Genomic DNA, 288,358 nt, shown 5'->3' with positions numbered 1-288,358 from the left:
ACTGTATTTTGAGTAAACAAGGAAGAACAGCAATAAAGAAGTAGTGTGGTAGTTGCCAGAACTACCATATGTCTCCTATAACAGCTGGAAAAAAATTGCATTAACAGCAGTTGTGGGTCCAATTTTAATAGGCAGCATATTGGTTTGGCACTGCACCATGATTCACAAAAAAGGATGTGAAGGATCTGATTCCAAAGCACTCGCATAGGCGCAAAGATAAACAAATAATTCAATCACTTCCACTCTGGAGGCTAAAATGTATTTTAAATGTACCAATGACTTGGAATTGGTTTGGAGTTTATCACTGGGTGTGAAAGGTCCTTGTTGGAAGAGTTAATTTGCAAAACTTTTACTGTGGCACATGTACAGTGTCACAAGTTACAAGCTGAAATCCTTGGCTTATCTGGCCTACTACCTGGCAAACCTGAAACCAATCATCCAACCAAGCAGAACAACATTTGCCCAGAAATGGGGCTGATAGCTGGAGGCAACTTTCTCTGCAAATTACAAACCTCGGCAGCACATCTGAGACTCACGTAGAGCTGCTGCTCAGGATTTTCATTTAAATTTACATTACTAATTGTTTTTTTATTATTATTATTATTGAAACATTTTGGTTAGACTTCATATTGTACAGTAATTTATAAACTACTTACACAAGTAATTCTCCATTTTGCACTTCTTCAATGGACTATATAAAGAATTCAGATTTGATAGATACGCATTCATTAAATGAATCGGTGGGATGAAACAAGGCCCTCGGTCAGTCCATAGGGAGATTTAAGAGGAATTGCACGACCACCAATCAACTGGTAGTGTCTTATAATCCACTGTAATATCAAAATATATTTTTAAATATGGCTGCAGTAAAAAAAAAAAAAAAAAAAAAATGTGGCTGCAGTACTATGCATGCAGGCCTTTTCTGAAGCAGAGAATGAAATGGTTAAATGTTCACCAGAGATGTTGGTTTGAACAGTGCGGTGGAACGTGCCAATGTTCACAGATAGAAGACAAACAGTCCACCAAGGCATTGTTGTCAACAAAACGGCAGCAGAAGCTTTATCTTTTCAAAAGCTGGTGCCACGGTGAGGACAGGGCAAAATATGGAATTATAGCACAATAATACAGATTGGCTGGTAACAAGGTTAGAAGCTGATAGGATTTGGGGAGAACCTTGTGCTGCATTTCTGTGCAAGGGTGACTGGAGTATCAAGCCCTGGTTAAGAATAATGGTTTCCCTTCAGGAGGATGTGAAATTGGATTGCTCATACAAAGTGCTTGCTGAGGATAAACCTGTGTTATCCAATTATCCACCTAAACTATATTAAAAAAAAAAGTGGAAGGTGTGGAGTCCTGGCAACATTGTTGCCCTAGATTGAAAATACACAGAGAATATACTAATAGAAAGCACAGGGTTGTGCTTGCACATCAAAGTCATAAGTGTATTTAGATAAATAGTGAAAAAAATTACCCATTTACTTTTTTTTTTCACATTAAATAATGTGATGGTGGAGGAGAGACGCTGCTCACAGGCTGTCTCCTCTGATAACCTCTTCACTGCATGCCAGAACCAATGCAGATAGCACTGTTGCCCAACAGAGGGCAATAGTTTATTGCATAATGCATTTCACACCCTTGCACAGATTTGTAAATTTATATGTCTCTTTAACGTACTAATTCTTATCTTCACCCTCATAATGGTCATTTTTGCAGCAGCTGTGACATTTTCTACAGAGGCACTCTAATGCTACACTGTTGACAAAAGGTTGCTGCCACAGTACAAAAACTGGCCTTGAAGAATCTGGGCTTTTGAATGCAGCAAAGAAGCGACTGCTTTCACACTACACATAGCAGATGCTTTCAACACGTACACTGATGTGACATGAGCAGGAGCATCGTTTCTGAGCCACTGGTAACAGAGTCTCGTGTCAAAGCAGAAACGTGCGCGTAGCCCTTTGTCCTGCTGTTAATTTCTCCTGTTTTATCTTTAGTGACGGGTGTCAACCGACAAAAACATCAGACATCAGAAAAAGTGGCATCACCCCCCCCCACCCAAATCCATTCACATCTACAGTGATGTACTGTGAAACTGCACACATACCTGTTTTTACCGTTTCAAAGTGATCAAATCCAGTCTCCTCCTTGTCATGTAGCTTGAAATTTGCAAATGTGGCACAGTGAAGATGTACATAGCCAGGCAGTTGTAAGTTGCTTTTTGCAGCTCATTTAAAGGAGGAATTTTCATTTCCTAATGAGAGTGATTCTCGATAGGAAATACAAAAGCCTTTTTACTTCTAAAAGAGTCAGTCAGCACACATTTGCATAAAAAAGCCTTTGATTATGATAGATACTGCCTGCAGTCTCAAAAACACTGGCCTGGGGTGGCTCTCCAGTCAGTTAGCCTCCAGTCATGACTGATATTGTTCTCTGATATGAAAAATTATGCACCACGTTGCTCTGCTTAGAAACGTGGAAGTGACTCGCCTTTCTCATGTTCGAATTATTGAAGATTACATACTAATTAGATACTAATCTAAACACACAAACACACAAATTTAAAACTGGAGCTTCTGAGCATTTGCATCCCTGGCGCTGGGTGATGATAAGTGAAGAGATGCAATGAGTTCATAAAGACAGTTTTATTGTTGGCAGGATATATAAAAACACCCAGCATGGGACTCACCATCCACACTGACCGACTAAGTAAAAGATTAAAAGTGAAACTTCGAAAGTGGGGAAATAAGATGAAAACCACTGGGTTCTGAAAAAGAGAGAGGACCAATGAATTAGTTATCAACCATTACTGACAAACCCAGCCGACTTCATGCCTCTTAAAACGCAAAGAAGACGAGAGCAGGGGGACGCGGAGGAAGGGTGGGGTGGGGGCGTGGGGGGGTGAGGGAATTAAAAAAATATCCCACATTTGCTGTCATGCTCTTTGAAATATATTATTAGGTACAAATGGCAGTGCAATCCAAAGATGGCATCACCAAGGCAATGAAGACAACACTGTAAGATGTTTTTTTTTTTTTTTTTTTTTTTTTTACTTTTTCCTCCTAAATGACAGTACCTTGGACCGCCCACTGTATAACGGATTGTTCTTGAATACAGTAATTAGTGTGTCTGCCGCTGTGAATACACATTTATTAAAAGTAGGAGGGCTGGGTTTCTGGGGAGCAGAAGTCTGGCCCTACCTAGGCCCCTCGGCCCCCTGTAGAGGAGTAAAGTGTCAGTAAAAATGCTCAGCAGGCATAAGAAGCGCCCTGTGCCAAGTGTGATGGAGTGGGGAAAGGCAGCAGCACTGCGAGGAACTCTCTTTGAAGGGTGCGGCAGTAATGACCTGTCCTCACTGTGTGGCCTCCAGTGGCGCCGAACCCTGCCATCGCGATGCTGCTCTTAGATTAGGCCTGCGAGTGCACTGGTGCAAATTTGAAAAGGGTGGGGGGGGGGGGGGGCTGAGGTGGGGGTGGGGGGGGACAATCACAGGCTCCGGGTCACTCTTGTCACACTGAAGGACCAGGATCGGACTGGGCCTCTGACAGGTTTGGTGGAGGGGGAGGACGTGGAGGGGAGTCCAATCGCCCGCTGGTGTCCTGACACCCACCACCATGTAGGCCTGTGATTCCCTGCAGCAGAGGGATGATTATCTGCATGACAGAGCCGGGTGCATTTGCAGCCAGTGACTATGATAGTCCCTGGCAGCAAGCATTTTTTAGTTCACTGTCTCATGCTCCTGTTAATTTGATGACAGGGAGTCCCGCACAGCTGCAGGAAAGGGTGTGTGGTTGCATTTCATAAATAATATCACTTGGTTAAACCTCTACACGGGACAGATGTAATGCGAAAAGAGAAGGATCACAACAAAATCCACCAGAATATGGAAAGGTGATATAAATTTAATGCTTCTCTGTCGGGTTTTCTTACTCTGTTGCTTTTACCCTGCTGAATAAAGCAGACAGAAGGCTATGTACTCCAGAAAGGTGCACGACATCTTGGCAGCATGAAATTACAATGTAATGACTCATTTTCTGCCAATGGTATTGTATAAGATGAGTATAATGGAAGTTTCATACTGTGAGGGACACTGGTGAGAATGCTGGAATCTGTTGATTTATACGGTTATTCAATTACTCTTTGATAAAGTACAGAAAAAAAGTTAAAACAGATAACATTTGGCTGTAGTTTACAATAGTCATATTCATCTCCCATTCTGCATCTCATATTCTCTGATAAGACAGAATTCATAGTAGCGAATCATCAAAAGTGAATTGAGGAAGAGAAAAAGATTGCATGTTCTGCATAGTTATTCTGTCAGAATAAATGATAGCAATTAAATAATAGATTGTTGAATTTGAAAGGAAATGGGTTCATTGTAGGGAAGCCTCACTGTGATTACAAAGAGATGAAATCTTTCTTTACATGTAATGAGAAGTGTTGTCACTTTGCCCAGGCTGCAAATTCTAGACAGGTCATAGCTGGAAAAAATTCATTTCCGCGTGTCCCAATTAGGGCCTGGAGGATCCCAAAGCCTACTGTGATGTGACATGGCTTCATATGAGCTCAGAGGCAAGGCCCCACACTGCACAGCAACACTCTGGGTACGAACAAAGCATCAGCCTCTGATTATGCTTTCTGGTATATTGCCCTGAGACAATCTGTAGTTCTTTTGAGCAGTTTTCTGGCTATGCAGATGTTTCAGTGCTCACGAAGCCTGCGGTGATGGTGTGAAAGAGGACTGAGCTGCCACCAGGGACGTAGCATGTTTTCTCAACTTTACTTTCTCAAGCGTTGTTTTTCATCTCCACCACAAAAGAAAGACTAGTGTTTTCAACATGAACTGGGCAGAAAATTTCTATCAGCACATGAATGAGAACATGGTGAATTATAAAGCAGCAGTGTGTTGTCAACTTATTAGTTGAAGGTAACATATACCACGCATGAAAGGGGAGGACAGCCTTGATATTCTATATATCAGTGTTGGAACATGTACATTTTATTTTTAATCTTATGCCTTTGTGTTTGAGTGTAATTTCACTAGAACTAGATCGTTAGTGGAAAACAATAATCTTCTTACTGTGATGCGCCTGTCATTGTGTTTTCAATTATTCCCTTCTACCTCCTGCCATTTTTATTAAAAGAATTGTAAACCATTACAGAACTAACTTTTTGTTGTTGGATTATTATTTTTTCAATTGTTTTTTTATTAAAAGCAGAATATGACTAAAGAGTTGCTGAAAAATGTGACCAGTGATGTCTGTGTTGCTACTCTCCTCATCAACTGATCTGCATCAGTTTAGTGAACTGCATATATACTGTATACTAGTATATATATTAGCCTGTACTTTAATCTGTAAGTGGAGGCGTCAACCCCACCAACAATGACTGACGGTCTGCTTTATATATTCATTAAGCAATTAATTAATTTACTGTCTCAACATTAAAAAGAATTTTATTTGCTGATCTTTTTTCTCTTAATACCACCAGACGGTTTTCTTTGTTAATTTCCTGTTTCAATTTTCTGACTAACAAGGCACAGTGAAAAAAATAAAAAATAAAAAATACACGAAGCAGAGGCCTTAACAAACCATATTCAAATGCAGGCTATTCCTGTGAATGTTCAGAAGTTAAATCATAAAAATATGATTAAACAATACCCAAATGTGACAGGGCTTTCTTGTGTATTGCTCTCATGTTGGTCATAAATAAACAAGCAGCGCTGGAACACAGAAATCAGCTGGCCGAGGGTAAAGACAGTTATTTGTGGCTTTCTGAATGACAATGCATCTCAGACAACATAAATATGATTAATGTGTTAGACTAAAAGGAACACAGTAAAATGGCATAGCCATAACATTTCAAAGCAATTTAATCCTTTTTGTGTAAGATGCCTTTAAATGCCACGAAGAACATAGTGTAGGTCATTCGTGTTTGCTTGTGCGTTCCACAATTACCTCAACAGTGATTACACATAATAATGCTTTGGAGTACATATGGGATGACATTTTCCACAATGCAAATTAACTAAAGGGTTCAATAAAGACCGCTGTCTGACACATCTGCATCAAGACTTTCCAAATTGTCAAGATTGTTTCGTTTGTTTTGAGTTGATGGTTAGATGTGAATGAGTTACTTGCTTCGGCTTTGTGAGTGTATAGGCAGTAGATATTTTCAACAAAAAACTATATTTTTTCTCACATATTTGGATTTCAAGGATGTACTCTTTAAAAGTACACTCAATTTACTAATAGTTAATTAAAAATGTGATCTTATTGTAGTTTCTCTCTTAGACCCACATTAACATTTGACAGGAATTCATTCATTTCATTTCATCAGGCACATTTCAGCCTGGTGTCAATAATTTCTTAAATTTTTTTAAATTATTTTTCAAATAAAATTCTTATGAATCTATTTCCGAGATTTTTCCTGGGAGAGCGGGAGGGAGGAGGGAGGGAGTGAAGGACAGAAACAGAGTGCAGGACGACCATTGTAAATCCAGGACAGTTACTGCTCGATACCATCAGCAGGGGCAATGGAGGTATAAATGGTCCCAATAAAGGTTAGAGGTTTTTTACGGTTGTGTCTATGGCAACCAATTTGTTTCAGAAGAAAATGTCTCTCCCCATTTATACTATAGATATACTCTTCGCAGTTTCTGACACAGTTTCTGTGTATATAGTATTTTTCGCTATATTTTATGCCCTGGCATGTCGCTAGTCTTAACATTTTTAAATGTATTATATCGTGAATTCTGTAGGATAAGCTAGTGCTCCCAGCTAGCTAAATGTGACACAATAGCTAATATTATTCCCAGGGGGTTTAAGTGGGATTTGGAAGGTTGGGGAACATAAGAACCATTGGTGGATGATGTAGCGGGGGAAAAACGACTTAGTGGAAATAACTGTCAAACTGGCTCTCACAGTGAGCTCTGACAATATTCTAAAAATATATTCTGAAACGTTGGATGGGTTGTATTTATTAGAGTGCACATCAAATGTTTTCCAAACCCTGGGAGGACAAGTGGGAAACTGCAAGTGATTGAGACTATCATAACCCCTTGAATTTACTGTCTACTGGTGGCTGCTACTTGGACCAATCACATTCAAAACAGGTGAGGAATGACACAGCGTCCTCTCAGACAACTGTGGTGTAGATTTCTCACACAGTTTTTTTTTCCTGAATGGCAAATAAGAATTCAGTTTATTGTATTCCTTATATTTACACAAACACAATGCAATAAAGATACAATACAAACCCATGGCTCTCCGTGTGCAATGATTTTGCAAACCCAAACATTGAAACTCTTGGTTGTCATTATTGTGATTTGCTGTACGAGTAAAGCAGCCAGAAGCAACACTGGGCTGCAGAATATGAAAAACTGAAAAGGAGAGACTTTATTGCGTATAAAACTGCTTGTCATTTTATATTTATTAATCAAAAGTATTGGAACAGCAACTGAAACGTGATCCTACCTGTTTAAGACAAAAGTTGCCTATACGCTGCAGGCCAGTGCTGCATTGCTTTTCAGCCCTTAATTGTCTCCTTCAGATTGAAAACCAATGCTCATGTTCACAGCCTGTTTTAAACAGCCTTCTCTCGCTGTACTTTCTATTCTTATTGGTTTCAGCTATTGTGGCTGCTATTACTTTTCTGCAGTCTCATCTTGATAGCCACAGCTCACTGCAGGCTGTGTCCCTATGACATACTCACACAGCAAATGGCCCAAAACATACCCAGAAACATCCCCAGCACTATTAAAAAGCCAATTCAGGCAAATGGGGAAACTTCAGCACACAAGGTGGTTATCAGACACAAAGTGCTAATGTATGATAATGTTTTGAAAGAAAGATAATATCACTGAACATTTTACCCTCTATCTATCTATCTATCTATCTATCTATCTATCTATCTATCTATCTATCTATCTATCTATCTATCCATCTGAATTGAACAATGAGCAGGTTGAAGGTTAAGGCAGATGGTGAAAATCTCCTTTGGGTAGAATTCATTGTTCTGTTGCTTCACTGAGATAATGGCGTCATTATATAGTAGTATAACTGTGTGTACTGCCTAAACTTGACTCTTTATGAAATTACATGAAATAACAATATTCAGAATAAGCATAATAAGCATCTCAAGTGGCTAACATGACTCATTTGCTTAACAAGACTTGAGTGGTGGCACAATGGAAAGCATTAATTATTCGTAACACCTGAGCTGGTAATTTGTGTGTTATGAGTTTCCGCATCTGGATAATGCATGGCTGTTAAAAATACCTCTGCAGCCACATAGTATACACACTGCAGGAGTGGATTTCATCAACATGGCTTGCTGTAAATCCTTGGCTCAGAGGAGGTTACAGTTTATCACAAGCACAAATCTGCTCCCCTTTCTTACTTGATCCATTCACTGATACGCAAAGGAATTCAATCAGGCCAAGCTACCTGACATAAAAAGGATTTCTCATTGCAGTGGTGGGACTATAGTGCTGAACTGACTTCAATAGCTCACCACACCTTTAAGGATGGTCTTTTGTTGCACAACATTAAAGGTGACCCCTCGCCTTTATCCCAGTGATTGAGCGAGTGCTAATACTCATCATCGGTCTGAATTGAATGATTGCTTGGCGACATCATGCCTCATTGAGAACAAAATGGGCGGTATCCTCTTATTTTCTCGGTTCCCCACCAAGATGACTGCAACAATGCATCTCCCCTGATTTAAATCTGCAGACTTGCAGTGTATTTAGGTTTATAAGTAACTGAGTGTATTATTGTTGGGAAGGTAAACCATTTTCTTTCATATATGAGATACATATATATATATATATATATATATATATATATATATTATGAATTTCCCCTTAGGGATAAATAAATATATATACTTTGTGTCTGTATATATATATATATATATATACTGTATATATGTATAGAGAGAGAGAGAGAGAGAGAGAGAGACATCAGCAGGATGAAAAATTTTGCTACTGGAAAAGTTGTGTTTCCAGAAGCAAACCTAACACCTAAAGTCATTAATGAGTAAAAGTCAATACCACATCCTGCAGAGTGGACTCAATTTTCTTTTTTTTTTTTTAATGATTTAACATTTCTGTCCGGCAACCTTTGTCAATTTTGAGATTCATTCAACTGCTATGAATTTGCAAATGGCTTTTGTAGGGCCTGGAGTATGCTGATACATTTTGGTTATTTTATCTACAGGTTACATACCAGTAGCTTGCAACAAATGTTTACATATTCTTTTCGTAACTGGAGAAGATCACTGATGGTATGAATTCTCAACTATCACCAGACAATAATGCTGATATAGGCAAATTTTGTAAAGCCACTGGATTATGTTCAACAACGTTCTTTATATCCAGAGTCCATGTTTTTGAAACTCCCACTCTCTAAGACATCTGCCTGTGGTAATTACAGTATGGTTTAAGACCCCCTCCGATGACATTCAAGTTTTTAACATCGTTAACATGTCTATATGACATATTGTTGAAACATCATGAGCAAAATAAGCAGTCAATGCCATGACTGCGTATATGCAATGACAGACTCCTAAAAATGGAATTCAGACATCTAGGGTTTCATACATCAGATAAGGAATGCCATCAATTTACTGGGACAGGAGACAGGCAAAAATAATTCTGAAACCTTGTCACCACAGAGGGCGAGAGTTTGCATTAGCACAACCCTTAACAGTGTCAGCCACTGTCTGTTGCAAGGGAACAAACAACATAAGCAAAAGATGCAAACTGCACCAACTGTTCTGATATGTCTGCTAGTCACCAATTTTGATGCACCACCGACTCCTCATCAGAGTCTGGGTCTGACTGAGGCTCAGAGATGTAGCTGTGTCTGTCCGATGTTTGCTCTAACGCGAACTATCTTGATGCGCACTGCTCTTTCATCAGTTGCTGAAACCTTTTAAGTACGGAGCAAGAGTTCGCACTAGCACAGCCCATAACAGCCACTGCAGTTACAAGATAGCAAGCTAACAAACCACATAAACAATTAACTACGCTTACTGTTCTTATACGTCTTGTAGTTGCTGATATTGGTGCACAATAAACTCCTCACTCCTCGAAAACGCCTGTGTCTGGGTCTGACTGAGGCTCAAACATGTGGCTGATTGATGTGTCCTCCACTGACCATCTTGATACACACTGAGTGCGGCGCAAGGCCTGATCCAGAATTTCTCAGTGAGGAAGTAGGCGTAGATGTGATCCAGCCTTTTCTTTTTTCTTTTTTTTTTTTTTTCCTACTTTTTATGTGGGAAAACCATGTTAAATAAAAACACTTGGTTGAGGTTAGAGTACAACCAAAACATTTTGTTAAGTGTGACAAACACAAAACATGTGGTCACATTCTTACCAGCCAAGATAGCAGGGCTGGTTTTATTTTCATTTTGTTTGTGTGTGTGTGTGTGTGTGTGTGTGTTTGTGAGTATGTTGTGTCATCATGAAAAAATGTGGTCCTAGAGATACCTACTGTGAAGGAAACTACCACAGAGGTGGTTTTGAGTAATTTCACTGTTTATATGTCTGGACAGATTTTGTCACCGCAATATCGTTGCAACCGTGCAAGATAGAGCCACAAAACTTTACGGGTGTGTATTTGAAATCAAGATGAAGGCTGAGCTTGAAGATGGAAGTGTTCCAAACAAGAGGGCTAGAAGTAGGCCCGACTATGACTATGACAGTAGTTTAACTACTGTTATTGTCTTCAAGAGATGATAATTATATGTATTCATATAGTATTGCATACAGTAGCATGTAGGGATTCTGCTGCAACAGCCAAACATTGTTCTGTCTACTCATTTAACCTTATCATCAGAATAAGTTTTTGCATAGTTGCATACCCGAGTCAACTATAAATGAGCTGCTTATTCATGAATCTTCTTTCCCATATCAACACTAGTTGAGGCTCATGGGTATTGTAGTATTTAGACACATCCGACACGCTAAACTGACAGACAAAACAGGGTTTTATCAAAACTGAAGTTGAAATGATTAAAACTGGTATCCACAACATGGTGCTTTATGATTGCCATATTATTTGGGACAGTCTGAGTGACATTGAGGATAGCCTATCATTTGAAAAAAATTACATGGGAATATAGAACAGGGAAAAAACACCAGCAGTGCCTCCCACTTTACTGGACATAAATGGTGAGGTGCAGAATGTATGAATTCACAAGAACCAGGGCGGAAATTCCATGTCTTGATGATGAGATCCACTGTTGGGATTTTGTGTCATCTTATTTGACTTGACAGAAATATTTTGGTGAAGAAATTTTGAAAATCTTATGTTTGGTATTTTCAGTGTTTGTCCCTAATGGAAAACGTGATGAAAAGCTTACAAAACAACACTTAAAGATTACAAAGAGATAAATTCCTAAGACTCAAGTAATGTACCATGATATTGAATTTGTGATAAAGACATATTTCTGTGTATTACACTCAAACATGCAACATCAACAAGCGTGACAGCCACAGGCAGAGCAATTCCAGTGACATTACTACAAGTTGCACATATGCTTGTCTTACAGTAAACATCTGTGTTTTAATAGACATGGCGGGCAGGGGGATGATGCTCTCATAATGCTATAGTGAAGCGATTTCCTGTCGCGGGGGAGGAAGCGAAACTTCAAATTGAATCAGTATCACAACAACAGAAAACATGCTTCCATAAATATCGATTTTTCATTTGTGGAATTCTACAAACACAATTTAACGCTGGGCAGACGAACAAAATAAACACTGAACACCAGTGGAAGTACACAAGTAAACTGCTGGGTTTAATTTATCTGGTCGATTTTAGGTGATTTTGAGATGAGCAGGTCAACAAAGAGCAAATGCTTTTATCTAGATTCATAAAATTTTTGGTCCTTTTTGTATTTATAGTTATGAGTTACTCCTACGTACTGCTTTCCCATAGGGAAAGAAAGTACTGGTAGGACTGAGGTTGTTTTTTGTGTCCTGTACATAAAGCATTCCTATTATTGTTTCCTTTCAGGCAAAAAATAAAGTCACAGTAAAGAAGAAAGCCTGTCTACATACCAGTGAGAAGTTCTTGCCTATAGCTTCAAAATGAAACATTTCTTTTCTTACCACCTTTCTAAATGTGGTGGCTTTCATTTCATGCCTCATATTTTGATTAAGCAGCACATGACACTGCATGTAAATAAGTTTCTATTTCTAGCCTCTTCTTCTCCCACTCACTACTTGTTGAAGAAGTTTAAGTTCTACTTTTATTTAATTTATCTGCCTGCTGATGAGCCTGAAGTTTTCCAACTTTTTATCTGCTCATGTTAATAGACATCAAGCTCTGACAAGTTGACATGCAAAAAGCCAGGTTTAGGAGTTCAATTTGTCTCAAACAAAATCATTAATACAGACGATGACTCCAGAGCTGCAATTGTCCACTCTCGCCTTTGATTAGACAGATTTTCACGAATAAATTGGTGAAGAAGACAGATAATTTTATTTTCTTTTTTTTTTGGCTTTTTTTTTTTTCTGAAAATCATGTAGTTCCTTTGAACACATTTTTTTCATTGAACTCAATGGTGAGCCAGGTTATTAAGAAATAGCAAGCAGTGCAGAGGGCACAATTTGAGTGTACATGCTGCAAAACAAAAATAATTGATGTTGATTGATATCAACTTTTCATTCTAACTCCTCCAAACTTTGTTCACTTTTAATAATGCAGATTTGCATTTGAGCTTTGACTCTGCTTGTTATGAGAAGAAAACAAGGTCTTGAATTTAATTCCGATTCTGTCTGAGACCTTGAGAGTGTTCTGTGCCTGAAGTGTGCCTCCTGTCTGTGGGGGTGACACAAATGCGATCGTCTGCAAGGTGGACTGCTCTTTTTGGCCAAAGGCTAAACTCCACATTAACACTCAGATTTATTCACAGCTATGAAACTATTTAACAATGGCAGTCTTGTTGTCATTATGGCTTGCTCGCCCACTGAAATGTCCCTCCATGCCTCACGTAAAAGAGGGACTTATCTTAGAAACAGCGCCAAGTTGCATAATTTGATTGCATTAGTGCCTTGGCATTTCAAACTGCTTTCTTCTAACTTTCCCCTAAGCGATTGCATGCTGTGCGTGCATCTGTAAAAACGGCGGCATGACTTAATACAGCACTCTTGTTTTTCATTCATTTGCTCTATTAACATGTGATTCATTAACACACCATTTACCCAGTTTAGTGGGTCTCTAAGGTCATTGCACTGATGGTGAACCACAAGCTACAAGGATACTGGCTGTCCATGAGGGTAGCACAAGTGTGTGATATAATCCTGCCTGTGCTTGAGAACAAAAATAAAAAAAAAAGGAGAAGCATGAAGTGCGGTTGGGGCTGAGGGGGGCTACTAACAACAGTGCACCAGCCCCTGCAGTGGCCACCATGCTGACTTTATTAGTTTAGCGTCACAAGCCTCTCTCTCCTTGGAGAGTGCGTCTGTGGCAGGAGGAGGGGAAGTAGTGCTTTGTTTGCCTGTGCAGATATGTGTGTGTGGGCATACGAGCATGTGGCTCTGTCGGCTGGTATGTCTGTTTGTGTTTGCAACAAAAGAACTTGTACTTGCTGTACAACTGTATGCAGTTCTATGTGCTTATTCTTCTGTATGTGTGTGTGGGCAGGAGTTTGTCTGGGTACGTGTGTGTGTGTGTGTGAGCGTCTGCCTGTGTCAAGCCCCGTTCTCTGAAAGACATGATTCTCCAAGAAAATGAACAGACGGTGACGCAAAGCCCTTGCAAAGTAATAGCCTGTGAGGACCAAAAGAAAGCAAACAATGAAATCCATTAAATGGCAAGTTCCAAAACAATGCTCTAATAAAGAGGGCTGACCTACTGAATTCTAATTATTGCTTTAAAAGGCTTAATTTGAATTTTCTACAACCTAGAGGTTGTTTTCTAACAATGTGGGGACTTATTGCAGCAGTCTTTTCAGATGCATATATCTTAGGGGTAAGGACAAGGCACGAGCTGCACTTCTTCAGGCATGAACACCGAATAAGAGAAAAGGTGGGGTAGGTGTTGCAAAATTGAACAGCTGCAATAGTAAATAAGGTTTATGTGGCAAGGGGAGAGCAGTCTCTCATCGGTCACCACGGTAACTGTGAATGTTGTTGATCCCTTGGGGAGGAAGAGGCGTCTCTTTCTTCACACCAACACACTCACCTCCACTGCACAAAGTAACACTGCATCCAATTCTAATCTCAAGTGTTAAACAAAGATTTCCTCCACAAACAAAGCAAGCCATCGCTTCACAATTAGATAAAGATTTCATTTTATTTATTTATTTATTTTTTAATCTATGCTGTGAGGGAACAGAATACACTAGAGGAAACGAGTTTCATGGGGTATAAGATTTGGTTGTTGACCGGGTGACAACAAAACCAAGAGACCTTGATTCAAGTGAGCTTAAAGCAGTCAAGCTGATAGTTAAACACAGTGTTACTGCCAGGAGAGGAGCTGTAGGGAGCCAGCAAACTATCTTCTTTTCAACACGTTTGCCAAGGAACTGGCTTTGGACCAGAATCACATTCTTGCTATGAATCTGAAACAGCAATTATTTTCAGTTTGTGGTGTGTTTTATCATGCATACAGTGGTATATTTTCAGAAAACACAGATGGAAACAAAATGAACTGTTAAGATTTTGACTTTGTTTGTTTCAATGACACCTCCTTTGCTGTGATTTTGCTTCTATTAATAACAGATTGTCATGCAACAAACACTTCCCTGTGTTATCCTTTATCACTAAGGGTAAAAAAAAGAAGAAGCTTGAAACGAATTCAGCAAAGAGAAGGGGAACAAAGTAGTCAAAAAGTTCCACTCCTCGAGACAAATTTGACATAAAACTATGTGAAGTTGCCTTTCATTCATTAAACGTAACAGTATTTTGGGGGATCAGCACTGACTGTCAAATCAGTGCAGGGGAGAGCAGAGGATACTAGCTAGTACAACTCCCTGAGGCGGAAACGAATGCTCCTCTTGTTTCCCTGTTGATCTCTCCCTGGTTGACATGTCCTGTTTTCCTCTCCGACTCGTTCAAAGGCTAACAGGCTCATTTGAGCCATTTCTACAGGGAGACATGGATGTAGTCATTTGAATAGAGTTGCTTGGACCAGACTCATGGTGGCATGGCTTCCTGCGCATTCAGGCCAATTCGTGATTGCCGTGCAGGGAGCCATTGTAGATTTCTCCACTATCCTTTTCATCCAGGACAAATCAGCCATTCAGTGAGCGTGTGCTTTTGAACTTCATTTACCCTTTCAAAAGAATAGATGCTAGAGGAACGTGCCACAATAAAATGGGCCTGTTAAGCCCTTCTGATATACATGATTCACACTTTTATAGGGAAGAGGTTGTGCGGTTTTATTATTATACATTAACAATAGGTTGCTTGCGCTATTTCCTCCTGTCTTCTCTTAAATAGTATGAATTCTGTTAGAGAGAACAACTTCTGGTGACATTTAGCGATGGCTTCTATGTATATGTATATGTATATGTATATGTATACAATTCCATCCAGGATATATTTGGTGTTGGCGGTATACCTGAATATATTAATTCAGGAGGCAATGCACCGACTGAACTAACAGTACTTTAACAGCCTTTCTGCTCTTTCCATCAGTTTGTATTTCATCATACACTATACAAGCAGGGTTATATTGAAAGCTGTGAGCATGAACTGACATCCTGCCATTCAAAATTAAATTTGATTTCTCGAAATACGTCTTTAGAAAACCAAACTATGTTGACCTCAAACACGGCCTGTCACCAGTTCTTTTGTGAAATATTGTCTCTCTCTCTCTCTCTCTGATGTATTTGAGTGAGAGTCCCTTGCTTTGGAGACATGAATAACTGAAGGGACATGACAGAGAATCATACAGCTCAAAGTTGTGTGATACCACTGAGATGCAGTGCATGTGCTGCTGGACAAGAAAAAAAAAAAAAAGGAAAATTCAACATGTGACACTGGCCCTGCATTTCACCCATGCAAAATAAATCAAAATATCAGAGTAATTAAAAATGTAAATAGTTAATGTTTTGCGGAAATTCTAATTATCTTAATTCCTGGAAGAATACCCTACAAAACACAGCAGGGCATAATCTTGTTACTGTTTTGCAAGAACCAAAACAATATTGTTGAATTGTAATATTCACAGTTTGTTATTACAGTAATCATTTGCATACTTTCCCTTTTTTTTTTTTACCAAGGTAATGTTTGCCATCAGCTCTGCGTCAGCTGTGTCTTACAAGGTCAAAGCTCTAGGCTACACCTGCACACTTGAAGCCACATGGTAAGTAATTCATCACTGTAATGATTTTTTGAGATAACGAGCCAATGCATTGATAAATTATTTATTATTGGTGATAAAAATGGAAGGCAATGGAAAATCCACCATTTTCTGGGCATTTGGTTGAAGGACATAAAATAAGCAAGCTGTTTAGTAGCTTGTTTCTTGTGCCTCTGGCCATGTTGTAATGAAAGTCCTGGCGTTCTAAATACAGTGAATTCAGAGAGTGCTCAGACACCTTTCACTCTTTTCACATTTTTTAATGTTACATCCTCATGCTAAAATCGTTCAAATTCATGTTTTGCCTAATTTATCATCTCTCAGTACCCCATAGTGACAAACTGAAACCAGTATTTTAGACATGTTTTTTTTCAAATTTATTAAAAAGGAAAAACTGAAATATCACATTGATATAAGTATTCAGACCCTTTACTCAGTACTTAGTTGAAGCACCTTTGGCAGCGATTACAGTCTCAAGTCTTCTGACGTGAAAAGCTTTACACACCTGGATTTGGGGGTTTTCTGCTAGATCCTCTCAAGCTCTGTCAGGGTGGATGGGGACCGTGAGTGGACAGCCATTTCCCGGTCTCTCCAGAGATGTTCGATTGGGTTCAAGTCAGGGCTCTGGCTGGGCAACTCAAAGACATTCACAGAGTTGACCTTAAGCCCATCCTGCATTATCTTGGCTGTGTGCTTAGGGTCATTGTCCTATTGGAAGGTAAACCTCTGGCCCAGTCTGAGGTCCTGAGAGTTTTGGACCAGGCTTTTTCCCGTTACAGGAAAATGATCTCAGACGTTTAGACCCTACTGTAGGTGGTGCAATATTTTGGCCATCTCATAGTATCCTTGCCTAAGTTATTTTGTGTTGTCTTTTGAACAACTGACAACCCCCAGCTCAACTACCTGCTCTGCTGCCTGCCCCGCTCTCCAGGCGCCCCAGCCCGTTCCCCAAACCACCTTAACGAAAATTCTACAATAAACAACCTTTCTGTGCAAATGTCTCTGTGTCTGAGTTCTGCTTTTGGGACCAAAATCTTTATTGAATCATAACAGCTGCCACCAGTGTGCTTCAATGTTGGGATGCTTTTGGACTGGTGATAAGTACTTTCTGGTTTCCTCCAGACATAATGAAATGATGCCAAACGGTTCAGTCTTGGTTTCATTAGACAAGAGAATCAATCAATTCATAGTTCTTTACTCCAAGCGGCTTTCATGTGTCTTTTACTGAGGATAAGCTTCCGTCTGTCCACTCTGCCATAAGGCCCAGATCGGTGGAGTGCTGCAGTGATCTCTCATCTCCACACAGGATCTCTGGAGCTCAGAGTAACTATTGGGGTTTTTTTTGTTTTCGTAGCCTTCCCCAGATCTGTGCCTTAACACAGTCCTGTCTCTGAGCTCTGAGGGCAGCTACTTCCTCCTCAGGGCTTGAATTTGCTGATGCACATTGTCAGCTGTGAGATCTTATATAGACAGGTGTGTGCCTGTCCAAATCATGTCCAACCAACTGAATATACCGCAGCTGGACTCCAGTCAAGGTCTAGAAACATCTCAAAGATGATCAAGAGAAATGGGAAAAAACCTGAATACTTATGTCAATGTGATATTTCTGTTTTTCCTTTTTAATATTTTTGCAATATTTTAGCACAATGCTGCAACATAATGAAATGTGAAAAAGGTGAAGGGTTCTGACTATTTTCTGAATGCACTGCAAAAGGTTAGGGATAATTGTGGTGATCACCTGGACAAAACAGTTTTGCTTTTCAGTGACTCATGGTCTTCTCTGGCAGAGCTCAAGGACTCAGTGTTACCATGCTTTGGGGTAGAACAGCTCTGGTCAAAATTAGACGCAAGAGGTCTCATTTTTTTACTCCTCAGCTTCAAATGTAGGTGAAATCATTCATTTTAAAACTGCTGCTACATCAAATATCCATCACAGAGTTTCCTCGGGATGTGAAGTGATGATCCTAGGATGGAGAGAGGTCCAGAGAGCTGAGGCATATTGATGGCTGTGAGTGCCTTTAATAAAAAATCAAGGACTTTCACGGTCATCCATTTATTTTCAAAAGCTTTTAAGGTTGTAGTTTGTTTTTCTAAAACCTACAAACTTTCAAGGATTTTCAGACGCTGTGGAGTCCCAGGGTTATTCACCTCTGAATTTGGAGAATTTTTGTGCCTTGGTAGTAATGTGTTACCTTGCTTATCGCATATTGTAAGTTAACTAAACAAAGGAAAATACAAGCTTTTTTTGACCTGTGAAATGTGATGCTACAGTGTGCCAGCATGCTTCTGCAGATATGACCCGGAGCCCCGGAGATATGATAATTTAAACAACTGATACTATTTCAGTCAGCATCGTTGTAGTTAACATGCCACTGATCCATCTCAGTTGTTTTCTGCACAGTGGAAGGACTATACAAACTCAGATTTGCCAAGCATATCAACTTATCTTATACACATTCAACAAACTCATTGGAGCATGCCTGTGCTTTCATTATGGGTCTCAAACAGATTGCTGGAGGAAAAGTAGGGTTTAACAGAAAGTTCACATTCAAATGCGAGCTTATATATTTCAGTGTAAGATATACTGTAAGTACATTAGCATACCGCAGTACTCTGGGCTCAGCCCATTAAGCCACTTCTGTTCCCCTAACTCGCTTCATTCCTACAAGTCTGACTATAGGGACATTAATAATAAAACAAAACCATAGAAAATAAAATTACAGCTTTTAATTGCATTGACTTTATCGCTGCGTTGCCATCACTGAATTTAAAAGCAGAGTTGTTGCTGGTGTTTTAATAATAGGCCAATCAAGGATAAAAGGCAGTATTTACATAATTCAATCTGTCCTTTACTAATCATAGCTCTTGTGCTGGCTGTTGCAAAATCCATACTGCAGCCTGCAATAAAATGGTTCTTCGAAACATGTTCTACTTTACCTCAAAGCAAAATAGATTAACTTTCCTGTATCATACGATCGATCCTGTTCATCCCAAGCTAAAAGACTATGTTAGTAATTGGTGGTTGAATCTTTTAATGCTGTTGGTGTTGCACTTTGCTCAACAGAATGAATCACATCGAGCAATGTCAGCATGACCTGTGGTTCTAAAACTGGGTTTTCCAATCAGTCTTCTCATTACTAACTCTCTCTACATCAAAGTAGCTCCACAAAGTCAGAGTTGAAGTCAAAAACAACATCTTTTCTCTGTGGTGAAATATGATTTTACAGTCCTTGTTTGGACCTGAACTAAACACTAGGCCTACTGTAGTTTTTCTGGCATGACACATAACAACAAAGCCACAGTGCAAATAATACTACACTGGCAGAAGTGGCTGACATGCAGGGTTCCACTTCAGAGTCCTCACTTCACTTGTGCCCTGAGGAAAATTATTGAGTGAAACTTTGGTTTGACCTGATTTAAGCGTGAGAGAAACAAGAACAGTGTTCGCAGTCGCTCTTGAAAGTGACCTCTTCCCTTTCTGCTGATTTCTTTTTTTTTCTTTTTTTTTTTTTATGATGTCTTGTGAAATTTGTTCTAGACCCCCCTCCACAGGGAAGTCAGAGTTCGGAGTGCAGGGTCAGACATAAAGACATGCCCATGTAGCTGGGAGGGATTCAGTGTCTTACGTGAGACACTTACGTGGGTGCAGGTTACAAGTCTGATTATAGGACGATCCCTCACCACTACGCCACCCTACTGGCCATAAAGCTTACAATGACCTTTTGGAATGTCATATCCCAAACACCACCACTGTGAGATAATGGGCTGCACTTTCACAAAACCCAGCATCAAGATAAGATAAAAAAAAAACAGAAAGCGTGACCACAAAACAGACCTAGTCATGAGAAGCATGCAGACATGTGCAAATAAATGTGTGCTTGAAATGATCACGCAAAACCTCATCTTGACACGAACCGATCAATAGTCAATCTGTCAATCACTCTTCGGGCGAACAAGTCTATCAATATGCTGATACTGACAATGATCCAGACACTTGACCTTTTCCATGGCTTAAAACTTGGCATGGGGGCTTGAGAGGGTCTGACAGTACAGTGGCACTGAGAAGGATGGGATGAATCACAATTTGGATTTTATTGGCAGGGCCAGAAATTAACAGTGGCGCTGGGGGAAAAAATACCCTTGAAAGTTCAGAAAATGCCCATGAAATTAAAAATGAAAGAGAGCAACATGCCCCCTGATAGTAATGGATACCCATTTTTGTACCTCACCCCTTTAATATTATATTCATTGAGCTGTCAAATATTCACAGGTTAATGTGCCAAGTGGGTCGTTTGTGGGGGATTTGTTGCAACCTATGACAATGTGATTCTCTCCAGTGCGCCTTGGGCAAGAACAATGGAGCTGTTTTTGATTAAAAAACAACCGAGCACACGCAGAGTCTGCAGCAAATGTTTGATTCTTACTCTTGATGTGATGGTAAATCTTAGCGGTGAGCAAATTTGAATGTTTAATTACCAAAGCACCCTGCAAAAACTGAAGATACAACACATTCAGTAGATTTATCTTTTACAAAGTACACTGGTGAAGTGAATCCAGTTAATAGTCTCTTATTGATTCTTTTTTTTTTTTTTAAGCTAAGCACAGCTCAAAGGAGGGAATAGGGATTAAGAAGAAGCAGACAAGTTAGGAAAGACTTACAACAATTGACATGTGATTGTGTGAAAGGATCAGGACATTTCCTCAAAAAAAAAAAAATCAGTTCAGTCATTGAAATATTTCATAGTTACATACAAATTACCCCTGGAAATGATCTTAATGGTGTGAACAGGGGTTAGTTAGATCACATAAACGTGGGAGGGAGAAAAGAAAGCCCTCCTAAATCGACATAAGGCCTTGAGAAGAATAGCAATGATTTACTATCATTAGTCAGACAAACTGGGCCATCACTTTTATTTTTACCTCGACACACAAGCCATTGCTTTCACGACAGTCACTTACACCAGGCTGCTTTGATTATTCTACACTTTAAAGCAAATTCTATTATTGCTACTCTAAATGGGGAGGTGCATCCAGCCATGGCAGGTAGGGTTTAGTTAGTGCATCCACTGACAGATAAGTTCTCAATACAATTTAATTATATCATAAGTTTGCCCTTGAATGCTAAACAAGTGTGCAAAAAAAAAAAAAAAAAAAAAAAAAAAAAGGGGAAAAAAAAAAAAAAAAAAAAAAAAAAAAAATGGAGGCAGATGTTTTCCTTGTAAGGGCAAAAGAGGATGTTACAGAAATAAATAAGATGTGGAGAAAATTACATGTGACCCACGTGAATTTGAGCAGCATTCATCAGGTATTGCCATGATCTTGGATGTGTCCATGGAACCACCACGTCTCTGACCATGAGTTGACAAAAAGGCCTTTTAAGACCATTTATTGTTTTTTTCATTACATGGATGGACAATCTCTGTAAGTGCTTCCTTAGCTTGTTCTGTGTTTCTCTCAGTGAAGTGTAGAATGTGACACGTGTTACTATTGAATCTCTGAAATCTCTTACAATGCACATGGAAAATAATACCTAGCTATAATACCTAGCTAACAGTATAACCATGAAACAGTTAATAGTTGGACACGAGCAATTTGAATACACTGGTTTAGTGTAGGCAAAGACACACACACACACACACACACACACACACACACACACACACACACACACACACACACACTGGAGAGCCATGAGACAAATGTAGGTAAGTACCTGATATGACAGATCCAATCCTACTTGTGTAACACAAACAGGGATGGATAGGTGCAGGCCCAAACAAAATATTAATAAAGAGTTGTGGTTCTGAGATGTGAGGAGAGCCCCAGCATTACACTCATTCATCTTTCACTTTGCTTTTCCTCCAGGCCATAATATTTCTCATCAATCAGCAAGTTAGGTGTCAAGTGAGAACAATTCAGCACAAAGTGAATGTCAAGCTCTCTTCACTGCCCATTTTCCAATCTGGCAAATGAATGGCTCTCTGATGCTGATGAATATGTATTGATGGAGTGAAGATGGTATGCAACAGGGGCCAGACGACCTCACATGCTAATGTGCGGTAGACATCTTCCCTCGGTGGACGAACAAATGAAAATCTTGTCCTCCGTAACGTGGGAATTTACACACAAAGCCCCTGCACTACTTATGCAAGAGTTTAAAGTTTAGACATAGAAGCAATGTTCCACGTTATTTTCACTGACAGCGCCGACACAGTTTGTCCTCTCTCACCACCACCGCTAGCTCTTAATTAGCGCTGTGCAGTTTATCCATATATGAACACAAAGAAACACAAATGTGCTGTTATTGTGCTCATTAGCAACTTTGCCCCTAAAACAGTCATATACACACTGTGATACTACAGGGATTACATTATTGTTTAACTTTTAAATTAGCAAAGCAGAGCTTGTTTGCGTCTCTGCTTGATCGTCACTTTTTAATTATGTTTTAATGTTAACAATTAGTACTGAAGTGGAGTCAGCAGCACTTGATTGGAATCCTTCATAAACAAAGCTCTCTAAATATGTTTTATTGTTAAGAGCAAATCAATGTGAAAAGGCAATCTATCAGATGTAACAGGTGGATGGTGATTTTTATTTAGCATTTTTATTTTATTGTGTTCATCCCTAACTTTCTTCTTCAACATTTAATTCTTTGTCTTTGTATAAAAATACGGGGAGGTCCAGGGTGATAAATTAAGCTCCTCTAAAGATGAAAAAATAATAGCAATAAGTAGGCTTTGAACTACAAGATACTAACACGCTGTGTGAATGACACATAGTCATGACTTATGGACTACCGTCAGCACTTTGCAGAGCATATGAAATACTGTGCTGTTTACACATCAAGTCCTGACAAACATCAATACTTTACTACCTAGAAAATTATTTGCAATCCATTTTTATGGTGCTTATGCTGTCTGATTAAGCTAAAAGCTGCTGTCAGTGGACAACAAGCCTAACATCTTAAGTTGAAGCCTTTCGTCATATATCTTTGCATTGAGACCTCTAGTAACTCATCCTGTGCAGTGCATTGCCCTATCCCCTATTAAGAATCATATCATTGTATTCACCGCTGATCCAGTGTTTATATAGAAATCAATAATATATACTTTAAACCAAAGTGTAAATATGTATCTCAGCATAGCTTTATCCTCGACTGGTTCATGCACATGTACCATCATCCTTGAATTCTATTTAAGAGATCATTTCTTGGCTGTCAGCAGCGCTCCACTCTGGTTTCACTCATCACTCAGAAACACATATATTGGAATAGGGAGAGAGGATTGGTCATTTGATGCTGTCACTTTCTTTTTACACTGCCTGCTTATTTCTCACCGCGTCACTCCGTAGAATAGCAAAGTAAGTGTCACCAGTGAAGTGTGCTCCTCTAACCTAACCGCACACCCACCAGTCCACCCACCAATCCATCTCATCCATCCATCCGTTCAGCCATACAATATGTGTCGTGCGAAAAAATAAAAAAAAGAGAAGCATCTGACAATGACATGTCGACCATCAGTTACTCTGTTAAAATGGAAAATTTATAGTGTGTGACGACCGAGATGGTTGTTAAAGGTGAGGCTATGTGGTCCCGTATTATCTAATCCCATTTTAAGACACAAGTCAAACCAAATCGTTGTACAACATGAAATAAGAAAATAGACCAGCACTGGATGGCAATAAAGTATTATCTATCTATCTATCTATCTATTGCAGCAAATTGAGTAACATTTTTGAACATCACAAATCTCACTCTGTACACTGTCTGGAGTCAGATCTATGTGATTAAATGTGTCAACAAAGAGCTATTAGTTTAAAAAATGATTCAAGCTCTGTTAATAGACTTGCTGTCAACATTATTCTGTACATTATATTATAAACATTATTATATTATATTATATTATATTATATTATATTATATTATATTATATTAATATATTATATTAACATTATATTCTGTATTTTCTGCATTTTTACTGTGTTTGTAGAGTGGACAGACAAGAGTTTTATATGTGCTTATTCTTCTAGCCTTTCTCAAAAGTTTTGTTTTCAGCCATGCAACCCCGTCGTAGGTCATTTCTGGTGAGAAAAATATTGGCTCATGTTAAGTATTTTCATTTTGTTTTTCCTTTTGATAATTATGTTAATAATTGGAATGCTCCTTATGCCATGGCAAATATTGCTAAAATATTGCATATTCTAAAATATTAATTTGGTGCATGGTTTAATAAAATATGGTGTGAAGCAAGGAGCAATATTTGTTTTAGTATAATTTAGTGTATTTTACCTGCTTAATATATAAGATGTGATTTTCAAATATTTACATTTACATCTTTTCATTTGGAGGCAACACAATACTTGTTTTTACTTCACCCAGGACCAATTGATTATTTTGATCTGTATCTTTTATATTACTCAATATAAGTGGTAATTTTGAGCCACTGTTACAGATCAAGTTTTACCTTGAAGGGCCTATTTGTAAGTTTTGCTATTGCTACAGAGCCAACGATAGCAGTTGTTTTATTTACCACTCTTGCCAAGAGGTTCAACCACTGTTGTGTTTACAAGACAAGAGATTATAGTACGCCCACTGTGCAGCGCTACTTCTTCAGGGCAGACTGGACGCTACAGTGACTCGGTATTGGAAAGTGACAAGGTGGTCTGGCTGGACTGGGGCTTGATGGTTAGCATGCTAACTGAAGTAGGAGAAAATAAGTGATACAAATAGAAGAAAAACGAGAGTTAACATTGGCATTGCTTTGCACCACTAGAGACAGCTCATGGTGAGAAAAGGAATGAAGTTTGATGCTGAACTCGTAACATTTCTTCTAGACTGGTAAGTAAACAGCTGTTAATGCTAATGTTAGCTATGTAGCAATAGCAAAACTTACAAATAACTCAGATAAAACTGTCACAAATTCATTGTTAATTGTACAAAATGATGTTGATGGTGATTCACGTGAAATTCAACACGGCAAAGGATACACATATTGTTAACAATTAGCAGCAAGTAATTTAGGGTCACCCCTCCCTGTTCACTGCCCCCATATGAGGTTATTTCTCATTCCATCCCTGTAACATGTTAGAGTGCTGTTGTCTAACAAGAAATGTGGTTTAGGTGGCAGTTAAAGATTAAGTGCAATGATTCTAATTCCATCATGAAATGCTTGCTCCTTTCTTTCTAACGCAAGCAGTGCTTTTGATGGCCCATTTAATTTGTCACTGTTTCTCTATGCTCAGCCAATTTTCATTAGGTTGAGGCAGTGTGGCCCCCCGGTCGACATGCGTACTAACACCCATTTCTTGTTGGCCATCATGTCCAAAACATAAGCATCTAGTTTGTATTCCCTCCCTCTTTCTCAGCGTCTGCCTTGCTCACTCACTCGCTCAACCATGACAGACCAAATCCCTCGCTCTTGGCTCATCTTCTCCACTTAACTTTAATAGTGTGAAAGAATAATTTGCATGTTTGAGATCAAGAGATATGAGAGAAATGGCAAAAAAAAACACATCATTGTCATCTTATCCCAGAATACCTTGCTGTTGCCAATCACTAAGGCAATTTTCCTTCCTCACTTTTCCTCAGCTCGCTCTCTGCTATCGTCTGACAGAATACAGGACACCTCTTTAACTATGTATAGTGTTGACCAATCAAGCTATTCATTAAAATCTGGCTATATTTGAGGTCATTTGCGTGGTCTTTTGAAGGAGAATGGGTCAGTGTCTCTCACTGCACTTAGATTTTAATGAGAATTATTGATGACAATACAGATGACATGTACATAGCTCAGACAAATCAGTTACTTATTTTTTGCAGTTCCATATATAAGATGCCTGCATAATTGTGTAGCATCCTGCTGATCTGTGTTGCTAGTGTCACCAGCCTTTACATTCAAAGATCACCACAAAAGCTGGAGCTATTAATTATTAGAAAGAGTCATTATTATCCAGAAAAGAAGCCTTGGTAATTTAAGTGTCCTCACATTAAAATCAAATGTGAATATAAAGATGTTTTTTTCTATTTAACAAATACTACAATACTTCTGTAGCTACATAGCAAAGTGGAATATTCACATCTGTCGTCCTAAAGTTTCTCCAGGGGTTAGAGCTTTGTCAGAGTCAGATAATTTGGGTGAGAGTTAGAAATTTAATCCACAACAACAGAAATTCCACCCTGCACCTCTAATCTTCTTATTAGTCCCCATTTATACCTGCATGTTTTATTTTGATATTTTGATGATGTGTGTGATGTATGTGAAATTGTTGTGAAATCATTGTGAAAAAAAAAGAAAAAAGAAAGGGCTAACTTTGGTGTAAATCGCCTCTATGCCAAAAAATGTATTTTATGGCATTAATGACTTTGGCATGTAATCCTCTTTGAAACAGAAGAGAGAAAGTGAGGCGGAAGCATCTCATGAAAGCTAAGCCAATCCCATTGGGATTTTGCTTAAAACCTGGCAGAAGTCTAACAAACTCTGACTAATAACTGCACCTTGCATTTGGAGTTTTTCTAAGGACAGCGAGCGTCTTGAAGGAGAAACCCACATTCAGCAGATTAAACTCAACTCTTGAGGCTCAGTTAAGAGTTCTCCTTCTATTCCAGGGAATTTCACACTTTAAAACTCTTTTTCAATATCCTCGAAAATTACTTTATTCACAATCTAATGTGCAGACATAACCAACCATTATTGAACTGAAGTGTCTCCATGAATCAAATGCATCTCTAATATACAAGGGTCTATAAAAGCCCTAAAACTCTGCTTACCAAAAGGTTCGTTAACTTTTCCAGGAAAACAAAATGTCTGCATATTGTTTTTGGGTTGGCATCATGCCATGGGCATGCCACTAGGCAAATAATCTTGGCTCCTGGTGCCTTCTCCATTGAGCAGAGAGCATTACAGCAGGCAAGGCCAGAGGCCAAGCAAATATTGCCCATCTAACCTATTCATATGAATTATAGAATAAATTCAGCCTGAGCACAGCTGAGCCGCCTGATATATAAATTTGATGGGTAGTTCTTGCAGGTAGTTGTACAGAGTGAGAAGTGCATCATTCACGACAAAGTAATGGCCCAAGTATTTAAATAATTAAAGTTGCTATCATCTCAAAGCTCAATTTTGCTTCCTCGGGGAACAGGGAAGTTTTCTTTTGCCAGGTGCAATTTGTAATTGAAAATATACCTCAAACATTTTGTCAGAATAATACATTAGTGACATAAATTTACCAAAGGCTTTTATTAGAGGAAGTAAATCAGTGTCAGCGACGAATACATGTAAGGTAAAGCCAGATAGTACGTCATCAGCATATTTCCATAGGGAACTGAAATTGCCTCATTCTTTGGAGTTCTAGGTGAGAAAAGATAGAATTGAAACCTTTCTCTCTTTCTCTGCTTCACTGGTTCAAGATAACCATTGCCGAGACCGATGCTTTTGAAATCACCCTGGTGGCCCTGTAAGACTACCAATACTGGGGAGTCTCTTGATTTAAGAGCTGACAGGCAGAGTGAATACAGCCAAGACTCACTCTTCTCAGTGAGCCAGGAACAGACAGTGCATCTCTGCAGTAACGGGAACCAGTTTAAGTTCTCATCAGCTATTTATTGGTCGAATGAACATAAACATACATGCCTGAATTCTTTTGATGTGTTAGTTGCCATCGCGTCTATACTTAAGCAAAAAGAAGATATGTCGGATAAAAGTTTGTCATCCCCAGGAGTTTCACGTTTTACTCTTCTGTACTGTGCTGCACAGAGGGACGCACTGATTGGCCGCACAGATCTAGTGGCATGTAGTAAACCAAATCATTTATTTTAGTTTAATTTTTTTCTACAGTCAAGTAACTGGCTGAATCTGGCTGGATTAAAGCTGCATAGGGCCAATGGGTGTTTTAAGGGTCTCATGTGGTGACTGTGTTTTGCAGGTCAGCTTGGGAGATGTTTTCTGCTGTCTGTCACTGGGTTTAAAACATTTTCTTTTCTTTTCACAGAACTATAAAACCTCCATGTCCTTCATGCAGTTATACAGAACATAACATAGATCTGTCTGTATGGACAGATACAAAATCCACTACAACCCTAGACACCTTCTGTTCATATAGTTTATTCATTTTTTCCTTATTAATTTCTACTTTCCTTATGCACATACAGAGGCACATTGACATGTCTGGCCCCTGGATGCACACTAGGACACCTCGATTGTAGATCCACCCTCGCTGAATGTGGCTGCAGACAAAGCCAAGGCTGCTAATCAGCATAAAAAAGTAATATTTTTTCTCTGCAAATGAGCAAGTGGAGGATGAGGTGAAAGGAGCTCCTTGAATTGTTCTTGTTTTATAACTTCCCTCACTTCAAAGAAGAAAAATCATAAAACAGACCCCAGTGGTTAAGTATGAGAGTGGTGAACACGCACAATGTTGTTTGGGACCTAAATTTAATAAATTCCAAAGCTGTTTTGTTGATATTTGTTCCAGTGATGCCAGCCCTCAACTAGGCTGACTGGGGACAAATGTCACTGTGCCTCCAGTCCCTTTTTTAATGAAAAACACAGTCCTGAAACCCTATTATGATTTTGTAATGTGTCTGACAATTTGCTACAATGCTGCATATTATGTTTATATGCATATTAAGAAATTAAATATTGCAATAGTCACAGTCACACACTTAACTTTGATTAAGAGCATCTATATCCATGAATTTGAAGATCTTAAGTGAGCAATGCCGCTATATTTCCTGTTAAATAAATGTCTCTAATATTAGTTTAAATGATAATATCCTAAGCTAATCCTTTTTTCTCATTAATTGTTTGCTGTTAAACAATGCCACATGGCCCAGAAGATCTTAAGATATAAACAGGGGCAGCAAAAAAAAAAAAAAAAGCACAGGTGAATCCACCTGTAGCAAATTAATGACAAGCTCCTGGTGTGTTGCACAAACACAAGGTGAGAAAGAGTGTGAGGGAGGGAGAGAGAGAGACAGACAGACAGACAGACAGACATATGAACTTCAGCAGTCTTTTTGTGTGAAGGAATAAGGATAGAGTCTAGTTATATTAGGGTCACAGCTGTTTGTGTCATGTTTTTCTAAGGTGCAGCTTGAATGTACCAGAACTATATGAATGGCCATGTTTATATTCCACAGCATGTAGCCTACTGAAATGCACTCTGATGGGTAATAGTGCAAGAGTAAAGTTGTTGAGGTAACAGGGAAGCTTTGTCTTCACCCATTACTGTGTGACTAATTGACTTCTAAATTTAATATGTAGAAAATCACCACTAATGGGATGTGTGTGCCCTGTGTGTTTTTAAGACCTTTAAACTTAAACCTTTTCAGCCAATAATGCTCACTTAGCCTTAGGGCAAAATGTTAAACAATATTTGACAATAAGGTGAAAACAAATCACTAAATAATGTATTTGCACAAATTAACACAACAATCTGACAATATATTAAAGATAGCAGAATATTGTGTTTAACACCCAGTCTCAAAGTGACTTGACTTCCAGGGTGGCCAAATGAGATTCTCCATTAGCTGCTAGCTTGTCGGCTAGCACCCTGGACACATCCTACTAACTGACCAGAATAAACACAACAACTTGGGCCTTTTAATTTAAATGAATGAATTGGGTTATCTGAGGATGCATATCATTAATTAAAATGCACAAATTAAGTAATTTATGTGCACAAATTATTTATTCAACACAGCAATTTACTAATGTCTGCACATAAATTAGTGATTTCAGAGACACATTACTAACTTGGACGCACCTGTACAGCCTCACAGCATGACAAGGTTAGGTTGTGGGGATTAATACGACAAACTACTTAAGAAAATATATTTTTTCTTTTTTTGCATTATTGTAAAGTTTTGAGTCTTACACACTCTGCTGGGTATAAATTCCAAGAAATGCTGTAAAAGAAAACATAAACATACTGTAACCTTTAATTTTTCAAGTCGATATCAGCCAGAGAGTACCCTGAGCAAACTGTGTGTTTTGTGGCCATGTGGGGAGTTGTGTCAAGGGGTTGAGAGCTATATGAATTCTTCGTCTGTAATCAGAGAAATGTTTTTGGTTTGAGTTGTGTGTGGTAGACTGTTGAAGTTTGAGCTGGTCTGGTTCTGTCAGAGCTGGGAAAACATTTTCCTTTCTGTATGTTTGAATAAAGCTGGTCCGAATGCATCAGTGTGTCAGTTCTACAGCATGGTTTGCGTTATACAGTGTGAAAAATGTGATTTATTAAGCCTCAAAGCTTCTACAGAGAAAAAAAAATTGTGTTGTTATGATTGTTGGATTCAAAATGTAAAACATGCAGCTGGAAGTTTTGAGAAAAAAAAAAAAAATTGTTAGCCTTAGCTCATGTTACAAGAACCATCATTTTTGAAGGAAATTTTTGTAAACTATTGCCTTATCCCTTCAATCAAACAGTGAGCAATCATTAAAAAAACAGAATGAATACACCCAAGATGTACTGAGGATGATTTCTGTATTTTACCTTCTTGCCTTTATAGATGGACAAAGGGAATATACAGTATATTGTTTCTCCTGTTCACACATAAAAGCGATTTACATTCAACTAATACTCAGGATATTTGTTTGTATTCCGAAATAGAGCACATGCTAAAAAGTGAGTCATCAATACCAGAAATCCCAACATCTTCAGTAATCAATGAGTCATTGTTACTAATCAGCAACCTTATTTAATTAACCCTGTTAATCAAATACATGAAAGGAGTTTCACTTTGTTGTTGTAGCTGGTAGCTGATCCCACTGATCTTGTTAAGGATTGTCCATCGCCTCTGGATTTCCAATTGTTGCCAAACGACTACTTTAGCTTAATGCCATGAAAGGAGTTAGGGCTAATGGATTGATGGACACAAACATACTCCACTGTATAACGACGTCAGATTGGCTACTGTGTGAGAAGGGCTCATACAGTGTAATGTGCTTTGCTGTGAATTCTGCAAAAGCCAATCCTTTGTGACCAGTCATCAAACAGAAAAATTGCTATTTATGCTCCTCCTTTTCCAGCACTTATGTGTGTGTGTGTGTGTGTGTGTGTGTGTGCGTGACTGTATCATATCATTATTTATATTTTTCATTTTTTTTTTTTTTAGATGTGGATGTACACATTAAATCCCATTTGACCTCAGTGACACCCCCTCCTTCCCTTTTCCACTCCCCCCTCACATGCTTTTACACACATGAGTGGAAGAGAAAGTGACATTTTCCAGCAAGCTTTGTTACCCATCAGTCATTGTTAGAGTGTGTCTTGGAGAGAAAAACCTCGGAGCGCTGAGGGAGACCAAGCAGGAGTGGGGAACAGGGGCCTTTAAGTGTTGGGGGGGGGGCAAATTTGCCTGTGGGTCAAACATTAGTTAAATTTAACGCCATGTAGACAACTCGTTACTATATTGATTTATTGTTTATGATTCATTTTGTATGTACTGTTCCAACTAGCAGCATTTTCTTTGTTATAGTCACTGCTCCTTCAGGCAATGTCAGTAGGGCCTTGAATCTTAAATATTATACTTTTGTTAGCTTTGTGTTGCTGTAACTGAGACAAAGATTATAATGTGAACAATTTGAAGCTCCAGTCATTAACCGTTTCAAGTGTGATGAGTCTGGTGATGGGGTCTAACAACTTCAGGTGTTTATACAACCCGCATAACTGGAAGTAACTTCTTTGCTTTCTCACAAGAAATGCTTGCTCTTAATTTGATTAAATTTTTTTTTTGGTGTACATTTTATACACTCTAGTCTAAGATAGTCCCCTGTCCTTCTACAGGTTGTATAGGCCAGGAAATAAGAGTGAAAGCGTAGGTTATGCACATGGTTGTTCTACCACATTTATACAATAAGCTCAACTTGTCAATATAATCAAATCCATCAATGCTACAAGCCTTGTGCATGTAACCAGAACCAGCTGTCCACACAGACTCCCTGGCCTGTCATTATAAGCTCTAAATATTTCACGTTATTCCTGCATTGTCTGCTCTGAATGCTTTTGCCCACGGTATGGTATTTTAAAAATTTCATGAGACTAACCTTTGTTTGCCTAATTAGTGATTGCCACTAAATGGATGCATTGCATGTGCCTCTTTACAGCATAACAGCTCTCTGACCTCTCAAAGACCCCTTGGTTGTCTCTCTGCTTCGTTAGCGTGAACAGCAGCCTTTTTTCCTTCAAACAGTGTTGGGCTAATATTGCCAAGTAACTGTCAGCAAATATTGGCAGCTTGATTGGTCTGATAGCCTCTTGCTCTGCTTTTGTTTTTTTCATTTGTTTTTTTTTTTCTGTGGCGCTTTCTCACCTCTTTTCAAATGTGCAGTATAGCTGTGTTTACCAGAGGAGGTAGCGGGGGGAAAGAAATTTAAGATTTGAACATGCAGGGAAGGGAAGAGTCTTGTTTGCACAAATAACACTGAGCAAGAGGAGGGAGGGGGATGAGGAAGGAGGAGGCTTTAGACAAAAAAAAAAACAAAAACAAAAACAACAAAAAAAACCACAGCATCTTGGATTTGCACATTGTTATCACGGCGGTGTCATTGCTGTGACTGTGACACAGAGAAGACAATGAAAATCTTTACTTCCAAGCACAGACACCCTTAAATTCAACTCGCCAGACATTTTTTTTTTTTTTTCCAAGCAGACGAGTACAATTTCCATCCATGGAGACGGCTACGTTTGGTTGGAGGGGTCCTGTTATCGAAAATGAATGAACATCCTTGAGCCAATCAGAATAGCACATTCCTTTAGGTCATGTTATAATATAAAATATGTTCTACAATCAATGTATATGCGCACCGCAATAGCCGTAATGAAAATGAAGATAATAGTTCAGTCTGGAATGAAGATGGTCTTTAGATTTCTGCCAGACCAGATCCTATCATCATTATGAAACCTACGAGAGAGAGAGACTGAGAGAATGCGGGAGAAATAGATTTCGAGGGGCAGAGAAAAAGAGAGAGGAAAGATGAGAAGAGGTTGAGGGGGGATCTGCAGCATTGACATTATTGTTAAATACATAAAATCACAGCCAGAAAAATGCCCAAAGACCTACTGGAGTAGCAGTACTTGACTCGCCACTCTTATACCCCTCCATCCCTCCTGAATTCACTTTCATAGCGGGTGTACTAGTGCATAAAGTCTTCCATGGCTGAGACCTGACAGCCTCAGATGCCAAAAATCCATCTTCCAATGCAATTTAGCACAGAGGGAGCCGGGAAGATGGGGAAATTATACATGACTCGAGTCAGAGTTTTAAGGTAGCAGTGGAGACCCACAGACACATTTGAAATGATGACAGGTTGCAAGAATCTGACAAGCCAAAAGTTAGTGACTCCAAAAATAAAATTTCAGTCACTTTCCTGAGACCCCTGTGACAAGGCAAAGTATTGAGGTGCTGCCGCGCTCCTTCTCTTTGTTTCCATTGGCTCAAGATAAATAGCCTTCTGGCCAATTTTCCTGTGAGGTCTTCTCATTTCTCTCCTCGACTGAGGAAAAAGACAAAGATAAAGTAATGCCTGTTGTTGAAAATTGACTAAGTAGAATCAAATCTTACTCTCAATACAGTGAGAGTTTAAAAGAAAAAGTGTTATACGTGGATGCATCTTTCCATTGTGTTTCCATTATTCACAAGGTTTTAATTTGTGTGAACTTTTCAGTTGTATAATTGCAATATTGAGTTATTGAGTTGACCCCATTGTACTTTTACTGCAGAAGACACCTGAGGTTTTTTTTTTACACCAAACATTAACAGTTATTGTAGCAGTAAAAGAGATTGCTTTTTAGGATTCTACTCTAAAGGTCAGTCTGGGAAATACCTTTGGAAAAAGATTAACCTTTGAACCCATATCAGACGTTTTGGATCAAAACTTGCACTTCAATGAATCCTGAATGAAATCTGACCAAAAAGACAACATGTGCATACTCCTGAATTTAGCAGCCTTTCCAGTAATAGCAGTGTCTCTGGTGGCAGATCTGCTTTGTTGATAAATGTCCATTAAGAGTCTTCAAATCCTGCCTCATAATCATCATCTTAAGATGTTTTCTTCAGTATTAAAAATAATACAAGCGACTGCTGCCTGCACATCCATGGTTACAGCTCAAACAGGAACTGCTAACGGCTAATGCAGCATGGCGTCCACGGGGCAGTATGCCAAAATGTGAAACACAGAAGGTAATGAAGCAGAACTTAGGTAAAATTTGTGGCCAATTCAGCGACTCCATAGCAACACTGTACTTCCTGGTCGCTGTTTACATTACCCATGGGAAAGGGAACTCAGAACATGCACATTTTAAGCAATTTCAGCAAGAGTGACAAAATTATAAGTAGATTTTTTTTTTACATTACCCCGGTGCATAATTATCCAGTAAAATGTTTTTATGTCTTTGGAACATTTACATTCTCCCTCAATCATATACAGATACAGATACACTCATGTTTAAATGACTGGCATGCCAATTGATGACATTTCTAAGTAGCCAAACTTATCCTGAAAATGTTTACATGAAAAGCCTAGCTAAGCCATGTGTCTGTGCCGTAAGCCTGCAAATACAACAAGTTAAAAGTGTTTACCGCGTATGTTCACAAAGAATGTTACCAAACATAAGTTCCTGCATATGTCTGCTCAGCGTTGTTTACAATAGTGAAAGCACGTGTGTAGGTGAGTATTTTAAGTTTGGTGTGTCATATGGCCGCTTCACTGTTCTTCTTCTGTTTCATTTGAGATCCTTTTCACACAAAGTCATTGGACAAGGCAGAGACACACTGAACACCACAGTTGTCTGTTACTAAAGATATCGCAGCTCCATATTCTCTTGATCAGATATTTTCGTAATATTAAGCATTAAACTTTGAACAATACTTCAAATGCAAGTATGCCTATTTCACTTTTACTTTTAGCTAATTTCACCAGGCTCCTCATCTCACACCTTTGTATCTCCTCTTGAGCAGAAAGTGAAATATTTATCATGAAAACTCACACTAGGAAACTTGCTGAAACGTCTGCACATAAATCATTATTGTTTGATGTGAGGAAAATATTTGAAATATTTATCCCATGTGAAAAGTTTATAGAGATCTCTTCATTAATTTAACGTGTCGATGCTAAAAATACCAGTAGATGAATATATTTTGAAAAGTAAACAAAAAACAAACAAAAAAATTACCACAACTTAGTGTTGGTGTTAGTTAGGGCAATTAATACAGATCAGAGCCAGATAAGCACATCACTTCACATGATGTTTATAATGGCCGAACACAATTGGACTAGATATATCAGTGATATAGTATGGTGGTAAACAGATTGCGCAAAACCACTGAAACCAAATTGATTACCCTCAGTGGAAATGAATGGATTTCAGTGGCTGTTCATTTTAGCGTAAAATACAAGCTTTCCTTAATGGGGCTCAACAAAGCAATCTGTGAGAAAGCCAAGCGTAATGTGGGCAAACTGCTCGTGTCCCTCAGAGGAACACATGACCCAACTGTCAGATGCCAAAATGCCAAAAGCTTGATTGACAGTCTTGTGTTAAACTGCATGTTTGAACTCATTAGCACATTAAGGCTTTGCCACATGGAGGAAACCCAGTCATTCTTTATTAATGTTGTACTCCTGATTCTTTCAATGTGTCACTCAAGACAGCACCCTTGTGGGAGTGTGGAATTGTAATTGTAACATATTTTTAAAAAGCCTTCAAAAAGGTTGTTATCCGCTGACACTTCTAAATCAAACATATCATTTATTTGTCTGAAAAAAAGAAAAAAAAAGAAAACAGATTTTATTCTCTGTTTCTACATAGTAGCTTTACCAAATACAGCCAGTTTAGATTAGTAGTATAAACATTTATATTTGCATAAATGCATAAATATGTCTGTGCCCAGATAAACAAAATCACACGTGCACGCACGTACACACAAAACACATCAGTCAAAAGTCAGAGCGGTTTCTTTCTTCACAACAGCTGTAATTCCAGTCTCAATCATAACACAGTGCTGAGAGCTCAACATCAGTCAAGTCCACCCACTCCAATTCTCACATCTGTCACATCAAACAATCATGTTGAACTTTAGGGTTCAAAAAATCTTTCAAGCCTTGCCACAAAAAAGGTGTATGGAACTGCAAGGGACACATAAACATGTGTTCGTGCCAGGCTTGTATTTGGTGACAAAAGGTTAGCTCCGGGACAGAAGTGCAAAAGTATACTGATGCATCCTCACTGCGGTGTGTAGATGGTAATACCTTGATACAGCACAGGTTACAAAAAGGGTTTGCTTTTCAAAGATGAATGCTTGTATTTTCCTTTTTATGTTGCAACTGTCACCCTAATGCATCTTTCATAAAAGTGATTGACGTATGGTGTTATCATCCTCGGTGGCATTCGAAAGAAGGCTAGTGGCAGTCTCAATGTGCTCTTCATTTTTAACTAATAGGGACAGCACGTGGCTGGAAGCTGTCGCCTTGTTGGTCCCTGTTTGACACTGATGCATTTCTATCCGTACTGAAAATTCTTGGTCAATAGCCAGCCTGAGTATACACAGTATACTGTGCATAAAGCATTTGTCCTTAGATTCTCTTTGAGATGATGTGCTCTGTGGTGTCTAGTGTCATATCTGCAGCACAAACTCACAGATTTCTGTTGTGCAATTAGAAAAAAAGGCCGCCCTTGTGTTTTTTTGCAATATAAACTATTCTCATGTTGAGGAGGATGCTCAGACAATTTAGTCCAGTGAGTGACAAGAAAATGCCCTTTAGCATAATGAGACTTTGACAATTAAATTCCACTCTGACACACTTTTCTACCCAGGTTATAAATAATTAATTTGGGAAGTAAGCAGTCAAGAGAATGTCACGTCTCATTTGGTTGTGCTGAGCGACAATGACGAGCCTGAAACATGCAGCTTACAGGATACTATTGGAAGGCTCTTCCTGATATCCTGTTTCACAGTGACACAGATGTGTTAGTGAATCTCAGTAAGAGAAGTGATGTTCAAAGCGGGGATTTTATTTTGTTAATTCTCTTAGCTCACATTAAGCATTTGTTAAATGTCTCAAGTGCACTCTCACTTTTTGAGCTTCCAAATCAATGACAATGAGTGACTACGCCACAGAGAATCCTAGAGGGAGAGAGTAGTAGTTTAGGGGAGATTGAAGAGTAAAGCAGATACATGTCTGACTGATTAAGTGTGTAGTCTAATGTGCCATAGTTAGGAGTTTAGTATTAAAAGAACATAATCAAAATTACTTAATAATTATTATTCTTCATTCTGTTTAGATTTTTCCCCAAAAAAACAACATTTAACCTCAAATAACAAGAGAATATAATTAACTGAAATTGCAAGAATCTTATTATATGAGGCTTGAGGATTGAAGTTGCTGACATGCAATTAAAAGCTTGTCAGATGTTGAACACTGCTGCTTTCCCAGAACAATTCCAACAATCATGCTTTGAAACAATCATTTTCCCAGAGATTTTGAGAGTAGACTGACTGTATTGAGCCTTCAATATAGATGAACATCCGTCTAACCCTCCATTCAAACTCACTGTATGATGCAAGTCAATGCAAGTCAATATTTTACGGGATTTCACCGAAATTACTATGCATGTCTTACAGGGTCAACATACTCCAAAAACCCTGAGCTTTCCCTGCCTGCGCAAACGGCAGATTCTCCCTTCCACCTTGTGCAATTTGATGATGGAAATGTATTCCTCTTTCAGGCTGACATGGAGTATCATACAGGTCATATCAGTCTTTTGATCCAGCAGCCATTAATAATCATGGGCATGAAAAAAAAACTAGACTTGCATATAGTCAGTCCCATTAATAAATGATAGCTCTGATCCAATTAAAAGGCCTTGCAAAGGATGGTTTCTCAGGGTGTCCTCACAGAACATTTTTTGAAGGCACGCAGGCCTGTAAATAATCAAGCCCGGGGCGATCCCGCCCTCAGTACCCAGGAGATGCAGGCTGTGTCAACAGCGTGGCACTGTGCTGTCACCACATATCACTCCTGAGCCTTCTCACAGCCCTCAGCCGTGTGAAAACACCACAGCCCTTATCCCCCCCACCCCAACACGTTTCCATGTTAGCTGTAGAGCGTACACACTAGAGCCAACCGTACAGACTCCCGTGTTCCAAAATTTCTCCTTTTTTTTTTTTCTTTTTCCAAACACTGCAATTGCCTGCTCCATTTGGCTTTCTGTTTGTGGTGTTTTAAGTTGTGCAAGCAGAGTACTGTTCTGCAGAGTTTTGAATTGGTGGATATATCATCGTGGGTACAAGCAGAGATATCGTAGAACTTAGAAATTTATCCCTCTCCATTGCCATTAATCCCCTCCAATTTTACAATAAAATTTGTAAATTTAATACTGTAATCAGTCACTCATGAATAAATGCATTGCTTTGACTGTGTCTAAGCCACTACTCCTGTTGATATCCTTAAGAGCTTTAACTCAAATATAAGCTTGTCACTTGTCTTACATCATCATAAAAGGATTTTCCTGTGTTATATTTTAGTATTTAATTAATGCATCAGACTCCTATTTGCTAAGATATATTGTCAGCCATTGAAAATTTGTGATCAACTCCATTGTGGTTTCGGCTGGGGATGTTTTTGTTTGAGTTGCACAGACTGTCCCTTTAAAAGTGAAGCACATGGAGCTATGAGGCCTTAGATGAAAATGCATGAGACTTGCCATCATTAGTGGAACAGACACGCTCATCCAGGTTGGCGTTTAGCTTTGTGCCTAAGGCTTGATGATGCCCTAAAATATGAGCCATAGTGTGTGGAGAGCAGGCTGTGACCTTCTTATACAGAAGCGTTAATACTCCAGAACAATATGATGGAACATGGGAACAAAATGATCTTAATTAGGGAAGGAACTCATTTTGTCTGACACCAGCCGAGTCACCAGTCTACCAGTCCACTCTCCAGCACCTTATTATCACATAATGACTTCCATTGAATTAAACATGTCAGCCTAACTTTAAATGCAGAATGAGAGACAATGCTGTATATTACAGAGTGGTTGGTGACACTGCATTCATGCTGAAGCTGGGATTGAAAATTATTAGGTATGAGCAGTTTTTGTATAATGCTCTCTCACTGAATGAAATGTTGAGCATAAAATTGCATATATTTGTCCATGGCCACATCATTAGCATTTCTCACTTACCAAAACATGAAAATCTATATTTTCAGTTATTTTCAGGCAGGAAGTGCTGCCACTCAAGCCTCAATGTGACATTGTCATTACTGCTGAGGGTGGCATCGACTTTCAAATGCATATAATTTCATTTTGATGTTTGACACACAAGCGAATAAATGGAGACCCCAAAAGTTTTTTTTACTACAATGAGGCTGCTTAGCAAATTTAATCATTTTATTGCACTGACACATGTGGGACCCTAGAATCACATTTAAAGTTCATTTGCACTAAACCCTATAATATAATGCATTTTCAAGGTTATGTAACAAAAGTTTAAAAATGAAAGATTTTGATGCCATCATCTCCATGATTCTTATCCTTTTGTCATATTTTAATCAGTATTTTTATGGATGAATGAACTCAATACTGAATATAAGAGCCCCCTGGGTTGGGGTCAATTACAACTTATAATTCACTGAAGTAAAAATATAAAATCTTAAACGGAGAAATTTCAGCTCTCAAATTTATGACAATTTAACTGAAGTGAAAGTGAATTTACCAACCATGTCAACAACACATTTTAGCTCCTAAGTAAAGCGAAGTTATCTTGTGGCTGGACTGCAACTGTGGAGCCTGCCCTATAAACACAAATATTGCTGACTGACTGCCTGAGTGATAATGTTACACCATTGGTCAGCAGTTTTAGAGTTTCCCCATTGGTCATTGCTCTTTCAAAATTAGTCAACCTGAACAAACAATACTGCCAACTTAATGCCCTTGTCATTAGATTAACCTATAGGCTGCGTTTTAGTCACTATTTATACTTGTTCCGTTGTCTGACAACAGAAACAGATTTACTGGGAATTCTGCTGTACTAAACTATTGTATATGTGAGTAGAGAAGCAAACAGATAAGGGGCTGAGAGTGGCTAACGCTAAGCAGAATGCAAATAAGAGGCATATACTAGCTTTTGATCTAGTCTTATTTCCTATATGCATGTTATTTACACCACTGTAAACTCAATGCAGTTAAGCTGATAATGTATCTGATTACACATAAACACAGTTGCAGATATCCAGTACAATTAAGATGCTTGTTCTTGATGACTTATTTGCTGAAACAATAATTGACATACCTCTAAAGTGCAAGCAAGGCATTAACTCAGGGACAAAAACAGATGCAAATGCTACATATTTATTGATGAAATAATCATCAAGCTGCAGTTCATTAGACCCTGCTTTATGTTTCTGTTTTAATTATTGGCCCTGGAAGATGTAACATGACAGGATCTTTAATCACCTGAGACAGAGGCTTGCTTCCAAAGGACACCTTGCTGACATGCTGAGCAGGGAATGTGTCTGCAATGCAGATTCACTGATCTCTATGAGTACATGTGTCACATCACCTTGACAATTAACAAAGGGATGTGTCAATTACCACCAGGCAATCAGGAAAGCCGTGCCAGCAGGTGGGTTCTAAGGATAGGGATTTCACTCGCAGTTCAGACATCGCTGCTGCCAATCAAAGGTGTACTCACCTCTCCATATAGGTGGGGGGAGACCACCGGCACCAGCAGCGTTCCCACAGCAAATATTCAAAGAAGGGCAAATTGGACTCAGATCAGTGGAGCAAGGAGGGCACAGAGAGAACCCTTCTACTGCCTTGCTGTGCACATGCGTACTGCATGTCTTAGAGGTATATGACAATACTTCTAAATGGTAACCAGTTTTGAAATGCATGTTATCACAAACGATGACAGGTTTCACAGAGATTTGTCTTGTATTAAGTATGCTCGCGCCAGAAACTGAGGTGTTGCTGCTTGTACCTGTCGTTGATAATTCAGCTGTGACTGTTGATCATGCAGGAATGCAGATGATCCGACATGAATGAGCATATATCACTATCCACTTAAAAATGGGAATCTGGGCAAATGTTTGGCTGAAGAGACACAGTGAAATGGCCTCTTTTCAGTAGAAATATAGAGGAGCAGACATAATAGTGCTGCAGTTAAACTAGTAGTTTAATAGTTTTAGGGGAGGGAGCTTCTAAATTGTTCTCCTTTTTAATGTGATCAATGATTAGAATTGTGACTTAACATTTCTGGGTCACTTCATTGTAATCTGGGCTCCCATTTGCTGCTGGCAGCTCTCACTGAAATAAATCTTTCATCCCACTGCAATACAAGACCAGTGCAGATGTTGGGCTGCAGTGCTTGTGATCAAGTCTCTGACTGAAGAGAAACACACAGTAAATGAGACTGTGTGTGCTTCTATGTGTTTTCATGCATACTATACACGCTATAAGCCTGGCCACTTGCTGTACTTACTCAGTCAATTACTATGAGTCTTTTCCTGAGGACTCCACCATGCATACAACTTTGATCCAGCAACCGAAAGAGCTATTGACATGTGTACCTCCAGCCAAGGATGACCTCATGTCTGGTTTAAATAATCTGAATGATTTGTGCATGTTTGGTGCCCCACTAACTCCCTTCATTTCTCTGTGAAGTATCAGTGTGTTACTGAGGGTGGCTATCAGGCGTTATGTATCTCCCCACCAGGCCTACATGTATATACTGTGGCGCCAGTAGATTAGAGTAGTGGTGGTGTGATGTCACAGTCAACTGCAGGTTAAACAGGTGAAGGAACATTTTGCCTCTTCAAATGTCCACGCTATAAAAAGGTCCGTGGTTGTTGAAGCAGTGGCCTTATCTCATGATGCAGTGGGGTTGAGGGTGAGCGGGCGAGTCTGTGTAAAATACAACTTGTACATAATATTGTGAAGGGTCGGCGAATTTGTCAAGCCAGTGGGACGCTGTACCCGCAGTAAATTCTTTTCATTCTAAGTGTTGTGATACATCTTTGAATTCCTGCTGCATCCATTTATTGACAAATGTCTGGAATGGGAAGATCAGTAGGCATCGTCGTTTTTCAAGCACTCCACAAAGCGTGCCATAGAGCCAATACAGTAGGCTATATGCATTATGCAGTACACACATACTACATGTTTACCAATGAATATTTAAATAACAATCGATTTAAATATCGATAGGTTACATCTTAATTTAGCTGAAGAAGATGGAAATTAATTCGTACATAAGAGGGATCCTTTCACATATTTACATACACACACTATTCTGAAATGCTGAAATTTTCAGCTTTATATTTTAGTGTTTACCCTCCTGTCTTTTGCCACCGGTTTCTCCATCTCTCCTTCTCTTTATTTCCAACAATGTTCACTGTTATTATTTTACTAACATGGCTTTTTGTGTTGGTTCAGAATGATAAATCGTTTTCATGAGTGGGCTCTTGATGACATTAGTAATGCAAGTACGTAGGCTGACAAGTAGAAGCTACATAAATGAGCAGAGGGTTGATAAAAAACACACCTGAAACCTGCCTGTTGAGGACATGATTGTCATTAATTCACATTTACTTCTTTTTCAAACATTTTTTATGAAGAATAAATGAAAAAAAAGAAGAGAATTTGGCATCTGGTTCATAAAATGAGCCAATATAAATGAATAAATAAGTAGGAACTAAAAAATTGAGATCAATGAATTAATTCAAAACCCAGAGAGATATCATGTGGTCTGAAATATCACTGTGTTGCTAGAGCTGGAAAACACCTCACTCCAGATATCAGGCACCAAGGTTACGTTTGTGAAAATTCAATATATCTGTGCTGGAAATCATGTCAGTAGAGTGAACAAAAAAATTAAAAATGAATAAATACATGAAAATATAAAAAAGACAAACAGATTTTTTATGCCATTTTGTGCCGTTTTATATCAAGCCAATCACTGCGTGGTGTTATCAATGGTAACATGTTAGAATATAACTAAATATGTAATATTTTTCACTTTCTCGTCATAATTATTACGGTTCTATTTGCTACTTCATGACATAACACAACTTTAAAAAAGGTATACAAAAAGTTTAGTTAAAATCTATCATTTGAAGTCTATAGGTTTTTCTATGAATGTATGTAAAACTACCTTAACAACATGACAACTCATAACTGCAGTTTGTTCATTTTGTTCATTTAGAACACGATATTGCTGGCTCATGACCATGCTAACATTTCCTTTAAGGCTTCTCATTAATTTTCAAAGTTATACATCTGTTTAAATATTCAGCTTTGAGGTTGTTTCACTACTTTGTCAGTACAGTAGCAGAATACGAGAGTGAATTTGGGACAACATGGTAAACATTGCATTAGCTTTGGTATCTTGCAGGTCAAGCATTAAATGAAGACAGACCGGGAGTGCGACTGAGGGAGGTAAAGCCATTTGTGTTAACTTAACTGCTTTATTGTATCACGTTTTGCTTGACACTTGTATGCAGCATATCTGATAACCGTCAGTGTGGGAGGACATTTGTCCTTGATTAACCTCCATGGCATGTTTTTCACATTCAGTTTAAGATCCTACAAATTTTTTATATATATATATATATATATATATATATATGTGTGTATATATTATTTTTTCCAGTGCACAGTGATGTCTGACAGCAAGAAAAACAAATCTAATTGACTTGAACTTTCAAGTCCATAAACAGAAGGAGAAAGCATTGGCATACCAAAAGGCTATCTACTTCATTAATTGACGACACTTGTTTGTCAGGTGAGACGCATGTTATTCTTCAGTATGTACAGAAGCATCATGGTCAACCTTATGAATTGTAGCAGTTTAAATAAAGGAAACAGCCTCTCCTAAGTGTTTATTTCCCTTTCTCTGTAATACTTCAGTGCGTGCTGTCCAGTAAAAGCCATGAAGTCATCTTAAGCATTTAATTTCACAAATCATAAATCGTTCACTATGATATAGGATCCATAATTCTTAACAAATCCAGCTTTAAGATACATTTCCCAGAGTCCCCAGCTGAAGGCCTGGCTGTTTCAGAAGCGGAAAGCTGTGTCTTTGAGGAGAACACAGCCTCCTGTACTCATTCTGCTCCAGGGGACAACAGTGAGCTGATGCAGTTCCCCATCTGAAGTGACAATCCTGACAGAATAAAAGTAATGGCAGCCCTAAACAGTGGGCAATGGATCTGACAAACATTTAGATGCTATCTCCCAGTTACAGTGAATAACTGCTCTGCCACTCCTAACGCACCAGTGTAGCCACTGGCAACACCAGCCAGACATGTAATCCCTTTGGACAAGAGAGCACCTCATCAAGCACAGGCCCAAATCAAAGTAATTGACAAAAGCAGGGAAATAATGAACAGGCCACGAATGGATAACAAAGCATTTTTTTTATTTGGAATAAAGGCTTTAGCTGCGCATGCTATGCTATCCAATTCAACAACAATGAAGGCACTGCTTTGGGAAGTTAACATGGGTAAAAATGTAAAAAAAAAAAAAAACTAAATATAAATTTGTTTGTCCATTCATATTTGCCAGACTACAAGTCTGTTTTATGAATCTGACCAGTTATATGAGTGTTGAGATAAAATTGCATATTAAATCCAATATTTTCATAACAGTGGTAGGCCTATCTTTCCATAGACTCCAGTCTTGATAAATGTAAACAATCGAGTCAGGCTGAAATGACTTTGGTGCGGCGTTCTTTACTTTTAGTCTGCTTGTTACCCTTATTGTGCCAAGCAGTTGTAAGGCATAGTAAGCCAAACAATATTTCCTCATCTCGTTTATGTCCCCTCTGGGTCACACTCAGTGTCTGGGCACAGACTTCATCACATACACAGCCTATTTACAGATACAATTTTATCCCAGCTGCTGCAAAGATAATTCTACATTGCTTGTTTGATCGTGTTTTCATATCCATTTTCATGTCTGCCTTTGTGTCCCACCCCTCCCCTCCGTGTGTCAGCAATACTGAACCTAAATTTTAATGAGGTCAAAAAGTGCTTTGCGTTAGAAAGGAATACTGGGGGTTCTACCCTAGAGACATTTTTGGCCATTTCAAACCAATTTCCTGCAATTTTACAATAGATTTGCATATTTTATGTCCATGTCAACCTGCAAAAATTGGCTTTTTGTGCAAAAGTTCTAATCATCACAGCAGCCTGGTGGTTCATTAATTGGGAAGCCATTTGTGCCTTGAAAATCTGAAATTCTTTTTGGCACCTCTCTAATAGTTTGAATCTGTGTGGTTACATCATACGTTCACGTGTATTACTTGAAAGGAAACAACGCATAGCACTTAGAGAAATTAAATTTGTTGTCTTGACATGCAGAGATCACCCCATTCTCGATCCCGGCTCATACCAAAATTACAGTGTTTGCTGAACACCAGGCAATACAGAAGGCTGGTGTGCTGTACATCAAGCAACTTTTGGTTAAAGTGCTCATTTTCAGCTGTTTAACACCAAAATATGTTTTGGTAGAACATATAGCTGCCTTAATTACCTTTTATTTTAACCCCTTTAAGACAAAACATCTGAAAATGTCAAATGTTATCTTCAGGCTTCTATTCCAATTATATACTTGTAGCAATCAGCATGATAAAGATAGGGTTAAAGGTTGCCCCCAGCAACGTTTACTGCCCTCTTTAGTCAGCAGAAATGTATCACATCATTCCCATGCTCATGCATGCTCATGCACACATGTACGTAGTAGAGCCCAAAACATAGCTCTTCCTGCTCATGAAAAGATCCCTCTGCAGCACCAACAGTGGTTAAAAAGCTCCACAGGGAACCTTGTAAAGTCACTCCGACACTCACATTCAATCACAATTCAGTTAAGCCAACAGACAAACCAATAAAAGATGGTCCCACCAAGTACAGTCCATAAAATAAAAATTTAAAGCTACAATCTACACAACTGTGGTCCAACATACCTATCCGCTTTTTTACGAGGGAAATCACATAACATTCATATTTAAAATGTTTGCCTCTGACAAGTTAAATTGAGCAAAGCATTTCATAATGTAATTAAAACATTTCTCTCAATCAGTGTGTTATGTAGGATTATTGTGTATAATTACAGCGATTATGTTTTAAATAACAGCTAGACATCATTGAGGTACTCTACAGTATGAGAATAAAACTAGAATAGAATGGTATATATTCATCATATTCTGTCTTTGGTCATATACTCACTTTTAACCGTATGTCTAAATATTTTTATTTTTATTTGCATATCTGGCATGCAAAATAGAACTTGAATGACATTCTGAAGGTTGAACCTTTTTTTTAGCAGAATGAGAGGAAAGATGACAGAAAATAAAGTAACCTTGAAAGACATACCCAAGTTTCCACTGTCAGCAAGTGCCGAGATCACAGGGGTTGAGGTGTCTCACTTGTTTCCCTGGTTTCAGTGTGGCTTTCGTGCACTGTTTCACCTCATTACTGTAAATGTCCTCTAAACACTCCAGCAATCAACCCATATCTGTCTCTCTGCACGCACTGCTACAGTAAGTTTGATATATTTCCCTCGCAAAAGGCTCATGTGGTACAGTAGCCTCATCTGCCCCAGTTTAAGAAGTATCTCTTGATGGTTTAAAATCAGCGAGAGAGAGGGGCAGCACTGGAATTCAGCCCCTTTTTCCCTTAAAAGTACTTCTGCAAGGGTAGTTGCAGCACTTGTGGTCTCCCTTATGAAAAGGACATACTTACTCATATTCACCGACATCACCCGCACCTCTGTCAACTAGTCAACATAAGCATTTATTTGTATTCAGTAATCAAAACACTTAATTGCTCCAAAAACAAAGATATTATTATAATCTGTTTATTTAATTGCTTGCATTTAAAGAGAAAGGCAAACATTAAATAATATTTTCCCATAATAGGTTAAATGAATGCTGTCATATCTAATAAAATATGCTGAAATCATGATGGTGGAAATAGGGCACCTCATCAATATTGTGAAGTCTAATTTTGTTCCCATATTAGGATATTAATTCCAAAGTGGACAGATGGCACCATTTGCATGTCTACCAGCACTCTTAGGGATCAAGCAACAATTTTGCACTTCACTGCAACTGTCTCATAAGAAGGTCATCCATTAAGTTATGCGAGGCTTTAAAAGCCTTTTCATGTATTATGAAATTAAGTCTAAAAAGGAGGAGGGAGGTAGCCTGTGTGACTCATTCTTCACTGGACTAGCTATAGCTGAATTACCACATTTAGTTATTTTACTCTGAAAAAGAAACAATTATTATAATACATTTATTAAACTATTCAGAATTTAAATTTTGCTTCATTCCTGTGATGATACACTCGTATGAGACTTGGCGGGTGTGCTGAGGAATAGAAAACACCAAACTGACCTTGAGTAGTTCTTTCAGCTCTCTGTACCCTGCACCGCTTTGAGGGCAATGTTAAGGACTTTGGCTCATTGTCATTACAGAGGGGAAAATGTTTTGGGGGGTCATCTACATCTCTGATTTAATGATGCATAGTGAAATCTTATGAGAGTCACTTATGTCCCATAAAATCCCTGGACAAAGCTGTAAAATCAATGACCTGTTTTGTTACTTAATGGGTAGCTCAACTGTGGAAAGGTTGGACCTCTCTGATTCCCATGCCCCACCCCTTAAAGTATAAACTTTGCTCTGTGGCATCAAAAATATAGGTCCATTATTTATATTTTTTGATAATATCTGCACACCTACCCTTCGATGATCCATGAAGATACACTACGTTGTGTTTTAAGGTTATGTGATGCAGTTCTTCATGTTGTAAAGTATAATCTTATAATAGCTTGTCCTAAGCAAGTTTGGGTATCTTGCCGGCCATTGTACCACAGAACTGTGGATGTCTTCCATAATATTGTACCTGCTAATCTCAGTGGGGTATTAAAACTGGAATGATTGGTATGCAGCCTTAATGTGGGAGAGTTAAGAGTTAGGGGTGAGAGAAAGGATATAAAACCAACCAGGGGAAAAATTAATATGAGGCAAGGTAGTGGAACTGATAGTATTCTATAATGTGTTGGCAAAGAGATTGGAGAAAAAAATGTCACCAAATATGAAGTGATGAAAGTTTGTGGATTGTTTGGAACCTTTTCATATAGCACAACGGGATATGCTATGAAGTCACCATAAGAGAAACTCTAAACTGTTTGATGATATTCCGCAAGTCTTTTTTTTTATTTTTTCTAAAAATACTTTAAGACAGTGAATTAAATTGTTTTTTTTTCCTCTCTTTCAAACTTTCTCAGTGAAAGTAAAGGTACACAGTGCAGCTGTAGGTCCAGGTGAGAAGTGATTATGTATTCTACCCCATCCTTGTAAATCCATAATCATTAACATCTGATCTAGCTTTCTTTATTGAACTATTTCGCCCATGTGTGGTCCACTTATCCTCGTTAACGCCACTTTAGCCAACTCAGCACATAGATCGAAGGATAGATAGAAAGGAAAAAGGAGGAAGAGACAAATGGAGAGAAGAAGAGAGAGAGAAGACGGCACCTTTTGGAAGATAAAATAAACAACTTCTGGCACTATTTTAAGCTTTTAGGTCCAGGTATGCTCACAGCTCGCCTGTATTTTGTCCCAGGAAGTAATTCCTTAGCCTACTGTATTTTGACAACTGACCCATGGATTTGCTGTCTGGTTGCAGGATGCCTTGAAATAATATCTATAATTGCCTCTCCACAATATTGATTCAGACAAGGATAAAATAAGAGTACTGCATGTATAATGAGAATTTGTTGACTGGTGAAATTAAAAACTCATTAGAAATCCCATTGACCTTGTCCCTATGATAACTTTACGGTAAAGCCACCTTTCTAAATCAAATACATGAACTGCTGTGCTGATTTATCATTTTTATTAGCACTAGTAGCAGCGGCAACATCAGCAGCAACTGTAGCGCTAACTGTAGTATTTAAGGTCCTGTGAAAGCTCAGTGGGCTGTTGCACGACCAGATTTGACAAATCACACATCAACCTGGATGACCTATTGATATGAAGTGACACCAGACATCAATATGTCCAGCCTCTGTCCCTATCCACGACGTCCCGCATAGGAGATGTGCTTTAGTGCATGGGTGCAAAACAATATAGTAATTACATTCATATGCAATTGTTCTCCAAAAGCAATAATATTTTCGGGGGTCCATTGCCGACTTAATTTTGTGTGAATATAGGAAACAGTGAAAAGGTCATATAGAGCAGCTGAACGTAAAGGTAGGGAAGGTGATGTTGGTCTATAAAGCATCTGCCTTTGACACCTGTGTCCTGGCTTTGTCTCAGCAGTGACATTTTTCTTATTTATCCATGACCCCTATTGTTCCCTAACCTTGACCAAGTGCTTTAGTTGCCTAACCCTCTGAAGCTGCCAGCTGCTTTATATACCGAGAAGATGACCAAAGGGATAAAGTCTTGGCTCTGAGTGTCCATATATGAATGTTTTCTTTAATATTCCAGATAAACAATATGATATATGAGGCATTTGGTTCCTCCCAAAACATATAGCTGAAAATATGCTAAATCAATGTGTTTCGATCTACACCAATCTGAAGATGATTAGTTGCTTATCATACAGATAATGTGTGAAAAAAACAAATGTATTTTCTTTTTTCTTTTTTTTTTAAAATGGGGGTTTTAACAGAAATATGGACATTGCAGTGTACTTCCAGGTGACCTTTGGGAAGTACAGATCAAAACACTTTGATGTCGTTACTTTGATGTTGCTGGACCGAGCAGCTCCAGCACCACCAAACAAACATCCGTGGGCTGCTGTACCAACAGAAAAGTATAGGAGCTGGTGCCCATGTGCCCAGCGACCATGTCTACTGAATGACACATAGAGAAAACTTGCACATGCTTCATTTACTGTGATAACTGTTTAGTTACATTAGATGTGGGCACTGCATTTTTACTATTACTGGTATTACTGTTACTATAGCTAAGAGTCACATATGCATTGATGGTGATTTATCAGCCAATGTAGGCATTCACATTCAGGATCTTACGATTATTATTGCTGCTATTGCTGCATCAGACCCACTTGACACTGGGTATACAGAACAGCATATGTAAAAGCGTGAACTGACTGCAAACTGTATTACTTCTGTGCTTTATTACTTGAGGATAGAGAGAAGCAAAATCATATGAAAAATGGAAAACCTTGTTCCAAACAAAAAAAAGAAAAAAACTGAAAAAGAAAAGGAAAAAAAAATGTGAGGATTATTCATCCATTGCAATCACATACAGTATCTTAGGGCATAGGCCCCCAATACATCAGAATTTTCTCCAACAGACAAAAATGTTACAATATTCAACCTAAAAGTCAATTTCAGTATCATGGCAATTGGATGTACACTTCTCTTCGATTGCCTCTCAATTCACCAAACAAAACAAGCTTTGAGCAAAAATACATATGAGAGTTCCCTTTTCAGCAACTCCCTCCTACCTCTCTCTCTCTCTCTCTCTTTCTCTCTCTCTCTTTCTCTCTCTCCCTCTCTCTTCCTCACTCCCTCACTCTCTCTAGCAGGTGATCGGGGCCATAACTAGAATATTATTTACTGGATTGGCAATGTTAAAGTTAATGTTGCAAAAATTCCCTTTCTACAGTCGGATTCCGGCTCTAATGAGGCTTTACTGATACGGCGCTGATGGCTCTGCAGAGGAGACGGGCGCTCCTGGAGGAATGTCAAACATCTACCTCCACATTCTTGTGTACCATCATTAGGGTCATTTAGCATTTCCATTGAATTGCACTGCAGAAACCAGAGGGCGAAAAAGTCCATGAAAAATCACCTCGCGCCTGGCACGTGTAACGGCCTCAAAGTGTATTTGCATGTTGAAGAGGGAGCGTGCAGGCTCTATTTGAGCTCTTAGTGCACATGGATGTATTGATTCTAAAGTCACTGCAGTGATCAGAGTCACTTGCAGGGCAGCATTACATACCATGAAAAGCTATTTTGAAATGGTCTGGTGTAGTAGAGAAAGAATTTTCACCCAAGTGATTTTCATGTTTTCTGACTGCTGGTTGCTCTCAGTCAGTGGGTGTCTATTTGCTGTGGGTGTCACCCTGGTTTTGTGGTACATTCTCTCACGCAACTGAAAACCTTATATGAAAAGTCTTTCAGGTATCATAATTTATGAAAATCCCCCCCATTTGTTTGTGTTAGCTTCGCTCCATTTGATCAGGAGATGGAATTTTAAAGTCCCCGCGGAAGGCAGTGCGTTGACATCTCAGGTCAGCCGAACAGTTGTGACATTTGCTGCTGACAAGTGTTTAAATCTGTGAGGTGGATTGTGAGGCCGCTGAGTGACATTACAAATGAACAGCGTCTGGAAGAAAACGCCTCTTGATGAAAAAGTTAAGTGGACAGTCAGGCGGTCCGCTCCGAAGGTATAATGTATCCTCCATCATTCCTCACTGTTTCGCTTCTTTTTTTTTTTGATTGACTTTGAGATTTCATTTTTCTATTCATTTGCTTTTCATCAAATCCATTTGTGGAAAGCAATGTCTCTGTGCAGAACTCCTGCCTGCGTGCAACCCCACAGTTCAAACCACAGGAGGCTTTAGGTTCTTTACTTTATAGTGTTTGACAGGTAAGATGACATCTGAAGCGAAATGTCATTTTTCTATGACAAAATCTCCTCAACCAAACGACACATTGATGGACATGAAGATGACGGTGGCTTCCAAGAACCAATCTCATGAAAATGGTTTGAAAATAATCAAAATTATTACTGACTAAATTATATCTTATGCCCCTCACATCTCATATTCCTTTGAAAGTGGAAGACCTGGATCCCTCAGCCACCCACAGGTGACCCTCACATCCTACACACACACATCCTGTTCTGTATTTCAACACTCCCACACCTTGAAATCCATTGAAATTCAGCTTTTGTTGTGGTTCCTGCTGTTAAAATCCAAATATGAGATGTGAGCAGCAAATGATATGAGTCCCATGTGATGAACGCAATTATGGGTTTTTAATTCATTTTGTAAAAGCCATTTATTAATTTATTTTAATTTCATAGATTCATGGAGGGAAATGTTTAGGTGCAAAGTCTATCAAAGCACTGTAGATGACATTTGATTGATGTTACCATTAACAACATTTTGCCAGTCTATCATGGATAACATGTAAGGCATAAATGTGTTGGATCTATATTAAAATTCAAAAACCACAACTCATGCAATTTGCACAAGTCTTAATATTGAAGAGGGCTGGTCTCCATGGATAAAAAAAACTTGGGATCGTGTATTTCATTAATGATAATTTTAGAATACCAGAGGATTGTGCTGGTTCTGTATGAGGAGGATTTTGATGAAAGTGGGAATATTTGCATTATGATATTTTCTGGCGACGTGCCACCACCTTAAATAAAGCAGCTAAAATCCATATCCCAGAGCTCTCCAAACTTTTACCTGCTGGGATCTGTCAGAAGCATTTAGAGTTTTAGCTTTTATACTTCACAGAGAATTATACATGGGGTTTTCAACAGTGTAGGCTCAACATCATACAGACCTAATACATCCATGTTAAACAGCTGTCAAGATTAACACTGCCAAATATGTTTACATATCTTGCCTTTGGCGGGGAGAGGAACATCTAAGCTAAGGTCTCAGTGTGTGACTTTGTGATGTCTGTGTGATATTGCTCAGCATCATGGGAACTCCTCGGCCCGTTGATGAAAAACTGCCAAATCTTTCATTTTCCTCAAGAAATGCATGGGTCTGAATTTTCCCCTCACTCGTTTCATGTTATCTGGGGGACTTGTGGCCAAAGTGAATGATCTTGCCTTGAGGCAACATCTTACTCTTATGGAACTTTGAAACTTTTCACTAGGTTATAATTTTGTTTTGGACAGGTTAATTTATATCCTTGTAATCAAGTTTAAAACCTATAAAAGACTGTAACTGTCAGCAGGATATGTGTTTAATGTGCATGCTTTTGTGTATGTTTGGCTGTGTGTGCACGTATCCCCCTACAAACACAATTCTCTTATGCCTCATATGCCCAAAAGCCATCATCAAACTCTTTGTGTGTACTGTATTGTCTCTGTCATTAGTCATACATTTCTATAAATATTCAATCAGGTTGACTAGCAGCCGAACACCAAGTTTCCAAAAAACAATCTCACCACCCGTTACATTATTTATTTCTTTGCCCTCTTATGAATTATTTTTCTTGTTCGACTATCATGCCGTCCGATTTTATGTTTTACTTTCCTGAATATAAGCCTCGGCAAAATGAAAGCCAAATCTAAAGCATGCTTCAGATCATGAATTCAGTCATAAATTCAAATGCCGTGTGCCTTTGAATGTGGATGCTGCATGCTCCTGAAGTTTATATGAACTTTCTCATGTACACGGGGGGATGTTTGGTTTACTGGGACACAAGAAACAATGCGATTGACAATTGACATTAATATTTGACATGCAAAAAGAATGCGCAAAAACTGAAGAAAATTATTATTTGATTTTGTAATGTCTTATCGCATCTGGTCTACCATACATGGATGTGAATATGCAACTTTAAAAGGAATATGAATATATTTTCCTGTTTACTTAATGAGTTTCTTTCCTATTTGCTTCAGAAAAGTCGAAACAAAGAAAGAAACAAAAAAGGTTCATGTGTCATTTAGCTTGGCTTATAAATACCTTCCGCAATATGTCAGTGCTTTGAAAACTATTCACTCTTGTTTGCTTGTTAGTGCTGTGCTCCATCAGCAGTGGACCACAAACGTTAGCCCATTGTTTAAGTCTGATATTCAGCATAGCAGGTCATTAGTCCCCGTCTGTGCCATTGTTCATATTCAAAAACCCATGTTCTTTTCATCATTCAGCCCATTTAAGCTCCATTTTCCTAAGTCATTTTTTGGTGATGAATTGGCCCCAACAGTGGCACTTCAATCAGGCCTGATTTTCTATAACATGTTAGAAAATGAGAGAGAAAATGATATGGAAATAAATCACATTTTGCTACTTGATCAGAACCACAGTCTGAGCCTGAGCTGCTCTCTGCCTTGAGTCAATTACTCATTACACACAGCTATTGACCTTTCTTCCAACAGGAAGTTCAGTGAATATCTCTGCAAGGATTGTAATTGACAAAATGTCTCTTTTAATAGAAAAATGCCCACATTTCCCCACAAGTTAATTATAAATTCAATAGAGGACCCAACAGCCACAGCCACTGAGAAAGGTTAGTATAGACATTTGTACCTGCCAGACCACCCATACATGAACACATAATTTATTCCTGACAGAGAACCCATTAACACATCTACTTTTATGCCATTTAATACTTGACAGTGTCACAATTTAAAAATTCAGATCCATATACAGGACATAATTCCATGAGCGTGTGACATGAAAATAGACACTCTTAAGTAATTTGTGCAGCATGAAGTAGCAGATATACTGTGGCCGTGTTGAACGTTAGATTGAGTAAGGCTCCTCAGCGCACTGCATGAAGTAAAAAGGATGTAATCGTGGAGCGATTTAGTTCCGCATTATGGGACAATTTCAAAATGGCAGCACATCTGTCAACATAAGGAAAACATGACAAATCCCGGCAAAGGCGCGCATACATCTGTCCTTCATTTGCCCTGGAGCCTCTCCCTGAACTCTGATGTGTAGTATGGCAATGATCAATGCACAACAAGTCCATTGGTAAACAATTTCTTTGAAAGCAGTTGCTTCTTATCTGTCGAAAATTTGTGATACATCCTGACACATAGACTCCAGGGGCGCCTGGATGTTTCTAAATCCCATCACATCAGACATCTCAACCTTCACAACCCTTTCACTTATCTAAAGTGAGGCTGATGGGACATGTCTCCAACACTCAAACACTCGCAAACGCTTTTGTTGATGGATTTCAGCTTACGACATTTTGAAATTCATAACGTTTACAAGCAAATTACTTTTTGTTTTTGTTCATTTTTTTTAAACCGGAAAGATGGAAAGAAGCACTTAATGGTTTTGTTCAGAAAGGAAGTTAGCCTGAATCCTAACAACTGGGAGCCACTTTGCTGACTGACACCTCTGAATTCTTGGAAGAGAAGATCAGCTGACGAAAAAAAAAAAAACAATGAAAAAAAGCCACATATAGGGAAGCATGGCATTAATCATCCTCCTTTTTTTCTGTAATCACCTTAAAGGATGACGCTGAGCTTTTCTGCCAATCTTCATTTCTCTTCTAGTGACTCACTTTTTCTCACCACATGCATCAACAGATGAGAGTTGGTCTGTGAATTTTCTGTTACCTTTTGCTTCACACATTGTAAGATTTCATTCCGCCTTATCAAATACCCCACTGATAACCTGCTGCCGCAATTCATCCATTAAATGCTCCATTTTATGCAGCAGTGTGGTGTGGTTTACCATTCAGGCAATAATTTTGATATCTGGCTGCAAATTCCAACTGGCACATGAATGAAAGACAGGATAGTATAATTTGTTTGGAATTGATAGCTGTTTTTTTGTGTGACATAAATAGTGTGAAGTGAACATGTATTGCCAGCTGTCCCTTGTAAAAATGTGTGAAAGTTTTACCTTGTGTCATATAAAACATCAACCACAATGTCTCTTTATTTGCATGGGTATTTAAGGATAGAATTTATCAACTGAAGTCAATAAAAAACGTATGCACCGAATGAATCTCCTTTTGATTTGGCTCTCCATAAAAACAACAGATTTTGACATAATCATATGAACACAATGCAGCCAGTGACCTTCCGGAGTTCTACTTCTACTTACTGAGTTCTACTTCGCTTGCTTCGGTTTCACTGGACAAAGGAATAAAAACAGTGTACTAGACGATTGGAAATACAGATGAATCCTGGTTCCTGCTGCTCCAGACTGATGAAAAGACTGGAGTACAGAGGAAAATCCACATGAGTACATGCATCAATCATGCCACACATCAGGCCGTGGCACGGTGATGTGTGGTCTTTTTTCTCTGTGGCACATATTTGGATCTTTGATAAAAGAGAAGCGATGGTTCAATGCCACAGGATAGCAGAATGCTATTGCCAATCAGGCGCATCCCTAACAGCATGAAAGCACTGCTGCGGAAGGATTTTTTCAGCAGGGTAATACCCCATGCTACATGAACAGAATTGTCCAGGAACGGCTCCATGAACATGACAGTAAATTCAGTTTACTGCACTAGACTGCCCAGTCGCAAGATTTCAATCCAATTGAGCATCTGCAGGATGAGATTGAACATTTGGAGTAGGGATCTACTTCCAGTCAACTTGATGCTACTGTGGGAGGCACTGAAGTCAACATTGGCTAGCATCCCCATGGAAACCCTTTGACAAGATGTGGAGGTTATTACCTAACAAGCTGACACTGGGTAGCAGACAAGATGGGATGTGAATGAAAATGAATAGGCCATCATCGTCTAAGTGTTTGCACCATCTATTTATCCAATGGTGGAAACATGTTTTATGTAATAGAAGTGGAAAGATGAAGCAAAAGAAAAAAAAAAGAACAAAACGTGCAATGTTTTACAAGTATACATTTTAATGTCTTTTACTGTACTAGTGTGTAATCACCAGTGTAGTATTTAATATACGTTAAAAGAGCAGTTCATCATTTTGAGAAATTTTCTCTCTTGCTTAGCATAAATAACCTAGTTCCCAGGGAGTTGGCAGAGACTCCCACGAATACATTTAAAAATGTATTCATCTTTACCAGCCGCGACAGCATGGCTGGTATTCTTTTCACCTTGTGAATGTGTGTATGTGTGTGTGTGTGTGTCATCGTGGCAAAATGTGGTCCTGGAGACGCCTATTGCATATACATGTTTTGCAACTATGCAAGATATAACACTGAAGCTTCCAAACCACCACACATCTCTTCTCTCATTTAAATCAAGTATCCACAGTACACGATCCAGTAACTACTTAACCCTCAATACGTCTCATGTTCGCACTAATACTGGCAGAACTTGTTTCAGGTATGCACCATTTAAATGGAATGGACTGCAAACTGTCCTCAAACTAGAGTCTTACATTTCCTTTGGAGATTTTAAAGCTGTATTATTTGATGTGTTTTATAGTTGATGTGTTATGATTTTTGTTAATTCTTTGTTTCTTGCATTGTGTAGTTCTGTTGTCTTTGTTGTTGATTGTGGCTTGTGACTGCTCCTTGTTTTTAGGTCTCTCTTGAAAAAGAAATTTTAATCTCACTGAGACTGCCTGATTAAATGAAGATTAAATAAAAATATTAAATAAAAAACACGAGACTTCAAAATGAAGGATGGGTTCAAAGATGGGTGTGGTCTGATCATAAAAACTGAGCACCCATGTAGTCATGACTACTGAGAATTCATGGGTGGGAACGTCAACATGTTGACAACTATTTATTTATTTATTTTTTTAAGTATTTTGTTACCTTTGGACAAAGCCATGCTGACTATTTCCCCCAATGCTACTCTTTGTGCTGCTAAGCTAAGGGACTCCAGCTAAACATTTATTGTACAGACAATGTTTGGCATTAGGCTTCTCATTACTCTCACATGAAAATGAATATGCATATTTCTCATAATGCTCGACTATTCCTTTAACATCTCATAAAGCAACTTTAAAAGAAGCAATTCTTGAATAAGAATGGGCACTTAACATCTGTAATGTACCAACAGCATAAGTATAATAAGAACATTTACTCATTTAACAGCAACAGCTGCATTATCTCAATAAGTGCTGTACTTTTTATTATAATAACATCCAACAACAGAGACTGGTGTACTTTCTGAGTCATTTAAGTGAAGTAAAGTGATGATGCATCAACATTAATCTTTCTTTTCAATTGCATACTCTGGAAATGCATCTCTTGGGATGTTTAGGGAACCTCTTGACATGCTGTTTCCTCTTCATTACCCAACCAGCTGTTGTTCCTAATGAGCCTAAAGGCAATCTCTCATTCTCCAACTTATAGCCATGTCTCTTGTGCAACTAGTGACATATCATCTGCCCACAGAGTGAGGACCAGCCACCAGAAAATGAAGTTTGTTGTCACCACCAGTTTGCCCACATTTGTCTTGGGTATTACTGGAGCACGGCAGGAAGTTGGGTAGACTACCTCAAACTGACAATACAAGTGCAGTTGATTTATTCAAATGTATTCAAATTAAAGAAGCCATCTTGGGAATTTTTAACATTGCTTTAAGAATTTGGAAACACTTCTGTTGATTATTTTGCATTAGCTTTGTATATGCAGTTTGGCTCTTAGTCACAATGATACTTATGGAGTTAGAAACAACTCTGCACACAAATAGTTCCAAAATCACCAAATCACTTAGGACAGAGAAAAGTTAATGATGTGTTGATTCGTATACAGTCTGTAACAGTCCATCTCAGCAAACTGAGACAGAAAATATATAGGTACACAGCCCCCAAGAGCCAATATAATTCTGAGGCGTTCATAAAATCACTTAATAATGTCATACTCGGAATGAAATTCCCAAGTCAAAACGTCTTAATGCGGCATCACCCTGTTCCTCATTGTTTTGTTGAAGGCAATACTAACTCATTACAGAACAATACACAAAGACAACATTTCTCGTCTGCACAATTTAGCGTCGCAGTCTGTATTGGGAATATCAACACCTGAGCGATTTATCAGTACATAGTCGCACAAGTCTTTGCAAATAATCGGCATCAGTCCCTGACAGTGTGCTGCAGGTGTAGATTAGCTCCCACTCAGATTACAGCCTCATGAATCCTCATAGATAGAGTATGTACCCTGATGCCGAGTGAGTGAAACTGCTTGTGGTGTGCCAGAGGAGAATTACTCCCCTGATGTATCACATTAATATGTGATAAACAACCTTGCATTGCCAGATTACAATAAATAATTCACTGCCCTTCAGAGGATGTGATATGTGCCTGCACGGATTATTTACAGCTTTGAAATTATTCTTTTAATCTCGTACAGCAAGCTGCCAAGGTGAACCCGGAGTAAATAATGCATGGCAAAAGTTTATTTCTGCTATATATTCTTTTTTGTCTGACAATTTTTTTTTCTATTACTTCTCAGTGAATGGGTGAATGACTATTGAGAACTATGGGAGTGTGCACTGGGTCTTTTTGTGATGTTTTGTTTCTAATCGAGTTTGGGATAATTTAAGGGTTATTTAATATTCTTCTGAGTTTCTCTGCGGGGTTTGTGTTCAGTCCACAGCTAACAGAAGGGTAGAAAGCTGAACGCAGATATTCTCCAAAGAATTTGTATTTATTTATTTTTTATTTTGCCAGAAAAGGGCTTATTGGGCTTATTAAAGTTCAACTGAATTTGTGCTGCACATGAACCATCGCAGAAACATTGCGTAGCTTCAAGTGCACAGAACATCAGTGGCTCAACTGCTGCTGAAAAGAGATGTTTTTTTTTGGACCATTCCTATTGATGGAGTGATTTTTTTTTTTAACTGTCAAAGTATCAAAGAATCTGTGAAGTACTTCTGATTAAAGCAGATTATGTGCAAATAAATAAATAAATGTTGTGTTCGAGGGGCACGATGTGTGTGGAGACTAGCGGCTCCCTTTTGTGCCAATGAAAATTTTTTTCTCCTTAATGGGCGAGCTACACTCACCAGCAGATCCCCAACCCCCCCACCATCTTTACATGACAAGCTTACACCTCAGGAGTGCCTCAATAAACATTTTGGAGAACAGAAAGAAAAAAAAAAAAAAAAAAAAAAAAAAAAAAAAAATGTTATTTTGTCCCTGTTGAGTCCAGGAGAAAGGAGGCCAAAGAACAGCTGTTGCCTAGCAGTATATTCTAATCTCGAAGCTCTGCTGCAGACATGATGATTCACAGCTGGATTGAACAATTTTCAGCATTCTGCCAGAGTAATTAAGAAACAAGTGGAGTCAGATGAATGTGGATAAGCGATGCCAAAAAGATGACCACAGAAAAATATGATAATAATGCGAAGGGAGGGGTTCAGATTTTTTTTTTTTTTCAAACTGAAAATGGTAGTTTATCCATTCAACCCCAAATTATACTTTCACATCTGGAATAATAGCAGAGTAAGATGTTGAAAAGTGACCATACACTTATCATTGTAGATCTCTTCTAATTATATGAGCTTTTAGCTTCTCTGTCTCCTGGAAATTGTGACTACATAAACTACAACAGCAAATCAATTGATCAAAACTAGAACATGTTCACAGTTGCAACGGGTTCTTCATCTGAGGAGTAGATTTACACCAAGAGATTAAACAGTACAGCATCCGTGTTACCATAAAGTTAGCCTACTTTTTTTGGAGAACTGCAAGCACCTCATTTATACATTAAAATGGTGTATAACTGAACAAATGCACATCTCTAAAAGCATGTTTTTGCCATGAGGTGGTGATTTTACATCTGCCCTCCCTCTTCATTTGGTCAAGCTCCTGCCTCAGCTGTTGTCACTCATCATGAAGATCCTCAGGTGGAGGTAACACGGGATCCATAAATCCACCTGAGGCTCTGAAGACAATAATCACACTAAAGGATAGAAAAGGAACAACTTTCTTCATGTTGTGTGTCTGAATGGGCACCAGCTGCTCACCTTATGGTATTTTCTAAGAGCTTTTTGCCATTAGTGCCACGGTGACTTGTACACTTGTACACTTTGATCACAACCATTTTGCTAACCTTGACAGTCATAACCCCACACGATGACCCTTAAACACAACTAAAAAGACATTGCTGGATTGAGCATTTTCAGGGAAATGGGAGTACTCAGGTAGAAGCCCAGCTAAAAAAGGCGGTAATGTCTTACATGCCACAGAACTACACTTCAATCTAAACCAACAGGAAAAAGGTTCTCAGACGGATGTGCGATGAAAATGTTCACCTAAATGTCACATTTCTTGAGTGTAGTTAAAATGCATTATAATGTCAATACTGAGCATATGTTTGAATGATAGATTCTTTATAGATTTTATAATGAAATGAAGAGCACAAGAGAGCGTAATCTGATAGGTGGATAAAATCAAGCTAAAGCTTTACAGCCAGCAAACCTTTAGGCTGCTCAGGCTTCTTATATCATCCACCCCATGAATCTGTAAAGCAAAGCACCTTTACTGTTACCTTGTTTTTTAATGTACGACTACCTTGGTTGTTTGGTGCCTTAAGCTACTGTGTTTCAACTCCAGGAAACACCGCCGCCATGTTTCAAACCTTTCAGATGTGAAGATTAGTGTGTTAACGCCTGAGGATTACAGTCAATGCTCCATCAGCAGTTCTCTGTCTATAGCCATTTACCTGTGTGCTATGATTGTCCCTCTCTTCTACAAGAATCTATACAAGAGATTTACAGCTTTACAAAGGAAGCACTATTATTTTACCAGTAAAAACAACTGCTTTCAAAACTATATATCTTCCAGTTTATTATCATGATTATAACCAACACTTCAGTGTTAGTTAAGGCTTAGGAAAAAAACAGTTTTAACATAATAACCTTGAATTTTTCCTTCATATTTTTCCAAAACACGATTTAAAGTTAGATTTAAAGAAAATGTTTTCTTGGAAGGCAGTATTATTTCCTTTGAAGCAATTTCATGCTTATAGACATATGTATTATCAATAAATAATTGTATCAAATTGTCATATATAATGTGTTGGAGGATTTTATTGTCTCTGTCATTCAGCATAAGGAAACTTTATGGCTTGTATTCAAATTTAAAATCAACTTCTGTGCATCTGGGCACGTATTCACAAAGCATCTTAAGGGATAAAAGTAGCTCCTAACTTGCCGATTGAGGAGAAACCAAAACTGAAAAAAAAAAAAAAGAAAAATGTCTATTCACCAAACAATAAATGCGCACTAACCCAACATCATAGGACAATTGATACGATTTCTTTTGGATGTTGAACAACTGCAGAGAAATAAAGCAGCTTCATGGTAATTGCCAGTCTACCCGGTGTGATCGGGGCCCTACATGGAACACTCCAAATTATTGCACCAACAAAGGAGGAGAAGGTATTTGTAAACAAGAAAACAAAATCACACCATCAACACACAGGTTCTATTCGATACTACCTATACAGTTGTAGACATTGTTACATTGTACAGTGTCCAGGATCTACACACGATTCATATGTATCTGAATGGAGAGTGACCCGAGGCAGCTGGATCACAGGATTCATATTCCAGCTGGATTTCACCTGGTGGGGGACCACGGGAAATCTTCACACACCTTAACCCACAGCTGGGACCTCAGCTATATCATAACAGGTACAGGTACAACAGACTGAGGCTAATAGGCTGCCAGATAGATTTGGTTAGGTAGTCTATGACAGGTTAGTTTTTTTTTGTTTTTCTTCTTCCATTGAGAGAATTGATCGAAGTTTTAATATTAAAATTAAATTCTCCCGGGTTGCCACAAACCTTATGATACAGATGCATTTTGGAGAATGCACTACTTTTGAAAACAGCACCTAATCTGTTATTATTTAATTTGCATCCGTTTATTTCTCAGTGTTTTTTTTTTTTTAAATTATAACTGCAGAATGTTGTGCATGTGTTTTCACCGGCACAGACGATCTTTCATCAACCAATCCCTGTGGTTCCTGCAAGGGAGCTTGTCCATGAAAATTGACGTCGGCCATAGCAACGGAGTCACACTCTTAACTTAGAAATTTTTCCTTACTAAAATTTGGTCTCAGCAGCTTTGTGAATAGGACTTAGGAGAAAACTTTTAGTTTAAAACTTAGTGGTTAACTCTTAGTGGTAAGAGAAAATGCTTTGTGAATACGGGCCCTGATCTATGCTCTGCGACACATTGAAGTATTAATGATCCACCAGTGGGAGAGACAGCTTAAGAGTTTACTTAATTGAATAGGAAGGATCCAAGGATAAGACATTGTGCATATCTCAATAACTCATTCAATTTCATTTTCATAGCTGATGAGAATCTGATTAATGAAAATTTAACGACATACACATGAATTCAATTTAAGAGTCATCACCATGGTCCACTGTGTTGTCACGGTGGCCTCCATGAACACAAAACTCCATCTCACAAAGGGAATAACATCCTTGGAACTTTCACACTTCTACCTTACACTGACCATGTGTTATGTGAGGACAAGAGTGTTGATAGAAATATTTTGTTTTGAGTGCAATAATGAGCTGGATCAACCTTCTAATTTGCATAACACAGCCTAATATGATGATGATGGCAGAGCATTAGAGAGGTGAAATGTCTCTTTTAAAAGTTAGTTTAATGAAGGTGATTTTTAAGACTGTCTTCATCCTGAAAAGAAAAAAAAAAAAAAAGAGCATTAGCTGCTAAGACTGATGCTTAAAATGATGTTTACAGTCTGGAGACAATAACCACTTCCAGCGATGTTGTCACACAAGGTAAAATCTGTAAACTTCTCAGGAAGGAGGTCAGGTTCGGCTTCTCGGGCTCTGCTTCACATTAGCAAATTCTGCAAGCGCTGAACCTGTTTGCATAATAGGTGAGATTCATAGTAACAATTAGACACGCGAGTACTTTGATACTTATTCATCAACTGCTGACATGATTCCCTTTGCTGATTTTAATTAGTCATCTCTTTTAGTGTGAGCTGCTCTGATGTTATCATCTGTCTCTTTTATTAATTCACATAGGTTCCTGTAATGTCAGCATATAAAATCTTGACAGGGGAGTCATGTTTCAGTTGGGAATAAGTCAGAAGGTTATTAAAAGGATATCATTCATATTGTCAAGTGGTAAGTAATGTTAATTCAGCATTTCATACACATTGCACCACATACCTTTTTTCTTTATTATTCAACCGGCAGACCTAAGATGATGTGCTGCCAGACTCAAAAATAAAGAGAAATAAAAAAAAATAAAAAAAAACTCAGTATGTAGCATTTTAGTGGTATATTATGTATTTTTTGTAGACATGATTTTTCAGAAGCTACAAGGTGTATCATCTCTGCGCGCGGAGATTACTTAAGGAGTAATGTACAACGATTTCAGAATTTATTCACACTCAGATGCAGCCAGGCAAGGCCTTGCCACTTCAGAAGACAATTTGCTCGCCTTAAAAAGAGGAGAATGATCACATCTCCAAGGGCTTGACTCCTCACCGTAACCCCCAAAAATGATGACACAGTAATCTATGGAAAACCCTCACCTCAGCATTTTCCTCAGTGTAACTTGAATTTGATGGTAGCCTTTCACAGTCTGACAATACAGCAGGGAGGGGTCCTTTAAGATAAGGAGATAGGAGGTAAAGGGGGGAAAAAAATGGCATCTCTGTGATATGGTAGCACACCTTTGCATCCAAACTGTTGTGGATTGTGTGTGTTTTTTTTTTTTTCTTTTTCTTTTTTTTTTAATGAAGACAACTGATGATAAAGCCTTCTAAAAGCAGCAAACAATGACTCTTCCTGTGCTTTAAATATCTATTCCAGTCGCCCTTTATACTGTTTTCAATCTATTTATCCTCACATGATGTATTTCAATTGTGTGTTAGGACTAAGGGCATGTGAAGAGGACTGCTCTCTGACAGATGATTAGCCGAGCTTTGTATCACATAAATCCATCTTTCTGTGATCAGGGGTGACATGACTGTTGGATGGGTTTACAAAAAGCGTCAATTTTCTGCTTTTCATGTGATCACTCTTTCAGAATCATTAACAAAATCTGCTCTGGTGAAAACAATTATTCCAGGGACGGCATTGTCATTCAGTGTGTCAACTTCTACAAGATTATTGTGTCTCTGTGTCTGTATTTTTGAGGTCGTTCATCCACAGACGTTTCTCTCTGATGCAAGTGATTTTAATCACTGAATTTTTGCTGAGAAACTCATACAACAAATGGATCAATGTTATGTGCATGCCAAAGCGAAAGTTTCTACTCTCCTTCACAGTCGCTGGCAGGATAAGACGGCTGACGGCAACAGCCATACAATCTTCAAGTACAAATACAGCTAAGCCGCTAAGCTGATGATTGGTGTGGGAACACAGTATGTAAGCAAATGACTTTGAGGAGGAGGAGAGGGCCCTGCTGATTTCTCAATTATACTTCCTCCTCAGGCTCGGAAGAGACAAAAAAAAAGCCAAACTGCATCACTGACGGTCAACTGGGCCAGACCGAACTCCTACCCTGGGGTATTGTGGTCCAACAAAAACTGGTAATAGAGCTTGTTCCGTGTGAGGAAGGCTCATGCTGCTGTGTGACCACAGAGAGCAAGGTTACACATTTGAACAACGCGACAACTGGATCTCGCTTTAAAGACATCACTCGTCTTTTGTGGTGCACGGAGATGGAATGATCTGCGGATCTGATGCCGCTTCTTCATGAAATAAACATGCACGGATTGTACTATTGTGCTGTGTTTGTATTGCATAGGGTAAATATGTCGGTTGATGCAGACACAGAAGGAGGAAACCATAAAACATACAATTACCACATGAAATATCTCAGCTAGCGGTTGGCACACAAAACCAATTGTTAGAAATTGAGCCTTTTTCTTTTTTTTCTTTTTTTTGTTCATCAGACCCCTCCCTAACAGAGGCATATGTGCTGGGAACAGACGTGTGAATTTCAACTAATGTTTTAAACATGCAAGCACACTGTAATAAACATCAACATTTGCATTCATACTGTGGTGATAAGTAGGTTACCCTAGAATAGGAATACATCCTCTGCGGTGCACCATTGTTGTTAAATACTTAATGGTGCTGCCAGTATCTTCAAGGAGCACCTGTCCCGTTGTTTTGTTAGTGTGATTAGAGTGTGAAAGAGCTGTAGGGAAAAAGAATCAATAGGGAGCTACGTGTTAAGTCAACTCTGCGTGAACATACTTTTGAAACGGCAAATTTGTTTCTACAGGAAAATGGCTCCACAAGTGTTTTTCAGCCATTATCTCATCAGGCACTAAACTATGCTAGCATCGCAGGTAAGAAAATGCTATCTGCTGAGTGATTATAGTCCAGAAAATTATTGATCCGAAGCGATAATAACGTAATCTTCGAGCCTCACCTGCATGAAGATAAACATGCCAATTCAGTTTGTGCCTTGTGATGTTTATCAGAGCCATGTAGAAATTTTTACCCACCATTCTGGCATGTCACCGGTGCGTAGTTTGCTGAATATGTTCTATTCTTGCCAATTGAATGATTGCTGTCTATTTGCCATTACTAAATTATAACATACACACCAGCAGGCGATGCATTTGCAATGGCTAGAGACGGCTACTGGCCTCGCTTTAGAGTCTTATTCAAGTTTAATTACACACGTGTGCCTTTGATATCCGGTGATGGAGTGCACTGTTGCTATGAATATACCAATTAATAGAGTAGTCATTTCTTACCTGAGGTATCTCCTACATGGATACAACAGTTCAGCAGAAAAGTATGAAAAGGTTCAGCTAAAAGCTCGAGTCTTTTAGCTGGAGCTTAGTCCTTATATTAAATGTATAATTTAATATAGTAACCGATAGTAAAAGTGAGAATTGCTGCTGCAGTTGTTTGTTTTGTTGGCATTAAACTTCACCCATAATACTGCGCGGAAGTGGTTTTACACAGACAAACCAAACATAAAGTGGGAGGAATAAGGTTGTTCTAACCTCAAGTTATTCTGAGTTATGACCAAAACCAGTATATAAGAGTTGCTGGGTTAAGAGCTCTCTGTTCATGTAAATGTGTTAGAGCAGCAACAGCAGCAACGAGCTCATTTCTGAGATCTGCGCTGTCGTCCGGCTGGAACCTTCTTTACACGTTGAGATAAATCAAGTGCACTTCTGTGCTTTAGCTTTACCCATTGCAGCGTGTATAGCCGTGTGTTTGCAGCTCTGCAACGGATCAAAATATCATTCAAGTGCACAAAGATACAGAAAGCAGAAAACGCACCATTCAAACACCTAGTAGAAAGTACCTGTCATTCTCCCTCTGCGCAGGGTGTGGGAGTTCTCTCCCTCCCTGCCGAGCTCTTGTCTATTTTCAGTGATATGGTTTCCAAGCCAGCAATCACATAATTAAGGCCCTTCATCATATTTATTCATCCTCAAAGGTTTCTGACAACCTACAACTGTTTTCCACCCCCACTGCTAAACCTTGTACAAACATGAATACCCTTGGCAGTATCTTGATAATTTGATGCATTTTGTCTTTGGCTTGATCCATCTTTATGAGAGTGAAAACACTTGCTTAGTCTGTACTGTATGCTGACAGTCCTAATAAATAGATGAATCAAGGTTTTCTTTCTGTTGTCTCCGGCAATGCATAATAAATTTGTTTAGCAGATTCATGACAAGACTCATCCATTCTCAGCTCCGATGTTCTGTAGGCAGAACCTGCCTCGCTGAAAGCCTCACACCCAGCTAGCTGGAAAATGGTTTCTGAACAAGACCTAATCATTAATGTATAATTCCAGCATCCAGCCAGAGTAATACACTATCATTGTGCTTATTATTAAAAGTTTATAAGTCTGTTACATTTGTCTGTGGCCACCTTAAGAGCTTTCATGGATTATTTAAGCAGTACCAGGGAGCAAGCCTATCGACTTCACTCCACACGGTTGTATGGTGTCCATCTGATGCCCCTCACAAGTGAAATATTGAATTAAGTTTATAATAGACTTGATGGCAGTCCCCAGCAAGAGCCAGCTGAAATCTGTGCATCTTTTATGTCTGAGTGCTGTGAAAACCGAGGACGAGACAGTATGTGAAAATGTCTTCCTTCCATTTTAAGTCAATTTGAGGTAGAAATGGGGACATTTTTTTTAAAGGCAAAGAGAGAGTCAACAGCAAAAGTGAAATCTGCAAGCTAAATGGTTTGAGAGAAAGCTCTCCATAATGGCATCCTTTTCCTGATGGTTCCTGGTTATGATGTAAATGTTCAGACGTCCATCATCACCATCCATTTACGTGCTTGTGTGCGTGTAGGTGTGTGGGATAGCAGGACAGCGGGACTGTGTTTGTTGTCTGTTAGTTTGATTCATTTTGGCCATCATACAACACATAACTGCTTTACAAGGTGCGCGCCAGTGTTTGTAAAGCTGCAGCAAAATTCCAGTTAAAGGACAATAACCGGGTTGGTGGTGTGGGACACCCTGGTCGAGGTGTTAAACCCACTGCAGCTGTATTTCAGTTCAACACTTCAATCATCTGCGAGGCCATCCGAGGGAAGGCTTCATCATCTATTGTAAACAAATTAAAACCCAAAGAGCAAGTTTGATATAATTAGTCTGAGTAGATCACAGGAAAAAAAAACGCTGCACACATAGCTCTAATGACTGCTGGGTAAATGACTAAATAAATATGCACGGTTAAAAACGAGAGTGGGTTCACTTCCAGTTTTCCAGTGTAGTGCGCCACAGTTCTGGTGGCTAGGCATGCTGCCAGCACAAACTCATGAGGGTGTTGTGTCATTAACAAACAAGCCCCACACAGCTCCATTCTTTGCGTCCTACAATTTAAAACACAAGATGGGAGAGTGTGCCAATGACAGAGCAGGGAGTGATGCCAGAGACTGCACAATGTGGAAGAAGTGCTAATGAGCAACAGTTCCTCCTAAAACACGCAGCTGGAGTGGGAAAAGATGAGACAGCTCTATCTATCTATCTATCTATCTATCTATCTATCTATCTATCTATCTTGCATGTTTGGTCTGTGTCTTTAAAGAACAGATTTTATAAGAACGGGGACGTCCATATTAAATATTTCACTATTCAGTACTTTGAATTCTCAATCAACGACATTTCAGCCAGATTCAATAAAACGATTTCCCTCCATTGTGTTTCTTTTGTGTACTGATTCAAATCCAAATCCCCGAATTCAAATTGAAATTTGGCAGCAGCCCCAGACTCCTGATCTTAATTGACCTCAGCCTTGCCACATATCACTCGTGTGTAGTCATCTGTCTCTCCTCCGGAACAACCTGCTATTTGAGGCAATTACCTCAGAGGACAAAAGTGTTTTCCAATACAAAAACAAAGTGAATTGGCATAGTTATGAACAGGCCACAATTTTCCAAAACATTTGATGCATAAACACAAAGTCCATGTCTAGTCTTGCGCCACTGACAATCCTTATGTAGCCGGATTAATTCATTCCAAAAAAAAAAACTTTGAGAAAAACACCATTTAGAAATATGCAGCCGCTGTTCACACACGCCGCTGTCTGGAATGCAGGGAAATTACTATTGTGCACTGAAGGAAATTTTTATTATTGAGATGAAGTTAATTAGAAACAAGTCTTCTGTAAACAATTCCTCATGGTAACTATGCTGTACAAGGGACAGCCTACAGAGCAGAAAGCTTCCAAGTTTCCATCACCCCTCTAGAGAAGACGTCTGTCATACTCTCACCATACAAATTATCTCAGAATCCTCTGCCTCGCACCAGAAGACCAATAATGTGTCGGGTGAATTTATTACCTTAATAAAGTTCTTCAGTTAAAACATTATCTGTAAAGATCTGTATGGCATCTCGGTGAATCAATTTTGTGTCATTAAAAGTCACTCTGGTTGTTACTGTGAGATACCTCCTAATATTGCATTTTAAAAGTCAATTACACAATCAATAAGGAGAAGATATTCTAAACAGGATATTACAGAAAGAAAGATAAGATGCCACTCTGTCAATATTGTTAATAACATTTTTAACCGTGTCCCTATGGATGCATTGTTGCATGCACAGCTATAGACATTTCCAAAAGGCCAAACGAGTGACCAGAACAGTACAACACAACTTGGTTCTCCGGAGTCTGTGTGGCGGCTCAAACATTGGCCATGATTATCACTAAGGTTCATATAACTGCTGAAGTCAGGCTTCTTCCTGGGCATCAAGTTTAATTAGTTGGATGGACTAGAGTTGAGGAATAAACTTGTGTTTAAGAGTAAGAGTGTTATAGCGACAACCTCCTTGATCCCTGGCCCCGGTCATCACCTGAGGGACACTCTCTCTAAGACACAGGAGGTGAGAGAGTCTACTGATTGCCCTCAGGAGGATCACAGCGGCCTGCCTGCGGGACCGGACATCTTGTTAGGGCTCAGTAGCTCTCGGTGAAAATGAGTGGGCCCCCTACACTTGAGTGGGAATTTCAGGATAGGACCCCGGCTATCTAACAAGCCAATCACAAAAGCCAATTAGGACAGAGGCGTTGCTTTGGGAGTACAGAGATTCCAGGGCTTGGGGGAGGTGATTCTAGCCTCGGTCCCAGTCTATAAGCTGGAGGAGAATTTCAGTGTTGTCTGGAGGAGAGCAAACTCAGGCTCTGGATCAATCTCAGCAGTGGACCGAATCAGATTTCCCTTGGTTCAGTGTGCATGGACTGAATGCAACATTACTTTACTTAACTTAGTGTTTTGACAACTTTCCAGGGCTTGTCAACTGGATCTGCTCTCTTCTTGTACTTGGGTTCTCGATCTAACTTTTTTTTTTTTTTAAAGCACTGCTGAAGAAAGTACAGCAAAGTTTACCTGATTTGATCATACAGAGCAAAAGATCAAGAGGCATCAAAAGGGATCATCTGCTCATACTTCTACTCTGTGTAATTTTGTGCCGTTACCTTATTTGATTTGACACCTCAACTGAAGGTCGTCCTGAGGGGTGTAACTTTACCAATACATTTTTTTCTGCTCAGGTCTGACCTTCGGAATATTTGTAACATCTTCATGCGCGTCTCTTCACCTTGGATGTCTCTTCAAACTAGAACAGTATAGCCACGCAGAAAGGACACAGTTAAGTTAAGGACACACAGATGTAATGTTTGTGTGTGGGTTTGCTTAAGGATCGAGTATAATAATCTGAAAAGCAGCGAGAGAAACTTGGAGCACACAGAGAGCATGGAAGCGTGAAATCAAAACTAAACAAAAACTGTTTTTACTTGATCCACATTCTATTTCTTGCTGAACTATAAAAAGAAAAAAAAAGATAAAACGTGTCATTCACATTCAGATATAATGTACTACATTTCTTAAATCGCATTGTTTGGAGTGATATAATGATAACAGTGTCACAAAAATCGAGAGAGACTGATACCAACAAAACTTCCAGGCGTGGTTGCACACTCGCAAACAGCAGGACATTATAGACTTTTCGCTGCAGGGTGGTGATGAGACCCACCGACATGTGTATTTTGACTAAACCTCTGAAACAAGACTGGAGCCAGTCCCACCTTATGGTAAGCACTCACCCTAGGGTGGCCAGAGGGTCTGTTTATGGGAGGATGAACATAATTACTGCCAGTGGGTTATGCTGTTCCTTTTTCCATATTGGTTAGAGATGGAGTCAGTAGCTGTTGCTACTTAGGTTTTGTGGTTATTCACCTGGTCATTAGTATGGCCTTCATGGTTGTGAACTCATGTGACTTCCTTGAATATCATCCTTTAGGTGAGGTTTTTGTATAAAGAAAAAATGAAAGCACAAAAGCCAGTAAAGGTTTCATCAGCAAATCAACACCTACATTATGAAGATCCACTGTGAAATCTTGCTCCAATGATGTGTGGCTGGATAGATTGAAATGCAGATCAAAAGTCTATGAAGTTATGCTTGAGTACTATTTTCAGATGTTTATACAAGGTATGAAGAAGAGTAAAAGGTGGCATCTTCAAGTCCTCTGTTTGATCTGTAATCAAACTGCAGCAAGGGTTAAGAGCGTTCTTGGTTCTCTTTCACGTCCCTGCCCTCATAGTTTTTCAACTAATAATCATTTAGAAGGAGGTGAAGGCAGCTGGTCTTATATCGCTACAAAAATGTGTTGATGTTGTTCAAAGTATGGAGAAACTACACTTGAGAAATTCAAAAGCAATGTGCACTCTCCAGAAATAAAGCCCCAGCTACACAGATAAATATGTAGAGCATCACTTCATTAGGAACTATTTGATACCAAAGATAAAAAGTTATCCTCTCCTCCGTTCTCTGCCCTCACCCCTCTTTTCCATGCTGTGATTTCCTATCACCGTTGTTTTTTTGTTTTTGTTTTTTGTTTTTCTGGCTTGTCCATTCCTCACCTGTCCAGGCAGCCTTTCGTGTTTTCCCCCAAAGTCCCTCACACATGTTGCTCATCCTTGTCAGCGTTGATCGGCCACCTGCCTTCATAGCGGATCCTAATCTCCAATTAGTGTCTGTGTGTATATGTAGAGGCAGTGTTGTGTCCTTTGCCAGATTACCTGTCAGCACGCTGTTAAAGTGTTCAAGCTATTCCTGTTTTCCTGTTGCCTGCCAGTTACTTTCTTCCCTGTTCGGAATACCTGTTGCTGCTGCCCCATCTTCCTGCTAATTTTCTGATTTGTTTTCCCAGTTTCCTGCCGACTCGGTGCTGACTGTGAACCTGAGCATGGGCCTTGTTAATTGCCTTTAAACAAATCTTCTTCTGCCAGTGTGTGCAGACAGGTCCACTCAGCTCTCGCTAGGTTCATGAACTTTTCTAACAAAACGTGTAGAGTGAGGTGACACAGAAAGCAAAGGAAGAGCAACGGTGGCGGTAAATGACAACAGCATGCTAAATGTGTTGCAGACAAGCTGTAGTCAAAGCCACATGTGAATCCAAGCATTTATTTTATGCTTAATGTCTCTACCATTGGATTCTTCAGAGCCTGCTGTGACTTTCCAAGAGCCACTTATCACAAGCACCTGCAAGGTGATGAGTGACAACTGCTAACCCACTGGGGTGAGAAGGGTGGCACTAATAATGTTGCTTTTGCTGCCTTGAGTCACAAGGTTGCATATTTTAGCTTTAAGTATAGCATACACATTAGCAGATGCTAATGATTGACCTATTTTCTAAGTCTGCTGAACCTTAGCCTTAAGATCATTTTATGTTTAACATCCTGGGTCTTACTATCATGCTGTCACTGTTTTGGCTAAAACACCTATAAGTTCTCATCATATCATACTAGCCTTCAACACTGTAGAGACTGCATTGCAGACATTGTCAGAAGAGGCTAGACACTGTATCATTCGCTACCGTCCAAATACTTGCAGACTGCATTGGAGCATTCCTGAAACCCTTGTTGCTCTGTGTGCCAGCAATCTTTTGTTGAAATATGCTGTCTCAAATACTCAGTGCTGAAAAGCATAGGTCATCTGGGAAAAGGTGCCGTGTGAAGTGGTCCTATAGCTGCTGCAGTTGTCAGAGGAATGTGGCAGTGACAATTTGCCACACACTGACAGTAGATGTAGCCAAATGAAGAAATTCAACATTAACAAAAACACAACTGTAATGGAGCATATTCTTTTTCTGTGTATCTCTGGTCACATTTGTAACAAAACCTCTACCAGGGCAATAATTGCTTTTTCTGTATATTAATGTCACCCCTCCTTGATATGTTCGAGGTTGACTGTAGATGATTTTCAGACATGACCAGAGAAATAATTCATGATTTCATACTTTTTTTTCATTAATCCTTGTTTGTAACATAGCTGAATAATAATAACAACAATATTGGATATCATGCTTCCAGTGATATCATATAGTTACTATACTGTATCTGTATGTTTTGTCATCTCAGGACAGACCTCTTTAAGGATGGCTGTACTTGTTTAATTTCCTGAAAGTGAAGAGGACTTTCATGAACAGATTAGAGGTAACTGAGTCATTTGTGTCTACTTATAATTTATTCTGTCAGTTTAACTAAAGACTGGGGTACGATTTTCATTTCGGAATCAGTTCAACCAACCAGTGGGATGCACTCGAAGCCCTTCCTGTTTGACGCCACACCACATTCACCCCTACTCTGCCCATGGATTATCCAAAACTTTGTTGTTGAACATGAAAGCAACTCAATCTTGTTATCGCTTATGCACCAACATCTACTTAACAAAAGACTTCCCCAAAGCATTTGCCATGGTTCAATCCTAATAGTCTTAGCAGCATTAGACTTAGAACAGCCACAAAAGGAAGATCACTCTTCCCACCCCCACAATTAAAAAAAGATTAGGGGCACACCACAAATCCACTGCATGTTTACTACAGGTGAGGCATGCTGAGTGTGCCTGCTCTACTGAACCGAGGAACTTCACACCAACATAATGTTGACATTTCCTCTGAGAGAGATGTCAATATATGCTGTATTCTGATTTTATGTGCATTTGAAAAATTGCAAAGCATATGTTTTAATTATACACTTTTCACTGGTGTTTAATAATCAGCAGCTTTTTGACTAAACCAACTCTAACAAAGACAGTTGAAGAAATGATTTAATGCTCAATGCGTCTTCATCACCAGGGAAACAGGGGATACTAAAGTGCACTAAGCATGTGTGAACACAATGGTGCTTTGTCTTAAACACACATGAGGTATGAATTTGAAACATGCGAGAAGTGCAGTTTTCTGATCAGTTTAGTGTGTTCAGAGCTTGTTCACACTTTATTGTGCATCCAGAAAACAAGCAAAGGGTGCAACCTGTAGACCGAACACACCCTGCATGCATAGCTGTCACGTGTCATTTACATTACCACTGATTCAAAGCAGGACTCTGCAGGGATCAGTAAGGAGCATTACGTCCTTGCATGTCGTTTGCTGAATTCTAGGGACAGTATCATGGGAAGATTGGGTTTACAGGCTTTAGTCCCCATCACATACAACAGCTTCTCTGACATAGTTAGCTCTGCCTTCTGTTGATTTCTAATACGAAACGTGATTTTAAAAAAATCATAAGACCTACAAGGAAACTGATGCTGAGACCAAGTGAGGGAATTTGTTTTAATTGTACAAGCTAGATGTAGGCAATTAGTAATTAACTGAAATATTGATTTTTGTGAGTTTTGCCTGGCTTGCTCAGCAAATAAATAAATCTGAGCTTGAAGGTGTCAGGGGTAGGATTTTGATGATTACTACCCTGAAATGAATTTGAGGACATAGATTTAGGAGACAGGCACAAACAGGTTTTCATTTGAAAATTCATTTAGGTCATCAATGGGAGTTTTTTTTTTCCTTAAAAGGTTGTTTTGTCAAGCACACAATTAACAAGGGGCTGCATCAAAAGGACCGTGTCAGTCCTTTTATTGCTAAAATGTCATTTTAGTATATGTATCTGTACAGCCTGAGGAAATTAAGGTTTCTTTGTCAGCTTTCAACTGGCTGCAGCCCGTCTCTGTCTCTCCATTTGATCAATACAAATTCACAGGTGCTGCTCTTTATAATGTAAGCCAGCTCTACAACAGAGGAAAACATCAAGGGCCGAGAACTGTTCACACTTAATTGTTAATAATTTTCACTACATATATTTATTGAACAAATCTTTTTTGTGTGTCACACAGCATCAATCCCAGAGCAACATCTACATTTCTAAAGGCAGAGATTTAGTCCTTTCTTTTTTAAATCAATATGTTATTGACAGTTGAAGGTGTTGAGTTACATATTGGTACTAAGACAGCACATATACAATTCACAAGTACTGCACATAATGAAGGAACACATCGAAAAAACTGTGTAAATGACTGAGGACTTGAAAGAAGTTCTTGTGTTTTTCAAAAGCAAACTATACAAAATATACAGAAATTGTTTTATTGATTATTATTATATTGAAAACAAAATACTATCATGTTTTCTTTAAATAAAGTGTGCTTGCGTGCGTGTGTGCGTGTGCGTGTGCGTGTGTGTGTGTGTGTGTGTGTGTGTGTGGATGGATACTCTACTAAAGTAGCCTGAGTGGAGATGAATTGACACATTAGTGCCGGGGCTCTTTAACGATTTGTCAAAGGAAATTAGAGCGACTGCTCTTTATGATGGTGCTGCATAGGAAAGTAACTGGGGGAGAATAATTCAGTCTCAATTCATTTTGTGCTGAAGGCAGGTCAGGGTTGAATTGCACCATTTGGCTTTCGAAACTAATGTCCATGCGTATCTAGATTGCCTGAACAAAAGCGCAGGGTGGCCTTTATGGGTCCTGGAGGATGGGTGTGGGGAGGGCTTAGCCTGTAATGCTCATTGCTGGAGATGATCACTGACAGCTATAACCTTAAGGCAGTATTACCACCAGCAGCAACCATCATTTGCTTATTACATTCAACAAAGTAGTCTAATGGGTATGCAATTGTAGCTGTGCTACAGTATGCTGCCTTACTGGGGTAGGCAATTGCTGACAACTTTGTTTCTCTATACTGAATACCAAGTGAATTAATGATATGAAGGCACTGAAATAAAATATAATCTTATATCAATCATATATCATATTATGGAAATAATATAATATACTAATGGAACTCTACACAGCTGGTTAACTGGCAGCTTGTTAAAAAAACACAGTCTGTGGGACAACATTAAAAAAAAAAAGAACCATTTGGTAGCCAACTGGAGCTACTGTTAGGACTACATGTTAAGCTCTTTGTGGAGACTCATGGGTTTTGTCTTAAATGTTGTTGCAGGATGTTTGACTAAACAATTACCTGGCAGAATCCCAAATAACAGAAATTGTCTCAAGCTCTTGAGTCTAAACATGAAGTGAGAATAGCTTCTCAAGTATTTTAAAAGCAATCAGGGGTCTTGTTGTTTCTGCTTCAACACATTTTATCTGGAAGATGAGCCATCCCTTAGAGGACCGATGCACCCAATGCAGTCCACGATTAAAGTTCACCCTTCACGTGGTACAGAACAGGGTGATATTGACTGCTTCCACTTCAGTGGAGTTAGTCAAAATTGACACATAATGAAAGCACAGTGGGGAGGAGAAAGCGAGGAGAAAAGTATACATGCTTTCTGTGGGCTTTCAAAAAATCTGATTTCTTTACCATTCATTTTAGTGTAAATAAATTACAGTTTAGGATTAAGACCTTTAGTAACATGAGCACAGATAGAGCCCTCTAGCAAGCGCACTCACTGACTCCTGTGGAGTAAAACACTGATTTTGCACATTCTTGCCAGGAGGGACCCACCAACGCAGACCAGTATCTGTTGTATAAATGCCCATCAAGAATCAGGCCTCAAGTACAAGGATCTTAGCGAAACAGGATTACAATCACCAACTTCAATTCACTTTCAAACAAACCTCTCCCTTGTAGGTACAACACGGTGGGGTCACGTAACAAGAATCTCCACTGCTGTTAAAATGGGACAAGGCTCGGTCAGGGCTTCATCTTTGGTGGCACCTGGAAAATACAGACAAGATGAGCTGCCCACTAGGCAAACATGTCATACTTGTACTTTCTTGTCTGTCCCTGTACATCATTCTGCAATCTCAAACGGCAATCAGTGTCACAATGTTCATAAACAACCATAATCATCAGTTCAAGGCTGATTTGCCTTTTTAATCATACAATGCATACAGTTGCAAACATAACATATCCCTTCAGTATACACCAGAGTCTGGGGAACCTAGAAATACTACCATCTCGGAGTGGTGGATTCTAAGGATGGCCAGCAAAGGCCACCAATCATGTTGACAAGGAGGAAGAGGAAACCTTTTTTTTCTTCTTTTTTTGTCTTTTTTTTTATCTATTAGAGACTGTTTTATTTCATTTTATCTGCTATCAACTTAGAGACATTGAGAAGGCTAATGTTGCTGCTGGCCATAACTGTGATGAGGTAGATTTTATCCAGATATTTTACCCTTTCTTTGTCACACATCTGCAGGTCACAGCTCACATCTGCAGAGCTTAACACTGCCTGAGCAGCTAGATGTAGTTTGGACAACATACACCACCATGCCTTCATCCAAATAACCAGCACAAGGGTGGGATTTCTCAGATTTGCCTGACAGTTTATTGAAGCCGCAAAAATTGGAACCTCGGGCTTCTGCAGCAAGGTCTCCTGCCGGGCTTGCTTGACCAACTGCCAAAGGTTGCCTATGAAAGGAGCATGAAACACCAACATTTCCAAAGTCTGTCTGAAGTCTCATGCACCCAGAAACATGGGGCCAAGCTCGGGCAGAGATCTCTGTGCCGGCATGGGGAGGTGAATGCCTTCTGCCGTTGCTGAGATATTAACTGGAAGAGTCTTTTTGCAGGGACAGTGGGGGGATCGCTCTGAAATCTTCAATGGGTACAGGAGAGGAAGGGTGCCTTGCTACTTGCCACTTCAAGGTCATCATCTTCTTAAGTCGACTGGAGAGACAGGTGGATGTTGCCAGCAAGCACGGCTTGTGGAGAGGCAGGGTACTCGGTGTCGTCATCGCTATGCTATAAGATTTTCAGCTTCAGACTGTTTCCACTGCTGGAGCTGATGAATTTACAGAAACACCCTGCAGTCCAGACAGACAGCCTTTACAGAGAAGACTGTTGGAGGGTGAAGCCTTTGTGAAATCGAGCTTGAATAACCATCTATTTGATTGACACCAGCGATGTACAGCATATGTGGACTCAGTGATAATTGCAGCAGAATCAAAGCAGACCATTTTATGTTGTAATTGTCTCAACAAAATTGTGATAACTTTACACCTAGAATTCTGTAATCACCAGGTGAGTCCATTTTTGAAATCCAGGATGAAATGTGAACCAACTCGTTTTTTTTTTTTTTTTAGTTAGGCAGAAAATATCGGAAGCCTTTAAAGAACTATACCGAATCATTCCATTAATGTTTTATCACTCCATCAGGAAACTGACCTGCTGTCTCAAATTACTGCAGATGATACAGTCTGAGGTGTAATTAAAAAACAATTAGGAAAATATGGCAGGCTAAGAGCACCTTCACCTCCCCTCAGCTAAACGAGGTCATTAAGCATACTGGAGATGACTTTTAGGCAATATCCAGGTGTGTGTAGGCAGAATCCATCACCGTCCTAAGCATAACATCTTGAATTCCGTGCCGCAGAGCAGAATATGTTATAACTGCATGGGAACTCGCAGAAATTGTTTGATCAAAACACTTAATGAAAGTATAATTTAAGCAGTAAAGGTAGATTTTTTTTTTTTTTACTTGGTAAAGATGTGCATAATTTCATTTAAATACCGTGGCAAGAAAAAGTAAGTGAACCCTCTGGAATCTTCAGTTGTTTATGAATTTGTATCCAAATATGGTAAGATCTTCATTTAATTTACAATAATGAATAAACACAATCTATTTTAACTAACACTCAAGTCGTTGCATTGTTCTGGTCCATACTGAAAACACCTTTAAAATGTTCACACTGTAGGCTGGAAAGAAGTATGTGAACCCCTCGGCTTATGATATGAACAAAAGCTAATTGGAGTCAGGAGTTATCAAACCTTGAGTCCAATCAATAAAAGACTGAAGGTGCCGGATAGAGCTACAGTACTTTCATTTTTCTTTAAACGAAAAAAAAACATTCAAATATTTTGAGTTTTCAATTCACAAGAAGGAATAACTGAAATAAAACCATACCAAAAGAGATCTCAGAAGACTTACTATCAAGAACTGTTCATTTGCATAAAACTGGAAAGGTTTACAAAGCCATCTCAAAGAGTTTATATAATCATCAGAGTTTGACAAAACTGTCTACAAATGGAGATGACTTAGTTCTGTGGCTACTCTCAAGAAGTGGACGCCCAGCTGAGATGACTCCAAAAGCACAATGCAGAATCATCAGCGAGGTAACAAAGAGCCTCAGAGCAACAGATAAAGGCATCTCTGTTCATTTGTTGACCATATGGACATGATTGCATGGAGCATGATGTCCATAGTAGGACATTAGGGAGGAAGACATAACATGTCAAACATCACATGAATGCCTAACGACACTCCACAACACTAATGAGAAAAGGTTTTGTAGATTGAAACTGGGGTGGTGTAAATAGGGCACTGCATACCAAAATGAAAACATCATCCCAAAGGTGAAGTAGGGTGGAGGGAGCATCATGATTTGGGGCTTTGCTGTCTCAGGGCCTGGACAGCTCGACATCATCGGGGGGGGGAAATGAATTTGAAGTTTGAAGTTGAAGTTTATCAAGGCATCATAGAAGATAATATCAGGGTGGCTGTCCACCTGCTGAAGCTCAGTAGAAGTTGGGTGATGTAAAGGATAATGACCAAAAGCATTGGAGTAAATATACATAATGACTTCAAACAAAGAAAATCCACCTTCCACCGGGATTTCCTAAGAACTGAGCTGAAGCAGTTCTGGAAGAATGGTCCAGTAACCCTCCTGAACATTGTGCAGAGGTTCACCAACTCATTCCTGCCTGTTATATTATGACTGGTCAAGTTGACGGTTTGCGGCAGGACAAGACGACCTTCAGACCTTGTGTCGGAAACACTAATTGTTAAGAGTTGGGTTGTTTTTTATAGAACAGCGATATAAATCCAAATGTAAATGATAAATATTACAACAGTAAAAATACTGGAAAAATATAAAATACAACTTTTTCAAAAGATGAAGCACCACTACTCCCTTTATCAAGATGTAGGAATCTGCTAGCCAGATTGTTTAGATAGATTAGTACAAAATGAATGAATTATATGCATGAACAAGACTGCAAAAAGGTTTTTGTCATTTAGATTTGCAACTGCAGTTTTTACCCACAAAGGTGTGAAGACCGGGTGGCCAGTACTCAATATGCAGTGAAAGAAAGAGTAGAGAAAGAACTGTTTTGTAGACCATAATCAATTCCAAATCTTTTGTGAAAACATCTGCTTTGCTAGCTATTTTTTGTAGATAGTGAGGACCCCCCCAAAGTGTTACCAGCACACAGTGTAGTGTATGCCTTAAAGGCATTTCAATCTGTATTTTGGTGAGAGTTAGATCATATCAAAGTGAGAGAGGTAAAAGCCGACATAACTGAAAGGTATTCTAAGTGTGGAGACATCTGAGCATGTGTTAATGCCAAAAAGCTGTAATTTGTGATTAGAAGTTATCAGAAACACAAGGTAACGCAATCCTCTAAGAACATAGAGTGTGCTTCTTCTTCCTATCACTGCTTTTGTTCATTCACAGTTTTTTTTCTCTAATTTTTCTGTCATTCTCTCAAAATTCATATCAGCTACAGGTTTGTGTTTCAGCACTTTGCCATTCACCCTTTGCTGCCATGTTTGGGTCACGGCATGGACAATTTCAAGTAGCCACTTTGGGTTTATAGTAATTTGGACTTTGCACAGATTTAATCCAGGTTCTGGCGGTTAAACAAAACACAGTTTTGCATTTGAAGTCTAGTAACTATATTTACATAACATTTATATAACATTATTTCTGTCAGGTGAATCACACAAACTATTAATTCAAAGGAGCAAATGAAGTAATTTTCTGGGTACATATTATCACCTATGCACAAATTTATCTAAAAGTTTACCACTGATATCTGCTGGGCTCTGTATTTTATTATATTATGCTTCTTTTTATAAATTCAGACAATGAAAAGCAGCTAAAAATATAGAGGAGCATTCATATTACTAGTCACTCTCATGCATCGCTTGGAGGCATTTTAAGAAATCTTTGGAGACTTTCTGTTGAAACCAGCTTCCTTATTGCCCTCCTTGTTTAATTTCTCAACCCAAGGAAATGAAGAGTAAAGGATTTTTTTTTATTCCTCTTTTGTCTGTTCTTTTTTGTCGCTGTCTTCATACCCTCCAGCTCCAGCAAGGTCCATAATTTCACTAGTGTATCACACAGCCTTCTCTGTTTACTGGCAGTTCTTTTAAATTAAAAGTCACAATCTGGGTGTCAAGCAATTGTTTCTGCCTCATGGCAATAAAGTCATGAACTATTTTAAGTGAAGATGCATCCTCTTCCCGGTGTCGGTGCTTTGTGCGTTTTAAATGGCAATTGTCTGCCAATATCACTTTGCATTAATTAGACTGTAGTCTGAATTTGGTGGATCACAACACACATCCTCACTCATTCCCAGATGCAGACTGGCTCCTGTGTTTGTGCCCGCAATGCTTGATACAATCCCTGCAGTTTTTCAATGTCACACTACTACCTGCTAGCTTTCTGCAATATTATGCTGCACTGTCTAACACAAGCTTGTTTGACTTCAGGTTGGGTTACAGATCACAAGTTTTGTCAGTGATCTGTTCATGCCCTTTAAGCCCTTATTCATCCACACAGTGTGACCTACAGTACACTGACATGACTCACAGCGCAGCGGGACAGCAGGTCTACAGGGAAGTCATAACATCACTCGACTTTTATAGTAAAACTTATTCTGATGAGAATATGATACCTTTTTAGTCCACTCTTTTGTTTACTGCATTTTGAGAACTAAATATTACATTACTGATCAGAGTCTAATCAAAGAATAATGAAATTACATATATTTGTAAATAGCCATATAGCTACTTATAAGCCAGAATGCTAGGTTATGCCATATTTGACTATGCTACTCAAACACATAAGTTAACGTAGAATAGAATTAACTTGTACGTGCTTTGATTGGTCCTTATGGTAAACCCAATGCATCTCATGGTCGAAAGACATTAATAGCCTACTTCAGCATTAGTGCTTCTACAAGAGGTGTTTACATAATGTGTCTATCACTGTTGCTTGTGGCTTTCTGATCCGTACCGGAAATTCAATTTTTTCTACGCATGTGCGAAAATGTGGCTATTGGCTTGGCTTAGGGTTAGGGTTGTTCCAATTACTAGTTACCAGTTGCCACAATATAAAGTTTGCTGGAAGAGGATGTAACAATAAATCTGTGTAATCCAACAGCACGCTGCTTTGAATCCTAACATCATAATTCTCTTTGAAATCTAGTGCATCAGTTCAGACAGTGGAATCAGGATGAGCAAAGCACCACACTTGTTACTATGGAAATCATGCAAACAGAGGAGCACTGAGGAAGTGAGTGGGAACAAGAGAGCCTTTTTTATTTTATCTCATTTTCCCTTTTTAATAGAAACCTACTGTATGTAAAAGGGCGCACACACACAGTACATCATAAGCTTTTTCTCAAGGTTACAGGGCATTTTACTGATGCTGAGGCTTTTTCTGTGTTGGTGAGGCATGTCAACCCATACGGGAGGCATGTTTTAACCTAACATCTGGATAACTGACAATTCCACGGCTAACAACATGGTGCGAAACAACAGGTAATAATTATAAAGTCAAGAGATCTACAGAGTAACAAGAACACACATGTACTTATGTCATTTTCTGCAGCCAGGTATAACCTATATTGTAATAGTCAGTTTCCTATAGGGAGCACATTGTTTCATTACCTAACAAAGAGAAGCAATGAATAGTATATTGTTCAGTTGCTATTCTAGAGAACTAAGTGGTCTAAAATAAGATAGGTATGCCTTTTGATAACTGTAACTTTACAAGTATTGCACTCCACCTGAGTATCTCTGTATCAGAGGAAATATTTTGCTGTGTGTGCTTTTAATTCCCACAAAATGTACCATAGACTGACCATATTAATGTACAAATTGGGTTATCCTTCTTTCAAGGTCTCCAGCCTTAAATTAATATGACATCTTTGGCAAGGAAACCAGAATGGCTTTTAAAAGAATTTAATAAAAAGCATCACTGATGAAATTAGCTAATGCCCATTGACATTTTATCCTGAGCATTATAAGAATAACTGGGTCCAGTGATCATATTTCCCTTGGTTTCTGATGCTACTGTCTGATAGATTTCAATTTAATTTGTAAGTGAAAAGTTAGTCTTAAGGTCAGGTGTGGCACCAAGGTGTATTCTGAGGCAAGCGATAATGCATCTGTACTGCATTTGAAGAAATGAAAAGAAGATTAATTGTTCTGTCGGTATTATTCTTTCCCTAGCTTTGTTTTTCTTTTCCAGTCCTAAAATAAGCACAGCAAGCAAAGCCTTTAGAGGGGTGAGTTCCCAAGTCAGACTGTAGACACAAGATTTCACAAGAGTCTCAGTCTGATACAATGATACAGTATATTCTAATGTCCTATAAACAGTCGCATGTCTTCACAGAGACTGCTCAGAGCAAACAACAATGATGAACGCGGGGTCCCTGCCATCAGTTGTATCTGAATACAGTTTTAATCTTACATTCACTACGCACTAGACAGAACTAGTACAAATCATTTTGCTTGTTTTATATCACATGTCAGCTCTAATGATGGAGGCCCACACAGAATATTCCAGCAGACAAAAAAGCAGTAACCGTATGTCTCGGTAAACCCACGAGAGCAGCAGCCTGTGAAACAAAGCAGCCTTCACTTTTATGTCCTTGTTTTTTTTTTGGTTTTTTTTCTCTCTCTCTCTGTGGTTGTTGGTAAAGTTGCAAGTAAATTTGCCATTAAAATGGCAGCAAGAACCTTAGTTTTTGAGCTTCTCTATCCATTTGAAGAATTCTAGCTGGTGTATAATGGTAGGAATGTTAGGCCTTTTATATGCAATGTTGTTGCTCAAGGATGGATGAAAGTACTGCGTTTTTAGAACATTATTTATTTCTTTCCTTTAAAAGTCTATTTTTCTCGCGTTATTTATACATAAAAAAAAACATGTTGTATTCCACAGCTTGCTTCCTCTTCAAAGCCATCATTGTTTTATTGTGATTAAACTCGATGAGGTCATGATGACAACACTGCTAAAAATGATATATATAAGATGCCTGCCCACTTTATGTTTGACATACTCATTTTGATGACACATCATGAAACACCTTTTGATGTTGATGTATTGTTTGCATGCTTTTGTTAGGAATGCCCAAACTTTTTTTGACACCTAATCTAGTATTTTTCTAAGTTATGTAATCAAATGACACATTGTCACATACTAAATTAAAACATCTGCCATCTTGCCTCACTATTAGTCATGTACTGACAGTAAGGAGGTAACAGTAAGTTTGTCTTTTCAAACATAGAGAAGGAAATCAACACTCTTTTTTTTCATGTAATAGTCTTCAAGGAGACCTTATTAAAGCACTCTTCAGCTGTATGGTTAGCTGACTTTGAGCCATCATATCAAAGATTTTGGCAACTTCCCTCTAAATCTGATTCCGCAGTCACTTCCTTGCCGAGGGTCCAATTAGTGAGAGGGAAGGAATATCGTACAGTCAAAATCATGAAATATTGTAGTAATACATATTCAGCTCTTTATTGTTATTTATTTTTCCAAATAGATGCTTGCAGGAGGAAACTCAAGACCATTTGCTTTTAAGCAGCAGTTACGCTGTATGTACTGTATAGTACTGGCACTGAAGATGGCTATGGTGAGATTAAGATCAGCGGAGGAGCAGTAATTGGTCTGAAACACAAAATGCTAAGTGCAGTTAAAATATGGCTGGAAGTAAAAAGAAAAAAAAAAAAATCAATGAGAGTCAGTTGCCAGTCTGGCCGTGAAGTGAGACAGGAATGTTTGAATACCTTGGTTTTATCGACTCGTATTGGGCCTCATTATGAATAACAGAGTTAATACGTTGTGAAAGCAAAAGTGCAAATATTAAATTAACACTGAATCTTTTGTGGACAGTGTTCCTGGCACAAAGTGTCCAGTTTACCATGTCTTGGCAGGTGAGCCTGGAAGTTCATTTTGGAAACTGTATCTTGGCGAGGTCATCTAATGCCATTATCATTAACCTCTTCCTTCTATTATGGCTCATGTGTATTTAGGTTTTGAGATCTGTTTAAATGCAGATCATAAAAGTGCATTGAGTATTTATTGCCCTTTTCTTGTCTTTATTTACTACCAACAAGCCAAGTATACCTGTTTTAATGTTTCAGATACAGTAATGACAAACTGAGGGGGAAACTGGTTGTCTGTATATTTTACCAAAAGTCATCGTTATCACGTGCAGTGTACAATTCAAGATTACCATGTGGGACACATGGATATGAAAGCAAGCAGTTATTATATAAGTATTCAGGTTTACATTCACAGAAAGCACAATAGCTCAGCAGCTCATTAACATTACGAGCAATTTGTGCAGGGACCCGAAACCGCTGCTCTGATATCAAATGTAAAAAATATTATCATGTAATAAGCGCTATGGAGAATTTTTAAATGATTGTCTTTTTCTCTTGTTGAACACTTGATGAGGCGTCAGTGTTCAGCACCTTCAGCATAACAATGACAACGAGCATGGCTGAGATACCTGGGTTCAGACTTTGTGATTTGTTTCTCCCTGTGTTAAGGATTTGCGTTTATGCCCATGCAGCCCAGGTTCACTCCTAATTGTCCATATGTGTCTGTCCATGTACAAGTGCAGTGATGGACTGGCAACCTGTTCACTGTATGTCAGAGATGTGTGCTTACCTTCTGCCCAGTGCATGCTTGAAGCCACTCTCTACCCCTTCACCAGCCAGACCCTGAATAAGAATGAGCCTGTGAGGGAAATGAGGGAACATATGGGACACAGAGGTGTGTTTCAGGGCTTGAAGTAAGAGAAGCGCTTCCTGAAGTCGTTTTTGAGGTTTTGACAGAAGAGTCCTGCATAAATGCGGGCTTTGTTTAGCCAGTAGTTCCCTGCAACCCACTGCCAATTACATTAGAATTCAACAATATCCATATACTGCATTTGTTTGCGTGCTTTCTCTTTCCTTCCCTTCCATTAGAATTATTATTCAATGCACTTCTTTTCCAAGTATATACAAAATACAAAATAGCAACCATAGTAATAGCCATTAAAAATAAATGCACATACATACATTCATAAATAAGGTTAAAATATTAGTTTCCATGTAATGAAAAGAATAGCTCGAGACACACTGTGCAAAAAAAAAAAAAAAAATCAGCAATAAATAGATCATCCTCCAGTAACACTTGAGCTCTGTCTGGCTCTCCTGTAGTACAAGACAACACATAATTAACACCAGTCGCCGAAACCAAAGCACCCTTTTAGCTGTTATTATTGCTTGTGTGAGCATGTGCACCCATCCAGCCAGATTAGGTGTCACCAGGGCAGAAATAAGTGCTGAAATGACTAGCAGTTCACAGAGAGGTATAAGGTACGCAAACAGTTACACCAACACTGACAGTTACTTAAGCATAGTAAAACACTCGTATAGCCTATTTGTCCTACTGTAATTATTTTTCATAGAATGTGAGTCTCAGGGAGGAGGTTGTGGTGGACGGATAACAACTGTCAGTTTCAGTTGCCCAAACTTGGGATTATGATATGATATCCATACATACACACACACACATACACACACACACACACACACACACACACACATACATATATATATATATATATATATAAAACACTTAAAATTAAATAATGTTCAGATGAACAGATAAAAATGGATAATCCCCAAACCTTGGTTTGTTAATCCAGTTAAAACTACTTGTAATTATGCTCAAGGGTTAAACATTAAGCCTGGCGTTACAGCACGTTTCAGTACACTTTCACTTGCACAATTTTCTAAAACAGCACTTAGATAACTGAAATAGCAGCAGAATATATGATCTTTTGTTAAAAAAAACTTTAGTCAGGAAATTACCAAGAAGACTTTGAAAATAGATATAAATTTTGATACCATCAGATTATATGTAATTTCAGTTCACCTGGTAAACGTACTGGTGAAAGAGCCATTTAAGATATGTTAGAGATTAAGATATCAAGAGATAATGTGGGCTAAAATTGGAAAATCTTTTCTTAAGGATTGCCTGTCTTTTAAATTTAGTAGAAATAAATCTAAATCATTTAAGGTCTATAAATTTAGAAGAGTGACAACTGATGATTTGCTTGAAAGGTCATACTAGAGGCTGTTCAGATGGACTTTTAAATTTAAAGCATTTTTGAAATGCTCAGTGTGTTCTAGACAGGAAATACCTCAATGTAATGTGATGAAGTACATTAGCTGTGCTGGTGAAACAGTCCGGAAACAGTGTAGATACATATAGTAGACACAAACTATAGCAACATTGTATCCATACTGTACAGTCTGAACTGGTTTGCAGATTTGTTATTGCTACACAAATTTTGAGGCACAGGTTACTTTCTTTCCCTAACTAGGACGCCAGTAAAGATGTGACACATTTCATAGTCAGAAAAACATTTTTGGACTCCAGTCTGTTTTTGTTGAATATGCAGGTCAGTTGATACTTTTTATTTATTGTGTTTTTTTCTGTATTTTCATTCTTTTTTTAGACATTTCAACTTCTTTGCAAAATGCAGGGAGCTAGGAAAACTGTAGCCGGACGTAGCGTCCTCAGCCTCACAGAATTTCAGGTCATCTTTCTTTAAATTCATCCTGCCCTGGTTTCTAACGAAAGCAGATGTCTTCAGAATCTGCAGCAAGATACCAGGTGTGGTATGGTAAGGTAGTGGTAAGTTCCAGAGCATAACATACAAGAGAAATATCAAAAAAAAAAAAAAAAAAGAAAAAGAAAAAGGCCTCTGGGCAAATGTCTGTTTTACACAGGCTGAGCCTCTGGGTCGCTGCTGGCAAGATACTCGACAAATGACAGCACTTGGTTGGTTGTTTCGAGGCTTTGAGGCCATTTGCCTTCATGTGACAGGTTGTGTATCCTTCTTGGCGTTCTCAAGAATCGGCTGGCTATAAGTCGCTATAAGTTGTTTTTTTGACCACAGTTAGTGGGGGGGGAGATGGTACTCGAGCAGATCTGTTTTGAATATTGTACATTTTTAGATGCATTTGCCTGTCTTCAGGTCATAAAGTTCAATATCAATATCTTCCTCCTACAAGGATCACATTTCTGTGGCAATCAAAACAAGACACTCAAACTTTCCATCTGGTAAAAGTCTGAAAACTGAAAATTTTTGAATAATGATTCTAGTTGACCAAAGAGAACAATTCATTTATCCTTGAATAATACACCCTTGAGGGCTATTTTTATTCACCAATTGAACAAAGAGTGGAACAGATGTCCATGTATTAGACCATCAGATAAAACATCAAATTGCACAATTCAGTCAGTTCTTCAAACATAACAAAATCCAGTGCAACATAAACACAACACATATGGTGCCATGAAGAACCACAAAAGATGCATCAAGCTGCATGCACAAACAGCCAAACACTTGAAAACTCCATAGAAAGCCAATAGTAGCTGCTAAATGGGACACTGTAGGCAACAGCAGTGGCCATCCACCAGCAGAAAAATGGAATCAGTGAGGCATTGTTCCTCAGAGAAACTCTTTCTGCTCCTGTGCTTCTGTCTTTCTGGGGACAAACACTAGATTTTATGACCTGGCAAAGGTTCTGCAAATACCTCCCCTCCAGTGACTCACTTACACCCATGCTGTCTGCAATAAACAGGATAAACAACATCCTGTAGCATGGTAGTATTTGCAACAGCATAGTCTTTGATTTGTGGTAATTGGCTGTAATCATAAAAAATGTGAATACATACATAGGGTAACAATGATTAGGCACTCTACCCTTTTTGATAGCTCAATTATTTTGAGAAGAAATTGCTGCAAATTCTATTAAACAAATGTATGTGAAGGTGTCACTTCAATATTTTTTATTTTTCAAAAAATTGATGTTTTTGAAACTTCAGATGTTAATTCTAAACATTTCACAACATACTTACAACTCACAACTAAAATATTTCTAAAAAAAGACCTGTTTAGATTTTTTTCTCAAAATACAAATGAAATGTTGTTTCAAACCTACAGTGTAGAACTTATGTATGTCTCCCTCTTCCGGCGGTGAAAGTAATTACATGGGCTTGTTCAGAAATGATGACAACAACACATAGAAATTTCTACAGTTCGAACACTATAACTCCCGATTTAGGTGCAGTAAATGTAATAGTTGCATAGCCTATTCCAAATACTTTACAAATGCCAACCTGCCCAAGAGCAAGAAGGTGGCATCCATGTTTGCCCTCAGTCCCTACTCTTCAGCGCCCTTCAACAGGGAAAAGCCGCACCAATGTTAATCCACATTTGTCCTGTAGACTGTATATAAAGATGGACATAGCTTCCGTGACGATACCCATAGGTTTCTGAAGAGTGGTCTTCAAGTAAGAAGAGGGCTGCTTCACTGTCACCATCTTGGCAGTGTCTGACTCCACCGAACGCCCGGCTCATCAAAAAACGGGCAAATTGGTGGGGTGTGTGTGGCAAGCATACGCTCTCCCACCTGTCACTTAAAGCAGCAACGCCCTCAGTTATGTAGAACTTTAAGCCTTAATAAAATGTAACGACAGTTATGAAAAACTTCACCCCCCGTACAGTTGCCACGAAGGGGGCAATTACCTATAAAGACCAAAACCGCTTTTTATACCAGGCTAGAAACATGTTTATTTCTGTTGTAAAGTTGGACATTTGAACATGAGTCCATGGGAATTGACTCACTTTTGAAACCAGCATCAAGTGGTCATTCGAAGAACTACAGCTCCTAGTTGGCTTCATTTTTGAGGTAGCCGCTTGGTTTGTCCTCGCATCGGGAACTTCTCTTGGTGCTTTCGAGGTTTTTTTTCCACCAGAGGCTCCACCATACTCTTATAGTCTCTGTCGCCACGGTTGCTCATCTCTTCAGCAAACCAATCATTCCTGGCTGACAAAAAAGTCATCACCACCCGCATCGGAATTTTGCCAAAGGCACCAGATTTAAAACTCTGCTATATATTGTGAAATACTGATAAGATTTACCTGGCACTGACAGGCTTAATCAGCATTGTGTGAGCTTGTTTCACTGGGGCATGAATTTATGGATATTCATTTATATGTAAAAGACTCACCTCAAGCTTTAAATGTATATACAAGTCTGAAAAACTGCCTCATCAGTAGCAGCACAGTGGTTGATGAGTGGCAACAGAGTGAGTGTGATAGGTGAGATTAGTCAGCTCATTCATTTCCACACTATTGTAGCTGTATATACCCTGCCTTAGCTAGTTTGAGAATCAACTATCAGCAGCCAGCTGCTACTCAGCGTCTGACACACTCCAGTCTTGCAGTGTGGATGATGTGCCCTCTCTATTTGCCGCGCTCTTCAGATTTCTATCCTCCTACGTGCATATTATATTCATAAAGCTGAGGCACATGCATGAGTGCCCCACGTCTGGCTTTCGCACATCTGTATGTAAACCAGCAGGGAAGGGCTCGGATGTGTAGATCAGGCAGACGCACTATAGCCACTGTCACAGCTGTAGGCTGAGTCCCTTAGGGAGCGCTCCACCAGCCACCCTGTTGAAAAGTGCCAGAGCACATCTGGGTCCCAGCAGGTGCTCAGCAGTCCCATGATAGATTGTCGTTTGCCAGCTAAACCTTTGGACTGATGTCCTTGTGTTTCACCATGAAGCTCTACATTCAGCTTGGATTACACTTCAATTTTCTGGAATAAGAGGAAAAAAATAAGTATGAGTGCTATACATAAATGTTACTACTGTAACAGCAGGGAATTTATTATGAAAGAAGGAAAAACAACTTTGGTGATAATAATATGAAAGTGATTTTGGATGTTGTTACTGATTGTCGTGAGGATGTTTGAAGGCCAAATATCACTCTTCTAACAATTGCTTTTTATCACGGTGCTTTTTTTTCTCTCTCTTCCTTTTTCTATTTTTCTTCTTTTTTTTTTACAATTAAATAATCAAATGTGGCATGCTGTCCCCTACCATCCATCTATGTAAATTATGATACTGTTGTGTCAGGAGTTTTTGTCCTTTAAGGACAAACTGTAAACATTGTTTACATTTTTATTGAAGTGGGGAAAGGACGAAACAAGGATAGCCAAATGTCATTGTCATCCTGTCTCATCATTATTCTGTGCTGCCATGTGTCAATATCATCAGAGATAAGCAAGTGCAGAGTAATTGCAAAGATAACTTTCATTTAAGGAAGCTCTAATACTTGTCTGTGGTTCTTAATTGTAGACGTTCTCTGCAGAATGTCGCTGACCTTCGCGTCCCCTTTTGTTTATCAGCAAAACCATCAAACTGATGTTTGACGATATCTATGAGTGGCAGTGATAAATGATTGACTCGGGAGTCACAGACTCTAATTACTTTCCATAAATATAAGTTAAAAGGAACATGTCTTTGGGTGATATGCAAGATTCGCTACTGCAGTGAACAATACATATTCCCCCAAATGTGTTAATTAGCTAAGTCTTACAAAAAATAAATTTGCTTGTGTCAGTTTCAGTTATTTTTGCTTACTGACAATCACACCTTAAAACCTGGACAGATGACAGTGCCTGTTACACGTTTTAAGGTGTTTCAGTGTGTTTTTACAATAGCTGATATTGTTCTTTTCATGTTTTCAAAGCAGCATCTACAGTAAGTGTAAGAGTTTAATGTATGTAAGGATCTTTGAGCCATGAAATAATGTTTAAAATATATCAAATGCAAAAGATAAATTCATCATATGGCACAACAGAAACATTTTAGACCATTTCAATCATCACAGAGATATAGACAAATGTACAGCCAGAACTTCCGGCTTGTTGCTTTTTAAGGTAAAAAGTATGTATTTATGACAATTTTGCTCAAGACTTTATACACACAAAGAATATGTCTCAAGTTCAGCAGACTTCTTATAATCCCCTCAACATGTCTGTCAGCACATTAATAGTTTTATGTAAGAACTCCACTGAAATTGGTGAATTCTCAAAAACAGTCCAAAATCAATAAAAGGAAAAGCTAACAAAAAAAAAAAACAGAACGTCCAAACATAACATTAGGAGAACATGCACATCTGGCAGATGAGCTTTTAATCAGGAGAGATAAAAAAACAACAACAACAAAAAAACAAGTAAACAATAATGCAGATGCTTAACTTGAACAATTCAAATGTTTTTGTGGTTGATGGAATCATGCAAACATCCCCCATGGGGAGCTGTAGCCTTGGGCTTGACACTGGTGGCAGCGAGGTGAAGGGGGGGCAAACCAGCAGCAAAAGAGTAACAGGTAAGTTTAAGATGATCACTGGTTGCCAGATTAGCCTGGAAGAACATGCTCATTGGATAGTAACTGAAAGACAAAGTGAAAAGAAACGAAAATTACAGTCAGATTTGTGATCCTCCTTGACAACACTAAATATTTTATTAATGTTATAATTGAGGAAATGGCTATAAAAAAACATTTATTTATCTTTTGGAAAACAATTCAGATTTCTTATAGTTATTCAAACATCATTAATTAAGAGGGAAATGCCTAAAGAAAAATCATCAAACTGCCATATCCTGTCCAAACCGCAGAACTAAGTGCAGTTTGTTATCCTATTATAAAATAAAAATAGAACAGTTGTGAAAAAGACGACAAAACATAGTGATCGTATTCGAATAGAAAACAATGTTAAGAGGTTTGGGCTGTTCTGATTGCAGAAAGAGAGAAAAAAAAGTCTCCTATGAAAAGTCTGTCCTGCCAGTTCTGATATCTTAAAATGCTGCACACTTCAATTTTTAAATGACACAGTTATCTAAATAGCATCAAACTGCAGCTCGTGCTTCAAATTATTGAGGCTCTGATATGATTTTTTTTTTCTTTTTTTTTTTGTCTTTGGAGGGATACGCATATGTATGATGTGCCTTTAGAGTTAACATCACAGGTTTAAACAAGTGGGTCAGTTACACACCGCCCCACTTTAAGGTTGAACAAGGTGTTGTGAAAAACTATTTTACATTGGCAGCAGACCCAAGTTTGAAAATAGCTAAGTGGAATTTGATTTGAGCTGCGCTCTTCCACCTCCATGTCTGAGAAAAACACAGTGTATGTTTGTGCATCTGAATCCTCTCCCCTTCAACTTGTCTGGGCTTTGATTTCTTGACATATTCCCTTGCTGCTTTTTTGCTTCAATGCTCTGTGCACTGTGTTGTCTCCCATCTTCTTGTATCCGTCTCCTATCTCATCCCACATGTGCTTCCAGGCAACCCAGGGCTCACAGCCTGCTTTCCATAAAGATAACATTGCTGAGTTAAACAGATGGGGTATAAATGTTCTCTCAGTGATAAGTATTTGCTTAGATACACCAACAGATAGAGAAGATTATTGATAGTGTCTTGAATTTTCAAAAAAACAAAAAACAAAAATGAAATCTTGAGTGCAGTTGGGGGATTTGACATGTGCACAATACATGTAAGAGCCTATATTCCTAATTGGGGAACACATTCTCTCTCTGAAATGTGTTTATCGTCATGAATGTTTCTGAAGCTGCAATTTGGGACGTTTTACCAGTCCATTTGTGGAGCTGCGCATCAGTTTGGCATCAGATTAATCAGAGAAATTTCTTACAATGAATGTTATGCATTTTACATCACACAAAATACTGAGGTAAAGAATACATCTGACACATGCTGGACAAATAATAAAAAAAAACATGCAGTAGCTTGTGGCTTGTCGAATTTGTATATAAAAACAAATCCCAGGTGTTAAGATTTTAAAACACATGTTAGCATGACAGTGGATTCACATTGAACAAAAGAATAGAGTAAGAAAAGTCAGTTTACCTAATGTAAATGTGCACATTAGATTAGATATAGGCCAGATGTGCACATAAGATTGTCATTGTGGTCCTGTGTGGATTATGGTTTAAGCAGGACTTTTGTTTTGCATGCCCACATCCAGATGGGTCCTGTACTGTGATCCACTGCTTTAGAAATTTAATCTCATCTCATACAGGCTAACACAGGTTAAAAGAGGCCATGTATTAAATATGTATAGCATGTACGGTGTGGATAAAGGCCACATGACCCACCTGTCCTTTTCCTAAATCTCTGCTGCGGTGGCATCTTTATTCCACCATGGTAGTTGCAACTTAATTCTAAGTGTTACTGAACTCCCTGTCAAACATTGTGTGTTGATAAATCTCCTAGTTATACTTAAATCAATATAGGGGGCAAGGTGGTGGGTGAAAAACCTTTATAATCCTTGCCCTCAGCAATTCTTCGCACGCGGGCCAATTTCAGCCTGGTTTTATCATTTGAACCTGACAGTTTGCAGTACGTTGAGTGGACCCGATCCATATTGTTTGATACCACTCTTGGCCCACACCCATAAAGTATTCCAATCAAAGTTGCTGGAATGTGATTTTAGTGTCAGAGGGAAACCTCGTTTGTTTATGCGGCTATAAGACTTCCACATAGAATATCAATGTGGGAGGCAATTGAGCAAGTACCAATCAATTTCTACCAACGTGAAAATATTACGGTGGCCTATTTAATGACAGGGAATATGATTACATTCTTAATGTTATTATTTAATTACTGACAAGACATAAAGCAATGACACAGAAATGAGAATTATCTGTAGAATTATCTCTCCTTGATTAAGGAACCTACAAGAATAGCCACTGGATGATTTTTCTAATCTACCAGTCTATGACTTTACTTTAAGAGCAGCAATTTAGGTCACATTTCACAAGTAGAGCTCTGCTAGTTTACAGATTTTTGACTTTCATTTATAGGCATCAGTGTGATGTTTGTAAAGGGACACAGCATCACTTAACAAATCGAGAAAATCATATAAACTGCTGATTTATTCGTGTGGCGAGGCACAGTATTAGATGATATATCCTGAAATCCCAAGATCCAGGTGGTTTTACTGATTCTCCGGTTATTTATTTCTGATATTAAATCAATCCTTTGTGACGTGTTCATCGCTCATTATTCATAAATTATACATTTGTAATGGGCTGTGGAAGGGCCCACCAACGTAATAACAAAACCTAATGGTGGAGAATTTTAAACAGCGAAAGAGTTCACAGTTTACAAGCAGTTCTCCAAGTTGTTGGTTAAAGAAATGAGAATGTTTCCACGGCAAAAGGATATAAAATTGCAATAGGAGTGATTGCAGAAGGACGAGGATATATTTCACTTTGACATTTGAAAGACTAAATTGGGCCTTGGAATTATATATTTCATGTGACACAGCAGGTGGAACGGCAGCAAAAGAAAAGCTGCAGTGGTTGGGCAGAATAAAAATGTCAAATTGAAATAGTTTTCCACATTAAGTGTACTGATTTAGGGTCAGTAAGTCAGGTATATCATGGTGTTATGTAATCCATCTAAATCATTTTCAGGACAGACTCTGTTCACTGCTTCTCCTTTCAGGCAAGTTGTCAACATGAGCATGTAAATGGAAGCTGTGAAGAGAACGTACTAAGTAAGTTCTGTGGAGATTCAAATCAACACTTTCGGTGATTTTCCGCTACTACACATCACATTAAGTGACAAACAAGACAACGCTATCTCGCCAGATGTCAAAATGAGACGAAACTCCATCTCTTCTGTCTCATGTAGATTATTTGCAATTTGGCCGGCCAGCTTTGCATGTCTTCAAGACGCTATATTGAACATCATTGGGACATCTTGTTAGCATGCCTTCAATTGAGGCCCATCTCACAGGTTGCAAGAGACAGAAACAATCTTGAAAAGCTCCTCCTAGGCTGCGAGAAGCGGCGTCAAATGAGTGAAGGGTCAGCACACCAACAGTTAGAGGGAAGCCTCAGGGACATGTATAAAATTGGATCTGCCATTTTCTGAAAAATGTGCTGTTGATTTGATACTTTTCGGGTCCGGGTTTTGTTCCTGAGGATGTCCATAATAGCTGATGAAGACAAATTACAGGTGCTTCCCTCTAAAGGAAAAGATAGGAAAGGAAAGGAAGAGAAACCGGATCTCAGGGGAGGTCTGTCTCATCTTCTTATACATTCACAGGAGACTATCCATACTGTATACGGAGCATTAGTCTAATATGGCAGAATAGATCAGAAAAAAAGGGGTTATTAAAGGTTAATCTCAGACATTTTAAGTATTCATAGATTATTTCACTGTCCCGGGAGAGTTCGGTCAATGTCTGTGAACTTGCATCAGTCTTTCCTAAAGCTAGACATCAGAGGCAGAACCCTTGAATTTGTGATGTCACTGGGGTGTAAAATCAGGAGCTGCTGATTCGTGGGGCCTGACTATGTGCAGCCATATTAACTTCACACCAAAATTAAATTAAAATTCTAGCTCTGTGAAGCAGAATGTAAACCTCATATGGGTGTCAAACTCCAAAATAAAGTCAGTTTTTGACTCAACTCCAAGGACAAACGAATAACGCACAGTCTGGGAATTTTCTAAAATGTGTGGCACTCCCCTTTGAAAAATCACAACCAAAAAATTAGTTTGTTAGCTGTTGTGTGCGGTTGAAAAGCACTAAGCCGCCTTTAAACTAACCCCAGTCCAAGCCAATGGGGGTTAAATTAAAGAGAGATGATGCCCTTATGATACTTTAAGCTCAGACTGAGTTATTCTTCAGAGGGGGATGCGTATACCCATATGTGAAAGCCGGAGAGATCACAAATAAATGCATAATTTCTCTGCTTGTGCGTTTGAGTTTGTGTCTGTGTTGGGCTGTAGTGCTGGCTGACAGCCTTATTGGCATTTTCTACGGTGATTTCTATGAGCTTACTCTATTAGAATCACAGAGGGCTTCCATCTAGTCCGCAGCAGCCTGCATGCAAAAGAAGTGTCCCTGGAGCCTCTGTTTACCAACCAAGTCGGATTTGCTGCTCTCAAACGCAGCCAGGCTAAAGCTCAGCTACCCAGCAACCCCCTCCAGTGTCCCTCCCCCTGCCCTCGCCACCAACACCCCCACATATATATACACACACACACACACACACACACACACACACACACACACACATACGCACACACACTCACATAATACACACACATGCAACACCCCCACCCACCCACCAGTCCTTGAGGCTTTCATTTTGTCGCTCATCCTTAGTCTACTTTTTTGCCAGAATGTGTTTGAAACTTTCCAGACTGCGGGCTTTTTATGTAAATCTTGTGGCACAAAAAAACGTGAAGCCATAGTTACAAGCCAAATCCGCATCCTTAAAAAAAAAAAAAAAAAAAAAAAAAAAAAGAGACACTTCAAACAGAATTGTTTAAGTCTCCAAATAACAAAATTGAAGAGGGATTGTATTGTTGCTTTCACAAAATAGAAGGAGGGACTTCAAGAGCTTGTTAATAAACATGGAATACAAGCTGCTTTTTCTTTTTTTTGTTGCCCGTTTTCCGTCTGCTCCCAAGAAGAACAAAAATGTTCTGTTATTTTTTCACTCATTCACACGTTTGAAGAGTTTGAGTACGAGGCAAGTTTTGCCATGCGCTTTTATACTACTCTTTATTTCTGTTTTAGGCCCTTTGATATCCCCCCAAACAAAAATCGCTCTCAGTGGGCGAGTGTGAAAATACTCTCCTTAAAGAATTGCTTCTCGATGATAAAGAAAACAATCCAGAGAGAAGACAACAAGGGGGATGTGTCTGTCTCATCCACGCTGCTCTTCAGGGAAGGATCTTCTCACAGTTGATGAAGTTAGTCAACAACGCTGCGCTTCGGCTGGTGGGGAGATGTCATGTGTTACTTTTCTTGCGTGAAAAGAGGGGATGTCCATGTCCATGTGAACAGAGGCTGATGGATGCTGACATTGAGTCAGTAGTAATCCTAAACTGAAATGTGAGATGTACAGTATGTGTGATTATAAAAAATAAACCGGCACATTTATCGTGTACCGAAGAGAAATCACACCATAATGGCTCAAATTAATTCTACACTTCACAGTAAGCTTCATTCATCACTTCTTTTTGGCAGCCAATATTTAGCATTTAACTCTGGAACACAAACTTGGCTGTGTGTTTATCCATCCTGGCCTCTCTATTTGCCCTCATTATAAAGGTCTGACCTGCCAACACATAGAAAACAATAAAAAGTAAACATCAACAGTCAATAAGCAACGGGAGATGGCAGCATACCAAACATGAAAAGAGGACAAAACTGATACCATCATTTTCATTATTCTTAGCATGTTTTTGTTATTTCTTGGCAAGAGGATTAATGTGAATTTACACAGAGCTGTTGTCTTGGCATCCGTAATTGGCAGCCTGCCATAAACCTGGCATAATACTGTCATTCTTCTTATCAAAAATAAGCTGGAGCATAGTTATGAGTTCAGTGATGCTACGTTAACTAGCTGGCACACAGTGTTCGCGTATGACATTGTCAAGAAGAAATTATTTTCTGTCTTTACAATAAACATCTGCTTGATAGTTTCTCGGTGCACCTTCAAAGCTGTTTCTCTTTCAGCTTTTGTCTGTCACCAGAACAGAGCTGAGTCACTGACTGTCACTTCCAGCTGCAGTCTGCGGGTTTTCCAGACATGAAATCAATACTCAACATTTTCCTTCTGATGGACACATACTGGGGACAGACAGATTCCCCTTACCAAGACTGCACTTGATTGAGCCCCACTTAGATTGCTAATGTGACTGATGGACTGACACAGACAGCTCTACAGGAAGTTACTGTGTGATCTATTGTGACAATCTCTTGCTGACAGCAAGGAAGTGTATTCGAACGAGATTGTGCTGTTGTCTCCGACTGTTAAATGCTCTTTGCCTTCATGCTTCCCGTTACTTCCTTTTCAAAGGTCCACATCATGCCACGATAGATGATTTGGTTCAGAATCTGAGAAACACATCCAACACCCTGTTCGTGTTTTTACCTTTGCTTCTGTTTTATAGACTGTAACATTAAAACAAAAGACTTGAAAGAGCAAAGTGCTCTAACAAGGGGCCGTTTTAGCCTTGTCTGAGTCCAACAATGAAGTAGCTGCAGACAGCATCTTGTCACAATACAGGTATTCATCTCAAATGAAGACTATGAATTATAGATTAATAATCTTTTGTTTGAGGCATTCATTAATCACAGCATCTGGCAGCGTGGGAGGAGACCATGATTATGTCTTTAAGTTGTTTGCTGATCTCACTGACATGCAAATACATTGCACTGTTTTTGTTTAGTTTTTTTTTTGAAAATGATAAATTTAGCAATTAGCTGTTGTCTTTGTGAGTGTGCTAATCTGGTGGTTGTGCTGGATTTTGCAATAAATGTGTTACTTCTTACAAATATGTGTCAACTAAAAGCAATAGAAGAAAAAGTTTTGAAAGGCATTGTTAAGTATTTTTTTAGCCAGGTAATGTGATATTTGTTTTTTTGCAACGCCACACAACAGCAGAGGACAGTCTAAGAAATTATCTTTGGATGCTTACAGTGCGGTTGCCACCACATTTCGCACCTTTGGACACTTTATTAAGAGAGCAATAAAAACTTCAGACTCCTCTCCGAGACAAAAACAAACAGTGGCTGTTCTAACTTGTCTAATTATTTTATAGGTTATCCTCAAATGGAAAGTGCAGAACATTTTATTACAATGACAACATTAAGTTGTGCTCAGACTGGACTACGGCGGTTTAAGTGTAATTACTTGTTTGGGTTCAAAAAGAGAATACTCTTTACATGTATGTGATATATTGTGAGGTTGAATCCTACCAAATGATGACCCCAGATCTTTACCCCAGCCCCTCCCCTAAACTCCTGTAATCTACAGATTACAGATAGACATCACAAACCCAATGAACCAATCCTATGAATTTGCAGAGTGGGGCAAAAGAAACCTGAAACCTCCAGTGCACTATGGACTTGTCAGTATAGAGAGCGAGAGTTTGCTTTAGCACAGCCACTAATGCTGTGTCAGCCACTGCTGGTTACAAGCTAACAAGCTAACAGGAATAAAATATGCACCTACCATTCTAATACGTCTGCTCATCACCCATTTTGGTACACTCCTCATCTGAGTCTGGGTCTGACTGAGGCCCAGTCTCTCTGATGCTTCCTCTAATGCTAACCAACTTGATGCGCACTGCTCTCTCACCGGTCAACCCAGCATAAGCAGTGGTGGTGGGTGGTGCACAAGGCCTGTTCCAGAATTTCTCAATGAGAAGAAAGCGTAAATGGAGGAAGTAAGCATAAATGTGCTACCACTGTCTTTAATTTTTTACATACTCTGAAAACATGTCTGGAGGGGAACTTTAAATGTTTACATAGTGTGACCAGGTTTTTGTCCAGTAATGGGAAGAGAATCCCCATAATGTGACTGTGTGATCAGATTGTTGTCCTTACAGATTAAATTCCCAGCATCTTGGCTTCCTCACAATGAAGCCAATATTTTGGTTTATTCCAAATTAAATAGATTCAATGTACATAGATGTTGCTTATTTGGTTTAGAGTATATTGTCTTGCTACAGCATGCTGTGAAATATCATTCAACATAAACTGTTGCAAGTTTGTTGTGGAAGCCGTCTTCATATTACTTCATTAAAGTAAAGCAAAGAACACAAAGTATTTTAACTGGTACAAAGAAACAGTCTTAAGGTTCAAGGCAGCAGGCTTGTCTTTAGTTTGTTTAGATTTATGCCTACCTTGTATTCATGTGTGTTTGAATTCCACTGTTCTTCTACTTTCCTTGCATTCATTAATTTCATTCAGAGAGTGTATTACACTCATAAAAATATTTTTTTTTGTTACTCAGAGCCATTTCACAGCTTACAGAGATCACTCTTTTAGTTGGCTGTTACACTTTAATTACAGTGCATATCATCAATTCCAATGAAGTAAAGCAACACAGATGGCAGCAGTGGCCCCTGAAGCGAGTTGCTGCAACACCGCAGCAACAATCTGCAAATGTCTTTAGTGCGGGCACATTTTATTCATTTGGTCATCAATGTCCTGGCAGTGGCAGTCGGCCCACTGCCCTCCCTCCAGTCCGTTACCATTCCTCTCCCACTTCTCTTCTGTCACATTCCTGCTATTAGACCATGTCACACTAATGTGGGCAGTTTTGAATATATATATTTTCTTTTTTTCTCAGTGTTTTGGCCTTGGCTGTGTACTAAGTTAGCATTATACAATGACAATTTGTTTCCAACACGGGAGCTCAGGAATTACCATTTGCCTTTGTTAGTATAGGTAGCATTTTATGACCGAACACAAACCATTATTATTTTACCCACAGCTACATTATAAAAGACAGATATTTCAAGAAAAACATCAATATTTGATATGGCAGTTAAATGCTGTCACATAATGTATATGTTGTGAAACACAAAAATGCAATTACAAAGACACAAACACAGAAAGGACAAACTTTCATCTAGGTTCTTTTTCACCAAGACATCTATTAGGCTCTGTGGCCTTGTCCACTCTCCTCTGTGAGGCTGTGCAATGCAATTTATGAGTAACTTATAGCCAACTTGGTTAATCGTGTCTCATTTCTATATAAATACTACAATGAACCAATGAGCATCCTCTTTGATTTAGCAACTGAAATAGCAGCAGCAACTTCAGATGACTTACTGCCAGTCATTTATGACCTTGTCTCACCCTTATGCTATTTGAAGCCGCCCGTCCTGTCCAGGTCTCACAGTGGCAGGTGATCTTTATCTGGGCGGCAACATCTGCCTCAGCTGCTGCTGCTGGCCTGGGACTTTACCTGCTACCTCAACTTAGGATCCATGCTGGTTGGTGAAATCTACAGAAGCATCTTCACACTTAAAAACACCAGCTCACAGTGTAGCTGTTATCGGAGGCAGAATACCTGGGTGAAGGAAGAAGGATGCTCTCCCTTCCTCCACCAGAAAAGCTGCCATCTTAAAAGAATATGTTTTTGCTCTTGCAGCTGGGAGTCTACAGGTCTTTCCATTCGCATTCGCATTGTCTACCCGTACCTTGCTATTTTGTGCCCCTGCCGCTCCTCTCTCCAGTCTGTACCACCATCAGCCTGAGCAGGAGAAGGTGAACCCAGCCATTTTGTTGGAACCCCCTTCCTCTGACACATTTTCCCCAGCCGAGGCGCAGTGTTCATGCACAGACACAGTGAAACAAACATGCTCTTACTCTTCCCAGGAGAATCTCTGTGGCTGCAGAGCGACACCCCACTGGCTGTCTCACAAAAGGAAGCTACTTGGTTCCAGAGGTTTTTTGTTTTTTTTCTTTTCTCTTTTTTTTTGCAGCACAGGCATCTATACCCATTTGTGGCCATCAGTAGTCAGAACAGAAACGTGGTAATGTGTGTGTCCCCACTCTGTAATAGGCTTCAGCTTTGTTTGGCAACTTTTTCTGGCTCAGTCTTTCTCATGCTTGGAAAGTTTTCCTTGTAGTGAGTAGCTTCATTGTTCACTCTGTTAAATCCTGTTTAGGCTCTCTGTAACCCTCTCTTGCACCTCCTTAGCTAGGATGTGTTTGTCAGTCAAGTACCTCGACTGTTTACTTCTTAAATTTGATTCTGCTGATAAACTCATGTCTTCTGCAAACTTCTCCTCCTTTCTCTTGAATAGTGACTTTGTGTAGAGGCTCCCTTACATAATGCCACATAATGTCATGTCATGAAAGACTGAGAGAAACAAATCTGACTGACTGTCGTCGATGATATGATCATGGCTCTACTGCCATGGGAAGACTATCTTGGCCTGTCAAAACAAGCCAGTTTTCCACTTGCCTCAGCTCCACCCTCTATTTTTTTTTTTTTTTAACAGAGGTTTTCCTTCTTTTTGGAACAAAATGTCTAAATATTCTAAGCTGAATGGGTATCTATCATGACCGCTCAGAAAATTTTAACCTTCTAACTTTAGCAAAGATGCATCCAACAAGTATGGCTTCCAGGCGAGTATTAAAACTGTGCTCTTGTATCTAAAACTCACAGGATCTGTCGTTGTTGAATGCTAAGTAATGGGCGTCAGTGTTTTACTCTAGGCCAGCACAGGTCAACTGACATAGCTGTGCAAGACCATCTGCTTCTTTATTAGTAGGACTGGTCAAGTGTGGAGGCGGTAGACCATTGTGGAGTAGTGTTTACTTTGAAATGGCCATGTTGGTTATTTAGGGCAGAGTTTGATGTCAGAGCTGGAGGTGTCAAATGTCAGTCTTTTTCAACCAGACTTTACTGAGTCCTTTAAAAAAAGCAAAAAAAGAGTGAAACGAAATGAAGATTACTCATTGTAACGCAGCCTAAGAGCTCATGCACCACCCCCACATACAGCACAGGACTGGTGTCATGAGAGAGGACCAGGTAGATTTGGAGGTACAAAGTTGAAGGGGGGATCACAGCTTGTGTGGATGGGAAAAGAGTTCAGGAGGAAATAAACTATTTCCACACATATTGCTTTAGTCTATATTTCACCTCGCACTGTTTATTTAGATGAGTGCAGAGGTGTGTTTTCACTCTCTCACAAGCTCAATGAGTAAATAAATTTCCTCCTCACATAAGGGACAGATAAGTAAATTTTATGTTGTCTTTTATGAGAGCTTACATGGAAATTTTATGGACAATTTGGATCATTTTACAATCTCTATTCCTGTCAGATTGCTCATACATACCTTCACAATGCAAGAACTGAAGCTACATTTGCTCTCAGCATTACACTCCACCTTCAATTCAAGACTAATTGAATAGTCATTGTGCACATTTAAGTGATTCCCCTGCTTTACCCAAGCAGCTTTGCCAATTCCACTGTTGCAAGTGAAACAATAAAAAAAAGTGTCAAAGGAAACTGGGTGCCCTGGAGAAAAAAAATGACACCCCTCCTTCCCACCCAACCCAAACAAATGTTGAAAAGCGAGTATGACTGATGATTAAACTTTATGATTCCCTCTTAACCACTCTGCCTGTCAAGCTACACTTCTTCAGCCCCGCTTTGCTGTCACTTGGCCTTTCTGCTCCACCAGTCCTCTTTGAGAAAAATCTGTGTATTGTATCTTGTCTATGTGAACTGTCTCAGACATAGTAGGGTGATTCTTCCAGTAAGATAAAAACCAGGCACCTTAACTGCACCACATAGCACTGATCTAACATCCTTGTGAGTGACGGTGGGAATGGGAAGAGAAACCACTGAATCACCATAGGGGTTATCATCAGCCGTGCTTTGCATCAATAATATTTATACCATTAGATTAAAAAAGGCCTCCGATAACATACACAGTACTCATGCAGATCTTCAGAGTTTTCACAAAAACATCTTGTGGAGAGAGAGAGAGCTAGCTATGAGCTCCACCATTAGCTGAAGTGGCCTGAAAGCATCCATCCAAACATGCTTCAGAAATTCTGTATAGTTGGTGTCTACAAATTACTACACTGTATTATGCAGATGATCAAAGTCAGGTATTTGAAAGGCTGTAACAGCATGGGGTGGGCAAAATTAACTTAAACCAGCATACACTTTTCGTGGCATGACACTATGGCATATAGAGTAACTACAAAACAGCTTTTTAACCGCAAAGATTTGGTCCTACTAGATAAGTTGTCACCGATGACTCAGTATGATGTCAAACAAACTATTTTGGCACATTTACTTTATTTTTTACTTTTATTTCAATGTTTTAGTTATTCAAAGTTACAGTTGTACAGATATTTTCCTGAAGCTCTTCGACAGGAATCCTCTTGCCGCTTCAGTGTGGGATATTATGGACAGAATATCAAAATACAACTGAGGATCAACTGATCCAGGCTGAGTACAGTTTGGATCAATACGTCTGTTTTTGCAGATGATGCCGTCTTTCAGTCTTCTACGGAATTTGCACTGTAGCAGTTTGGTGCTGCATTCGGAGTGAGTGGCAGAAACAAAGTACACTACATGGGTATAAATGTGTGTGGACCCGCAAAGCAGTAACGTGAACACCGGAACATTACACCCATATGTGATGATCAAACTGTATTAATATGCTGGAGCCAATAGGCCTATAGCCAAGACAGTGTAAAACACCGAACCAGACAGAAAGCAATGGAGAGTATATGGACAGGCACCCCAGTGTGGAAACGGGTGGCTTCTCCTCCATCATCTGAGTGGACGTGCACTTTCTTCACTTTAGGGCAGACCCGGGACAGGCTAGAGGGACAGTATCTGCCACCTAGGGGACGATAATTGGGAAAGTCATGTGTGGATTGTACTGCTTGCTGTGCTCCCATTGACCCTGCCAACAAAACAAATGCGTGAATGGATAGATAGATGGATAACAGATGAGAGGGCGAGGGGATTTTTAAATTCAATTGTTGGAAGTTGATCGATGGTGGGTATGCCTTATGCTTATCTGCTGCTCCTAAAAGCACTTATCTCAGTAAAATGACTGCTAAATAAATCAAGTATAAAATAAATAACATGGAGGCAATTTGTAGAAGATTTTCTCTTTGTGGCACTGACAGAGGTAGGAGTGACAGCCGAGCAGATCTGTTCTCATTGTGGTTATTTTTCTTTCAGTTTTCAAGCTTTAGAAGTTGTCAGGTTAGTTCCACATAAAACAGTCTGCTTCCTCTCCTACCTCCTGATATCATTACTTTTAAGGACATTTCGACAAGAGTTTGCATTACCACTAACCACTAACACGTCTCCAGCCAGTTACAAATAAAAGATGCTAACTTCTCTGACTGAGGCTCAAACAGGTGTGGCTGAGTCTCCCCGATGTTTCCTCCACTGATCATCTTGATACGCACTGCTCTTTCGCCGCAACCCAGCACAAGCCAGGACAGGGGGATGAGGCCTGAATGATAATTTCTCAGTGAGGAAGCAAGCGTAGATGTGCTTCCAGCTGCTTTTCAGTGTTTTCTTTTTGACTTTTTATGTGGGAAAAACCATGCTGCACAATATATAAACCACAACAGAAAAATGCGACGTGATGACATAAGAAACTGTCATGTTATTCATATAGTATTCGGTGATACCAGGCTGTCCTCTCTCAAGCCTGAAGCTAAAGGAGCATGAAGTCTCAAGAGTGCAAAAGAGATGTCTGCACACATTGTCTTTTCAGTGCCATGTCTTTGGCAAGGGGGCATCCACAGTTTACAAGGCTTGCCTTCAATTTTACTCATCAAACACTGGTTGTGTACACAGCCCATTCAAGGCAGGGAAAATGCAACACAACGTGACAAGAACATCAAGCATTCGGCCATCTGGGGAGGAACAGTGCCAAATAATGACTCCTTGGTGATTATGGAAGCACTATTCTTTTTATCTCCTGTCACACCCCAAAAAATAGTGGATGAAGGAGAAATACGTGTGAGCATTGATCTTACCTTGTGTTCCTGTGACATTGTTCAGAGTCTCCGTTCCTGTGTGAAAAAGAAACAGTGACTTGAACATTTTAAAATGGAGGAAAATAAGGCTGCCAATTCAAAGACGCTGAATGATTTAAAATTCCTCCTCCCGCCCTTAACTCACTTCCATGCGATTTATTTTCCACATGCTTTTGTTGCCACAAGGACCGCTCTACTTCCTGACCTCACAAAAGCTCGTCATTAAGATTGAAATCTTCACCACATAAAATTTTATTTGAAATCAATTCAGTGACCTTCACCATGCAAAGGAAAACACATTGTCAAACCCTTTGTGATTTGAGGCACTGTGTTAAACAAGTGTTGCATATCTTTATTTATCAGAGCTCTGCAGTATTAAGGAGGTTCAAACTTCATCATGTTCGTTTTTTTCCCTTTTAAGGACACATAGCAACCTTTGCAAAAGAGATGATTTTAAACTATTAAAGGATTTTTATGCTTTGTTTTTGTTTTGTTTTTTTACTTTTAATTTTATAACTATTGTACAAAATGAATGAATTCACAAATGCACATGAATACTGGGTGTGACTTTATTCAACTGAATGTACAATATACAGCCAAACAAGCCATTCTCATCTCACAGAGTTGCCCCAGGCTCTGTTTCACAGTAGACAGATGGAAGGAAACATCACCACAGCATGTACAATCGCCTTCATCAAACAACTCACAAAGGCTGTTTTAACAGTCAGTTACTTCTTGAGAAAGAGAGAGCTGTCCAAGATGGCAGAATTGAGATGGTTTAGGTATCCATCTTAAAAAAGGAAACACTGTCACGTTGATATCGGTTGATGTTCTGCATGTATTTTTGAGCATTTGTAGTATTTGTGTTTATTTTGAGCAAAAAAAGTGACAGATAAAAGTGAGTAGGTGAAACATTTGTTCTTCCTCTGTGCCACAAATTGATCTTGCACTGTGCGGTTACAGAAGGCAGGTGTGTGATGTACATGAAACAGAGCAGAACAGCAACACACCACGACTGTTTTATTATTCATTTACACACAAAGCGAAGTCATGCCAATGTATGTTGTCATTAACTGATACATTCCCACCTATAATTTATCATACAATTATGACTTTTAGCTTGCACTGTTTATATCAAGACATGGAACGAGTCTTAGCACACAGACCCTATTAAGCTATTAATTGACAGGACTGATTTCACATTTAAAGACCTGACCTTATTAGGAAAAACAAAAAGAAAGAAAAGAAAAATAAACAGGATGAACATTTTTCTTTTTTTTTTTTCTTTTTTTTTTTTTTTTATAGCCAACTCCTGTCATAGGCATGTTTTGCAATTAACTCCAAAATGGAAAGTTTAAAGTTTATTCTCTCAAACACGACACTGCTACATTCTAACACGAGTAGCCTTACTTGTTAGCTTGCCAAAAGCAATTAGCAGTCTAACACCTGTCAAGGACAAAACGTGACATGACGAAACCACAGAGAAGTCAACCAGTTCTCTAAAATGCTTGTGTATGCAATTAGTAGTTTTCTATAGGGCATTAACACACGCATTGATCAGCCCTCGTGTAACAATAAGCTGCACCTCTCTCCCTCTCTCTCTCACACACACACACACACATTTGAATTTCCGGGTGGAACATTAGATGATGACATGTCAATTGATAATAATGGTGATTCACATTACTTCCTGTATGTCTAATTGGAGTGTTGTAAATGCATGTCAGTCAATGTTAGACCCTTCATTAGTCTCAAGAGTTCTGTGGGGTTTTTTTTATGAACTTTTCCTCCTTCTGCTTCAGCCATGATTTAACTTCCTTTTTTTTTGGAAGGCTATATCAGGAATCACATGAGGTCCAAGGTGTCTTAGTTACCACCCCCCCACCCCCACCCCCCATAGTGCGGTTTCTAGAAAAAATTGAAAAAAAAGTTATGTAATAGCACCATCAACAGTCATAGTATAACGAAATCCAATTTACTAACTCTGGGTCACTTCGTAAATCAAATCACCACTAGGATGTGATTTGCAATTCAAGACTACTTTTTGCGAAATATACATGAATACAAAGTAGATAAATAAATCATATTTCTCACAGTGATGCCTTTTAGCACTCTGTTGGTTCAGGTACCAGGAGCAAAAGCACAAGGTTTCAAAAGCTAAAGCAACACAAGCAAATGCCTTCTCTTCTAATGTGGAGACCTCACATATTGTACATATTTGATAATCTTCAGAAATCTCAAAGCAATAGTCTAATATTAAAGACCCTCTGATGCCTTGTGATGTGTCTCTCTGTTTTAAGCCATTTTGCCCCAGACATGACAGACTGTAATCTGCTTGCCTAAAGGCTTTTTCTTCTTTGCTATCTACTGCTCCGGAAGAAACTATAGTCATGCATGCTGCATATTCATACAGTACAAAAAGTTCAAATATTATTTCACTCAGGGTGTCTTTTTGTCTGCCTTGGGTTTCTACACCATTTGTATGAAATTCAACCTCTGTTGTCAATAAGGTAAAAGCAAATATTGAATTGTCCTCACTGGGTCCACTCCATCTTTCTCAAATCTTTTTCTTTCTCCAGAGATCCTTGAGAAAGTGGGAGAGAAAGAAACAGACAGAAAGAAATGAGGCAATAGAGATAGTTTCAACTCATTGTGGTAAATCTCAGCGGTTCGTGAAAGTTGCCATGGATACAAACCCAGCCTGTATGGATAAGAAAAAAAATGTTTTGTCAGGATGTCTCCAACTCTTCAGAAATGTCTGCTGTATTTCTACAAAATATGCACTGGACATATTTGCACTGCTCTCTTTAGGAGTGATGTGCAGTGGGGAACTTTGTGCCTCTTTTTTTTTTCTTTTTTTTTTTTACTGCTGTAAAGATCTAATATGAACGATTTAGGTTCAAATGTAAAAGATCAAAAAAAAATCCATGGCAACATTTAACTGAGTGATGAACAAAGGCGATGGTGCAGCAGCTTCTGCACTGTGGTCTCTTTGGACAAGTTATGCTCTTAAGCTGAAAGGATAATATAGAAACCACAGAATGGTATTGAATTGAGTATGGTCTGCGAAGAATCTTTCTCAAAACCTCTGAGTGTTAATACATGGCGACCTTGCAATTTAGCTCTGCAACCCCTTCCTTCACCCATCCCCTTGCCCAGCTGTGTCTGACTGATAAGGTATATTAGTGAGTGTGCTCTTCCTACCAATTATTTCTTTTACATGTGTGAATAACAAGTCATGGATTCAGTGGGAGGCCAACAGCAAGGATGATTAAAGGCAATGTTGAGGAAAAGGTCTATTTGATCATATCTTTAAAAGAAAAAAAAACAAAAGTAAGCTGAGCTTACTGTATATGCAACTGATTCCCTTAGTGGGGCACAGTTTTGTTTTAACAATGTGGGAAACAGTTGTATTTGATTGTTCAGACACAAGACCCAGTCAAAAGTTATATAACAAAAGTTAGCATTTCATGTTAATGCTCATTATCTTACATAATTTTGAAGTCCTGTAAGGGGAAACATAGATAATTGTACATTCCCTCCCATTTTGATATAGCATGAGACACAGTTGAGATGTGATAGCACAGCCACATCCTTCAGTTTCCCAACTAACTTGTTAATGTTTTGAAACACAACCCTGAACTGTGCTGACTTTCAGAAAAGTAACAATGAGCTGGGGGAAATTTTGCGTTGGTGTTGTTCACTAGAACGAAAATCTACGAAAGAAAAAAAATCAGAGTGGACTTTTAAGCTCATCTTATGCTTTGGTTAAGCTGCTGCAACATTATAACTCAGGATTTTTTTTTTTATTATTTCTGCAATGAATAATCAATCAAGGGCAAAATATTAATCCCCACCAGTGTCAGGTTTTACACACATAAATAGCTATATTTCTATTGATGCATCCTTTAAAATTTGACACGGTGCGGGTATTAGATTCTTCCAGTTTGCTAGAAATGCCAAAAGTTTCCTCTGACAGTTAATTTTGAAAATATCAAAATAGCCATGTGCATCATGCACGAGGAATCGCCTGCCTCCTGAAAAATAATATTGCTTTTTGGCTGTCAGTTAAGTCCTTAAAGAAACCTCAGAGACTAACAGTGAAATCAAGAAAACAAATGCTTTAGTACACTAGTTGACTTCAAGATGTACCGACAATTTCCAAGAAGTTCCCTTTAGACTGAAGAATCATTTGGCTTAAACAGAGACAATCATCTGACCAAATCCCTGCCTCTTTATCTTCAGGGATGAGTAGTGTGACATTAAATAGTGCGGATTGAATTGGTGAACAGGTGAAGGATGTTGTTTATTAAACCTTGCCAGGGGCTAAACTTGTTAGAATGCAGTTGCAGCCATTTGTTGTATGAGGTGATGGCGGAGGGACAGGGGTAATTAACTGGAACATGGCCGGGGTGATGATTTGACCTTTGTGTGACTATAACCCTTTATGACCCCCATAAAAGCAACTGTTAGAATCTACTTTAGGGTATTTGAGGGCAGGAAAGTGACAAATTGATGATTTGTGATCAGTGATTTTTGAGCCAATCAATATGTTGCTGTGATGCCTGTTTGACATTGTGCCTAACAGCTGTAAACATATTTGCTGTTTCACTTGAATGCGTTTTATAGTCGCAGATACAAACCGTTAAACAACTTTCAGCTGTTAATCTGATTCACACTTCATTGTCATCTCAATGAGGCATTTGAGTTACCTTGTCAATCTTCATACAATGACATGTTCTCTCAATTTTCTTGGCTATTTATTGTTGGCATTCTATCATTTCTTGCAATCAAGTGCTCAATGTGCTCATGATAAGCTGAACTGTGATTGGCTCGTACAGCACAGAAATTATTTGACACCATTTTATACATGGCAACTATGGAAACTGTGAACAAAGCCATTATCAGGCTAATTTCTCTTCTCATCCCTGAGAGGAGCTCTGCCATGGCCTGTTGACACTCTCGGGAATGTCTGAAAGGAATTTGAGCCTCATCATTATTCAGAGGTGCCGATGATAGGCTACAGTAGACCTCGGTTGGAAATGAAGAGCAGAAACACAAGGCTCGGTATAAAAGTGAACAGTGCCCCCCTCTTGCTTTCAGGCGGGTTTACTGGAGCAGTGTGGCTACTGCAAAACAGCAGAGGCATCTGTGGTCCACACATACTCCGCCATCCACCTACATCTCGGCGCGAGCATCTCTCCAACGCAGTGCGGCTTTAAGAGGACCGGGGCTCTTAAATCTGTGCTTGGCTCCTCCTTCCGCCATGATGTCAGTCGGAGGGAGAGCGAGAGGAAGAGAGGTGGGCAGTATTGAGGAACTGAGTTCATACAATACTACTGAGACATCTACAGCTTAGCAGACAGATACGGTGAACCGCCTATCCCGGCTCCTGTAAGTGATGCTGCACTGAGGCACACTTTGATCCAAATCCACTGGGGGGGCGATGCGCTTTCTGCATCCCTCCATTAAGAGTTTTTTTGGGGGAGCGTACACAACCTCGAATCAGTCTAAACAAGTGTTTTTTTTTAATAAATTAGGTGTAAGCTTTCAGTTTTTCATCAGAAGTCCTTTTTTTTGCGCTCTTGGATTGAAGTTTTACGCGCGGGTCAAGAAGCGTTTAACGCACACGTGTAAGTTTGGTGCCACCGATTTTCAGGAGGCAAAATAGAGTAGGAATTTCAAGGCAAACGTAGGCTAGGGATACAAAGTTTATGAAAAACAAGCTTGGATCAATGCGTATCTCCGCCCGTGGGATTGCGAACCCAAGACATCCGAAGAGGAATTACAGCGTCTCCTTCTCAAAGTTGATCGCTGTACATGATTTTTCTGTCTCTTGCACATGAGGACCACAATTTTTTAGCGCATGGATAAGTTTTTGTAGTGGATAACATTTTTTTTTCTCTCCTCTGCTTGCACTGCATTTTGCTGCTTCTGATGAGGATCCTTTCTCCCCCTTTCCCCTACTTCAGTTTCATTCATGGCACTTCTTTTTTGTAAATCAGTGATGTCCCTACGCGACGGTACTCGCGGTTGATTTTTCATCCTATCCAAGCGGAAAAGGTAAGCTCTGCTCTTAATCACGACTTTACTATTAAGATCAAAATGTGTTTTTACTTTAGAGCCCTCTGAGCATTCGTATTCACATGATTGGTCTGTCTCCTGAGCGCAGTCAGAGACGCTGGAGAGCGCCCAGCAGCCTAATTTATGTGGTTCGTATAAAATCAACTTGATGTCCCAGTGCCGGCGAGGACCTGCGCTATATTTACAATCACTGAAAGCAACATAAGCTGGGCGAAAATTTAGTGGTGGTCCGCCAAGGCACTTGGATGAATCAGTGTGTTGCGATAGTGGGTCATTTTTGATGTTCCCTGGGTTTTCCTAGAGCTGTTTCAAAGATATAACAGGCGTCCCCGTGCACCTGATGTAAATAGAAATTATCCACGGACACGGTGAATCGTGGAGAATCTAAGCCGAGTTGTCGCATTACGAATGTGTACCGCGCGGTTGGTCACGACTTCGGGCATTCATTAGTCTTGCTCAACACTGATCGCTAGATAGATAGGCCTACTTTCCAAGAGCATCCAACTGCGGGGACTTTTCAGTGCAGCTTGGCCGCTAATCTCGGTGCTTGGGTGCGCGGCAACAGCGCGCTCCTGGTCAAGCGGTACAGCTGTCACTGACCACAACCTCAGGGGCTATCAGCCTGTTCAATCTCAGACTCCAGGAAAAAAAACAAAAAAAAAAAAAACAAAAACAAAGACGTATCCATTAGTTTCCGATCAGGAATAACACTTCAAATACTCAGATGTAAAGCCCATTTGGCCCGAAGATTCTAACCGCCACAGTTAGTTGTATGGGCTCCTAATATGTTATACCTGCTCAATATGCAAGAGATTATCATTGGGCCCGTTTTATAAAGACTCCCACGAGGCCTATTCAACTCTGTATTTGCTGGAGAATTAAATCAAATGGGTAATATGAACCTTCCCCAAGGTGAGCAACACATTTTGTCTGTAGGCTGATACATTTATATGAAAAGAAAGAGTTAGTGAGTAAATGGGAGCACGCTGAGTAGCATATTTGTTAGATTTGAAAATAGCAATAAAATCATTTGCTCATGCACGTCCACATTTCAAATTCACCAGCAGGTACAGAGCAGTTGATCACAGTCTGTGATATCCTCACATACTGTAGGTGTTATAATAATATATCCCGTTATTTTTTTCTGCCTGTGATAAACTGAAGTAAATATTGTCTGCAGAGAAATGAGTCTGGGAGTCAGAAGTTGTATGCTGAAGAGTTCACGGTGCAGCTAACCTGTAGAATCAGAGGTGCCTTCCAGGTGTCAGAGATGTTTGTCTCTTTGCTTTGCTTTCACTTTTCGTCTCACTGTGTTTGTTCCACTGGAACACGTTCAAGTTGCTTTTTTTTAAAAAAATTCTGCCTCCAAAGTCACACACAGTTTATATTAAACGAGTTAAGAGCTTGTCCATCATAGTTGAATTGTCCTTTTCACTTCCCATAATACGATGTTACATTGAATATGGTGGTGTCTACAGCACAGTTTTCACTTACTGTGACATATATAAAAATGTTCTCCAATCAGTTTTTTTCAAGTATTATTCAAATATAAAATTCTAGTTCAGCAGTTATTCTTAATATTTATGGTTTCAGACTACAGTTTTAAGTTTTCTGACTTTGTTTTAATTAATTGCACAGATTCTCTGACAGTTCATCTACTCGTCTATAATTCGATTTTGTTACATTTTCATTAAAAGTGAAGATTTTTAAAGTCAATGTTAACATACCAGATGACATAAAGCTACACCAATATGATCACTTATATTTAGCATTAGGATTACATTTGCATGTATGGACTGCCCTCTTGAGGTCCATGATTACAACGTTCTAAATTAGTTTGTCATTTTGCTAATACAGCAGGATAAAAAAGTATTACCCAGCGACCATTTTACTGTACAACTTTTTTATAATCCAAGTTTATCAAAGAATGACAATAGCCGCTGGGTTATTCAGCCAAACAGCACTGACAGACTTTATGCAAACATTATGTCAGAAGATTGATATATCATTTAATTCTTTTTTCACTTGTAGAAGATAGTGTTATGTTCATGTCCCAGTGACATTTAAACTTCAATATGCATTTTCTGGCAGTATATTAAATCTATTATTAACATTGTCAATGCAGCCATTTATGTCGAGCATCATTCTCTCGCTCTTTCTCACTCTCCAGCTCGACTTAGGTAATAAAGTCATTGTTGAATTTTCCCATGGGAAAACAACTTTTATTCCACCACCGTGTAAGGAAAATTGTTCCGGCTGTGTGGACTGAAAAAGAACTGACTGATCTTGACAGAAACCTGGTCTGTCAGCCTGTCAGCGATCCTTAGAGCTGTTAAAAGAGAGAAAGCCCAAGACAATCAAAAGTATTACATCTGCCGATGCCCTCTTTTGAAAATCTCTTTCGATCCACAGGCAGTCTTGATAGATACAACAGTGGTGAAAACCTGGCTTTGACAGTTAAAGGACTCCAAATGTCCTGGGTCCCAGCCGGAGACTAACTACACTGAAAGTTTCCAGTTGAGGGTATCTTTAGGGGTGAAGGTAGGGGGGTGGGGGGTAGGCGGGGATGATGATTGCTGTATGTCTCCCCCCCTCTCACTGCTACCCTTAAGCGGATGCAAACACCAGGAAGGCCTGTCCATCACGCTGTCGTGTAAAGTGATCCAGGGCCAGCCTGCTCCTCTTCACTCTGTTTCTCCCAAGAGGGAGGCTTGAGTTTGCCTACTGGATTCAACCTGCTGTCTGGGGCTCAAAATAGCATTTCAGGAGACTAGTGAAATGTAAGCAAAGGAGACACTCTGACTGACACCTAGGATTTCTTTCTCCCTCCCTCTTACTTTTTTTCCCCCTCCAGCACAATTCCTTCTCTCACCTAGCTTATCCCTCATGGACAGGTTTATAAAGAGTTTTGACAAGTGAAAAGCCGCGCAAATGTTGGGAAGATCACAGTTGAGAGAAAAGAACACGCATTAAGTTAACAAGTTTGGCCATAATATGTAGAAGGTCATCATGCTCCTCTTCCCTTTAAAAACAACTTACGTCAGAATTTTAGCATTTTAGCTTCATGCAGGAGAAATAGCTCCATATATCTATTTAATCTCTCTATCTGCATGTATGTATATCTCCTATATTTGTAAAATGTTGTTCCACAACATCGCATTAGAATTTCTAAGGTGTCCTTCTAGTTACTACATTTGTACTCCTGCATGTACTTTGAGTCAAAAACACACTCCACCCCTTCATCCTGCGAAACATTATTGTCACTTACAAGGGAGAGAAAATGTAGATCATGCTTTGATCTTTTCTGTTTTTTACTTCAGCGAATCACATCCCATTTAAGGATGTAATTTAAACTTCATTATGCGCCGTGTGAGCTCAGCCTTGGACTGCCTGGCGATCATCACAGTAAAGCAATTGCCGCTCACTCTCAGAAAGATGCACACTTCAAAGTAAAGTGTGTCACAGTTACTAATGGGATATATCTCATCAATATTTTGGCATGATAGTGCAGCACTGCCTGTGCTATATGTTTAGAATGAATAACCCTCACACTGATCAATGTCAGCTATGTTTTTTTTTTTCTTTTTTTTTTCTGTCCAACTGTCTTTAATGAGTCTCGTGTGACTGCTTTATGAAATGTGTGTGAAAAAAAAAAAAAAAAAATCTGTCTGTACCGGCTGCACGGATGCCTTGCAATTGTTGCTGATTCAAAACCAGCTTAATTAAATTCTTATTTTTAATCAATTCCCCTTTGTCAGTAGGCCGAGAGCTTCTGTGGCTATGAATGTTGTTGCCTTGCCAATTTAGGGGACCCCTGTAGTGCAGTTTAGGTAGTCATACCTTTTCTACAGGATATTGTTTGACTCATGCAAATGGATGGAAATTTCATAAACTGGGAAAATATTACGGTTCCCAAAGAGCTATTTGCAGTCCCTTGTTACTGCAGGTATGTATGTATTTTCAGGACCAGCTGTGTGCTGTTTGTGTGATGCCTGTCACACACTTTTGCCATACTTGGTAGGAAATGGACGTTTGATATGGAGGCGGCTGCCTTATGAATACGAACCAATATCTTGAAGAAAATCATATGAGGTTAATAAACACTCAGGGGGGTTGGAGAACCTAAACACACAGTGGGATATGAGCAATGAAATTATATTAGTCGTTAAATATATTGCACCGGTATACACATGGGGGAGCCAGTATTATTATGAGAAGTAAACATAGCTGTGCTTCGGTGGCTTTACCCTGACACGTAACGTTGCACTCAAATCAATCTAAAGAGCAGTAATGTGATTCTATTGTTTAACTGCAAAAAAAATCAACTGAACACAGATACACTTTCATCATTTCCCTGCTTTACCAACACAGCGATGTCAAACGCACCGTGATTGTGGTGGGAATGATGGAATTGAATTTGAATGAAGACGCAAGTCAAAATGTGAGCTAGCAAACTGCATGAAGTAACTTTCTTAATAACTGACTAACTAACCTACCAATCAGCCGGTGGAGAGCAGTCAATATTTCATGCTAGCATATACTGACAATGAGTATGACTCCTTCATCATCTTCCAATGACCTACTTGGGTTTTGGCAACTGGGGTTCTTGCCCTTTGGCAAGCTTTTGCACATATAATACAGTTAAAGATTTTGTAGAACAACAGCATCAAATGAATTGGCACCCAACGCAACTTATTAATGAATAATGTTCAGTGATGGTAAACCCATCTGCACTACATTTTCAGTTACCATAGGCATCGTTCAGCACAAACAACGGAACTGGGTGCTGTTTAAATTTGATGTTGGAGAAAACACATTCGTCAGGATGTAATGAAGTTATGATTGAATTCCACTCATTTGAGTGATGACGGCTTTCACAATAAATAATTTCGCATTGTTGTCTCCTTCCACCACGGCTTCTCTAAACAGTACTCTTATCATACTGCATATGTTTACACACATGGGCGTTCATGAAATATTTGAGAGCTCAATTGTTTACATTCAGAGCAAATGAGGCTCTCCATTAATAGTTGCTGTCAAGCGGCACGACTGCAAGTGTGTGTCTGACTGTGTGTGCTCAAGCACCAATGCTCAGGGCTCAGTTAAGCTGCCTCCAAATCAGCTGAAGTCTGGATGCAAGGTGCAGTTGATGAAGACACCACCGCACCATATTGACTCACACTGACTCAGATATGAAAACAGTTTTTCTCTACCTCCCAGTCTTACCCCCCCCCCCCCCCCCCCCTCCCCCCCCCCCCCCCCCCCCCCATACACCATAGTTTGTGAACAAGTCTTGAAAGCAAACTATTTAGTCTTAACAGTGAACCCAACTGCTTTCATACCTCTCAATAAAAAATATGAAATGGTTCATTACAGCGATGAAATGGAGTGATGGAATACGCGAACTACTAACCTTTACGTGTCTGCTTGCTCAGTGGATGTCATCAAAGGTTAATTGTGTAAAACTGACGTTAATTTGCTCTCAAAGACATGGGAATGATGTGGGCTCATAACTAGTTAGGATGAATAGGTCAAGTTGAAAACTCTCCGTGAGGGAAAGTAGTACTAATTACAGCAGAACTTGAATGCCATGTAATTCTGTGCACTGACATTGTGTGTCTTTCTCTCTTCTTCTTCTTTTTTTTTTTCTCTCTCTGTCTCTCCTCTCTCTTGTGACAGAATTGCTGCTGTAAAAGTGAGGCTCCCATCCACCCTTGAGTATGGACTTAGCAAGTCAGGCTCATGTGCTGGTGGTCTTGCTCACCGGTGTGGTCTTGCTATGCTGGGCCCAGGAGAGGGACTATACAGTGAAGGAGGAGCAGCCAGAGAACGTCCGCATCGGCAACCTGCGGAAGGACCTGGACCTCAACCTAGACCCCAACATCAGGCTTTCCTCGCCGCTGCAGTTCAAGCCTGTGTATAAGACAGGCGACGTGCCTTTGGTGAGAGTGGAGGCCAACACGGGGGAGATCTTTACCACCAATCACAGAATCGACCGGGAGAAGCTGTGCTCAGGGGTCTTCGCTGAGAAACGTTGCTACTATGAGATCGAGGTGGCCGTGCTGCCTGACGAGATCTTCCGACTGGTCAAGATCCGCTTCCTGATCGAGGACGTGAATGACAACGCCCCTCTTTTCCAGTCCACTGTAATAAACATCTCCATCCCGGAGAACACGGCAATCAACACCCGATACCCGGTGCCCTCAGCATTTGACCCTGATGTAGGGATCAATGGGATCCAACATTATGAACTGGTCAAGGTGAGGATCACTCCTGTTTCATCTCTATCATGTATCAAATGAAATGCTTAGGTACTTTTCTTATTTTTTAAGAGTAGCCTCACTTGTCTTGATTTTAATACAATTAATTTTATTCAGGCCATTTCCCAAGTGCCTCTCTACAGTGCCTTTAATAAGGTAGCAAGTTCATTGGAAAAACTGCTGTTTTCAGTGTTCTCATACAAGAAAACTGCAACTACTTGGAGGAACATTCACAATCACCATTGCAAAAGTGTGTGGTTGGAACCACAGTGTTTGAGCTCTTGTTCAAAGTGGATTGGTTTGTCATTAACAGCGACTTTTCAATAGATAAGCCCTATAAAAATACATAAAAACGCATTTTTCTAAATCACTCTGACACAAACACTTTTGTCAGCCCATCTTTGAATGTCCATTTATTTCCTTAATGAATGTTGATGTGGTTTATCTAACATCAGGCCTGCTGCTGTCTCTGACTACATGCCAATAATAACTCCCATATATCCCTGTTTTTGTCAGCTGTCATTAAATAATAAATAACTAGAAACATCCAAATATCTGAAGCTGAATTTCTAAGTAGAGATTCCTAAAGACTCACTCCACTGAAACTGAAGTTGATAAGAGGCTATTACTCTACGTCTGCAATCCCATGTCTAAACTAAAAGCCATCTTGTACAAATTAATTGAGTTGAATAGTGAATGAGTGAAAGATTTTGATCGTGAAAGATATGGGCCTGAAGCCTTTTGTGATACTGGAACAAGCCTCGTCTTTTTTTTATGGACTTAATAGAATAAATAGCTTTAAAGAATAAATAGGCTTTGTGGGAATCCACGTACAGAACAATACAAAACAAACCAAAGGCTGTTGTAGCTATCTGCCAATCAATTACAATTGTATCAAACATAACTAAACCAATGGATGTCTGTAACGCAAGCAGAATTTTAGTCAGTGCACATATTATTGATGAAGCTCCAGCACATTGCTATGCCTGCAGCATCCCACCTGTCTACATCAGGTCTGAATAGTTAACGGTTTTTAATCACTGAGGTCTTACGTTATTTTCATTTGCCAGTTTTTCCACCCCATGTGTTTTTCATGTAATTTGGTCTAGATTCTGCATTAAAGCCTCCTCTGTGAACCTGCTCTCATGCTATAGTACTGTAGTACACCCATATAGGAAATTAATTTTGACTCTGCTTTGAAAATATGACCTACTTTTTTTTCATAAAGTGGAATATGTCATGAAGCCTACAGTGTTTTATACCAGCCATTAATATTTTCATATGCTTTATTTCATTATGAAGAACGCCGTAAAGAAGGGCAAGTTTTCACCATGTGCAGTAATATTGGAGAACACGCAGTAGAAAGTGCAGACACAGCGTATACTGCATGTCCAATTTCCAGCAACAGGTTACATGTGCTGAACATAGTAGATTAAAGCAAGTGAGAAGAAATGCACTGTATTATGCTAATAGGTGCCTCATGCAGAACAGGGAGAAGCTTTTCTTCATCATCTAATTGATTCACTATTAAACTGCAGTGCAATATTCTCTGTTGCCTAATGGAGTCGGCCCTAAATCCAGAAATGTAGGATAATATCATACAGTCTTCGTTTATAGTCTGCACAACACTCTACGCTTTGTGGATAGACGAATATCGGAGATGACATGAGCCCTTACAAATGAACTGTAATTAAAGAGGGAGATGCAAGCACTCTGGAGGAAAACCTAAACAAAATAAAGAAAGAAAGGTTACTGGAATTGAGAGCACGGTGCAAGACAGAAATGACAAGTCCATCTTGGCTTCTCGGATGACGTTAACATTGGGTTGGAATGAACAGAATCGTTGCTGTCCGTGTCTGCCTTGAATACCAATTTGCATTTTTAAAGAGTCTCCCCACTGCCAAGGCCTCTCCAGCGCAATGTCCTGAATTGTTCATGCCTGGAAAATCACCAGCCAAATGTTCTGCTCATTATGGTGATCATCTGCAATCATTTTCTTTGCCCTTTTCACAATATAAAGCTTTCTAAAATCCTTGCCTAGGCTGTGGTTGTATTATCTTTTGCAGGAAATTCCTCTTAGAGCATCCTTGGCAATGCATCCCTGATTCACTTCTTCTCATTATATTCTCATTGTACTCGAGATTAATTTCCTTGTGTTCCAGGTTCCATACAAGTAAAACAGGGAGAAGCATTAAAAGAGCCAGCAACATTTTCAACCTTTGGTATCTTTTATTTCCGAGGTGCAGTAGAAAGCCAAGGGGTTTAGTGGGGAGGGAATGTGCAAGCATTTCCTAGAATAGCTCTTGGCCGCTAAGCCACCCTTAGACTATCTTTGTATGGTCCTGTGAGATTTGTCTCAGAAGCTCCCTCAGAATGATAGTTTGCCCAGTTTTCTTGTGTTGTACGGGGCACGGTGCTGAAATTGCTACCATTGTGTAGCACAGTGAGCCACACTCAATGGTCTGCCACTCCACATGTAGCCATGCCTGAGTTGTCAACATACAGACCAAATAAAAGAAACATGGTAGCCTTTTCTTTTTTTCTTACAACTTTGTCCTTTTCTAACACTTAGGGGGACAACAGGTAATTTCATCCTACACAGTGCTCCTGCACCACACATAATGGCTGGCAATTACAGTTTGAGTGAAATTCTGCCATCAGTGTTGTGCAGTGGCGTGTTACGTCACCTGAACTGCAGAGAAGGCGTCCTAAGAAATGGTCAAGGTCAGAGAAAGCAATCACATGCATGGGTGGAGGAGGATCTCCCGTGAAAGCAGATCTGATCATGTTACATATTCACAGGATAACACTCAGAGGCTAACACGGAAACATGCGTAGGACTAAAGGAGAGTCCATTGGTGGTTTCGCTTTGGATCTTCATTGTTCACAAATACTGGCAACCTTTCTTATTCCAGTGATGTATGAGTTTGCAGCATCACACACTACATTAATCCAAGATGCATCTGTGTGAGCATCTTCAGACACATTTGAAGTGGGCGTCTTGTCCAAGTCATTTCGTGTAGATCAATGTTCTGCTGCTGGCTGGGCTATTCCTCACTGATAAACTACATGATGAAGTGGATGTCTGCATTTTGGTTGGGCAATCTGGAGGACTGTTGAACTTAACCTTTTGCCACCTTCCGAGGTTTTTCCTCTGGTATTTTGCAATCAACTTGGTTGCTACGTGTCTATCTGAAATATACCTAAAATTCTTGAGTGGATGGAGTGGTCTTTTTGCTGGTACTTCAAGTCTGAGTTTGAATAATTTTGCTCCCTAAACTGATTCTAACTTTGCATTTTGAGGATGCAAAATTTATTCAAGATCCATTCCCAAGTAGCAAGAGAAATTTGATTAATGCATTGCATGCTGCCTATAGGCAGTGAATAGGATTTCTGGGCAGAGAGCTCCCTGTCAAGCATTTCCAGTTTTCATTAGCATCCGATTTTGACACATTATCCTCTTCTAGTGGTTGACAAAAAAAAAAAAAAAAAAAAAAAAAAAAAACGACAAACAATTCCCAGCTTCTTTTGTCTTAATTATATGCATGAGATCATGGCCAGGGGCAAAGGGGAATGAGGGATGGAGAGAAAAAATGTGGGAGGAATGAGAGAGAGAGAGACAGAGAGAGTGAGTTTCTATCAGCATTATAAAGAGGTGCTATAGCTTGTGATGAATAGCCCTCCCCAGTTAGCCCTATCCATGGGCATCACTGTAACTATAGTCCTCCTGACATATTCACAGCCCAATCTAAGTCTCCTCTGAGTTTTAATAAGGTCATCAACTTGACTGAAAGATGCATCCACTGATAATCTGAGGCACTGTCTGCAGAACGGGGTTCACAGTCATCCATCCCTCATCATCAGCCACCTCTGCTTCTGTCAGTGTCCCTCAGTCATTTTCATTTAAATTAGCAAGCTCTGATTAGATTTTGTACCGTACTCGTTCCACATATATAGTACCCTGTTCCCTCTCTGATGACTGAGGGTACCTGTGACCCTGTAATGTGGGAATGAATGGTGAGTCATCATAGTTCAAGAAGACATTTACCTGTACAGTATATGTGTGGTGGAGGAGTGAGGCATGGTATTATTTGCACATTTAGCTGTTTAGAGAACTTTGTCCTTCTCACTCAGCCTTAGGGTCTCCAGTGAGTGATTCATGCTAGTATTTGGCCTTTTCTTAGCCTGCCCTAGATCTTATCACAATCCACCAGACTCATTCTGCATTCAGGAGGATGCACAGCCTGAGAGATAGCTCTCTTCAACTTATTGAAATGCGCTGAGCGTTGTCTTGTCAGTTGTAAAATTGTGTGAAACCAAGACAAAAGCATAGAGGAAATGCTAGCTCATAAATCATCGTGCAGCATTCCCTTTGACACATCCCTAACTCAACATCCAACTATTAACATCAGGCTTTGCCAAATATCAGTGTGCAGATATTCAGCTACTGTGCGGAATCTGTGAACTATTCAAACAACTGAGGATTGTGGAGCTCTGTGCGGATGGAGTAGTGCTTAGCAAAAGATCCCCCAGAATAGTGTCTTGGACCTTTCAGTCATGACAGAAATAGTTCAGCAATGTGCATAAAGATTCAGCACGGTTCATCCATAAGGCATTTTTCCTCTACATTTCCACACATACTTTTTTATGCCATGTCTGCTTACCCCTATATGACTTCTGCTTGCCAGAAGGATCACAAAATAAGGTCTGAAAGATCATTGCTGCAGTGTTGGCTGTTTTAAGTAGTTCTGTCAATCACTTGACATGTTGACAACATTCCCTCAGCAAGCAATTTTTCAGAGTACACAATAATTTACATGCTGCAGCTGCACGTTTTCTTGATTCGACTACAACACTGCGTTGGCACAAGAACGGGTCTAGATTCTGAAACCTACTGAGGACTCTTGTGCTCACAATTTGGTTGAAATGTTCCTCCCTTGAAGGGGGAGAATGTATATATCTTAATCTCATTTGATAGCTGTGCCTAGACAGAGTAATCTCTTCCAACATTATGTGCAGCATGAAGCTTATCTCTTTAAGTAGGATGCTTTTTCTTGTTTTACCATGAAACTGCTTCTGACTGAAAGAGCTTCAAAGGGCTTCTTTGTTTCATAATGTGCATGCAGCTCATTCATGGGCTTGATCTTCTTTTTTTCCTCCCCCTACTCTCTACTTCTCTCCTTTTCTGCCACTTGTCTCCCTCTTTCTCTCTCTTTCTCTCTCTCTCCCTCTCTATCTGTCTCTCCCTCTTCCTTAATTTCCTTCCTCTTATAATTTGAAAACGTGTGCGGATCCATACCATACTGCATCTGACACTGTAAATATTAGTGCTAGTTTTTTGGGGGTGGAAGGCAATTACTCGTAACAGCCAGTGCCAGTTCCTCTGGTTTCTCGTGGGGATTACTTATGCATTTGTTTTCATTTTCCTCCGGCTTTACTTTTGCCTAGATTTAGCCCTTCTTGAGCAAAAACCACTCTAATAGGCAGGATTTTTCACTCTCCTCCTCTTAATCTGTGGTGATCTGGTCTTGTAGTGTATATAAATGGGAGCTTATTGGTGTGTCTCCTTTTCCAGCTGTCTCTCTCTCCTGTAATGTCGTCGAAACGTTACGAGGCTGCTGGCGCTATTCTAACTTGTCACAAGATAGGAAGGTGGAGTGAAATCTTATTTTAGTGAAGGCAGAAGAAAACTGACGAGGAGCCAAATGAATCCCCTCAAGCTGTAGTTGTACATGCAATATACAATATGCACAATATACACTTATTAGTCACATTTATAAAAAGGATCACTTAACTGGAATTTGCAGTCTTTTTAGGGCGTGTATTGTGCAGTGTATGTAAGAAGTGACTGAAACTTTGAAACAAGCTGATGATTAGCATGTTTGAAAGTGCTTTTGATTTACGGGTACCCAACTGAGATGAGCTGAGCAGAGCCAAGAACCAGCTGCCTTGTTTAAGAATGTACCGGGCTGTTTAATTTGCTCTTGACATTCATCACTGCCTAAAAGCCTGATCCTAAGAAAGACTACAAATGAACCTGAGTAGCCTGAGGAAATATCTCGACAGGCTGTTTGGCTTTCTAAGACAACTGAAAAATCTACACTCTAAGAACAAAAACATGACCAAGACCACAGAATCTAGTACCATATCACTGCACCTTTCTTTGTTATTACCTAAGTGAAAATGTGATATTCCTACTTATGAAATTAATATGTCTGTCAAGTCTGTTTATAAAGAGAGGGCTTTTCTATTTGCCCAATTTATGAAACTCTCTCTCCTGAGACTCTGAGTATATGAGGAAAAACAACTCTTTCATAGTTTATGTAATAATCATAAGTTTTTGGAGAAAACGGATTCAAACTAACTGGAAATATGTTTTGTCTTTGCAGAGTGTCAGCGAGTTTGGCTTAGACATCATTGAGACTCCCGAAGGTGACAAGTGGCCACAGCTTATCGTTCAGCAGAACCTGGATCGCGAGCAGAAGGACACCTTCGTCATGAAGATAAAGGTGGAAGATGGTGGCAACCCTCCCAAGTCCAGCACTGCCATTCTGCAAGTCACCATCTCTGATGTCAATGACAATCGTCCCATCTTCAAGGACAGTGAGCTGGAGGTCACCGTGCCAGAGAACGCCCCCATGGGGACATCGGTTGCTCAGCTTCACGCCACGGACGCCGACCTGGGATCCAACGCACAGATCCACTTTGCCTTCAGCAACCAGATCTCTGCCTCGACCAAACGTCACTTTGCCATTGACAGCTCTACAGGAATGATCACTGTGAAGCAGCCACTGGACAGGGAAGTAACACCTGTTCATAAACTCATCGTCCTGGCCAGCGACGGCAGCTCCACCCCTTCCAGAGCAACAGTGATTGTTAATGTAACAGACGTTAATGACAATGTTCCCTCCATAGACACTCGCTACATTATCAACCTGGTTAATGGGACTGTTCTGCTGTCTGAGAATGCGCCCCTCAACACCAAAATAGCCCTAATTACTGTTACTGACAAGGATGCAGATCTTTATGGCAAAGTAGCTTGCTACACTGACCATGATGTTCCTTTCCGGTTGAAGCCTGTCTTTAATGATCAGTTCTTACTAGAGACAGCCGCCCCCCTAGATTATGAGACGACTCGAGAATATGCAATTAAGATAGTGGCCTCGGATAGGGGGACGCCTCCTTTGAACACTTCAGCTATGGTTTTAATTAAAATCAAGGATGAGAACGACAATGCACCCATCTTCCCCCAGCCGGAAATCCAACTTTCCATACCGGAGAACAATGACCCCTCTACACAGTTAATAAAAATCAGTGCCACTGACGCAGACAGCGGACATAATGCTGAGATTATTTATACTCTTGGCCCTGATGCACCTGATGGGTTTAACATAGACAGACGGTCAGGAATCCTCTCTGTTGGCAAACGACTGGACAGAGAGAAGCAGGAGAGGTACTCATTCACTGTCATAGCGAGGGACAACGGCTCCACATCCCTACAGAGCAATGTCACCGTCAGGCTAATCGTCCAGGACCTTAATGACAACAGCCCAGCTTTCACACACCCTGAGTACAACTTCTATGTGCCTGAGAACCTGCCTCTCTACGGAACTGTGGGCTTAATCACAGTGACGGACGCAGATGCGGGAGATAATGCTGTTATAACGCTGTCCATTTTGAACGGGAAAGATAATTTCATCATTGACCCTCAAACTGGGGTGATCAAACCCAATATCACATTTGATAGGGAGCAGCAAAGCTCCTACACATTTATGGTCAAGGCAGTCGACGGAGGGCAACCCCCAAGCTCCTCCTATGCCAAGGTCACTATCAATGTAGTCGACGTAAATGACAATCGCCCCGTGTTCGTCATCCCCTCCTCCAATTACTCATATGACCTAGTGCGAACCACCACCACCCCTGGCGCTGTGGTCACCAGAGTGTTTGCCATTGACAATGACACAGGTATGAATGCTGAGCTGCAGTACAGTATAATCAGCAGCATCATCATCACATCTAGGGTCTCCCCTCGAGGTCTCTTTTCCATCGACAAAACAACGGGTAACATAACCCTGCAGGAGAAGATAGTGGCAGCTGATCAGGGGCTGCATAGGCTTGTAGTAAAGGTCAAAGATCTAGGCCAGCCTGAGTCATTACATGCTATAGCACTGATTCACTTGTTTGTCAATGACACTGTGTCAAATGCTACTTTTATCCAAGAGCAGCTGCGAAAAAGCATGGAGACACCCCTGGACCGTAACATAGGGGACAGTGAGGTAACACCTCAAGCCAACGGATATGTGATTGTTGTCATAGCTATCATAGCAGGGACCATGACTGTCATCTTGGTGATATTTGTGACCGCCTTGGTGCGCTGCCGGCAGACACCCAGACACAAAGTGGTGCAAAAGGGCAAGCAGAGTGGCGAGTGGGTGTCACCCAACCAAGAGAACCGTCAGATCAAGAAAAAGAAGAAGAGGAAGAAGCGATCCCCCAAGAGCCTCCTCCTGAACTTTGTGACCATAGATGAATCTAAGCCTGACGACCCCACCCATGAGCATGTTAATGGCACACTGGATCTCCCTGTGGAGCTAGAGGAGCAAACCATGGGGAAGTACAACTGGGCCACCACGCCCACCACCTTCAAACCCGATAGCCCAGACTTAGCCAAGCATTACAAGTCCGCGTCCCCTCAACCTACATTTCAAATCAAACCGGAGACCCCAGTGGCCCCAAAGAAACACCATGTGATCCAGGAGCTCCCCTTGGACAACACGTTCGTGGTGGGCTGTGACTCACTCTCCAAGTGCTCATCGACTAGCTCCGACCCATACAGTGTCTCAGAGTGCAGCTGTCAGGGGGGATTCAAGACTGCAGGGCAAATCACCACCCGACAGGTAATTCATGACTTCCTTTTTAAACCCACCCACACTAGTCCCCACTCACACTCCCTTTGCTGTCCCATGGTAGGTGATGTGAAAGGGGGAGGGTGGCAGCATGGAGCCAGGGGATTTTCCCACACAGAACATGACCATGTCTACATGAATGTCATTTGCACTTAAGACTTGAAAAGGAAATGAAAAAATGACAGAGAGGAAACATAATTTGTCGCAATTAATGCAGCAAAATCTTTCACTGTACTGATTGTTATTAATTCATGTATTCATCCTCCTTCATAAGCAACCATAATTGCATAATCATTTACAAAATTACATGTGCAGGTTAATTTCATATTCAAAAGCTTGAGTAGTGGCAGCAGTGAAATTATGATGGCTAGCTATATTAAACTTCAGCGTGAGTGGTTGGTGGCAATGTAGCCTGATTTAGAAGAGCCTGGGATAGGCGGCGATGATTGAACTCTCTACTGATGCGTTTGAGGTCAAGGGCGAATGAAGCTGTGTGCTAATATATTTGATCGACACATTCAAACAAGCCATGAAAATAAGTAAATATGGCAGCCAGAGTGACAAGGGCTACTTACTTTATCAGGTATTCATTTTGGCAAAAAGTGTACAGGTAATAGCACAAAACAAAAAAAAGTGCTTTTGACATGTAAAAACAGCTTGATAAATAATCCCACTTTTTGTGGCTTCTGTCCTGAAAATATTAAGTGCTGCCTCAACTGTGCCAGTGAGGCTTTGTGGGAGAGAAGCTCATTTGAATGCCAAGGTACAGCAAAGGGCTTATGATTCCCTAAGAGATATGTGCCAAATGCGAAGTGCCCCAATAAATAAAAGCTGGCGAGGGAAATAAATGTAAATCAGAGGTAAGGAGAGGTGGCCTTGCTCAGTGCTGACAGCCAGAGCTGAGCGCCGTGGGGAAGACTGAGTACTGCTTTGGGCGGGGGAGGGGGTCACAGGGATCAAGGTGATGCAGAGTCTTGAGACCAATATACTTAAACACCAAGGGAGCAGTAGTCCATAAAAAAGCCTGCCAGGCCGACGTTGCATTTAGCCCATAAATGCTCCACTTTAATGACCCCAATTATTGTAATAAACGACATACGTAGATACACATCCTTTACATTCTTCAAATTAGCTCACATACGAGAGGATGCAATGACATCACAACAAGAGATTGCATCTGTGATCTGTTGTAGTTTGTGTTAGAGAGGACAGAAGAACACAATCATTGTATCGCTAGTGCATGACAGAGTACATACATGTTGATATTTAATCTGCTATCACCAGCACAGTGGAATGAATCAAGGCTGACTAGTTTACTCATAGTGAGATGTGTGTTGCCATAGTTTTCACCCAGTGTCAAACATCCCGTTGATTTTGCTGGCTTTTGCAACAAATTCCTTTTCATTTATTTATTTATATATTTATTTATTTTTATTTTGTTTCTTTTACGATTTTTGGGGGCTTTTGGTTGTTGCTTGGTGTCAGTGGCTTTCATTTGTGTTACTGTTTTGATCATAATTATCACAACTGCCATTCATCCAATTCTGGGTCAGTTTCATGATATTGCATCAATAATTGATTTTGTTTGATGAGGTGCTTGCTTTTGTTTGCGTCTAGCCTCATATTGCAGACAGTTTTCAGATCTTTGGCTCATTTCTGGCTTTTTTTGCTCCCAATACGCTTCTGTGTGACATCGAGCAAGCGTTAAAATTCCCCGTGGCATAGTTTTGGTAAATGACTGTTGATCCCATGAAGTATTGTGCTTCGGATAATTTATGAAGACACCCACACAGCGTTGATAGTCATTCCCTTCATCCACCTTTTATTTGAAACCCTGGTTAAAAGCTATGCTCTGCCATAGTACATTATACATAAGCCTACTACATGCCCTTGGTACCAAAGATTTAATTCATAATGTGTTTATACGACACTCTGACGAGTTGTCAGAATGATTTTCCCCTCTTACTGGTGGCGTCTGCTCTGAAATATGCAGAAATATTCAGTCTGTGTTCTACAATTCTGAATTATTATCTGTCATGAATTTCATGTATCAAGGATTTAAATTGATTTTCACTTATGCTGCTGATCAGAGTGGAGTATTTTTGTGCGAATAATTTAAAATCAATGAATACATGATTAGCAAACATCCTCCCAAATCATATGTTTCGCTATATCAGAGGATATGTGTGTATCTGATTATTTTCTAGGTACAGTTGGTCTTTGCTCTGAGAGAGGTCAGGATTAACACGGTCATACACACTCTCAGCATTTGAATATTATCAAGAAAGAAAATTGCCCTCATTGGTTCTACTCACCAACCATATCTTCAGTGATGTTAAGCTGATAATACACCAAAATTTTCTGTCCCCTTGAGCAATTGACAAGTGATGCCTCCCACTTTAGACATTAGATTTCCCACTAGTTTTAAGTGTGCTTATTTAAAGCCTGTGTCGTGGAAAAAAAAAAAGTAGCATGAAGCTCTGCCTGATGAGAGTTGGTGGCTGCAAAGGTTAATTAAATGCACTAAAGGGTTAATCACTCATAATACAGTATGATTAAAATCACTGTAATTAGGTTTCGAATGAGGCTGATAAGAAAGGAGAAAAAAGGCAGCCATCCTTAAAGATTATCAGTGATGCCACGTACTATCCATTGGGTGAGTCACATACTCAGGATCTGACGTGGTGATGACAATAGTTGACCAGCAGTCCTGTTTGTTGAGATTCGTTTATAATCTCCTCTCTGCTTGATTTCATCTTTATGCTTCTTTAAAGAAAATCTATTTTCAAAGTCTAAGGAAGAACACTTATAAACAGCACTTCTTAAAAAAAAAAAAAAAAAAAAAAGTGTTGTTGCTTTTATCAGAGGAGGTGACAAGAGAATATTTGAACACTCTAGAATTTGTAGAGATCAATTTCAAGTGTTCCTGTTAAAACAAAAGCTGCATTCGGTCTGTCAGTACCAGCTATTCGGTCTCTCCTGAGCCTGGACCTAATACCAGAAGTCCAAAAGCAAAGATCATAGGCAGGTTGTCGTGTTTTCCTTTTTGATTCATCAAAGTGACAGACAGCGCTTTAGTGCCTTTACAGTGATCTCTCGCTGCCCCGCACCCTCCCACACGAGTAAGGCAGCTGAAAATAAAACAAAGACAAAAAACCTACCCATGGAATAACAAGAAGAGATGATTATGGTTGAAGGTCACCAAAATGTTTTCAGGGGACTTTACAGATGTAGCCGATAAAGAGTAAAGCTTGTAAAAATACTTCAGAGACTACAGATTTGTGCCACCATATGGCTTCATTATACAGCGAGAGCTGTACTTGCAAATGCAAACCTCCTCCCTCTCCTCCCTTCTCTCCTCAGTTTTTACGCATCTCATCATTTTCTTTTAACCCCTACCCCATGATATTAGAGGTCAGTGTGCCTCCAGTGATGAGGAGCTCTTGTGAGAGTATGTGCTTTAGCAGAGGCAGATCAAACAAGGATCACCCTGCTTGAGTGATCTCAGACATCACCATGAATATGCAAGGAGTAAAAAGGCTAATACATTCTTTTGTTTGGCCCATAATTCTGGGGCCACGGAGCACAAAGGGTCGCTGCTTAACAAAACTAACCTCCTATGACTTAGTATTGGAGAAACTGCTGTTAGTGTCTTTGTAGTATCACATATGCATGCATTACAGTTCGATTAAATAACCTTTAGACCATAAGTGTTGTTTTTCCTTATTTATAAGGCAATTTAAGGTATTATCTTCATAAAAAAGATCATAATGTGATTGCGTTGGATAACGAGGGCAGCTGTGAACAAAATTTTTGCATATTGTCATTTATTTGTGTGGGTGAAGGAATGGGCCTTTCACACTAGCCACCCATGGTCTGATGATAAAGCGCTTGTGCTGACTCATAGTGGGTGCATAGCCAGGGGTAGAAGCCATGATGTTAAAAGGCTAACTAGGGTTGTTAATCAAGTCTGATGCTAGTCTTAAATCCTAGCAACTGATTATGGTTTTCTTTTTTATTTTATTCTCATTGTGTTGTTTTAGTTCTTTTTGGTTTTGTTTGTCTTTTTTCTTTGAATTTTATTTCTGTTGCGTCATTGCATCTGTAATCACTGTGCCTTGCTAATGTGAGCACTGTTAGGTCAGCTTCTTTCTGATTCAGACACTGGCAGATGTGTTGCTAACTTCCTGAGGAACAGCAAAATGTCATATTCTGTACATATCAGAGGACCCACTGGCAAGGGTCCGAAAGAAAGAGTGGGCCTAAATTGATCCAAATGGCTTTTTGAGGGGAAATGAAGAGTGCTGCACTAGTGTGGTGGGAGACAAAAAGACAAATCGGGAGTGATAATTGGATAAGATTGCATGCTCTGATAAGTACAGGAAAAATGCACAAACTTATGACACCTGTAGCATTCTTCAAGGAAACCTGACAAGATAATGACTTGATTGCCAGCCGTGCCTTGAAGAATGCTTTTTTTTTTTATCTTTCTACACTCTCTTCAGAGATTTTTTTATTCAGTGTTCAGCGTAGCCTCACACTGATAAGGCTACAGCTTAGGCTGCTCAGAGCTCGATGATATTGTAACTACAATCTCCCTATATCTGTCTGTCTCTCTATATTTCAGGAGACGGCACTGAAACCACCACACTATGGCACACTCTGTGGCACAGGTACAGCTCGCTCCCACAGGATTAAAATCAATCTCTAGCTCCCACTACCTAAAGAGAGAAAAAGAGAGAAAAGAGAGAGAGAGAGAGAGGGCAGAGGGAGGAAAGAAGGAAGGCGAGAACTGAAGAGGTGAAACAAGTACTTTACTGTCTCTACAGCCTCAAACCCCACCTCTTCATACAATCCAGAGAAAAGATGAACTTGGAGGGGGGAAAAAAATCTCAGAAAAAGAGAGACGCTTCATGTTGCCTGCCTGAAACTTGACAAAGCTCCTCCTGTGAATCTGTTGGAAGTTTGAAATGCTTTGAGTCCTATGCTATTACTTACCTGTGTCAGTGAGGATGATACTGTATGCCCTGAACCCTCCTCGAAAAATGTCCCACTCCAGCACCCACTCTGTAAAATAGGTGTCAAATACAGTCAGTAGATCTGTAAAGTATGTTTATATGTATGTATGTATATCTATCACAGAGTTGATGGTGTTTATATTTATTGATTCCATTTCTTTGCCTTGTTTTCAAAACTGCCTGGTGGCCAATTTATTTTCTTACTTTCTGACTTTTGTATAATTTGACGTTGCTCTATCTGGGCTTGCTCATGGAACTAATGACTTCTAATGTATTTATGCTGCAAGGTCTACAACCCCGTAGGCTTACATTAGTATTGAGCCCACATCACAGTGTACCTTTTTCTGTCTACTTTCGCCTCTTTCTGTCCCACTTTTTGATGCCACTGATAGCATTGTTAGTGAAGAGTGTGGCTAATGTTACAGAAATATGCATGGCCCCCACAATACGACCACATTTGTAGAGCTTTACAACTGTGCTACTGATCACCATGCTGTTATTAGACTGGGAGGAATGGTAGGACAAGTTTAATACTTTGAGCTAAGCCACAATCACAAGGGACTAACTCCTGGGGTTATAATCAAAAGCTGTTTATGTAGGGCAGATTTGAAGAGCACTAAGCCTAACCTTTTGTGTGTCGCTTTCAATTCCTAAGTCGGAAGTGATTTAACCTGTGAGATCCATATTAAAACGACTCCAGATGGTAAAAAAAAAAAAAAAAAAAAAAAAAAAAAAAAATAGTAATAATCCTCAGACAGTCTTTAATATGACTTGGTGGGCTTAAGCAAAAATGACTTGACTTTGCGCACTTATTTACACTGACAAAAGAAATTTTCTGATGATAAAAACACGGAACACCAAAATGAAAAGGTAATCCAGGCTCCAGTTTGAAAACAGCAATAAGTGAGCATTTGACAGAAATTCCACTATGGTGCACTTACTACTTCGTAGGCCTTTTGTTCAGAGCATCATTTTGTCTCTGCTATTTCTACACCAATAGAATCATTATGGTACAGTATGTCCTGACTAGAATAATTTCTACAGTATACACCAGTAACTGGCTTGATGGGTTAGCAGCGTCGTTGTTCAATAGTCCTGTTAATTGGTAAGCTACTGACTGCTTTGATAGGTAAGGCCTAAAAGGCACCTACAGTACATACATATAACCATAGAATTAGAGTCATTAAAATGGACATAGCCTGTGTAGTCAGTTGGAAATGTACTGATGGACTGGACCAGGGCTGTTTCCCCTCTTTTGTGAGAGACTGTGTATACTTAAATGAAATTACTGCGCCGGCCAGAAGCCTTTTTGATTTTGCTCCAGTCTTAATATGCCATGGTTCCACAGACTATGTCTATTTTAAAGCTTTTAATTTTATGTGTGTCGCCTCTTTGTGAGACAGGTTGTTATTATTGAAGGAGGTATATTCATGTAATTATGGTATCAAATGTATTCAATACTGCGTAGGAGCCACAGTATGAAATATACATAGCATCCTAGCACTGTGTAATGATTAGATTTGCCTGATCTTTGGGGAAAAGAAAAAAAAAAACTCATACATGGGGGAGAGCTTTTGTCCTTGTAAGAGAGACAGACAACCTCACTTTTATTCAATGTGAAGTACAATATGCACCTTACATGATCTTTGTAATTGACTTTGATTTGCCAGTGTGGAGAAAACTGTAAATGTTTTGTTTATGTATGTGTGCGCTTCTGAAATTTATTAAAGTCTTTTGCATTGTATTGCATATTTTGACGACTCTTCTTATTCATTGTTTTGAGCTTTCAACTTTAGTCTGCATCACTCAGTCCGCTCAGTTTTCTGCACTTGGTGAGAACAGTGAGACTAAAATGAGGCAAAAACACATGTTGTAGAATAATAATTTGTTTTTCTCATATACAGATAGCCAGGAGCATATAGTATGGGTCAAAAAGGCTGTGGCCTCCAGAAGTGTGTGTGGCTGTGTTGGTTTGGACACCATTAATTGGCTCATTTCAGCCATAGAAAAACTGCCCATACCTCCTTCTCTTCTACATTTTGCAACAATATAGCACTTGACTGGGAGAAATAAATGAAGAAATGGTGTAGATGTACATTGCTCATTAGGAACAGATTACAGATAAAAAGTTATGGAAATTTGGTGGGAGCACATCCTTTGAAGTGCACAGACAGAAAACAGCAGAACGGAAGCTTTTTTTGGAACAACACAACTTTTCTTTTTTTCTTTTTTTTCTCCTCCATGAGAGCTGATAATGATCATTTGATAACGATAACCCTGCTATTATGATGTACAGTAGTGCACAAACACAGGGTGTTACACATCTGAGAGGAAGATTGATGCTAGAAGGTACAATAACCGTCGCTCTAACATTGTCTTATTCAGTGTTTTTGTGGATTTGATCCAAAAATACAGACTTGAAAGGCATAAAACAAAGCCAGAGTAGAGACAACAGAAAATGTTTAATTGCTTATCAAAGTTACTTCATATTTTAAAACTGAGAGAGAGCTAATCAGTTCCCTCGGGGAAAGTGTCCTTGGTGATTTGAGAAAATAGTGCACGCTCAAGTAGAGCATTCTCGTATAGAGAGTGCATAAATGTCAGCTTTCTAATAATAGATAAATGTAAACCTGCTAAATGCCTCGTTCTTACTTAAAAACAGAGATCTGGAGTAGATCATAAGGTAGTTGTATCTCTTTGAGCTAGATAAATTATGGTTTGATTTTTCATGTTATGCATAATTAGGAAATGAAATGTTTTCAAATGAGCCATAAATAAATAAATAAATAAAAAACTCCAACAAAGCCACAGCATTAATGAGTCTTAACATTTGTGCATGAAGATAGAGTAGGCGATAAATGGATTTTTCTTCTGCTTCGCAGTGCAAAGATGAGAGAGGAGGGCTGGGAGGAAAGGAAAAAGATTTAGTCAAAGCAGGAGTCCGGTTTATAACAGAAAATGTCTTCGGTATGTCTTTGGACTGTTTCGTTGTTGCTCCTCTGTTCCCACAGCAATGTGCAGTTGTTACGGGTCTCAGCGTGCGCTTGTGATCTTGGTCAGCGCACATTAAGTGCATTCCCTGCAATTTTTATCGTCTATAAAATGACTTTTAAAGGTTGTCCCGTGGTTGTATTACAGTATGTCACTGAGGGAAGTGTTTCCAGAGTTTCTTTGCTGACAGATTGATTCATGATTTATAAGAACGCAGTATTCAATTTCATCTAACAGGCCAGGAAGCTAGTCATATGTAGTAAGTTTGATTACATATAATGCAATGATATGTCTGCAGATGGAGAAATATACAGACCCACACACAAGGGCTCGCACAGACACGCGTAGCAATTCATTTTGCTGTGGGGGTTGAGGCTATCCATATGGTGTTCATTAATTGTATTTTTTTTTTTTTTTTTTCCAGTTTCTTTATTTTACCATTCATAGTATGCCTACACATCTTCAGTAAAGCTTGCCACATGCAGCATTTGCAACCTTTGGATGCACTGCAGTTATCGAGCGTACATGTTTATTATCAATTACATATAATAAGCTCTAAGATGGATCAAGAACCGCCTATAAAGTTCACCATTCTGAAAACAAACAAAAAAAAAAAAAAGTGGGCACAGCTGCTCCAGTGACTTCCCACAACCTTGAGAACGCAATCAGTGCAATCAGTACCTCACCCTGTTATCTGTTATGTCCCTCTGGTAAATGTAACACAAAACTAGAACATATTCCTTATTCATGTGGATAACATTGCAAAGGAGCTATCAATATGGCAAAACCATTTTTTTTCCTCTTCACTTTACATTGATTTTACATGTCACTCACATTCTATGCTGAGATCAACGTCATCCACTGCAGGCAGTATAGAATAGCAAGTCAAGATTACAGATTGTTTGAACTAAACGAGCGCTGAAGGTGCTGTCTCAGCTAACTTTTCAAAGGCAATGTGCACTGAGTAATATGAGCACCACTGTGGATATTTTATTTCTCTAGACTTGTTTGAAATCAGCGATGGAAAGTCCGTATGGATTCGTTTCTCTTCCCCTTTTTATGAGTTGCAAATTTGAGAATGGTGATTTTGGCAGTGACTCGTACCCTCATAAAAATTTTAACACATCTGTATGTTTTTAGTGGTGATATTAAATACATAAAGGTGCCTCAAACACTGAACTTGTATTTGGCGGTTTTAGACTCCTACTAAAAAGTGAGCCTCTTTTTTATATATATATATATATATATGTAAATATGACAAATGCTTGAATCTGAGGCATTTAATGTTAAGACCGTCTATGGGGAGGTGTAGGTCAATTAGCCAAGCAGCAAGCATGTTCAGGGTATGATGTGAAGTTGTCCTGAAGCGATGCTGACTGTTTAAACAGGGGCTATTTATGCATGTGCTGTGCAGTGGTGCAGGAAACAAGAAGATGCTGTCTTTCTGCTGCACTCCACTCAAGGCAACACTCCACACAATTGCTGCCAAATCTCTGCCAAACTGAATAATTCAATCATCCCCCATAGCTGCGGTGGTCTAGCTACCTTTGTGTGTGCAACAATCAAATCAGTGTGGAAGCCCGCCGAGTGGTTCTTTCTGAGACACTGAGTAGCTCTACAGCCCGGAGATTGTTTTCATTGAAAACAATTCTGTTGATTAAACGAGGTGTGACTGTGGAGCGGGGATCTGAGGAACATCGATTGCTTGTACAATTGTTTGTTCCTTGTTAAAAGTGTGATCTAAAGCAGTAGTTGCTGATCGTGTGCAAGGAGCATATGGTTTGTCGGTGTGCCCTGCAAGACAGTGTTGTCTCTGCGTTCCTTAAAATATCTCAGGTAGAGAAATCCACGGTGATCTGTCACGCAGGATTATTAACGTCCTCATCACTGACAGTCACACAGAATGTTTGCAGATGTAGTTGCTGGTGCTTTGGCATGTGCTTTTGTCAGTGCTTGATTGTTTTGTTGAATGTGTGTTACCCCAGTTATTACAGCAGGGATAAGTGAGCTTTACAAGCATTCTTTAGGAGACACCCGCCCTCCCCGTCACCCTCACCCCACCCTCTTTCAACTAATCACATGGTTTCGACCTTAGTTTTGCCCATCTAGATTTAACACTAATCCTCCCTGAACACAAAGACAACTAAAGAGAGGGCAAAATTGAATTTAGCTAAGTTTTTTTTTGTTTGTTTGTTTTTGAGCTACCAGGTCACTGGTGGTGCATCTGCATTCAGCAGACATCTGCAGCCACACTGAGGTTGTTTGCGTTGAAATTCGTCCCTCATTTTACCCTCTTTGAAGAATACAGTGGAAAAACTCCAGCAATCTATCATGCTGCTGTGGCTAATAAATGCAGTTTTCAAACCTAGCCACGTCCCACTGTGGGTCATTGTTCAACACTATGTGATCCTGTCAATGTTGTGTAAAGCAGAGGCTCTTTTCTGAAGTGTGACTGAGCTGTTGGTCTAAATGATTTCGGTTTCCAACGGGTCAAAAATGAATGGATTTGAAAACTGTTGACCTGTTTTGGATGTATTGTGTGGCAACATGTTAACGATAAGAATAATCATTCCTGGATGTGATGTTTTATCTTAAGCAAATAAACGCGTGATAGGGACGATGTCACGACAGGATGCAGACGTTGCATGTTTGCAAGCTGAAGGTGGCCAGACTGAAAGGCATCAACTTAAGACATTGTCCAAGGAGAGCCACGTCTGTGTCCTCCTTAATCCTGGTAATCCTCGTACAGAATTCTTGATTTGCTTTTGTAAAAGAGATTGGGAGATGATAAGATGCTCGTCCGTCTCCTTAGAATAGCTGATAATCTGGTTTGAACAGAGGACTCAGGGGGTATTTACCCTGCCTTAACATTTGCCCAAGCAGATGGCGCTGATGGGGGAAGGCGCAACCTTAGCCTTAAACTCCCTCCCTCTCTGCAGGGTCCAGTTTGGGGAGAAAAAAAAAGAAAAAAAAAAAAGAACAGTGGGATGATAATCAATGTTGTTTATTTTGCTGCTTGACTCTTTAAGTACTTTCAGCCAGATTATGGGCTTTTGCAGGGGATAATCGGGAGACCGCAGACAATTGCCTTTTTCTATCCTGACAGTATCCCCCATGAATGCGTAAAGAAAGCGATTAAAAGTAGATGCCGACTCTTAATTCCTGATTAGTCCCAAGGCAAACCCTGTTAAAATTAACTGGACACTGCGCTAATCACTGAATTTTAAACACCCCTTGTTCTGGCGCAGTGGACATACCATATCCAGCCGTGAGAAGGCATCCCATGAGGGATATCTCCATAAGTACTTGTGTTTGAATCTGCCTGTTCCTCAGTGTGATGACACACACACTATGAACCCGGAAATCTACTCCGGGGTAAATGTAACACTTCAGCACTGCACGGCGAGTGTGCTGACCTCTTCTGACTACAGAATAGAGGCGAGCCCCTTCTCTTCTGTCTTATGTTGTACGATTGACAAATAAAGAAACAGTTGCTCATTTGCACGTGGCGTCGTCCCTTCTGTAAGAGACGCTCTCATTCGCTACATTTGAATGCTCATCATTGCAATTTATCAATTAGATGTCTGTTTAGTAACTGTGGCAACGCAATACCTCTGATTACTTTCAGCGTGTAAGCATGGCTGCATATAAGCCATTAAGTCGTTTATATTGGTTTCCTAAGCCCACCTCTCTAACCTTATGCCTCTGGCAATCTTCTCAACTTGGACTGGACACCTGCAACAAAAGCATTTGACTAATGAGATCAGCCCATTGACTAATTAGAGTTTTGCGTGGCATAAGCTGGATGACTGCGGAAGGGTTTGCGCGTTACGGGAGGACTGTTGAACCAAAGCATTTGATGCTTCGTCTTCTTTCCTTGTGCAGTTGTGTTCTGTAACAGGATATTGTACGTAGCTGTCAGGCTCAATCTGGGGCAGGAACACAAAAGACAAGCAGAGGCCTCAAATGCATCCCGCTCAAACATGCACACAGTGCAAAGTTAATCCACACATACACAATAACATGCTGATTTTCTTTGTGTGCTCTCGGTTCATCCAGTGAGCAGCGAAATGGTTCAAAGTGAATGCTTGAAAGAAAAAAAATTGATTTGAGGAAAACGTGAATATCTGATTATATTCAAAGCAGTTTGTATGAGACCCACGAATGCTATACGTTATAATTGCACCTACATCCACAGCTTAATATCTTTGTGTCATACTTTCTATGATTAATGCGGTAATTACATTTTTTTCTTATCATTAGTGCTGCGCTTTTCAAGTGTTTCCTCATAATGAAAATTTACTGCACGTCATGTGCTCGAGATGTGTATGAATACTAGTTGCGTATCAGCAAGGAGGTATGCATGGAGCCATTAGAAGGGAATAATAGATGGTGAACCACAAAAAAGCTAATGCCAGTCAGCGGTAACACACGTTGTACAGCTCATTCTAATGGCTCACATCTTCACCTGGACCAGTTTTAGGACACTGTCGGCTCTTTGAGTCGTAACCGCAGGACTGACTTGCACAAAAAAAACAGAAGCAAACATTTCTAAGGCCTTTTTTTTTTTAATCACTTTTGTCCACCAGAGACAGCTCCACTATCTTTAATATCTTCACCTGAATAACATGTTACTTTTAATATACTGTAGATAGTAATGTAAAATATATAGTTGCAATGTCTGAGATCATATTCTGTAATGAAGTGGAAGGATAGCTAGGGCTTGAAACATGAAAGTATAATAGAATCAGGGTTATTTTGAAGAGTCTTCTTAAATAATGCGTGTGATATTCACTGATGGTCATAAAGAATTCATGTGCATGCAGTCTTCAAAAAGAGCAGCAACTCATTCCCAAGATCAGTCAGACAGATTATTACATGTCATTCTGACAGTTTTTTGTGGCAGAGGTCTGTGTTGCTTGACTGGTCAGACAGTCATTATGAAGTGATATGGCTTCACGACATGCTGCGCCATGAATTTTGAGGGAAATTGGTGCTTTTCACACACCCCTTGAGATGCTCCTTTTAACACCCCTTTGCAGTTACGACTTGGTTATAATAGTAACTTTTTCCGGTAAAAAAAAAAAAAAAAAAAAAAAAAAAAAGTACTGACTTCTTTTACAATTTCTCCTGTTAGAATATTGCAGTTTCTCCAGCAAGCTTTTACAAATGAAACCAATGAGACAGGAATTTCACCGCTTTCACACTGACTTTTATTCCTTCCTTGTATTTGTTAGAGCCTGTGTATACAGACTGTAGCCTACTAAAGAATTTCCAGTGTTCTCTCCAAATCACTTTTCCTCTGCCTGTGTTTTGCGGTGATTGGGGTTACATTCTCTGTTTTCAGCACAAGAGAAAGAGCCAAGCATCTGGGAGAATTGCACATGTATTACAGACAAATGCACTCAATATATTACCTATGCTCCACGCATATAGACAGGCGCTGCTTGTGATGGAGCACACATGTGTTCAAGCCCAGAGGTAATGGACAACACTTCAGTGAATTGCGCCGACCTTATTGTATTGTGTGGATGATTGTGTTATGCTCCCTCAGATAATGACTGTGCCCTACTTTGACTTTGAGGCAGTGACCTGAAATAAGGCACACAAGTGAAATCCGAGCCTGGATGAACCTGGAAGTGATTAAGGTCACCGAGACACACCGCATTTGTTTGACCCCCCCCGGTGACTCACATCGACCAATGTCTCCGAATCCTTTGGGAGTCTTTTGTGGGATTCCTCCTCAATGCAAACATTCACCATTGATAATATGTTTGAGAAGAGTGTCAGGATGATTAAATACACCTATGAGAACAGGCCCTGATTTTTGGAAACCTATTGTCCTGGGAGATGCAAGAAAACATGTCGTTCCCTCCTCACAGGACATAAGGTCTCTCTGGGAGATTTCTGGTAACGAATCAAAGCTCATCTCCACAAATAGCCAAGTGTGTTTCTTCTAACGCATAATTTTCTGAATTCAACCAGCTCCTGTTGATGTGTACCAGAAGATACATACATTTACGCTTCAGTTGCCCTGATTTGTTTTTGACTGGACAACAATATGATCTACAATGTAATCAATGAATGGTGCACAGTATGCTGGTACTCGTGTATCCAGTATTGCTATGTACTCGTCGTGGGTGCTGACTGCACAAAGGGAGAGTCACCGAGGTCGCAAACAGTTCAATGGCAACTATCAATGCAAGTGCACAGTAATGCAGTGCAATGGCAGTGAGTCAGTGCAATAAGATGAATAAAGAATTATGCATACACAGTTTCTGAGGGAATATGCAAATTTATCCAAGTGCTTAAGTATGCATCACATGTAGGGAAAATAAAACATCAAGTGAATGAAGCTGAGTTCATCAGAAAAGATGATGGAACACTGAATCCTGGATTCGTCTCAAATTAAACTCTATTCGGGTCCTAGCTTGATACATTATTTAACATGGTGACTGAGAAGGCTGGATTTCCTAGTCCAGGTCTCATTGACATGATGCATACATGCCTTGATGCTTTGGGGGAAACATGGATAACATGAGATCATGTCTGCCTCTTGAGGGCAGGAAGCACTGAGTGGATATCTGGCTTGTTTTTGTGTCTCCCTATTCTGCTGGGGATCAGCACACAGCTCCTTGCCACAGCCATGACGCTCAGATAAAAATTACTCTTCCTCTGGTGTGCATGTAAATCAGAGTGGAGGGATATAATGAAATAATGAAATGTGCCTCTGCTTTTTTCCAAGAGAGACCGTTGGGACCCACTATTTTTAGACACAACAAAGAGATTGCCAGGGGTGTCCAGTCTCCCTGGTTAAGTTATGGAGTTTTATCCACTTGTCAATGTACAACCGCTTGTCTCAGGGCTTAGACACACGCTGGGATGAAATTGAGGCCGGTGTCTCCCTCCAGACAACGTCAATTAAGCCTCTGTGGAATTCAGTGGATGGATGTGTTCATGGATGGTCGTAATAGATGAAGGATGTCTTCAATGAGATCAAGGGAGTTGATTATATGTAATATATAGTACGTACCCGTCGGCCACATCCATGGTAACCCTGTAAGATGACCCTCCCTGCCAGCAGGAAATGCTTTGTCACTCAGACAAATGTGGCAGATGAATACTCAGCATGATCCTGGGGTATTTGTCATCTGGTGTTCTCTTTCTAATGGGTTTACTGCTGATGATCCAGGTCAGAGAAGGACAAAATGCTCCACACCAGAAGTTAAGATTGGATTCTTAGGAGGGATCACAAGACGGGCCCTAACCTCTTGACCCTCTAGAGTCCACAGTCTAAATGTGAATGTAATTCTCATTGTACCTTTAACCTTAACTCCTAAAATCTTATCCCTTTTGTTGGTGATGCTCTCTCTAAATCTCGTCAAAGTTGCTGCTGTGCGAACCATACCAAATGCTAGGTTGTCCCTACTTGTTTTTTTTTCCACTGAGGACTGTTCAACCATTGATTTATTCAGCTGGAGCTCTTTTAGAGATGTATTCCCATAATTTATTGTAACAGCATTATCTCCCATATACTCGATACAACATTTGACCTTGAAAATGTGAATTTGCAGATGCAGCGAGACTGGATCTTTGCAAAGTCAGATATTTTCTGGTATCCTTGGCAAGAAAGAGGGGGCAGTAATGCTGCCATGTTTGCCGTTCGGAGATAACACCTCAGAGGTCATTTGAATGACTTGGTGTAATGTGGGTCATAGGGCCGTGCAGCCTCAAACGCACCGAGCAACCAACTTCCTGGCGTGTGAGATATTTCCTCTCTAGCAGGTTTTTATTATATGGCTGTGGCTGGTTGCTTATGTATGGATGATCACTCTGTGGACTATTTCCAGAGTGCAGGGCCACACATATGGAGCTGGGCGATAACACAAGGACCTACCTGTACACATCAGGTTGGTCTAGTGGGAAAGTTATAGCGACGAGTGTTATCCTTCTATAAGATTTGCCATTAAAAATATGTCACAGAGATGGAAACCCACAAATGTATCCTTAGCATTCAGAATTAGAACGCCTCCAAAACTAACTGTCCTTGACTACTTTAAAAGGAAAACATAAAAGGCAGTGCATGTCAAGACACACATTCCCCAGCAAAGTGAAAATTCCTGCCTCTTATCTTTTTGATTTTGCACTTAGGGATTTTTGTCTTCATCTTTTCTCTTCAAACATCAAGTGCCAAAGTCATTTACATGTGCTAGGGGCAACCAGAGTTAAAACACAGACATACAACTTACTACTGTCTAGAGGCAGTCTAGTGCAGAAAATGAGGAAGTTGTAAGGGATGGGTGAAATAAGGAAACAGAGGAAGAGTAAAATGAAGGGAAAGAGAAAAAGGAAGGGAGGAGGAGGAGGAGGAGGAGGAGAATGTGAGAAATGAGGACGGTAGGGGGTGAGACCAGTGAAACACAGAGAGGGTAATTCAATTTGACTAAAACTCTCTGTCGCTTCGTACAACTGGGGGATTGGCCTAACCACCAAAATGAATTAAAATTCATGAACTATTGAAGAGTGAGCTGCCAGTAGAACATACAGAGCATGATACAGTTTTAAAGCAGGATATTATTTTTTTCTAATTACAAATAAATGAAGCTATTAGTTTACCTTAAATTAAAAGCAGAAGGGCTCCCACAGAGATATCTGATCCCATGTGTAACTCATTTAAGACTGATTTGGGCCCCCATTGAGCTGGCAGGCGAACTAGCATTAGGGTAGCAGAGCATCTCGACTGCATGGTATTGTCTAACTCCTGCTGGCTCTGTGCCCTTCCTTTAGCTTGGAAACACAGCTGATGTTTATGCACTTGAAAACCATATCCATGAGGTACAATTAGGTAATAAAAAAAAGCCAAATTTCTTTGGCATGCAAAAATTTCTATACTCCAATTTGTAATCTTATACAGATTCATGAATGTCTACGCAGTGGAGTCTGGCGGAGGAAGAACACACGCAGCCCATTGTTCATAATGCTTCCCAAACCAGACGAATCACAAGAAAATCCTGTGTTTGACTTTTATCCATCCACAATATAAATAACTAATTTATCAATTGTGCTTAAAGAGGCATACAATGGGCAGAACAGAGAACATTGTGTAGCCGGGATAATCCCCTAGAATCCTGACGTTGCCTTGAGGGGAATAGTGGGAGCAAGAAGCAGATCCCATTCGCTCCCTCTCTGTCTCTCTATCTATCTTTCTCAGGATACATAGTCACTATCGCAGCTCCTGATCAGCCCTGTTTAGTTATATTGCATTGTGTTCTTTGATATTCCAGTTAATCCGTCAAGTGAAGAGATTTAGCCCAAGATTAGAGTGATTCAGTGAACTTTTGATGATACACTACTCGTGTCTGTAGCCCTGAGGCATTTTTTATTTTTTTTTCATGCACTTTATGTGCATTTGTATTTACTGTATGTGTGTGTTTGTTTGTGTGCGTTAAGTAAGGTGGCTGTCTTCATCTCATGTGTGGGCGACTTTGACTGTTACAAGATAGTGAGAGCATTGCCATCGATGGTCTGACAGCCCCACAGCTTCCCTCAAGCTACTCACGAGCTACTGTGGGCGGTCTGCATCCTAAACATGAATGACAGAGCATAGACACAATCCCAGAGAGATTCATTTTCCATAATGTAAGTTAAACAAAAACAAAACACATCTGCACTCAAATTTGTACCGTGACACCTGATCCCTGTTTAGATAAATTGGAGCCCTAATTGCAGGTTCAGGCCTGAGCCAAAGAGCAAACAGGGAGTTGTGAGTGGATTAGTTCTTCTGTGGTCTGGGTCGTGAACCTGCTGACTTGATCTATAGGCAGGACTCCAACAAATAGTCCACAGACGTGTAATTGTACCTTAGGATTGCTCAAGCCCCGTCTTACAATATTACTATGCATGTTTTCAGCCAAGGTGAGGTGTGTTGCGTGGCAACAAAGCAAACAAACCAGCATATATTTGGATAACATCTGTTTTCAGTTCATAAATTCTATCAGTGGGAACATTCTGTATGTGCAATTACTTGAACCAATCACATGCAAAAGCTTTTTCAGTGCGGCTCCTTGAGTGCTGTCACTAGTTATTACATTGTGTGCTATTTAGCAAAAGTGCATTTGCAGTTTGAAGAGCATCCCAAGATATTAGTGGCATCTAATTGCATTACCTGGAGGAGACTGATGGCGCCAGTTAAAACGGCTGGCCCCAGTTCAGGCTGTGTTGAAGGCAAGTGCTTCTTTACAGGTTATACGTCATGTTTCTGACTGGAATCTTTTGTCGACTAAGTGATTTTCTGACAGCTTTAAGCTTCCACTCGCCTCACCAAATACCCCTATCCCCTAAGCAATCGTACATCTTACCATTAATCCACTTTCATCCATGGGAAACTAAAACAATGACAGACTGATAATGGCAGCTAATGCAGCCAAATTTTGATTGCACAAGTCAGATTTGCTCCCATTAACTTGTTCTGAATTGATTCATGCATTCATGCTTGTTTACCTAGCAATAGTGTAAAATGTCCCAGCAGTGTAATCCATATTCAAGCAGGCCAGCTGTGAGGCTCGCCGCGGCACTTTAAACCCTGAAAAAGCCAGATTTCATTTTTAGTCTTTCATCATTTGATTGCTCCTAAATAACCACTGATCAAATCTTTACTTCGCTTCAACAATCCATTACACGGCTAACTTTTTCTGCATAATGGACAGAAATCCTTATATAGCTCATATGTTTGCTAAGGTTGCAAAAATGCCACTTGCAAACGTACAGTGTCCATAAGAATAAGAAAAGTCATCTCATGGGCGAGAGCCACAGGCAAATCTTGATGGCTGAGAAGACAATAAGGTGAAAACTGCCAAGTGACCCTCACAGGATGTGTCTGTAGCACCTTCTGTCTTCCACTTCTAGATTTAGTAGGCACTGGAGGGGTTTTTACCTCACAGTCCTCGTGTACTCCAGTGGGACTCTCATCCTGGGAATAGCATGCCAGTTTTATTGAGCAGGGAGTGGCAGTGGAAAGAGACGAGGGCCCTCAGAGACGCCTGGATGTTTTCCATATTAAACTGCAGAGAGAGAGGCTTAAGAGCTCACTGGTGAAATGACTTTCATTTTTCAATATCAAAATGCCAGATAACGTAGTATAATTATGGAAACTTGACATATCTATCTCTGTTTTTGGTCTGAGATTTTTTATTCCGCTTTTGCTATCCCACCCCCTCCCCTCTCCTCCTTTCACTTCCACCCCACCTACACATTCCTCTCTTCCTCCTCTACCCTCCCTATTTCCCCCCCTACCCGCTCCCTCGCACCAGTATCCTTCTTACTAATTCCCCAACCTCTAACTCCTCCTTTTTTCTGCCTCACTTCCTACAGAGAGTAAAATGTCTATGGGCATTTATAGTCACATTAATATGAGCAAAGGATGTGGGGTAATAAATCGCTTTCTTTCTCCCAATGAGCCATAAGAAGGGGTGATAAAAACAACTTTTCTGTTGTTGTGCGCTTTTGCCTTGTGAAGTGAAAAAAGTCAGTGTTTGAAGTTCAGATTAGTCTTCAGGGAGTCCCACCTATTGGGACTGTTAACCTTTAGCCGTTCAGCTATAAAGCAAGTGAGTTCCATTAAAATACATAATGCATGAAGTGCCGAGATTGCATGCCATTGATCAGCACTTGAATAAATTGAGTTGAAATCCTATTAACATAACCAGTTACACATAAAGTGAGATGAATAAAGTGCAGTATAACACCTGCAAAAAATAGCTGCCATCAGCCACGGTTTTGTGATGGTTGAAGTGGTCAGGCTAACTGAAGGCAATTTAGAAATAAACAGTAATGAACTATAATTCCAGCTATTTGTGCAGTGAGTTGTTCCCAGCTTACCCTTTTGTTGTCTCTCCACTGGCATTTTACTAGCCCTTCTTTTTTTTTACAACAACAAATATTTGTGAGGGTTAGAAATGTTTTCACATACTGTACATTTGTATATCAAACACCCTCAAGGCCTCTGTGATCCTTAGCCTCTCGTTCTAACTATTGTGTTAATTTAATACTTTTTGCTTTCTGTCTAACTAGAAATTCTTAACTTTTTGTTTTCATAGTTGATTAGTTATTGTTTGTCCTCTTGGCGAAGTATGAAGAGTTGCTATGAGAGACAGATAAGAGCTGTTTAGCGCAGCGCAATGTGGCCTCCAAGGCAGCATGTTGACTCATGGCGCCTGTCTGCTTCAATGTGTGCCTGTGTGTGTCTGTGGTAACAAAGACCCCACCCCACCCCCCACCCAGACCTCCTCCCCCAACAACCGCACTCCACTCTTCAGCGTAAAGCATGTGCATGTTCCCTCTTTTAAAGCAATTAAGAGCTCCCCTGTCATCTTGACAGGTAGCCTCCATCTCCTTAAATGCCTTCGTGCAACTGCCATAAGTCTTTGTGGGACTAACACGCCATACCATTTTTTAAAAATGTTTTTCCGTCTCTAACTCCAACTCCTCCTTGTATCAGGAATAATTAGGGCAATTAATTCAGGTGGATACCCAGTACAACATATGTGTTTTCAGATTAGGCGCAGAGGAAGCTCTGTCACCCGACCCCGTGCAGACTGGGAGATGACCCAAATTAAAGCATGTTTCCCCACCCCCCATCCCCCCCCCCCCCACACACACACACACACACACACACACACACACACGCGTCCTCTACTTCCTCAGACACTCCCCCTCCCCAAACCCTTACACCCCACCCCACCCCCTTTTTGATGCCGTGCCAGCCTCCCCACAACAATGCCACAGAACGCCTGCCAATGGCAGCAGCTCCTTAATGAAATAGTAATTGTGACTGTGACTTGCATGCATCACTTGCTTTCCTGTCCTGTTCTGTCTCATTGCACAATACAGGGAGGGAGAGAGGAGTCTACCGAGTTCCAGCTCTGTAATTTCATTAATGCTCAGTGTCGCACCTCTGTGTATAGTTTGTTTTCATCACAGCTTTACATTAGCTGTGATTGCTTTGCCAAGTCTGTCGCCTTATTGTCCAAGCTCTTAATATAGGAAGGAATGTTGTGTGTAGTATGCCACATGTACCTGTGGAATCTCATTTGTTCGAGTTACATGCAATGAGTGAGATGCATGAAGTACATTGGATATTCCCTAAAGAAGATGCTCAATGAGGTTTTTGTGTGGTGGCAGTAACAGCTGTTCAGAGACACAAGAAGTGTGGAATATTTAGGATCAATATATCCTTCATTTCACTGGGAGTCTATAATGGGCCTGCAATTGTATGCTCCATTACTGGACACAAGGGTCTAGACTGCTGACCAATCTCATCTAATGAAAACAAATGTACTGGCAGGCTGAAGAAAAGAAATACACTACACACCAGTTCACGTTCCAGTGTCATTTGCTATGAGGACTGTGGCCCTGGTCTATGCAGAAAAGCAAGGCTTAACAACTCAAGTGTGTCATTATGTGTGGGCAGGGAGAGGGAAAGCCAAAACGTGTCCTAAGAGCAGACTTCTGCTGAAACTGAAAATCAGATCGCAGTAATTTCATAGACATGTAAAATGCGGTATAGCACATATTTATCTATCCATCTATCTATCTATCTATCTATCTATCTATCTATCTATCTATCTGAATTCCAGAATTCTCATTTATTGAAGCATTAAAAATTCTGAATATCACATTGAAATGTTTCAGTGCTACTATCTTTTAGAGGTCTTTCATCAGAGCACAAATGACATCAGGACTATTATTTCCAAAGTGCCCATGCTGATCTAACATCAGTTTTAACTTTAGATCATGCCTAAAATGGAAGAAAAACAGGGACATATTTAGTGATCCCAGATCAGCACACCTCCTCTGAGAGGAGTTTGATGAGTGCAGCTCCAGATTAGATTAGAGGCCTCACACTGATGAATGTAATCCATCATCTTGTAAGCAACAGAAATTTATGACAATCTAGTTTCACTAACTCTGTCATAAGCCCTTAGCTTTTAGTTTTCAGAGTTGCACAACTACAAACAGAATGAAGAAGTACAAACGAAGGCTCGTGGGGCGGCATGTTTCATGAAACTTGGGGGATTTTGATTTGTGACCATGACAGAGATTGAAAACGCATTGTCTTTCTGTGTTGTTCTAAGTGCCTTTTTTTTCTATTTCCTGCTTTTTGTTTCTTTGTTTCACCTTTTGCCTTTCCACTGCAGGCAAAACAAAATGTGTGGCGGTTCCATTTCATCAACTAAACTCGGAGATAAAACACATAAAACGGGATGTTTTGTGGATGTTTTACCACTTTATTCGAGTTTGTGAGACAACAACTTCTTTGAACTTGAATCCCCCCCCCTCATGGTGCAGCTACCGTGTAGCCCATGAAGTTAAGTCTTCTTACTGGGCACCGAGGGAATGAGGCTGATCAGCCTCTCAACACAAATCTTTTGTTTTTGTTGTTCATGTCATATTTCTGTCAGGTGTGGCAGCTCATCAAGCTGAAATAATGAGGCCATGTTCCGTGATTAGTGACAAAAGTCTTTAGATATTTATGTGATGATAAACTGTTAGTTTTCTCAAATACTTACTTTTTATGTTATTAATTCACCAAAGATCCTATCACCATTTCTCTGTACTGTTTACAATTAGACTGCACAGTGAAATATAGCTGTATACTTACAGAATTCTACCTTCTGGCACCAACATAGGCTCTTATCAGTGAATTTACACCAAAAAACCTTTATGCATATGATAAAGCTTGAAACGATGAATTCAGCAAACCAGTTCATAAGTGGGCGAGCTAATTTAATTGAGGCAGAATCTGTTGGGTGACATGATAGAGGGATGTGGGTGGGGAGTTTTAGCTGGTAATGAGTTTAAATGTTTATGCTTTTTGGTTTTATAATTCCTAATACCCATTAAGTGACATGAAATGTAATTTGACAGAGAAATAACAATTTAAGTATTCCAATATCAATCTTACTTTCCCACTACACTGTAATTATGGTTTATATATAGTGTAAATATGACACCATGCCATAAAGCATAATTATGGTTCACATTAGGATGTTAAGAGTTAGATTGAGCGCAAACACTGATTCATTTCGGTTGGTGTTGTCTCCAACATATAACATAACAGTGTGATAAGAAAAGCCAAGGCACACATCCATTCAAGTGCTTCAAAAAAAAAAAAAAGAAAAGCTTTTGGATGAACTCTTTGTATGCTGCCTGCACAGACAACAGCTTGACAGTCGGTTTCAAAGAACGTCTCAGCACCTGAAGGGAGGTGTGCACGGAAGGAGAGAATCACAAAAGTGGTTCAGTCATGCACATCACATCGTTCTTGTTTTTATTAATCCCTACTGTATATCTCTGCGGCACTTAAAACAGACTTTTGCTAGCACCCTCTAACTCACATCAAAGTCAACACTTGTTTGTTGTGTCAACTTTAGAAATAGACACTTGCCCAAACAAATGACAGTAACAGTTCTTATTATGGAAATAGGCAGGTAGGAGTCTGCATTGTTCTTAGCGTAGGGTACTACTGGTTTCCCATCAGGTTACAGGTGGAGGGGAAGTGATGGAGTCAGTGCATGAGATGATCATTTCCATTTTTTTTATTTTTATTTCCACTGACCTAAAGCTAAAATGATGTAATTCAAAGTAGTCGAGCTGTTGAGATCTGACTTCCTCCAGCTCCAGTACAACTGAATTAAAACAGCTGAACCGTGATTGCATCTGAATGATAACTGAACCAGGCCTTTTCTCATCCATTCACGTTTGTTTAGCTACACTGTATATATTGTTTAAGGAACTGTCTGAACCACTTACCTTGTGATTCTACAAGATATAGCAGAGGTGAATTATTATGTGATTTAAATATGTGCCACCTCCTGTTTCAATAATAGTTGATGTGAATCATATCCCTTCAGTTTGGTGCACATGTCACATTAAAACTTAATTAACTCTCCATCCACCGCTATGAGGAGCGTGATGTGAGTCGAATCCCGAAAACTCACAGTAGGGAGAGCTCCGCAGAGCACACCATGCTAAAATCACACTAATTTAAATAATTGACATTATTCATGCTGTGTTGAATAAATAATTAAATAAATAAATAACACCTCCGGATCATAGCTTGGGTTTCTCATTAGAAGGCAAGCTGTGCAACTCCGTGCTCAGGAACGAAAGTCAAATGAAGCAATTGCAATAATTACAGCGGCAAGGAAGACTGTGCGTGCGCGTGGGGAGGGGTGGGAGCTTAACGGAAGGCAATGAGGAGGGAGGCGCTGAATGTCTACAGGTGCCTCTGATTAAGGGTAATCTGGGCAGCCCTCCCCTTTCTTATCTCTGCAACGAGCCCTGCCGCCTCTGGGTGCCTCGAGCTCCGTGGCTGCCTGCCGTAATGAGCTCCACAGCCAAACAGTGGATGCCCCGCAGGACAGTCCCTACAGAGACATAATGAGCACTCCAGTGTACCCATTCGTGCTCCCCACCAAGGAGTCCCCCAAGCCTGCCGCCCCTCAGACATGGGTGGGCGCAGGTTGTTCGCCAGACCCTCCACAACCACCATCATACTTGATATCCCCTTTTTGAGGTAACGGCATCCCCCTTTGGGTTCGGTGTGAAGTCTCTGCGCATGTGGTAGGAGGGATGGCCCAGAGCCCGAGCTTGGCATCAATCACTTTACATTGAGAGTGAGACGAAAGGCAGAGGCGGCGATAGGGATTGAGTTGCAGCAAAGATAGAGGGGAGGCACGGGACACAGGGATGGAGTGCCGGGTGAAGAGCGAGGACAGATGAAGTAGCCGGGGATGGAAAAAAGGTAAATGATGGTAGAGGGATGGAGAGGGTGAGGTAACTGACAGATGGAGTGAGTGTGGGAGAAGGAAGGAGAGATAAATTGCACAATGAGGGAGCTGTACAGTTGGATGGGGGAGAGAGAGAGAGAGAGAGAGAGAGGGGGAGGTATTGGTAAAGGGAAAGAGAGAGAGAGGAGTATCCGGGTATAATGAGGTCTATGGAGGAGTGTGGGTAATGAGAGGGGGGTGGGTGGGTGTCAGAGTCCAAGGTGAGGAAAAATAGAGAGAGAAAGAGGGAGAGACACTCTTTTGCCAAACAGCGGTCCCTCTGTTGGTGCTGGGGTGGATCTGTGTGTTTAAGAAACTGCACTGCTGTGCTTTTGCTCTCTTAAACAACCAGGAGGTGGGTGAGAGGATCGACGGGCCTGACCACGGAGCAGGGCTTTGAAGCTGCCTCATGCTGAGAGAAACTGTATTGGATTTAGAAAGACTGCCTTTCAAAAGGAAAAAATGGTTAGAGAAAGACAGAGAATGAAAGACAAAAAGAAACAGAAAACAGAAATTCAAAGAAGAAAAAAAAATCAAAAAGAAAGCATACATAAACTTGACATTTCTCATACATGAGCCTTTTCTCATCTATATTTATCGCTGTTTGAAAGATTAGCATAACAATTAACATTTTTCCACGAGCCTTTAAGCAGATAGCAAGATGGCAATCATGAACATGGTGTAGCATTCATTAGGATTATTCACCATCATTAATTGTGGTCATGAACAATTTCCATGGTTAGGAATGATTCCATCTGTTTCCCAAATTGGTTGTCTTTTGCATTAGAAAGGGAAAACATTAAGCAGCATGTCTTCAGTAGCATGTTTGCCTGCATTTCGCATTCGTGGATAGGTTTCTTTGTATGAACGCCTGCGCATGTGTGTGTTCTTAAACTCTTGTGAAGTCCACGGGTAAAAAGGCACTCATCATCTTTCATCTGTGCTGCATTTATTCTACACCAGCTATGGAGCAGCTGCTGCTGCCATATTTTTTTTTTTTGTTTTCTCCAAACAGTTGTAAACTTGGCATTTTGAAACTGAAATCTTGTGCTTCTTCAATGGCAGGTAGTCAGATCACTAGTTGCACCTATTGGCATCTGAAAAGAAAACATTTTCATTTTTTGAAGAAAAACACTTGGGGATAGAGTGAGAGTGCGACATTTATACTTATACACAATAGATACAGTAAAATGAGAAACTTTTTGCACTAGCCTACAATAGCTACATCTGTGTCAGAGAGGATTAGCATGGTGGTTAGGATTGGGCAGTGTGTCTTATTTTAATTGCTGCCGTGTATTTTAAATAACTTCCCATTGCTCTTCTTCTTGAATAGAACCTCCGCGGGGCCAAAAACTGTCTTTTCAGAAAATGGTTCCATCTGGGAATAAGGATTACATTATTATTATTATTATCTTGTGAGGGATTAAGGATTTGTCTCAACCAGTGAGTGTTGCCCTGCAAAATACAAGTAAATCACAACACGGTGTCACAAAGTCTATTGTTCAGATCCTGAAAATATATTTTAAAAAAAGAAACCGACATGGAATCCTGAAAAGGAAAGGTCTACATCCTGTGTACAAGGCCAATGTGCGGTTCTAATGACTGCATGTCATACAATTAAGGTCTGAAAAACCTGTGTGTTTGAATGACGTCTGGCAGCAGAGTTCAGCTCCAGCTCCAGTAACCGTTTTGTGAAGAAGATATTGAAATTCAAAACTGCATTTGGGCTCAGTTTTTCTTTACTTGTGTCACATATGAGTTCATCTATCATATAGAACAGATAAATGAATTCAGGAAGACGCGAGCTGGCTACCAAGAAGCTTTCTGACATTTTGTTTCTGCCACCCTCCTTTATTATTGCATGTTACACTAGTACCTGTTATCCCACCATTATGAACATGTGAAAAGGGACACAGATAACCGAGCACTCGCCCCATCTCTCACAGAAGGAGGAATATGTATAAATGTTAGCACGCTGTCGACCGAGGATGAGGAACAATGTTCGGTTTCTGTTCTAAAATTGGTATCATTACTTGTTTTCACATGTGTCACTTGGCGTCAGTGCAATATAAACAGAGAGGACACCATAACAAAGCACTGCCCACAGCAACAATTGACCTTTGGGGTTCTGATCCCTTAATGTGTTTCTCTGTGTTGGTGCTGATAAAGCCTTCCTTCGCCTCTGTCCAAATCTATAAAGCTTTTTCCAAAGATGCTGGTAATGCGGAGTGAGAGACACAAATATCCTCCCCATTCCATGGTCATAACTTCTGCCTCTGCCATCAATAGCTCTAATAGGTGTTTAGAAGGCCTTGTATGTGCCTCTGTTTGATAGCCTGCTGATGGTTTGGCATGTCATTCTGGGAGAATAGTTTGTGTTGAGGGGGCAGTTTTTAGTGAGGTCCGGCATGCAGAATAATCTCTTTTAAATCTGTAGCACTGTATATCTGCATAATTCATGTCGAAACAGAAACAGAAGAAAAAATAGATCTGCAAATCCATCTGTGATCATAACAGCCCGGCTTCTATGTCAGAAGCAAGTGGGGATTGACAGGGCAGCCTGAGGAGCTACCGGTGACAGATTGATCCCTGTTTAACACAAGTTATTGACAATGTCTGAAAGACAGTATTTCATTCTAAATGACTGGCGAGATTGCTTTTTTACAAGCCTAATACCACTCCTTCACTTTGACTTTACTTCTCTTACAACATTTTCCAACCCGAGTTGTGTAATACAAAGACATACTGTGGTCAGACCACGCTGCTGCTGTAAAAAAAAAAAAAAAAAAGCCTTTTTTCATGCATAACCTTTAGCTGTATTGAATAAAAGTTGAAAAAAAGAGAGTTTAACTTACTGAATATTATTTTGTTTAAAACTTTGGTAACCCCCAGTGGCAAATTGTGCTCCAAAGACTTAAATGATAATAGAAAAAATATCACTGGCAAGTGTGCTACTGTAGAATAAGCTGTGTGTGCAGAGTCATAAGTGTAGTTATTTCCATCATGGTTGAGCTGTGAGCATAATATTCCATTTATTTAAAGGATTATGGCCATAAATTATGAACACATTTGTAATATATGTTTGTGTATGCATGTGTACTGTTTAATTGTATGGTGACTCCTTTAAAAAGAAACAGGAAAGCCATTTATGTGAGTGATATACTTTGAGTTAGCTGGTGTATGATCATTACTCCTGACTGAGAAATGGGAAGTTGACTCAGGGAATATGAGGTTCAGTCTTGGTTTGGCTGTAGAGAAAGCAACACCTGAGTTTAAATGATTGGTACATGTATAAACTATTCTACTTTAGATATCAATGTCTAGAAAACATATTGGACTGAACAGAAGATGATATTTTTTGCAGAAATTACATTTCAGAAAGCGAGTATCCATCGCCAAACCAATTAATCCACTATCCACTGGTTAATGCTTCCTCAAAATGGTGAAATGGAATTTAAAAAGACATGTGGACTAAACACGTTCACAGTTTTATCATTTCATTATTTCTGATGATTATTTTTTTTATTGGTTTATTTGATTTTTGTTTGATGAGATGTGATGATGTGATTTGAGCTAGATTAAATAAGGTACATCTGATAATGATCAAGGCATTTAAAAAAAGCAAGAAAGAGCAAGATAAATGAATGCAAAATATAAATTCTGACTTTCTAGTATTCAAGGCCATCAATCTAACCCAGAAAACTTGGCTTAAGTATGCCTTAATTGCATCCTTTTGCACAGGAAGAGCATTGGGATTCATAATATTAGTTACCCCCCATCTTACCCCCTGCCTTTTACATTGGGCTTCAGCAGCCTACTGCTGCTTGGCCAGAATTACTCTCCGCTGAGGTTTAACGCAACCAATGAGATTATTTCTGCTTGCATAGCAGCTCTGTCTCTGAAAAATGTTTGTATTGCTAAAACCCCAATCTGCCTACACGTCCTGGTTCATGTGTGGCCGTAACTCCCCAGACTGGGAGTTTGGTCGAGGTCTCTCTGCCTGCTAGTAGTGTGGAACACATGCCTGGTACAGCCAGTGCCATGGGGGGAATGGCACACAGCTGGTTTGATTGGGCTCTGGCCTTAATCGCCTATGTCTGTGCCATCAGCGCTCAAGGAGTAGTCACATACATGTTAACTGTGCTCGTACAAGGGAAACTGATTGGAGCCTTCCAAATTCATTCCCAATCAAATACCGAATCACGCTCAGACAGATAAAAGGCTGATGTTGCTTTGTGAGATGGGTATCAATGTCTAACGAGAACGCTCGGGCTAGGCATTCAACAAGCTACTTCAAGTCTCAATTCTCAAACAAATGAAGGGGTCTGTTTTCAGAGGGCTGATTGTTAGGTGCAGGATGGCGGCTGACAGTCTATGTGCTAAAGATAAATACATCTACTCCTGTGCGAATGCATTAGCCACACGTAGTTTAATCCTAAACACGGTTACAAAAGGCTGCAACATACAAACAGAGGGGTCCGAAAGGTCGATGTCGAGCACCTCTGCTGAGAGGAGGATAGACCGCTCATCAATACAGAGCGTACTCCCTGTAATTTGACAAACAGAAGATGATTAGCATACATTTGCCAGATTTACTTTCGAACAGCGTTGCGCTCTCTCGTTCCTCAGAAGTCCTGTTTAGCATCACCTAAACTGCAGCTACTAAGATATTTATCATCTTGACTCCTTTCATCAAAAAGGCAGTGAAATGTCAAGTCACAGAGTGGATTTGCTAACGCATAGCACATGCGGCGGGTAATTTAACTTCATAAGATGGTATTTATTTTCATTTATCAAAGTAAAGTTTTGCCTGACCGTGAGAAGCAGTCAGGAACAATATGCAGCTAATGTAATTTTGAATACACTTAATGCTCTGCTCAGCCGAGTAGAGAGAGAGAGAGAGAGAGAGAGAACTGCAGTAGTAAATTAGTTGACGGTTGCTGATAAGCTCAACAGCTAAGTGGCATCCAAGCAATGGAATGAGGGCATTAATGGTTGTTTAAAACAGGAATAATGAAGTGACGACGACAAGCTTGTGTTCCCTCTTGCTCTCGAGAGGAACTTCTGCCAGTGGAGGAGAATGGTGACTAGACTGACTTCTAAAGGACATCAGCAGTGAAGTGGTACTGTAGGTCATCTGAACTTAGCCATTACTATAATCGTGAACCAGAAAAAGAAAAAAAAAAGAAAAAAAAAAAAAAAAAAAAAAGCTTAGCCTCATTTCAGGATAATTGTGTCTTTATATAAAAAAGCAGCTTCACACACTCTCATGCATGCACACGCCGATATTCAGTCATGCACATACACAAAGATTTGAATGCACACACACACACACATACACACACACACACACACACACACGCAGACCTCTCTTAATCTTTCTAACGCACACATGTGCATGCTTGCGCGCAAAATACACAAACAAGCACAAATGCGGTGCACAAACACAAAGCAAATGTCCTCACAAAGTAGATGAGCTCCATTCTGTGTCGAATTGAAAGCATCTGCAAAGCCAGTTCCTCTCGGCCGTGGAGGCGTGCATCAGCCGGCAGAAGCGCCTGCTTGGTGTCCCAGGGTGGCTCGCGTAACACTTGGCCTGCTCCCTAGCCACTGCCTGGATCAGAGAGGCCCACTGCTATCATCCAGGCGCTGGCAGCAGCGAAGCTAGGCTTAGAAAGACAAATTGGTTAGAGGGAGTGAGTGACGAGAGCAGGCCAAGAAATATACTTTGAAGAGAGAAATGCATTCCGGGTTGTGACAAGCGCGCCACATTATATGGTCAAGTGTACAAGTCTGACTCCCGCCATGTGGATTGATCCGGATCCCAAAGACACTTAAATGAGGCGAGGCTCTCTCATCAAGACAATGCCAAAGTATTTATCTTAGAAAGTCACCCAAAATATTACTGGATTAGAGAGCTTTTCAGCACACAGTCTCTCGTCTCGTGGCCTCAATTTGTATCAAACTGCCCCTCCTCTCAAACTATCTGAGTGACAGTGATTTTGCCATGTTTGCCTACTAACTCGTGTTTTTGACACCGACAGTTGTAATATTCACTAATTTCTAATCACACATGTAATTATATCCAACTTAATCCAAGGAGACCTCGCTTCTTGTAAATCAGGAAATTTACATAACTCATTTAAGGCAATTACAGAAATAATCAGGAAAAATTTATGTAGTTTTATAATACTAAACTAATACCATGATTCTTACTGATGAATCATTGATTCAGAATGTATTAACTAAATTCACTTTCTCAGCAAACCGAACCACCACCTGCGATTACAGCCAGATAATAATGCTATCTGTTTACAGTTTGGCAGGAACAGTCTTTTCAAATTAAACTACCAAAGAAATGCTGGTTTTGTTTAGAATTGAGGCAGACTTTGAACTTCAGTAAGAGTTTATACAAGGTGTAGACATTTTGTCAGGGGTCAAATATGAAAAAAAAAAAAAAAAAAAAAAAAAAAAAAAAATCAAGTCACACCCTTTCTCTCCTGAAGGTCACGCACTGCAGTTGACAGCACTGGGTTGAAAGAGAAAAGCAGGAAACTAGAGGAAAGGAGTAATACTCTGCATTTCAGTATTTTTTTTAAAGACGTCACGGGCATGGCGTTGATGCGTAAACCTTTGTCGAGCCACTAAATATGCGGGGCATGTATAGTGTGGTACACAGCAGCTCTATTGCTCAATTTTAAACAGCATCAGCCTGTGAAATGTTGTTCTTGTCTCCCCTTTTCTGTAGGTATTGGGTTTCAGAAAACAAAATCTCCTAATGCAAAGTCATAGTAGTTGTATAGGCAATAAAAACAATATTAAGCTTTCTCGACATATTTTAGATTACCATAAACCCACATCGTATGAAATCCTGTTCTAGTTAATCCACAGTAATATTGCACTTGTCAAAACAATCCGTGCTACCAGAGACTGTTCAGAATCACAGGGAAAGAAAGAAAAGGAAACACCAAATCTCCAGTGAATGAGGATATTTGGATAGCGGATAGTGACTGGCTGCTTAGTGTTGGAGCCACATTGGATTCAAGTCTACCAGAGGAGAGAAAAAAAAAAAGATATATGGGACATTTTTCATAAAACATTCATTTAAACATGAAATAATCAAAAAATACCAAAGTAGCATCTACACTTTTGATTTGAGTGTAGAATATTAAAATCCAACAACTATACAAAGCATTGCCACATTTTTTCCTGTCATGCTTATTTGGAAAACTGACTGATTTACTAGTATGTGGTCCTACTGTATTAAGAGTGAGTTTGTTGTAAACACAGCAGCTTTGTAAGTTGTAATTACAATGTTTTTTCTGCAGGCTGTTGGCACCTTGGTCAAAGGCAAGCTCCTGTGTGCCTCTAGGACTCCCTCTCATGTAAATTAGGCCCTCTTTCCTTGCCAAAGCAATCATGACATTGCACTGGTGCAATGCTAGGTCTGCAAATAAGCCATGTCAGAAGCACACACACAAACACACACACACACACACAAGACACCGGATGTAACCCTCTTGAATTCTCTCTCTCAGCAAACTGCAGAGCCGTACCAGTTGGCATCTTTAGAATTTGGTTTGAAGTTGTAGAGTATTTTACTTTTGTTGTCAAATTGCTTTGCAAATGAGGCCCATCCTGGCACTGTTTCAAAGCGCTCGTGCTATATGTGCAGCTTCCTTCAGGCACTAGTTTCTGAACCTTCATCACTCTGTATGCATATGCACAGTACTGCACTAAGCTCACATGGAAGTCTAGATAAACATGCCAAAATGGAAGTAAGATGGAAGGCAGCATGCTTATGTCTTGTCAGCTTGTCTGTATGTTGTTTCTGTGTTCCTCAGCTTGACTGACGTGGTCTATCTAATAACATGGCAGGTAGACAGTATGAAAGCCTTGTAGGTTTCTACCCATTAAAATGATATTCAATCATTTTTTGATGGGCTTTTCTTGCCCGAAACCACGCCTTATTATGATGCGAGGTTTGAGTGCCATTCACATTGAAATGTTGGTTGAAGCCACATCAAAATAATTGTTTTGATATGTCCCGTTTTTGTCTTGGCAATGACAATAATAGGGGGTGATCGCACAATGAGGATAAAGAAAATTTTTTGAGGTATATTGACTAAATTTGAGCCACGGCTCCCCTGGCACACAATTACAGGGTTTTAGTCTGGGCATCATAGAAAAGGCATTGCTTTCCGATACAAGTGTTGCACATATTGCGTGTCCCTTTGATTGCATGTCCAAGTCATCCACTAAATAATAATAATGTGGGGATTGAAACACTGCAAAATAGCCCAAGGCTCAGAAATTGCTAATGAACAGCAGCGGGGTGCAGTTGGGGGTGCGGTAGGGGGTTGAGGCATCTGAAACCTTACTTCCTGTTTCAAAGGCAAATAATCTATGGTCGCTCTCTTTATACTCAAAACATATGTGTCATTGCCTCCAAAGGAGCAAAACATTAAACGCACGAGTGGTTCAGAGTGTGGTGAGAGGAAGTATGCAGGACGTCATGAAAACAATTTTGGGCAAACATAAATACTCATCGTATTCTTACATGTCATAAACGTGCTAATCAAACTTCAACACAAGGCAGCTTTATCTTTCACAGCACTTGCTTGTGCAGGATTACCTCTGATAAGCAGTGTGAGCATGATCTCCCTCATCACAAGATTACAAATATATGTGTTTTACGCTTGTTACACTCTCTTCTTTCACTGCCTGTCAAGAGCTCTTCTCACACTGCAGAGAACCATCAACCAAGGGGAAATCCATGGAGAGGGATAGAGACAGAAGGAAAGAAAAAGAGAATATATTTGGTGTTATGTGCTGCAGATCAAAAACATGGCAGTCACATGATCAAAGGCATTTGATAATCCTTGAACTACATTGCTCCTTTAATCCTAGTGAGAGAACTATATTTTATTGGGAGGGGCCGTGGGGGTGGGGCGGGGGTGGGGGGTGGGGGGGCAACAATGTCAGGGTGGCGAACATGGCTAGAAAAGCAGTAACTAGCTGCTGGAAATGCAGTTAACTAAATGTAGCATGGCAGTTTTGAGGGAGCCGCAGAACGACGACAGCATAAAGCCTCCTTATGTGCGGTGAGAATGGAGGCTGAGCTGATGGGAGTAGAAACACAAATGTGCCACAAGTCCCTGTCCACTCAGCACTGAATAGTGCTCTTGTTCTTTTCATGGGGCTTGTTGGGGAAGTTGGCTTGTTGAATGTGACCAGACTGCTATATACTACATCTGGCACATAGAAACAGAGGGTGAGTTACACAGGGTTTAGGGCTAATATTTCTTTGTCTTGAGCTGCCTCACCTAAATATGCATTAAGACTTAAGACTAATCAAGACTTGGACAATTTATAGGCTTGAATTGGTCTCAAGTGAGGGTAAGAGTTACTCTGAAGGAATACAAACCTGAGACACAGCAGAAATGACCCTTGCTAAATCAGCATGTCTCCAAGAAATCAGACAAAGAAACATCATGTTTCAGTTATCTTTCCGTTTCTTCAGAAAATAAATTTAGTTATACATCATACCATTGTGCTCTCTGGGCCTCATCAAATTACAATAACCACCCCGAGCACTCTGAAAAGGCAAAACCATCAATATGTAGTGTAATCCAAGTCCCTCTGTTGCAAGCCTTGTCAATAGTGTTTCCCTATCAGATGCAAAATGTCCCAGACCAAAGGTGAGTTGAAAAATGACAGATTTTTTTTCCTCCCATGTTTTCCTATTTATGATTTCTCTCCTGCTTACACCGTCATCATCACATTCGTGTCTCCTGTAAAAGCACTGAGCGTGAGTTATTGCTCATAAAGCTGCATTGTTTCCGTTCTGATGAAAAATTAATGATTAATAATTACCTTTTACATGTGTGACTTACACTGGAGCTGTGTGACAAAGAGACATGACATAAATGAAATGTGATGTTTTGTTCTGCTCAAAGAATAAAATGAGATTGTAATGGAAAAAAAAAACAAAACAGCAACAGCAAAAAAAAACAAAAAAACCAGCAGTGATTATAGCCAGAGGAGATCTTGCTATGTGTTTGTGTTTGTGTTTGTGTGTGTGTCCAAGAAAGGGAAGGAGATTTAGATTATCTATGGTTGGTATCAAGCTTGAACAGGCCCCTTTATTTATATGAGCTAAAGCACTGAATCCAAGCAGCTTTTTAGCAACACATTATATTTGTGTTTGAGAATATTGCTTCTTCCACATTGTTTGTTTTTTCAAATTAAAGCGGTTGTTGATTATGGAATACACACTCTGTTGTTTATTCGCAATTTTAAACAGACTTTAAACAAATCTCTTAAGAAAACAACACATTTTCTTAGTAATTTCATCATATTTGGCATCTGATTTTGTTCAATGATTACTCACAAGGTTTTGACCTTTTCCTTTTTTTTCTAATATCTCCTCAAACTATTCTAGAGTGGCTGGAAGCTATAAAGTTAACTTAAGTTTGCACTGGATTATTGCTACTTGATTAGGACAGAATCATCTGCATAATGATATTGTTAATAGTACACATATGATGTTATCATGATGGCATCTTGGATGGATGAATATTCTGTTTATTAGTTTCTCTAGTACTTCTCCAACCTCTATTATCAGTGAATCCCAGTTGTTTTTGTCAGCCGTTTAAAAAGCAATCTGCTGGAAAATGGTGACTTCAGAGATGACTTTTGGTGGTGATCTTCATTCCTATCTTGGTTCTTTACAAAATCAATCCACCTCTTCCTGCCTCCACCATCTTTCTGCAATTTAAATAGGAACAAAGTGCTGTTGGTATTCTGGCAAGACAAAAAAATGCTCATTTTCTATAGATATCGCACTAATATCGTTATTGTTATTGAATTATTTTGGCCAGCATAATTGTGCAGTGAAAATCTGATATCGTGACTAGTCACAAATTTGGAGGCATGGTTTGGAATCAAGGCCACGCTGTTCAACCATCAACATGCATGCATTTTAGTGCAAAAAAAAAAAAGAAATCCTGCTCTCATCCCCAGAGAAAATAACTCATGTTTATTTGTCACATCAATTAAGATATCATGGTCATATAACATTCTCAATCTGTAGGGAAAATTTTATCTACTAATTCCATCGTCCCAGAAAGACCCATTTATTCATTTATATTTCATGACGTGGTGTTTATGCTGCACTGAAAGCCCCATGACTGTTTTTTTTTTTTTTCCTCTCAGTTGCCTTGGCCAGTGAGGTGTCCTCCTTCTGTGTTGCAATGAAATATAGATGTTAAGAGTCTGGAGAGTTGAGTGTCTCATCTGTCCTGGTGATACCATAAGGCAGCCATTAATAGTGTCAGGGAGCATCAGACATACCACAGGCACATAATTGGATATGAGGACATAACTGAAAGCACCTGCTTGGAAATCAACAGGGCCTTCCCAGGAGGCAGGCCCTTGGTAGATTCCTAAAGATTTTTGCAGAGCCTATCCACTTCCCCGCTGGGTTTACCTCACCCATTGCTCTTTTCATTTCTCACTGAGGTCAACTCAAGATGGCTTCTTGTTTTCTTTTTTTTACGGTGGCATTGTGAGTATGCAAATACTTTGGATCTTTGCATAATCACAAGCAGCGGGACCATCTGTTGTTGGCTTGTTGACTTACCTTGTGTCTGCTTTTTAATGGTGTTTTCTTGTGTCTGAGTGATGTATTGGTGTATTAACAATGTGATAATCATTTAACCTCAAAAAATGCATCCGGGCGTGTATGCAAAAGTCTGAACATATGTTCAGTGAAATTTTCTGACAAAGAAGGATTTATAATCTTTGTGGAGGGATAGAAAGAAAGAAAAAAAAAACTGGAAAACAAAACAAAATACATCACTGTGCCCACTCACATGATGTAGGATAAGATGATATTGTCAAGATAAAGATTTAAAATATGGACTGTCAACAAAAGCTGCGGTCTTGGATTAGTGGGCAGCAAAGACATGCTTGTTGATTGAGAGTCGCTTAACCCATCTAAAATATATTGCAAAAATGCTAATGGCAAGGACCAGGAAATAAGCTGCAACTTCTGTCACTGAAGATTTGCTGGGAGATGCCCTCTACTGAAAACATGTCCCTGATAATGTGTTTTCCTTGTAGAATCTGAGCCAGACACCGGAGAAGTCTTTTAACTCGCCGCCCCCCATTTGTCCTCATAAGGTAAGCTCCAGCTGGCTTTCAAGCAAGGGACAAACAACACTGTGGGAAATAATTGCAGATATTTTAAGCTTTTATTGGTCTTATTAGTTTTGGTTTGCATGTCTATTTACATTGCACATTTGTAAATCAGCTCTATAAGACCCTTCTTATGTTTTCACATATCTGATGATCTGCTCACCATACGCCTTTGACAAGACGTTTTGCCAGAGAACGTGCAAATGAATTTATTCATTTATGAATGTTTCTTTCTGTCTGCATTCCATTATGATTCAACATTCATCTGACATGAGGCGAGAAGGGCAGATTTATTCAATGCTAATTAGTCCTGTACATGCACAGCAAAAGTCATCACATTCACTGTGATGGTCTCAAGTCACCGCCACACACTGACTGAAGTTACTTTCCCCTTCAACTCCTCCTCTGGTGCATGCCTTTTACAAATGTGATAATGTGCTATGTAGTGAAATTCACACAATTTCAGTTCACTTAGCACCAAACGTGTCAAAATTGCCTGTGTCCTTTTCTGGATGAATGGCCGGTATGGTGGAGAGTGGCTTATTGCAAGAGTGGACCTTGGTAAAAAAAAAAAAAAAAAAAGGAGCCCAATGGAGGCAAGCTGTCTGACAGCCTGTCATCAACATGTTCAAAGCATAACACCGCTCTACATCGCTAATGCACCGCTAGCTGTCTACAATGACTTTGGTGGCATTGAAAGCTGCAGACGGTGGTAGAACGGTAAATAATAATAAAATATGATACCCCTTCCACCCATGTCTATCACAGGGAAATCACAAGGAAGGCAATCGACTTTTCTTTGGAAGTTTGTCAATGCAAAAATAACACTGAATGTCCTTCAATGAACCTTTCATATTTTGGAGGCTCTTGCTGAGAAATTACAGTCTGACACAGTCTCGTGCAGGATAGGATGTTGCAGAAGTTTTAGTACAAGTACACCTCTCTTCCTGTAGCGCTACCGATTACACCTGTCTATGTCTTGTAATTTCTGGCCGCCACATTTCCTCTCTCTCTCTCTCTCTCTCTTTCTGATTTGCTCTCTTTCCATTTTTACACAGCTGATCGGGGCTGATGTAATGGGGGAACACCGTGGGTTTGCGGATAGTGTTATTCACGTTTTAGCTGTTAGCAGCGGAACATAATCTCCCTCTAGTCAGCTCACATTAGTCTCCATGATCCGCACTAGCCCAGTATGTGCAGCGAATGCAATGGGCCAGCTGGGGTAATTTGGTATGTCAGTCAGCTCAGGAGGCTGGTAAAATGAGTAAATGACTGGATATGATTTGTATGAAAAGAATATTCTGATTATGGCTCTCAGAATAGAATATCCTCTGTCTTTTTACACTTCTCTTCATCTGCATTGTGTGCATCCCCCAGACAGATAGTGAAATGAACAGAGGGCTTTTAAACTGACTGCTCTGTGATTATATTAAGAGTGTGAGAGCGAGGAAAGAGAGGGGAGGGAGGAGATCGGGTGCCCAAGCACTAAGTATATATAATTGCTTCTTGACACATTGGCCAAATTCTGCAGTGCCAGGATCTGAGCGAAGATGATTAACGGCTGTCCGAGTGGGTGGGCACTGCAGGTCGTTCTGGGGCCTTTGGTTTCCATAGCGATCCTAGTCTAAAGGCCATATATTGCATACTGAAAAATCCCAGAGGTCCACACATTGTTAAACTACAATTATAACTCACATCGAGAGCATTGTCTGTCCACCGCGAACTCTCTTATTCATCCGACAAGCAGCTTTTCTCTCTTTTCCCTTATTTCTCATCTATTTTTTTTCTTAAATGGTCTCCTCTAGCTGGCAAGAAGATAAAGGGTGAAAATCTTGCATTCTGTGAATAATTGATGAGTGTGCTCACCTCAGAGCATCATTACAGTACGGCAGTCAGGGTAAGAGGTGAGGGTAAGATCATATTTCTGACACTAGGCTTCAGGCGGTAGAAAATTGTGTCAGTTTTTCACAAGGTTTTCATCTGCATATACAACATGAATAACAGTATCTCATTATAGCACAACGGGATAGGAATAAAATGTGACCAGGGATGTGCATGTACATACATGTTTCTGTACATAAACTGTAGAATCACATTTGAAACACAGGTGGTAAACAGAAATTTCTTAGATATCCCTGTTAAGCACATTTATTTTTTCTCCTGTCTTCTGTGTAGAAAACAAAAATGTTAAATAGTTGGTCGTGAGCTCTTTCCAACTGGAGCAAGCTGATGGCCTTCTGGCTATTACGATTGTGTCTGTATGTGTGTAAGAATGTGCGCGCATGCATGCATGTATGTGTCTGTGTGAACAGTGCAATCTAGTTAGGTGACAGATGGAGAGGGCAAGGGATGGGGGTGGGGATCAAGCACCTCTGACAGTATGGGGCCTGCACTGCACCCTGTTCCTGCTAGGTCTGAAATTGCTAAGGTAAACTAAAACCGTGCAACTGCGGGATGCCATTTCACAACTTTATTTTCCACTGAAAATGAGAACCTCTCCAGTGAAATGTTACACTAACAATGTAAAAGTTGAGTGATGAAAATGCTAGACAGGCACCTTGCTTCTCGAAGCAGACTTTATCCTGCGAAGTTTCCACTAGAATACAAATGTAAACACACTGATTGCCACAGATAAAACGCTTAAGAGATCCTGTGTGCAGCAGCATTTTTTAAGCCAAGGAAAGGCCACTGAATAAGCACATCTTAATGATGATTCACTCTGTATAATAAAAGAAAATCCCTCTGGCATCCAAACAAGAGGCTAGTCATGCAGCAATTAAGCTTAGTTAAAGGCATCAAGCAGACTATGGGTGGTTGGTGAGGCATCTTCCTCAACATGTACATCCACATGCACGTCCTTGCACACGCAAGCGCACAGACGCACACATTCACTCACTCAACCCCTCTCACATACACACACACACAATTTATTTGAGGTAAATGTGATCTCAGAAGACAAGCAGCAACAACCCACGGCTCCATCAGGGTGCCTGCGGTTGCATTGGTGGCCATCGTCAAACAAATAATGCTTTGTGACTGAAAAAAAGACAATCCAAAAGGTCATTTGTGACCTCTGGGACCAGTACTGTGCAGCATCTGTCACTAGCAAGCAGCACATGTCTGTGTCAAATGGCAAAAGGTATGCGGTGCAGCCAGCCTGCCGTGTAATAAAGGCAGTAGGCCTATATATACGTAGCATCACTGTCACCGTGGCATCGACAGGGCTCCGCAGTGGGCTGGCTTATCTGCAGAACGTCCAACATGCCATATTATATACATGAGTGGCTGGATGACTTGAGGGGCTGGTCACAGCATGGCTAACGTTATGTCTGCTCTTTAAATATGAACACTTTTTTTAGGTCACACGTGGAATGCTGTATGTATAAATATGATTGGATTCACATTTATCCCCATTGTATTTAATCTCATTGAGGAGTATGTCTAACTGCTTCACAAAGTACCTTTGGATGACATAATCAAACCTTCAGATTTATGACTGACATCAGTGATTAAAGACATTACATTTCTCAGATGTAGTAAGCATTCATCATATCCATTCATTCATATCAATGTGCTTTCTCATGCAGTGCTCTTCCTCTAATGCTTTATGAGGTTGAGGTAATCCTCACGGGAATCACCAACAATCGGCAACCTTCATGTTTGATGTTATCTCCCTTGTCACACGATTTCCACAATAAGGGTTAATGGCATAAAAAATTCAGGGGAAATTGATGAAGGAATATATAATCCATGCTCCCTCTCAGCCAACTTGCCATGCTCATATGTCTGCAGCAGACCACACCTCCATGTGGAACAAATCAATAATATTCCATTTCTAACCAAATTCCTCTTTTTGAATGGTGAAATCCAATCTTTATGGACACACTAACAAATTGGATATAGTGACAGCTGCATTAGAAACAGAAACAGAAACACAGAGAGGTGTGTAGAAATTGCATATTGAATGAATACTCTCAAAGTCTCTATGAATTCTCTCAAAGTGCAAATGAGGCAGAGTTCAGTGTATTTCCCAGATCTCCTGAATGTATTCTGTCTCTCTCACGCTCTCTCGCTCTCTCTCTCCCTCTCTCGTGCTGGCTGTCCTTCCCTCTCTCTTGCCACAGCCTATCTCCCCCCTTCATCCAGCTAAACCAATCAGGGATTTGAAGGCCTCACTTCCAATCAATTACCACCCAAATCAGTGCAGAGGCCTTTGATATAGAATCATTTGTCAAATCAGTGCAGATGGCTAGGGGCAGGTACCCCTGTGCCATAGGCCATATCCACGTGGAAATCTCTGCTCAGGGTGGGCTCTCCTGACGCTCCCCAACCTATTAATGGGAAGTCATTGTGTGCTCCAGGACTGCAGTCCAGCTGCCTGGTCCCCTAGATTGCTAATGTATAAGCATCTTAGCCTGACCAGTGGATAATACCAAGTCCCAGAGTCTACCATAATGATATGGACTATTTTTAAGGCAGGCAAAATCTTACTTGAGGTGTTCATATGGATTGCACAAAGGCTGCAGGAAGTGCACTCAAAGTGCTTTTAAAATGCAACCTGCTGTAACAAAATATACTTTAGTACCAGAGGTGTAACAATTCTGGAACCGAGACCAAACTCGGAGTAGAAACGTACACAACGTCATGTCGCGACACCAGGGTAAAAAATCAAGAGTGACGGTTACAACTAAAAGTTCTGACAGTAAGACCAGAGGAACAGCATAGTAACGATGTGTGAATTCAGTTATTTACAGTATAATTAATGAAATGCCATTGCAGAGATCTGAATAAATAGACATTCATTCAAATAAAATCATCATCATATCAAGGAAGGGGACATATTTAATGAAAGATTAGAGTGCAAATAATGATAGCAGAGTGACAGATGTAACATAAATGAAGGGAATGTAGGTGATATTGTCAACAACTGTGTACCATGAGATGAAAAAGATACAAAACAATTTTAAAAATCCACAAAAAAAACATTTTTTTCTCTGCACAATTAACTGCACATTTAGGTCATATGTATCTATATTGAGAAGAGAGTTCTGTGTAAAAACCCAGCTCTCCACGGAGTAGTTAAAGGCTGCAGGAAGTTGCATCAGTACAGCACGTGTTGCAAGCTATACTATTAACTGGCAGAAATGTCATCAATAACTCCTCTTCCCTGCTGCTCACTTCTTTTTCACAATGTCAACGCGCCATCCCGAGCAGTTGCAAACTGTGTCTCGAATGGGGAAAGTTTCCAAACATGGACTATTCCTCCATAGATTGTGCCATTAATGCATGATTGGTTCATTCATTAAACAGGCTTGGGAGAAAAGCAATTTGCCACTGCTGATGTAGTGCTGAGTAGTGGGAGGAATATAAGACGTAAAGTCTGTCCATGTGGTTGTGACTTTTTAGCATAAAAATTCCAAGCAATTTCATCTAAATGAAAGAAGAAAAAAAAACGATTTGTAGCTTGCACTTCAGTAATGCGTATTAAGTAACTCTTCCATCTCTCTTACTGACTAAATACACTAATACATCCATGACATATAGACTTTGTAATGCAATTCATTAGGGGTTATATGGTGGATTTTTCTTTTTTGATTCATATAACACACAGTCGGTCACATTTCTCACATGAACTGATGCTGTGTCAGCTACCCACACTTCAATAAATAAACTTACAGTTCAGTTACTTTTTTAGGTCAATGTGTCAAGGCCGGTTCGACATTATATTTTTGCTTAGGTATTGCTGCTCGGACTAAAACATATACAACTCTGCTGTGAGATTCTTCTGCACATCATTATCGATCTGCTGTCCACATGAGCCAGACCTTGTCACCTATCACCCACAACAAAATCGGTTGCATTATTTACGCTGTATAGCGCTGTAGACTTCTTGGCTGAAACTACGCTTGACTTAACTTTTTTTTAATGATGATTTCACGTTTTGAAACTTCATATGATGCACACAGTGCAAAGTTAGTTTTTGGAGAAATAGTTTCTGTTTCTGGCACTTTAACACTGTCTTGATCCACTGAATGACGTTGACAGGTGATTTCCATCAAAAGAGTGATGGTGTGTTTCTCCTGGTTAAGGTAAGTGGTAAGTTCACAACCAGAAGGGAAGAACATCAAAGCAGCTGTGCACTGCTTGGGGTCAAACATTAAGTTGTAACAGAACACCATTTAAAAAGCACTTGAAAATCTTGTCATCTTAATGTGTGCTTCATAAATGCAGCAATCTTTACCAATTACCCAAAATAGTAGTTTAACACCCGTCGCTGGTGACTGAAAGCATCGTTTCCAGCTCAGCCATGGTTACTTCCTGGTTAAAATCTCCCTGAAAGACTGCAAAAGCTGCAGAAAAAAAATCATAATGCGGTAACTCTGTTGCAAATAGGTGCCCACTGAGCTATTGACCTTATAAACAGTGCATGTGTGGGCTTAGTTTTGTTGTGAATTGAACCTAACAGTTTAAACCTCCAATAGACAGAACTTGATACTGAACTGAGGAGAGTCAGAAGTAGAGCTGAATGTCACAGCATTGTGAACATCAATAGGATTGAGATGATTCCCATGTACGTACTGAAGTGCATTGGAAAAACAGCGAACAAACAACATAATCAGTGAAGTAATGCTGGATATTAATGGCATTTTAGATACTTAATGTCTGAATGTGAGACTATTATGGCTAGCCCACTATTCAAGTGTAGAAAGAATTCAAACTGAATGAAACCATGTCTCCTAATGATAAATTATGGATAAGATTAATATTATGCTACATAAATCATCCAGTATCTTCTCAATATATCTTACCAAGACTACGTTGTGTATGTATATGTATATGTCCGGGATAGAGGGTGTGATATGCTGTACAGACTGCAAAGCCCCTTGAGGCAAATCTGTGATTTATCACATTGGATTATATATATAAAATTGACTTATGTGACTTCTCAGAATTTTGTGTATTTTGGAAATTGTGCTTTTCTAGTACAGGATGAGTCACAGCGGTCCATCCATCTGCCTCTTCTAAAAAGTTCAGCAGAGCCGCAGGTTGGAAAATACTGGATATATTGAGTATAATATTATTACACTGTATTTGTCCTTGTAAGGTAATAAATTGGACTATTGTATAGGCAAAGATAAAATGCAGTATTGATCTGTGATGTAAAGAAAAGACAATTACTTGTTGACAGAGAATAGTGCGTTGTCTAAATTATGCCTAAATAACTTCTAATTTAAAAAGTAAATTTTGAGGTTTAGGTTTTATGTGCCAAGACACAGGAGGGTGGAGAGGCTTAACAATTATTCAACAGAAACATAATAAGAGTCATTCATGTTTTTAGCTACAGCTACATAATAAATGCAGGTGGGATTATATCAGTATGCCAGGGTTATAGAGGCTTTTTTAGAATTTATATATTTATATATATATATATTTTTTTTTTTTCAATAATTTTGTGTATGACCAGTCAAGCATTTCTAATACCTGGACAGGTGTGAAATTCCCCCTGCTGAAGCATAAACAATGCAACTAAATTATTTTTCACTGTCATTGATTTTCCTGGCAAAGTTGTTGTCATGTAATTGTTTGCCATTAGAAGAAAACTGTGTAGTTAGATTTCCATGTTTAATGACTTAAACAAAGCCTTTGAGGCTTCATTAGTTTGCACAATGGTGCAGCCCAAAAGAGATTGTCTAAGAAATAGAAGTTAAAACAAACAGAACTTGTGTCCTCAGGTGATCCGGCCTGTCAAAAGCAGAATGAAATAATGAATAACTGAAAACATAAATAAATATATAAATATAAAACCTTTGAAATCCAAAACCTTTAATTTATAGATAAAGCATTAATCATAAAATGTTCAAGATTCATTGTTATGGCCTAAGTTATAAAAGAGCTTCTTTTAATGATTTTATTCATGAGCAAAGTATTATTCAATGCCTTCATCTTTCAGTGATGTATCCTGGCCTCTTATTTTTTCCTCCCAACCATTATAAATCAGTGCAGTGCTGTGGGATGACATGGATACCAGCCCTCGGTTCTTTGTGCAACAATAAGACAAGTTCTCTGTGGTGTTTGATACACATTCTTTTAGAGTCTGTCTTCAGATCAACACAGCACAACTGTGTCTCTGGCAGACAGAACAAAGATCGCCCAAATTAGAAATGAAAAATAAATCTTAAAAAAAAAAAAAAAAAACCCAAGGAGCCAATGACCGCAAGCATACTAACTCAAACGACCTCAGTGGCCAGTCGGTATCTGCAAACATACTTTAACCGAAGCCGTATTTTAGCAGCAATCACCATAATAATCACCAAGCTGCATTTGCAGATAGCCTAGTGGATGTGTCTTCTGTTCTCCAGTTTCACAATTTATAGTCATCATACAAGAAGCGCTTCCACTGTAGGTGTAGCTAATCAAACTACATTTCTATTTCCTATTAAAATGCTTTCTGTTTTCTCCACTGCCATCACATCTTTGTTTTATGGAGAGAAGCTGTTATTTAGGTTTTAAGCCTACCTCACGACGTACCCACTCATCAGTTAAATTAACTACAAACATGTGATGTCTTGTCAAGAATATCCTGCGATACTATGAGAGGTGTCTCAATGTGCCTCATTAGTTTTCCTCCTGCTAGTTTGCTTTCTTCAGTACACTGTAGTTTGTGCGTCGTTGTCAAAAGACTGTTTAGACAGTAGTAAGTGTCATCTCCTAATTTTGCTCCAGTTATGAAAGGACACAGTTTTGTGACACAGATTTCAAGATCTCTGAAATGCCTTGTATTACCTCAGACAGAAAGGAAAAACAAACAAACAAAAAAAAAACAACAACAACAAAAACAAGAAAAAAATATATTAATAAGAGGAAATTGGAGTTTGGAGATGATTACAAGTGTGTGAGCTCTCTAAGCAAGAACATGCTGCATTGCTCAGGATATTTTTCTCACCCTCTGCCTTTGCATATTTCACACTGGTGTCGTCTTTGGAGATGTAAGTCATACTGAGAGAATTTGACTCTGCATGCTAAAAAGGCATAAATACGTGTAGAGAAAAAAAAAAAAAAAAACATAACCAGCGGATGACCTTATTACGCTCAGTGTGTACCATGCAGTAGCAATATTGCCTTTATTTGTCATTATTACCACCCGCCATTACTGCGAGTAGGAGGAATATCAATTTCAAAAAGGGGGCCTCTGACTAAATGTTAAGGAGCCCCCTGTCATGTGAGACACATCCCCACTGTTATGAGTGGGCAGATATGGCTGTGCTTTACTACTTATGGATATTCAGTGGAAGAGCAGGGGTCCTGCTGTAATAAGGCATTTACCAATGCAGAGTAGCACTTTGCACTGTGAGAACATATGTTAATGTTCTTGGCTGTGGCCAGAGAAACAGCAAGAGGTTTTGGAAAAAAAAAAACAAAAAAAAAAAAACACTTGGGACCGGCCTCCTGGAGCACATATTTGCCTTCTACAAAGATATTAATGTGACTGGTGCTCAGTGGTGGAGGAGAAGGAAAAATTACCCTGGCAGTGAGGAGAAGTTTGTTTTGGTGATGGTGATGGACCCCAATTGGGTGAGGCAGGCTGGGGGAAGAGGGACAGCTCTGTACTCTGTGGCTTTTGAATTACATCAATGGCACACTTTTAACTGACTGCGCTGCCAGAAAAACTGACATCAACATACTTGAGGAAGATATGCGTGGAGCAAATGGGGATATGACTGTGAGCCTGGTCTCTGTGCTTAATCAATGTTTTACCAAGACTGTGTCACTGGCTTTGCAAGAAGGATTGTCTGTGTTCCTTCTCAAGAGTTGACAGTTACAGTAACAAGTTGTCAGTTGAGGAAGATATTTAAAAAAAAAAAAAAAAAAGTATGCTATGGATAGAAGTTACCATTTATGAACATGGTTGAAAAATGATATTTTCCATTTTCCATACCGTGTGTTAAGACATACTATTTACCTTCCAAATGCAGCCGGCAATATGTAGATGAGAGTTTATGTAGAAAAGGATTTTCTGCAACCAAAGACAGTGAGAACGCGTCTTGCTTGGCTTTTCCATTCATATGGATTACCTGAGAAAATATTCATGAACTTGGCTTTGGTCTCACTGGAGTCGGTGGAGGAAGTACTGTCTCTTCCTGAATATTGAGTATGTTGACGGCTAATATTTCATCGGTAGCAGCGATGGTCAAAGTAGTTCTTGTTTGCTGTGTCCATCGAATGTTACTGTAATTAAGCAGCATCTTATTGTTTGTCTTTTTCAGAAAATCATGGCTTACTTTACTGTCTGTCCTTTGGCTTTTATTACCATTTCAGTGGGAGGAGTGAAGCCCTGACCTTGGCTGGGTGTCCTTATGACCTGCACCACCCTTACTTGGTTTTTCCATAGCAGAGAGCTAACACAAAGATACTGCTCATTTACAACTTGAAAATATCTATTCACACTCACTTGACAGCATCATTCAACACTCCAAATATGCGTATGAGGTGTGAAAAAGAACAATGTGTTGCTAATTCTGAAATTGCTGAAATGCTAAAAAAATTAACCCAGCTGGGATAATATACAGTACTATATCAATTATATTAAAAGTTTTAACTCCTTTGTGCTAAAGACACATTTCTTTCATGGCTGTTATGATGTCTGTCTTGTTAAGTGGAATAACCTAGTAACAGATACAAGATTTATTCATCTAACTGGAAATTTAAAAGAAAGCTTTCTCTATTCTGAGATGCAGTTACATCTTCAGTGGTTAAGGTTGTGATCTACCACGTAGGTAACAGAAATGATAGAATTGTTCGACTTACAACTGACAGGAAATGGTTGTACACACATTCCAGTTATCTCGCTGATAAATTTGATCTCTTAATATAAATTGATCTCTGCATACTGATCAGATTGCCCATAACGGGAATTGTAACGAACGCAATCTTTTTGAAGCGAGACCCCTCAACAGTAGAAAGACGATTGTTATTATTAGAAACATTAATGTGATATATAATGTAATAATAATAGTATTATCACTTCTTGTTCTGGGGCTCTCATTGAAATTTATAACCATGCCACAGTCGTTTGGAGTGTTCATGTTTCACAGGCTTCTTTGTGAAATCCTCATGCTCGTGGTGATATGTGAAGAGTGACAGTGAATGCACTTTGAAACTGAGATGAAATTAGCTGAATGATATTACTGCTAACCATTTGGCTATCAGTTGTGGGTTTAAATTTAAGTCAGAAGCAACTCCCAGTTTTCAGGAGATCATTTCCATAAACGTTCTGAGAATCATTAATCAGTATCATCATTGTGCTCCGTGTTTGTCAGTGAATGACAATGATTCGGGCGCTTTGCTTCAAACGCCAGCCTGCGATACAGTATGTCACCGCACATCACAATCTATGGACAATGCCTCTGCCAGTCTCAATGAAGGAAACTGTCAGGCATTTCAATGGGAGAAAGATCAAACGGATGAACAATTCACATTACTGGGAAATCTTGATAAACTGAAGTTTTGACACATCAAGGGGATTTCCATTCTCCTTTCCACCGTGTTTCCTCTTTGACAGTGCACTTAGTGGCCACTTTATTATACACACCTCCCTGTTAATGCAGCTCCCTTCTTCAGACAGTGAGTCAAGCCTTTGTGACTCATTATGCAGGCAGACAGAGTTGAGAGGTTCACTCACTGTCCAGCTGAGCCTGTGGGCTCCTAGCATGTGTCACCAGCATCTACAGTGTCTGCTTTCATTCAAATGCTACACCAACTTTTTTTTTTTCTCTTTTCTTTACTGATTCTGATCCAAGGTATCCTAATCAGATTGCTGTAATGTGGACTTGTGTTGATGTTGAAAATCAACACACTACTATGTTGTATGGCACATGAAAGGAGACCACTGGACAAAACTTTAACATATTGTAGAAGCTTCAGTAGGCATATGATCATTAAAACTGAATCTACAAAGAGAAATCTTTACTAGTCTTATAAATCCTTGTTTCTATTGCCACATGCAGATGATTCATGGATCTATCCCAGCTGGTACCAACATCAGAGGGTGTTGTATTCTTTAAGCCACAGCCTACTTAACAGATTACTCTAGTGCTTTTTTCAAACCTACTGGTAGTATAACACATTGTGTAAAAAGAAAGAAAAAAAAAAAGAAGATGTAACCCATGTCTAATCACATGTAAGGTGATGTAATAGCATGGACACTACAACAATGCTCTCTTCTCCCACTGAGCAGCAACCTTGTTGTGGGTGTAGCTGACGTGGGTTTTTTTTTGTTTTAGTGTTTTTTCCAGCAACTAGTAATTGAAACATTATGGATAATATTTCAATATTTTTATGTTTTACGGCCAAGTGAACATGCGGTTTCTGAATCACTTGCTTTCTTCCTGACCATCTTTTTGGTTTATCTTTGAGGCCAGCAGCAACATCTAATCCTCATCCCTTGTATCTGCACAGAACCAAATAGCAAACACATGAACCATGACATAATTCCTCTGCTATGTCCTGGCTAAACAGGAAATGTGTTTTTAATATCATATTCATAAAGCAGAGGCCGTCGGTTGTAAAGGTCTGGATATTGTTATGCATCAATAAGATTATCGTCTTCAGTTGTGGCAGCTACAGCTGACGTTCTATCACCCAGCGAGACTGTCCTCTAAAAAAATAATAAAAAGAGCCCCCAGATCATCTGTGCGATCAGCTTATTACAGCCCACAGGAGGAAAGGAGGAAGTAAGGTGACGTTAAGTCTGTGTTAGGAGGAGGGGTTAGGGTGGATGGATGGATGGATGGATGTTGAAAAAAAGTTTTGAACAAATATGGGAAAGTTTATTGTTTAAGCTAATCACAGTGGCACAAAAGGTAGCTAGGGTAAAAAGGTATCTTTGCACGTGTGAAAGATAAATAAATAAAAAAAAAGCTAGCATGCTAAAACATTAGCCATGTGCAGGTTAAGTAACTCTTTACGTTGGTGGTAAGGAAGGGCACTGGGTTGATGTCTGTGATGCAATGGATACTTTATATTGCAGGAAACAAATCTCAGATACATGTCCACCAGTACTTTGTGTATTTATATTTTTGCTAACATTATTGCTGACCGGCTGCAACCCTTCATATTGACAGTGTAGCCTACTTCAAAGGGTTTTTTTTTTTTTTTTCTGGCAAGATAATGTGTCACTGTCTCAAGATGTTTCCAGGAAATTACTTTACTCCAATGGTCTGCGCAGTCCCCAGATCACAGCCTAATAAAACACTTCTGGGATGGGGGAAAGTGGGGTCTTCACAGCATTCACGCCACTGAAAAACTGCAAAAACTACACTGTCAAGTGAGTATAGATCAGAATCCCTATGGAACACTTCTGGCACCTTGCTGAATCAATGTTTCAAAAAAAAAAAGAAAAGAAAAAGAAGATCTGGCAGTTCAGAGGGTCGAACAGGGCCCCACACAGTATTACCAAGGTGTACCTAATAAAATTGTCAATGAGAGTATTTACAGAACTGGAAAGGACTACACTTCAGTCAGAGACCTCCGGCTCAAATATCCTTCCCTTCCTCGACTTCTTAGCACAGACACCATGACATCCGGAATTTGCATAGTAGTAAAGAGTAATGTAGCTCTTGGAGGCTGGTGTGACACTCATTCAAAACACCTTCCCTTTTTTTCCCCAGTGTAGTCTAGAGCAAAAGGGGTTGAGCAGGCAGTGAGTGATGTGGGTAAAGAAAGTCAGACACTTCCTCAGCCGTAGTCAACCTCAAAGAGCATTTTGTCATGTATCTTCACTTGGTAAAGTACCTGCAACCTTCTTCACATCACTACTGAATCAAGGTCTGTTTCGCTGTATTTGATGCTGTTTGATGTCAGCTGTTATGTGAGACAAGTAATGGAAGGAAAAAAAGAAAAGCACATCTCCCCTAAAACTGCCATAGGAATTTTTTTCTTGTTTTCTTTTTTTCTGTCTTCGTCTTTTAGCACATGGATGATTTTTGTTAAGCGATAATTATTAAGTTAGATGTCACAGCATTATGAAGGATGTCCTTCAAGCCGCACCTGATTTCAAGGGACAGCTTGACAAAACTCACTTTGAATTTGGTTGAAAGCATGTCTAATTGAATTTTGATACGTAATTAAATCAAGCAATAAATCAGCCCAGATCCCACTGCAACCGACAATTCAACACTCCTGAGCACCACAAGCTAATTATGATGAAGTTATTATCTCAGCCAAAGGGAGTACTCTGAATGGCTCCTTCTGCATCATGTAGAATCTTTTCAACTAGAATGTACTCAACCTTGAGGAAAGGGCATCTCTCATATTAAGGATCCACAAGATCCTATAAATGTCACTCGCTCGGTTGGTAATGTATCCACGTTGAAACAATGTCCCACTTTAAAGCAGGTGATTACTTAAAGCAGTCATAGCAGTCGAATGTTTTTGACTCACTTGTGCGCATAAACACATTGATGCACCATGCCAGAAATTATCTGATGTGTTGTACCTCAGTAATTACAGCTGGTAGTAATTTCTGTCAATAATCCCTCGATGTGTAGGAAGTGGCTATATTGATTTAACATGGATTTAGAGCATCATCCTCATCATCTGGTTTCCAGTCTCATATGGTTAATCAATTACATCCCCTGCGATTTAAATATGCTTTAGATGCCATGCACTGCGCATGTAATCTCATGACATAAGGTATTAAATGAAGTCTAATTATAACTTTGCAGCTATGTGTCACATCATACTCTTTTAATACCTTCACTAAGAAGACAAATTGGTGTGTCAGTCAGGACGGGTGCTGCATTTTGATTCAAACAAAATTCAGAAGTTAGTTAAGACTGTCACGTGATCCTTGTAAATAAATATGCATACATGAATAAAATGTGTTTTAATGATCAGCCTGCTTGAAGCTGAGCAACCTTTTACAAATACATAAAGAAGTGGAAAAAGGCATAATTCTCCAACTCCCCAGACAACCATACTAGATCTAGCTGGTATGGTTTTCATAAATGAATCCTCTGCAACAATTACTGGAGTAGCCTCCTTCTGCATAATTTGATGAGCAAAGAGAACATTGATGAACTTTTTTAATTATTATGCCGCTTGGGATTCTGACACAAGCGCCACAGAGAGGGAGGGGGGTCCACCACTACAGCTGCAAGGGAGCTTTTTTTTTTTTTTCCCTTTCTCTCTTTTTCCTCTCTCTACCTCCCCTTTTTTTTTTTTTTTTTTTTTAATTCATCCAATTTGTCGGTCCAAATGAAACAGCAAAAGGTTAGAGTGTGGAGTAATTAACAGCAGCTAGTCTAATGAAATCAGGAGGGGCCGGTACACTGGGAGGATCAATACCGCACTAAGAGTGAAGCAAGATGGGGGGATTGTCCAGGGGAAACACACATATACGAACCACTTAATAATAATAAGCTGATGAAACGGCAACATGTTGTCCACTTGTAAATCAAAATTGGTTCGAACACACTGTGACATTATTGCTGTCTAGTAATTGCGTTAGAGGAAAGTTGCTCCTTGTGCACACTCAAGAAGTGTACAGGATTTACACCACTCTGTGTGGTTTGCTGAGAGGGTTTCCCTTTATTGAATGTCAATAAGTACATCAATACACTTTGGACAACTGAACACCAATGCAGAGGGAAATGGGGATTCTATTTATCTAAGGCTACACTTAAGTATATTGAAGACTTTATTAGCCCCTTTTGATGAGGAGGTGTTTTGTTTGCAACAGTTTTATCACACTGTCTAAGACATGCTGCGTTTGCCAGAAATATAAGGGATGTAAATTTGAACTCTGCCCACTGTTTCTTGGCTGAGACAGTCACGTCTCTTGTGCATGCACACACGAGCAGATGGCATTCACGTCTAAGTTTTCCACTGTGAATATTTGTATTATGCGTGCATATGTCTGGATGTGTGTGATTGTGACACGGCCACCTGACAAATCTGTCATTTTCTTCCTATTGATAAATTCAGACACATCCATCTCATCCGTGGGGACAACCACTTGATAGCAGGCCACATGCTTTTTCCCCCGACCCTCTCCAGAGCAGCTTAAGTCATGGACTGTGGTGCCGTACTGACATTTCTGGAATACAGAGCAGCCCTGACAGTCCTCCTTGACCATTATTTTTTACCAACTTCTTGCAGAGAGGCCTGTTGAATTGAACAGCCGCAAACTATAGTGAGCCTCACCAATGAACCCTGTGTCTGAGTCACAAGGAATGTGAAATAGGCAAGGGTAGGCTTTGGCAGCTCCAGAGACTGTGGCTAGCTAACATGGTTCCTATCTCTTTACCTTGCTCTGTGCTTCTCCCCACCTTCAAAGGTGTTTACACTACGAAATAAACTGTTATGTGGGAGGCTACAGAGATGGGAGCAGCAGATCTCATTAGCTTTAAACTATTAGGAGCATCAGGACCCCGGGGATGAACGGTTTTAAGGCTTTCAGTGTAGCTTGAAGTTATCACATCATACATTCTAAAAACTGTTTTCAGTAACTGCAGCGAGGCGCCTTGATGCACCATTTTTTCTTTTAAAACTTTGAACTTAGTATTAATGGAGAAGATTCAACAAAGCTTTGTATTGTGATACTGCGCTACTGCTAACGGAGTGCAGGGGTCGGCCAATTCAGCAAGGATATGTTTGAAAGACAAGAAAAAATGGTTAAATACTGGGTTTCATTTTCTGTATGATTATAATATAGTGGAATAGGTCCATGGGAAGCCAACAGTTATTTTGCCACCAGTGGTAGTAATTGCTGAAAATGAGAAAAAGGAATATTAAATGGATAGTTATTCCTTGGTAAACTCATGTAGACAGATTTCAGTGTCATCAAGTTCACAGAGGTCAGGAGAAAATCTCATCAAAAAAAGGAAAAAGAAAAAAATGGAATAGCAAGACCTTGGAAATCCCGAGGTATTATATTGGCTATGTGTTTAAAGGTGCCTGAACCACCAGTTATTTTCCTGCTTGTGTAAAAATAGGCTCTCTGGATATGTACTAGTTTTAAGAATAAAGGTTGCCAAAACTGTTTTTATGTTTTTTAACATGCTTGAATTTGAAAATTGGAATTTGATGTAATGAACTTAAATCTTGGCTGTTAAATATTAGCTGAACCTTTGTTGAGGCAGTACACCAAATAATTTCAATTGCCATTAAGTAATAAGTTTGCCATATTTGTCCTTGCTTTTCCATCACCCGGACATATACTGCACCTCCACGGTTTCTGTTTGTTCAGTATTTTATTTCACCTACTGTTCATGATAGAGTTTGGACTTTTTGTTGCTACATATTGGTCTGAATGTATGGTCAACCTCTAAAATGACAAAAATACACAAAATCACTAATCACCATTAAACTCTGCTTATGTTAGGAAACTCAATAGTTTTATCAAATGTATAGACAATAAACTCTGTGCAGTGTAATAGACCTTTTTCATGCTGAGAGATATGTACAGTCTTGAATAATATACATTTATTTTTATACTCTAAATGTAAATGTATATGTACTGAGGGAGATTGATTAACTGCCCTATGTACAAAAGCTGATGGAAAATTGTTTTAATATCCCTGATATACCCACAGTCGGCTTATTGTCTTTCTCCTGCACACTGCAGGCTTAGTTTCAGCTGTAGATGTAATATTAGCTGCTTTCCAGTCACCTACGCACAGCCGGAAAGCACCCATACCTACCTACCTTCTGACTATGCCTTTTGATTATTACCCAGTCCTTCTACCTCTCTGCCAACCTGCCACACCATTGCTCTGACCCTCACTGGAGAAGAAAGGTTGCTGCAGCACTTCAACCTGCCTCCAGTACATACTGGAACTCAGTTCTGGGGAACTCAGAGACTGCACTGCAGTTCACTTTACAGAGAATTAGAACAATAATATATATATATATATATAATTATTTGCATGCATTGTTCCAAAAAATGCCATACAATGGTACAAAGTGTTCTATATGGTCATTTCACTCTTAACTACATTCTCTATTTATTCATTGTGCAGCCACTGTCTCTAAAAAATGGGATACATTTGGATACAGAAACAGAGCACAATAAGGTCTGGTGTTTTTAATCAATTATTTATCCAATATTTTAATGATCAGAGTGCCTGGGGTGATCAAAGGCTTGGTTCGAGCTCCACTGCCTTTGCTCGCTAAGACATCCCTCTGTACTTTGATGTGGTTCACCAACAAATGCACTTATCTTAAGCATAACTCTCTCCCAGGCTTGCATGTGGGTGCTTTGAAACTGCTAGTTTGAGAGGCGTACGTACAGAGAGAAGGTCACTGACCAATCCATACAGAGGAGGAAAAAAAGACAAAACTCACATAGTTGTGGTCTCCAGCAATCAAATGTACAACTACTTTAGTGAATGTCTTCTAAATATGAGACAACCATAGGTCACCTTCTCAGATCCCTCATGTACATTATCATATATTTAATTGGTTGGCAAGGTCTCTAACTTGAAGTATGTGTCACGAGATGTTGAATAAAACATTACTGGGAGAAGAAACAACTGCCTGATGGCAGCCTCAAGTAAAATCCTGCTTTAAATGACCAGTGAGTGGATGCAAATGAGCAGCGCCTCAAACAGACCTGACAAATGTTGGTGCGCTCAAAAATGCAAAAAAGGGGGGGGAAATATAGATAGGGTGTTAGTGCTATAGCAGCACAAGCCATAATGTCAGTTTAGTGTGGTGATAGCTTATGTTGAGTTTATAAGATCTATTTATATATAACCTATATATGTCTCCATTGGCAGAACAGCCATGGGTTTGGTTGTGCCTATATGCAGTTTTTGCATATCTAACTTGTTTCTTGTTCTTAAATGGGAATAATCTACACAGCATTAATTTTGTAAATCAGTCCCTCATGCATTCCACTTGTCATAATTACTTTGAATGTTTTCAGTTCTTATGGAATTGTTACTAGGCTTTTGACAACATCATTCATAGATTTATTGTTTATTTTATGAGTGGACTACCAGCTGTATGCAGGGGCCATATACTGTAGCGGGACAGTTCAGTTTTTGTGCCATAAATCAAGCAGGCACAGAACAAGACTTTCATTCATTAGAAATCATGTTCCTGGGTACCTGGTGAATGTAAGCCCTACATTTCCTCTTTATTAGCTCTGTTTGGGTCTCCACCTACTTCTGAGTGAAATATGTGGCTCTTTGGCTACTGAATGCTCCACAGGGTTAACCAACTGTCTGCCATTTGGTGCCAGAAAAAAAAAAAAAAAAAAAAAATTACATCCAGTACCTAAATATTTTTTTTCAACACAACACTGAAAAATAGATGTTGGCATCGAGCAGCGCGGTGCCATAATGGCCATAACCGCTAAAAATGATATATTTTTGAAAAATTGAAGCTTCAAACAGCTGAAGAAGAGCCAAACAGTTGGTGACATGTTGATTTTCTTCTTAGAAAACTTTGCCGGCGTAGTCAGAAATATACAGTATGCATAATTTGTGCGCCGAGATACTTCATGACAATGAGATGATTTAATGGTTACCCACACAAAGGTCTTAAATATGCCTGTCTCCACACAAACATTGCTTATTATAAATAATATACAAAACAGTTGCTCTCCTGTGCAGTTATTTGTCAGAAGTTTGGAGACGTTTCTTTTAAATCCAGTTGAGTTGTCCACCATGAAGCTCTACTTTGTGTTTGATGAATAGTGCTGGGCGTACTGCTCTATCGCTCAGTCAGTAGCTGCGTCCCTTGGTGAACAATTATGGCGGGATAATCTGTTGACATGAACTTGTTTCCTGTTCATTGTTTTACCGTTCCACCTCAGCAGTCCTCTCTGCTTTTCCCCTGTCTAAGTGGCTCCTCGTTGCCAGATTCCTTCTATTTTCTTTGCAAATCAAGTCATGTACTCAGATTATTATACACAGTACAAAGAAAACAAAATTAGTGATTAAAAATTAAATACTCTTATCTCTCTGTGAGTTATCTCAGTCCCCAGAGAGAGGATGCTATTTTGCAGGCTTGCGGGTGTCTTTTGTTCCCAATTTAGAAGCTTGTCGCTGTTTATTGTTAATTTTTGATGCTTCATTTGATATTCTGTTCACTTTCCTCCCTGACATGCAGAGAAAACATCTTTATCAAAGTGTCAGTTGTATGGCTCGTGTTGTCAGGATGTCAGGTTTGCCCTATTCTTTACATTTCTGAGGAGAGGGTGTGTACTCTGCAGCCGGGTTTGTTGGTGTGCCAACCGAGCATGGAAATGTGCTGTACAAACTCAGTGTCTGAGTAAAAAATCAATATGTATCCAGAATCTCTATTTCAACTTAAAAAAAAAAAAAAAAGACATTAAACCTCTGAAAACCTATGAGGTTGTCAATTGTGAACTCTGACTGGCTTTAAGAAGTTAGAGTCAGACAGCGATGTGAAATGACTGTTCTTCTGTCCTTGCAGGAGGCCTGTCAACTTGGCAAGATAACTTCTGTGAATGTAAGTCTCACTCTGTTCTCTACTCTTTCCTGCATGTGCATGAGCATCATTACAGCATGATACTGTACAGGGGTTTGGTGGGTTACTACAGTATATTTCATATACATCACACCAACAATAAATCTGCATGTCACCACTATAATCTTTGTTGCTAGAAATATACATATTGTTGCTACTATTTGAAAACCACCTACTGATGTAAATGTTTTATAACTTCCAGTGAAAAGGTTAAGTGGGTTAGATATTAAGTAAATTCTGCCACCATCAGGATTCTAAAAATTTTTTTTTTGAATCCTTGTAAAATCATTTTGGGGATGGAAGGTTTTAATCCAATGGCAATGATTGATCTATTTATCTTGTCCATGACCTGACTGGTGTTCTGTTTTTTTTACTTTACTATTCTTTTATGTGTCTGTAAAATTGCTTTGTTATTCTCGTATGAATATGACTGAAAAATCATGGGTAAATGTTTTAAGACGCCAGGGATTTGTTTTCTTCAAACAGTGTCTTAACTTGAGAGAGTTCTCAAACTGCGTATTTCTCCATGATCACACAGAGAAGACATCGAAAGCTTTTTCTCATCATTTAAAATGTTTTATTTTATGCTTTAGAAAAGGTACATGTACCGAAAAGTTTTGCTCAGAGTGAAATGAAAGCATCTTTACTTTTGAATTGTCTTTATTGTTGCATATTTAACTGAAACATTCAAAAGAGATCAAGGGCATTTCTCTCCTCTTAAGACACCATTAACATTAAATCCAATTCTGTCTTGTTTCGTCTGAATATGCCTGTGTGCAGACATACACACAGGTCAGCAGTCTTTGGTCCATGGGAGCAGGACTGTCATAGTCACTCTAACACTTTGCACAACAGTTTCAGTTTCAGCAGACGATACTGCCCCTGTAAAACCCTGCCCAACATGGCCTGTGTGTGTAGTTCTAAGTTTTGGGAGAACAGTCTTTCCACAGTCCACAGTTGTTGGCTATTTTTTATTGTTTGGTATAGATTTACAATCCAACTGCTATATATCTGTCACTTTATGTTTACTGTGATTTATATCTAAGTCATTATATTGGTAACATTTTACAATTATTAAAGTTTTTCGTAAGACCCCGATTAGCCAGGACCAGAGAGTGTTCATAATACCGTCATAGTTCATGTTGCACAGAGAAGATCATCATAGCTGATGACTCAATAACAGATAAATTATCATTTGATTTGTCAAAAATCACCCAGTAATCTCTCAACCCACTTGCTAGAATCACCTCCCCCTTGCTTATTCACGCTAACTCACCATCTCACACCCTGTGGCATATTCACCTCACATTCTGCTGTAGAACACTAAAAAAACAAGGGTTTTGTGGATGTTGCACGGTCTTGACACCAGACAGAATAGCGACAACTGGGGCAGTGTTTTTTGATTTTTTTTTTTTGTTGTTGTGGATTGTGCCATTGCTGTTTTTTTTTTGGTTTTTTTTTTCTCCATATAAGACATGTGAGACATGACAAATCAGCATCTCCTCTGAACAGATTTATGCAGGTCTAGGTGTGCCCGCGAGCTGATCCTTATCTGAAATGGCAGAGCCAATCTCCCCTGATTCACTCCTAAGTGGTCCCTGTTTATCACTCAAAGTGGGGTGGTTGTCAGCCAAGTCCTTCTCCACGCAGCACAGACTTCTTTGCTATTTCTAGAGGGTGGTAGACGGGGGGGAAAAAAGTATGTATGATAATAAAACTCAAAGAGCCGAGGTCTAGCAAAGGACAAGGTGGCAGCCACTTGGCCTCCCCTCCTCTATATCTAAATATAACGGACTTCTAATCCGGTAACCCGTGAATCCAGCCCCATCTGCCTATTGTTTGGGCGGTTACCAGAGGGAGGGCTTTGGATCGGCTGGCCTGTTATATGGTAGAACTTGGCATGCATCGCTCCTGTTCATTTTATCTCTGTGTACATACTTCTCAAGGCAGTGTTTTATCTGGCTGAACGGGCTTTGTTTGGTCTTGATATCTCTTACCGCAGCTTGTCTTTGCTTTATGGATTTCTGGCAGCTTCTTTAAATAAGTGATAATGCTTAGCAAAACACTCACCTTGACTCCTCTGCGAATGTTTGTTTTTGTTTGTCACGTTTGTCTTTCAACATTAATGTTTCATTCACGTTAGTCATTATCACTGGGAGCAAAACTTTTATTTATTGAAGACTTATTAATGGTATTTAATTGTAATTAATATTGTAGCTAAACCACTTAGCATTGAGATTCATCATGAAATCAGATTAGGCCTTTCTTAACATCTGGCACCAACTTGAATGGGCTTGAATAAACAGAACCCTAAAAAGTAAGACACTCCCTTATGCAACATGATTATGTCCTAATTGTCGTGGACAGCTGTTTGTTCTAATAGATTCTGGATGCCATTGTTGGAGCAAGTTTCCAATAATTAGAATCATGTGGAGAGGAAGCATGCTTTCTGTAGAGCTGCCAACCTTCCGTAAGTGGGCTCTTTTCTTTGCTGGAACCTGGACTTTACTTTTCGCGCACATCCTCCAGTAATTTGAGAAACAGCTGCCAACACTGTTTGAGAACAAGTAGATATTTAGACTACTTGAAAGCGTGGGCAAACATGGCACACAGAACTATATGATTTTGCCAACAAGGTATTCATCTCTTCTCTGTCTTAGAAAAAGAATAAAATCATGAGTGGAGTGGGGGGAAAGCGTTCCTCTCTGTACAGGACTTTACAAATACACCTCATCATTTGGCAGCAGAACCTCACGCCACATGCAGTCAAAGCCAGATTAATTTTAATCCTGCTTCATATATGCATATATATATATATATATATATATATATATTTTTTTTTTGGTTCAGAAATTAGTGCAACGCATGTGAACAGATCCTGTTTTTCTTTCTTATTGTTGTCGGTAGAAAAGAAACAATGACAAAGAGCTTCAGTTTCTGAGTTAAATAACAGAAGAGTTGAAGGTTGTGTGTGTTTTTCTGTTTGTTTTTTTATCTGCCCTTTTTCCTCCCTTTTTATGCGTATCTCTCATCCAACTTTTACTAACTGGCATACACACACACACGCGCGCGCGCACACACACATACAAACACACACACACTCACCACACACTGATTTGTGGCCTCGGGATCTAGATGAATCAAGTAAATAGAATATTTAGCTAGCTGTTTCAACATCACAGCATTGAAAACCACTCAGTTGTGCTTTCAGGGTGCTAATTGTGTGGATTTAGGTTAGTCAACCCTCTCTGATAGTTTTCAAATGAAGCTTTTTGTGCACTTGGTTTTTGGCAGTTTGTCCTTCATTAGTGCCAGACTTTATTTCACTCTCCCTCGCTCCTCGATTTTCCTGGCATTATTTAATCTTATCAAAGAACAATAATTGCTTTATCTACGCACTATAGTAGCTAAGGAAAAATATGTTTGCACAGAGACATCACCTCCTCCTGAGCTTGAAGGAACATGTGTTAATGATGTTCTTAATTCAGGACTTGCATATTGCTTTTGTTGCTATAGCGATGAAGAAAATCAAGACAGTCATTTGGGCTTCAGTTGAAAAAAAAAAAAAAAATCCTCTCATCAGTTTGAATAATGGGACGAATAAAATTCACCGCAATAACCGAAGCTGAGGGCGTAATTATATTTTATGTGTTTTATGCCGCTATACAGTGTGATGCAGTATGATGTTACACAGGGAATCATGTAGTATATCACTGCGACAATGCTCGGTTTTTACCAGTTTTACCTCAAAGCCAAGTCAGATCTCCTCATTCCTTATTTTTCTTAGTGTTAAACTCTGAGGAAAAGATATTAAAAAAAAAAGAAAAAAAAAAAAAGTAAAATGAAATCAGTGGTGTCCACAGGTTACCCAGCGAGCTTCACAATAGGAGTGATTGTAACTGTGTGGTTTGTTTTCTGGAGGAATTGCTAACATGTTAGCAGACAACAGCGTATGCAGGATGTGTTTTCTTTTTAGCTCCAAAGAAAGGTCGCAACATGAACTTCTGTAAACCTCGAGAGAAATCAAAGAGACCTGCACTTCTCAGAAGAAAATGCCCACACGCCTGTGATCCCCAAGACTTTTCAAATCAAAGTCTCAGCCTCCACACCCATCTCTACCTCTTTTGTGTCTGAAATGGGTGAGAGGGAAAACTAGGACATAGTTCAACGTGGTAATATGCATCCCACCTATTATCAGGACGGGAAGTCTCAATTATAAATCTTAAAGTCAGTTTATTATCTGAAAAGTAATTCACCAGACTCAACAGACCAGAAATCATTTTTGGGTTACGAGGTCACTGTTTCAATTAGTCCCCTTGGTGACAAGATGCAGTTTTGGCATATGTTCCTATTAAAAGCAGGTAAAGATGATGGATGCAGTGCTGGGCGTGAAACAAAAACACTTGATACAATTAAGCAAGGATTTCCCTTGTAAATGCCGTCCTACAGTACTCATTCACCCATAAACAAGCATTGTTGTCATCGCTCATGATGATATTAATAATCTTTGTTTGTCAGTGTTTGTGTGCCAAGACTCTCTCCAGGAGCAGGGAGGATAACAGAAAGGATAGGTTCTTTAATACCAAAGTGCACGCGTCCCTGGAACGACAGAGGTTTTAAGGACATGATTTAAATGTTTCTGAAATGTGTCTGAGGTCAAGGGGAAACTTTGTATTGATTATTACATCCGTTTAGTGACTCACTCAGGCTTTAACAGCTCAGTTCAGTCAAATACAAAAAAATGAAAAAAAAATATATTATATTTATTTTTCTCATGAAGTTGTTGTGTTATAGCCTCAAAGGCACACACATAGTTTTGGTTTTAGGTTGTGGCAGAGAGAGTCTTATCTGAGATTTCGGTCCTCACCTCAATACAATGGTGAATGGAATTTCAATTGTGGTGCATTTCAAAAGCATTGAAATATTACATTTTTGAAAAATCAACAACAAACTGACTCTTCAGAAAGGATGTCCTTGTTCCTGTGGACAGACCTGACTGTAAACAGTTTTCATTGGAACTATTTTCTACTGTAAAAAATATAAAGACTGTTCTCATTGTGTTCTATGGATTTTTCAGAGGAACTAGAGACTGTACAGAAAAAAAGAAGCATTTCTTTTGATTTCTTTCAATGTTTTTTTTTTTTTTTCAATGCTGTGAGCACAACAGATAAATTTAATAGTGTATTCACTATCCATGCACACAGCACTACTTGCAGTTGCTTGTTTGTGATCATTTATTTATTTGTTTATTTATTTTCACTTTCTCTGATACTTTAAACTGCATGGAAGAGTTTTCTAATAAAACCTTTCTTCTTTGTCCATGTGCTCCAGACCCAGCGCCGTGTGACATTCCATCTTCCAGACGGTTCCCAGGAGAGTTGCAGTGATAGCGGGCTGGGAGACCCGGAGCCTAGCAGCACGGCCAGCACCACCCAGCCTCTTCCCCTCAGCTTCCCCCAGGAGGAGTACTATGAGCAAACATCACCCAACAGCCGTACCGAGGGAGACGGAAACTCAGACCCGGAATCCAGTGAGTATACGGAGTTTTGTGTGTATTTTCAGGCAGCAGGCAAATCTGTTGTGTCTCATTTTTTATTGTTTTTTTTGTGATTTTTGACACTGAGTGTCTGCAAACGCAATTTACAGGAGGCCATCTGTGTTTTTAGACAGTAAAATTATTTACTGAGATTACAGCTGTGATTTTCATAGTAACAACACAGCCTTGCAGATGCTTAACAAGCAACCATTTTCTTTCGGATGACTAGTAATAAGTTGGTTACACATTAACGTTTTTGTCAGGACAATAATTTTGTTGCAGGAGAAGGAGCATTACGCCACTGAGAGGGAGAGGAAGAGTTGATCCATGTGCTTTATTATTCAGCTTTTCCTTTTAAGATGAAATCAGAGACCATCTCAGTCATATTACAGATGCAAATAAATTGGATGTGATCAAAATTGAAAGTAAGTCTGTTGTTATGGGAGTGCAGAATGACATTAAGGGTGCAACTTGTATTATTGACAATTAATTTTGTAAGCCTGAATATTGTAAATGTTGTCCAGGGTTAAGCTGTACAATGTGAGGGGAATTCTACCTCTGAAGTCGGAACTCTGTTCCTGAATTTATTCAAATGATTCACAAGACAGCTGTCACTGCATGGCTTACTGCCCAATGATGTTCTCCATAAAAAAATCCATTGAACGCAAGGATGCACAACTCCTTCCTCATACATATACAACAGATTTTTTAAAAATCATTGCTCAAATAACTGGCTGAGGGGAAAAAGAAGAGTGCTTAAGACATACCACAGAGGACTCTGGGTTTTGTTTTTCTACCAGTGCTAGATGAGATCCAAAGAGAGCATGCCAGTGATGCTGCTGAAGTGATTTTGCTCCACCTTAACACGAACAAGGCTATTCTGAGTTCCCCATCAATGTGTCTTTGTCACATACCAACCTCCCCCCTCACTTCAAGCTGTATATTCTAGTCCTGATGAATCAGATTGTATTATCTGGAGGTAACCCTGCCTCGTGTATTGCAGAGGGGCATGAGGCTCAGATTGGAGCGGACCTTCACTGCTCGTGTGGCCCGTGTGTCATTGCCAGGAATGGTTGAGCCATTGCATGGAGTTACCTGTCAAAAAAACTATCTGTTTTTTTTTCTATACAGCAGAAAAGAAAACCTACAGGACAGGCAGAAATAGATTGCTTTGCATACACCTACATGCAGTATAGCCATTGTGTCATAGCTGTAAGTGAGACAACAGTCTCATCCTTGGTGCATCTGCCTCCCCAGCAGCTGCGCTGACAGGTCCGGGGCTGGGGTGTCAGTGTGAGTGTGATTGTGAATACATTTGTTAGACATTAGACAAGATGGCTGACATCCTGGCGATGAGGACCTGTTCATTTACATGCGAGGGTCCGTCCCATTTGTGATTTTTCTGTTTTTGATGAGAGGATGTTGCAAGCTCAAACAAGAAATCCGTTTCTTTTACAAGATAGTCCTTTTTACACATCCAGCTGACCTCCATATTCCCTCACAACAGTACACACACCTGTATACACACAGCCCCGTGTATGAACACACACACACACACACATGCACACACACATCTAATGATCAAACCTCTAGCTCCCCAGCTGTTCTCTTTAATGTACTCACCATGGTGACAGCAGTGATTCACATATGTGATTCATTCATACACAGAGGCAATTGCTCATCGTCTCATTAATATTCAGTGACATAAACATCACATACTTCATAAACTTACTCAAATACTGCACTTACCCACTTTCCCTCTGGGGTAATATTTGTTGAAGTGCATTAGTTTTAGAGGACCATGCTAATGTAGTAAATGCATGTGTACTTATATAAATTGCTGCATTAAAAATCACAGCAGAGAGTGAGTGATAACGGAATAAGTGAGAGTGTAATATTGGAGTAGTTAGATATTATGAAAGTCACTAGTTATTTGACCAAAACCCCCCTGTAATGCTCTGTAACCTTATCAGGCCAAATGGTATTAAAGTCAATGTAATTCTCACTGATGTTAATGTAAAAACCACTTAAAGCAGACAGGACTTGATCTTGTTCAACGGTTGTGTAAACACCATATGAGAAGTCATTTCATAAATTATATTTACTCATATATAAGTCATTATGAAATTTATGTCGGACTGTGCAGTGTTCAGGTGTTAGATATTTTACCTTTCCAGGCAGGAAATTCTCATTTTATATTTGTATAATTTCAATTAATACATCTTTAAAAGAGCATACATTCTCACCTAAGTCACAAGAGTCCTTTCATTTGCTTTTAGATCCCGCTGATTTAACACACATGCGCTTGCACGCACACACACACACACACACACACACACATATACTCGCACATCATTTGAAGACAGAGTGAAAGTGGTCTGACTCATCTGACTCCATTTTCTCCTTCCAGAAGTTAAGTCAGATAAACTCTGACTCTGTGCTACTCAGTTGAAAAAGAGATGGATGGATCCTGTACATGGCGACTGTCTCAGAGATGAGTGCGCTGGTGACAGAGGGGGGCCTAAGATGGATTAGATATGGTTTTATCAATGAGCACCAGGCTGGCATGGCGGTGGCAATCTCTTATCATGTCGTCTCAATTTGTAAAGCAAAAAGAACAAGGGGAAGTGGAAAGAGGGGAGAGGAGATGGAATGACTCCAAGTGAAGAAGGAGAAATAGAGCTGAGAGACGGAAGCAACGAGACCAAAGCAACGGTAAAAGAAAAAAAAAAAAAAAAGAGAGAGAATTTCAGGAGTCAGAAGCGGAATTGTTTCGTAAATGTGCTTCAGCTTGGGCCTGAATGTCAACTTCCACTGAATAATTGTCTGTGCCAAAGGCAAGCCATGTGGCCTTCTTATGACAATGAATTTCTCAACTCCTCTTTAAACCTGCATCTTTATTAGACCACCCACTCTTGAAATAAAGTTCATATGACATTTTATGTTTCTATTATTTATGAGTTAGGCGGCTGTTCATTTTATGGGCTCTTGCTTCCCCCTCCAGGCTTACTTCACCACCCCACCATCAGTCTTATGCTGTCGCCTCTTTTGTCACACATTGTTCCAAAGGTTTTGATATTTCCTCCTTTGTCTCGACAAATAGATAAAAGCGGCAAATTAATATCATTAGCATGTGTGTTTTTAGGGCCAACCCCCCGTACATCTGACTGCTGGCTGGTACAGAACTACACATCCAGAACAATTAGGCATGATGAATCGTACCTGTCCCTTTTGGCCAAATTGCAACACTTCATCAAAACATCAAAAACAGGAACGCATAATGATATGCGATGCATCTCTTCCCTTGAATAAGACGGATGCACACTGCTGTTTCAGTCTCTCGTACTGAGACGCGGTGCTGCTGCATCCTCAGTGACTGACTTTTCATGGCATCACTAAGAGCACTGTTGTTTTACATTTGATACTAGAAGCATCCAGTTGATGAAAATGTCATTCTTGACCCATATTGGCTCAGACATTGTGTCCTGTGGATGTTGTTGTCATTTTTTGAAATTTAAAAAAAAATAAATGTTTTTTTAAATGGTAATGACCAGCATCTTCTGAGTGATGTTACAGCACTTGTGATCATTCCAGCTTTGTTGACATTGAATAATTCAATCCCATGTTTTTTTTTATTTTCATGCATTTATTAATTTTCGGACCGCCCATGCTGTAAAGTTGATGTTGGCTTAATGATGTCCTGAAAGGTTTTTGTTGAAGGATGGGACTCATCATGTCACAAACAGGGAACAGTACTAAGCCCTCAGACAAAGTGCAGCAAAGTGGGAGCAAATCCCTGCGTCTAAATCCTTCACATTTTTCAAACAATACACAAATTTGTTCTCTGGACGATTTGTAATATTCTTATTTCTTTCTCCTGTTGTTGGAGTTGAGGGATTTAGGAGCTTGTGCTTTTGCCCACTTACAAGCAGCTCAGCAACGGCAGTTTTGAAGCAGTGCATTAGTCTCTGGAAAGAAACATGAAAACGCTGTATACTGTAGTGCCGTATCTTAATCTGTGGCATATGGCTTTCAAATGACCAGCTTACACCTTGTCTGTCTAAGATCTAAATCTGCTATTAAAATAAGCCAATCCCTTTTAAACACTGCAAGTATAATAAGATTATAGTTTTAAATATGCTGCACAGTGTATTATAAAAGCGGAGACTTTTTTACTAAAGGGAATTGCTTCATCAAATAACAGATTTCAATCAATGATTTTGTTTGATATTTAAATTATTTTTCACTTCATGCAATTGTATGTCTCAAGCTTTTAAAACAGATTGCATAATTCCTGATTCAAGGAGACAAATAATCTGATTAAAGGCTTGCGGAGTTCTTACTTTGTGGGGGTTACGTTCTCAACTCTTTGATTTCTGTAGGTCCAAAAATTTTCATAATAACTCTCAGACTGAGTTTCCAGTTGACTGATTTACAGCTGCCCTTTTCTGTGTCTTTGGAAAAGGCCACTTGACTTGATCTAGTGTGCCAAACACGTTGGTACCACTTGAATTTTTAATACTTCTCAAACCTCTGACTCTATCCAAGTATGTCTGGCTCGCCAATGGCAAGCTTGCACTAAGATTGGAATTCAACTGTCTAGACACAATCTGCCCATGAATAAAGGGATTTCATTAGGAAGTGAAAAAAACAACAAAAAAAAACAGTTAGATGGTTGTGATTGGAACGCTACGACTTCAGTACAAAACTGTAAGACTACATTTTGTCATTCATACCAACACTTTAACACATTATTATGTGACAGCAACAACGCCATAGTGTTCAGTACAGTTAGCCGCATTAATTATTCATATGAGTCCAATCTCAGTTTCACTTTGAGGGTTCTCATATGCAATTAGAAGTAATGAATGTGCTTCTTAATTACATTCATTTGTGCAAATTTCCATTCCCCATTGAATTTTTCTGTGGAAACATTGTGACACTGACCAATGGCATATCATTTGCAATGTGACTAAATCCATTCAGCATAGAACAATTAGCTGTAATTAGTGTTACAATGTCATCAGCGACCAGGGGGAAAGACTAAGCTGACATGCAACGGAGAAGAAGACCCTTGTTCGGAGAGTTAAAAAGTCCATCATTGTAGTAAGATCCAGATAATTGGCTGACCACAGGTTAGAAAGATGATGAACTGCTGTAAGACTGTTGGGCTTGATTCTTTTTTTCTTTTTTTTCAACTTTTTATTCATGTAAAGTTGGCTGAGCAGGCATTCTCTTTGATAGCGATGGCCTTCTCCACATTTTCACACTTAGGAGCCAGCCCGTCTCGCCATGGACCGCTGACAAATGAGCAGGTTCACTGAGGTGATTAAGAATGAAGTGCCTTGCTTAAGGGTACATCCCTGGTAGTTATTGAAAGACAGGAGAAAGCATGTCTCATTAATTTCACAACATGAGCTTACATATTGTCATGTTATCAGAGATATTCTGGCTGCGGTGTGTATATTTAATTCATTCCGCACATAAAATGGTAATGCAGCCTGTTCCTTTTCTTGCAGTTATCCCACAATCTACAAGATAACTTCTTCAAACCGCTTTTTTTTTTCACATCATTTGCACCAGTTTGCTTCCCGCTATATATTCTCCTTCATATAAATAAATAAAAGCCTTTGTGCCTTCTGGCTCCTAGAACTTTTTACAGCTGCCCCAGTGGGCCTGCAACAGAGCTAAATGAAGCAACAGTGAGTATTAACCTACATAGATTGGACCTTTCCTTTTAAGATGATTTTAGATTTTTTTTTTTTTTTTCCTCTCTTCTTTTTTTTTTGACCGCCGGGGGTCTAGAGCTGAGTCAGAGGGGGATTTAGATGGACTCATCTGTATCCTTCTCAACCGGTTGGGATTTGGTGGGAGTGCTCAGCACTCAGAGGTGAGGTGGAGGGGAACCTTTGTTTTATCTGGTTCAAATGCCACACCAGTTGTCTCGGAGAGAGAGACGAGCTATTGATCTGGAGGAGTCAACTCAGCTCACAGAAATCTCTCTCCGCCCTCCTTCAAACGACTGAAAAGTGTCATGTTAGAAACCTCCTTTTCCAGAGTATTAGGCCCCTTCTTTGTTGCCCTGCCAAAGTCTTCTGTGAAGTTGAGACGGGAGCTTTCTGGTGCAATCATCCAGATCTTAGCGGGACAAGACGGGGAAGATATTAAAAGATTTCAGGACAATCAGCGCATGGCATTTACAGTTTTCATACCAGTGGAAGTGCTTCACTGCCAGGACCAGAAGAAAATAACACACATGATGGAAGCTGAACAAATTGTCACAGTGTTGAGAGCTGACTTACAAACTAACTGCAACAGACAGGCAGTGTTTAGACTGAATACATAAAACCAACAGCCCCTTAAGTCTACAGCACATCATGAGTGACACGTATTTATTTTTTGACTTGGTTTTGTTGCAAGAGAGGATTGCTGTAAGCTGTTTTAGCTTTGACCAGAAATCTACAAATTTGCCTTTTTCAATTAATTAACTTGTATATATTTAGTCATTTCATTCTACTATTTTAGGGGATTATCAACGCATCATTTAATACTTTTATTCCAACGTCTCTTAATGCTCTAATGTGCCCTGAGAGATGTGATTTGAATGCTCGGAGAGTTGTGCTATCTTTAGGAGAAAAACAGGAAAGTTGGCTGAACACACCATGTTTGAGTGTCCAAAAGTTGCTGCTTCAAATTCATTCAGCAGCACTGTGAGTTCAGTTGGCTTTTCAAAGACCTGTACAATTAAAATACCCATTCCAAAGTTGTTAACATGTTCTGTAAGTCTTGTGTCTGGTTTGGGAAGGGATCAATAGCTGCCAAGTTTGATCGTGTCTCTGGACAATGTATTCTGAACTCGGCAGGGGTAGAGAGAGACTTCAAACAAGGATGGAGGCTCAAAGGCCCGAGCCAGCAATTCACTTTGTTCCATTTCACTGACTCTGTGATTCCTAAACTGGAATATGGCTCAGGCTGCATATTAAACCTGTGAAATGTTGGGTTCGAGAGAGGTGAGCTGCTTTGCTGCATGATTCCATCTTGCTGATATGATCTCAGTAACACCAAACATGAATCATTATAAACAACAACACAGATGAAATCAAAAATGGACAAGCTATTTATTGGGTGCCAATGGTATCTTTGGCACTTGGGTTAAAAGGCTATGTAGCAGTGCGTGTTGAAATCAAGCATCCAGTAAACATAGCCTGAAACCTCAAAGTCAGAGCTCTTCAGATAATAAACTTACTTCAGCTTTTAAACTCTCGCCACGGATCTGGACGCCACAAACCCCTCCAATATTTTTCAAGAATCACGCTGTCCTTTCAGTGCGATGAGCCGAGGTTACACCTGCCTGAAAGAGCCGAAGCCTTCCCTTCAGAAGCAGGAGGAAAACATGGGAAGCTATAAAATATAGATGGGCTGATGTTTTATTCAAGGCCATTTGTTATAGATAGCTTTTTACAAAAATCCCACTCCTTTTCATTTTTAGTTTGAGAGCTTGTGTTGGCGTGAACATTTTTGCCCGCAAATTAGCTGCACCTGTCCCTCCCACCAACCCCTCCCCACTCACACGAGATGTACATTAACACGCATACACACACACACACACCGTATACACGAATTGCCACTTCCCAGTTCAAACTTAAACCCAAAGCATTGCATTATGAATATGTCCTGTCTCATTTCCAGTGTCTTGGCATTATATTTACATCCCTGAAATGGGGATGGACTTTCTTTGGCTTTCAAATTAGGGTAAAATGTGAACATCTGCATATACGAAAAAGTGTGACTGCAAAATCTCCTCATTTGAGCTTTTATGTTTGTATGTTTATGTTTGCAGATTCTTCTCACAAGATCAGAGGTCAGCCTGCATCATATTTCAATAAAGCCATTATGCTCCAGCTTGGAGGTGTTGAGTTTCAGCATAACCAATGGCATGGTTTATTGTTAACAAGCGCATTAGCGAAGCTGAGACGGGGTTAGAGGAAGTGCATCTCTCTCTTTCTCCTTTTTTCTCTCTTCCCACCCCACCCCCCTTCCTTTTAAGGTATAACGCCATAGACAGATTAAAATGCATGGTCCCATCCCTTTCTCATTTTTCACATGCAGTCGGTCTCAAGGATAAGGATGGCCTCTGCTCAGAAGGACTTATTGACCAAAATAACTGCGCATCAATATGTCTCCTGAAGGCTGAGCAGACCACAGCATCACAGGGGTTGTATTTTCACCAACTCTCTCAGCCTTTAATGCTATTGACCTGAGTTGATCTGATATGCTGCAGAATGGCATGGCAGGCTATAAACATATGGAAGAAGACATCTTTAAGCTTCATTGTCCTAAAAAAAAAAAAAAAAAAAGCACATTTATTGATACCAGGGCAAAATGAATCATACAAATATATGCTGACAGACAGGAAAGAGGAACAAAAACCAGAGAAATTTACTTGGAGAACAGCATGCTGTGACCAATGTAAAATTATATTGCTGCTTTTCTCTGGCTTATTTTTCAATAAGAAATCACTATGAGATAAACTGCAGTTTTGATGGGATTCAATTTACAGTGATAGCTGTGGTTTTGCCGCGATGACATCAATGATATGATGACAGACGGCTACAACTATGATGCCATCTGTCTGTATTTCACGTATTAGCATATATCAACTAAAATGTGTCATTCACAAGAAATGCAATATTTTCCTGTGAAATCATTAATTTCACAAGCACGGGCGTAAAATCGCAATAAATCTCATGCATAACAGTTCACACACACACACACACACAGACACACACACACACACACACACACACACACACACACACACACACACACACACACACACACACACAAATACACACACTCTCTAATTCCGGTGACGTTACTGGCAGTTAATTCTATTGGCGGAAATATAATAAAGCATGCAGGTTACAGTATGTTTTTAATCTGCATCTTGAGTTTCTTACTGCTGTGATTTAATCCAGGTGTTGAATGCACACGCATGAACGGGATTACTCCCCCACTGTACAGTATGGGACCCTCTCCCCACCTGATCAATGTATGCACTGACTGGCTGATAAATTGGTATCCGCGGACAAATGGATCACTTCAGAAACCACTCACGGGCTGGTAACGCTGACAAATGGAGCAAGAGCGTGGCTAGGAAGGGAAGAAGGAGTTGTGCTGAATGAGCGCAGGAAGAAAGAGGGAAGAAACAGGATGAGGTTTTCAGATAGGACATGCTGAGGAAGTAGATTTTCAGGTGGGCCCTACAGGACATGTTTGGCTTAACAGAAAGTGACAGGGGGCTTTTGAGAGGCTTGACACTGAACACATAAACCTGGTTGCTGTGAACCCTCCTCAGCAAGTGAGCCGAGGCATTCATCACATTCACCGTGGTCAAGTTCGCGAGGCACTGCTGCCCGGGTGCTTTGTGAGGCATCTGTGGGGACCTCAAGGCAATGCAGCACTCGTGAGGTCACTCATCTGTCTGCCATTCCATGCATGCAGAAGCAGACCTGGAGCTGAAGCTACGCCAGAAGCTCTGGGCGAGCGGGCAGACAGACTGTGTTCCTTTGTCCCTGCTTCCCCCAGACACCTGCATGATTGCATTGATTTGTCCTGATTCCATTCAGCCAGGGGTCCCGCTGGATTTCGAGTGTCAAACATCTGCCATACAGAGGCCTCCTCATGCTGACTAATTCAGCACGCTAAATCTCCAAAGCTAAATCTTTTGATTGTGAATATGTGATAGGAATTGGATGAGCAAAAGGAAATGCCATATTTCCAATACAAAATAATAAAAAAAAAAATTATGTTATTGAATATTGGAAAACATAACATAACATAACATAACAAAAATGTGTGTTTAAAATATGTTTTCTTTTTGTTTTGTTTTGTTTTGTTTTGTTTTGTTTTGTTTTGCAATCTTTACAGACATACTGTAGATGAATTCTTTGAAAGTATCCCTCTCTGTTCATTTTAGATAGAATGGCGCGAGAGGGAAAGAAAACAGAGTGAAAGAAAGACAGAGCGTGTTCTACAGAGTGAGTTCACAGTGTTCGCAGAAAATAGACTGGAACGTCTCCTGAAGCCAGTTACAGGCAGCGACGGCAGCAAAGTCTTTGTTATGATAAAATCAGGGACCTCTGCGAGCATGCCCTTGATTCTGCAGTTGGCTTAACTCGGCAGGTCACCAAGGGGAGGCAGATGTTGTCTCGAGGCATGTCCCACTGCCTCTGCGAGGGCTCCGGCTGGTGTCGCTGAGCTTACAGGTGCAGAGGGGATGGTGGACAGGGAGCGGGGGGGTGGTGGAGGTGCACTAAGCCCGTCGCTCAGCCGCCACAGGCCAGCACTGGGGATGTTGGAATGAGCAGATATGCTCATTTTGATCCACTGAGGTATAATAATTGATGATCAGCCCTGCTGTCGCATCTGGGAGTCACTGGTCCGTGCTATAATACAGCCTTAATGCAACACATGGTGGTGTGGACAGAGGTGACATGGGGTCTCATGCTGGCTTCTATTTCATGTCGTATAAAGGATGATTCAGGGAATACAGGTCCATGTAACACATTATAGAAAGCCATCTCTTACACCTTAACTCCACATGTTGAATGCATGGCTGAAATCATCCCCGAAGAGACTCAATAAATTTGATTACTGAAAGCTCTCTTTTCAAATTTTTCTTTCCTTGAAGCTTTGTTAAGCCTTTTATTTTCATTATGCCTGTATAAACATATAATGGAGAGCAAAAGCACAAACAATACATTTTCCAGATGAAGAAAAGTAGCAATAAAGATTAAAAGGAAGCGGCAGCCACTAAAAATGCCACAAAAAGTCATTTTGGGAGCATTTTAGTCCTAAAGTGACAGAAAATGGAGTTTAGTATAAACAGTATGTTGCAAAAACAGAACTCAGGCACCACACATGCAGTATTTGTGTTCTGTAAAAAGAGACTAATTGTCTTAAATGTTCATTTTAATGAATCTTTAGAGAATAAAAGGAGAAAAGGGTTGCAAGAAATGTTAATTTTAAAAGTCCGACATCATGCTGTAAGCTTAAAATCTGACCCATTTTTCTATATTTGCTCTTGTTCTATAAAAAAGAAGAAAAAAAAAGAAAATCCTGTTTGGTTTGTGGTATTTGGTTACTTGATTAATCACCATTATTTTCACAGATGCACGGTGCGTGCAGAACCTCCCCACACCAGGCATACAAAGAAAACACGCACACACACACAAGCACATACATACACCTTGATCTGCATCGGAACTGAACAAACCTCCTACGTTGTACAACTACAGTTAAGAACAGACATCTCGAGCACAAAACCACTGACAACCTAAGGGTCTTTGAAAGCCTCCACTCGCTGATCCTTCTTTAGTGTGGTTCTCCTGCTGCAAGAGATCAAACGTAAACACCGCGGCCCAACACAAGAAAATTCCGAACAGAGAGAAGTCTCCCAGTGTTTCCCGATAACCTGGCCTCGCATAGTGTCAGTGCCTCTTTTTGAAATTAATGTGAAGCAGTGAAAAAAGTTCGGGTTTCAGAATAAATTCCAAAAGGATCAATTGGCTGCCATTATCCTGGCCACACTGAACAACATTTAAACCACTGAGCGGCTTTGTCTGCTCAAAAAAAAAGGAGCTCTGTTCCGTGTTTGTTGTCATTGTTGGTCGTCAGTGATCCGATCAAATTTTAATCACACTATTCAGCCTCATTGATTTCAGTTTACCACAGATTGTGTTGAATGAAATATTGTTCTTTTTTTTTTTCTCCATCAGTGGCAATTACCCAACAATGAGAGCTCAATATCACAGTGTATTAGAAGGCATGGTGTTTATGAAATACAGGGTTTGGGCTACTTCTCTGCAGCTGCCAGCATTTGAATAGAACAGGCGTACATGAATTCATATTCACATGTGAAGCAGACACACGCCTGCAGGCCTCTCAAGCAGGCACTGATTTACTTTAATATAGGCCTACTTATACACCCGCACGTCCAGCGCTCACACTGCAGACGGATGCAGACAGACAGACAATCACACACATCAGAAGCAGTGAATGGATGCCTCTTTTTAAGTTATATCATTTTGTTCATTGATTGCGCAGAGCACAATGTTTACTGCACTGTGTCTCCATGGTTCAAGACTAGAGAAATCATACATTGGGTTCAAACTACAGCCTCGGAGTGTCTTCAGTGTTGAATAACATGTTTTATCTTCAAGGTCAAAAGGCAAAGAAATTCTAGCCCGCAGTTGTTGTAAAGATTTGTGCTCCTTTAAAATGCCTTGAAAATATAATGCATATCCAGGATGTGTAATATTAACAGTTGTATACTTTTGTAAGGGTACATCTTGTTTGTCCTCACATATAACATCTCTTATGGGGGACCTTAAGTTTTTTGTTCTTCTTTCATCATCTCTAGCTCGCCACCACAATTACCATTGCTGTGTTGTAAATGATTAATATTCATTTTTCCAAAGTGAAAAATGTGCACACTTTCACAGAACCCAGGCAAATTCCATCTGTCTTACCTTTGGAGCATCTGCCATCGCTTACAGGGCCGTCCACCTCACGAGTCACAGGGACTTAGGGACATCTGTCCCAACAGATAGAAAATCAGGATAGGGCCATCCATTCTGTTAACGCTCCACTGAACTCTGTGTTATGTTCACCATAATTTGCTTTTGGTTGCTGCAGCATCCCGGAATATTGCTTTGCAGCAGCTCAGACAAAGTCGGCTGGTTGTAATGTGTCCCTTTTCGGCCATTCTGCAAGCAGATAATTTGATAAACCCCCAGACGTAATGGCTATGCTGCATCCTGATAAATGTGGGTAATATGACAGGGGACAGAGGATTTCCCTAACAATTTCTGAAGAGAAGTTTGGCTATTAGGATGATTTGATATTTTCCGGAGAGAGTATATTTGATCTGAAGGGAATGTATTTTGTTGGCATTCAGTGTGACACTGTCTGACTTTTTTAGTTACGGGAATTGATGCATATATTGTCTGTTTTGTTTCTAAGCTCGTTTTTGAATGTGGGTGTTGTATTTGGATTTGTTCAGGCAATATTTCCTATCAAATAGTTCTTGCAGTTTCAGCTACAAAACCCATATTCCATGGGGTAAACAAAGTAATGTTACAAACACAAAGCATTGCACAGCGTTTCTGTTACAGCGCCATATGGTCTTTCACTTCTCCCGAACAAGAACACCCTCCACTGCACACATTTTATTCATAATACCCTCTTATATATTCTTGAAAACACAAATCAGAATAAAGTTAGTGAAACTGACCATGCAGTGACCCAAAAGCTCAGTCAGCCATTCCTCCTTTGCTCATCTCGCTTTCTCTCAATCTTCTGAGGGTAAACGCGTCAGCTATTCCTCTTATGGTAAAATATGCAATCTGTGCCTGCCAGTCTATGAGCGAGTTTTGGGTTAATCCTCATGAATACGTGACTTTGTCTGCATGAATAAATAAAACCTGCTCACTGGGTAATTGAGGTGCCGTGCCACTAACAAACGAGGACACAATTTGTAAATGGGATTTTCTTCCCCCCCTGATCTAGAGCAATGGCGATTTATATCACATTAAAGTGCGTACTAAAATCATATCGATACACTATATAAAGACGATGTGATGTTGAAATGTTGGATTCTCCCCTGAGGACTCCGGAAAAGTTCTATTATCTTTCTGTTATTTTATCATTTGTTTCAGTTTTGAGGATGCTCAAGTGTAAAAAATGCCACGGAGTGTTGATGGCTAAATTTTGTGCCTGGTGGTAGAAAATTGTGAATAAGCCATGATTTGAAGTGATTTAACTCTACATGAACTTGTACTCTGTTGTGTAGTCTGATTCCACACATGCCCATATTATATGTATATATCTATTTTATGTATAATGCACATTTTATATTCACAATTATATATTTAATATAAGGCATATATAATAAGCAACATTGCAATGTTGATTAATTAATTAAAAAAATTTACATTGAAAATTTTGAAAGAAATGAAGGTAGAGAAAGAGAGAAAGACAACAGACAGAGACAGAGTCGGGGTCAGCCATGATTCCAGCATGGCTGGTTGCCCCTCGGAAAGTGTTCCATTTTGTATTTAAAGTGGTCCCAATTATGGCCAATTTTGGCTTATAAGTGTAAGGGATTCCATATGTTGATCCCCTTTATAGAAAAAAGCTGTCTGTCTAAAGGAGGTTTTGTGACAGTGCACTTTGCAATTTCCCACAGCAGCACTGCTGGTAATTGAGCCAAAAGCCCAAAAAGGTTTCAGCATGTCACTGAGAACCTCAGCAGCCAGGTTACATAAACATTTATGGATGAGTGCAGTGTTGGCAAATTTAAACCAATCACCAGACCTTCACTGTAATTTGGAAAATAAACAGCATTACAATATATAGAGTATATTTAATTTAAATGTGTATTCATTTAAATTTGAAACATATTTAGTTTTAATTTAACTCCTATGGGTACAATTTAAAACTTTGAACTCATTTACTCCATCTTTTGAATACCTTCCCCTGGACCAAAAAAGAGCATAGGTGATATATATGGAGCTGTAGAGTAGTGTGGATACTCTGTGGTTCTGCCGACACACTTCTAACAGTCTCATCTGCATACATCTAGAGACCTGACGTGACTCACACACATTCTTATTTAAAACAGTGTAAGGAAAAAGCACTGAGAGACTCTTGTTTTGCTCTCTAGACAGGATGATTTCGTTTTTGTCACTTACACACACAGTGCTGGCTTTATATACATGTGAGCTGAACCTAAACTGTTTCAAAAGTCCAATAAAGCTTTCTGTAGAATACTTATAAATCAAGATTGTTGTTGTTGCTAAGATATGAGAATGGCAGAGTGAGACTGCTGCTTGGTCTAAATTACAGTAGGCCTATATAATTCACCAAGTTAAAGCTTTGGTAACACTCTTTTCTTTTTTAAGCACTTAAGGGGATATGTGGCATTAGAAATAAAATGAGATGAGTGTGAGCTAGCAGAATATTACCGAATCAGTCAGATAAATGATTGTTGGTTAAGGAGGTCTTTTGATTGCCTGGTAAACAAATTTGTGTTCCTCCTTCACGATTCATTTCATGTAGATGAATGAGCGGCTTCATTTCCTGAACTTGGCTGCATTTGAATGTTTGAAAGTGAAAATGCGACTTATGATAACAATTGATGATTCAGCTATGATGCCACCTTTTCCTGGTTGGACGGGTGGTGGCTATGACCAGTGTACAACAAAACACAGTTCCACATTCATCCAATTAAAACCAATTATATTCTCTGAAAGATAAAGGCTCTCTGCCAAACAGTCTTCACTCTTTCAAGTCGGAATAATACATCTGTGACAATTAATGGAGGTCAGACTGTTTACTGAGTTAAAATGGCATTGTTTTTTGTGAGTGTCGCTGGTTTACTGTCTTCGGTAATTGCTGTGAAGGCCAGCTTGAATTTGCCCAGGGACTGACAGAACAATTAGCTTCTATAAGACCAGAACACCACTGATGTATCATTGCTTCTGTCTTGGGAGACAAGCGCTATAATGGCCCAACAATTTGGCTAGCATTTACTGTAACAGCAAAAGTACACAACTATTATGATACTCATCTCACAATATCTGATGACGGAGGATGCCTAGAGAATGATATAATCAAACTCAAATAGGGCACCTCCAGCTTTTAGCCCGTCATTTACCACCGCAGCACACTTTTCTGGTGTTCGATATCCCACCAAAGCAAGCCTTGAGAAGTGCATTGATTTCAGTGGGGTCCTCTTCGCCAGTCCTGCCCCTCATGCCTGGCGCTTGACCCACTTATTTTCTCATCTTTCCCTGTTTTCTCATGAGAGTTATGCTTGCACGCTGCTTTTCCCATTACAGTGTGAGTGGATGCAGGCCAAGTATGATTGCATCGCATAGTCTGTCTGTCTCTCTCTCTCTCTCTTTCTCGCTCACTCCTCTCTCCCTCTGTGACTCACACAAACCCACACACACTCACACTGTCTACCTGAGTGAGTTAGGTGATACCAGCTCAGTTAGCCAACAAATAAATCACCAGACAAATTGACATGTATGCCACAAGAGAGGTAGTTTTTAAAGGAGTCATTGAACACCACGTGTACTATAAGGATTTCAGCCATGATGGCTATTGACAAAGCACTGAGTTTAAACTTAAGCAAGGGCCCACACTGGTCCACTAATTCAACAAAATATCACACAGACAACATGGAGCTGGACGGGGCCTTGGCCTTTTGTACTTGTTCGGGGAGCGCTCGCTGTCCTTGCTCATAGAGTGTAACTCAAACCGAATCAAATACATTTCACTTTAAAGTCTTTATTTCCCATTGTAGAATCTGCATAACAAGCCCTCAGGTTTCACAGAAGATTGGATACACAAGGTTTGAACTCTCAGGGTCTTCCTGTCTACCTTCACCCTGTCAGATGCGATGCATGCTGGGTAAACAAGGCCACCTGATGGGCAGGGATGTTATCTCATAACATCTATTCATTTCTGATTTAATCTGTACATAATTTATCATGTATAAAGAATCTAAAAGAGTCTTCACAGGATACTGTTGCTTAAAAGAAAACATATTAGCAGTGAGAGACAGCCTTCAGTGTCACATATCAGCTTTCATTTCCCAAGATTACAGAGTAAGATGAACAATAGACTCTTTAAATTGTATCATATTATATATTATATAAAAGCTAACTCAGGCCATGTGCTTTCATCACTCAGGAGTGATGTTAAGTTCTGAATTAAGCTTGCTGATACAATGAAGCACAGATCTGCCACCCAGTGTGACCCTGTATGAAGTGTTTGCTGCATGTAATGAAGCCGAGTCCCACAGTTAGCCTGAGGCAGCCTCACGTTCATAGCTTGCAGCCAGGTAGAGCTATCTCTTCTGCGTGGCACTGTTTCTGTGTTTTGGTCTGGTAGTGTGAGAAACCTAAAAATCTGTATGAGGGATGTGAATTTTGCCTAGCGAGCTATGGGTTGAATATGTTCCCAAAAACATCAGAAAAAGGGGCTTCCGGGTGCCTCATTGTTGCATTAAAGTCTTATTATTGTTTTTTACTTAAATAATATCAAGAAAATTTAAAACAGAAAAAGAATGTTAAAGTGCAGTGTTTGATATTGTATCATGCGGTATGCAAATCTGCCAAAGATAAATATTTTTTCTTTTATCAATTGGTTATTTGATAGGTGCTCCGAGATTTTCATTTTGATACTTGCTCAGCCAGAAAGGATAAGGCCAGGGGAGAGCATGCAGGCAGCAGAGTTTAAGGCTAGAGTTTAGGTTTCTTTGGAAGGCTGCATAATATTTCTTAATAGGGTTGAAAGCAGGCTCGAGGCAGGTCTGTGGAGATTCTCCCTTCCTCTCCTGGATTATCATTTTTAAGCAGCTTCCTTGGGAGCATCCAGAATGAGCGTTATAGAAGCCAGGGTTGAAAAAAAAAAAAAATAGACCTTACCAATTTAGTTATTTCACCAATTTACTTCCTTTCATATGATTTGCAAAATTTACTGCTCACCCTCATCCGAGCAAGTTCTGGCTCATTTGTCCCAAAAAGCAAAAGCTTCGTGAGCTTCACTCTGTTGTGCCAGCTACTGAAAGTCCGACTTGCTCAATTTTCCCCCGCCTCACACATCCAGCCAGTGCAGTTTACTGTTGTGTGTATGTATTTCTGAAGGACAGAGCACACGCAGTCTTCAGAATGACGAGGGAATAACATAGAGATATCACACCCAGTGCTGATGCAAATAAATTTGTTTTCATCTTAAAGAATTCATGTAAACTTCCGTTTGGAAAAAGAAACCCAGAACTGAACTCATGTGGGTACAGAGAGTTTTTTTTTTGTTTTTTTTTTTCCTGTTTTGGAGAAGAGTGACAACGATCTCTCCTTGGACTTCATAGCAAATATCACAGAAGCGTCCCACTTTATTGTTTTATGCAGTTGACATCCATTGAGCGATGCATATGCAGCATGGCAAATCCTTGAGAGCAAGTTGCAATTTATATTGGAACAGATGGTGAAATTAAAATTCAGTATGACTATTGATCCTCAGTGGAAGCTGAACTACAAAGGATTCATCATGCAGAGTGGTGGGCATTTTCAGTCTATTCTGCGTCCAGGTCATCCCTTTTTAAGACAAAGTCTGCTCTTATTAGCTGGAAAATCTTGAACTTCTTCAGGTAATCTCAACTTCCTCCTGATTTTCCTGTCACAGCAATAGCATTTGCATTTTTCAACAGAGGCAGGGCTTGAGCAAAGAGTGTGATTGCTCTCTTTGCTAGTTAAATGTTTAAAGAAGACATGCAATTTGAATTGCTGCAGAGCTCATCAATATGAAATTGGACTAGTGGAGGGAAACAAAATGTAAGGAGGCAGCCTAGCACTCTCTATGCCCAAATCCAACACTCCATTTTCCACCACAGAAACACAGGGACAGACTTTAATCCTTTGGCCACTCTACCCTCTGAGGGCTTTCCTTGATATTGACGGTATAAATACTTGCAAAACATACCAGAGCATCTGCAGGGGAAATCTGGTACAAAAACAGAATGGCTTTTAAGAGGCAAAATGAATGATGAATATTTCATACATATTAAAAAATATATTTGCAAAGCACAGTTATTGATTGACCAAAAAACAATTTCTGAATCTCACCTTGTCAGTCAATCTCATTTCCACATTTACTGTCAGGAGATAATGTTTTTAATGACAAGGATAAACAGGTTTGTTAACTAGCATAAAGGATTCTATATCCATCTGGGGGAAACTTCATCGGGACTCTGAGCTTGTTATCTGTCATTCAAACAATGATCCAATAGCATTCATAATGCTACTAAAGCCCACCCGTTGTTTTCTGCCCCCAAATCCTGCTGTGCTTGAAGATGTGTCTGCAGCAGCAAAATTATTAAATTGTATTTTTCACTCTCAGGGGTTGTCAGCAGCCTTGCAACAAATAGAATTTCCCAATATATTTATGATTACTAGAGGGAAGGTGAAAAAGAAAACTTGACATGAGGTAAATAGGCGTGCTCCCAAAAAAGGGGGCTGAGCCTTTTGACAAGTATCATCTCCTTTAGTTATTGCTCTTAAAGTCAAGTCAGGCCCAAATTTGACTGATAATCAAGCTCTGTGCTAACACAAACGTTGCTCAATGGAATGAAATCATTTGTATGGAGAGACAGTCAGAGTTCAATAGACTTTCTGTCATCGACTCCTTCAGCTGATAAAACGCACAAGGCAGCAGGGCGAAAGGGAGCCATTTGCAGAGTTGACAGATTCCATCATGGATGACTTTAGCATACCTGAGCGCTGCTCTTTCCCTGCCTTCTGTGTGCCCTCTGCGAGCAAGAGGGGTGATGAATCAGGCTTTATGGGCCTTCAGAATGCCGGAGAGGCCAATCTGTGTGAATGGCTGTTAAAATCTGACATAACTTGACCAGACCTTTTTAACAAGCTCCAAGTCATACTACACCCACAGTCTAGGCTGCACTTTTTTATCATTCTCTAATATACATTGCCCTGATAAGCTGCTTACTGAGTTCCTGAATAACAAACTTGGCTGCTACTATAAGTTACAGCGGAAAACAAATATTTCACCCTGCAGTTGAGCTCATGATCTGCCTTGCCTTGCTCCCTGACTTTTCACTGCTGCATAAAGTGATGGAAAAACAATAGCCTCTGATCCCAGGCTCACTTATTGTGGGTTTTCCTATTACTACAGTTTAGATCATTGGCTGGTAACTATTACGCTGCCCTTGCCCTGAATTCCTCCTTCTAATAAAAGCCAACTAAAGTAAATAAATAAATAAATAAATAAATAAACGAGAGTGAGAAACGGAGGCAGAGAAAGAAAATATGATCAAATTACTCAACATATTCTTTCCCGATCTCTAACACAGGGGCTGCAACAGGAGGAGAAAATGACGCACTATCTCATTGTTTCATTATTATCCAAAGCTGATGATTTAATCTCTTTGAAGTTGTTTCCCTTTCATTACGAAAACCCCAAAGGCACTGCAGGCAAGCAAAATATATACACACACAAATCAGAAAGTTGGGAAAATTAAAAATCCGAAAAATGGTGACTTAATAAAAGGATTTAATCTGATGAGCACAACTGAGCGTAACGTAGTAGTGAGATAACAAATGAAAAATGGACTCTTGTACATCATATTTTCCAGCGACAATTAATACTTGGCAATATTGTTCTTTAGTATTAGCAAAGGCAACTGTGCCTTTATCTAAGAACATAAATCATCCCTGTATACGGACGACTAATGCTTTGGTTTTTTAAGATAGGCTATATGTAACCGACAGGATAGAGTGGGTAACAGTATGTTACTTTTTTCAGATCATGTTCAGTTTTTTTTTTTTTTTACACAAAAAAAATCTAAAATATCATAATGTGAATGAGGCTTAACCTCACAATCATATTCACAGTACGGCATATTTTGCATCAAATCTCCACCGATCCATTTAGAATTAAACAGTGCAGCTGCAGTCCATCTAGCTTATTTTGAAACTGCACACTGAATCCTTATTGTCCCTTTTCTCTGGTTGCTCTTTTTCTTTGCTTTTACAGAGACATGTTCTTTCTAAAAAATCATATTGCGAAGTTCTTATAACTGTAAAAGCCTCTTAATTCTTTTTATTTTTATATGTCCATCGCGTGTCCTTGACAACAGAGTTGGCTAATTCATAGTGCAAGAGGCACAACTGCTGGGCTGTAGAAAAGGGCAGACTGAAGCATAAAAAATGGTTACATCACCTGGACTTGAGTGTCTGATGTCTCTTCACTCTGATCTTCCCTCTGAATATTTTGTTGATGTTGTGAAGTCACATTCTCACACAGCTACGCCACGTGCACATGTGTGGTTTGTGTGTGTGTGTGTGTGTGTGTGTGTGCAGGCGCGTGAGAGTGTGTGTGCATTTTGCCAGTGGTCTGGCAATCATAGGGAATAACACAGCTCCATGATTGCACACTGCCCTTGAAAAAAAATCTATTCCCAGTTGAACTCAAAACAGCCTGAAGCCTTTCGACCAAACTCAATATTTTTCCTGTATACATTCTGCTATAGGTGGACAAGAAACATAAACGAAAAGAAACACTAGTATTTGTAGAACATATACAGTATAGTGCTCGATCCGCCTACGCACAAAGAAAATGTTGTTCATAAAATAAATCAGTTGTAATGGAGTGAGGTGATCTGCTTTAGCAGGAAGTGATTATAAGATTACAGTACCACATAAAACAAGTATAAATACATATCCGATCACAATATGTCATCATATTCAAAGAATTAAGATGTGTGTGCTCTCAACAAATGTACTTTGGTGCATCCCAGGTTAAGTGCTATTTTCATTCACTTGTCAGCTGGTTTGGTCTTTTTTTTCTGGGAGCATTTTAGATCTGACATGCTTTTTCTTCTTGTTAAATGTCACTGACAGGTTTTGACATGAAAACTTAAGTTAGCAGTATCCAACCTGTCATACTGTATTTGTAAACAGCTTACATTTCCTTCTCCGAGCTTAGGGGAAAGGAGGTGAAGCCTGACAGCAGACAAGGGTTTTTAACAAACAACCCCACATGCATACATAATGCCCCATTTCAAAAAGGAGGAGAAAGTTTGCCGCTCCATTTAATACGTAGCATTTCTCTGAGCGCCCAGAGGATACCTTCTGTCCACAGCTTCTATCGGCTTCATGCACTATACTTAGCAACCCTGAATCTTACTGGCAACACAGCTCACCGCTCCCTCTATCTATGCATCAAGGGAGTGAGTGATTTAGTGTAATGAGATTATGCCTCCTGAGGAATCCATGTGCCCATGCAGAGTCAAAGTTTCTTGGAGTAATCCATCTCGTGATGAATTACCTGGAGTTTTTGCAAGATGAACTTTGGTTCGCTGGACAAACTTTGAACATCACGCATTGGCTACATCGGCCGCTACATGCTGCGTCCATGTTGCGTGGATATTGATTGATGTAGCTGAGTAGTACGATCGCTGTCCTACACAGCAGCAGAAAAAGGCCAATAGAAATCCTGTGGATTTCTGTGGCTCAAGCAGGTTTAACTCATCAGCAGAATAGGAATCTCTTGGGGTCCCCAGAGAGTTGGGCTGGGGATACATCAAGGGCAGGTGTGAGGAGACAAGTGACCCATGACCTTTGCCTCCCGCTGCCTGACCTTGGAACGAAATTTCTGTCTGCGAGCTCAGGCTTAAATCTTCCTCACTAGATCAATTTGATGATGTATAGAGGATTAGGCCGGAAGCTTGGCATCAGAGCTCAATATCTAAGTATAAAGACACACATGGGACACAGTGTATCTGTTAAGTCACCTCCCTGTTTTGTACACATTTTAAATCTGCTTAATTCAGCAAAAAAGACATGATACATTTCACTGAGGAAGAGCTCCTGTATATTTTTTTTGGCTGTGCATTTACAGCAGTCATGATGAGTGCATCCTCATATATAATTTGCTTAGTGAGCCATATTCAGAATTGGCAGCTTGAATCAGCTGCTTTAATTCAAAAGTTAACTCAAAAGATGTGAGATTACACCTGCTTCAAAAGTCCTTATTGCTTAACGCACAGAGTTGTGCAGCAAATTCAGATTAATTAAAATTTTCTGTGTCTAGTCCATACCTCTGAGATTACAGAAACATTCCTGTAGTGTTTGAGTCCACCAGCTGAATACATAACTGTGATATACATGTATTCCTAAAGTATTTGGATGTTGTTTTTGCATGCTGATGTCACACAAGAAAGTTCCCAACCAGTTAATTGTGAAAATCTTCATCACTAAATTGACTGCACCATACTTTTTTAGTAATCCTGAAACATTTTTTTTTAACAAGGAATCATCATGTACAAGATCCAGCATTTTCCAGACAGATTATGTTACTATATTGTGTGTAAACACCACTGCCCTCCCTCAAATGTCCTCTCTCTCGCACAAAGAGAAGAAATTTGGTCATTGACTTGGCAACTGGATGTGACCAAGGATTAAGGATGGCTTGCTTGTCAAAACACAATCTCTGAACACAGTGATGATCCATAAACAACAAGACATCCGTTCAAGGCCTGATTTAATTTTTTTTTTCTTCCTCTCTGTGAGCAAGTCTGTGACCACAGAGGAAGAGTAAACACATGAATGACTGGACACATTATGAATGAGCAGTCACAGTATGAGTGAGCAAGTTTCATATGGGCTTCAGACTTAATTACAATCCTGTCTTGCTCTTGCAAACATATAAATAGTCATTTTGTTGTGGACCATCCAAAGTTATATATTAAACTGGTATTAAAAAAGTGTAACGACATGAGACACTTTATGCAAAAGTGTTTTTCTGCCCATATGTTTCATTGCCCACAGACATTTTTCAGTTTTCTGTATATTACCAAACACTTACATTTCCAGTCTTAACGGAGACTGTGCAAGACCTCATGCACAGCTTTCTGATTAGTGCCAAAATCCATAAATGACTCTGGGATTTCACTATCAATGTGGGTAATTTATTAACTCTCAGCTGAACTCGGAAGAGTTTCTCTAAACTTTTAATCTTATTCAACAGCTGAGTCGGCATGTAAAATGTTCTTTTTCTTCTTTTTACAGTTTGAATTTTTCATATTAAAATCAAGTACAAAGATCTCAATTTATTGTTGTCAAATTTAATCTTTAAGAGTACCCTGTCACCATTTAGAATACACATTTTTGGTGGCTAAATAAACAGCTAATTATATTTACCAATTGACTTTTTATCTCTTGTAACTATTCTATTTTTGCACAATATGGACATGGGCACTGGTGAGTAGGTGGCATGAGTGGCTAAAACATCAACCAGGTGGTGGTTTGGAATTTCTCACCTTTGGAAGGAGTGAAAGTAAGCAGATGGCAGGCCTTTAGGGTCCATAGCACATTGTCGACAACGAATTACAGTCCAGAGGGGAATGGGATGGCTGATAACCTCCATCCCATGGTTCCATCTGCTGAATCCTAAGCAAGGACAGTGCATGCAGACATGCAAAGCCAGACCCTGACATCTTGCAAGCCTAATGTAGAATTGTACAAAAGGTGAATGGGTAAGAATTATTAATTGTTTTCAGGGTGCTGCTCTGTAGGTTTCCTGGAAAATATACATTTAGTTTAGGCAGCGCTGTACATCAAATGTACCAACACAATATTAAAAATTTGGCAGAAATGATCGTCCTTTTTGTTGCAATTTTTGTAATATGTTGCTAATAGTTACACACTAAATGAAATAGTTGTTAAATGGTAATTTTGAATAATTTTTTCCGAATCACAATAACTGAATAAAAGTGAGTAGTGGTGACATGAAGAACTAAATAAGATGGTCATTGAAAAAGGATTCAGTCTGGCATTTGTACCTTCAATACAAAGCAATCTCCGGGCTGTTTTGAGGAATGTTTATTCAAAGCCCTTCTGTATGGCTCTTTGGGGTGATCTAGAAAGAAAAGACTTAGAAATAGCAAGCAAAGGCAATAGTCATAAAACACATGCCAAGCCAGCCTTTTGTCCTGTTGAAACAAAGTGGCTCGTCATGTTCTGTACATTCACCAGGTTTCAAAATAGGCTTTCATCACAATGGGACTATCTAAATCCTATTGTGACAGAACAAGGCAATGTTCTCAGAATCAAATAGAAAAGGAATAATGTTGTATCTAATTGCAGTTCCTTCACTATATTTTCCAACTGGGTTTAATCTAGCTCCATTCATGCCCATGCTAATCACAACATAGTCTGTGCAGCAGAATTACCGCCAAACATAAATCAGGCTGTTATAATTACACAGCAGGCATTGGCAGAAGCCTCCAAAGTCATCAATATAAACTACAGAGATGCAGTTTGTTGTTTTCTCTGACATCTCAATATTTGAGGGCTGTAGCACAAGGAGAAGTGGACATTAGAAAGTTACTTTATCCAGCCCTGTTGAAATTGCAACCAGTGCTGCAGCCACCCGCTCGCTCTCTGCAAAAAACCTGCTGCCTCCATGATATTGTTCAGCCTATTTTGTATGTGACGGGAGGTCCTCTCTGCTGCCACGCTTCTATGAGGAGCGGGTACAGTAAGGAATGAAAGCCTGCGCCGAAACAACAGCTGTTTCTACTTATGTAATGGCTGCGGGATGACTGTTCATATCCTGGCTCGTTGAAGCTGTCACAAATCATTAATCTTGGGCCTGTCTGTGGGGCCACGCTGTCAAGTTGTTTTTGGACATGTGTGGCCAGACAGAAGTAGGACACATCATTTAAGCAGGCGCCTTCACACCTTCACAGTCTTACAAGATAGCTTAGAATAATCTGACCTCACCTGCAGCTTTTGCTTTGTTGCACCGAGGTGTGTTAATTAAATGTCATTGAACGTCTTTGTTAGTGTGAGGCTGATAAATGTGAAACCTGTTCTGTGCCACTCAGTGCATGTCCCTCAATAGGAAAAATTCTATGTATGTAAAAGCATAAAAACTCTGAATAATATACAGCACAATATATAGCTTGTTAGCAATTGACTGTTCAAGGAGGACTACCAGAAAAAAAAAAAAAAAATCCTCATTCTGTCAAGTGAGCACTAAAGGAAGGCATTGCCCATTTCTTGATGGTGGGGTTTATGTATGTCTGTTGCTCCCCCTTGTGCAGTGCTACATATGTTGTTGGGTGGATGTATTGCTGGTAACAGAGAGCACTGTGGAGGTGCCTCAGACTGAATAGCACATCAAGGGGCTTAGCTGCAGCATTACTGAGGTCTTAAGTAACTTTTCAGTACTGCAGGACATTGAACAGAGACACTGAGGGGAAACTGCACTCCCTCTACTGGTGGAGAAATGCAAATAATTCAGGAGAGTTTGGCTGAGACTTCACATAATGTGCTTGATATTATGAATTTACTCATTGTATATGAAACAAATATCGCATGTACAGGATCAAGTACATAGAGGTAAATAATCAGGCATCTTGTGTGTGCAGTCTTTTTTTAGGTATGTATTCACTGTAGTAACAGGTGTGTTATGCGTTAAGTACATTTAATTATGTTAAGTTGAATTCTAAGGAGAATGTAGAGATAGAGGATATAGGAGATATAGAAAGAGAAGTTTATTTATTTATTTAATTTTGATCTACTTGTTGCTGATATTTTCTTTGCAAAGTAGAACAAATGAATTATAAAAGCACTGAACCATTAAAGTGAGATGTACAGTTTTGCTCAGCTCATAATTGCTTTTTCAAAGACTAGCCTTGGAAGTAATTAGAGGTTGGAGTAAAAACACTAACCAGTCAGATAATCAGCCTGCCATTAATACCTTCGGGGCTGTATTCTGTCATCAGCTTGACCCTGCTTGAAGAAGGCTCCTCGCCTCACCTGATTTGCAGACTTTACTCTTTAGACACAAAGTGTTTGTTGATTGATTAGTGCAAAGGTCACCATGTAATACTCCCAGCATATTTGTGGTCCAGGAAGTTATTGACTAAACAGAGTAGATGGCATCATACTTGTTGTTTAGCAGCCCCATGTTGAGCAAAGTAAACTAATTAAGTAGTGTCTGTTTTTTTTGTTTTTTTTCCCTGATACAAAATCTCATTTTATTGCTTGACCTTTCATGGTGGCCGCTGATAAACTTGTGATTGAGTGTGAATTTCATTATGGAGAGAAACTCATCTTTATTGATCAAATTAAGAGGCAGGTTGCAGGAGACTGAAAGGTGTATTCTGCTGAATATAATCACAATCATCGGGGCTCCAAACCACCATGTCATCTCTGTGACCTCTCATTTTGTCATTTTCATTCTGAATTACCTCCAAAGGAGAGGTTTATCTTACTACTACATGTTAATGCTGAATGAGACTGGTAACTGAAGTCTTGGGGAAGCCTGTCAAACGTGTTCCAGCCCTTGTTGATTAATGTCTCACATAGATTTTAAATAACAAGGTTACAAGGGGAAAACAGCATTCTGTTTATATCACGCACACCTTTTGGTTGTTGCCTGACCATATGGCCCATGAGCGCTTGGCAACAGGTATAAAGTGCAAATCACTGTGAATAATACATGCTTGTTTTTGCATGTCAGTGCCTTGGCAGTTTAAAAAAAGAAAAAAACAAAAACAAACAATACTTTGCTTTCAGTTTTATTTACGGTTAATTTAATTTATTTACAGTATTTCAGCTTCAATAAGTGCTGCACCATCCATGGATCATTCTTTTCACAAGGAGGGAAGACAGCATCCTATTTAATTCTGTTATTTTCCCATTAAAACCTGAGAAAACATCAAAGGCAGAATGATTTAATTAACAATGTGGAGAGTCTGTGTACAGCCGTCTGCATTTTGCAAATTACTCTTTGCTGAGAATAAGAGACTTATCAGGTCCATACAGACATCGCTGCACACCTCAAAAGAAGTTGTGTTGACACAAGGAAGGGGAAAATACATGTCTCCCCCAGACAGAATTATCCACTTCACAGGTATTTTCAGTTTACAGTTTCCAGGTTGGAAAATTAATACCCTTTCTTCTTCTGCCAGTAGAGTTTACAATTCTTTGCTGTGTGCTCTGTGAAGTGCAGACTGAACGAGGACTAGGAGGAGAGTTGAGTGTCATATATGGAATATCATTGTGATTTGTTCCTTATAGCTTTTTCAATTCTTGATAATTGTTTTTGACGAAAGGTATCTCTGGGAGGCTGTTTCTTAATGATTATTCCCCTCTTGCCACTTGGTTTTGGAAGGGTTCAATCTGTTTATCACTACTTGTGGCTACGATGCTCAATATAGCCCGACAAACCCAGAGAAGTGCTCTCAACTTGCTTAATAATGACAATGAATAATATTTTCAGTTGGAAATGGAAAGAAATACAGCTGGGGCATGTTAACCACTTTAAATGGTAATTATTCCACCTTGCTCTTTAAAGACCTATATGAATGAAAGAGCAATTGAAATGAAGGACGTGGGAGACAGACGCATTGCTTGTAGTCTCTAAGCACTGAACACATTGTTGAGATTGTTTCACCAGTGCAGATAGTTTGTTTAAAGGTCTCTCGTACAAAGTTGTAGCACACAGTGTTTTATCTTTTTCTTTTTTTTTTCCAACAGCTCAATGTTGTCTTAAGGTGAGGTATGATGTCTGATTATATTTCCATAATGAATTATGAATAGAAATGACTGAGGTCCCCGTGCTTGCAAATTAGTAAATTAGTTTATTCTGCGTCTATGTCAAAGAGATGGATGGTTAACATCCAGCCTTCCTGACGTCTGACTTCAATATGTTGGCTCCTTGAGAGCCATTGTAAATAAGAGCTGATGTGTGGGTGAGGAATAGAGGAGAGATAATGAAAGGAATGCTACTGCTAAATGAAACCATCACTTGATGAAGTCTAACATAAGTGCAGTTTTTCTTACCCTCTATCCCTTAATGTTTTTTCCGTGTTGTATGGGCAACCTGCAGAGGAAGTTGCCTGATCCAACACATGCTTTAATAATAAAGTAGAATGCCTGAAATTGTCCTCTCAAGATGAGAATGAAATCCAGAAAAATAAACAAATAAACAGAAGTGGGAAGAATAAGAGAGAAAAACAAGAGATGGGGACAGACAGAGAGAGAGAGAGAGAGAGAGAGAGAGAGAGAGTGGGAGAGAGCACCAGCAGAGACAGAAGTAGGGAAAGAAAATAATTTTATTTTCTTTGAAGGGTGACACTTCTAGCCAATTCAATACCGTACCGATGTTTTGTTGCAGTGTTCCTCCTCCTGCTTGACATTTCTGTGTTAGACAGTGCGTACTGCAGCTCACCACTGCGTTGTTTCACATAAATTCACATTAAGATATTTCCACGGAAATGATCTTTTTCACTGTTGCCGAGCGATCTCGCTCTGTTATTCTGGTCATGAGCGAGCCACCACAGGTGAAGCGGAGGAGGAGCAAGGCTGAATATTGTGGTGAAAGAAATGTCACATTTGATAGAATCACTTTAATTACATGCATGCGCTAAATTGTTCTTCGGTGCCTTCACATTGTGTTGCCTAATGCCATGCTTTGAATGACATTCTAATTCACATTATTTCATGGGACAATGAAAAGAAAGCATGTGGTGCTTTATCATTTATTTTAATAATCATTTTAATTACAGCTTAAATCAATCATGTACGACCTTTAGTAACATTCAATGAGAAACCAGTTTCTTGCAAAGTAAAACAATAAAGCCATCAAAACATGGTGACAGAGGCTTTAAAGCTAGTTTGGAACAAACATTAATCAAAACAAGACTTTTACTAACTTTTACTAGTAGTACTACTATTACTACTACTACTAAAATGATGATAATAACAACACCAATAATAATGATTTTGCTTATTTCCTCTCGATTTCCCCTCCTGATTTCAGCCTGCACCCTGACTGTTTATTGCAGATGATAGGTATTGTTGCGGTGAGGGGTGGTGGTGGTGGTGGTGGTGGTGGTGGGTTTGTGGGGTGGAGGTAGGGAGGGTGGTGAATGTCATCAATCAGCATTAACCATCAGCTCTGAGCTATTGACTGATGATTCACCACGGCAGAATCTCCTCTGACTCCGAAATGAAAGGCAGCAGCGGCAGCAGCGGCAACACGAGGCACAGACACTCAGTTGATTGGCACCTCATTGAGTCTGGCAGGGGAGCCTTTGATTGCACTAGCTGTCAATATCACGTAATTGTTTTTCTTACATACATGGTGCCCTCTGGTTTTTTGCAGCAGGGTCTACTGTTCCATTTGCCTGTATGGTAGCTACTTTGTAGATTTTTTTTTCTTTTTTTTTTTTTTCTCCAAAACTTATTTTCATTTTGCTCAACTATTATGAAGACCTGACTTTTGCCGCACCTATGGGGCATGAATACATTTGCCTTCTTGGTGATATAGCTCAAAATAGTATTTGTAAACTATCACCCAATATGTCACACTGCAACGTCAGTGTATTAAGATTCACAAGCCATACTAGACAGGCTAGATTAGCTGCATATGGCTGTAAATCTGTCCTTCACAGCTACCAGAGTAGCCAGTTATGACTTGAAGCTTTAATTAGGTTCTTTTCAATTATCACATTAAGCATTTTACTGGAATACATATACCAAGCACACTTCTGTCTTGACAAGGGTGAACTCAGCGTGTATTCACTGAAGTCAGGCTCAAATTGAGTTTAAATGTCTTCTTAAATGGCACCCGTAACTGCCAGAGGAACTGTTCAGGGCCAAGAGAGCAACCCTGTTCTCCACCCCAAGGTCAGCGCAGAAGACACGATTTAATTGAAATTGAAACTGTCTACCTGATAGTTTGAAATAATTAGCAATATCAGAGTGGAGAGAGGAAGAGTCGGGGATGAAGAAAAATAAGGACATCATGCTGAGATAAAAACGGCAGACTGGTGGCAAGTCATCAACTCTAGTGAATTGAATGTCACTGTGATTGACTGGACTTGACTGGATGTCACACATGAAACTCAAACAAGTTATGCAAATCAGACATTTGATACTGAAACTTTAGCAAAGAGAGGAGAAGTCCATTTTCTTTTCTTAGAAAAGAAGTTTTTTTTTCTTTGTTTTTTTTTTTTTTGACTGAAATGCTTTGACCGAGGGTCTCATGCAAAATAAGACACTGAATAGGCCACTAAATGTTCATGGAAACTGAGCCTCTTGTCTCTGGCAAATGCACTATTATGGAGGCATTGCTCCCAAAATCATCTACCCTGTACGAGTAGCTTTCTCTTCCCACCCGTAAAACAAACCCTGCCACCCCTCAGCCCTGAAAGACTTCAGAAGTCACTTCTGCCAGGCCCAACATTTCCGCACCAGTTAATAAAGGGGAAATGAATTGTATCAGTGTTGCTGTCTTTGCTCATAGTGAATAGGAAATTATCATAGAGATGGGTATTGGTGCCTTCACACACTGAATTACATTGAGAGCGAGCCTGTTTTTCTCTCTGTCACACATTCACACACTCACTCATGCACATGCACAAAGGCGTGCATGTGCAAACACAGACACAGTCGCTTGAAATAAACTGCAGGGATGAAATTGGCTATAGTGATGTCATCGTAGCTGTGGCGGTGGTGGTGATGAGCCAGGAAGCCCTTGCAATTTTCTCCCACAATTCTACAAACATCCGGACATGTTAGTGACATTCTTTTTTTTTTTTTTGCTAAGTTCCTGTCTCTCCATGCCTTCCCCAGGCTCTGCTAAGACATGTCAACATTAGAGCTGATACTCGATGCCAGGCAGAAGAAATGTGACATACCCTTGCCTCTTTGTGGGTGTTTGTCGTGTTAGACGAGGACGAAACAACTGACACAAAGAGGATGGATCCCCGGGACAAACAATATATACAAGTGTCCTCAGGACCTGACAGGCGTGCAGAATCAAAGACGTGGGGTGTTAATATCTGATAGTTAGTGCTCTGGGCTAAACAGCATAAAAGACATTGAGGTCAATGGGTTGCTGGCAGTCTCTAGAGCAAAGCAGTTGCGTGGCTATTTTCACCGCCTCTTCCTCTGTGGACTGTTGTAGCCACTGGAGCATTCTCTTCATCATCACAGGCAGAATACAATCAGCGAACCTACTTTCTGCTTTTGCCCTTTTATTTTATTATAATTCTTTTTTTTTTTTTCTACTGAGACTGTTTAGAAGCCAAAGAGGAGCTGTTAGACTTACCATCCAAGAAATGAAAGCAGTGTTGAAGACAATGAAACACATTATCAACTCAAAATAGTGATGAAAACTGGTAATAATATAATTAGATAAAAACTAAAAACAATGACACTTAACTAAGACAAATATACAATTAAGAAAACTAAAGATAGTTATTTTTAGGAGACATATATAATGATTATTGTGACCAGAAATTCATTATCAAATATGGATGCCATATCTCAGTATATAATCAGACAGAATATAAACTAAATCACAATTACACTGCAATTACAGTGAGTTATAATTACATTCGTACTTATATATAAAAATGATTGAGTTACAGTACTGAATAAAACCACCACACATCCTTATTATGTGCTAATCTGTGTCAGTGACACTGAGAGATGGTGTGTAACATCAATTAAACGTGTTTATGTAAGTTTTTCTGACAAGACAGCCTTGTGGTTATTTGGTCAGAGGGAGAAACGTAATGAATGGTTTGGTTCACTTAAGAGTGCCGAAACCAACAGCAGCAAAGTAAAGCTTCTTCTATCCTGGAGTAAAGTGAAGTTGCTACAGCAGCAGTTATTTTAAGTATTAAGATTGTTTATCAATGCCAGTTTTTTTTTTCTTTTTTTTTCACAGATTTTGAAATATGTTCTAGTTTTTATTGCATTATTTATGGACTAAACTTCACGCCTTTTTTATTTTTTATTTTTTTTTATATCTTTCAGTACTACCTGCCATACTCTCTCACAGTCTTCCTCCCTCCGTGTGTCTATCTGTATCTGTCGCTCCCTCTGTTGCGAATGTTAGTTGACAATGCTTGCGCTCGACGCACCCCAAATAAAGTGCGTAGTGACAGAAACATTAACACAAGCCACTGAGTACCTCTGTGATTTTAGTGAGAGCATATCTGTCAGCCGGGGCCTGGGGGAGTAAAAAAGCATATATCTGAACTTTCAACGACGGGTGTTTGGGTGGAGGATTGTGACAGTCAACATCAAAACAGTGAAAGTAAAGCTGTGATTTATTGAATGTGCTGCTTGTTCCTGCTTTCATGTTTGCCAGTGATACATTATATGACTTTTCTTCTGCTTTCAAGAACATGGCGATGCGGATGAATTAAACATGTTAAGCAGGAACAGGTCTTTCTCTGAAAGCCTTACCCTTTTCATGATAACCCCTTTTTAGACATTCAGTGGACTTATCACAGCGTATAAATAGGACAGAATTCATTATTCAGGGGAGGTTTCAGTGAAAAATTAATAGTTGTCCCCGGAGGAGGGTCTGTGGCACTTCGGAAAAGGAAAACCTTTAAAGTGTACATGCACATGGGGATCTGCAGAGAGGCTGCCCCTCATATTAAAACCTTTACCATGCTACACTACACACTGATATTTCAAATATAAGTTTGCTCAGCACTAATGACTGTGACTAATACCGCATACAGTCTGCATTCAATTCCTAAGCTGTCCTCAAAATATTTTGAAAATGCAGAAAGAAAAGGAAGAGAAATGGGATACACGTTACACATTTTCAGGATTGTCAAGCAGGACAAAACACCACGACTTGAGCTGTTGACATCTGAAGAGAGACTCCTTTATTTAGTGACTACACCGTATGATTTCCTTCACTGTACAATAAACACAAACCTTGGGGAAAGCCACAAACAAAAAAAAAAAGTGTAAACACCAGGACCCCCCACCCCACCCCCCATCCCACCCCCACCCCCACCTCTCTCAGCTCTTTCATATAAGAGATTACAATTTTCACCATACCCACCATTCACTCATGCACTGAAATCATGCTGCGGCTGGTGCTGAGTGGTTTTCAGCCTGCCAGTTATCCGTTGAAAGATGGGCTTCATGATGCCTTTGTATCCACTTCCTATCTGCCTGGCCATGGAGGCAATAACAGTAATGTATGGCTAAGGGAAAACAGAGCTAATCATCAATGACTGCAAGATATATAGCATATGCAGTGGCACCTTGTTTATTACCCTCTCTTCTCCTCCTGCTGAATCCATCGGCCATAGCCTACAGACAGGCTGCCAGATCTGGGAGCGTCTTCAATGTTAATTTGATTCATTCTTGTTTTCCATAATAATTGGGGGCAATGGGTCAGCGTGATGAATTTGCTTGTTACATGACACAGGATGCAGCACAGTGGAGGCTGCCGAACAGTTTGTCTCTCTCTGGTCTCTCCTCCATCATGTGAAGCAGGGGCCTCATTTTTTTATTAGCTATAATCAGAAAACATCTCGGCGTTACTGTCTGCTAATGCAACAGGTTTAAATCTTTGAGGACTTCCTTATGCTTCAAATCGCCCTCTGATTTGATTGGAAGGAAAGCTAAGAGAGTTATAGGTGACATTTACATTTTGAGATCAAATTCATTCCTTAAAAATCATGATTGTTTAGATAGTATTCCTGCTGGAACAATCCAATCTTCTTGCAAATATCAAACAGCTTCGCCAGGTCCCACTTAATCAGACGATTTTCCTTTCTTTCTTAATCCTTTTAAAATACTTTCACTTCTTTATTTTATTCCACGCTCTTTATTTTCATTTCCCAGGCCTCACATTATCTACGCAGTATGGAAATTTTCAGACATCCATCCATGTGCAATGAATTTTAAGGTGGATTCACTTCTTTTTTTTTTTTTTATCTCATAAATATACATTTATGTATTGCTTCCTTGTCAGTGACAGCACACCTACAGTATATCTACAGTACCGTCCAGCGCCTGCACAAGTGCAGACTCACAAAGAGGAGAATCGGTGGCTGCCCTCGCGTGAGGTTTTAAAAATTAGAGCGTCAGTGTGTGTGTGTGTGTGTGTGTTGTTTTCTCTGTGTGTGTGTGTGTGTGTGTGTGTGTGTGTGTGTGTGTGCATCTACACGAGCATGTCTTGAGTTTCTACACCCCCCCCATTCCCCTCCTGTAGAAGTTCTGTGCCTCCGCCTCTGTGTGTCATTGTGGTGATGAGCGCTGATTGCAGATTGTTATGGTGTTTGCACCTCTCATCTATCTGGCCCATGCTGGGTATTTGGCCAGGCCTGATTGTGTTGATGGTGACACCGGCACCTCGTCCTCGGGTGGGGAGGCCCAATAGTAGCCTAGACATAATGAAGGAGATGTAATCAACCAATGTCACACACAAAAAGTCAAGTGTCAAGACGGAAGCTTTTTTCTGTGTTCTACCTTCCCAACTGCACTCTCTGTTGATGGAAATCACACAATTGTGGTTGTTGTTGATGTAAGGTCCTGCTTTTTTTTGTAAACATTTTATGCTGAGGAGATATGTAATTGAGGTGTGTGTGTGTGTGTTTATTTTATTTTTTTTTCCCTCTTTCTCCTCCGGACAACAAAGGTGACTTGGAGATAAAGGAATTTACATTAAATTAAGTCTTGACATTATGTTGGTGTTGTATATTCCCAGTGGAGAAACAGGTGCTTCAACCTACAACATACTTTTAATCAATGGCAACAAAAAGAAAGAAGCAAGTGCTTGGCACTGGGCTGTTCAGGAGATCCTTTCTCTCTTTGTGCACTTTGTCCTCTCTCTGTGCTTTGTTATTTGTTTTGGTGTTCTAATCTCAGCCAAGTCAATAATATTCTTTGTTGTCTGAAATTGTGTGTCGGGAACAAAAAGGCCTCCTCCTTTTGTTGAAAGTACCTGTCTGTGACTTTTCACTCTCTCAGTCTCCCAGATAAAGTAATCATTAGATGTTGTTTTCTGCCTGCAATTACTTTCAGTTACAATGGGTCAAACACTAGGAAAGCAAAAGGGGTCGAGAGCAGACAAGGCTAGATGGATTACAGGAGAGAAACTGTATAGGTCCCACAAGTGCTGATAAATACGTATGTGGCTCGGAGACTCACTGTTGTCAGCAGCGTCTCAGTAAATGCATCAAAAGTAATTAGTCTAGAGTATATATGGACAACCTCACTCCCCTCTTATCTGCGTCACATTGTCTCCTTTAAAAAGGGCCATTCATTACATCTGGCACTATTTGTTTTAAAAAGTAAAAAAAAAGAGGAGCAACGGCTCTGCTGTTTCTTACATCTCACTCTTTATCACTGCTACACAGAATTGCTCTAAAATTTATGTTTGAGTGGAAAAATCCACTATGTCATTATTGTAAGTAATTCATTACCATTCACTGGCATGCAGTTCTTTATGTGATCACTCAATAGGTTGGGCAGGAGTACAAAACAGGCTCTATGGAGATATTTCTATTGTTTCATTCCTCATTCTATGATAAAATCGTGTTAATAAAAGTCTACAGTCCTTGACAAGCCGTCAACCCCAGCTCAGGTCCTTATAGATCTTAATACATGTCAGCCTCCTACATGGCACCGCTGACCTCTACGGCATAGCTGGTCTCTGCCTTCCAAAGAGCATGCCAAGTTTTTATTGCTACAATGGAATATTTACTTCCTCCTCCACGCCCTTGTCAGCAGTGACAATGACAGCTCTTATTGCCTTCGCCAGGGATTATACTGTACCTCCTCCTGATAAAAGTAAAGAAAACCAAATAGCATTTGAGTCTGACGTGCAGAGAAAAGTTAATTTTCAGAGTCATTGCCATAGAGACAGTTTTTTCGCTGAGAAGTCATAGACCTTGTCTCCGAGCCAGCATATTCTTATTTCATGTATATGCAGGAATTATAACTATGGGATATACTTTTTTCCTTCACTCAGCCTCTTGTGAGCTTTGTGATATCTTGAATAGAACATGAATTCATACGAATACATATCATCAGAACTATGAATCTGTCACAATTGTGAAACGTATAATTCCAGAGAATGCAGGATGAATGGTGAAAGGCATCAAGCACATAAGCGGGCAACACGTTCTCACTCCCAACGTGTTACATACAGACACTTGGTCCATGGCACTTTAGCATAATTTTTCAACATGCATAAAACAATGTGTTTTTTGGACGAATGCAAATTGAAAGGATGAGGGAGAGATCATGGTGTGGTTTAATAAAGAAAAAGTTCAACGTGACTTGAAAACCACAATGCAATCTCGCCCCATGTAGATCAGCAGACAATGAGCTTCGGCCCGCTGGACTCATGCATCAACATTGGAAGTCTAACACACAACCCTGCACGCTGAAAAGTGACGCTAAAGTTTTACCCGGTACGTTAAAACAAGAAGCGTGCATATGTGACGACTTGGGAGTGAGACTGCCCTCCACTGGGCTGTCTCGTAGTTTTAATTCTGTGAAAGTGAGACATTAGTGTCTCCTTCAATTGACGACTGCCAGAGCTGTGATGAAAGTAATGGCATCTCTCTTTTCAGTGCAAAACCAAGGGGTTTTAATAGCGCTATTATTATTAATGACCATTCATCTTCTTATCCAGATTGTACATTTGGAGTGGGTATAGGCCAAGCGAAGAGATAAAGTCTTGGTTATTACACACCCAATTATTTCTACTGAGATTCTATTTGTTTGAAAGAATCCTCTGTATTCCTGTGTTACGGTCTTTTGGTTCCCCTCCAGACACAGAGACATATACTCACCACTCCTCTGTGACTCTTCTTCTCTCACTCTCAACCTCATCTCATCTCTTATCACACGAGAACATATAATATGAAGATGATAACATTTTTGCACTTGTCGCAGTACTTGCAGTACTCCAAGATGGCTGATGACAGACGAGGTCTCCATTTTAAACATCTCGTACAGCGTCTTTGCATTTTACTTTTATTTTTCTGGCACCGTTAAACCTGTTGAACCCAGAGACGAACTGACACTGCGAGGGGCTGAGCACTGCTGAAAGGTTTATTTTCTCGGCATAGTTACGCTCTGGATTATGTATGAACCTTTTGAGAATGTTGTGTAAAAAGAAAAAAAAAATAAGAACTAGAAAACAAAAAAACAAGTTTGAGCTTTCTAAGTCTTGCAGTGAAGAAAACGACTATGTTGCATAGTGACAGTCCATGTATCACAACCTTAGACAACAAGATAACCCGTCAGTCAGTAGATCACCATGTAAAGAAAAAAATAACAAACAACAAACAAGTACAATTCAGATATTGCTATGATCATGCGTGCTCACATGGAGGCAGTGGGCACAGCATGATAAAGCTTTCACTGGACAATACATGAGTTTGATGCATGTAGGTTTCAGGCTAAAAAATTGAAAAGACTGCACCAATTAACCGTGTAGGATGAGTCAGGGGCCTCGTCCACCTTCCTGATGGCTGTTCGAGGAATTTAATGTCCTAGATGCATGCAATTATCCTTTTAATTAGCAATAATGAGTTTATGCATGCTGAAATAATGAGTTGAATCGTGATATGTGTGCAGACCTTAATGTGAAGCTCATCAAGATGTAACTAGCTCTGTCAGTAAATATCATCAACTGTCATGTTAAATATCTCATACTGTTGTACTGAAAACCCCCGATCAGCTGGCTATTATGCATCCTCTCTGTGTGTGTGCGGGTCTGTGTGCGTGTGTGCGTGTGTGTGTGTGTGTGTGTGTGTGTGTGTGTGTTTCTGCCTGTCAGAACCTGTATTTGCATTAGTGGATTTCATGGCCATCAGAGAAAAAAATAAGGGAGATTGGATTGAATGCGTACCAGTATAATAAAAGAGGCAAAATAGAATGTGTAAACACAAAATGTGTAATCCCTCATTCACCACTGTTATAGAAAATTGTACTAGAAACAGTTGCTCGTCATGCATGGGGGGGCTGATTGTTTGAAATTAGAACATGAATTTGTTTTCTGTGATGGTTGAGTATAAAAGCTGTTCTTAAAAAAAGACATGATTATCGATGAATTACCTGCTCACCAGCTGACTGGAATATTACAAAATGCGTTTGAAAATAAGTTGAGCAACTGTACACTATAACACAATCCAATACAATATACTTGCAGTTTTTGATGGAGTTAATCTTAAGACTGGCTCAGAAAGGCTTTTATCCAGCTTTTAGGCTCAAGCCTGTGTTGATGTACTGGACTGTATTGGATTGAAAGATGTTTATCTGATACTCACATACTAAAGTCGGAAAATACTTAAAAGACTGAACGTAAAAAAAAAAAAAAAAAAAGTTCTGTATATCGTAAAAAGTTTTTTAGGGAATACTGAACTGAATTGGATTGGAAAATATTGCAGGCATTCATGTTATCATGTGTGACCACTTTATATTTCTAAATTAAAAGATTTTGCTTTACAGAGAAGCATCTGCACTGCATCAACCCCACCTTGTGTTCAGTGGAATTGCAGTATTTTCATTTAGTGCAAGACAACATTTGTTTTGAATGCTTTTCATGCCATCCAGCACTCTCATGCCTCCCTCTTACATGTGTTCAATGTTTATACAAGCTGTAATGTTTGACCGCATGAATGGAAGGTCAGCTGAAGGTGGATGCAGCGGTGTTCGATCAGTGGCTGGCCAAAGGATGTGTTGATGTTGCAGAACAGGACTGCTGTAGGCTACTGCCGGTATTGACCTTGTGTATGACCATAACGTCGACTAGAAACCTAGAACCGTAGCACAGCGGGTTGTCTAAGAAATACACAACAAGAGCACGGATAATAGATTACCTTACGACAGAGCAGCCAAATTAACCCGCAGGCTGTTTTGAATCAGAACATGAATAGAATACTGGAGTCAACAGAAGTCAGTCTTATTGGGTGACTGGAGCTGAACTTGTTATTAGATGTTCAGAACAACGCTACAGAACAACTAAACTGGTCTTGCAGTTTTGTTTCAATCACATCACCACTTCTCAGTGAAGATGAATCATCTCAAATGAGAACAGTTGGTCTGATCTCAGTCGCGCTGTCTATTACGCCCCATTGTTTGCCATTATCCCCACTTGTCTGCCATTCAAATTTCCTTGAAGGGAACGTAGAAAAGAATGTTCACAGCATCAGTGATGTGTGATTCCTCCCGAAAGCTCTGCGGGGTATAGTTGTTTCCCCTGAATACAAAAGACAGCGGCATCACAAGCAGGCTGCGGCATACCTCTAGCTGACGAAAGCAGCCGGAGCTGTCAGCGACATCACTCACGCCGTGCTTTCACCCTCCCAAACCCGCCACCACCTTTCCAAACTATCCCACTGGAATAGAAAATAGTACAGGCCCATGTCTTTTGGAGAGGCTGGATGTGAAATATTGCATACAAAATTTGGAGGCACTGAAGGCTGTTGATACAGAACTGCTGTGAGTTCAAGCCGTGTGAAGTCACGGAGCCTCAGACTACCTTTCAGTCGTAAAATACGCTAGGTTAAAGACAGCTGTACAACTGAACTGATCATTTAAAGTTGAGGAGGAGGGAATAAGTCTGGCAAAGCTGCACGTCGGAATGTGTCTGTTCGAGTCGAGACCCAGAAGCATTTATTGGTGCATGCTTGAGGAATAAGACATTTATGCTAATAGCATTACCTCATCAAAAACGGCAATACCCTGAAAAGACATCACCACCAGCAGAAAACACTCAGAGAGAGATTGAGTCAGGGCACGGCCGAGACTTGGCTTGGCCCTTTTGTGCTAGCTCAGAGAATGAGAAAGCAGCATCCATTTTTGCCTTAATGAAGTTAGTGACCCTCTGAAAGGTGACACATTTACCGCCCGGGGGATTTATACACTCCTGCTCCAAGGCTCCAGTTCAATATGGAGAGGACAGATTTGACTCCACGTGGGCACTCCAAATATATCCTCACAATTTATATCAGGCGTTTCACTTTCAGACACTGCTCTCATAATTAAAGTTGACGCTATGCTATTCAATCTGCGGTAGCATAGAAATAAAAAAAAACAAAAAAAAACAAGTGAGTGCACTGGGCCGTTATGCACCAATCTTAGATTCTAGTTTTTGGGGGGGCCGGACTGGTATCACTAATGTAGAGTTATAAGAATATTCATTTTCATTTTGCCATACAACAATAAACAAGGTGGCAAGAAGATCTGCCGATGTCTGTGGAATAGAATTACACAGAGCATGCAGAACTTGTATGCATGAAGGAAATAGTCGTCCCAGTGCACTAGGGTCTAAGACCACTTAATTATTTATAGCATTCTTACTTATGCAAATATGCTAAATAATTTCTACATGACAGCTTGAAGCTGAGGCCTAGAGGAGCGATGTGATGTTTGAATGAGGACCCCTCTTTCCTTTGTATGGCCTAGGAAACATAACACCGCGGGCTCCTGGTTGCCTTGGTGCATACTGTTTTACATTCTAATTATCTGGCTTGACAGCCTTTATTGCTGAGGCTCAATGCTGAGGCCTCATCCCAGACTCATTCCACATGTGATGTCAGTGGCGGGATAATGAGATAAGATAGTTTGAGTGTTTAGCCTTGCCCAGTCGCCTCCTCATTCAGTTTTCTTTTCCTTTTTTTTTTTTTCTTCTTCCGTTCCATGCATGCAAACCTAGATGCTGGCACAATTAACTGTGTATATTAATTATACCTAAATATGCCAAAGATGCTCACAGGATCCTGGCATAGTGTGATCTCTTTTCTTTTTTTTTTCTAGTTCTCACTATTTGAGTTTTCTTATTTGACCAGATTTATTTTGGATTCTGAAAGATCAAAAGGATTTAAGGTGTGCCACATTGACAGTGATTAAAATAAACAATGCTTTGTTAAGATGTTCATTAAATATTTAATACGATAAAGCCAATCCGAGACACAAACAGCAAGACATTTTTTTCTAACTCTAATTAAGCTACAGGGAATTCATTGCATATTGTAGGTAAACAGACAGAGTCACGGGAATACCAATGGAAATTAAATGCTCTGCTGGTGTTTTTCTCATTACAAGATGAAATGAAACATTTATCACTGACTTTCATTTCACTAAAAGGCTGACATTTTGTGGGTCAACCACTGATAAGACGACAACTGTCTTCTGTTTACATAATGATTCATGAGTTCATTCAGTGCTTTCTACAACACTCTGGTAAAATCCTCGCATTGCAGCTGCACTCTCCGTATGTTCTGACCTGATGGATTAACTATGTTGTTTTCTTCTTTTTCTTTTTCTCTTTCTCTGCGTTTTTTCAGCCATCGAGGTGAACCTGCAGAAAGCCTTGGCCGAGGCCTCTGAGACCTGCACCCAGGAGTGTCTGATACTGGGCCACTCCGACAGCTGCTGGATGCCCCCAGCCCTGGCCCAGTTCCAGAGTCCTGGCAGCAACAGCCCCACCTCCACCCCTACCGCCACCGCCATCACCGGTACCCTCCCCACCTTTGGCTTCCAGCAGAGCTGTGCCCGAGGAGCCAAAGCTAACATGGGCAGCATGGGGGTCATGGATGGCCGCCATACCCTGGGCAGGTCTGTGCCCAAAAAGGATGAACTGGACAAAGGGATCAACCGACCACAGTTCTACAACACCCTGGATAGACACTGCGGTAGTAAGAAGGAGGACCCCGTCAAGGTCATCCCTCTGGCGAGCTTTTCCTCTCCCATGCAGCAGACGCCCACCAGCGTGGGCAGCAGCTCTTTCTTACATGAGCACCAGTTGTAAGAGTAAAAGACAGATCTTCATTGGCCTGTCATACATGTGACTCCATCCACTGATGGCTTTTCGTCAGTGACTTGTGATTAGTATGTATGCGTACGAGTGGAGGTATGCATAATTTGAATAACTTTGACCAGCTCCAGCTCAGTTTTACTAATGAAGACATCTGAGAATGGATTCGATCATGATGATGTTGTTCAGACAAAATCATATGGGATCAGTCTGACAGCTTAAGCATTTTAAAGGAAATGTAAGTCTTAACATAGCAGACCCATGTAGAATAAATAAAAGGTAGTTCTATACCAAAGTAGTTCCATCACAGAAAAAAAAAGATAATTTTTGCTTTCAGTTTGGTGATGTTTGCTTAGTGATAAGAACGGGCAATGTACGCTTTAAGCTCCTTGGGCCCAGCTTAGTGGAACTGTGCCCTAAAAGACCATTTCCTTGCACAGAAACAAATGCAAATACAGTACTTTGTGTGGAGTGAGCTAAATTTGGCTAAATGTTAATTATGAGCTCTGGGTGGATGGTGTTTCTGTTCAAGTTCTAGTGAAGTATTGCTCTGTATAACACGCAGCACAAACTCCTTTGGTGGTGGAAGATGTTTCTTTTGTCTTGCCTGAACGTGTTTCAGAAGTCTATTTTGGTCAGGGGACTGCAGAAGGATAATAAAAAAAAAAAAGAAGTCTACAAAACATAACTAGGCCAATGGTAGACAGCACCGGTAATCTTTTGCATTCTACATTTTCACCGTGGACCAGTACACAAAATATAACAGAGGAAGCAACACAAACTCTTGCACATACACGCACACGTGCCCAGGATGTTTTCCATAATATGGTGGTGGGTCCATCTCTGCCAACTCTATTAAGACAATGTTCACTCCTAGCATTATCTCAGTAGCTTAGCCTTGGAAAGCGCAGACAGATGCGCTTCGGAGACATACTCTTTGTTTCCTTTCCTTTGTTTCTATTTCTCACATTTTGCTGCTTAGAAACTCTCACATAATAACAGCTATGGAGCCAATTATGAAATTCTCAGTCTAATTACTTTGATGTGTGATCTCAGTGGCGACCCTCATTGTGGTTAGAAGGTCTGGAATGGCTCTCTTGGCTAACCAGAAACATGTACTTTGCATGTGTAGAGGTAATGAAAAGGTGACAAGTGCTCATAATAAGCAGCTTTACACGCTCCCTCTCTTCCCATCATATCATTAATAACATCTATGTTCTTGCTATTAATTAGTATTTGGTGTTTTCATACAGCTCTGTTTGGCTGTATTATCGGTTTTTACTGTGTTGACACCGGAATAATAGACCAGGGTGCATGAATTTCTTCAGGGTCCCGAGTCTAACTGAATTATTGATGTTAATGTTATTTTTGCAGTTATCATAAGAATAGGCATTGGCACTATTTGAAAAGACCTTCCTGCAGGCTGGCCCTCACCATGGTCTCATCATACACACACTGCATCACTGCCTGTGTGTGTGAATTTTACTGATGATGATAAGTACTTCAGACTAACTCTGCTGTAACAGATTGGGTGCAGCATAATCTATTGCTACAGCAATAAGTGACTTTGCTGATATCCATTTTTCTTTCCAGTAACATCCAAGCCAGGTGTCTACATCATCAGGTATATGATTCATGCGATTCATTTTGTTGTACCATCTTGCAAATTGGGAACAGGCCTAAATCTATAATGCAATGTGGCATTCTTGAGGGAGGGTGCAAAGCAAATTGTGTTTGCATGCTCTTAGCTACCACACCTATTCTCTCAGATACTTGGGGTCAGGACTCTTATCATTATAAAGAGGATATATCTGAGACTCAGTGAAATGATCACTTAAAGGAACAGTGTGTCAAGGACACAGGAAGGGGCAATTCAATTTCACCCGAGTCAATTACGAAAATGAATCTAATACAAAACAAGCAACTTAAATAAATCCTCCTACAAACATTCGTTGATGAAAATGTCCCTGTTTTGGAATCCAATTCCAGCTCATTTACTAATACTCAGAATTTTTTTTTTTTCTCCATCACTTTTCATCTCATTTCTTAGGACAGACATGTATCGTCAAATGGTATAAACAATGCATATTTAATCAAAAGGAGCACATATCAAAGGGAACATACATCATGATGTCACAGAAAATTGGAATTTTATCACTGACAAATGCAAATCCAGCACTCGTGATATTTGATCCAAAAGTTGCGTCAAAATCCTCACAAATCTTTTCAGTCTCTGTTTACAATCATGTGAATAAGTAGGGCAAATACGTTCCTGGTTGGATCTTTTCAACAAAACTAAAACTGACAAATAATTGTTAGCTTTTTAAGAACCCCCACCCCCCCCACCCTATTCATTAACAATGAGAAATACAGACATTATCTGCTGTTGGAGTATTTATAAATATGACAAAGGAAACTGTGCCCTTCCTCATATCACAGAGGGAGAGAATATCCATGGACTAAGTAAGGGATAATACACTGTCACACTGTAACAAAAATGTGATTGTTTGAAATAATTTACCCAATCACATGTGTACAGGAAGCACAATATTACGTATCTGTAACTCACACTGTGTTTTAGCTTACTCTGCCTACATAACCCATACGTACTGTAATGTTGCAGCAGCATAATCGAAAGAGAAAATCTAGAGGGAACAGTATAATAACTGCATGAATGTACATCTGTACGATGTTGCTTTTGATACTAACACAAGTTATTTTTCATCTACTGCAGTACCATTGTGTTTTACCATATGCCCTTTTAGAGGTAAAAGTAGTGGTGTTTTAATTATTATCCATCTTAAAAAAACAAAGAGCATATCATATGAATGTTCATTTGTTTTGGGCTTTTTTTTAAATATTTTTTTGGACAAGGCTGCTCTGAATAAGTTCTGTATCAAAGGTTTTCATCTTTCACAAAACACAGAGTGAAAAAGACAAAATGTTAAGAGTGATCACAGGTTATCACTTTGCATGATTCTGCTCTCACTGCTATTTTCATAGTTTTCTAATTCCCTCTGCCCTGATGATAGACATAGTAAAAACCCTATACTCAACACTGACAATTTGCTTTTTTTTAATTTTCTGAATTTTTCTATTCAAATGTGTGTCATGATTACCATTGCCAACCTGTGTCATGTTTTGCATGAACTGTTCGGACTTCCACGAGGCGATTTTGACACTTGCCTATGTAGGTCATGCATCCATCATCACATTCAGTGTCAGTATTGATGTTTACTGCTCTACCTGTTTGTCTGTCTTATGGAACAAAGTAAATGTTACACAGTGTACACATTCAAACTTTGTGAAATGTGCATACCATTTATGCCTCCACGTACACACAAATATCTATACTGTCAGGTAAACTGGATTTTAAACTGTACATAGCAGTACCCCTAAGAACCAGTAATAATGGTTACAAACTGGAAAGACACATACAGTGAAGACTAAAAGCTACAGGTTAAATACTGGAATTCACTATGTTGATAAAAAAGGAAAAAAGGAAAGCATAAGAAGTGATGAGATGACAATCTCTGTTGTAATGTAAATGGATACATATGCATAATATTGATGAGAGTGTGTTTGAATGTGTTTATAGGTGATGTTGTATGTGTGTGAGGGGGAATGTGTGCGTCTCCTTGCATGTATGAATGTGTGTGTGTGTGCGTGTGTGCACATATGTGTATACTGGCATGCACCTTGCCAGAATATTTTATGTACACAAATGTATCTTGTACAAAAAAACTATATCAAAATATGATATAAGACTTAAGTATATGCTTGTAAATTAGTCATCAGTGAGTCAGGTCAAGTTTGCTTTGATAGAAGGCTTCAATGCTTGCCAGCGAATCTGTATTGGTCAGTTAAAGCTATACAGTCTGTGTTGTCATGCCTTTGTAAGATATTCCATTTAAATCTATGAAAAAAAATGAACTTCCATATGGTGAAATGATTTTTCTTGTCATTGAATTTTACTTGAGCCATTAAATATTGAGTCCTCAAAGTATATTTGGATCATGCTTGTCCTTCACTTTACACTGCTGTTTGATTAGATTTTTCTGAGAGTATTGTCATGTCAGTGATAGATGTGACATGAGAGCATACTGTCACTGTATTCCAATTATTGCAATTACAAGCTAATGATATAAGACCCATCTAACTGGACATGGCATTTCACCTTCATAAATTCAGGAAATTAATGCCGCCGGGGATACAATTCAGCCTATGACATATATATGTATATTTATGGCAAAAGAAAAAACGTAACCATTATTAAGCACGGAAGGGAACAAAGAATTATAAGCTGTCTTGCACACCATCACTGCATGTCTCCTCAGAAGCATGCTAAAGGTTAAAGATGCTTTGTATTTGTTTTCTTTTCTATTTTTAACACCAACACATTAATTGACAAATCACATGTAATACTAAACATTGAAGCAGATAGCCACTATGTCATACATAGGAAATACCCCATTGTTTTGCTTTATATTTAATGATTAGGCTCTGGATATTGTTACATTTATATTAAAATAAATAGGTCTTTCAAATTTTCCTGAAAACTAAAATTTCCCCAACTTTGCACTTAATAGTGAGTACAAATGTAAGGGGCTGAAATGCAAAGAAATGTGGATGCTTAAAGTCCGTCATTAGCAAACAAATCTAACTTGCAACAATACTATGGAGTACTATGGAAAATGCTTTACACATCCAGCAACATTAGCATTTATTTGGAGTTGTGTTGTGTTTATGATCACCTGATCAAAATCATCAGATCATTAGCTAGTCACTAATTTTGACTGTCTGTTGTTTGGTGTTGGTCAGATAGTGTTTTACTAAAAACATACAGCCAAAAATGATGCTGATGAAGGTGAGAGCGAATTGAGACTGAACCAAAACTATTGTGGGCTGGAAAACTAAAACAGTGAGCGCTGAAAGACGCTCTTAAGCTCAGTCGAGCCGATGGGAAATAATAATTTCCTCAGGCTCTTAGAGTGATCCCTGTAACCTGACATTAGTCATGTGATCCATTGCTGACATAAAAATATTGATTGCCTTGATTCATAAACTTTTATCTAATTTCAACTTTTCAAATTTAACCACCCAAACTGTTCCTAATGCTTCCTTCCATCCCACATATTTTGAATATAGCATCTGGCTATGACTTTGCAGGGTAAAGTGCAGAACATACAATATAAATGATATAAATCACGCCTTAAATCATTCACTGGATTTCAGGGTGATCCATGTTTTATTGAGGAAAGTTATTAACTCAGACAAATCAGTGGTGTTTTAAACATTGTATCAGATGTAGTAGTAGTAGAGAGAATCAAACTGCTGATTTTTCATCTGCATAGTAAGTCAAACTCTTAAATTATGAATGTCAGAAGGCTATACCTAAAGTTTATGTGGTCAATTAAACTACTGATTGAATGTAGCACGCGAGTCTAAAGGGCACTTTTATGTTCTCTGTTTAGGAAGGGCAGAACGCTCCCCGATCAATTCCTACAATTTTGATTTGTTCCAACAATACAAATCAATTTGCTTCCCGTCACCAGGTCGCTCCTCCACTCATTAGACTGTCCAGCCATTATCATATCAGCATAGGCCATAGACTCTAGGAAGATGCCTATAAATTTCAGAGGAAAATCAATAGAACACAATAAACCTTTAATTTTAGCCTTTTGGTTCTAGGGCCAAGAAGTAAATCTAAGTTTAAGCCAGGAGTAGAAAAAAAGAATATCTGTTCCTTCTTGTAGCCTACTGTGGCTGCTCAGAATGACAGCCTTGATTTACTTTAGACTCACTGCGCATCATCATCCCCCAGCATCTTCAGTGATACCCTCAGGCTGTCTACTATACCTGTGGCCATTTGGCCTCATAGGCAGTGAAGATACAGAGAAGAAATATTATAAATATATATAAAAAAAAATATATATATTTTATTTTGAGCTTTTTTGGCCATTGCTTGTAATACATCTGGACTGTGTATCTATATATCTATTCACCCATCCATCCATGTACCCATCCATCCATCTATGAGAACTATGATGCCTCGAAGGCAAACTCTGCAACAGCCTTGACAATCCCCCTGGGCTATGTATCCAACCTGAGGCCCTTTTGACTTAATGCTTTACTCACTCTTCTCTTATGAATACATACAGCCCCTCTGAGAGGAAACCTAAAGCATACAATACAGTGCAGGGGTTCATGTTCACAACAACAGGACATGACAGGATCTCTCGGCACTGACTCCTAATTTGCACGACACAAAGAGCCACGTCATGTACCTCGTAAAGCGCCAAAGGTTTGCTGGACTCTGTCATCTTGCCACATCTTCAGCATATGTTCAGTCCCCAGTCTCCTTAAGAGAGCCGGCTGTGACCTGCCCCATTAGTTTTCCATGGTAATTGGCTAATAATGAGACGGTGACAGTGCCGAGGATGTCCGCACTGTCAAAACACATGCATATCCAACTACACCAATCTGCATTTTCAGTAATTACTGCATATTTGAACAGTAAGGTTTTTGTGATCTTAACAGGGCACACACAGCACCCCCCCCCCCCCCCCCCCGCCCCTTCCCACACAGCCCCACACCCTCCATCCCCATCTGCTAACAAGCCAACTTATTGTAAGCCTACTTAGTTCTCAAGGTGTCATCTGTTCAAGTGTCAGGAGAACATATAGAGATTGTCAAACAGTACACTCATTTCAAATTGTAATTAAACTGGCCATCAGGTACCTTGAGGCTGTTTAGTCAACAGCAGGGTACTAATTACTATAAGATGACCTTTGGAATAATATCTGGTGAATAATTCATAGTTGAGAAAATTGCTTCGGAGACATGCCAACGACATCCAAGGGACGGCTGAGTGTACACACAAAGAAAATTCCACTCAAAGATTTCAGCCTGGCCATGAAAATGAGGTCAGCAGATGGATGGAACTGTAGCTCCTTTTTTTGAACGAGAAAATGAGATGGTTGCGATAAGCTCTGGAAGACAAAATGAAAATTTTTCCTCCACAAAGAGAAATGTCGCGGACCAAAAATACAGACTGACTCCTGTAAAGTTAATGTAAAAGATTTTGGAGAGAGGAGATAGCCTGTCTCAGGGTGGCTTAAGAACCAACATTATCCTGCTGTGCAAGTTGACACGTGTATGGACTCAGCTGGCTGTCAAATAAAGCCTTGTAAATGATGGTTCTTAAATCATGATTAAACAAAAAAATAAACACTATTTTAATTCAAGATAGACCTCATGGCATGCATGAGGATGTTAAAAACACTGAAAACAGCTGACTAGATAAACCTGTTTTATTTATTTCATAGCCCAATGAAAAAAAAAACAGGAGAATATAAGACAGATAATGAAAGTGAAAGAAATGCATAGTGTTACATAAAAAAGAGGCTATAAGATTAAAGACAACAGACTCGTTGTCCTGCAGTGACTTTCAAATCCACTAACAGCATCTACTCCCTCACGCTTTAAATGTTTCTGTGGAGTATTCTGCAGAGGGTAAAGGTCCTGAAGAGTTTTTTTTTTTTTTTTCCCATCACTGCTTAACCTTTAGGGACACTTTGCAGAAATTGCTCCCGGGACAATGCACAAAACTGTCCTCCACATCACTGCGCGACATAAATACATATAGAGTTGGAAAACTAGTCCTCAAATCTACACCAACGCGTGGAACTCTGGTGACAGCAGATGAATCTAAATGAAAGAAAAATCTGGGTGATGGGTGGCTAAATCAATAACAATTTAGGAGTAAAACATAACAGTTTTTTTTTTTGTTTTGTTTTTTTGCCTACGCTGGCTTCTTCCAGGTTGACAGTGTCTCTATTACTGAAGTACACATAAGTGGTGACCCAGTAGGCTGAGCACCATGACAATGATGTTAACCATATGGCCGGGCCGTCTGAATAACCACATTCAGTATGATCTCAGTTGAGTATTTATGGGAAGGTTTCGAAAGAGGGTCAGACACAACGCTCTTCACTGCCATCATAGAGGACCCAAATGATTAGTCAAAATTTGGGGTAATTGGTAGTAATTAACTTTGACCTTGTCCTCTTGGACATTAGAGAACCCAAGCCATGCCAGAAAATCTCCCTCTGCCATTAGAGAGCAATTACTGATAGGAGACCATACAGCAAAATAAATTCTATGCAGCTGTGTGTCTTTATTTCATTCAAATGAGTGTTGCACTGAAAAGATGTGCAGTATACAAAAGATAGATCTCACTTATGTATCATGTACTTGAAAGACATTAATGAAAGATTTTTTTTTTTGGTCTAGTGATATTGTTGTTGCTAAGTGGGTAGTCATATAGTTCCTGCACTGTCATTCCCAGTCATAACAGTTTTGTGCTGTCATTGCTTGGCCTATCCTTGGCCTTTTTTAAGTGGAGTTTTTTTTTGTTTGTTTTACAGAAAAACATCACAACTCATATGAGCCTGTGACGATTTTTCCTACTGAGAACAACTTTCATAACCTGAGTCTACACGCTAGCCGCTACAGTAGGGCGCAGCTCTGCTTCGAGCTAACAACAGCATGCTCATAGTCTGATAATGACACTTGTAACATGCTGATGTTTAGATGACATTTAGACATTTAAGATATGTCACTTAAAACCAAAGATGTCAACCGGTTATGCTTGATGTCAGGAATTAACAAAGTCTGTAGGATTCATTTCCCGGTGACCATGAACATCAATCTGTCCACAAATGATTGAAACATTTGTGGATACAAGTGGTGGACTGACAGACAGACCATCATTGCTATAGTTGCTGCTAAGAGGGCTAAAGGAAAAGAAAATATACAAAAATGTTTCTGTGTCGTTCTAATCATTAATAACGAGGACCACTTTTGTTGTTTAATTCTCCCAGGGTTTTCCTGCCTAAATAAAAAAAAGATGATACATGTTGGCTTGCCTGATAGGTAATAAAGAGAAACCAAGTTCAAATCATGCCCCTTTCGCAGTAAGGAAGTACATCAGAGAAACTGCTTTTACTGCGAGTTCTTTGTGCGTATCTAAAGACAGTATCACAGGGCAGCCACTGTGCCTGACAAGCCTGTTCACGTTCAGCACACACACAGCTTTCCTGCAGTTAAGGCAGCAAGTCCCCGAAGCTCTTCCTCCGTGGAGTTTATTGTCAGAGTCTCTCCGATGGTAGGACGCCTCTCCCTCCTCTTTGAAATCCGGAAGATCAAACAAAACAACAGTGTTGACGCAGAGTGTGTTGTGTTTGTGGTTTGAATATATAATCAATTTCCATGGTTAGAGGTTTTTATTTGTTGTTGTATTGTTGCTAGATTACTAAATGGATAATGAATGTGGTAATATACCCTACTACACTATATGTTGACTTTGATTAACTATCTATCTATCTATCGTCATAAAAATAAATTGTTGTTTGCACTGTTATAGTAGGACTGGCGATGGGGAACACTATAGCAATCCCTGTGGGCCGCCACATTGGTGGGCCAGTTAAAAAATCCATAAAGTTTTTGCCGGCCCTCTCTGTGTTCCGGGACTGGGCTCGCAATCCCTCAGCGATGTGACCAGAGCCACTGCCCCTTCCCCCAAGGTCTGCCTATAATACAAGCCTGCCTCAAGTAAAGGCCTGTTACCTACAGCAGTTGAGGTAAATAAAGGCGCCAGTTATTATCTGAGGAAATACAGTTGTTGAAAACTGTTATGGATCCGCTGCGAATGCCCCCTGATGACATACTAGAAAATGTTTGCGCCCAAATCATTTTGAAAGAGCAACCCAAAATGGGAAAAGTCCAACCAACACTTGGCCAACGAACCAATGGTTTAACTTCATAACTCACTCAACTCTGTCACTCAGTCATGGACATTCTATATATATATATATGTATATATATACATATGTGTGTGTGTGTGTGTGTGTGTATATATGTATACAAATACTTTTGTAACTCGCCCAAAATATGTGAAAGCACTGGTATGGTCATTTAATCACTTTCAAAAGTAGTATTATTCAAGGCAATCAACCTTTACTTTCAAGAACATCCATTGAACAATGGCAAGCGAAAGCATGGTGGGATGAAAAGAAAGAAGCAACAGGGAAAATCAATATAGCAATTATGTGTGCAGATAATGGACACCAAGGTGTTATTTGGAGGGACCGAAAAGAAGAGGTGACATAAAGCCAATTCAAATAGTGCAAACATTTCATTGTCTCACATCTGGCGCTTCTGGCATGGATTTAGTGTCACCAGGCTCTAGAAAACCAACTGTGTTTTTTGTTGTTTTCCTGCATTGCCACAGCTGAATTAGCATTGTTTAGCACAATCTAATCATTGAGCTCTTCTTTATGTTTGCACACAATCACCAGCCTCTGTTAAAATTCAGTTTGCTATTATGTCTTTATCGGTAGAAACCCAGAAAACGGAGGCAACAAACAGCGATTAGCTAATTGAGATCTTAGACAACAAAATCCCCTTCAACACACACACACAAACACACACACACACACACACACACACACACACAGAGGCACACACATAAAGAGAGAGAGAGACATGGGGCAAGTGCAAGAGGAAGAAGGACAGATAAATGCACACGCACGCACACATTCCTCCCCTCACCCCCCTCCATGCTTTTACCTGCTCAAAAGAGGTCACCTCCAGCTCTGTCGAGCTTTGCAGGTGGGTCAGAGATCTGGATTTGATAACTGGAGGGAGTTTAAGAGAGCAGACATTTGACAAGCATGACAATGCTCTGACAGCCCTCATTGGGCCATGATTAATGACTGACATCCCTGTCGCCTGTCTCATACAGAATGCAAATGCAGCGCTCGGAGAAAATTACCCTAATGTGGCCCGTAATTGGATGCAGGAAGTATCACGTAAAGCAAGAACGCAATGGGGCTTCTTGTTCCTGAAACAAGGCTTTATTATAGAGAACACTACAGAGATGATGAGAGAGATGCCGCAGCATGATTGAAAATGACCGCCAGCAAATCCCTCTCATTTGTAGCAACACACTGACATTTAGCAGCGAGTCCAGGGATGAGAAGAGTTGATGTTTGGCGTCTTGAGTTGAAAAGTCACTCCTTAGCTGGCTGCCTCACTTCATGCACTAATCATTTTTTCTTTCGCTGTTTGGTCAAATGTTACTGAGTTGGGGCAGCAGTTTTACACCACACATTGTACCACAGCGAGGGCAGCCGTGTCAATACATTTTGAAAATTAACTCTACCTGTACCTGATAAAGATGAGTGCCAGATTTATTAGGCTTGACATTGAGTAGGTGCTCTAGGTGCTCCTTGCAAACAGCTGGCATCAGATTTTAATGAATATGCATAGCGGATATCATGCACTGACATTTGTCATTGCGTGTTTTGACTGGAACTGCAAGTTCACTTAATTTTCTCAAGGGCACCGAGTCCCGAAGCAATGGCTTTACTAGACAAAAGAAAGTTTAGTGTGACTATAATCTTACTATTTACTATATTTGGTTTCTACAGAAACGCAGAATATATTTTCAACATCCCTCAGTGCTAAAACATGACAGTTGTTCTAGCTGCTTTGGTAGCTGCAGTGTTGCTATTCCCTTTGCCCTTGTATGGTTCCATTTAGCAATGCCTCGCTGAATGGTACATCAAATGAGCAAGTGCTTTAATGAAAGGACTGAACTGAAAGCCACATTTGTCATTTAATGCTGATCGCTTCGAAGGCTTCTGCTGAAAGACAAATGCCCATTCTGACGCTGAGTATGATTATGGATGTTGTTTCACTCTCCAAATAACATTTACATTTAGAAAAAAAAAAGCCTAGCATTGAGGTTTTCAAAAAAATTCAAGGAGTCCATTTGTCAGACATCTCACATTGTGTCCGTTCTAAAGTCTGCGTTAACAACATTCTGAGAGGGTTTATTATTCAAATGCTGTTCAGCAAAAAAAAAAAAAAAAAAAAGACACCACACAAAAGCATAAATGCAAGAAAAGACAGAACAATATGAGTGTTATCTTTAGTGATGATTTGTCTGTGATTGTTTCGTTTGTAATTAAAGAGCAAACTATAAACTATGAAATCCACTGGGAGGAGGAGAAGGGGGGTTGACTGTCACAAAGCGACCTGGTGATGCTGTCGGGGGGGGGGGGCACTTGCATGTCACCGTCCCACTGGTGGGGGTAAGTGTCAAAAAGCAGAGCTGCTTTTAGAAGACTGGAGCAATTACAAAGACAAACAATTATGAAAAACTAAGAGAAAAGGGAGATGTACAGTAATGAGCAAATTTGATATTCTGTATGTTGTATCACTAAAAGGCGATGCTGAATGTCTCTTGTGAAGTCTCTCATTATCCTGATTGTATAATAGATATAATCAAGCAACAATGTCCAATTAGGAGTGCATATGCATGCCTCTTGCTTAAATAAAAAGGGATAAATGAACAATTGACACTGAAAATTTGTTTGTATGAAACACTGGGGTTGCTCCCTAATCAGAGAGTTATTGATGAATCCAGGAGCTTAAGAAAAAAAAAAAATGAGGTTTGATGTATATCTGTGATACGATGGAGGCTGTGGGATGTGAACAAACAGTCCTTTCCAGGTGGTTTGAGTGATTGCCTAATCCCCTGTAGCTAGATGATTGCAGAGCAAGGTCAGTTTGAAGGCTCAGACTGATTGAGTGCTGTCTGTGGTCGGGGGCTCGCTCGAGTCTCTGATGCCATTAGATGGACAGCGGCTGAAGATTCACTCTGGAGTTTTTCAACACTTGAACCAAACCTGTCCAAACTGAATGACATTGGTGTGTCAGTAATCATCGCGGTACAGTGACGGAAACAATATAAACAACAATCATCAGGACTGTGTTTTCATTGATAATCAGTGACGGGGGGGGGGGGTAGTTTTTAAAATGGGATTAGATAAGAGTACAGATGTGGTTGTAGGTCAGAATTCGCCACAATATTCTGTACCTCTGTGTATTTCGAACCCACTTTGTTGTTGTCTTTTTGCTTTTTATGTACTTTTTATCACCCTGTCTAGAGTGCTGGGTTTGACAGATATGTGATAACCACATTACCATCCCCAAATGACTTCTCCTAGTCTTTCCTGATTTTCATTTGCATGGTATCAGGTATTGACTGTTTTCTTCTAAATAAACCCTGTTGCCAGTGTTGTCAAGCTGTATCTTGTACCTCATCGACACCCATGTATTCCTCAAGCTGTCATTTTGTTACTAAACTGGGTTTGTGGTATAAAATTCAGCGTTTCCTGAGGCTGCAATTGGATCACCCCCTACCGCTATGTACATTCAAATACCGAGGGAAAGTGCTGTTCTGTATATCAAACTCCACTAGTCTGCAGCAGAAATCCTTTGTGCGGACATCTCTGTGACAGCTCCTTGGCAACTTGTACGCCTGTGTGCCACAAGCTCCCTAAGCTGACTGTTTGGATCAAGTGGGAAGAGGCAGCAATCCCAAAGAGAACAAAATAGCAGATCCCAGCAGCTTTCACAGCCAATGCTATGAGATTTACTAGACTAGAGAGAAGGGTGTGGAAGTGTGTGTGTGCGCGCGCGCGCGTGTGTGTGTGTGTGTGTGTGTGTGTGTGTGTGTGTGTGCGTGTGTAAGACTGGGAGGGGCATAGATGTACTTTGAAATCTTTTGAAATGTCAGACAAACAAGAGTCACAAGAGGCATTATGTTTCCATAATGATGATGCGCTGAAGCTTAAGCCTTTCTTTTAAAAGGCTTAGGAAACGGATGAAAGCCTTTTTTTCCCCTTTACCATGAGCACTTTGGAGTGTCAAGCTAATCAGTTGTTGCAAATTACTGACACTTTTTTACTCAAAGCAAACAGCTAATATTTTAAAATAAAGTTCAAAAGGTAAATAACCATGTAAATATTTTGAACGCATTTGATTTAATTAATTTATGTCTGCATTTATTTGGTTTAAAAGGCCTTTTTTTATGTAATAGTTGAAATTGTTTGCCTTGATAATTTCCTGAATTCTAATTCCATAAGAAAGGAAAATGCTGTACATACATATACTCTGTGAAAACTAAACTTTAATATGAAAAAAAACCAAAAAAAAAACAAAAGCACTGAATTTGAAACTTTCTTCAATTTGACTCCCAAATACAGATGAAATCAAAGATGATTTTGAGCACACACAGCTTTGTTTACGTTTCCCTTTTCATCCCTTTTTAATCCCCTAAAACCACACGCGAGTACGAGCTCGCCACTGCTGATTCTCGGGCAACTGAGCTTTAAAGACACAGGCAGAATTGGTTCCAGTGCGGTGGACACTCCACATCATTTAATGTATTCCAGTCTATTACCACTTTTGTTCTGACACCTCATTCTTTTCCACCAATATATGAGGGGGGTCATTCAATAACTGACACCTCTCTTCCATACCGTAGTCACATCTCTGTTGCTGTTTGAACATGTGTCACAGCTGAGAGGCCTGAATTTCAAGAGATAGATTTGCTGACAGAGACATCCCATCACTCCTTGGGCTGAGGCTCGCACAGGAAACGCTACACTGTAAAGGTGCAGTAGCCTTGTCACTTTCATCTGAGGTAATTGATCACAGCAGACAACAGCTGATGTGTGCAAGTCAATTGTAGGGGGCAAAGAGATGCTGCTTATTCAGATAAAAGATCTCTTGCATCCCTCCAGTCACTTTCATTGATACGTTGGCATCATTCTCAACTGGAAATCAACCTAGCAGGAGGTTTCCTCTTAGGAAATACATTAACATGTTGGTCAAATATGACCATGCATACGGTAGATTGCTAAAACTTAAACTTATTTCCATCTGGTTAAAAATTCCATCTTCCCATTAGGGCTTAAAATCCCTTACCATGCTCTCGACAGGCTGCCCATATGAGGCGCTGCAAGTGAGGCATTTAGCTGTCACAGTGCAGGTGCACAGGGAAAACCATTCTGACTAAAAAAAACAAGCACACCCTGAGAGTTCTCAAATGTCACTTAGCATTCAAGGGCTTCGTGATTCATTAGTAGCCCAGCAGACTGGTTAGATGGAAGCATCTGTTTTCTGGTTTCAGTCCTTATGCCATCAATGTCACAAATAATCACATACAACAGGTGGTTTTACAGCTACAGGTACTTTAACATCCAGTCTGCTCCATTATACCTGCCATTATTCTGCACTGTTTGTTCACAAAGTTGGTGTCTTTTTTTGAGATCATTGAGGGTCAGATACCTTTTATTATCTGTGTATTATTTTATAATAGTTTAGCTTTATCATTTGAGATGAATTTGTCTTCTGATCGAATATATAGTTTTTTGCTTGCATTTTGCCTGCAGCTTGCAACCAGAACTTTATTGACAGACAGAGTTTTTGTCATCAGTTGTGCAAACAAGTGACTGATGTATCATTATAGGAGAACATGACAATCCATCATATGCTATAGCTACACTTGAGGCCTCAAAAATAGAAACCATGTGATTTTCACTATTTTTCTTGTCAATAGGACAGATGAAAAGACAAAAACCGACAACAAACTGATGATACTTAATTCATCTGCACTTAGGGGGATGAAGGCGAGTGCCACAACACGGACGTTCCTGATTGATGGCAAAGCAACACCTTTGAAAAATATATCAATGAGCTGCAGTGCTGTTTTGAATGACATTTCTTCATTACAATCAACATAGATACTGTAATTTATTTTAAATCAGTCACTTACAGTGTTTTGCTTCCCAAAATACTCACTGCAGAAACAGGTGTATTAATCCGCAGCTGAATATAGTTCCCAAAAAATAAACTATTTATCCCTGTTTGAGTAACATCTACTAAAACCTATGGTGCCTAGCAGTTTTTTTGATATTACTGCTTTTTTTTATACAGAACTATATTTGTGACCTTCAGACTTCAGTAGAACGCAGTTGGCTTGGTGGTGAGTCAGGAAGAAGTGCTGGGAGACAGCCAAACTGTTGTTGGTTTTGCTCTTTTCATAGGGTTTCTTGACAAGAACAACAATATGAAAAATATTTCCTGCCGTATTCTTTGAAGACAAAATCTTCATAAATACCCCATAATACAAGGGTTGGCAAATAGTAGCCTACCTCAATAAAACAGGTAATGTTCATATGTTCATTCATTTTTTTTTTTTTTTTTCATGTAGTAAAACACCACACCAACATGGCCTCAAAAACATGGAACACAGGATATAACACTCACTAGACAGCATTATTCAGTGGCCACTCTTGGTTGTGTTTATTGATGGTGTAATGTTTAATTCTGCACGGCACACAAACAAACACTTATGATTCAGCAGTACTGACGGTATGTATAAAGGATTGGAAAGTTTGGTCACAAGGTAGAAATGAAGCTGTCACACATACAGATTTTTATTTTTCAACTGTCTGCTGAAAATTTATCGCCTACGGTGTCATCCTGTGAGAGATGCTGTCCACTTTCTTCCCTCTCTAAAGTAACCCTCCAACTCTGAGTTGGAGGGTTTCTGACCCATCTCGACACACCCCTCCTGCTGAGAAAGACATCATAATTACCAGAGGCTGTGAACTTGACACTTCTTTGAATGGGGGAAATGATGGAAGTGAGGATGGTGTGATTATGTCCACAGGAGACTTCCACATCCATCCTCAAATCCTACAATCCTACAAATTATTGTGAGAACACACAACAGGGGGCATCTGCCATTCTCCCTGCTGTCCAGCTCCAACAGGGCTCCCATCAGGGAGGCGGGAACCCATTTTGACATTAGGTGGATGACCCACATTACAGACTTTTAGCTATTTTCTCAGATGAATTAGACAAAGGAAGGCACTTCTTTGTAACTTCTGAAATTGGTTCAATTAAAAAAAATTGAAAAAAATCAGAAAATAAAGTTTACTTTTCCTTACATGTAATTTTGGAATAATCTGCTCACTTAATTTTTTTTAATGTGATGATAAACGTCTGTTTGTTTGTTTGTTTGTTTGTGTGTGTGTGTGGCATTCTTTGCTTCACATTCATGTTGTTCAATCAGATGCACTTAGTCTTATGCGATCTTAATTTGATTTGTATGTGTTTATAATTGCTAACCCATGTCAGTCAAGAAGCGAATTGTTTCACTTTATAGTCCATACCTCTACATCATGGAAATCCCCCTCATCAATCGTAATGTGTGATATCAGAATTAAACATCTGGCTGGTCCTCCCATCCAAGCTGTTTACATCGTTTTTGATGTTTCGCTCTAAGTATCTTGTATCATGTATCTAATGTTTGCCATACATCTTAGACACACCTGACCATCTGTGTGGATGCTTTTCTGGGAATCCATGCATTATGTTTTTTTCTGCTGTGATTAATATTTGGTAACATAATACAATTGAATGGTGTAAACACATTTTGTTCCAATTAATGTTTTAATTTAGATTTTAGTTAGTGTAATTATTTAATGTTTATGTCATATACAGTATACACTGCAGGTCTTAGATTTCTTGATTGGATTATGGAGTAAGGCTCTGTTTTTTCTCACATATGAACAAAAATAAAGTTTAGCAATTATATATTTTGAAGGGGAATTAAGACAATGCACCTTAATACAAACAAATCTGTGCAACTTTCCATAAGTCACATAAAAGGCTACAGGGCAAAATCAGATTTCTCAGTTTTAAATTGCTGTGGACACAATAGCAATTTCAGGGTTGTTCAAGTTGAGACGGTGCAAGAGATCTCTCAGGCTTGTCGACCTTTATCTCAGCAAACATCAGAATCCCTATACAAAAAAGCAGAAAATGAGCTATTGATTTTCCGTTTTTCTTTTTCCCCCTCACTTTCTTATTCCCCTCCGGTATTGTCATTCCATAGTCTAAATGAAGGTCAGCATTGGTTTCCTTGTCACTGCCACAGAGATTCACAGTAGAAATATAGCAATCTGTGTTTTTGAAAGAAAAGGTCTTGCAAGACAGAGAGAGGTTGCTTTTGTCTTTAGGGATTAATTGGCTCAATAAAACTTTTCTCTCTAAAGCAACACAGTTCAGTTCAATGTTTTGGATGAGCACACGTTGTATGAGAACATGAGCAACACATGTACACACATACACTGAGAAAAATTATTTGTTGTATAGAAAAGAAAAACACAAGTCGATAACACAATTTTGGTTTGATTTTTGACACTTAATGGAGTATTGTCATGTTTCTTTAGACGAAAAGAAAAGGGATCTAAACTAATGTTTGAAACCAAAGATATACAGAGCCTTGACCTATGCCTATAGCAATGAAAGTGGCATTGATTTTGGCAACGTCTTGTTTTAAAACCAGGTAAGTTCAGTATGATCAAACGGTCAAATCATGCTCTGCTACTTCACAGATTAGGAGCTTTTCTGTCCTCTCTCTAGCTCTGTGAGGAACTGAAATGTTGAAGGATAAGAGCTGAAACTCTGACTTTCCCCTTAGGATAAGCCTCTACATTTACATTAGATTGTAAGTTTGTTTGTTTGTTACCTGTATAAGTCTTTTTCCCCGGTGTGCCTCTAATCTCATGAGCTTTCTTGCCACTCTAGAGGAGAATTGGGGAGATTTCGGATCCGATTCACTGCTCCCAACAATCGCAGGGGCATTCCCACTTCTGAACCGATTATCTGGCCAAATGATCCTGTTGTGTTAGGGGTTTACAGACATAATCTTGATTTTGCAGACTGGATCGGACTCTCCCCGATTTCATATCATAAACATCAATTATGATTTATATTTGCGACTTGAAATTCTGTAGTGTGAAAACAACAGTGATGGAATATTGAACAGAAACATGCAATGGGAGTGAACCGACCGGGAAACGTCACAGCATATGTTTTTCTACACAGCAATTGACAGAAACCTTCGTACAAGCTCAGACCACAGTAATATTAACTCAATACAACTCACTCTTTCCTATACACCTGTGTACAAATAACAATAACGTTAGCTTGTAGCAGGAGCTTGCACTACGCCCGTTTGAGACAAAAAATAAAACTATTTCCAACTCATCTCCAGTTCGCACCTCAAAATGTAAAAGCTACGCTGATTCTGTCTCCTAATCCATGACTTCGTCTAGTTTTTATGCCTCTGCACCGGCGACAGCCAGAGCCGGAGGCATAATGTTTTCATTCGCACGTACAACGTACCTACTTACGTATGTATGTCCCTTTCTTGTGAACGTGATATCTCAGTAACGCCTTGAGGAAACTTCTTCAAATTTGGCACAAACATTCATTTAGACTCAAGGATGAACTGATTGAGTTTTGGGTTCAAAGGTCAAAGGTCATGTTGATGGTGACCTCACTAAACACGGCTTTAGCCTTTTGCGAAATCTCAGTAACACATTGAGGGAATTTCTTCAAATTTGGCACAAATGTCCATATGGACTCAAGGATGAACTGGTTAGATTTTGGGGATCAAAGGTCATTTTCATGGTGACTTCATAGTCTCAGCTGAAGGGGAAATGTTATTGCATTTAGGACAAACATTCATTTGGACTCAAGGATGAACTGATTAGAATTTGGTGGTCAAAGATCAAAGGTCAAGGTCACTGTGACCTCATAAAACATGTTTTTGGCCATAACTCAGGAATTCATCCACTAATTATGACACAATTTAACTCAAATGTTTGTTTTGCTCTGAAGTCACATTTGATCAGGCATGTTTCTGTGACATCCCAAGTCCCTTGTTCCTGCATCTTGTGTACATCCTTATAAATAAATATTAAAATTCTTTTACATCTGTCATTAAGTCTGTGATCTCCCACGTTTTTAAAATCAGTAAAGATCTGAAAATCTCTGGTGTGCTCCAAGCGAAAGTTCATACCCACAATGCAATCAAATCAACAACATCATGTTACAGTGGACCCAAGAGTCATCTGATAGGTGGTGGCACAGATTCCTGTCGTGATTTTAGGTCCATCAGCTGGATCAAATGCTTTCTTAAGTTTGTAGTTACATCAGTGTGTTTGACTTGGCGTGCCTCATCTCAATTCATCACCTCCCCAAGGTGAGCACGCTATCTTGCCAAATCCAACTCAGTGTACGGTGCAGAAGCCTTTTTTGCATATTCTTCACACTTGTTTATGGTTTACTGAGCAGGTCACTTCCCCTGCTTGCTTGAACAGCTGCTTCAGTGATGACCCCCCCTCTCCCTAACAGGGGTTGGAAGACTACTTGTGTGCTGCTCCCTGTCAAGCTCTCCTTTGCTTGTGAGGCCTGCTGGTGACCTCATGCACAGCCTTTACCGGGCCCATATGAATAATTTATCCTTTGAATTTAGCCCAACCCTGACATTTCGATGTTTGATGCCCACAGGCTTTGGCTTTAACAATATAGATAGTGCTCCTTTCCTCTGTGCATCATCAGATAAAGTCTGAAAGCACAGCTAGTGCACTCGATATCAAAACCATGGATATCAGGGATGCTGTATGTTCCACAGACTGGATTCCTCTATTCTATTAACTCTTACTGCAGAATCTCTACCCATACAATTGGATTTTATATAGGTTGCAGACATTTGATTTGAAAATATTGTGTTCTGTCAATAGAGAGATAAGATAAGATGGGAATTTAATAATCACCATGGGGACACTGTTACAGGGGAAAATAGCAACAGGATACATCAGAGAAGAATATTAACAAAAATGAAAACGGGGCAAAAGAAAGTCACATAAACATACACAAAAGATTCAAAATAGAGAGTTTCACCTCTAGAGCAGGTTGAGCTCCACTGTGGTATCTGTAAATTACCGTACATGAATGTGTAGCATAATATATAAAATACAGTGATAAGAGCAAAATAGCAGCAGTAGTTGCAACAGAGCTGAGTGAGGGAAGGAGGTGCTGTATAAGTCTTTCATATATCCTGTCTTTAAACCTTCGCCCCTAATATATAGACATGGAGCACAGTGCCCTGGGCTCAGCTGTTGGATTAAACATGAAAAGTAGTCTGGTTCATAGACCTGAGTCTCCTCAAGAATAGTAGCGTCTCTCATACAGTGTCTCTCTTTTGTCAGTTCGTCTTGCCAGTTTGTTGATGTACATGCACAGGTACTTGTAGGTCTGCACCATCTCCACCTCTTCACCCTGAATGATGACAGGTGTCAGTAGCTGCTCGCTCTGTCGGAAATCCACCAACGGCCCCTTGATCTTACTGACATTTAGCTGCAGATGGTTCTCCTTTACTCCACCAGACACCCACTATAACGAAATCATCAAAGAACTGCTGGAGGGTGCATGATCCAGAACTGAACTTGTAGTCAAAAGTGCAGTGAGGGAATCATGAAGGAAAGTGACCCTTGTTTATTTAAGTGGGTAGTATTTGTTTCTTTGATGGTCCGTACAGCTAAATGCATTTACGGACAGCCAAATTACAAACATTTTATAATGTTAGCATACTGTAAGTCATTATATTGCACTGCAAGCACAGAATCACCACTAAGAGCATCACCTGTTTATCTTTTTGCACTATTTACCTTTTAATTTCTTTTTCACACAATTTGTTCCACATTCAACTTTGCATTTGTTAGGAAAAAAATACATTACTTAGACACCACTGAATGCTGTACTTTCAAACAAAACCAGGATGCAAGAAAGAAAAAAAATTCCACAGTTCTATTAAATATACAGTGCACCTTTGTAAAACCTTGAATGAGTTTTATCAGTCAACAGTTCACAGTATATATGCAGCTATTCAGCCTGTCTCAGCAAAGATATGATACAAAGATAAATTTGATTGACTGAATACTCTCTCTTGGCTGATACAATGAAGAAGTTCTGTTTGCTCTCAAAGCATCTTGCTTGCATCAATATCAGGTAGCCCTTGAAAGGCTCACGTGGATTCTTTTCTTTGCTATTCTTTATATCTATTAGACCTCACCCTTAGTTTACTTTCTGAGAAGACTTTGAGGGACGTTTTCTAAAATGTTGTACTCTGGCATTTTCTCAGATCTGACTTTTTCTTCCCCCCAAGGACATCTCCTCCCGCTGCCAAGACCTGTCAGGCAGGAGCATCTCAGAGTAAAGGGGTGAGAGGACACCAATTAGAAAGCCATCCTCGGCCAAGAGAGCCAGCGGCACAGCTTGCCACAGGAAGTGGGATGTCTGACTTCCTGCATGGGGTCACAGCTGTTTGCGGGGAGGTTACCGCTACGAGCCAATACGCGGTACCGTTTAGCGTCTGACGAGGCAGGCCTCATTTGAATAGCAAAGAACCATCTCAATGTCACCAATAAATTTACATGATTTCTTTCCTGCTACAGCTGGGATCAGAGCAGAGACTTTGCTGGAATTAGGAGAGTCTGACAATGTCAAAAGAGCAAGACCAGCCCATTTCAAGTTGGCCAATTTTCAGATAAAGATTATTACTTCATTTAGGTACAGTTAGGTAGAATTTTTCCACTTAAAAAAAAATCCTCTAATCATCAATGTGTTAACATAAGAATGCCATATGTCTGTTTGTACATACCTCTCTACTGAAAAATGCATTTACAGAGCTTTTTTGAAGGTATTTATTTTACAGTGCTACAATTTGGAAGGATAGAAAATACACTGGGAGGAAAAGAGGAGATGATGTGCAACAAACCCGGAAGATTGCTGTTACATTGCATCCATCTTATACCACTCGATCACCTGTCTTCAAACTTTTTGATACATTTCAAATAATATCCTACACTACCTTCTATCTATCTATCTATCTATTTATCTATCTTATAAAGTCTCTGTATTGAATATTAGGCGGCTGTGCTATGTGTAGTTGTACTTGAAATTGTAATTCATTTTCAAAAACTGTCAATCAATGTTAAAATAAAAGCTATTCTCTAAAATTTTACTATTATTGCAAGTAGTTCTTCAGAGAGCTAATAAACCCAGCAGTGTTTTTTTTTTATTTGCAGAGTTGTTAAGTATCTGAAATGATGCATGTTTGATTTGGAAAGAAACTCTTCAAACAAAAGACAAGCAATCAAGAACAAAATCTCAAAGCAACTACTCTAGTACACAAGAGATTCAAATGTCTTTACCTGAGGTGGTGAACAACTGGAAGCATGGCAGGGATGTGAGCGTGTGATTGGCTCCTGCTATGAGCAGCTGTCTAGAATGCCTAACCCAATTACATCCTCTGATCCCCAGTCACTGGGCTGATGCAGTCAGAACCATTAATCTCCCTGGCTGAGTACTATGCCATGTGTTAACAGCCAAGACCCCCGCCTTAACCGCCAAACCCCACCATTGAGGTTGAAAGTCGTGCCAATCATATTGACTCCTTTGACTCTGATGTCCCCTTGGGTTCACTGCAATTGTGGACAAACCTCTGATGACTTTGGAGAATACATAATGTACAGTGTACAGGAAACACTCTTTTCAACACTGTCAGCCTGGTATTTCAAGACTGAGGTTCAAACAGGAGTTACAGTGTGTGTTTTTACCGTGGTGCAGGTGTGCTGTGCTGGGGAAGGGATTGGAGGAGGAGGAGGAGGTCAAAAACATTTTCCGATCTTGGATGTTAACGACAAAATATCCTGGAGCTGTGTCAGGGACCAATTCCAACAAATCATTTTCAAAAGGGACAGTAGTAAACAGTAGAAGGTTTTTTTTTTTTTTTTGCTACTGCCTATTTCAGAGAAATGAAAGGCACCTTCAGCTCATCGTCAACAAATGGCTCACTGGACAAAAAGGAAAAGAAAGAACAAAAGAAACAAACCCATTTTTCTCTTTACTTTGGCTTCTCCAAATTTTCTTCCTATTTCAAAGATGAAGAAAACCTTTGATTTAAACCTTTGGTTTCCCGTCTCCACAATAACCAATAAAAAAGTAACCCATCAGATTGTTTTGACCTCTGACTGGTTTGTGTAACTGTGAATAATGCTCATAACTGGGGGAATGAAGAGCCAGGCTAATGTAAAATTAGGAGAAGTGCCTTAATCAGGGTCTGAATTACATGGACCCTCAGTTCCAGTTTAGTGAGCCCTTTTTGTTCACAAAGATTAAGGGAGGAGTCAGGCAGCCCTCCATTGTTCCTCTGAGAAAAGAAACTCATTTGCTTTGAACGATAAATGTCTTTCGAGCATAAATCATGTCTCCTAATCCCTTTACCAATGCCACGTAATGCAAATTGTCTCTCATTTACAGATCACACAAAAGAGACAATGAGGGAAGTTTGCACACAGAGCTCACAGCACTGTCCTTCCTGCTGAGGAGAGATGGACTTTCACCCAAGATCGCAGGATTAAAGTTGTCTGTAGGCTCACATCATGTACGCTCATGTTGCATCTGTCTTTGTACTGAATCAACACCTCTCACTTGATCTCAGTTTAATAGTCTACACTGCAGCGACGACACCAAGGATACTGGATGAATTATGAAAATAACACTTGGACAAAATGTAGGTGTGATTCTTCTTTAATAGGCCAGCTATACCACACCTTTCTCCTCCAGTCCCCAAACGCTGTATGAGTCATTTACCCAGGGGAAGCAGGTTGACATTTAGCTCTATTCCCATGACAATGGTGATTTTACAAAACATGCATGCATCTGAATTTCTAAACTAAAAAGGGATATGAAAAAGGAATAAAAAATGGTACCCCATGAGCTGCCTCTTCATCAAGCAAAAGTAAATATGTTTTAGAGGATGCCTGGTGGTAAATTTCAAGCTCTATCTGGTGTTCTTACTTTGAAAAGCAACACCACAGACAAAAGTGGAGAGCAGCACCAGCTACTAAACATTACCTCTCCGGGAATATGAGTTGAGAATATATCCTTGAAGATTACATATGACATCAGTGTTCAGGATGTATTTTCTCTATAGGAAGTTGCTGTCTGTAACATGGTGTGACCTTACCTTTCATACTAAAATAAACACTACAGGGCACGCTGAGCAGGTTTTATCGACAGCTCTTCGCTGCGTGATGTCCTCTCTGCCATAGCGGCTCTGAGGATAAAACACAAACAAATAAAGCTTGGGTGATGTGCATTTTGTGTGCCAGCAAAATCCCTTTGTGCATCTGTCTGCGGCTGCATTTGTGAATCTGTGTACTGTAAACGTATATAAAAGGAGTATATTCCTCTGTGTGTGTCAGTATAGCCTACAAGCAGGGGGCATGTCCATGTAATATATTAAGATCAGTGTGTGTTTTGTTTGTGTCTGCCTATGTGTGTGTTTTAGTTGGTCCTGGAGGATCGCATTGTTTTCAGAGGGCCCTGTGTGTGGCGGCAACATCTGCTTTGAGCGGGTGATCCGTCTCCTCTTAGCTGCCATATAACAAGTCATGAGGGATTTTGTTCAATGAATGCCCAGCACAGAGGGCTCCATCATAAAATTTACCATCTCACAAGGGCATTGTGGAGGTTGTTCTTTTTATTTCCTACGGCAGAGTATTAATTTAACTGGTTATTTTCCAGTAATTACTGTAAATAACAAAGTATATTTTCTGTCTGTTTCTGTCAGAAACATGTCACTTCTCTTGTTGTAAGATTTTACAACAGTGAACAGTAACTACATTTTCTTTTGCTAATAAGAGAGTTTCAGCACTATTTGGTAACAACGAAATATTCCCCGCTGCTTATTATCATTAGTGTCATCTACAGTTGATGTACATGTCAGCATGTTTGCACAGAACACAGTTTCAGTGTCAGCAGTGCACTTTCAACACTGGCAGCATAGCAGGAGTTAAAAGTAAGCTTTCATCCCTTCTTTGGATAGAAGACTGTTTTTAAATGCCCCTGGCTTTCTTCCAAGCTCCTAGCCTCAAGCCTATGGGTCTAACAAGCATGATGCTTTGAGGATTGACTTGTGATTCAACCCAAATTTACAAGCTGATTACTATGCAGACACTGAGTCAAGTCGAGTACAAAAATGTGCGCCTTATTTTTACCAACAATCTTTTGGATGTCCAGAGAAATAAATGGTGTGCATGTGTATTTTGTATGTTTGTGTGTCTGTGTGAGCGTGTATTTAATGGGCACCAGCTGAAACTTTGATGTAATTGATAAAAGAAGCTATTCCCCCTAATCCTAATGGCACAATTCCTTATGATCCTTTATGCACAGACTTGCAGAGGATCAAAGAAACAGAGTTTTGCCCCCGGCGATAAAAGATGTATTAAAAATGAGTTTGAAGGATATATTAACAGGATAAAAATCACGCAATTTATTCAATTGATAACTTCGGCATTGCCTGTAGTTCACAGGCAATTTTCATCATTCACAAATAAAACTGCTCCCATAACTACTGAACCAACTGTTCTTCGTTATGGCTAGGAACACACACTTTTCTCTGTCTCTAATGAGCTGTTTTTCAAAGTAAGAGTCACTGTGGGCGTGGGCTCATTTCATCATCCGTCACATGTTCTCAACTTGATGATATGTGCAGGATACATATATAAACTATATCAGCATAATTTGGCTACAGTCTCTACATGTGGTGATTTTTTAATCTGAGGGTTTTCATCACCTATGCAGACAAAGAGTGATGTCAGACATAAACCAGCTGAGCTCAATGGTGAATTTCTCACTTTTGTAACAAGTCTTCTCTCCAATTAGCACACGCTCATATCAACACAGAAGCATGGACAAATCCAAATTTGCCTTCCCAAGAAAGTGCACATGTAAGGATAGAGCAGAATTTTACAAGTGAACACAAAGGAAAACATTGCAATTGTTTCTTAAAAAAAAAGTATAACTGCATGCCCAGAAAATAAATAGAAGGGGGAAAGATTTTATAAACTCATGATGACAATACATGTAATGCACCCTTAAAAAAAGTGGCTTTTATTAGAACTAAAGTGGATGTGAGAGTGAAAAGAAATCACACAAAAGTCACACAAAAAGCCTGAGTTGTCGTTTTGTCTTGGGTAGAGTGATTTCAGTAGCTGAGGAATAGAGTGAGACAAGTCCTGGTGAAATAGGGTGCTGCTCCCTCACAGGTGATCTATAGTTTGTCAGCGCCAATCAGCCCTGGAATGGGAGAACAGTCCATTCATCTGCTCATGGCTTATTGAAGAGGGTGGGTTGCTTTTGAATGCCTCAAGCCCACAGCTCCTTCCAGAGGCACTATTGGATTGAGCCTATTTATCTTCCTCTTTATCAGTTGAGAATGCACTTTTTGATTTATACGTCCATACGATTCTTCTCACTGTGAAGAATTCCCCTACATGCAGCGCAGGGGCCAGAGCTCCTGAGCATGAGAAATAGTTGCAATGAATATGTCTTACTGACATCGAGTAAATATCAACAGGAGGTCTCTGCAAAACACATGTAAATAGCATCACCTCAGCAGTTCTTCCAGACTTTACTACAAGTGATTAAGATATGGATGATTGTATTCTGTGAAAAAATAAGGTGTTTTATATGCTCTGAAATGGAAACATATACATATAACTTAGATTTGCATTTAGACAAGGTATTTCAAGGTCAGGAGAGGTTTGCTGTATAGCACCATAATAGTACACAGTACTAGTAGTAAATTAGTTTCAGAACCACATACTAGTTGTAGGTGTAATGTGGATGCACTCCAAGATGTTTAAGATTATAAGTCCTAGTTTTACTCCGCAAAATCGTGTGAATATCCTGTTCGCCTGAATGCACCACAGCATCTTTACTCATTTCACTGCACACTCAGTTAAATAAAGCAATACCTTTCACCACTGATATAATAAAAGAGATATTAATGCATCCCAAATTCTGCTGACTCACAATTCGTGGTTAATACACTGTTATATAATGCGTAGCTTCAGCCAAGCAATTTGGTCAAAGATGCGCTCCAACTGAGCCGATAATTCCCATAAAGCACAACTAGCCATGTTTTATTGGGTGCCATGACAATTCTTGTGGAAACCAGGGAGCTTGTTAGTAATATTTTTTTTGTTGTGTGCCCCCTTTTTATATTATGTACAATGGGGTCCAAAAGTCTGGGGCCACATTGAAAATCTCTCATATTTTCACATGAACCTGGAAGTCATCAGAAAATTTGAAGATTCTGAATCATTTAAAAACGCAATAAGTTATTTCATGTAAAATGAAGAAGAAATGTTTAAGATTCTGCACTATTTCTTGGTCAGCAATCAAATTTAAACAAATTTGGGGCACTGACAAACTTAACTCCTTTGTACAAAAGGTCAGATTCAGATTTCCCCAGTGTTGACCTAGTATAAATAAGGCGATACCTCAAGTTTCCAGCAGATCATTGATTACTAAGTAACAATGGGAAAATGGCACCAAAAGCAAGAGAAAGTGTCATAAGTCAAAGAATTGTTATTCTAAGCAAAGAGGGGCTTTCTCATCGTCAAATCATGGCTAAACTAAAGGTGTCCAAGGGGACAGTGCATGGAACTCGAAAGCGCTTTGCAGAAACTGGATCTGTAGCATCCAAAGCACGATCAGGCAGACCAAAAGTGACCACACCATCAGAAGATCAATACATCAAGCTGAGTTCCCAGAGAGATAGAAAAGCAGCTTAATCACAGTTACAGCATTTGCAAAATAAAGAACGCAAGACTCCAATCAGAAAAAGTACTGTCAAAAGAAAGCTATATTGTAGTGGTCTCAGAGGGTGAAAAGCAGTTTTTAAGCCACTTCTGAGGAAGTCCTGTCTACTGATTAATCCAAGTTTAAGATATATGGCAGTAACAAAAGGATGTATGTAAAGATACAGACCACAATGTATCAGACCAAAAGTGAAACATATTGATGGGAATATTCAAGTCTGGGGGTGCTTTGCCTACTCTGGAGATGGACACCTGCAGCAAATTTGACTACATTGACACCACAACCAAAAGTACCACTCCATTCTTCAGAGACGTGCTATACCCTCTGGTTTGCATTTTTGTGGAGATTCATTCATGCTGCAACAGGATGACAACCCCAAACACACCTCAAAGCTTTGCAAGAACTACTTGAAGACCGAAAAAAGGAGCAAGCAGTCCTGACTGTTGTGGATGTTCCTCCACAGCAACCTGACCTCAACCCCATTGAACATTTATGGGGGCATTTGAAGACTGAGAAAGGCGAGCATTCTATGACATTACAAGAAGCTCTTTGGAACATAGTCAAATCATACTGGGTTGAACATGGGTCATCAGGTTTTGCACAAACTTGTAGAGTCCATGCCAGCTCGAGCGCACGCTGTCATTAAAGCAAAAGGGACACACACCAAATACTAAGTTATTCTGAAATTCATGTACATCTTTCAAAGATGTGTATTGAAAAAAATAATATTACATTCAAAACCAATGCAAAATAGAAGTATCTTGTGGTCTCAGACTTTTGGACCCCACTGCTTATATGTTACATAAAAGAACACCTTCCACTCAGAAAGTGTGTTTGGTACCACTGCATCAAAGCTATGCAATTATTGATTGAAGAATAGTCACTTCCCATATATTTAAAGTCAATGTGCTTGTATTTCCAGGCAAGGACAATCCTTTCTGGACTTGTATCACTCTGGTGTTGCCTATGGCTGTTTGTAGAGGTGGGTTTTTATAGCTGCTTTCATTTTGGAAACTGGTGAAAATGCCACAGTCTTTCAAATTGGACGGCAGATTCAATAAAATGCATATGAATTCTAACCCGAGCTGTGTCAGTGTAGTTCAGTGCACATAAGACTCTGTAATGCAATAATGATCACACATTTAATAAGAAACTTCCTATAGTTCATGACTTCTTAAATATACGGTGAGTCTTTAATTCTGCTAGCTGTCAGTTATTCATGAGAGGCAGCCTTGATCTTGCCATTGCAAGCAATAACATTGATGGTTACAGTAGAGCTGCAGGCAAGGAAAAGGCACAGTTAGTGGTTCAGAAGGAAAGAAAGAAAGAACGTGTGCATATGTGCAAACAGAAATAAACCCAATAAAACAATAAAACAGTAATGATTATAAGACAGCAGGCTATAGTGTAAATTGACATGGGCGTTGTGGGACCCAGTGCGAAGTTGGGAAATTAATTAGCTCATGATTAATCAGCTATCTTGTTAAATTTGATATCTGGACCTCACAGGCAATTGTTAGTTTGTAGGTCCAGACATAATAACATAAATTTTTGGATGCACAGTGCCTGGCTGACACTTACAGGGACAATTAGATCCAAGAGCATACCAAAATACAACAAAATAAAGAATTAGAGGCACGCTACAAATTAAACAACAGTAATTTTTTTTTGTTTGATTTTCAAATGAGCACATTTGCTTCCTGGAATGTCTGTTTCTGTTGTACAACAACTCCAGAATAATAATGGCCCAAAACAGCCAGGGTTTTCAGTGCAATATTATTACTATAAAACCAGTTTTTGGGAACACTTTCCCAATGACATCTGATCAGAGCTAATGCTTTCATTCAAATAATCTAATTTATAAAATATATATTTCTCTGCTGTATATAAAATCAGTCTGCTAAACTCTTCTTTATGGACCCTTGCAGAGGTGACAGAGGTGGTAATCTTTCTGTTCTGATCTTACATGTCTAATGAATAATATGAAACTCATAATTATGTGTACTTTGATGATGCCGTAGGCATGGGATGCAGCCAATAGAAACCCATAATCAGTGTTGTAGTGTATTATCCACTTCATTTCTTATTGTTTCAACAGTCTAAATTGTTGTAGGTCCTTCCTTTATGTAAGTTTATTAATAAGTTAAAGATGGGTGTCAATTAAGGTTTTATCAAAGGTTTCCTTGAAACTATATATTATAAGTTCAGTTTAAGGAATGTGCATTAGGGGTAAATCTGCTTACTCCTCAGGTTTTCTGTCTCCTAATATATAAGACACTCAGGAGGTGTGGGTCCTTTTTTTGGACTAAAAGGTTAAGAGGTTAGAGACCAGAGGTCATTGACCAGATATGGTCGACCATTTGTGTGAAGGCCCTTCTATTAAAAGGGATGAGACAGATAAATAGAGGGGTTTGGGAGACAGTAGAAGAGGGTTCTCACATTGGCAGAGATGCTCCAGGATTTGGCATTTTAGACACTGTTTCTTTCTTGTTAATAAACTTCTTTTGGATTACAAGTAAAGACGTGTCGGCGGTGATCACTTTTTCACATCAGCACCTCAAGATACCACAGTGTCAAGAATGCCCCCTTAATAACTGCTGTCCTTTATTAGTATCATCGGATTTTGAATTTGTCCATTAATGAGAAGATGAAATGTCATCAGCCCTCATCAGTCAATTAAATATAAGGCACATTATAGTATATACAGTATATATACATATGTTATATGTCTGTGCTATTGGATGTTTCAAGCCAGAGCAAGACAACCAAGTGCTAAAGTTTTATCAGTGTCATTATTAAACTGCCGTGGTGAAAACACCTGAATCTTGTTGTGAAGCTCAACTGGTTTGCTGTGCAGCAGATATCAGTTAGATAAATCCCACTCCTCCAGAGTTGGCTGTTACATTGTGTGAACCTGTCATTAAACCACACCTCAACACATCTTCCAAATTTAGCCTGTGCCCCCTGTGCTGCTCAGCACCAACTTTTCAAAGTAATTCGAGATTTCATCTTAAAAGAGTGGAATTTACTGCATTGCCATAAAAGCAAGCACTAGCAGAGAAGCACAATGCATGTTCAGTAAAACAATATGAGATCATAAAGGGTGAGCAATAATGCATCTCAGAGGCAGATTAAATGAAAATCAGGGAACCAATAAGGCTTGTAATAATATACTCTGACAGGCTGGCTATAAAACAGAGCAGACACTCTTACATCTCAGCATGGCATAGCAAAGGGTTTTCCAAGAAAGAAACATCAATTCAGCAGTTGACATGACTTCAGATGACATGAGTTAGACAAGACATGCATTTTAAATCAATAATTGTCAGTTAATAATTGTCATTTTTGTCAAAGAAAGAAGATATCAATAGGTATTTAGTGTGAGGTATAGGAAAGTAAAGAAATGTTGCCAGACATTCAAGTCATCCAATATATAAGAATTTGAATTATTTGTGATTATTTGCCGTACTACAAAGGTTCAGTGGTTACACTAACAGATAAAGCCAGTGGCAAAGGCCTTGGTGTGGCATTGGGTTATTACAGTAAATACACAACTCTTTGTGAAATGTGATTATACCTCAACGCCACTCCATTCTCCAACATAAACATAGACATAACTGAGCAGATGAAAAAAAAAGGATTGTTTAAGTTCCGATAGGTTTGAAGGTTTCATCATGGACGACAAGTATTCTAATGGATGGCCTCATCACACACTGCAGGACTGAGACGCAAATCCGTGCAGTCTTTCTCTATCTTCATCATTCCATGCCCAGAGGTATCAAAGCCTTTCTCTTTGTTGCCATGGAAACATTTTACCCTTTACATTTCCTATTTTCACTTGTGTTTTTTTTTTTTTTTGGTGCTTGTCTATCTCAATAAGGCAGAGTTTTGATGATATTCAAGATGAGACACTTACAACATGGTTTTAAGAGCTGATGAACTGGAAGGCATGTGTCAAATAGACCATTCTTGGACCTTGGCTTTGGGAATTAAATCTCAATTCAAAGGGAAATAATGTGATAAAGAAATATACAGTACATTTAGATGGAAATCAGAGCATGTTGGTTAAATGTTGTTGTTAAGAAATACATGTATCTCTCCATCTATTTATCTATTTTTCTGGCTGTTAAATGACAGCCTTTGTGAATATAACATCATGGTGACATAACTTTCAATCAAAAAGGCTCCTAGAAGGGAAGGGTATCATTTGGCCCCATTCGGCAGAGCTTTTCTTGTTGATTTCTTGTTGTTACTGAGTGACTCATCATTTTTGTTGAAAATTGGCCATCAGAGTGTGTATCACATCTGTGTATGTGTCTATATGTATTTGTCTATCTTTCTAAGTAAGAAAAAAAACCTGGAGCTGATCATTTTTCAGCTTAACAATATGTTACTGCAAACTTTCACAGCTGAAAAAATGATTGAATGAAGCTAAAATATAAATATCCCGTAGATCACATCTGGAAAAATAATCACAGCAACATGACCCACAGTTAAATATAACAATGATGAAATATTTTTTTTGCCTTTAGTCAGAAGCTAATATCCGAATTTATGACATGTCCTGAGGCAATGTCTCATGCTGATTGGATGGTGCTACTTTACTAGTTTGGTAAATCACAGATTGAATAAAAACCAAATACAACTGTGTAAACCACTGCCATCATCAACTTTGTTGACTTTGATTGAGAAATGACACAATGACAGACAGAGTGGTCCTGATATACCCTGTTGGCAGAGTCAGGCATTTGGAAGTCTGCTAAATCCAGCTAATATCTACACACTTGCTGGTCATGAATTTATTTTGCCAAAGGTTCCAGTGATCACATCTATCATTCCATTTTGATTTTAAGCTGCATTAAGAGAACATGTCACTGAACACTGAATCAAATTACTGGCAGTAATGTGAAAGATTTGCACCTACTGCTTATTCCACTGAGAATCAACACTACATTTGGATGTGGCACCTTTCAACTCATTGTTTGGCATCTAATATAAAACAATCAGCAGCGACACAAGCCTAAAAGATCACACAGGTACTGCTGTATGCTATAGAAGAGCTATATATAGTTTAAAAATAAAAAATGGCAAGTCAAAGATTCTTCTCCTCAATTGTCAGACCAGTGACTGTGATACCGGACTTACACTGACAGATAGCCAGAAAGATAACCTGAGAAGCTAAAGACCCATGCATGCAGCCTGTGTATTTGCTTCTATTGCTGGTCAATGCAGCTATATAGCTCATCAATGTTCCATACAGACTTTGTCAGACCCGTCACCTAATCTCAGTGTGCCCCCCTCATTTCGGTGTGCCCTTATATGTGGATGTCAAATGTGGATGTTTGCTGAAATATATTCAGTGGAACTGTAAGATGTTCACAGTCTTGAAGCCCCCACAATCACTGTTCTTCCAATTAGAGGTACAATCCCTTGTTTAAATCAGTATCTGGATTTAGGTGAGAGAAATGGAAAATAAGACGGCTTTAATGAAGGTATGGCAGGAAGAGAATTTGGTTCAAGTTAAAGCCAAGAATTAAATAATGAAGGATCTGAGTCTCTGGATGAGAAACCAAGACTCTCCAGACTCACTTAAAAGTTAAAATGCTTACCCTCACCTGGACATCGACCATATTTTACAAAGTACTCCTTTGTCCAGTCACAGTAGCTCTATATAAACTTCCCCCACAACTGAACTCTTTTTAAAGCTTTTCTTTCAAAAACTCTTTCAAAGGCTTTGATAAATGTTTTATGAAACTAATAAAAGTAATTAAGTTGAATAAATGAATGTGTAAATAATTGCTTCGGTGCATTTTTGTGGCAAAATCTTAAGCAGCACACAATCTCTAATAGTGGTGTATGTGCTGTCTCCAGGACATAACAGTTGTTTTTGTAGTTATTATTCTTTTCTTTACTTTTTGTTTTTTTAGGATTTTTTTTTTCTGTTTAGCTATTCTGCTGCTCACAAATTTCATTCGAGGAAACTATCTCTTGCTGTGTAACAACAAAACCATAGTCAAAATGTCACTTTTTTCTTTAAAGACCAAGAAAATCAGATGGACTTCAAATTGAAATCTGTGGACTCTTATTAGGAGGATACAGAACCTGTAAACATTACCAGCAAATCATTTATGAAGTATTTTTATTTCATAAATGCCAACAATTTTACATGGGTTTCTACACAAAAACACCTGGTACTGCACTGCTGGCAGCAAAAGAGGTATCATCATTGTAGCTTCCTCGGAACAGCAGTGCAAGACAAACCATATGAGGGACTCTTTGGTCTCAACTATGCTGATTTATACATGGTCCCTGCAAAAGAGACACCTGCTGTTAACAGGTGGTTGCAATGGACTGATGAAACGGCTGAAAGTATTCTAAAATTGACAGCTTTCATTTGCTGCTAGTGCAAATGACTGTTTAAGTCAAATCGTGTCTGACCATATAAATGGACAGCAGAGAAGAGAGTCATACTTCAGGAGTGGTTTTAAAGCTGACTACAGCTACAGGACCAAGCTACAAACATTTCAGAACCACCTTGTTTGAGTAGCAGTAATTCAATACTCAATATAATAATTAGTATTAGGAGAGTCAGCAGTAAGCAATAATTTAAAGGCTCTGTAAACTAGATTTTAAACAATAAAATAGCAGCAAACAACTATTTTCTATGTAAAAATATAGCGGAGTAATGGCATCCTGAGCAGAGAAGGAAGTCTTATGCTCCATGTACATTTTGTAATCTGAGCTTCTCTGTTCTTAGTAGCTAGTCTGGCAGTGCATGCAGGTTAGTGCATGTGAGTCCAGTGGACCGTCAAAACATCCATAAAGTTGATATAAAGTTTTTACCAGCTCCATCAGTGTCATTCGTTCTGCCAGTCCCAGCAGAAAAGTCCAATTTCCTTCCCAGTCTGACCGTGGAGCCATTACTGGTTTGGCTTTATCAAGATGGATAATGTTACGTGTCTGTTTTCATTACTGACAGGTTACAGTAGGCATGATAACGTTACCTAACTTGCTGTTACCTGGATAACCATCAGCATTGCTGTGGAGCATATCACGGCAATGCTAGCATGGGCTAATGTTTGTGGCTTGATTGTTTTTTTGTTTTTTTACTCTTGTGTACACAGGGTAACTTTATTCACTTGGGCTTCTTGTTGTGTGTTTAGTGGCCACTTTCACTGGGTTTCTTAACACCTTGTTGAGTGAGAACAATGACCACACCTCTGGCCTCCATTCGGCCACAACCGAGGGGGTTGTGTGGTCGGTGGAGCGTTTGTTTAGGTCTGAGTTGCAGTTGGTCTAGAGCGACATCTAGTGGCAGTGACGATCTTTTAGAGAACCTTTAAAAGTACAGACTGGATTACATGCTTCATTTCTTGGAAATCCGTATGCATACTTATTTAAAGCCAGAACACATATATAAATATGAAATAAATAAGAAAATAAGTGAGCGATAACAAATAAGATTTAATTCTATTTTGTTCACGATGGTGAACAGAAAGCTTCATTGAATACTTAACTATAAGTATACTCATGTAATACTTTTTTTATCACCATGCTTCCTTGTTCAGTACTTTTATTCCAGGCATCTCTTGAAATAAAATTGAATACTTAATTTTTTATGTAATTTAAAAACATTTTGAGAATTGCCTGACCTTGCCTAGTTATATCTCTAGACAGATGATTCATTTTGAACAAAGCAGCAGGTTTAAAGCAAAGTTTGTGCCTGTGTAACCATGGGTCTGTGACCGTTGGCAGACACTTTGTATTCAGTTATTGCAACTTCAGACTTTTCACTCAGTAGATTCAAAACAAATCTCCTTCAACACAAGTTCTTTATTATGCAGTGTTGAAGGCCAAAATTATCTTCAATCAAAAAGATTTTTCAATTTAATAGAGTTAACACCAAAAACTATATAATACCATGTGAAAGATTTTGCGGATCATGTAATAATGAGTCACGAAAGTAACAGTAACAGTGTTAAATAACATACGTGAACCAAATCATTGTTTGCATTTGCATTGCCAATGTAGACATACTGTATGCTTCATAAAATTACACATTATGATTTTTTTTTCATAACTTAATGGCCATAACTGTTTTAATAACAATAAAGTGCCTCTGTTGTCTCTACCGAAATCTTCTGTAAAGTATCTGTTTCTTCATCTAGGAGATGGAATGAGTTGAGGGTGAATATAGAAACAAGGTGCTACAGCTAAAACTTTGGAGAACCCAGCTGGAGGCTAGATGCAGACCTGGAGATATTTGGAGGCAGGGGGTCTATTAACGCTTAGGGGAGCCAAGCTTGACAGCTCCTTACTCATCTGGGCCCCACAGGGAAGCTTGTTCTCACTCCGGCACTGTTGTGATGGTCAATACCGGTGCTTCCAGGGACACCTGGATGTGAGCTGGGATATTCGGTCATTGTAACGATACTACTCCATCAGGGATTTGATCCAGTGTAATCCGTGAGCAGGGTATTCATTTCTTCCTCTCCTTATTTTTCTTCTTTTTTTTTTTCCTTTTTGCTGAGCTAAGACAGTAAAGGCAATAGGCCTTTGAATATTAATGTAAGTACAGTGCATGTAAACCTACACTTAGGCTTACAGTGCAATTGAGGCCTTCTGTGTGCACAGCACAATGCAGCAATCATGAGACCATCAAGCACACATTGTTCTCATTATGCAGAGACTGCTGGGGGCTACGGAGGTATCAAGGCAATAATGTCAGTGCATGCTAGCTCAGTTTGGCCACTTTGCTCTGTATGTTACAGATGTGAATCAAGAACAATGAGGCGAGTGCTTGTTAATTGTACAAAGCATTATGTTTCTAATGGAAAAGCATTGCTTTGTGCTTGAGGTACACTTGCATGAGAGTTTGTTTGCTTATTTATTTTACCATTACTATTTCTGTGCAGTATATTGGCTTTGTTTTGTTATCGTTGTTGTTTTCATACATATTAGTATATTGGTATTGTTCCCCATGGCAGTTTTAGTTTATGTCATAATTTATGTCTAAACAGTGGTGATGTCTGTATTGCACAAACAAAATTTGTCAAGCTAATGAAGTCAAACATTTTATTTAGCTCACAAAGGCATTACTTAGCTACTTTTTGTATCAGATTGTGGCTAATCGTCACAACTAGTTGTGTTCTGTTAATTCAGAATTACCTTGGTGTTGAGATTCTGAAAGGTGTTCACCAAGGAAACAAAACAGTTTATCAACTTACCTGAGCAAAAATATTGGTATGTCCGTCTGTTGTGGTGCTCAAATGCACAAACAACCTACCTGGCTAGCTAGCTGTTGCTGGCATACAATTGGTTGAAGGGTGATGGAGCTGGGACTGGTTACAGCAACGTTACCATGAAATAAAATAAAAGTGAAATAAACTGCTTGACATAAAAGTTCTAGCAAAAAGAAACTCCACTGTGAAAAATAATTTTTGACAAAGAGCAGTGTGGATTACTATAATGAAAAACAAATAAGTCAATAAAAGTCTGTGAAATCAAAATTTTTAAATGTTTACTTTTGATAAGTTAGAAAACTTTCTGTATTTATTCATTTTCTGTAATTATTCATATAATTAATTATTTTGTAATTGGTTTGGACTTATATATAGGTGTACAGTATCAGCAAGATGTGCTTTTCTTTAAATATTGCAAAAGTTAGTTAGTCAGCAACAGAACAGCAAAAATATCTAGAGAATCAGTGATTCCATACTGTATGTCCAGCCTCTACAGCTTCCCCACAATGGCACATTTGAAAGATGTGAAAGCTCCTAGACAATACCACCTTTGTCGAAGAAAAGCTGTCACATGACTGAGAAATATATAAATAAATTTCTATGTGTGTGGTGTGTGCCTACATGTGTGTGTGCTGTTCAATATGTGTGTACACGTTTGGATGATATTTTACCATGAGCCGATGTGGCAGCTCCTGTCTCACAATGCATTCAAAAGGGAGTTCATCTTTGTGTCATTCCAATCCATCTCACCGAACGGCTCCCAGAAAGCTGATATGCCTCTGAATATTTTCTCCCATCCTTATGTAGATGTGTCTTAATGGACTCTGACAGCTGTGTGGCTATTATCGATGTCTCTGCAAAGCATAATGAAAGTGAAATCACTCCTCAACAATAGGTGGCAGCTAAATGGTGAAAATATTCGCCCACTCTGACAGGTTAACATGTATCAAAAAATTACCCCGTCATACCTAGACCGCAGTCATTAGTGAACTAGAAACATCAAACTCATTTTATCTGAGACGCCTTATGGAGATATCTATCTTGTACATGTAATGAGTTACTGCTGTATAATCCTCTGATGGTCTTGGCCATGCAGAAGGATTTTTAATGGCACATTCCTGGACAGACATTCCAAATTAAACCCTGCACTGAATAAAACAATAATGGCGATTTTGTTACTGAAGTTGCTCATTTGTAAATTTCCTCCATATTTCATTGGAATGCAGGTGGCAGGCATTGAAATTCTGGGCACCTCCCAGCTATGGTCATCGTTAATTAAGGTGGCTGTGTTCTGACTTATTGACCCCCGTAGCTCAAGGGATTTTGATGGGTTATGGAAGAGCTCAAGGAATCTGGCCCGTGGCCCAAGTTCTATCCGTTTTGGTCATCTGCAGTGTTTGATGCATGGCAATTTAAATCCTCTCGTCTAATTAAATGTGATCTGCACTTGTGCTAAATGACTTTTTTCTGCTCGCTGAGAGATATCAGCTGCCTCTCACACAAGGTGACATTCCACTTTTCCATTATGCAGGATTATAGCAGGTAGGTAGGACTTGGAGGATACAGTGTATGTATATAGACGGCCGCTACCACACTGGAAGTCCCTTTTTTATTTCTGGTGAATAAGTAATGGTGATGAGCAGACTGCCAGCCAGGGGGAATCGAAGGGATTTGGGGCTTAATTCACAGCTTAGCTACCCCATCTCTGGTGTCAGCACAATGCAAAGTTCAGTGCTAAATCATTAATAAAATAATGCCATCAGTCAGCCAACAGTCAACGTAAAATGTTCTAATACCGTTTGTGGTCAGTGCTTGAACTCTGGGACACAGCAGTGTGGAGAGAGAGAGACGTGTCAATTCAGTTTACAAAAGCATGTATTCTGATACACAGTTAAAAACAAGACTTACATTACTTGAATTAAATATATGTAATTATTTATACATATAATGTACTGTACTTTAATAACCACAAAGAAAGACCGCCCACCTTTAGTCAAAGGTGTAATTAAAACAGCTCATTAGAGCAACTTAATCAAAGAATGTGTATGTCAACAAACATTGCCATTAGATGTTTTTTATCTTTAGGGTTAATCCTAACCCTCTTAACATGAAACTACAGCGTATTGACTAATGCATGCATTGCATCAGAAAATTAGCCTTTCACAGGGCTACAATTCTGCCACATAGAATGTGTTTTCAACCACACATAAACTGCATAAAGAACATCAGCACAGCCTCAAAACTGCACACACAAACGTGCCCAAAATTTCATGCTGAAAATTTGAGAAGTTGAAAGTTTTTTTTTATATAACCTTTAGAATTTAGAATTCATGCTTTTCTTCACCTTTTTCCTCTGTCAGTATTACATGCATATGTTTAGCTTTATTGTTAAAAGTGTTGTTGAAAGATGTGTCATCACCTTTTTAAAAAAATGTTTGGGACCACCAATTAATGTAAAGTATGCTCCTGACTTCACCTTCTGACAAGGCTTTGATAGACCTATCCTCTCATCTCTACATGCTTAAATATCAGTGCTGAGCCAGTTGGGAGGAACCTGTAGGGGCTGCTCCAGTAGTGACATGGCTCTTTATCCACTTTTCTTACTCTCTGCATATTCCACACCTCGGTATTCGCAGCCAAACTTCATCAGATGAGCACAAGTTCAGCTATGGCATTACACTGAATGCCAGATCGTGTTGATGGTGAGACGATCATATCACTGGAAACACTCGGACACTTTCAGGGCTACAGCTACAATAACACTGAGAATTTAGTACGTTACCTGTTTCTTGTGTCCAATTATGAGGAGTGGGTTAACTGCCCTTCTGAGCTTTCGCTCCATTGGCATACAGTGCAGTGACCTTTCACAATAAATCTATTCTCTTTGCTCTTATGGTTAAGCTGCTGAACGGGAAAGAGCAGGCTACTGGGCTTGGCCCTTGGCCCAGCTAGCTGCGCTACTTCTCAAGAAAATCCAGACCCAGCTGTACTGAACCATGGCTTGCAATGCATTTTTTGCACCCTGGAGTGTTAGCAGCACTTCTTATTACAAAAGATAATTTTATTGCTTGCAATGAAGAAATCCAAATTGTCGAATGACTTACCGTCAGTTGCTACTTATTGATGTTACTGGCAAAGGCACTCAAGACGTTCACCTGTTGTTATTTTGGTGTTGTGATTGAACTGAAATAAACCTGTTTGTTTTATGTATAATGTAAATGTAGAACATTAGCGTAAAGCTAATCACCCACTTCTGTAAATACCATTACAGATTATTATTGTGCTATAGTGGAAGAAGAGTACAGTAGTGGGTGTCATTATTTATTATTTAACTTTTGTTCATCTTTCATCATGTTTCATTTTTTATACTTCAGACATATCCAACAGACATATCCAGATGCAGTCCACAGAGAAAATACAACTTTTATCTAATGATGGCAGTAATATCTGTCAACCACAGCTGTTTGTAGGCTGTATGAAGCCCCTTCTTTTCAGCTGACTGACTGCCTACAGTCTTCTGAGGGCAATGGCAGTTATGTGCATTTAATCTGCTTTCTCTGATTCACAGTAAGTTCCACAAATTGTTCATTGGCTCATTGATACAGTATCAAAACAGGCATATAGATTAGTCCAGATAGGAACCTTTACCTTGGTCACAGAGTGCCCGTGCAGAGGGGGTTAGGATCTTGACAAGGATGGCAGAGGCAGAGACCTCTGTCTACACTGACCTTATCAATAAGGCCAACTGTTCTTGTTTGTGCATAAGCAAGGGAATTTTTTAAGCGTGCAACAGGGAAGAACTGTCACAGATCTTATGGTCATGTCCAGAACCATGTCAATGTAAGATGCCACTGGGTTGTACTGGGAGTGCAGAGGTGTCTGGATTCACTGCTTGGTACCACTATAAAAAAAAAACAGAACAGAGCCAGAGAGATAAAAAAAAAACAAAAAAAACAAAAACACAATGGGGTTCACAGATTGATTGTAACATTTACAAGTGTTTAACTGAGAAGAACAAGAGATGAAAATGCCTCTAGAAACCTGGCTGGTGTGGATTAACATTTTGGTTGTATAGAGGGTTTTTACTGTGCTGACAAAGACTGGTTGGTGTCTTTGGATAGATGAGAGAGGTATAAATTTATGTCACTTAGTGTCTAGCAGCAGCCAATAAGAGTACGTGCTTAGAGGTAAAGTGACTGAATGCAAGACAGAGACAAGAAACAAGATTTGTTTGTTTGTGAGGGTGAAAAAGTTAGAATGCAAGCAACTTTGAACAGGTATGATGCCTGTCAGCTGAGGGCAAGCAGTGACTGGAAAATGAGAGTAGATTTAAGAAAACAGTCCATAGTCATTCTGGAGATAGCTACTACTAATCTAAGACCAGATCTCGTGTTGTGGACAGGACCACAGCGGGTTGTGTACTTTGTGGTGTTGACAGTACCATGGGAGGATGCAGCAGAAATCGCCTATCAGAGGAAAACACTTAGATATAAAGAGTTGGCAGAGGCAGGGGAGTGTGGTTGGAAACCTAAGGTCCACCCAGTGGAGGTTGGCTGTAGGCATTTTGTTGGTAGATCAGTCTTGTCCCTGTTAAGTGAACTGGGTGTGAGAGGGCAGAGTCTAAAGCAGGCAGTGAAAAACATGGCAGACACTGCAGCCAGTTCCAGTGAATGGCTGTGGGTTAGAGGAAAGGTGAGTGACTGGGGCAAATAGAGGTAAGTGCAGGACTTATGAGAATTTATGATGCCTTAACTAAAGTGTATGGTGTGTTGGTAGCGGAAGAGGCTATAGGGTGCTTTGTTTGGTGGATTACCAAGATTTGGTGAATATTGTTTGGTTTAAATGGTGGCTTAGGCAGCATGCTGGTTAGCTTAGCACACGGTAAGCATGCTAATCAGTTGCTCGGTGGGTTGAGCTGCAGGCTGCCAATGGAAGAAGCATGCTGTCTATCTTCACATGAAATTAGCTGGTTGTAGTTGATTATCATGCTGGTGACTGGTGATGCTGCAGAGTCAATTTAGCATGTTACTCAGTGAAACACTGAAACACAGATTAGTTCCGACACCATGTCACTTTATTTGGTACGACAGGTCAATGGCCATAAATGATTCAGAGAGGTTGCTAAGTAGTGACTGTTGGTGGGATTAATGGAATTATACAGTGATGGTGGTTGATGTGGTTGAGCGGGTCTGGCTGGACTTCCTTGGGAATGCTCACCCAACGTTTGGCACATTAAACTGTGTATTGCGTGCTTTTTAGTAGGTAGCATTTTTTTTATTTGACTACATAAAGTCCACAAAATGGCTAAACTACTGCAAGTAGTCCAGTACTCTGTGTTGCTGTACTGTCTCTATGCAGCCTCTGCTGGGAGATGGACTGATACATTCTTACCAAATTATTGCATTCCTGTTCAAGTGAAAATGTATGCTTCAGTGATCCTCTGTTGGCATGAGGAGTTGGGAGAAAGGGCAATCTGTCTTGAAGCATTTGATACTGGGTGTTGAGGAATTGTCCACTGATCAGTTTCTCTGTCCCTCAGTGGGAATTGCCTTTGGTTCTTGAGGTCCTTTCAAAAGAGCCTTTCAAGCACATTTGGCACATTTCTCAAGTCACTGGCAATTAAGATGGTGTAACTACTTGCTTTGACCCCAACAAAGAGAGTGAGTGATTTGTGTACCTTTCAGTAAACCTGAGCTGCATATTTAAAAGAATGGGTCTCAGTAGTGCCTCAAACACAATCCATCCCTCTCGCCTAAGAGCATTTAGCTCAAACACATCAGCACAATGCACTCAATCCTCCCGCCCATAAGGATGACAGGGACAGTGACAGAGAGGTTGCATAATTTCTCCTGAGAAGATGGCATATCAAAATGGGATCCTCCTACAGCTGTTTGTGCGCATTCCTCGAAAAGTGTTCGGTTATCAAGCCCTGTTCAGTACAGCTTGCGTGGAGATTTGTGGTTGATTCCCCTGTCCATTCATCAGCAGCTTTACCTGCTGGATGTGTCTGGGTTTTTCTTCAGGGCTGTGCTTAGCATTAAAGACTGTGAGTGAGAAACTTGTAGTGTGAGAGTCTTACAGTGCTAATGCACTCAAAGTGCCAGCCAGTACAATGGGGCTTGTACGTTCAGCACAACTTGTTCTAGGCCATCTGCTAAGGATGGGAGAGGTGTGGCAGATCATTACTGTCTGACCTGTTGTACTGTGTCAAACAGGATTTGGTGTTGGGCAACCCCCATAGGAATAGCAGGAATTGATAGATAAATCTCAGACTTTGTACAGTATAAAGGCAGTATGATATGTAGCCAATGGTCTTTGAACAAGGTCTCTTAAACAAGTATGGTTCCATTAGAGGCTGAAGCCTGTGCAAAACTGAAAAAAATAGGCTATTATAAACTATAACTGCAGTTCTGAAGATGTGTTCAGACAGAGCTCAAAGTGAATTTTAGAGCACATTTTGATATAAAGTTGATGCAAAAGAACACAAATGGGTGCACTGGGTAAAGTTTTAACATTGGTGAAAAATAACACTTGTTTCAAGGTTTTATGACTCTAGTTCATAAATGTATGTAGATAGGAAGCTAATAAAATTTTCTTGGAGAACAATAACAAAGAACTGCAGTTTCTGCTAAGGTTTGATATCAGTCTACGGCTGAGCTGTTGCAAAAAGACACACACACAGGACCAGCTACAATTTAATGTCTTCATAGTTACGTTGACAGGAAGATACCCTGAAATTGTCAGCAGTCCTTTTTGCAGGGGGAGGACCCCGCCAGTGATCATGGAACCACAAACGTGTTGTGCTTCTATGGTTACATAAAAGTGGGGAAGCTGATGAAGCATAAGTTAGGTTTTGCAATTTGAGGGTCACTCTTCAGTACAACATATTGTAATGCCCTATATATTGTCAATCACTGTGCATTAAATTCAAACACCCCTGCATCAAAGCCTGTTGGAACCATAAAAAGGATGTCTTTGCTTTACAGCACACGTCATCTGACTTTAATCCATTTGAAAGAATGGTACATCACAAGACAGTATTTTCAAAAAGACATTAAGAAAGCTTTAGTTGCCAATACAAAGTCTACTTATAATAGCTTTGTAACTTTAGAGTGTGTGGCAGACCTTTCCAGTTCTTCCCTTTAGTTCTCACTCATTGTCCAGCAAAACCTCAGTTATCTTGATCATACTCTCTATTTCTTGACTTTACAGGAACAAAGCAGTTCTTTATTCTCTTAAGGGAATTAAGATGTGCTGTCAGACACACCAATGTTATAAACATACATTATAATAGTTACCTGACGCACAAACTATCTATTGTTATAAAACCATTCCCACAAAGCAGGGAAAATGATACTTACTAAATGAAATGGCAATGTTTGACTAACTCAAAGGAGACACATCAATTGAGTCAGAACGTGTTACTTTTTAGCAGCTGTACATCCGACCAGAAGCACTCATAGCTTGAAGTGTGCTTGGTGTTGCTGCCAATTTTGAAATGAATACCCTCTCTTAGCGTCCGAAACCAGCATTAGCAGGCAATTGGCTAGAGTAAATGGGAATGTGGATAAACATTATCTATCACTTTATGCAAACATAAACACTCTGTTCACATTACTGCTACAATATTTAACAAGATTACAACTCACCTCATAGTAATACCTTGAATATTCAAAAGAGGCAACACTAGACAAAACAGCACTTAATAATTGAAATCTAAGTATTAATTTCACCTATTGCTGTGGCTATGAATGGCATTTGTTTCTGAGTGGTCAATGACGGGTAAACGAAGGGAAATGAATGTGATGAATGGTCAGGTTGATTTTAGCAGCACATGATTTCCTTTAAAAACAAAACCTTTGGTTGCTCTCCAGGGTTTGATTAAACTTGGCTGCACTGTATGCATGCTAATGTGATGAATTGCCCCAAAGTGTCCGTGCTTGATTGCAATATGTACTTTGATTGCCATTACTTTCAAAAGATAATCTTTTACAATTGAAGGGTGAAGTTACGTTTGACACATATTTATTTGGTGTTTGGTCGTAATGTTGCACTTAAAACGGTACTGAGACCATTTTGGAAGCAAAGGATTTGAATCAGCACAGAGTGCCCAGGGAAACAAAACAAATGGTCCTAAATCTAACAAATTGTTGCAACGCCAGTGGGCTTCTTCCCAGTGGTTCTTTTATAAATTGGGACATAATGCGGCGGTAAGTCATAGCATCCCTCATTTTTTTATGGGACAAACTCGATGATCTGTGTGCCGAGTGTGGGCTAGAAAACACAAACACACACAAGTACACTCAGACTCTCGCAGGCACATACAGACTCTACACCTGCAGACTTGTAGGCATAGTTTGCTGCAGATAGTGGGAGGGGATATAAATGGCCCATGGCGGAACCATTCCCAGCGGGCAGATAGCGATAGTCAAGCAAGTTCAAGGTATAATCTCTGTTGGCCCATGAGGGGGACTAATGAGTGACTGGAAGAAGGGGGAGGAAGATGATTATACTTTACATACTAACCTTGGCAACTGGGCCTGTCCTTTAATGACGGCATAATTCAGCGTTCACCTTGGGAGACTGCCACGAGTTTTGGTTTATGAGGTCACCCGGGTAACCTCAATCATTCAAGTGCACGCTCTGTCTTTGCTTCAGTGACTTCCCTCAACACACACTCGCAGGCACACGCAGCCACACACACTACCCGTGTGTTACAGATAGGCTGCCTGCCGCCACCACCAGCAGCAGAACAGGTCAGATCACAATCTTCCTTTACTGTCCTTCACTGTTTGAGATGCTTGTGATGGGCCAACCTGTAGTTATGAGTAAGTTGATAGATGTGCATATAAATCAGGATTAATCTCCCAGTTTGATTAACAAGGCAGAGTATTGACTTCAGTGTATGGATTGTATTTATAGCCCATACAATAACACTGTGCATTTAGTATCATCCAAATTCTACATCATCCTGTGTTTAACACTGTGTTGTTTTCTTAGAAATAAAAAAAATATATATATTTATATATTATATTATTATTATTATTACATTATATATATTCTTGCTGTTTTTGCTGTTGAAAGAAAGTTTGGTCTGTAGATTTAGTATTTGGATTTAGTATAAAAAAGAATAATCATTGTGGATACAAAACCCCTGTGATTGTGATTAAACTCAGTTATTTTAATTACTGGATTTACAGCTATGCTAGCAATCACTTTGTCATTTCTGTGTCACCTTTTCAGTAGTTATGTTTTTTGCAGATGGAAGTCTTCATGTTCTGTAGATGTGAACAGAAAACCAAGCAGACATAATTCCTTTGATCAATACAGTGGTTATAGCTGAGCCGCAGCATAATGATGCAGTAAAGCTACAGATTTCAATATTCTACTTTCAAAATGGTCCTTCTAAATCTTTATAGTGTGATTTGTTTATTCCTGGGGCTGCAGTTATTTTACTGCTATTTTACTTACTTTTAGAGTTGCCATTTGCTGCTGCTAAATCTCTACCCCCAACCATCACTAATTGATACTAGATCTTATTACATATTGATCAAAAACGGGCTGCGCCACGTCCGAGAATGACATCTAATTAGATGATGTATATTTCATATGGCTCTTTTGCAATACAATACAACACGCTGATGTATTAAAACATCCATTATTCATACAGAATGCCAATACGTTTGACATATTTATTTTTCAGTCTGCTTTGGCGGCCAAGCTGTTTCAGAAGATGCATGCAGTTGACACTAATTTTTGGATCCATTGTGCGGGTGGGGCAAAGTGGCTCTCTTGTCTACATTATTAAAGGCCTCAGATGTGTTTTTCTTGTTTTCAGCTGATGGAAATATATTATCATGAAGCTGTGGAGAGTTGTAGCAGCACAGAAATGTATTAACACTTCCTGACTTGCTCTGGTGCAAAGTACAGGATGAGTATGCTTGACTCTACAAATATTGCCTGTGCTCCACGTGTGTACAGGAGAAGAGGCAGAGCTTATGTGTCAGTGTGGTGATAAGAGCAGAGTTTATATTTCAAGTGTATGAAATCGTCATTCTCACTTGTTGTGTTAGCTCTGTTAAGAGTACGGAGCTTCATATGACCAGAGGGTTTAAATGTAAGGGAAAGGAAATCTTCATCTAACTGGAGTAGTAAAATGAGAATTCAATAAATACATTTCATCAGCTAACAAAGCAGAAAAAAATGTCCCGCAGTAATAGTTGATATTTTTTAAGCTGCATAAGGTATTTTTATGTAAAAAGACACCCATTTTATCAGACTCATCGCAAAGTAATGCTGCAATCGCACCCTCACTCACTGAAAAAAACATCATCTGACTATTTTCTAAATTAAGTTATAATTTTAACATTTATGTCTCGCTGCAAGTAGGAGCCACCTTGAAACACAGTGTAGCTTCTACTCTTAAAATGGAAATATGTGACTATAAATCAAGATCAATGGAATGCATCACAGCAATCCATAAAAAAATTATACTGGCAGTATTCCTGACAATGAACATACTGTACAATGACAGTCAATTTTAGGAGAAATTACAGCTATTCTATCACTCAATCTCCTGCCATCTCAATTACACTCAGTACTTAGTCTTGTCAGATTTAGCCATGCAGAGTCTCTTTAATGACGACTTTCAGCTCCTCTTTAGAATTTACTGAGAGCTTTGATGTGAGTTGCCAACTCAGATTGCATTCAAGCACCTGTCACTTTTCCTCATTCGAAAGAGGGGAGATGGGGAGACATACAGAGAGAGAGACCAGCAGGTGTGTGCTAAGCCTAGCAGTGGAGACAATATACTGTAGCCAGACACAAGCCAGAACACGGATACAGGCAGCCATCGACGGAGACGTTGCTGTCATTATTGGCGAGTGCTACTTCTCAACCAGAAGTCCCACTTTTATTTGGCCAAGGTTTGGGCAAAACAGAGGAATTGATCTGAAATTGATCAAAACGCCCGTACGGCTCTCTCATCTAAAGGGGATTTCATTGATCTGCCAAAGTCCTTCTCTATAATTGCTTCAGTGAAGTGTAGGAACAGCAGTTTCAGGTGGGTAGGTATCAGAGGAAAGAACACAGCTTGGACAATTTACAGATCCTTAAAGTAAAAAGACCACCTCATCCCCCCACCACCGACCACAGCCCAGACTCCATCGGTTTCAATTGCATTGACAAACACAGTGATCTACCGATAGAGGGGAAAAAAGAGTAATTACCATAGTCTGTAGCACCTGAATGTATATACACTTCTTTTTTTAAATTTATTTTTCAAACACAACATCAAATTATGTATTCTGATACAGCTGTAAAACACCCAAATCTTGTTAATCCATATTATCGGCTCATCTCTCAACATCTTGATGTATGCATGCGGGCTTATATCAACCGACAGGTTTTATGTTACTAGACTGCCACCTAGTGAATGCTTTTAAAAGATCCCCATCTGGTTTCCACATGAGAAACGACTGATAGATAGATACAGCTGCTTTGAGCAAGGTGTCTGAGCTCGTCTCGCTCAGACATTTTTGATGGCAACATATTCATGCTCTTGCCAGCAGTAACACAGAGAATGAATTGTAAGTTTGTAAAATTCACTAAGGAATCCAAAAAGGTTTCATTTGGCTGCTCTGTTAAGCATTTCAGATTTTTATGAGGCAAAAAAAAAAAAAAAGGGAAATTTAATACTGGAAACTGATAAAGTGGATCTGTCTAACTCATCAAAACATAAACTAAAGATGCAGAAATGTGTATTTAATAAACAGGATGCTGTATCAACAGCAGTTACAACTGCAGTCTACCCATCTGTCATCCTCAACCCTCTCTTCCTTTTTTACTCTTTCTTCATCCTTTCAAGGAAAAGGCAAAAGCACACTTTCCATTAGTCCAATCCACAGCCAGTGGAAGAGCTGTCTAATGTAAAAAGCAGAGGCAGTGGCTGTTGTTAAGCCTTCAGAGAAATTGAAATTACTCAGCATAGCTTTTATTAGGTACATAAACCACAGTGAGTTGGCTTCCTGGTGTGTCTGACAGAGACTCATAATAATTGTCATAACACAAAAAGGAGGGATTCACTGGGTATAGAAAAGAAGCAAACGAACAGTAGCAGGACAGAGGAATAATAACAGAAAGGTCAAGGACCCTTTGTCTACCAGTAAATCAACTGTTACCTCTCCACTGAAGCGCAGCCTTTTGATCATGTCTCAGAGCAGAAAATACATATACAGTTTGTACAAACTTGGATAGTTAGTCTCAACTTTTTTGTATCTGCAAAAGCCAGGAAATCAAAAAGCAAAGGAAATATGAGCGAGACATTGTGAGGATTTTTGTTTCCAGCTTGTCACTGCCACTTGGCAGTCCAAGCATAGATTTTGTGGCCAACATTTGAGCTTAACTTGACAAGGACTGAAAGAAAGAAATAATATGTAGGTGGCTTTAACAAGAAACGAAAACCCATTTGCAGTTAGTTTTGAGGAGTTTGGATGATTTTGTGTCTCTTATTCATCATCAGGAGCCATCAGATTTGGATCAATTTTTTATCAAACCGTACATTATGTCCCCCAAATATGCAGATGGAGGTCCCTATCTTGTAGAACTGAGTAATGACTAGCCTGGGTAAGTATTGTTAAGGGACTGTTACAGCAAACCCAATAAATTGCACAGCAGGGGCTAATTGAGAGAGAGAGAAAGAGGCACGATTGTTGAATTCTCTAGAGATGCTTTTGTCTGAGGCCAGGCGAAGGGGAATGTCGCCTTATCTCTACTGTGATTACCATGTGCGTCAAAAGCAGATTACACTCATAAGTATTACTAGGTTATAGATATTATTTATTAAAAAGCAACATTGCCTGGCAACTGAATTACTCTCTTAAGATTAATCAGACTCCTTATTCATTCAGAATTCATTTCAGATTATAAAATGGATCTTAATAATAGATGAGCTGTAGAACAACAGAAAGAAAGGGAGAAAATAACCGTTAACTGTCATTCCGGTTCTGGTTTTTAATGTTGTGCTGCAGTGATGGGCTATTTTTGCAAGCTTAAATCAATTACAGCGCTTTAAGGGATGAATTAGCCAGCATTTTACTGTAAGCATATATTCTGGCAATCTATTGAACAATGGCATTTGTATAGACATAATTTAATGAACATCTGGTTTTCAGAGGATGCCTAATGATTTCACATTCATCTTCCTCTAAATGGCTAAAGTGCACGCAATTACGTTTTTAATTAGCTGTGAATATGTTTCTGTCAATTGGAGTGATTCATCTCTTAAACATGAAATGTATCACGTGATTTGAGAAAACGCTGTGTTAGTTCTCTTTTTGGAACAAGTGTGTGTCTTCTGGGTTAAAAGTTCTGTCATTAAAATATAGGTCTCTCTGAAAAAAAAATCTTTAATAATTCTTGATATTGCTTTGTATTCCCCACTGCAAGAGGCGACAACTGGATTATCTTAAAGCAATATTCATTCTCTCCCAATTCACAATATAAAAAAAAAAAAAAAGTTAATGACAGGAACACAGATATATTTAATCATCAGGCTTCCCAGCCCAGCTGTTAAACCCTCCTGTCTGCCACTCATAGCAAATCAAGAAAATCTCTGGTCCCTAATGAATACTGTTTGGCACTTCCCAGCCTCTGAGACCTTTTGGACACCTCAATGTGGTGCTGACAGTCATTTCTTCTGGCCCGATCACTAATTCCTCATTAGAAATGATGAGCTTCTTCATCACCTCTCTTTGGAAAAGGTTAGGCCTGGGCCCAGAGGAGAGGTAGGGAGTCCTTCACTCCGGACCTGACGGAAAGCTTCACAGGCCTGCAGCTATTGATTGGGGGCTTCAGGTTGCCTCTCCACCAATGTAGGGGTCTGCACTGCAGCATACTAAGCTGATGTGTAATCAATGACTCATACCACAGCCGGCCTCTGTGCACAGACCCGTCAAATTATACAGTAGCCATCCAATATCTGACATAGTGTGTTTTTAAAACTGCCTTCCGGAAGAATGACACACACAGTGCACACACACACACACACACACACACACACACACACACACACACACACACACACGCACGCACGCACGCACGCACACACACACACACACACACCAACGCACACAGGTAAATACACTTTGGACAGCACGCAAGCTGAACAGTATACAAGGATGTGCATGCATGTGCAAAACCTTGCACACTCTCACAAACAACTCTCTCTCTCACACACACACACACTCATTCAGACACGCACAAACAACCACTGGGTCCTGCAGGGCTACTTTGATTTTTCTCCCTCTGTCCAGATGAAATGTTTATCATCTCAAATACTCTGTGAAAAAAAAAATATACAAGTTATAAAACCCAATCCTTCTTAGAAACGGTTGCCTTTGGAGCCTAGCAAGCACCAGCTGTGAGACGTGGCCTATCCGTGCACTTGGCCGGGCAGCAGCTCCAACGTGCCCTCCTCCTCCTCCTCTTCATGGAGCATAATGATATGCACAAGCACACTCCAGGGCCAGCTTCCCAGAGCATTTAATCCACAGAGATATGATACTATGCTGGATGTTGTGTCATCCATCACAATCTCTCTCCTCTCTTTCTCTCTCTCTCGCTCTCTCTCTCTCTCTCACTCTCTACCATCATGCCGTGCTCACATTGTTTGATTAGGTGCTCTGTTATCTATCTGTCTATCTGTCGAACTGTCTGTCACATCTTTCTGCTTTAACTGATGGAGGAATACCGCATCTTTTTACATTTTAAATTGAAGATGCTGCCAAAAAGTGTTTTTGGTGTCTTACTCTGCCTCTGTCGACGGTGCTAAGTGCTTATTGCTGTGGTGTTGCTGAACTAAGATCCCTGGAGATATCTTCTCAATCAAACTGTGTGTTCAGTTCTGTTGCATCTTTTGTACTTTGATTTCTCATTCATAAAGTTTGAGTGTCTGTATGTGGCATTCTTTTCTTTGTCTGCTCAAGCTTAGTGGTCATCGCCGCTCATTACAGCAACTTATTTCTTCTAGTGTTCTAGTTTTTCTTGTCGCTTCCAAACAAATGTTGTCGCTGTTGATAAAAGCTTTCGTGTTATCTACTGTTATGTACTGATAACAAGTATCAAAACAGACGTTTGTTTTTATGGAAATGTCACAGATTATTACTTTAGATTTATGCAAAAGGTATTCATCCTATAAATCGCAGAAACTGCATTAGTCTTTCACTGCAAAATGTTTTTGCATTTATCAATATAAATTCTCCAGATCAATGTTGTTAAGTCAACACATGCCCATCAATGCAATCCTTTATCCATTACATGGTCCATTACATTGTCCCTACGGCTTCCCGACAAGCCATTAGGTAACAAAATCTCGCGAAGGAAACACAATCTTTCACATCGCAGGGCGGTCAGTTTGGAGCCTTCATCACCATGTAGCCCCACCTTCCTCTGGGTTTTACTGCGCAGTATGGAAGACAAATGGAGAGCCATTAGTAGTGTATTAATTACATGTAGAGAATTACTTTGTTCATCAATCATGCAATTTTCTGTCTACTTGTCAAGTGTAATTTGGTGACACAATGAACAAAACCTGTTCTGTTCTGATCTCTGCTGTTAACAGCCTGTGTAGTGGAACACTGAATGCATCTGCCTCTTGCTTGTTTCTTCCACAGATGCACACCACCGTGCCACCCTGCTGAGCAAAGGTTCACAAAAACACCTCAAATAGAACAGACGCAAATTATCATGTCAAGATAGATTAATTGCAAAGATCGCTGAAAGACTAATGATTACCACTGTCACAATGCATAGATGCGCAGACACAGCAGAACAACCGCTTTTCAGTGGGTATCATATACAATTATCTGTTCTTCTCTGCAAGAATGGATGTCAAAGTAGCAATACATCAAAATCCAAATAACACAAATGATTAGACGGTGTAGAATTTGAGGCGCCATTACAGAGTAATGGGACACTAGAGAGGAAGCAGAGCCCTTTTTATATTCGATTCAGTCACTCATAAAATTATTTATTTACTACTCTGCCTTCTTTTTGGAGCATACTGTGCATGTGTAATAGCTGATGTGATTCATCATCATTAGTATAGAGTATCTGCAAAGGTACTAGTAACATGTAATACAGTGTAATATAAGTAGAAGAAAACCACATAATTACATGCTAAATAGTTTTATATTGCATATTATACAAATATGTCTGTACATTGTTTTATATCATGGTCATTATTTTGAAAGCAGGATGTGGATTTGGCAAAAGTGCCTTTAACTCAACTCAAGAAGTTAGATACCTTTCATTTTTTACACGTGGTGTATAACCTCATATTAAATATTCATGTATAATTGACTAATATCACATTGTGACCTTTATATTATAATTTGGAGCATTAATAACTCCACTGTTTCTGTTCAGTACACTCGCAGTTGCGTCATTTCTATAAATAAGGTTACATTTAGTCTTGTTGCATGAACAGTTTTGCCAGATAGTAAGCAGAGTATTGGATTGTCTTTGCTTGGGTATGAGTAAGTCTGGTGTAGGCCCCGAGGCACGGGTATGACAACGGAGGTAAGAACAAACATTTTTACCTCCTCTGAGCCTCTGCACTGCATCCTTGGCCAGTTTAGTGCATACAGGGCCCCCTGCGAATACACCGTGTGATACCATTGACACAGATTATGGATTTTACCTGCTTAAAAATATGCTATGTGGGAGTGTGGAAATGTCAGGGAAGGCACCCAGGCTCTGAGATTTACTGGGAATTTATAGATCACCAAATGCTGCTCTCTGAGGAGAAAGGGAGGGAAAGTCCATGCAATAGGCTCGTCAGAATGCAACCACTGTTTCCCCATTTCACCCTGAGCAAGAACTGATACCTAGCAAATTTGCATATACATGTATTTGCGCAGATCCAATCAAACGTCAAGGTGCCGACACAATTCCAGGATTCAAAGCAGAATACCAACCAGTGTTTCAGCTGTAACTAATACCCACAGCCCAAGGAAGTGGAGGGGAGGGCGCTTTATCTTTGGAGCAGATAACATTTAAACCACAGAGGAGTTTTAAGCAGACGGCATATAGCAGCACAGGTCAGGTCACTTGTTCTTGTTACAGCTGAAGAGTGTCAAGCAAATAGAATGGATTAAGGGTGGACAAGCTATGCTGTCATGTACCATTCAGTTCAATAGAGCATC

General features: G+C 39.6%; 1 protein-coding gene across 1 annotated transcript; it reads left to right on the top strand.

Moving 5' to 3' along the window:
- Window positions 1-118,727: 118,727 nt before the first annotated feature.
- On the top strand, window positions 118,728-233,451 carry LOC111232503 (protocadherin-11 X-linked-like). Its single transcript, XM_022760061.1, has 6 exons — window positions 118,728-119,267; window positions 125,657-128,164; window positions 165,138-165,197; window positions 179,604-179,606; window positions 191,043-191,241; window positions 232,988-233,451. The coding sequence occupies exons 1-6, from the start codon at window positions 118,728-118,730 to the stop codon at window positions 233,449-233,451; spliced, it is 3,774 nt and encodes a 1,257-aa protein (XP_022615782.1).
- The last annotated feature ends 54,907 nt before the right edge of the window (window positions 233,452-288,358 follow it).

Source organism: Seriola dumerili, unplaced genomic scaffold (assembly GCF_002260705.1).
Source record: "Seriola dumerili isolate Sdu_G_001 unplaced genomic scaffold, Sdu_1.0 BDQW01000331.1, whole genome shotgun sequence".
Taxonomy (NCBI): Eukaryota; Metazoa; Chordata; class Actinopteri; order Carangiformes; family Carangidae; genus Seriola; species Seriola dumerili.
Note: the sequence above shows the minus strand (reverse complement) of the source record. Positions and strands in the feature narration are given on the sequence as shown.

Bases quoted from the DNA above. Each gene is read 5' to 3' on its own strand.
- LOC111232503 (XM_022760061.1), top strand. From the start codon at position 118,728: ATGGACTTAGCAAGTCAGGCTCATGTGCTGGTGGTCTTGCTCACCGGT. The intron at 119,268-125,656 runs GTGAGGATCACT...TTGTCTTTGCAG, and splicing joins AACATTATGAACTGGTCAAG to AGTGTCAGCGAGTTTGGCTT. The intron at 191,242-232,987 runs GTGAGTATACGG...GCGTTTTTTCAG, and splicing joins AAACTCAGACCCGGAATCCA to CCATCGAGGTGAACCTGCAG.